The sequence below is a fragment of the Rattus rattus genome, chromosome 4 (assembly GCF_011064425.1).
Source record: "Rattus rattus isolate New Zealand chromosome 4, Rrattus_CSIRO_v1, whole genome shotgun sequence".
In the NCBI taxonomy this organism is placed as follows: domain Eukaryota; kingdom Metazoa; phylum Chordata; class Mammalia; order Rodentia; family Muridae; genus Rattus; species Rattus rattus.
Genome location: NC_046157.1, coordinates 29221648 through 29510005, shown reverse-complemented (window position 1 = coordinate 29510005; position 288358 = coordinate 29221648). Strand labels below are relative to the sequence as shown.

Here is a 288358-nt window from a genome sequence, read left to right as displayed (position 1 = left end):
TGTGTTCTGTATAAGTATTCTAGACCTTCAAATTTTCTAATTGCAGAATTTTGACAACTTTTGCTCAGATTGATAGAGTCTGGGAACCTTTCCCCACTTGCTGCTCCTCTGTAGGGGGTAGTTCTGATGCTTTGATAGGAAATCCGTGTGTGAATGAGGAAGGTCCTGTTCCCCAGTTGGTTCTTGATTAATCAATAAAGATGGTAGTGGCTAATGACTGGGTAGAAACTGCATTTCCAGGTCCCCTCAGGCAGGCTAATAAATTCAGGAGGAGGAAAGAGATTCACCATGCTTCAGAGGGAGAGAGAGCCACCAGCCATGTGAGATCTCGGCTGAAGTGGCCATTGGCCGAGGGAACTAACTAAGCTGAGGGACGATTCAGAGGCGTTGAGCTAGGACTTAGGTGACTGAGCAACTAAGCTGAGGGCAGAATTAGAGGCACTGAGGTGGGAATGAAGGTAAGGGCATGTGAGCGATGGGACATTTAGAAGTGCCCGACCATTGAGCTAAAAAGCATATTAAAAATAAGCTAGTGTGTGTGTGTGTGTGTGTGTGTGTGTGTGTGTGTGTGTGTGGCTGGCTTTCATCTGCACATCCAAGGATCCAGGATGGAAGCTGGTAGCACAGTCTGCCTGGTGCTTAAAGCAGGGTATACACGCTACACACATCAGTGGATATTCCCTGGGAATTAGGAGAAAAACAGCTAATAACTGTCGGAGCTGGGGACCAAACCCAGGGCCTTGTGCTTCCTAGGCAAGCGCTCTACCACTGAGCTAAATCCCCAACCCCTATACCCTCTTTCAATAAAAGTGGTATCACCTTATTGGGTGTTTTCCTTTAGCTTGGTAGGAGACAGGGTTACATATTTTTATTAGAAGGACCATGCTCTAAAGTAAATGATAATTTATTTAAGCAGAAATCATCTCAACAATGAGGTGTTCCTGGAAACCAAAGGGGACAAATGGGAAGACAGAGTCACATCCTTAACTCAGCTCAGCTAATATCGTTTCTCACTGAGCCGAAAGGTGGACAAGCCAGCTGGGGTGCTCTCCCTCCCTCCCTCCCTCCCTCCCTCCCTCCCTCCCTCCCTCCTTTCCTTGCACTATGGCTCAGATTAACCATGTACGGGGCTTGACTCCATGCTTCATGGGGGTGAGCCCTCCAACTCACCCAAGTTCCTAAGCCAAGAACTAGAAATGCCAGCTGGGACCCAACACCCAAGAGCTCCAACCCCTGGACAGATTTCTGCCTCCAGAAATCGCCTAGCTTTTTGCCTTTTGGCTTTCTAAATGTCTTCCCCTGCTTCCAGCCCTGATCAGCATACTTTTCCACTTTTGAACTCATCCTGACTTTAGTGTTCTTTGTACAATTCTTGGGTGAAGTTTTTGGTCAGAGACCTTTAAACAGAAAAAAAAAAAAAGCCCAGATTTATGGGAAAGGGTCCTGGAAAATCTTGTGCACACGCATCTTCACTGCAGCCCAGTGGACCTGTGGGAGAAAAAGCACCCTGCCCCAAGGATCAACCCTGAATTTGTTCCAGCTACAGGCTCTCAGCCGCTCCCTTCTCTCCACTTGGCCAAGATTTTCATCTTTCCATCTCCCGCCCTCCCTCCCTCCCTCCCTCATCATCCCCTGTTTATTCACCTTTTCCATTCCCTTGTCTCATTTTCTCGTTCTCTGCGATTGCCCCACTCCCTCACACTCATATCCCCTCACGGATAGGCTTTCTGTTGGAGCCTGTTCTGATGGCCTCTTTCCAAGAGCAGCAGGTTTGAATCAGCTCCAGTTTGAAATGAAGGCAGGAGGTGGGGGTGGAGCAGCACAGGCGGGGAGAGCAGAAATCTCATGCCCAACGTACAAGGAGTGCAGCCCTCCCCCAGGCTCCAGCAGGGCTCCGGGACACACATATTTTTCTCTCCCTATCTTTTCCTCCCAAACATATGCATGAAAACTCCTTAAAAAAAAAAAACAATCTCCTGCAAACAAACAAACAAACAAAAATTTCCCACCCCACCTCCAACCAGGCAGCTGGTTCCCATTAGATGTTACAAGCCCTATAAATATTCTTTTTTTTTTCTCACTTATCTCTTATTATTTTTCCTTTCCCTTTCTCATGTTCCTGCCTCAGGATCCCCTCCTGGGAGGAAGCCTAAATTAAGAAGGAAGGGATTGCCAAGGTTTGAATGTAGCATCCTATCATGGCCCCAGGCTTCTGGCAGAGCAGGACCTAGGAATGATGGTGTTGGGCTTGTCCAGTTGTAGCACTGAAGGCTGAACCCTAATACCCCCCATCCCCCTTCCCTCTAGGACAACTGCGGAGCTGAGCTTAGCCTGAGTTCTTTCCCTTCAAGCCCGCCTGGTCTGAGTTGTGCTGAGCATTACATGTTGTGTGGTGTGCTCAGGCTGAGAGTCACCCTCCAAGGACCCAGGTCCCAGCCCCTTTGTACAATGTCAACCTGACATCAAACAAGTTACACAGCCTCCCTCATTAGTACAACTGTGCTGATAACACCCGCCTCAAAAGACTGTTAGGCCTGTGAAAATGAGGCGAGTGACAGAAACAAACAAACAAACAACAACAACAACAACAACAAAACCCTCTTGGCTTAAGGTCTGAAAGTCTCCTCTCACCACTCTTTGTGGGGTTTACCATAGAAGAACTCAGCCCTCTTGCTGCAGGCCCTTAGATACCATCTAAGCTGTTAACTGAACAATCCGGGGTAAGGCCTGAGTCCCCAAAGTCTGAGTCAAGAAGTGATTTTTTCTTATTCTTTCCTCCAGCCCACTTTAGAACAGAGATGAGGAAAGAATGAATATAAAACCCCTGAATTAGAACACTGTTTACAATGGTTAGACGTTCTTATAAACCCAGCAGCAAGAAGCTATGTCATTTGAGGCAGTGACCCCAGAGCTATAGAGTTCTAAGCGTGTCAGGCTAAGTCCCGGTGGCTAAGAATGCAGCCGCTGTGCTCAGACTGTCTGGGGCTCCCCAGCCTCGATCCTCCTTGTCCTAGCCTCGGGGAAGAACTGATTTCATGAGCTTCTTCGCCCCTTTCCTCTGAGGACAGCAATGGTGCTGACTGCACGGGGTTGTTGTAAGGATTGAACTGAGGTAGTCTGCTTGAATAATCCCTGGCAGAGGGAGTGTGCAGTATAGTACAGGTATGTGTCAGCTACCCTCATTTCTCCACACGGGCCCTGTCCAAACCGGGTACTGACAACAATCCAGGCGCGACTGGCTCCTCGCCAGAAGTCTGGCCACTTTGGTGACTCATTAAAGAATCGCCTGGAATTACCTTGACTGCTTTCCCCATAGGGGTGACCATTTAGGAGACGGTGTACTAAGAGTCACTGAGTTGTTCTCCAGAGGCTCAGCCACGCACAGACTCCAACACCTTCCTTTGCTGTGACTAGAGTCTTCCTTTTAAAGTACAGCCCATGGCAAGCAACATCAGTGACTACCACAAATACAGTCTCCTGGGTCCCTAGAGAGGACTGTCCCTACTCAACCCATCTTTGGGGCAGAGAGTTTCAGTGGTCTTTGCCCCCCAGCACAAAGGAACATACAATGCCCAATCCCAAAACTCAAGGCTCCACATGTCTGAACTCCCTGAATTGTATGCATAGACCGTCTTAACCAGGAGCGCCATGTAGAGTGACTCCCCAACCCCACTACTTGCCTCTCATTTCTTTGTCCCGTGAGTGAGTCAGCTTTACATTACTGTAGAGTCAGCCAGAACTGGTTCAGTCACATCCCAGAGGTGTGACGTCAGGCAAGTTTCTTAACCTCTCTGAATTGCCATTCACTGCTCTATAAAATGGGGCTAACAGCTTTACAGCCTTGTATACGCGTCACGTCTCTCTCAAGAGTTTAGCCCTGGCAACCCACTTTTATGACTAGTCTCTCATTTTGCCACAATCTCATTTTGCTCCCTTTTGTTCTGTCCTTAGGGCCATCAGAAAGCAGCTGGTCACCATCATCGCTATGTGTAACTGCCTTCCCACGACCTGAAAACAGTTAATAACTCAGTCTTCAGCCTAAACTGAAGTAACAGCGTCTTTCATCTTCCTCCCAAGGTCCTCTCTGAGAATGGCGATGCTTTCTGCTCTCTCTGAAGCCTGGCAGGTTTCAGTGCCTAAGCATAACTGTAAAGTTTTATGCATACAGGGCAGCAAATTTTATCATTTAATTCATCTAATACATGCTTGACTCATGTGCCTACTAGCGTCTGCCTTGGTTTGTTTGGGTTTTTGTTTTGTTTTGTTTTAATTAATTTTATCGGTTTTTGCATATCATGTTAGATGATTAAAATATAAAATAGCGAAGAAAGGCCAGTGTTGGTTGCTGTACAAAACCACCCTTGATACTTAGTTGGCAAGCTTCGGCCCATTCCCACCGGCAGGAGAATGAAGACCAATCTAACAGAAGGGAAAATTCTGGAGAAAAATTCTAAAGAGAAAACCTTTGAAGGGACGTTTTCTGCCCTCTGCACCTTCCTTGCTGCGTTCCAGTCTCTGGTGGTGACAGTGCCCTTAAAGTTGGTCCCTGCTTTGCGAGGCTCCTGCTGAGTGGAGCTGGGGGAAGGACCGGAAATCGCCACTCAGAAAATAAATGGCCTGTCTCAGAGTCTTTTGTTAATGAGTCCTGGGCTTAATAAATCAAGGTGACCCAGTCTCAAGAAACACACGCCTGCTTAAAAAAAAAAGTCTGAAACCCTAAAGGGAAGAAGGGGGAGAGGACTTACCGGAGATCTTATAAATCACACCCATGCAAAGCCAGGGCAGATGTGTTCCAGTTTCAAGAGGCAGAGCATACACATCTGGAGTTGTGGATGGAAAAGGGTGTCTAAGCCAGAGGAAAGATAGGAGATCTGGGCTGGGGGCTCACGGGACACAGCCTGTCCTCTCACCCAGTGTCCTGGGCTTCCGTGCCTACGGGCTTCATATCCCACCAGTATCACAGTGTCTCTCCTGGTCTCCCTCTGTTACCTTAGCCAAAGTCACAAATACCCCATCTCTTGGGACTGCCCAGACAGAAGGTGAAACATTTTTTTACCATAGAGAAGGAAAAGCTGAAAACCCTTTTCCAGGCCCCACAACCAACCTTCTCTGTGTCTGAGAAGATACCTTCTTCTTCCTTTAGGGCGCCACACTGCCACTGTGTGAACACCAAGCATCTCCATGACTGTCAAGGCTGCTGGAGCAGATCAGGTCAACAGCAGGGCTGCCGAGGCAGAGTGCAGCCTTTTCCATGTCCCTTCCCGGCCTTTTGCCGTTTTGCATTTTGGTCCACCTCTATTCATCCAAATCTTCCATACTCAGATACTAACTTAGCTGGGTGCCAGAAGAGAGCCCTCCCAAGGATGTAGGCTTTCCAATGAATTCCAACATATTAATCTTCTATTATAAAAGTCACCCATCCTTTTAATAAACACCCATGGATTTTTTTTTCCCCTAAGCGTAGTGTCTATGTTAAGAATGAAGAAGACTGAGACTAGGCTCTCTTTGCATGAACAGACCTGAAGACCTTAGGCAAGACCCTTCCCCTTAGACAATCCCTGACTGTAAAGTGAAATCGTAGCTTGGTTATCTTCTAGAACTTTCCTACCCCACTACTGTGCAGGACACCAGCATCGGGGTTGATGATCTGGTTGGTTGATCTCGGAGGCAGCATCTGAAGAAAGATAGTGTCCTCCTCATTTACTAGTACAGCAAACTGGAAAAAGAGGTAAAAGTAGAAACTTCCTTTTCAATGGCATCGGTCAGAGTCTGTGCTATAAGAGCAAGCGTTGGTACAGAATCTTTAACCTCCACCACATAGGTCAGGCTGGGGAGAAGGGAGATAGCTCAGTAGGTAAAGTAGGTAAAGATCTGAGTTCAGATCCCCAACACCCATGTTAAAAACAAAAACTGGGCATAGTGATACACACTTAAAATCACAGTACTTGGAGGTAGACAAGAAGATCTCAGAGCCAAACTAGGCAGCCAATCTAGCCAATTCATGAGACAGTGAAAAACCCTGTCTCATTTATACATAATATATACATAACACATAATATACACACACATACATACATACATACATACATCCTTGTTTAAAAAAAAAAAAAAACAATGGAGAAGCTGGATGGTGGTGGCACAACCCTTTACTCCCAGCACTCAGGAGGCAGAGGCAGGTAGATATCTGAGTTCGAGGCCATCCTGGTCTACAGAAAGACTTCCAGAATGCCAGGGCTACATAGAAAACCCCTGTCTTAAAAAAAAAATAAAAAGGAAAGGAAAGGAAAGAGGAGAGGAAAGGAAAGGAAAGGAAAGGAAAGGAAAGGAAAGGAAAGGAAAGGAAAGGAAAGGAAAGGAAATTACAGGAAGACACCTGGCATTTACCTCTAACCTACATTCTCACACATATGCATACACATATGCATACACCGCACATTCAAAAAACTGGAAAGCCATATATGTCCTAAGACAATTCTCAAATGTATGCATTGCTTCATGTCCTTTTTTATCATATGTCTTATATGCTACAATCAAGTCTTCATACATTCTGTGTAACTCATGTGCAACCTCTCTCTCTCTCTCTCTCTCTCTCTCTCTCTCTCTCTCTCTCTCTCTCTCTGATAAAAGCATTCCACATTCTCATCCCACAACTTATTTACCTACTCCCCAAATAATGGGACATAGACTTCAGTGGTTTATATGTAAATAATGTACTGGAGTAACCTTTCCCGTAAATCCTTCCCTTTGATCTCTCATGTGATCAAATGTGAGTGGGCAATGCAGATGACTCCCACCGTGTAATAAGGTTGCATTTCCACAAGAACCAACGATTTCAGAACTATGTATATCAGCACTTCATGTATGTATATCTGCCTTCCTTCCATTCCTTTCTTTCTGCAACACAATAATTTTTATTCTGCTTTGGCAAGTTAAAAACAGTATAGTTTTTCTACTACTGTGAAGTTTTTATATGTTTATTTCATCAGTGTTGGGCTGTTTTCCACATGTTGAGTAACCTGTATTTTCCCTTGTAAATAACTTACTCATGCCTCTTGATCTAATATTTAATGATTTCCCCCAAATATGTGAAAGGTTTTGTATTCTAAATTCTTAGGCACTGCTGACGGATAGACTCAGTAGTTTCTTAATCTACCTGACTCATCTTTGGATGCATTTTTAAAATTCTGAAGAAACTGGTCCCTACCCACTGTTGTTTCCTTCTATCAAGTTTGGGCAGCTCACAAATATTAGAAATAGTTTATAATCTTTAGCTTTTCAGTAATCATGTATTAAGCATATACCATTGGTTTCTAGAACATTTAACAAAGGAGTCCTCACCTTCCTGATGGTAAATGCTTCACTTTCAGACCCTTACTGTTCTGGTATTGATTTTTACTACATGTTTTCATACCTTTCTAGTACCGTGTGAATTTAATTCTAATATTAACACATTTCTCTCATTATTATTTTACATTTTGTGTTTTCCTGCATGTGTATGTCTCTCTATCATCCTCATGCCTGGTGCCCTCACAGTCTAGAAGAAGTCAAATCACCTAGAACTGGAGTTATAGATAGTTGTGAACCATCCTGCGGGTGCTGAGAATAGAACCCTGGTCCTTGGGGGAAAGAAGTCAATGCTCTTAACTGCTGAGCCATTTCTCCAGCCCCAGCACAATGTGAGTATCACTCAAGCAATGCTCAGCTCTTACTGGTCTCTGTGGGCACAGTAGCAGCTGCTATGTTCACTGACAGGGACGGGGCACAGTCGGTGTGTTTCCCTACAATGGAACACTGTTCGTAAGACAACAGAATGACCTAAGGATGTGCACAATACTGTGGGTGCATCTCAGGAAATCTCACGGCAAGTGAAAAAAATACAATGGAAGGAAACATAGACAGTGAGCTTCCGCGTGTGTGAAATGTGGAGGCAAGTCTGAAGAGACCTGTCTAGATTTGTGGGAAATGCAAGACAGTCCCGCAGGGAGAGATCAGTGGCTGCCTGGGGTCATGGTGGGGAAGCAGGGAGACAGTGTGCAGGCGTAGGGAATCTCGTTGGGTAGAATCAAACTACACTGGTGAGAGGTGTGCAATTCTGCAAATTTAACGGAAAAACATTGACGCGCCCTCTTAAAATAAGTCGATTTTCTGTAGTGTAAATCAGACTTTTGTAAAGTTAGTTTAAGAGAATAATTCTTAAGAAAGTGGCTACTGAGTCCCATGTTCTTTTAAACAGAGTAGGCATTTAGACCATCGGGTGAGTCCAGGATCCTATGAGAACACCCCACACCTAACCCAAACCTGAGGCTGGGGGGACATTTCCCAGGCAAGGTGAATTTCAGACCGAGAAAGCGGAAGGCGAAAGCATGTGAGAGGCGGGGCTCAGGTTGACCGCCATCTTGGCGGGTTTCAGAGGAAGTTAAGCACTGGGAAACACTTTACGGTTACTCACTGTGGTCTACTGAGAGCGCTTGCTTTGTGGTTAGGACAACACCGGTCTTGGGGAAGAGAATGATGGACAAAACAACGAAGGCCAGGAAAACTTCTAGTACTTGCTTGGGTCATGCTACTAGCAGAGCTGAGTTCATACAAGCTCTAAATCCGAGACCCGTGTTATTTCCAACACAGTCTCTGCTTTTACCACTCAGCGGGCGTGTACCTATTATGGAATGGATTTAATTAATGAATTAATATTGGGAAGGATGTAAGTTTTGTTCCTCTTCTCTAAAAAAAAAGTCACAAAAATGTAATTACAAAGGGTTTTCCAAATGCTCCTTGACAAGGCCTCAGAGCCACAGCCCTTGTAATCTGTCACTGTCTTGGCACCCTACTCCACATAAGCAAGCAGGCGTTTGAGCTGTGCTGTTCTGTTTAGCTTTGGCTGTGCGAGTAAAGACTTCTCCGTGCTCAGGAGAAATGAAAGGATGGTGATTTTTCTGAAGCGTTAGAAACATTTGAAAGGCCGCAGAAATCCTTTCTATAACGAAAAACTCTAATCCACAAATCCTACCAGAATCATGATGTCCTTAATAATTGTACTTTCTCTTGGCTTTCTTGAGACTTGTTCCTTCCTCCTCTTTGGGCCAAGTCTGTCTGCCCTTTATGGGAAATTGTGAGTTGGCTTGGGTGAGGCAAAAGCACACATACTTCCCTTGGAAGAATAGACTTGCATTCCTGGGAGTAAAATAAATTAAGCCTAGTTTCTCTGTCCATTAATTATGTGCAATAAACAACCTTCTTCTTGTCTCTGAGAAGCACAGGAGACCAGCAAAAATTTCCTTCCAGACCCCCAGGGTGGGGGTTGGGAGGGGATCACTTGCCCATCCAAGAGAACGCCTGTGGTCTGGGTGGACTCGGAGGACTGTGGAGAGCCAAGCTCCACTGCCAGATGTTTGTAAGAAATCTACTAATGGAGAAAATCTTAAGATAGATCCGCAAAGGTCTGCTGCACTGGGAACAGAACAGGAGGCTGGCCTTGCAGAAGAGCAACCTTGCAAAGAAAGCCCCCACATTAGCATGAGTCTTACGTTATGCCAGCATCGTTTGTGGACACGGAGGGGCAGTAGGAGAAAAGCAATACTGGGTTTCTGATGGTCTCAGTTGAACCAAACTTTCTGAGCTCTGTCACCTCTCTGAAACCCAATGGACAGAAGTATAAAGTCAAAAACTTTCAGCATGGGAAATGCCTTATATGCTTGATTCTCATTGGGTGTTCGTTATTTCATTACGCTTTTCTACTTCACTACGACAACGTGTATATTCTTATGATCTACAGCAGAGGACCCACTTAAACAGCTTCCCGAAAGCCATTGCACCTTAGGGGAAACCTACATGATCCAGTTACAGCCAGTAAGAATCAATGGGGACTCTTGGGGGTTGTTAAATCACTCTGCCCCCGACTTTTCCCACAACTTCTCTTAGCCCCCCATGTTTAGACTTTGAGAACAAAAGGCTACATTATTCTAGAAAGTAGAGATACACATCAGCCCAGATCCTAGATGAATCCCAGGAAATGTTGCCCTGCACTAACTCTGGCTGTGCTGCTGCTGCTGCTGCTGCTGCTGCTGTAATTCATTTGTTTCTTTGTTTGTTTTTCTCTCTAGTGTTGGGGGATTAAAGCGAGGGCCTAGTGCTAGGCAAACACTATCACTGAGCTGTATCGCCCCTACATCTTGTTTAAGCCATGCCTTGTTGGATCTTTGCTTACCCGTTACTGACAACAGCCTGAGTTCAGTTCAGTGTGGCAGTGATCCCTTAGGATATGTCAGGAGTATGCTGGGTTTGGGACCCAAAGATCAGAGTTATAACCCTTTATCATCATTATTTGGGGGTGTGTGCATGTATGGTACTGCATGTAGATAACTTTAGAGGGTCCTGTTCTAGAAATCAAACTCAGGTCATCAAGCTTGGCAACAGTTGCCTTTATCCAGTTCATGTTTTCACGTGGAGATTTTAAAGTATCTTGGGAACACCAGATATAGTGGTTTCCACCAGGAATTCCAGCCCCCAGAAGGATTGGTAGTTTCAAGTGCAGGCTATAGTAAAACCCTATCTCCAAAAAGCAAAACTAGGGCTTAGGATGTAGCTAAGACTCGGTTGCTAGACTACTTCCTGCATAGCGTGCAGTCCCCAGCACGGCCTACACCAAGTGTGTGGGGGTGCATGCCTGTACCCCAGGGCTCAAATGGCGGAGGCAGGAGAATGAGTGATTTTGGTTATTCTCAACCTCATACAGAGTTCAACGTCAGCCTAAGACACATGAGACTGTTTAATAAGAAGGGTGCATTGGGGGCAAATATTCACAAGGAAGCAAAATAATCTTCGATGGCATTTATCTCTACTAGGGTCTCACACCCCCCAACACATATATGCCAATATATGTACCTATGTGGATGGCTTCTACTAACTCAATATTCTGTGTGCACATTATTGATAAAATATGCCAGGCCATGAAAATCGCAGTTACTTTACCCTCCCCTAAGTGCCACTTTACACTCGTTTATTTTCTCTGGCGGGGTCAAAAGACCTCCGTGTTTCCTAAGTAAATTTCTCAGACTTTTGTCAATGTCTAATACACAGGAGAAACCCCAAGCAGTCCATGGAAAAATAAACTCCATCTTGGAGAACCGTAGTAGCCAAGGACAGTTCGGTCTAAAGCACAGGCAGTTAGATGCTCAAGTGCGAAATGGCTTTTTATCCTACTGCAATGCTGCCTCTGCCTGGCTTCCTCTTCTCTGGGTCTCTTCTCTCTTTCTCTCTCTCTCTCTCTCTCTCTCTCTCTCTCTCTCTCTCTCTCTCTGTGTGTGTGTGTGTGTGTGTGTGCGTGTGTGTCCCTCTCCCTCTCCATCCCTGCCTCTTCATCACTAGTCTCCTAGATACTTGCTGATGCTCAACTTTTCTCATCCTCTATCTCCTTTTCCCATAATCAAAATGAATGAAGAATATGGAATTTGGGCTGGGAGGATGGCTTACTGGGTAGATTAACTATGATGCTACCAAGAGGGTCTGAGTGTAGATCCCCAAGCACCTCCCCCAACAAGCCATGTCTAGAAGCCCTCATTGCAAACCCTGTTTTAAAGCTCTCATGCACTTGCAGCCATTAGTGTATTCCTTTCTGTTCAATGTCCCCTATTCTCCCTGTGATAATTGATATTCCATGTTCCTTATTTATTAAGGAAACGAATGGTTTGCCTATGGTTTAAGATGTATAAGGGCCGAAGAGATGAAGCTGTGGGTGAGAGCACTTGCTGCTCTTCCACAGTACCTAACCATCCATCTCAGTGGCTCAGCTCACAACCTCCTGAACTCCAGCTCTAGGGGAACTCCATGGGTTTCCACGGGTGCCTGCACAAACACAGAGACCCACATGCAGACACAACCATATACACACACATACATACCTCAAAACAAAAATAACTAAGTTCTTTATAAAAGAAATATTTTATCACATGCCATATAACATTCACTCTGTATAGTGGACGCTATAGTTTCTGAATAATCAAATCTATTCCTCTTTCCACTACTGGTTCCTGGGTTCAGCTTCCTACTTGGAAAGGACATCTGATAGAATAGAAAAATGTATATACCTTCTTAACCATAGGTTGTATTGAATTTTATTCAATACATTTTTTTTTCTTATATGAGTGGTGAACTTCAGGACTAAGAGGATTAAAAATCAGTGCAAAACTGGGCATGATGGCCCATCCCAACAATCCCAGCACTTGGGAGGTAGAGGCAATAGAATCAGAAGGGAGTCTTGGCTAAATTGCCAGTTCTAGGTCACCCTGAGCTCAAAAGAGGGGGGGGGATCTATGATAATGATGATTAGGAGTGGGGAGAAATAAGATTCTAAATCCAAGCACTTTCCACTTCAGGTTACTTTGCTGGACAGGAGCCCTTGGATTTTTTTTTCTACCATTTGTCTATAGGAATCCAATGGCTGATGAGCATGCCCAAGGTACTACAAGTAGGAGAGTATGAAATGCAAAGGCTCCAATGCTCTAATAGGGTGTCCATGAATGCTTACACTTCTCTACCTGGGCATACCATGATCCCACCCATCTCATAATGTCACTGCTATGGTTTGTCCTCAGAAGTGAAGATTCTGCCATAAGCTTGAAAAGGAAAGCAAGGGAAAATTCTAGATGGCCTGTCTGGAACTGTAGAAGGAGAGTTACCACTCACTATGCAAATTCCTAAGCCAGGCATGGTGGAGCTCAACTTTGATCCCAGTACTTGGGAGGCAGAGGCAGGTGGATCTCTGAGTTAAAGACTAGCCTGGTCTACAGAGAGAGGGACATCCAGGGCTACACAGAGAAACCCTGCCTCAAAAAAACAAGCAAGCAAGCAAGCAAGCAAACAAACAAACAAAAACATATGATTTCTTGACTGAGCCTGAGAGTGAGAGAATGAACTAGTTTAGGCATATAGAAGGAGGCAGTTGAATTAGCGAATTAGAATCACCACTTGCCTCTCCTGTCCTCCCTCGTATTCAGCTGTAGTCTTTGGGTGTCTTGAAGCCCAGCCTCCTCCTTCAAATGAGACAAGGTTTCAGGGAGGCATCTCCAGTAGGATGAGCTGCCATCCTATGTGATCTTAAAACTTCTACCAGGCAGTAAAGTACCCCATGCGGAGTCCTCACATCTGCAAAAAAGCAAGAAAGCTGGCTAGCCCAAACTCCTCCAGGGTAGCTTGGCTTTCTTCCAAGAAACCCCATTCAGGCTAAGTGAATGCTTTGTTCTTTGATTTGTCTCCTTCTTAAGACACGCTGAGGAAGTTTTGGAGTAGGAGTTAAAATCAAGGGGTAGAGGTGGGGGAGGAGACTGAAATCGAGGCATTGTTGGTCACAGGTAAGATGTTAGAGGTCTCTGTCTGTGTTCCTTCACTGGTTCCCTTCACAGTCATTTAACATTTCAGGCACTGGTTGCTCATACAGGTGAGAGGCCACTAGCCCTGCCTGTTTTAAGAGAGATCCATCTACTTCTAATTTGGGTAGAGAAAAGAAGGGGCTCCTATGAATAAAAGACTCAGAAGAGTTTATCAGTAGCCTGAACAAAGATGAAGTTATACCTAGGAAACGTCTACAGTTACATGACTCTGACACCCCAAGTCAGGATTCAAGTATTTGAGGCCGTTTTCTACCTGTAACTATAGCTATAACGGCAAATGATTAAAGCCTGTGACTTTAGGATTTTCTTTTGGTCAAAAGAGAGATGAGAGTCATGAGAGAAATGACTGCCAGTCACAGACTGAAAGACAAAGGCAATTCCCAACAAGAAAAACATGGCTGCTCATTTTCTTGACTAGTGTGTCCACCCATCCCCTGTTCCTCAGAGATGGCTGAAAGGTGCCAGAAATAGAGCGGGGAACAAAAGAAAACCTCTGCTCTCAGGATAGCTCCATCCAAGGGTCAGAGAGAGAGAGATGATAAATCAATATGATTAATTATAAAATGTCTTACTTGCCCTTATAACAAAATGATAAACTAGTTAAGTATAGTGAGTGTAATGGAAGTAAGAAAGGAGATGGAGGGGAGAAAAAGAGGAAGAAAGAGAATGAGAGAAGAAGTACAGAAGCCCCCTAGAGAGCATCTCAGCATTAGTGATAAGACATTGGAGCAGAGCTAAGACACAACCAAAGGATATTGTGCAACTATCAAGAAGAAAAGCATCTAAGGTAAAGAGAACAGTAAGGCCAGAGGAAAGTGTGGGCTGTGTGTGTAAGGCGCCTCAAGGCAGCCTCTGAGGCTGGAAACTAGTCAGTGAGGGGGTGTGGTAGGAGAGGTCAGAGGTAGGGGACATGTGGCCTTTCAGAAGACAGAAAATTGTAAGGTCTCAAACCCAGGACAGGTCTCACTCAGTACCTGTAACTTCTCCTAGCTTCGCACCCTTCCTCTTCCCTTAAACCTCTCCTTCCAAGGGCTGATCCCTATTAACTCAGCCATTTTGGTTACCCAGGTCTCTTGGCCTGGCTTTCTTTCATGGTCAGCGGCGGCTCCTCTCTTGCTCTCCCTCTCCTTCACTCCATTCCCGGTCCAGTTTAGTCTACCAGCCATGTTCAGTCTGGACTCTTCCTTCTGTCTGCTTTCTCCATTATACCTACAATAAAAGTCTTCATACTTTAGAAGTAGTCATGTTCTACTTTTCTTTCTTTTGGGGGGCATTTATTCTGAGCAGAGGGAGAGGTCACCAGAGGATCACGTATTCATCAGGTTACTGATGGCCTGGAAGATGCCCTCTAACTGTATCAGTGTGTCTCTCCAGGATGGCAGTTACTTTCTGGCCTGCGAAAAGACCACATGTCCCCAACCTCCAATCCAGGTAAACCAATTGTCCTGTTTCAGCCACAAGCTGTACAGCTCTAGGAGAGGAGTTGAGCAAAGTTGTAAACCTCAAACATGTTGAGAAAAACTTTCCTCACCTAGATGGTGGGAACCACAACTGTAGGTTGTAGGTGGGAGCTATTTTGGGCCCTTTCTTGAAGTGTATCATATGTACCAGCACATGACTGTTGCCTGAACATTCAGAAACAGCTGCTGTGTGCTTTCCCCCTAAATCCTTCATTCCAACAGCTCAACGAGAAGCCTACAGGAAGACACCTGCTATGCCCATTCTCTTCCATCTGTGACAAAGTTTAGACAGGCCTTCACAAGTTTCTTCCTTATGTAGGAAGTGAGACAGACAGACAGACAGACAGACAGACAGACACACACACACACACACACACACACACACACACACACACCCTGGTCCCCACACAACTAAAGAAGAGTTAAAGGTTCAGTCTTCAGAAACCTTCTCACAAGACTCAAATGCATTAGCAGATATGCACACAGAAGGAAGCCAAACATCAGGGGCTGATCTCTTTCACAGGTGTTCCTTCTTGAGGCCTTAGGAAGCACAGATGGTTTTGTTGCTGTTTGCATTTTATCATAATGTTCCTAAACCTGCACATAGCAAAACTGTAATGCTCTCGGAGACTAGTTCCTTAGGAAATCCTGAAATAACATGCTCCTGTGTGTGTGTGTGTGTGTGTGTGTGTGTGTGTGTGTGTGTGTGTTCAAAGTATATGTAAATATTTGAAGATACATCCATCAAAGCAGTAGGATTATGGGTGATTTTTATTCTTAGTTTTTTATGTGCGTATCTTAAATTTTAAGTGTATTTTTAAAAATCGTTACATACCAACTAGTTGGACAAGTCAGAAAGTTTTAGTCAGTATTTAACTGCTCTACAAGATGGGGCCTCATGTGCCCTTCCAACAAATGTCTTTTTGAAATAGAGTATGTAGATGGTGTGGTGGCGGTGCACGCCTTTAATCCCAGTACTCAGAGGCAGGTGGCTCTCTGGGTTCAAAACCCACTTGGTCTACAGAACAAGTTCCAGAGCACCCAGGGCTACACAGAGAAACCCTGTCTTAAAAACCATCCATCTGGGTTGGGGATTTAGCTCAGTGGTAGAGCACTTGCCTAGCAAGCACAAGGCCCTGGGTTCGGTCCCCAGCTCTGAAAAAAAAAAAAAGAAAAGAAAAAAAGAAAAAAAAAACCATCCATCTACTAACCCCCTGACCTACTAACCAATTTTCTTCTTTTAAGTACCTGCACATGGCTTAGAATGGTTTATATACAAGAACCCAGCATTGGAAGAGATTTTAAAATGGTCCTGCCCAGATGCTGGCTCAGTGCCCTGACTCTCCTCATCATTCTTCTGGGTGGAGTCCATCTAGCATCTATCTGCTTAAGTCTTAAAACCATCCATCTGGGTTTCGATTTAGCTCAGTGGTAGAGCACTTGCCTAGCAAGCACAAGGCCCTGGGTTCGGTCCCCAGCTCTGAAAAAAAAAAAAAAAGAAAAAAAAAAAAAAAAAAAAAACCATCCATCTACTAACCCCCTGACCTACTAACCAATTTTCTTCTTTTAAGTACCTGCACATGGCTTAGAATGGTTTATATACAAGAACCCAGCATTGGAAGAGATTTTAAAATGGTCCTGCCCAGATGCTGGCTCAGTGCCCTGACTCTCCTCATCATTCTTCTGGGTGGAGTCCATCTAGCATCTATCTGCTTAAGTCCCCAAGATGGGAAACCTAGAGAATAAGACCAGACGTTTGCAAACTATGGCTTTCAAAAGAAGGATTGCCTCATAGAATAGGTGTCTGTCTCCAGGCTAACTCCAACAGCGAATCTTAGCCCTCAGACATGTGGTGCATCATTAACCTTAAAACTTATCTCAGAGGTGGGGGTAGGGTGGCTCAGTAGGTTAAAGGGTCTCCTGCCAAGTCAAAGGACATAAATACAATCCTTGGAGCACACACGACAGAAGGAAAACAACCACCTGACCTTTGCAGCTTGTCCTCTGACCTTAACAAACATGCTGCGCTCCACCCCACTTAAAGTGATAAACATAAGCAAAAACAAAACAAAACAGAGACCTACTCATCTCAGTAGGCATCGGACACAGGCCTGTAAGCCCAAGTATTCGGGGCTAGAGTCGGGAAGATCAGGTATTCTCAGCTATCCGTCGCTACGTAGCAAGTTTGAGGCCATCCTGGACTACATGAGATTCTGCCTCAAAAACAAAAACAAATAAACAAACGAAGAATCCCTCATCTAACAGGAAATAAAAGGGGAGGTGAGCTGAGGCAGGAAGTTTACAGCGTACTTTTTTCTTGTTTTAAGTATCTTTAGAGTTTCTCCTCCATCTTATTTCATCTTCTTACTCTGTTTGAGGCTCTGTCTCTCCTAGGCAGAAAGCATCATGAATTTATTCTCCTCACTTCTTCTCGGCCACATTTAAGAGGCTGTCCCTAGTTTTTAATGTTCTACTGCGCAGACGGCTTTCCCACATCTCTTTCCGTCACTCTTTACTCGTCAGAATTTCTTACATACCTTCTTTCCCTTTTAGGGTCACTTGAACATCCTCAACCCTCAGAATACAAGTCAAAACTATTTTCGAATCGCCTGCTGTATGAACACATCAAAGTAGTTCCTAACTATGGACCGGGTTTCTTCAGATAGTCAGGGTGTTTATTCCAATGATTTTCCTTACTGCAGAAAAATACGTGGATCATGAAATTTAGCATTTGAAAGTGTATGATCCCGTGGCATTACATACGCTCATAACATGATGTCACCAATGCCTATCCCTAGTTCTGAGAACTTTCCCATCATCCCGTGAGGAAGCTGCACCTCATTAAGCAATTTCTTCCCTATCTCTCTCCCCAGGCTCCTGGCAAGAACCAAACGGTTCTGTCACTATAGCTTAGTTATTTCTGGGTATTTCCGATAAACCATACAGAATGGGACATCTGAAGCCTGTCTTATTTCACACAGCACACTAGTTTCAAGGCTGGTCTCTGCTGTGTGTGTCATTATTTCCCTCCTTCCTGTGGGCGAATAACATTTCACCGTATGGATTTAGCACGATTTGTTTACTCATCGCTTGATGGACATTTGGGTTCCTTCCCTCTTTTTGGCTATTATGAGTCGTGTTGCTACGAATAGTGGTGTACAAATTTCTGTTTGAACATGAATGCTGCTTTTGAAGTATTAATTTTTCTTCCAAAACACAGGCTTGTTTACTTGTGTCTGGCTGGGGGGCAGGAGTGGGTCTGCCACTACTTTGCTGACGTCCTAAGCATGGCTTAGCCTACCCATGGCAAACTTCCATCCTTTGGTTCCTTCTACCCTCACTTTCTCTGCATAAGGACCCACGGGCGTGGGTTTTCTGTTCTTGAACAATTTGGGATTGGTGTCAGCAAGTGGATTTCTTCTCTCTTAGTAGAGGTGACTTTCCCCCTTCTTTCTTTAATATAATAAGTACAGTGAATGTGTCCAATTCAAAAAACCCTTGGGCTTCAGTTCTCAGCTTCCCCTAACAAGGCCTCTTTCCAGCCGGGTTCCAGGAAAGCCGGCTGCAAGAGCTCAAGCCAGGAGAGGCCGCCTCAGGCCTCAGCTCATAAAGCCAAGGTGTGTCTGAGCCCCTCAACCCTGTCAGACTTGGAGCCTGAGCCCTCACCCCCTGGCTGCTGTCAGAGTTCTCTGCTTCCTGCCAAAAAGCCTAGGCTGGGGAGGGAGAGGTGTCAGATTTCTGTCTGCAGAAGGGCTTCTAGGCTCCTATGTCTATGCTCCCACGCCTTCCCTACGGAAAGCATCGGCATTGTTGGCAATCACCGTTACATCAGGATTCTCTCTCGGTCCCTTTTTCCTTACATCGTGGCATAGCTGCAAACACCAACAATCCTTTCCTGCAGTCTCTTCCCCTTTACCCGGTTGCCACTGACCCCCTTCTATACCTCTGCCTTCCAGGTTGGTCTTCTCTGTTCCCCGCCCCCTTCCTAAACCCCCAACTTCTCCCCACCCACCCCATCCCACCCAGGGCTCTCTGGGTCTCTCATGTGATTCCCTGCCCCCTCCTTTCATCCTCCAAAATTTTTTCCATGGACTCCCTGTCTCTCTCTGCCTCTCCTCCGAGTTCCTTTCGGGTCGGTTTCCTTTGACACTGCTCCCAGGCCTGATGCCAAGTTTCAGACCCATTAGCGAGGTGCCTTGCTGACTGAAACACAAATCAAGACTGATCCGGGTACAATTAGCAGCTGCTCACACCTCATCTGGAAAGCATTAGGCAGCACTGGGAGTGGAGGGGGAGACGGGAAATATTGATGCCAAACAGAATAGATCTCTTATTTGGAACATGAAAGAAACCTGACCCTGTAGATATATAGCTGACAAGAAGATATGAATAGACGAGACGGAGTGGAAAGGTCCAGTATCTCACCTTGGGTCTCCTTCACCATCTATGCACACAACAGAGGTTTCTTTGTGCTTCCTGCGAGGTTATAACTGTCATGCAAGAAGAGAGGGGGATTTTGCACTTAAAGTAGGATTCGGGAATCCTTTGCTTTTCTTGCGGAGCACTTTTGTCTTGGCTCTGCTTCTAGAAATGAAAAAAAAAAAAAAAAAAAAAGCTTAAGAATCACCCAGCACTGAGATTTACGTGTGAATTTTAATTCCCCAGGAGTGGGGAGAATCTCAGATTCTGCATTTAATCAAGCTGGTGGGTACAACACACTGTAACAAAGAACCTAATGCAGTCTAATTTGCTCAAGTTCTCCACCAAAGCCTTCTTCCAGCAATCTGTTCTTTCCCCCTTTTAGCTCTGACAGTTGCAAGAAAGGATAAGGAATGTAATCTCTATTGTTCCTGCTCAAAAACCTGCCGGGGGCAGAGCAGGCTGGGGGGAGATAAAGAGTAGATGCATCTCATTCTTTTCTGAATTATCAGTACTAGTGTTGCTTGTAGTAGGTGTTCAATAAACACTTCACAAATGTTCCCCGCCCCCTAGCAATACTGGGGATTGAACCCCAGGCCTCAAGCTTACTAGGGAAGTGCTCAACCATCTACAGCTCCAGCCCTCCAAATGCGTTTGTCACATCGTAATGGATTAGCTCAATTCTCAAGGCCCATCAGAAGTTGCTCTTGGGGCCAGCTCTTTGACAAGCCTGATGACTTGAGTTCAAACCCCAGAGCCCACCTGGTGAAAGGAAAAAACAGATGCCCACAGGTTTTCCTATGGCTTCCACAAGAACTGTAGTATGCGTGTCGCCCCTACCCGTACCCACACATACAAAATAAAGATTACAAATATATTTCTTTTAAAAAATCACTTGTTTTCCAATGAGCCTCACTAAGCCAGTGAGTGCCATTGGGTAATTTCCCGTGTGACTAAGCCTCTCCACGTTATTAGTTGCCTGAAGCTTGGGTAATTGGGTCTCCCCATTTTCTGAGTTTCTGAACATTTTTAATGCCCACCTTCCTTTTCCAGCCTCATCTTCATGTATTCTCTACTTGTTCTGACAGGTATTTAATGTTAGTTGATGATTGATTGATTCATTGATTGATTAAGAGACCTTAGGACGGTCAAGCACTATTAGACCTCAACTATAATGCTCCAGGGATGGCTGGATTGGAGTTTGGATAAAAACCAAGGTTTCATATGTCCCAGTGGTAAACCTTTCGTAGCACCTAACACTTGGGAGAGGGGAGACTGAGATACCATATGGTTATAAACTCAAGGGATATGCTATTGTGAGGCTTCCAAAGCAGGTGTGAGTCACATGGCTCAAGAGTGCTCACTCCTGTTTATCAACTGAGTAGCATGGTCCACAGGGCCAGGCTTTCTCCACCATGGGGAAGTGACTGTTACTTCCCAGAACAAGATCAATCCTCTTGAAAATACAGAAAATTAGGTCACAATATTCTGCCAAAAACAGAAGAACTTGGTCTGGTATAAAATCCACCCAATGCCTCAATTGTTTCTCCAACACTTGGGGCTGCCTGAAACCCAACACAGCCTCTTCAAGCACTTTCTCTCCATCATCTTAAAACACATGGATATTTTAAGGGATGTTTAATCCACATGCTTTTCGTTTACTTGCCCTTAAATCATCAAAAAATTGTTACAAAAGTCTCATTTGATGTCTAGAAAACTTTATGAGTATTATTTGGAAATTTAAAAACCCGGCTTCCAGCGGGGAGGGGGAAAACCAGGAAGTTGGGTTTTTCCAAGCATTTGTTGCCTTTAACACAAAAAGGCAACAGTTTTTTTCCCCAAATCTTCTTGTCACGGGGCTTGAGGAGTCCAGAGTCAGTGACCTAAGACTTCTTGTCTCTTCTGTAAGTTGTAAATAGAGGTCTCAGGCACGTGAGGCTGGGATTGATTTAATTAGAATCTGTGGTGCTTAATATAGAACAATGAGAGCGCTTCCCATCTGCAGGATCCCGAGTATATTTTAGAACTATAACCCAGAATTGAATTTCATGTGTGTCCCATGTGCAAATGTCTAGCTGGAGCCTCGCTTTCTTCTCAAGCACATAAAATATCAATCCAACAGGGTAGGAGAACATATGAGAAGTTTGAGAGAACCTAGCAAAGAAAACCCACATGACTAGAATGTGAAGACAGAGTTCCCTGGAACAGACTTGTAATGATTTGGGCGATCTCAGGGAGGGTCAAAAACAAAGGCTGTCCTATACCGTCTATTAAAGCCCTGCCCCCAAGTGAGAGTTCTGGTTGACAGACAAGTAAAATCAGGAAATAGGCGACGTTTCAATCCGATGCTGATATATGCATGCACATATGCACATATGTGTGCACTCACATATGCACGATGTTTATATACAAATGTCCATATTCTAACAATGAGTCCGAAGTAGGCGAGCAATGAGAATGAAAAAAAGCCTATAGTTCTAGCAGGTCGTGCGCAGTCGTGAGAGGAAGTATAACTTCAGGTTGCATGTGACAGGAATTTGCATCCATGCTTCCTAATCCCAGATAATAGGTTTCCCAGTTGCAAACACGGAGATGTAGAGTGGGTCAGAGGAGAGAAGAGGATGGTGGGTGTGAGCATGCGCAGTGGCCTGAGTAGGTGCCGGAAGGCAGACACATTTGCAGGTCAGCATTCCCTGGATAGCTGGCCTGCCTTCCGTTATCTCCTCGGGCGTGCCACCTTGGAGCTCAGCCTAAAAGGAACAGAACCCAGCGCTGGAATAAGGCTCCGAATGACAGCCCGAATATATGCACTGAGGTCCTGCCATCTGTCAGGCATGGCTCAGTCACCATCCTAGAGCTCGGTGATGAATTTTCTTTTGGTCGCCATCATTAGAGAGCACATTCTGGCATGTTTGTTTCTGCAGTGGTAGGAATGTGACAGGAACGGAAGAAACTATGGAGAAGAGAAGGAACAGAAAGCCTTCGTCCTAGCTACCCATAAGGACCATGAAAAAAGGCAATATCCAGGGCACATGGAGGGGACTCTTGAAAATAAGAAGTTAGAAAGGACGAGAGAAATCTAGGCAGGATACTATGGTCAGTTTGGGACTACCCTGCAAAGTTTGGTTCGGATATCCATATAAGAGGACAAGAGTAGCCTTTCTAGCAAGAAAGAAAAAAAAAAAAAGGCTGCCTAGAAAGTTCATACATTAGTGTTTTGTTTCCGACCCCTGGGACAAGGGACTGAGGTGCAAATTTTACAATTCAAAGCCAAGCTGGCCTCAAGATTCTCCCAGCATCCCTCAATCCCTACCTGGCGTACCCTGCCCCCAACCCTGAACTTTGCAGCCCAGGGTCTGGGCTGCTGTTTCCCCAGAGGCTCCTTCCTATATAATCCAGACATTTCGGGCTCCCTCTCTCCTCTCCCTCTTCCTCTGCCTTTTCCCTCCCCCACCCTCTTCCTTTCCCTCTCCCTTCTCTCTTTTTCTTCTTCTCCTCTCTCTGCACACATTTGCCCTTCCTTTCTTTCCCCGCCCCCATTTCCCCATGATGACTCTCAGGGCTCAAGCCTTGGGGCCTGTGAACTTTCCTGAGAGCATCATTTCAATAAACCTGCCTTTAATAGATTCTAATCTGACTTGAATTGGCTCATTTCACCGGCAGCAAAGAAATACCTATCAATTAGCAGCAAAGAGGTGTAGAGAATGGAGTACGTGCCCTGATAGCTCCTCCCAAAGGGCTTATTTTGAGCCTGCCGGACAAAAAATGGGCTCTTCTGGCTTGAAGAGGCTTCAGTCAAAAGCAGACCATTGCTTTCTGACTTCCAGCCACGGCAAGGGCTTAAATAGGAAAGAAAACAGTAGCCTCGTAGACTAGTACATTGGATCAGATGTGCATGCTTCAGCGAATACTGGTGAATCCACACATGAAAAACTGTGTCCAGAAATGCCTAACTCTAGCACTTGTAACTAGCACATGGAGGGAATCAAGAAGACAGGCAAAGCTACAAAGAGTCCACCCACATGGGCAAGAATGGCGTCCTGACGCACTTAGGAGCTGAAGAGAGCTATGGTGGGGAAGGAACCCTCCCGGGTTCAACAATACATGCTGGACTAGGTGCTTTGTGAGAGTTCGCTAATCCTGTGTTCTGAAGGGAAATTGTGTACTACTGTGTCTGGCCATCTGTAATGTTTCAGAATATTGAAGGAGCTTGGAGAGCTAAGCATTTTAGCCAGTCTGAGAAGGCTAGGCTGATTCTGTGACAGACTTCAAATTGGCAGTTAAGGAGACTAGGCCTAAGAACTGGGCAAGTCGCCCACACCCGCGGATCCCGGCCCGCAGCAGCTCTCTGCTCCCAGAACCCGTGGGAGAGATACCTTACCGCCTGGTCAGGTGGGCACTCCTGAGGCTGCAGAGCAGAAGAGACCACCAACACTGCCCACCCCTGCCCACATCCCTGGCCCAAGAGGAAACTGTATAAGGCCTCTGGGCTCCCGTGGGAGAGGGCCCAGGTGAGGCAGGAGCCCTGCCTGAGACACCGCCAGAACCTGAAGGAAACAGACCGGATAAACAGTTCTCTGCACCCAAATCCCGTGGGAAGGAGAGCTAAACCTTCAGAGAGGCAGACACGCCTGCGAAACCAGAAGAGACTGCTCTCTACACACATTGCTGATTCCAGAGGAAAACACCGGAGGCCATCTGGAACCCTGGTGCACGGAGGCTCCCGGAAGAGGCAGCGCAGATCTTCCCGGTTGCTGCCACCTCAGAGAGCCTGTGGGCAGCACCCCTTGAACAGAACTTGAGCCTCGGGACCACAGGTAAGACCAACTTTTCTGCTGCAAGTGACCTGCCTGGTGAACTCAAGACACAGGCCCACAGGAACAGCTGAAGACCTGTAGAGGGACAAAACTACACACACAAAAGCAGAACACTCTGTCCCCATAACTGGCTGAAAGAAAACAGTAAAACAGGTCTACAGCACTCCTGACACACAGGCTTATAGGACAGTCTAGCCACTGTCAGAATTAGCAGAACAAAGTAACACTAGAGATAATCTGATGGCGAGAGGCAAGCGCAGGAATACAAGCAACAGAAACCAAGACTACATGGCATCATCGGAGCCCAATTCTCCCACCAAAACAAACATGGAATATCCAAACACACCAGAAAAGCAAGATCTAGTTTCAAAATCAGATTTGATCATGATGCTGGAGGACTTCAAGAAAGACGTGAAGAACTCCCTTAGAGAACAAGTAGAAGCCTACAGAGAGGAATCGCAAAAATCCCTGAAAGAATTCCAGGAAAACACAAACAAACAGTTGAAGGAATTAAAAATGGAAATAGAAGCAATCAAGAAAGAACACATGGAAATAACCCTGGATATAGAAAACAAAAAGAAGAGACAAGGAGCTGTAGATACAAGCTTCACCAACAGAATACAAGAGATGGAAGAGAGAATCTCAGGAGCAGAAGATTCCATAGAAATCATTGACTCAACTGTCAAAGATAATGTAAAAGCGGAAAAAGCTACTGGTCCAAAACATACAGGAAATCCAGGACTCAATGAGAAGATCAAACCTAAGGATAATAGGTATAGAAGAGAGTGAAGACTCCCAGCTCAAAGGACCAGTAAATATCTTCAACAAAATCATAGAAGAAAACTTCCTAACCTAAAAAAGAGATACCCATAGGCATACAAGAAGCCTACAGAACTCCAAATAGATTGACCAGAAAAGAAACACCTCCCACACATAATAGTCAAAACACTAAACGCTCAAAATAAAGAAAGAATATTAAAAGCAGTAAGGGAAAAAGGTCAAGTAACATATAAAGGCAGACCTATCAGAATCACACCAGACTTCTCGCCAGAAACTATGAAGGCCAGAAGATCCTGGACTGATGTCATACAGACCCTAAGAGAACACAAATGCCAGCCCAGGCTACTGTATCCTGCAAAACTCTCAATTAACATAGATGGAGAAACCAAGATATTCCATGACAAAACCAAATTTACACAATATCTTTCTACAAATCCAGCACTACAAAGGATAATAAATGGTAAAGCCCAACATAAGGAGGCAAGCTATACCCAAGAAGAGGCAAGAAACTAATCGCCTTGGCAACAAAACAAAGAGAAGAAAAGCACACAAACACAACCTCACATCCAAATATGAATATAACAGGAAGCAATAATCACTATTCCTTAATATCTCTCAACATCAATGGCCTCAACTCCCCAATAAAAAGACATAGATTAACAAACTGGATACGCAACGAGGACCCTGCATTCTGCTGCCTACAGGAAACACACCTCAGAGACAAAGACAGACACTACCTCAGAGTGAAAGGCTGGGAAACAACTTTCCAAGCAAATGGTCAGAAGAAGCAAGCTGGAGTAGCCATTCTAATATCAAATAAAATCAATTTCCAACTAAAAGTCATCAAAAAAAAGATAAGGAAGGACACTTTATATTCATCAAAGGAAAAATCCACCAAGATGAACTCTCAATCCTAAATATCTATGCCCCAAATACAAGGGCACCTACATACGTAAAAAGAAACCTTACTAAAGCTCAAAACACACATTGCACCTCACACAATAATAGTAGGAGATTTCAACACCCCACTCTCATCAATGGACAGATCATGGAAACAGAAATTAAACAGAGACGAGAAAGACTAAGAGAAGTCATGAGCCAAATGGACTTAACGGATATTTATAGAACGTTCTACCCTAAAGCAAAAGGATATACCTTCTTCTCAGCTCCTCATGGTACTTTCTCCAAAATTGACCATATAATTGGTCAAAAACAGGCCTCAACAGATACAGAAAGATAGAAATAATCCCATGCGTGCTATCGGACCACCACGGCCTAAAGCTGGTCTTCAATAACAATAAGGGAAGAATGCCCACATATACGTGGAAACTGAACAATGCTCTACTCAATGATAACCTGGTCAAGGAAGAAATAAAGAAAGAAATTAAAAAACTTTTTAGAATTTAATGAAAATGAAGGTACAACATACCCAAACTTATGGGACACAATGAAAGCTGTGCTAAGAGGAAAACTCATAGCGCTTGAGTGCCTGCAGAAAGAAACAGGAAAGAGCATATGTCAGCAGCTTGACAGCACACCTAAAAGCTCTAGAACAAAAAAGAAGCAAATACACCCAGGAGGAGTAGAAGGCAGGAAATAATCAAACTCAGAGCTGAAATCAACCAAGTAGAAACAAAAAGGACCATAGAAAGAATCAACAGAACCAAAAGTTGGTTCTTTGAGAAAATCAACAAGATAGATAAACCCTAGCCAGATTAACGAGAGGACACAGAGAGTGTGTCCAAATTAACAAAATGAGAAATGAAAAGGGAGACATAACTACAGATACAGAGGAAATTCAAAAAATCATTAGATCTTACTATAAAAGCCTATATTCAACAAAACTTGAAAATCTGCAGGAAATGGACAATTTCCCAGACAGATACCAGGTACCGAAGTTAAATCAGAACAGATAAAACCAGTTAAACAACCCCATAACTCCTAAGGAAATAGAAGCAGTCATTAAAGGTCTCCCAACCAAAAAGAGCCCAGGTCCAGACGGGTTTAGTGCAGAATTCTATCAGACCTTCATAGAAGACCTCATACCAATATTATCCAAACTATTCCACAAAATTGAAACAGATGGAGCACTACCGATTCCTTCTATGAAGCCACAATTACTTATACCTAAACCACACAAAGACCCAACAAAGAAAGAGAACTTCAGACCAATTTCCTTATGAACATTGACGAAAAAATACTCAACAAAATTCTGGCAAACCGAATCCAAGAGCACATCAAAACAATCATCCACCATGATCAAAGTAGGCTTCATCCCAGGCATGCAGGGATGGTTTAATATCACGAAAAAACCATCAACGTGATCCATTATATAAACAAACTGAAAGAACAAAACCACATGATCATTTCATTAGATGCTGAGAAAGCATTTGACAAAATTCAACACCCCTTCATGATAAAAGTCCTGGAAAGAATAGGAATACAAGGCCCATACCTAAACATAGTAAAAGCCATATACAGCAAACCAGTTGCTAACATTAAACTAAATGGAGAGAAACTTGAAGCAATCCCACTAAAATCAGGGACTAGACAAGGCTGCCCACTCTCTCCCTACTTATTCAATATAGTTCTTGAAGTTCTAGCCAGAGCAATCAGACAACAAAAGGAGATCAAGGGGATACAGATCGGAAAAGAAGAAGTCAAAATATCACTATTTGCAGATGATATGATAGTATATTTAAGTGATGCCAAAAGTTCCACCAGAGAACTACTAAAGCTGATAAACAACTTCAGCAAAGTGGTTGGGTATAAAATTAACTCAAATAAATCAGTAGCCTTCCTCTACACAAAAGAGAAACAAGCCGAGAAAGAAATTAGGGAAACGACACCCTTCATAATAGACCCAAATAATATAAAATACCTCGGTGTGACTTTAACCAAGCAAGTAAAAGATCTGTACAATAAGAACTTCAAGACACTGAAGAAAGAAATTGAAGAAGACCTCAGAAGGTGGAAAGATCTCCCATGCTCATGGATTGGCAGGATTAATATAGTAAAAATGGCCATTTTACCAAAAAGCGATCTACAGATTCAATGCAATCCCCATCAAAATACCAATCCAATTCTTCAAAGAGTTAGACAGAACAATTTGCAAATTCATCTGAATAACAAAAAACCCAGGATAGCTAAAACTATCCTCAACAATAAAAGGACTTCAGGGGAATCACTATCCCCTGAACTCAAGCAGTATTACAGAGCAATAGTGATAAAAACTGCATGGTATTGGTACAGAGACAGACAGATAGACCAATGGAACAGAATTGAAGACCCAGAAATGAATCCACACACCTATGGTCACTTGATTTTTGACAAAGGAGCCAAATCCATCCAATGGAAAAAGATAGCATTTTCAGCAAATGGTGCTGGTTCAACTGAGGTCAACATGTAGAAGAATGCAGATCGATCCATGCTTATCACCCTGTACAAAGCTTAAGTCCAAGTGGATCAAGGACCTCCACATCAAACCAGACACACTCAAACTAATAGAAGAAAAACTAGGGAAGCATCTGGAACACATGGGCACTGGAAAAAAAAATTTCCTGAACAAAACACCAATGGCTTATGCTCTAAGATCAAGAATTGACAAATGGGATCTCATAAAACTGCAAAGCTTCTGTAAGGCAAAGGACACTGTGGTTAGGACAAAACGGCAACCAACAGATTGGGAAAAGATCTTTACCAATCCTACAACAGATAGAGGGCTTATATCCAAAATATACAAAGAACTGAAGAAGTTAGACAGCAAGGAGACAAATAACCCTATTAAAAAATGGGGTTCAGAGCTAAACAGAGAATTCACAGCTGAGGAATGCCGAATGGCTGAGAAACACCTAAAGAAATGTTCAACATCGTTAGTCATAAGGGAAATGCAAATCAAAACAACCCTGAGATTTCACCTCACACCAGTGAGAATGGCTAAGATCAAAAACTCAGGTGACAGCAAATGCTGGCGAGGATGTGGAGAAAGGGGAACACCTCCATTGTTGGTGGGGTTGCAGACTGCTACAACCATTCTGGAAATCAGTCTGGAGGTTCCTCAGAAAATTGGACATTGAACTGCCTGAGGATCCAGCTATACCTCTCCTGGGCATATACCCAAAAGATGCCCCAACATATAAAAAAGACACGTGTTCCACTATGTTCATCGCAGCCTTATTTATAATAGCCAGAAGCTGGAAAGAACCCAGATGCCCTTCAACAGAGGAATGGATACAGAAAATGTGGTACATCTACACAATGGAATATTACTCAGCTATCAAAAAACAATGACTTTATGAAATTCGAGGGCAAATGGTTGAACTGGAAAAATATCATCCTGAGTGAGCTAACCTAATCACAGAAAGACATACATGGTATGTACTCATTGATAAGTGGCTATTAGCCCAAATGCTTGAGTTACCCTAGATGCCTAGAACAAATGAAACTCAAGACGGATGATCAAAATGTGAGTGCAGATCACTCATGAGAGACACAGCCAGAATACAGCAAATACAGAGGCGATGCCAGCAGGAAACCACTGAACTGAGAACGGACCCCTGTTGAAGGAATCAGAGAAAGAACTGGAAGAGCTTGAAGGAGCTCGAGACCCCATATGTACAGCAATGCCAACCAACCAGAGCTTCCAGGGACTAAGCCACCACCCAAAGACTATACATGGACTGACCCTGGACTCTGACCTCAGAGGGTTGCAATGAATATCCTAGTAAGAGCACCAGTGGAAGGGGGGAAGCCCTGGGTCCTGCTAAGACTGAACCCCTAGTGAATTAGACTGTTGGGGAGAGGCAGCAATGGGGGAGGGGTTGGGAGGAACACCCATAAGGAAGGGAGGGGAGGGGGATGTTTGCCTGAAACTGGGAAAGGGAATAACATTCAAATGTATAAGAAATACTCAAGTTAATAAAAAAAAAAAAAAAAAAAAAAAAAAAAAAAAGAACTGGGCAAGTCCGGGCAAACCCAAGCAAGTCAATTACTAATAGAACAAAAGCAAAGCAAAACAAACACAAAAACAGACAAGCAAGCAAACAAACAAAAACAGGCTCCAACCTTCACGCTACGATCATGGTTCCGGAATGCCTACTAATAGAGTAAGATAAAGCTCATCTAACCCTGGAATTCCAATGCGCTTTAAAAGGAGCCTGTGAGCTCACTTGGTTGTCTCTCTGCCTTGGTAATGGGAGACCCCAGCATGCTGGGCTTCTGCAGAATAAAACACTCTTTGAGTTTACATAGTATTTGAGTTCAGGGCATTATTCTTCTGCAAATCATGGACCCTTATAGATCAAGTACTCCTTCTTTCAGTGACAAAACATTACTTCGTTCAGTGATTTTTTTTTTTGTAATAAAGTCTCTCTCAAAGGGATAAACTCTTTTTTTTTTTTTTTTTGTTTCTTAAATCGTGCATTTAATTTCACTTATGAACTGTGGACTACAAATTATGTTAAAAAGAGAGATTCTAGATTAAAAGTTCGATGAGCAACAGATGTGTGCAAAACTGGCAGAAAGAAAGAAAGAAAGGAAGAAAAAAAGAAAGAAAGAAAGAAAGGAAGAAAAAGAAGCCCACATGAGATTGATGTTAATGGTGTGATGATGCTTATTTGCCTTGATCATGGGTCATGGGTCATTATTTTATGTGAGATGACAGAATGAGGGAAAGCCAGAGAAGTATATCTGAGAATTCTGTCAGCAGGTGTGTGTGTGTGTGTGTGTGTGTGTGTGTGTGTGTGTGTGTGTGTGTGTGTGTGTGTGTGTGTGCAAAAGGGCCAAAGAATGACTTCAAGCGTCCCTCTTTCCACCTTAATTCTTTGAGACAGAGTCTCTCACAGATCCTGGAATAAGATTGACCACCAACAAGTTGCAATGATCTTCCTGCTTCCAACCCCCAAAAGCACTAGAATTACAAACCTCTGCAGGCACATGGCCTTCTATGTGGTTCTGGGGATCCAAATGCGGGTCCTCATACTTAGGCAATGTAAGAGTTAAACTTTAAGGACAAAGGCCACCTTAGGGAAACACCAGGTGGCTGGGACTTTAACACCCTGTCCAAAGAATTTAGGATAACACCCTGTTCCAGAAAATGAGCTAACCATGAAGAGGGAAGGGTCCTTAGCTGTCCCCCATCCGCATGCCAAGGATATCTCACCATTGATGAATGTAAGGGTCAATGTGCATCATCAAAGACCAACTCATGCTGTTGCCAAAGGCTGTCCTTCCTCCACAAGTGTATAAAAGGTGTGTTCTTTTGTTACTGGGTGTCGCCTCTGTCTCAGTTACAGGGCCACCCCAGTGCACTGGATCATTAAACCTCTTGCTTTATTGCATCACTCTCCATCTCCATGTTTTCAAGAGTGGGACCTCTCGGATGTCGGTCCTACAGCAGCAAGTGCTGACAACGACCAAGCCAACTCCCCAGCCACACAGTTTCTTATAAGCCTAAAATTATTCTAGGTAAGCAGTAAGGAGGCGCTAGGGAGACAGCACAGCCAGTAACATGTGTAGCTTACAGGCATGAGGATATGACTTGGATCTTCAAAACCCACATTTACAGAGGCAGATGTGATGGTATACCCCATGATCCCAGTCCTGGAGGCAGATACCGGGACACAATAGTCGACCAACCTAGCTCGCTTGCTGAGTCCCAGACAGTGAGAGAACCTGTCTCAAATAACAAGCTGAAGAACCCACCATGGTGGCTCACACCTTTAATCCCAGCACTTGGGAGGCAGAGGTAGGCAGAGTTCAGTGAGTTCAAGGCTGACCTGGTCTATGTAGCAAGTTCTAGGCCAGGCAAGCTACGTAGTGAGATCCTATCTCAGAAAATAAGATAAAATGACTGAAACAAGACTGGAGGTTGTCCTCTGACACGCGCGCGCACACACACACACACACACACACACAGAGAGAGAGAGAGAGAGAGACAGAGAGAGAGACAGAGAGAAAGAAAGACAGAGACAGAGACACACAGAGACAGATTGTTTTAGTTCTTATGTAGAAGAAGAATGGAGGTAAAGAAAAAGTAAAGGCAGGAGGAGAAGAGTGGAGAGAGAAAATGTGTAGGTCCTGAAGGTTTTGAATCCAACAGACTCTTGAGTCAGATCCTCCTCCTAGTTTTATGACTTGCTAAACTGTGAGTTTCTGTTAACATTTGTAGTTATCGGAGGTTGAAAATATACTGCAGAGGATTACTGTGTGGATTAAATTGATCATTGTGTCCAATATACCTAATAGAGTATGTATCGCCCAGGACACATTTAGAAACTGCCCTATTCCAAATGCCTTTGGTTAATACAGGTTGAAATTCACTCATCTTCCTTTTAAAGTTCGGTTGCCAACCATTATGAGTGGTCATTCCCTGGAATGCTATTGTTGTGATCCCTGTCGAATGAGCTACCTTTCCTCTGCCACAGACTTGATACAGTTCCATTTGCAACATTAATTAAACTCAAAAAGAGGATCCCATCTGTGAATGAAGTATTTTTGCTTTAGCCCACACACACACACTAATTTTAGCCCCTTAAAATACTCTTTTCCTTTTGGCTTACTCTCTAGCTTTTGGCTAAGTCCCAGATCTATAAAGAACTTGCATAAGTTCTGATTAGATGAGGCAATGATATTAACAAAATTAGTAGTTGTCTACTGATCATTAAAAGAGTAACTGCTGAGTCTGGCATGGCCTCTGGGACAGGGCCAGTAAGTGTGGGCCTCCATGAGTGTCAATGGCTGCTGTGGGTGTAAGGTTTGTTTGTTTAATAATGTACATGTTTTACATTCCTCCTTTAAGAATGTCTTCCCAGTTAAAGTTATGACTTCATGATAATGAGAGACAGCACAAATCTAGGAGGTGACTGTGTGGGTAATGTCTTAGCAAAATGGGACCTTCAGGGCAGCTCTTAAGGCTGTGGGAAAGAGCTCTAAAAACAGGAGTTCAAAAATACATAATTTCTCAGCTATGCAAAAATATAAGAATGCAATATGAATTATATAAGGAGCTTCACAGATCTAAAGAAACAGAGGCAGCTACACTGTGAGTCAGCTTGCCAGAAAGATACAAAGACAGGCAGATACAAATGTAGGCAGAGTCCTGAGTTCAAGGTCAGCCTGAGACAAAGATAATTTAGGTACAGGTATGGTAGAAACAGTAATTTCAGGACAGGGGTCCCACCCAGCTAGTTTATTGTCTGTTCTTAACAAAGACAGGCAAATATCTGAATTCTTTTGCAATATTAAAAGGAAATGTTTGCTTGCTGTCTCTTAAGAATTAAAGGTTGGGGTCAAGGGATGCTGATTCATAGCACAATCAAAGGGAAACCTGGAGTAAATGACTGAATTGATATGTCAAAAACAAAAAACAAAAAACTGGGCTTATGATCTACAAGAAATGAACTATCCAGAGAACTTTTTAGAATAGCAAGAGAGAAGTGCTTGGAGAACTGTCTCAAAGTAGAACATAAAGAGAGCTGTTTGGAGATCTCCAGAGAAAGCAGATCAAAAAGAAAGAAAGCAGAACAGAGAGAGAGAGAGAGAGAGAGAGAGAGAGAGAGAGAGAGAGAGAGAGAGAGAGAGAGAGACTGAAATCTGCATAGGGCAAAGCATAGACTGCCAACTTCAACCCATTTTTTGACTTGGAGTTTGTCTCTCTACTCCCAGACACCCCCTCCTCAGAACCCCTCTCCAAGCCAAGGCTGGTCCCTGGCAGGTAACCATGCTCAACATTCTACACATATTGTCTCACTCCATTCTCTCTGTGTTGGATGACTATTTAAACCTCCATCTTCCTGCCTGAGGTTCCCAAACTAATTATCTATAAAGGCAGCAACACCAGGCTGGGAGACTCCAGAGCCCACGATCCTCGCTTGTAGAATACTGTGATAGCTTTCTGTTTCTTCCATGTAATCAAAGGGCTTTGAAATAGCTTCAGGGTTTGGGAAAGGAGTTTGGTTCTTTTGATAAAGTAGGTTAAGAGAGGCGAGAAGAAAAGGAAAGGAGAAAAATAAAGCTATAATTGAGGGAGATCAAAATATCCCACCCTGGGGGCAGAGGAGGGGGTGGAGGGTAGGGATGTTTGGAAAAGCCATGTGGAAAGCTGCTGTTTCATAAGCTTTCTAAGTATATATTTTATGCTTTTATAAGCTACCTACTTGCATATTCATATGAAGGCCTTTCAGTGGAGCTATAGTGGAATGATGCTCCTCCCACAATCTATAGGATGCCAAATAAAAAGCCTAATGCCAGGTGTGGGATATCTCCTTTAGAGTTCTTAGTTGAGTGTCTCAGAAACTTTAAAAATAATACAGGATGCCACTTCTTCTGGTTACCCACAAGTATTTGATGGTAGACCCTGTTAGGGAAGACTTCACACATCTTAATACCATCCCTCAGATGGTCAAGGATGTGGGTCTCTATGGGTTCAAAGCCAACCTGGTCTACCTGGAAAGTGCCAGACCAGGCAGGGTTAATAGTGAGAACTTGACCTACTCCCTCACCTTCAGCTCTCACCAAAATAGAAAGGGAGAGAGGGAGAGAGAGGGTAGAGGGGAAACAGAGACAGAAACAAGGGACTTCTTTCTACATAGGAAAGACATTTTCACAGGATGAAGAAGATGGAGGTCTGCCATCTGCTCAGACATAGATGAGCACAAGTGGCTGTCCCCCGGGGGACTTCATCTACATGAGACGATGATCCCTGCTGGTGTGCACACCCTCCCCTAACCTTCTCCAGCCTGGGCCACCTTCTTTCTGCCAACCACCAAGCCCCTCCCCTGCTAAGCTCCGTCTAATGCTCACAGCGTTCTTTGGCTATTCAAGTTGCACACTTCACACACGGCCTGTCTGCCAGTGCTCATATCTTTCTTAAATCCCCATTAATCTCTATATTGTAACTTCATTTCCTGGACTAAAATTAATGATCTTTCCACAAGGAAAAGAGTGAATTCAGGTTTTCCTCACACGGTCAAGAATCCAGATCTTTAAAAACCCCAAGAAGACAGCAGTCATGGGACAGCTCTGATTTATACTGTTCGGTCCTTAATAAATGTCTTCTGAAGGCTCATCCATGGCAGAACCAGCCGGACAACGCCTCTGAACACAGCACCCTCATTCAAATTGCATCCTTTCTCACTTAGACAGTCTCCCAGAATTATCAACTTTGCTCTCTGGGGAACTCCTACCTTTGGTAAATTGACAGCCGGGTAAATGCTGCAGTGTTCACTGCTCATATATAAGCCTACAATAGCAACCATGTGCCCAGACACCGAAAAAAGAAAGGGTGCCCTACTTTCCAAGTAGCAGAGAATCTAGTCTGAGAGAAGGGGAGATTTGCTGATTCTAAAAGGCAGCAGAAGCAAGGGACTAGCAAGGTTGTAGACCTAACCCAGCTGTGAAGCCACAGGAGACTTTGAACAGAAAAGGCTGTTGGGCCTTGGCATGTGTGTTGCAACGGGTTGTGGTGTGAGGGATGTTTGTGGCAGCTGTAAACAGGAACTGTTATGTCCTTATTAGGAATAACCATTTCACTGGGCAAAGCAGGGACCCTTGAGGCATTTAAACACACACTGTTTGTGAATTCCTTTCTCTGCCCTGGACCTAGCCTGGCTTTTCCAGTCCTCCAAGAAGAACTCATTGAAGGTCAGTTCTATGAAGAAAAGAAAAAGTCAGGGGACTCCATGGATCTGAACCCACCTTGATTCCAGCTGCTCACCGAGCTGTTTATTCCTCAACACAGGGCCTTGTGTAGCCCTCTCTTCTCCCTCTAGGGTGGCCTTAAGAACTGTCCAACAGGCCTGGCAATTATTTTTTTTTGTGACGGCAGAACACTGGGCAGAAATTCAGGGTGGGGGGAGGGTGGAAATGGATGCTCAGCAGCCTACATTTGGAGAACCAAGCATTCAGCAGAAAGTGGGGGTCAAGGAATGAGCAGAGAGGGTATTTCAGGTCTCTTGAAGGATAGAGCAGAGTAACTCTCAAACTTAAGTGCCAGGGGCCACTTTGATCTGCCTCATTTATAAAGGGCTGATTCACCATAAGTTATGATTCACATAGTATGGTTTGAAGTTTTTGCTTTGCCTCTCCCTATGTTTGTCTTGAGTAGCAGAGTTAAGAGCAGCCAAGTACAGTCATACAGACCAAATGATACCCATCTTGAGAGAAGCATCGATAAACGATGTCCTCACCGTGTCAACATCACAGAGGTGCTCACAGAAATCTAGATGGCATAACCTACTACACACCTAGGTTGTGTGGTGAGAGGTAAGGAGCTGAGAACTCGAGTCACAGTGGACTTTAGGAATGGGGGAGGCTCAGGTAGATGTTTACGGCTCTGAGAGGTCGGTAGTGGGGTCGGGTGAGTATAGAAGAAGGTCAAGGCAAGGGCTACCAGGATGGAGAAAACAGGAGGCTTGGCGGTGGGTACCACTCCGTACTTTGTTGTTTTTTGATCTTCCTAACCACATGGTTGAGCTGATATCCCCAGAGATGTCCCAAAGCACCATACTGAGGCTCACATCAGTGGGGACTGAAGCGCTGAGCCTTCACTTTCCCTACCTGACCAGAAGCCCACATGCACCATTCCAGGGTACACTCACATTTCACCCCGATGAATTCTCACCTCACTCTTGGTTGGGTCAGATGACCTTCTGCCATGAATCCATATTTCTTCATGAAATTTCATTTGCCGATTGCTTATCTGTATGTTTAGGAGCTAAAACAAAAGTGACCGTGTCTGGCTTATTTCCAGTGCCAGGCAACATTACTGAGCCGGAATGGGCTCGGTATAAGTTTATGGAATGTATTCATACATTTTGAAACAATATATTGGTCTCAGAGATATATTAATCCAGGTCTCTGTGCTCTGTGATGTTTGGATTTAAAATTCTCTCTCTCTCTCTCTCTCTCTCTCTCTCTCTCTCTCTCTCTCTCTCTGTCTCTCTCTCTCTCTCTCTCTTTCTCTCTGTCTCTCTCTCTCTCTCTCAGTATGGCAGAGATTAGTGGAAGGGCTGCAAAGAGATGCACAGAGAATGTTAGGGGAGTGGGTGGGCCCAAACGGCTAAGATCTACTTGAGAAAAGAGTGTAAGAGATATAATGTATACCCAACATGCCTTGATTGAATTTGGTCCTTAATTGTAAGCCTGGATCACTAAATAAAACCCTAGTTGTCCTCTGAAGAAATCCTATCTTTATTACTGCAACATCCCAACCCCAAACTTGAATAGAGTCTTGAGTCTTCCATGCTCAAAAGCTAGGTGTGTGTGCCCAGTTCAGCCTTGTTCACTCCCCACTCCTCATCAGCGTTTCCTCCCAGCCTCAACTACTCCAAACTCCTCACACATGTCTATCCCTCATCCCCAAACTCTACCCAATGCCCTGATGAAGCAGCTTTTTGGTTTCCCAGCTGAGGAGAGGCCTGTTTTCAGTTAAAGCTTTGGTCACACACAGATGCCTTTTCTGTATTCTTGTTTTCTTTCTTGAAGTGTAACATTTCCAATTCACTCTCCACAGGGGAGCCAGCCCTGCTGTAGGGTGGAGGAGAGCCGGACGACAGAGAAAGGGGGCAGGGTCCTTGGAGGCCTGCCCTGGACAGCCTGCAACTGACCCCTGCGAAAGCTGTCACAGGAGCTTCCTCCCTTTGGGTTCAAGAAGGTGACCCTGTGGCTAGTTTCAGCACATGTCACAGGTCAGCTCTGCCATCTCTGTGGCTGAAGTCTATGAAGCTGAATGTCCCCTGATCCCCCTTATAAATCCTTTAACTTCAACTGCCTGGAAATGCTAAACAAATGGAGTCCATCTGTGGGCAGTGGCAGGTGGGTATGGATGACCTGGGGTGGGTAATTTTCCTTATCAGTGGCCTTTGAAGTTCCCTGGCTCTGCGGCTATCAGGAGAGCCAAGGAGGGTTCTGGGGAGAAGTCCTCTACTTTCTCCGTGTGTCTCCTGTATTGTCTCTCTTTTTCAATTCTGCTTCAAGCTCTAGGAACCTGGAATTTATCTTGCTCGTAGAATGAGCGAACAGTTTAAATACGAAGACCGTTGGCATCTAATCTATCCCTCATAGATCTCCAGGCACCTCTGCAGTCTACCTGCCAACAAATTCCAGGCAGGCTGGAAATGAAAACACACACAGCATTTTCTCTTTTGCCTCAACCCAAGGAGCTGCCTCTGGGAGAGAGCTGCTTAGCAACTAAGGTGCTGAGGGACTGAGTTAACTCAGTCAAGAGCACACACACACACACACACACACACACACACACACACACACACACACACACACACACACACGCCCTTCAGACAGGAAATTCAAACTTGCTCCCTAAGAAAAAATATTTTCACGGATTCTGAAGGCTGGCCCAAACTTGTCAAACCAGCAAGTGTCTAAGTTGTGAATGTCAAGTGTTGCTGTGTAAGAGCCCTTGGTGTGATCGTTTCTTTAAAAAGCATGAACTACTATAAAGCAGGCATTGTGCTAAGGAGCCTTCCTAACACTTGTTGGTTTTCAGGGATTGACTGCCACAAAGCGACCCCGGCCAGCCATGTAAGTGGGCTGGGCTCTATCGCGGCCCATTTGGAACGACACTTCAGGTCTCCTCGACCCTAGGTTTCAAGGCTGGAGAATCAGCTGATTGGTTCAGGGAAGGCGAAAGGAATTGAAAGGTCTCCCCACAGCACTTCTAGCCGGGGGAACAAAAGCTATGGGAAAGGGACTGTGGGGAACAGTAGGGGGTCAAGAGCTCTTTGCTTTGAAGGGAAAAACTGGAGATTCCTGTCAGATTGGAGGTCCAGAGCACTCTAAGAAGTAAAGAACACAGGCTATTCATAATCATATGCAAAACAGGCTTGATTACACCTTGAAGCTCCTGGCCCCAGCCCCCAGGCACCTGGGTGCAATTATCAGGGTCGCTTCTACCTAGAAGATCGCCAGGCTCTAGTTCTCAGCCCTGATTCTGCTCCGCGCGTCCTGATCCCCTTTATTTCTTTTATTTCTTTCTTTTTTTTTTAAGATTTATTTTATATTTGAGTACACTGCCAATTTTTTTCAGACACACCAGAAGATGGTGTCAGATCCCATTACAGATGGTTGTGAGCCACCATGTGGTTGCTGGGAATTGAACTCAGGACCTCTGAGCCATCTCTCCAGCCCCCTTGACCCCCTTTCTGAAGTGAACTTAAAGGAGCCAGGTAGAAGAGGGAAGCTGGCTGAGAACACTAGACACGCATCACTGATTCTTTATCGTACATCTTTCTTAACTTCACCATCGACGACTTACTGATTCCTCCGCATCCTTCATAGTGCTAACTTTGATTTAAATCCTTAGAAACATAGAAAGGTCTGTGCAATGATATTAATGTAATCAGTAATATTCACTGCACAGTCCTTGCGTGTAGAGTGTGAGAATGAGAACTTTGGAAAGGGGGGGAAAAAAAAACATGGCCCTCGTCTTCTAGGATCAAACCTGTTCCACTACGATTTTACCCCCGCTCTCTACATTCATGTTGAAACTTCATCCTCAGTGGAACAGAACTGAGAGGAAAAGGCATTATCTAAGATGTTAGTCATTAGGGCTCTGCCCTGGTGAACGAATCCAGACTATGTTTAAACAAGCTTGCAGGAGTGGGTTTTTTTCTCTCCTGTTCTTCAAGGCTGTGTTTGTAGCAATAGAGACAAGTCCTCCCCATCCAATGACAAACCTAGAAGCTCATCAGATCAGTAGCTCCCCAGTCTTAGAGGAGTGCAAACAAACACATTATCCAGCCTTGAAATCTATGGCAGCATAAAATGTGCCAGGGGGCCTTCCAAGTGGAGTGGTATAACCCACCAAAGGATTGACTGTCAGGCAGAAGATCTCCATCGGCACTGAATAAGAAAAGCTTCTCTAGAATGATCCGTTTAAGAGAAGAGAGAGCCAAACTCACAAGGAATGGGCGGCAGTTCTATGCAGAGGGAGAAATGCAAGTCCTATTGGCTTTGTTGATATATTTTATGTACTAGAGAACACATTTCCTATGCTGTTTTTTCTGAAATCCTTTTAGCTGTAGAATATCCCATTGTTCTAATTTGTTTTCTATTGTTGTATAAAACACGGACCAAAACAACCTGACAAGGAAAGGCTTGGTTCATCTTATACTTTACATTCCACAAGGGAAATCAGAGCAAGAGCTCAAGGCAGGAACCTGGAAGCAGGAACTGAATCCAAGATCTGGAACTGGCTCCACATGGCTTGCTCAGTGAATTATCATAACTCAGCCCCGGTCCACCTGCCCAGAGATGGACATGTCCACAGTGAGACCAGGCCACCTACATCAATTAACAACCCAGAAACCCACACAGAGACATGGTGACAGGCTAATTTGATAGAGGCAATTTCTAAACTGAACTTTCCTCTTCTCATACATGTTTAAGTCTGTGTCAAGTTGACAAAAACAAGTCAGCATCTCTATTCTCTAAGGGAAGTCCCTTTGTGAGCAATATCTTTCCAAAACAGTTTCTAACTTTTTGCTTTTAAAAATGATGGTTGCATGGTTTCATACACAAATACATGGTGTGTGTGTGTGTGTGTCTATGTGTGTGTCTGTGTGTGTGTCTGTGTGTGTCTGTGTCTATGTATCTGTGTCTATGTGTGTGTCTCTGTGTGTGTGTGTGTGTGTATGCGTCTGTATGTGTCTGTGTGTCTGTGTGTGTCTGTGTGTCTGTGTGTCTGTGATATGAAATAAACATAGATGATTTTTCTGAAATTCTTTCAGGAAAAACTTGGAGCTACTATTTTGGTTTGCAAACCAAATTACTCTCCACAAAGCTGAGCTGTACTTGTTTATCAACCAAATAAGAAATCCATTCAAGAAGCAGTGGTCTTTCTAGCAGCATTGTAAAAATGTAAAGTATTAAATAAATTCATGATGTGGAAAATTAGAATTAGAAAATTAGAAGAAATAACATATGTTAGGAATGGAAAGAAATTGCTCCAAGACATTTCAACTCAAATATAAGTAAGAAAGTGTACAAAAGTGCTTCTCAAGTCAGTTTATAACTTGGAGAAAATCGTTTGGGAAAATTTGAAATTATCCTCTTAGCTTGTATCACATACTAAAGTATGTTCTTGATGGATTAAAAAACTAAACTAAAGGAGACACTAGCAAAACAGAATAAACCTGTACTTTTAAAAAGTGTGTTTACTTAAATCATTGAGGAAAACCACATAAAAGACAAGAAAGAAGATATAAAGGAAAAGATCTATATGTTTACTGTGCATCAATTCAGCTGTTTATATTTCAGAGGACCTTGAATGTAAGCTCATTCCCCAAAAACAAATAGGTGCATGGATAGTTTCATGATATCAACACCTAACATGTTAAATACTTACCAGGTATTCTGAAAATGCATAATTTATTTGCTTTTCTTTTTGTACTTTATGCACTCATAATAAGAATTCTATAATTTTATTACTGCTCTTTACTCAAGTCTTTTCAGTTACTACACATTGATCATTCTGTTTTAATTAGTGGGAATTATTATTAAAAGAGAAATAACAACAAGCATGGTTTAGTATATCTTAATTGGCTTTCATCTGAGAGTCTAGAGCCAAGTAGCAATCTAGACCAAGCACAGTCAGAATGTGCCTCTCTACCATACGCACAAGTTATATGCACAAGCAGAGGAAAGAAAGTGGCACACAGAAAGCAGAAGTGGGGTTCAGAGATGGATGGATTGGTTAAAGTTTTGTGTTCACCTTATTTAAGCTGAGTGAGTGGCTAGTGTGTACACTGGAGCTCTGCTGCTGTGACTCTGCTACCTGTTAGAAGAGTAGGTCACAGTCTGTCTCCACATCAGGTTGAATTATATACAGTTGGAGAAATATTGCTTAATATTTATTTTTCTATTCTCTCCCCCTTTGTGTGTGTGTGTGTGTGTGTGTGTGTGTGTGTGTGTGTGTGTGTGTTATAAGCAAAGGGTTTGTCTTCTGAACCTGTCTTACTCAGTTTACCCATGAGCTGCCTGTATCAGCTATTTACCTTTTGGGAACAGCAATCTCTGTATTCCTTCTATTTGCATGGAGAACCTGGTATGGATTTAATCACGACTGGACTCTGAAAGCTTACATTCTTCCCTTTTTTTGTAGGAAGGACCCAGGTGCAGAGCTTTTGGTAGAAACTTTTCTCTTCTCTTTTATACAGAGAGCAGCCAGCCCGGTTTACCTGTGATTCGAACTATCTCTGCCGTCTGACTGAACCTTGATATATACCTTTCAAAAACCCACTCTAGAAACACCCTCGGACTTTCTCCTCTACTGTCTCCATCAACCCAAGAGAAGGCACCAAGCAACCAGGAACAGAAATATTATTAGAGTTTAAGTCATTCATTCCAGGAACTGTCTCCATGGAGTTCAGACAGAAGATTGATATGTTTATCAAGGAAGATAACACTTGTCAGCACAGAGCCCTTTTCAAGCCCTTGGATAAACAGAGGGTATCTCTGGATGGCCCTCTGGCTTGGTGCCTGGACAGGGCCTCTGTCCTCTGTCAGAGAGAATAGCCCACTGACTGCATCCAGCTTCTACTCCTTCTACAAGCAGGTCCCAGATCTCGGCCATAGGCTGCGTCTTCCTCCCTGTTTCTTTATGATAAGGAAATACTCAAGAATGATTAGGAATGTGCAAGGAAATAATTCCTCAGGAAAGATTTAAAAGGCTGAGCATGTATGATATGATTAAACAATGACTAACACTGGCCCATTTAGTCTCTTGTCCATTCCTTTGGGCCATGGTATTGTTTAGACTGGCTTTTGAGGGATGAGGGCAAGGGATGTCTCATCCCCAAGTGGCCCTCATGGTCGGGTGTCTCTTTACCATTTACTTGTGGAAGGAACATAGACCAAGGTTCAGACTCAGAAATCTATAGTGTGTTTTAGTGACATGGTCTTTGGCAGAATCCTTAACCTAACATAACCTCTTAGTTTCATTACTGGTTAAGCAAATATATTTTCCGGTCCTTAAAAGAGTAGTTCTTAACCTGTGGGTCACCACCCTTCTGGGGAGTCTCAAGTTAGATATCCTGCATATCAGATATTTCCATTAGGATTTATAACCGTAGCAAAATTACATTATGCTATTATGAAATAGTAATCCAAATAATGTTACGGTTGGGACTTGCCACAGCATGAGGAACTGTATTAAAGGGTCCCAGCATTAGGAGGCTAAGGACCACTGACACAGCAGAGGTTTGGTGATTGATGAGAGAATATTCAATAAATGCTATTACCATTTTTTATAATTAAACTTATTATTTCCTCACCATTATTTTTTCCTGATTCCATTTTTTTTGTCCTTTTCTTTTCTAAATAATAATAAAAAAAGGTTCCCGATAATGAATGTGTGGGTTTTTTTTTTTTTTTTTAAACAGAGCACCAAGGGAGAGATAACAAAACCACAGTGCCGTGGTTTACCCTTCCCAAAACCCAGCCTCACTGGACCAAATAAACTATTTTTTTTAACATTTTCTTCCGGTGGTTGTCCCATTTTTCTAATCACATGCTTATATCATATTTTTCTTCTTTTAGATAAAGCAGACATGACAAAAATAAAACTTCAAAAGTGTCAAGAAAACCATCTGTCACTGTTGTGAACACTGTTATCCAGGTCTTCTGATGCTATAATCTGTCTCCACAGGACGCTGTGATTAGGGAGCGTATGGGATACTGAGGAAGGCTTATTCCCAGAGCAGGAAGTCCCTGGGAGGGCACCCTCGCCCATCTGCTCGGGGGCCCATCCTTTAGATGACCTCCTCTGACATCATCTTGCCATCCTTCTTTCTTGGTTTTGGTAACATGGCCACATACGGTGAATTTGGAAGTATCCTTCATGCTTCGAGTCTATGAGATACTTTGAGAAGAATTAGTGTCAATTCTTGTTTAAGAATTCAGTCAAATCCTGCAGTGAAGCCCAGTCTGGGTTTCTCTTTGTTGGGAAGCTTTTTATTATTCATTCCGTTTCATTGCTTGTTCTTGGTTTACATTCGTTTCTATGTCTTCGTGGTTCATTTTCGGTAAATAATATTTACCCATATATAAACATTTTTCCATTTCTCAGATTTAGGAACGGTGGTTTATGCCTCCAACCCCAGCTCTCAGAAAGTGGAGGCAGGAGATTCAAGACTTTGAGTTTAGTCTGAGCAACACTGGGAAACTTTTATTCAAAAACAAAACCCTCGAGGGCTAAGGATATAATTTAGTACCACAGCACTTGCTCGGTGTGTAAGCAAGAGTTTGAGGCTAACCTTTGCAATAAGTTCATTTCTAATTTCCTAGCACACAGTGTTTGATCATTGTACCTAGCAAATCTGTGTATTCTATAGGTATCCATTGTGATAGCTCCAATTTCTTTTTCTTTTTTTCTTCCTTGTCTTTCTCCCTTTCCTTTTTGTGGTTTTTCAAGATAGGGTTTCTCTTTGTAGCGCTGGCTGTCCTGGAGCTGGCTTTGTAGACCAGGCTGGCCTCAAACTCAGAGATCCTCCTGTTTCTGCGACTAAAGGCATAGGCCACCACACCCAGCTGCAATGTCTCCACTTTCCACTTCTGATTTTATTCATTTAGGTCTTGCCTGTGTTTTCTTGGTGATTCCTAACTATAATATCTTTACCTCAAAAGCCAATGTTTTGTTCTGTTAATAGTTCATACATTTTTTTTCTATTTTGTTTACTTCTGTTTTGACATTTGTATTTCTTTCCTTCCTCTAACTTAGATTTGTTTTTGTTTCTTCTAGGGCTTTGAGATGCGTCATCGGGTTATTTATTTAAAACCTACTCTTGGAAGTCACGGGAGTTCAGTTGGTAGAGTGCTTGCTCAGCATGCATGAAGTCCTGGTTTCCATACCTACCACCATGTAGCTAAGCACTGTGGCACAGGCCTCTACTCTCTGCACTTGGTGGTAGAAGCAGGAAGGCCAGCAATTCAAGTTCATCCTTAGCTGCAGGGTAAGTTTGGGTTTGAGGACATCCCGAGGTACATGAGGCCCTGTTTTAAAACAATACTAGCCTACTTTTTTTTTTATGTAGTTGCTTACTGCTATAAACTTCCCTCTTGGTTAACTGTGGCCGTACTTGCCTCTTGGCTAGGTGTGGCAGTATACATTTGTAATATTCTGAAGGCCTGAGGACCATAAACTTGAGGCCAGCCTTGGATACATTGTGATGTTCTCTCTCGTAGTAATAAATGTTAATAAATCCTGACATAGGGTTACTACCCACCTCCATGATTTATGTTCCCGAATAAAACACACACACACACACACACACACACACACACACACACACACACACACACAGCCTTTATACTTTAATATGTCTTAAACAGCACAATAGCTAGGAAACTGCCTACCCTCCATGCTGCTAGAATCTACGTCCCACAGATAATTCCGAGTTATTACTTACTAATGTCTATGTTCCCTCTTGGCTGCTCTTGACCCATTGAGCAGTCCTCTGGGCCTCGTTCTCTTGGCCCCTTTCCGTGGCATCTCTGTGTCTCTGTCCTACACACTCCCAAGGCATGACGTCTCTCGTCCTCCTCTTTCCTCACAGTCTCAAGCCCAGGAATCCTAAATCCCACATCCCCCCCACTCCCTGCCCCCTCTCCTCCCCAGCTATTGACTGCTGTCGTCTTTATTTACCAATGAGAATCACCTGGGAGCAGGTTTATAGATGCTACGTGCAGGTGCAGACCGTCTCGAGTAAACTAATTTTGGGGACCCAGTTAGCATTAGAATGCAAGCCACTACACTCTCAAAAAAAAAAAATCAGACAAACAAAAACCAGGATTTATTTCTTATTTTTTGATGATAAACTAGGAAGGCAAACTGTGTAACTGTCAGAAAAGAACAGAAAAGAAGCTACTATAATAATCTCATTTTGTCATTGTTTTGTTTTGCTTTGCTTTGTTTTTGAGACAGGGGCTTTTATAGAGTCCCACCTGTCCTGGAGTTCACTGTGTAGACCAGCCTGGCCTCAAACTCATAGATACTTCTGCCTCTGCCTTTTGCCAGAAATAAATTAAGCAAGCTGGGACCGAGTTAGAGACACTCTCCTTCTGTCTGGCTTTCAACATGCCAGATGTTCTATGTGGACTTCAGGTGGGAAAAGGTCCCCAATGGTCTTCCCAGCTGTGAACCTATAAACCACAAAATCAACCTGCTAGGCAAGATGTGTCTACCTGTGAAACAGTGGCAAGACTGTTGTATGGGTAACCAACTGCCCTCTGGATTAGGCTTGCTCCTCTGAAGTAGAAACTTCTGGTTTCTTTGAAGAGTCAGTTATGTTAAATGATGTTCTGCTGGGGCACATAGGAGAAAGGACGTTTTGCTAAAGCAAACACATGATGTGAAGGAATATGAAAATAACCCAACAGATGGTACACAACTCTGGATAGTATTGGTACTCTTTGCCATTCCTAATTAGTCACTGTTTGTCTCGACTTCATAGAAGAAAACACACCAAAAAACTTGTGGTGTTCTGGTGGTTTCTTGCCACTTCTGGGGATTCAGGCAGACTGACAGAGTGAAGTGGCAGTTTCTGGATATGTCAGCTGATACAGACTCACGTAGAGTTTTGCTGAGGCAAGACCTGTAGGAGGACATGTGATGTTTGGAGGAACTATAAATAGGACTCAACAGACAGTGACAGGGCTTGCATGGTAGTTAGCTTTGCAATGCTTCCTTGGTCTCTCATCTTTGCTGATCTTCACTTTGTTGAGAGAAACAAGGCATAGAACTTCTCCTGGTGTCCCTGCCTGTCCTGGTTTCTGCTGCTGACGCATGCCAATTCGGTGGAGGCCTTGCTGTTTCTTGCTGGGTCCTACCACCATTGCTGATTCAAGTTTGCTATCCTGACACTACTGAACTGGACTGCTGATATCCTGACAACATAGATTGGATTTGCCCCAAAGAACTATTTCTAAATAGGTCCACTTCTCCCATATCCTAATAGCCTTTCTTTTCCACTACCTCTGGTGGTTGGTGGGCTAGAAGAGAACTTAAAGCATTTAAGAACCCTTATTAAAAGTAGGTTTTGAAAAAAATTCAAAGCCTACACTTCTGAGGAGAGAACTCATACTCGATACCATGTAGGTTGATGTCATTATGCAGGTGAAGGCAGGTACAGGATAAAACAAGGCCTGTCCTTAGACGAGAAGGAAGGATTTGCAGGAGAAAAGTTTTAGAGAGGAGGAGACCAGAGCAAGAGGAGGGAGGGAAGCAGAGGAGAGAACATGGCAGCGGATGTTGAGATTTCTCTCTGCATATTTACAGGTTGTTATGAATAGTCTTAAGGGATGGATGTGTACAGGGCTTTGTATGATTAGATGGGCAATTATATCTTATCAATTGGATCAGAGGTTATTGTGTGATGTGCTCTTTCATGTGGCGATTTAATTGAGTGCAAGAGAGTGTGTGGTGGCGGGACACACAGGGCCGCCACAGAACTGGGATGTGTATGTCTGGCATGGTGGCAACCTGCCTTGGGAACTGGGTGGGTAGAGAGATTGCTGCTGGGCTCAGAGAGTAGCCATCGGCAGTGTGAGATGGGATGGAGCTTAGCAGGTGAGACGCTTTGTTGACTGAGACGAAAATATCCCACAGATGCCACGTGGCCCTACGGTGCCAGCACTAGTGAGGGATAAAAGAAACCTTTAAAAAAATTACCGCAACAATACCATAGTTCTGGTTAACAGTCCATCCTTGGGGAAACTGTAGACCCAATGGGGCAACTCATTACTGTAGTTTAATGAACTTGACATAGTACCAAAGTGCCTTCTAAATAGCTACATTCATGCCCATAGACAAAATACTTCTCCCTGTGTTAACCTAAGAAGCCTCTCTTTGCAGTAAATGACAGTGAACACAGAGACCCAATGTGCTGAGAGTAAGTGACAGCTCAGAGATGAGCACCCAATGAAACATTTGTACCACACTCTGAGGTTCAGGAAACAGTGCAAAAGAGAGAGCTGGAAGTACGTGAGAGTCAGAAGGTAGGGTAAAGAGCTTCAGAATGCCAGCCTATAGACTATATACACACTACTGTAATCATGAACTCACAGTAATTGAGGCCACTAGACCTGGACAAGGCTGGCCCTGTGAATCATCAATGGTGAGGAGATGATGAGCCACTACTCCTGTTGACCTTTTGGTAGATGCTGTGAGACTGAGAGAGTCACTGTCTTCAACCGTGTGTCTCATGCTGAGCCCCACCAGCCTCCAGAGAGAACCCCAAACCCATGATAGGACAGACCTGGTTAGATGCAGTGGATCAACAAATAAAACTAATAGACATGAGTGTGAGAAAGAGATTTGCAAGAAAGAGGCAGGCAAACAAGGGTAGTAGGGAGATAGAAGAAAGTGGGGGTGGAGTGGTCAGTATAGACTATGTACACATGAGAAATTGTCAATGGATACATATAATTAATGCTTTACATGGGGGAGTTTTATCTCAAGTCATAGAAGAGTCGCTGAATGTTTGAACATGTTGAGTTTATTATTATCCAGACTTTGGGTGTTGGACTAGGTGCATTTTGCATTATAAGATGGCTATGACCTTCTCCGGGGCAGAGGCAGGGGCAGGGGCAGCAGCAGGTAGAGATTTGAATGTGAAGTATTCTCCATAGACTTAAGTGTTTGAGCACTTGGCTCCAAACTGGTGGTAGGGCCTCGCTGGAGGAAACAAGTCACCAGGGGTAGGTGTTAAGAGGTATAGCCTGCTCTGCTTCTAGCCTGCGACCTCAGCTTCCTGGTCCATACCATATAACAAGTTGCATCACAAGTTACTGCTAACCAAGGACCTGGCAGCCTTCTTCCTCATGATCAGCTGTAGCTCCAATAAATCCTTTGTCTCATCAGTTGCTTCTGCCAGGTGTTCTGTTACAACAGTGAGAAAAGTAACTCCCAGGGCACCATTGAGATTCGAGCATCTTCAGGATCAGTAATCGCTACCATTTTTATTCACCTTTTTAGTAAACAATTTTCTTCTAAAGACATGTTCTGGGTGTGGATATGCATGCAATGTTAGCTTTATTTACCACAGTCTAGCCTCCCTGTAGCTTCTTGGACTATACCTATTGACTAGGAACACAATACATGTAAAGTGACAAAGTCAGAAAGACTCTGTCTGTCTTAGCCATGAAGGAGTAGGGATACTCTCAGAGTTTGGGGAAGTGTGGTGCAGACAACAGTGGGCCTAGGTTAACACTGTGTGGCTATTCTTGCAATGGGAGAGGAGGTCTCTACTGGGTGGTGGCGCTTCCTCAGCACACTGATGCTAATTTTGCTACTAGCAAAGATATTGATCACTAGTAGCCACAGTAGTTGTGATGGGCCTGAAGCGTTTATTCTTTGGCCTGTCAGTAGACCCAATCCACAAACTGAATAGTAAAGGAGAGTCCAGGTATCACACCATTTGTTGAGCTTGGAATAGAATGAAACTCACTCTTCTCATAGTCTGAAGACAGCACTCCACTGCTCCACATGCGCAGTGGTTCATTCCTGCTGTGATACATATCTAACGCTTGTCTAATTCTCAGATTTCTTTTTAAGAACAATTTTATTTTTTATTTAATATGCAAGAGTGTTTGCCTTTGTACATATGTGCACCACACGTGACTCGTGACCACAGAAGCCAGAAAAGAACATCGGGTCTCCTGGAACTAAGTTACGGGTGGTTATGAGCCACAGTGTTGGTGCTGGGAACCAAACCCAGGTTGTCTGCAAGAACAGAAGATGCTCTGAACTACCAAGTCTTTTCTTTAGCCTTTGATTCTTACGTTTTAATTTTTTACATTGTTGTTGTTGTTGTTGTTGTTGTTGTTGTTGTTATTGTGTTTTTTTGAGACATGGTTTCTCTGTGTAGCCCTGACTGTCCTAAAATTCTGTCTATCAGACTGGCCTCAAACGCAGAGATCTGCCTGCCTTTGCCTCTCAATTGCTAGAATTAAAGGTGTGCACCACCTTTAATTTTTTTGTCTTAAAAAGTGTTTTTATTTTTAATCATTCCCTTTTTGCTTCTTGAGAGTTTTCGTGGTTCTCTACTTCACTTTCTGATGTCCATGGATGAGTGCCTTTATTCCTTCACCACAGCAAGCCCTCAGAACTCCAAACTCTGGGCACCGAAACATGAAGGAGCATCTCTCAAAACATCCCTGACCGGCCATTTGTGCCCCTCTCACCCGGTGTCTCCATAACCAAATGCTGAAGCTGCCTTACATGTGGTTTTTCTGGCTTTGAAGAGGGTAGCCTTCCATGACCACTGACCACCCTGTTTCGTGCTTGGCACCCGGTAAGAAATTATTTGATGAATGTTGTTATCAGGCTTGTTTATGGGGAAAACTTTGAAGTCCTTGGTATCAAGCCAGTTAAATCTGATAAACTAACTTATGCTTGCATGCTAATGGGAAAGGGCTGAGATCCAGGCTCTCAGGACCGGGGGAGCTTTTGAACTAGCTCCGTTTGGAAATCCAACCTCCCTTATCTCTAATGACCCAGCAGCCAGCCAGTATCCTGACTGGGGCTCCTAGCTACCTGGAAAGAGAAGGAGATAATAGAGAAAAGAGGGGTAGAGACAACTCTGGTGGGATAACCATGGCCGCTCAAAAGCCAAGCAATATCCCGTGGAGGCTGGAGGCTGGAGGCTGGAGGATGGCTCCAAGGTGAAGGCCCTCAGAACCGCAGCAGCAAGTGTGAGTAAATAACGTCGAGGACGGCCTCCATCTCTTTCTCTCCTCTACGTCAGCTACAGCAATCTTTTCTTATTTGACTAATTAGGTCAGACTGTATAACTCTGTGGTAGTCCATAGGCCTAATTAGCTATGAAAAAGTCCAGTAGCATTTCTTGTCCTACATCCATACAGACCTCTTGAGTTCAGCCTACCTTTGTCAGTTGGGAGTACTTGGAGGGGAAATAGAAGCGACACGCGTGTGCGGTGTTTGTGTTCATGTTTAGCCACACGTGTGTGCGTCCACATACACTCTGGATGTTGTCTTGCAGGCGGCTAAAGGGATCTCTTTGCTTTTAGCTAGTCTTTCTCTCAGTAAGCCAGGAGGTTGCGAAATCCTCCCAAGACGCCTCACAGCATTCTTCTACCAACCTCAAGCTTACACACACCTAAGGTAAAGAAAGAGCGAGGGAACTGGGGATGTCTCTTATGTGCAGTGCCAGTAGAAGGAAGCTTCTAGTTTCATCTCTTTCTCTCTCTTGGTTTTCTCAGTAGGATTCCATTGTGAGGCTGGGAGCCATGAGGGGTTAGTAAAGGCTTCCCTTCAGTGTCTCTGAGGATTCCCGACAGAGCCTGAGAGCTGTGTGCTTCCACCACAGTGTGCATGCCTTAGTTGTCCCTGCTGGATTAATCCTGCCTGCAGTCACACTCGGTATGTGGGGCCACCGGGAGGGAGGTGGCAGGGAGAAGGCTGAGTAGAGGAAAAAAATAATGTGAAAAGAGAAGGAAGAAGAGTAAGAGGAGGAGGAGGAAGAGGAGGAGGAGGAGGAAGAGGAGGAGGAGGAGGAAGAGGAGGAGGGGGAGGAAGAGGGGGGGAAGAGGAAGAGGAGGAGGAGGAGGAGGAGGAGGAGGAACACTGAAAGTACTAAATGATATGCTCCCAAGGAAAAACACTGTAAACTAATTTGCAAAACTAAGGGAAATACAATGTAAACACATTGGAACAAAAACACCAAAATAAATAAATAAATAAATAAATAAATAAATAAATAAATAAATAAATAAAATCGAAATGGACAGTGAAGAACGCCCAAGAGAAGGACCTAGAATGTGAATGCTTTCCGTATCAAAGGAGAGACTAAGATGCTTATGCCGGCAGAGGAGGTTAATTTTTTAAATTTTTATGTTTATAAGTTTTCACTGGATACACGTGTGTGGAGCGTCTAGCATGCACCCATCCCTTGCTAGAACCCACTGGAACGTGTCATGGCTCCAGTGCTGTCCTCAGGTTCCTCTAAGATGATCTAGGTCACTGCAGAGATATTCAGACACAACAGTTCCTAGGTATTTTTGTTGTTGTTGTTTTGTTTTGTTTGTTTGTTTATCGTTACAAACCACATGTCCAAGTGGAACCCAGTGGAAAGCACTGCCCGTCCCAGTTTGGTTTCTGACCAGGATGTGGGGGCTGAGGTGCGTATTTTATGTATCAAAGCCGACCAGGCCTCCAGATTTCTCCCAGCATCCCTCAGACCCGACCTGGCATACCCTGCCCCCAACCCAGAACTTTCTAGCCAAGGGGCTAGGCTGCCCTTCCCCTATATAATCCAGACATTTTGTCTTAGTCTCTTCTTCTCTGTCTCTGTGTGCTTCTCTCTTTCTCTTCCCCCTTCCACCTTCTCTCCTCATGGCAACTCTCCTGGCCTCGATCCTTGGGTCCAATGAGAGCAGTTTCCCAATAAACCTGCCTGTAATGTAATGTAACCTGGCTTGAATTGGCTCGTTTCACCTTCAGCGGAGAAATAACCTATTAGTCCCTCCGTGGAAGAGACAGGATTGCTCTCCTGGTCATAACAGATTTCAGTTCTAAAGGTGCCACAGACAGTTCAGGCCATGACAGTCTCCACGTGAACTGGTAACATCTCCATAGGTCTCTCCTATGCTGCAGCTTTCAAAGTCTGCCTTTCCAGAGGTAGAGACAGAGTCACTTAAGTGAGCATCTTGGGCGCGGGGGGCGCGCGCGCGCGGGGGGGGGGGGCATCCAGTCCTTCAGCAAGCTGCTTCAGATACTTCCAAGGTGTTCAGTCAATTTCGTTGACCAAGAAAGATCAGAGGAAGCACAAGAAAACCACACAAATAAGAGCTGTACTCAATAAAGGAGTGGCCGAGAAACAAAACACTTTCAGCGTGGTGAGGTCAGTGTTTCCTCTCCACACAGGGTCCTGAGTTCTCTACATGCGGACATTCTGACACTGGGCTCCAGGCTGGGCTGGAGCATGGGCATCTGTATTTTGTACAGCCCTGCCCATCTGTTTTGCCCGCAGGTAGCCTGCAGACCACCACAGGTTCGGAGACAACCGCAGGCTAGAGATCTGGCGGGATGGAGTGTGCAGCAGACAGAGTCTGTGGAAAAAGAAACCCGAGTTGGCTCAAAAGGGTTTGGAGTCTTTCCAGGAACGGGGCCCTGCAAGGCTTCTAAGCAGGGGAGTGTGACAAGGCTCGCGATGTGATGGAAAGAGCTGTTCTCACCGAAGCTCGGGTCATTTTCTCTTTGCTTCTGCCCCATTAGATACCATTGCTTCAAGGGCCCTGAACAAACAGCTTTCCACGAAAGCCTGCGGGTCCTGTAGGAGCCAGCCTTCGCGTTCCCAGCAGAATGTGTGACTCATCGGCTGCGTTCAGCCCCGCAAGGAGAGGATTAATTAGGTTAAAAAAAAAAGCAGTTGCACACATAAGTGGGTGCCCATACCCGGGTCTGGCCTGGTGTTTTGCTGCACTCATTCAGACTTACAATACTCTCTTCAGTTCTAAGCGCCACCTCTTGAAACAAGTTAAAAAGCAAGCTCCAAGCGAGATGGTGCCGGAGTGTTGTGTTTTACACAGGCTAATAATGATCAACGGCTTCTGTTTTTATGGTAGCCAGACGGGGTTCACATTGCTAAGGACACTATAGAAAAGAAACATGCGTCTAACATCTGACGGCATAGTTAAATGCTGGAAAAATAAGGGTTTTTTTTTTTTTTTTGTTTTGTTTTTTTTTAAGAGTGAGGGGTTGCTTTACTGAAATTGTTTCTGGAAATTCGTGCTTTGTGGGGTTTTTTTCCCCTTAACATTAAAAATGCCATATGTTTACTTGTACTAGGGCAGGGAAATTAAAATTAGCACCCATAGCGTGTTTCATTCTTTAAACAACACTTCACATCAGAAAACCAGAAGGCAAACTGTATTTTGTTTGCTTGCCTGCTTTGTTTTTTGTTTTTTGTTTTTTGTTTTTTTTTTTCGTGACAGGGTTTTTTTGTGTAACCTTGGCTGTCCTGAAATTCTGAAAATCGCTCTGTAGACCAGGCTGGCCTCAAACTGACAGAGATGTGCCTGCCTCTGCCTCCCGAGTGCTGGTATTAAAAGTGTGTACACCACTATCAGGCTCAAACTGTAATCTTACTGATTCGTTTAAAGCCACACAATTAGAATCCTCATACCAGACAGCTTCTGCCTCCTGCCAAGACGGGAACTGAAGGGTCTCGGGTCAATGGGATTATGGCCATCAGTGATCACCCACATTCTCATTAGGATGCTCCAGAACCACCCGGCTTGACAAATATTTCCTTCGTGCCAAACGTCAAGAGGTAGGCGAGTCCACGGCGAGACCAGCGCGCCACATCAGAATCCGGCTAGATTGCAGAGTTCTCGATGGCGTGTCTATCTTGTTAGAGATGTCAGTTCAACACTGGAGCTTAAAGTGGCTCTCAAAAACTTACGAACAATATGATATTATTCTTGGGAATTCAACTCTATTAATGCTAGTGGACATTGCCACGGCGTGTTTTATTTTCCCTCGGACAATTTCAAACGTGCCTTTCTTCTTTTTTCTTGCCTGTCTCTCTGTCTCCTCCTTTATCTACATGGCCTAATTTGTTTTGTCCACTTTGATTTCTCAGTTTTAAGCTTACAGAAATTTTGCAAACACAGTACATGGACTTCACCCAGGTCCCCTTATTTTTATCATCCTTAGCAACTGAGTCCAATAATCGAAATTATATATATATATATATATATATATATAGTGTTATAGTGTGTGTGTGTGTGTGTGTGTGTGTGTGTGTGTGGAGTTGAGTTCAGGTACCTGACACACTCACATGTAAGACATGTGTGACCTAGCATGATGGAGTTGCAGGGCCAGAGAGAGGTGGACCCTCGAGTTCAGTTATCGAGCTCTGTGACCACTGAGAGATGTACTCTCCAAAGATAAAGGAAAGAGCAACGGAGGAAAACACCATTTGTCAACCTCTGGCCTCCACACATATGCATACATGTATGGATTCTCATAGGACACACACACACACACACACACACACACACACACACACACACACACACACACACACACACACACACGAACTATAAACACCCACAAGTCACCAGCATTACATTGTTATTAAGTAAAGTGGGAACTTTCTTTGGGTCTCACCAACTTTTTAGCTAGCTGCTTCCTCCTTTAAGAGTCTACCCATGGTGCTACATTGTATTCAGTCCCCAGTGCTCTTTTAGCCTACTCCATGCTTTCTGTAGAGACATGACAATGATGTCATGTCCCACTGAGGGAACCTCACACCTCTATGGGTTTTTTGTTTGTTTTTTGTTTTGTTTGTTTTTTTACTAGAGATGTTTTAACATTGATCACTTGGTGAAGTGATTTCCTTGAATTTGAGCACGTGAAAGGTAATTAGAAAAAAATGCTGTGTGGCTAGCCGTGCAACTTAGTGGTCTAGCACTTGTCTGCTGCTCATTAAGGCCCTAGGTTTGACCATAGATAAAAATAATAAAGTCTTAGGCCAGTATACTATCTTGTGGAGGGCGTTGGGGAGACGATTTGATTGTTATGAGCACACACTTCTTCCATGGAGGACTGGCTTTCTGCTCCCAGCCTGGGTGCTGGGTTTATAGCCTCCATAACTCCAGTTGTAGGGAATTTGTTGCCTTTAACCTCTTCTGGCACCCGCACTCATAGACACAAACCCCCACACACAATTAAAAATAAAAATGTAAATATACATCTTTAAAAAATATCTTGGGAAGATGATATTTTGAGACTATTTAAATATTTTGTATCTTCACTCTCCACAAACATCTGCATGAATTTTAGCCTTTGTCATAGAATCTTGACCTGACATTTCTGGATTCTTCTCCCATTTCTTCATGTGTGTCTGTTTGTTTGTGTCTGCATGTGGGTGCATGTGTGTGAGTAGGTGTGTGCATGTCTGTCTGTGTGTCTGTGTGTGCATGTGTGTATGTGTGCATGTATGTGTATATTTGTGTGTGTATGTTTATGTTCTATGTGTGTGTATACGTACACATGTATGTGTGTGTATGTGTCTGTGCATGTGTGTGTATGTCTGTGTATGTGTGTATGTTTGTCTCTGTGTGTGTCTGGGTATGTATGGGTGTATTTGTATGTGTATGTTTGTGTGTGTATATATTTGTAGTGTATGTTTGTTTGTGTGTGTGGGCGTGTGTGAGCTTACTGGAGACAAAACCACAGGCTTGTGCATGGTAACCAAGCACTCTAGCTCTGACTTTGATGTAAAATGTCTTTGCTATGGTATTCTAATAACTGTTCTCTATTTCTCTAATTCCTTCCACATTTGTTATTTGACTTTATCTCATTTGTTAATTTGATCCTTCATTTATATCAGTGAATATCTATTGTGTTTTAAAAGTTATAAACCCACGCTGGGCATGGTGGTGCAGCACTTTGGAGACAGAGGCAGTGCAGCCTGGTCTACAGACTTAGTTTCAGGACAGCCAGGGCTACACAGAGAAATTGTGTGTGTGTGTGTGTGTGTGTGTGTGTGTGTGTGTGTGTGTGTGTGTGTGTGTGTGTGTGTATCCTGGTATATCTGACTTGTTTTTGTTTCATCGTCAGTTGTGGGTTGGTTTCTTTGCCTTCTCAATGCTTTCTCCACTCTTTTCCGAGTACCTCCTAGATCACTGTGCAGCAAACACTTACGAATCTATAATTCTTTCTCTCACAATAAAGATGTGTGGATCCAAGATTTGCATTCAGGTTGTTCTCACTGGTACTAGAAAGTCAACTCATTCATTTCCTCTCAAGAGGTTTGTATAAACATTAGGTGTACCCTAGGTTCACATGAAAACACACACTATAGGAATACACACACACACACACACACACACACACACACATGCACAGACACTCACACACACACACACAATACATTCTTTAGAAATATGTAGCATGAAAATCTTTTAGCATTTACTCAATACCCATTATTTAGTAAATACTCTGCTAGATACTTTGCATGCATATTTTTACTTCATGAATTCCCACTGATATCCAGGACTCTATTGCAATATCTGAGTTTAATTTCTTTGTCTAGTCCCAGCATGCACATAAACACCCATGTGAGAAGTGATCTACAAATTACGGCATACTGCTTGTGTGCACTTTCTATGTTGTGTCCCAGAATCCTTCAGACAGCTTTCTAACTTGGTTCCTATTAGTTCTTTCATTCTCTACTCCTCCACTAGGATTCTGCCACTCACTCACCTAAAATACAGATATATCTAATTTTACAGTTTCAATTCCATCTTGAGTTTCCCCTTATCCTGGTTGATTTTGATCAAGTTTACATACAACAGGACTCCCTCTTTGTGGAGTCCAGTTCTACGGATTTCACTGTGTAGCCCAGGCTGGTCTTGAACTCACAATCATCTGTCCTGCGTTTGCTTCCATGCCCAGCTCCTTTCTATAGGTTTTTGACAAATGCACATTATGCAACTTGAAATTGTTTTTCCATGTCCATGAAACTTGAATTTTTTTCTTGTTGTACCTCTTTACCCACCTCTGTTTATTTTCACAGTGCCTTACAATAATGTTATGAACTGGCTACTCCCGAAGGAGTGAAGTGTCACGGTCTTCTCATTTCATGTAATTGGTCCCAAGCTGAGGGGCCAGCTGCGTCTATAGAAAGCCACAACATGCATTTGATCAAACCATTTTTTCCATCATCCAAACAACCCGTGCCTCCATGGTCAGTTAGACTGGCTCTTCTGACAACCCACACGGACACTTAAGACGTCGAGCAACTGATGGGGGAGGATGTGTTAGTCCACAGCTGGAGGGGAAAGAATTAATACAAGCTGGCAGCTGGTCAGTTCCTTTCTTTCAGCAAACATCCAGACAGTACCTACCTTGTTCCAAAAATCCAACCAAGGTTTTAGGACTACAGGGTGTTAACTAAGCCTCACTATCTTGGGTTTTGAACCAAGCACAGATAATGCAGATAGACCATGAACAAACGGGGTAATTTTCAATTGTGAAGTGTAGTGGGCTGAAATAATCAGGGGACAGTGCAATAAAGGTCTTGATAATAGTAAATGCCAGGTGACAGATGGCCTCAAGTAATAGCACCTGTCACGTCCTGGATGAGTGTGGTGGGCAAGGAGGGCCAATGGGACTAAGAATTAATCTAAATTTTATGTGCCACCCATTAGTATGCTGAACTCTTTAGAGGAGTATCAAAAAGAGCACCCTGTACCCGAAGCACTAGATACAGGAAAGATCCTGGGACATTTTGCAGAAATTGACAGGCAGCAGAGGGGCATGGAAAATGACTGCAGGCCACATTTGGTGGAGTATTTGGGACCAGTGTGAAGGACTTAGCTTGCTTTCACTACAGACTTGGTTTGAAAGCAGATGCTGAGGTCAGTGAGTGAAGGTGGATGGTACAGTTGACCCTGTCATTTCTTTTTAGTTGTTTAATCTCCTTCCTTCTTCCCCTTTCATCTCCTTCTCCCCTTCCTCCTTCCAGTCTCTGCATTGCTGGGGATTGAAACTGACCTCTTCCAAGGTGTCTCCAACAGGAATGTGGAAAGCAGAGAAGTGCTTGAGGCAGACTGGAGGTAAAAAGATGAATTGGAAGCTTTTGTGATGTCCCAAGCAAGAGTGAAGAAAGCAAGGAGGTCTGCACTGGGACAGTTGTAGAAGGGAGTAGGTGCCAGGATTTGGATGTGGTAGCATAGGGGTTAGTGACCAGGTGGTGTCAGTTGTAAAGAAAAGGTAGGCACTGCAGGGGTAAGACTACTTTTAAAAGGTTAGTGTGTGTGTGTGTGTGTGTGTGTGTGTGTGTGTGTGTGTGTGTGTGTGTGTTAAAGGTGGGGGGAAGGGAGAGGGAGAGAGAATATATGTGTATGTGTGTGAGGATGCCAGAAGAGGGTTGTTCCTCCTCCGTATGCCACCCCCCCATACATGTGGGTTCGTGTATACACACACACACACACACACACACACACACACACACCTCATACACACATATCTATTTCTTTGAGACAGAGGCTCCTCCTGAACCTGGAGCTCACTGTTTTTCTGACTAAACTGACAGCTCTAGGAATCCTCCTGCCTCTGCACCACCAATTCCTGGGGCTGGGGATGCAGATGCACCTGGCCACAAGCAGAATCATTAAAGTTCAATGTAGCCCTGCTTGCCTGTCGTCTTTTTGGCAATCTATGTCATAACCAGGAAATTGCCAAACTCGCTATCCTGAAGGCTAGCCTCTATGGTTTCTTCTCTAACGATTTCAAGCTAGCCTTTCTAATATGGTAGATAACTAGTTTTCTCATTGCTCATTGTTGAATGGCAATTGCCGACTGAAATCATCTTTCTCCTCTCTTTCATGTTGACACTTTAGAGGAGTGAGCCATGTGTGCAAAGGTTTGCTTTGAGGCTTTCTCCATGCTGGGTTGTCTATTTATTCATCACTATCCTGTAAGGTCTGAGGGTATGAAAGCGTCCCCAAAAGTAAGGTGTTAAGAAGATGTTTAAAGGCTTAGGAAGATGTTTTGAGCAAGCTCTGAAGGATGTAACTTCTTCTTCTTCTTTTTTTTAAACTTAAAAAGATTCTTATAAGTTCAGGGAGTCTACTTGAATCCTCCTTTCACAGGTCAAATGGACTCAAGATAAGAACTGTCAATTAACAAACAGCCTGTTCTCCCTGCCCCCCTTGTCTGCCTATTCCTCTGGGTGATATCTATTTCCCTTCCCCTGGTCTTGGGTTTTAAATGTACACCCAAGAAAAAAATTCTCCCTAAATTCCTTAACTTCATCTTCTGCCCCTAACATCTAAATGTTCCCTCAAAATCTGCATCAAGGACAGTTCCAGAGAAGCTGCCCACAGGTGTTCCTGTCTACCCTGACTGAGGCTCTACTGGGTCTGCACTTTCCTAGCCACAGATGTTCCCATAGATTCTTGAGGGCAGTGAAACAGCCAGCTCATCCCGGACTTGGCCAACATTTCAGCTCTTTGGACCCACTCCCAAAATGGCACCCCAAAGTCAGCAGGAAGTAGTCATAGACAATTACTGCTTCCCTTATTTATTTATAAACAACATATGGCTGGAATGTTTGGATTGAGATCTAAAACAAGGGACTGAGGTGCACAATTTACAGATCAAAACAGATCTGGCCTCCAGGTTCTCCCAGAATCCCTCAGTTTCTACCTGGCATGCCCTGCCCCCAACCTTGAACTTTCCAGCCCAGGAGCTGGGCTTCCCTTCACCATGAGGCTCCTCCCTACATAATCCAGATAGTTTGCTCTCTCCCTCTCTCTCTTCCTCCCTCCCTCCCTCCCCCACTCCCTCCCTCCCCTTCTCCTCCTCCTCCCGCATAGCAACTCTCCTGGTCTCAATCCTTGGGGCCAGTGAACCCCTGAGAGAAGCTTCCCAATAAACTTGCCTTTAATCTAATCTAATCTGGTTTGAAGCTCATTTCACCAGCAGAGAAATAACCTATCAATGCACTCTAAAAATGCCGAAATTACTATTGCTTTGTAGACAGACTGCTTTGAAATCAGAGAGTGTGGCTTGAGGCTTTGTTCTTTCTCAAGATAATTCGGGCTAGTCAGGGTCTCTGAGATTATATGGCTTTTAGATCAGTTCTCTCTGTTTCTGTTGGGATTTTGATATGGAATTCATCAAAGCTATAGACCCAAATATTTTTAAAGCATACAACTACTCGCTAAGTAAAGTATGCAAGCCTGGCAAAATCTGAAGCTACTTGGTGATGATAGCATATTTATTTATTGAGATACTGTACCATAGTTAGAGTAGCAGTTTTGCTGTTGTTGGGGGTGGGGGAAGATCATTTGGGATACTTGAGTGCCTTTATTTCTACAATTGATGTTATTTATAATTATTTCGAAAATGTTTTTTTAAGGGCATACAGCTAAAAGTCATTTCAAATATACCATTCATATCTGAAACAAAATATGATGGTCACACAACTTTACGTCTAAGACAAACGAGTCTTAACTTGCTTTTGGTAAGAGATTATATTCTGCTTTTCAAGTTATGATTCCACCCAGAGCCCAAGTTATTGGAATTCTTTCAACATTCCAGCCCACACAGGTGCACTGGGCTTCAACAGCTATGACAGGAAACGTGGGTTTTACTTAGTCTTCATTCTTTAATCCATTTGATTTACTATATATTGTTCAGATGTCGAGTTGAGCATTAGAGGCACAAATATGAAAAAAAAAATAGGGATCGATTTTGAGTTTAAAGATATTCTAGCCTAGAAATTAGAGAGACAGAACCCCTCCCTATCCTTCTGTATTACAATTACAACCCTCGTAACAGATTCAAGATAAAGGGAAACAGAGTTTCCTGCTTCGTAGGAAATCCAGAATGCGGACAGTTGCAAGTGGACATTTCCTAGAGGACGCAAGACTACAAAAACAGTCTTGAAAGTAAGTTAGAGGGTAGAGAAGAGGAGAAAAGGTTTGAGTCTAGGTAGGAAATGGGCCATCTAGGAAGAAAAGATGGTGTGGTTGGTGCCTAGAAGAAGCTCAAGGAGACCGGAGAGGACAGAATACAATGTGTCACAAGATCACTTGGGGAACCAGCTTAGAGCGTTGATTGAGCTGAATCTGACGGGTGCTTGCTTGACCACTGTCTCAAAAAACCTGGGAGAAAACATTGCAATCTCTTTCAGATGTATCATAGAAACAAGGTCTGATGAGTTTAATGAGTTTAAGAAGGAGAATTTGATAATTTTTAATACTTAGAAAAAGAGAGAGAACAATTGGCATTTGCTGGATTTTGTGGTTCGTTCTCTTAGTCCTTTATCCTGAGAAGAAAGAAACATGCTTCTTAAATCAGGGCCACCAAGCCTGAAGCAGCCCCACTTCCTCGCTGGAAAAAAGAAGAAGGAATGTTTTTTTCATTTCGAGGGGAAATGTGCTTCCCTTGCTTCCTCGTGGCTCTGACAGAAATTACAAGAGACCTTTTAACCACTCTCCAAAGAGCCTGTCCAGTTTCCCTTATGCCCAGGAGAGCCAGTGGTGGGGCTCAATATTTATTAAATTTGCCCGTGGGTGCAGGGTCGGAAAAGTAGGAGAGGGTAGAGGCCTGTGGTGCAAGGTTGGTTTTCTGTTGCTATGGCCCGATGTTCCAATAGCTCCCCAGTGACTTATGAAGGAGAAAGAAACTATATCCTTGAAACAAAACAAGCAAACAGGCTACCTGTCTCCAAGTTTGCAACAGTGGCTTTGGCGTTAGATTATGCGTTGCTCAGTCTGGGGAATATTGATTCTCTCCGTGGAAACGTCCCCTTGCTACAAACCCTTATGGGGTGTGTGAGAAACTTCTTCCCTGGTGAATGGCTGACTGAACAAATTTAACGGAGGTTGTTACCCACTGAGCTTGGTATCAATGCTCCGAGGTCCGGTTCTCTTTGAGTTTTGCTTTCATCTGGAATCTCTCGCCTCTGCCCTCTTTACTGTTGCTGCCACACAATATCAAACAGCTGGAGTCTGGGCAGCTCCAGAGTCCAAGTTTCTCAGCCTCGCACGTGAGGGTGGGGGCAGGGGGAGAACAGATGGAGGCCATTGGGGAAGGTGGGGGTTTCATGTGAACTCAGTGGGGGCTGTGCTTGCTTCAGAGGATCCGATATCTTGGAAAAGTGGGACTGGGGTTAACAGACAGATTTTGTTCATGTGAGGCCTAAGATGTGCGCAAAATTAAGCATGCAGGGTTGGGTCGCAGAGAAGGCTTTCATGAACCACCTTTTTTTTTTCCATTTGTCTAGCCGGGCTCAAATTTCCAATAATATAACAGCTCTTTGTAAAGTGGCTACCAAAGGTTTTGATTAAATAAAGTGTTACAGTGAGCATAACATAAGAACTCAACAGTAAGAAGAAGCAGGGTTGACCCATTAAGAGTTATATCGGGGTTGGGGATTTAGCTCAGTGGTAGAGCACTTGCCTAGCAAGAGCAAGGCCCTGGCAAGGCCCTGGGTTCGGTCCCCAGCTCGGGGAAAAAAAAAAAAAAGAGTTATATCCTGCTACATACTCATCTGTATTACATATGTGAATACGTATGTATACATATGGAGAGATACTTCATATGTATTATTTCTTTTTTTTTAAAGGTTTATTTATTGTATGTATAGGAGTACACTGTAGCTACTGTCTTCAGACACATCAGATGAGGGCATTCCAGATGGTCGTGAGCCACCATGTGGTTGCTGGGAATTGAACTCAGGGCCTCTGGAAGAGCAGTCAGTGCTCTTAACCGCTGAGCCATCTCTCCAGCCGGTACGTATTATTTCTAACCTTCACAGAAGAAGATACGGGGATTCAAAGAGGTGAGTTGTCTTTGCTCACAAGGACTGTGATGGGAGATGAAATTCAAATCTAAATTTGTCTTGAGTCTACTCCATTCCCATTTTACTGTTCGCCACCCTTCCCTAGGGTAGACTTGTTCATAGGCAGCCTTAGGGGAGTGTGATGGTTAGTCCCTTAAAGTTAACAGAACTCATGGCCACAGGTGCCCTGAGCTGACAGCCTAGGGCTAGAGAAGTCAGCCTTAGTCAGTTTAACTTGTATGAGCATTCAGTGGCACCGTGCCAGGCTCACCTGTAATTTCTCCTGAACCATGCAATTTATGCTCTAATTACATGCTGTCGTGCACTGCTTGCTAATTGTTGCATAGGTCAACCTTACACGTTCATTCATCATTCTTTAGTTTGTCAGACAACCAGCACACGGCTTGTCCAGCAGGACCATTCTTCCCAGTGTGGAGAGGAAGCCGATTCCTATAGCTGATGAGGAACAGAAAGATGAATTTTAAATTCCAAAATGATGGACTAGGTTATGTGCTTTTTAAATTTTTATGTACGTTGGTGTTTGGCCTGAATGTCCGTGTGAGAGAGTCGGATCCACTGGAACTTGAGTTACAGACAGCTGTGAGCTGCCTTGTGGGTAACTGAATGTTGGTCGTCTGGAGGAGCAGTCAATACTCTTAACTGCTGAGCCACCTCTCCAGCCCCCAAATTATGCATTAAAAAATGTATTTAGGTGATGCCTTAAAAAAAAAGAAAGAAAAAGCAAATGAATAAAATACTATTCAGCAGCCAGAATTTTCAACTAGAGATGGTTTCAGGAGGAGTTCATCTCTAACACCCCACACCAAGGCAAAGCGCTTTTCAAATGTTAGCTCTGAGAACACAAATGTACACACAACCAGCTACTACTTCCGTTAGAACCAAACTTTGGCACCTAGCTTCCGGTCTTAGCTCGAGTCTCTTGTGATATGTGACGCCTAGACTCATTTCTGTTGTTGTCTGTGTCTCTTTTTAGTGATTTTTCTATTTTATGTGCTTTGGTGTTTTGACTGCATGTACGTGTGAGAGAGTCGGATCCCCTGAAACTGGAGTTCCAGACAGTTGTGAGCTGCCATGTGGGTGCTGGGAATTGAACCCTGGTCCTCAGGAAGAACAGCCAGTCAGACCCTTAAGTTATTTCCGCTTAGTAAATCACTTTTGTTTTCTGAATGTACTGTGTGATGCGCCTCCTTGGAAAGCCCACTAAAGATTCCTTAATGGCTTGCCAAATTTCAGGCAGTGTTAAATGTGCTTTTCCTTTTGTGCGTGGTCTCACCGGGTAGGCTAGTTTGAGTCTAGAACGTTTAATCCCCCTGCTTCAGCCTCCAGTGTGCTGGAATTATAGGCACCTAACTTAAGTGTACCATTGTTTTAAAATATATTTATTGGATTTATCTTTATTTTATGTAAGTGTTTTGTCTGCACGTATGCCTATGCACCACCCGTGAGCACAGTGTCCATGGAGGCCAGGTTGGGGAATATCGAATCCCTTGGAGCTAGAGTTACAGATGCTTGTGAGCTGCTATGTGCTACGTTGGTTCTGAGTTAGCTGTCTTGTGGGTCCTGGAAACCAAACCTAGATCCAGTAGAAGAGAAGCCAGTGGTCTTACCCATCTCTCCAGCCCCAAACGTACCATTCTTCTTCCAAGAAGCATCAGCCAGCCTAAAGAGCAGAGAAAAAATGCAGTGAAATGCAGTCTGGGGTGAGAGCACCACTTTGTTGTTGGAGATCATAGGCAAATTACATGATTTTCCTCCTCTGTAAAATGGAGACCAATTCTACACAGAATTGTTGTTACCGGGATTCAGAACAAACAGAAAATCCATCACAGAGACTGGGAGAGGAGAGTGTTAAGGGGTCATTAGCATATTTCTTAGAAGGAGGCTGAAAGGTTAAACATGATAGGAAATATAACCAGGTTTCACGTAGTTAGCAATCATTGTTCACCTCTCACACTCGCGCGTTGTCTTGGCTGTGTACGCTTGACAGCCATTTTCTTTATCTGGTGAGTGCAATCCTCCAAACGGGGTAATTTGCTCAAGTCTTCACTTGAGGCTTTGTGTTTAGTGATGTCATTGGTTAATTAATTAATTAATTAAATTTCAAATAAGCAGTTGGAAACGGATACTGACCCTGTGGCATTCAATGTTTTATTTTATGCAAATGTTTTGTCTGCATGTATGCCTATGCACCGCCCGTGAGCACTTAGAAGGTGTATCCTATCAAATGACCCAAAATTCCTTCTCCTAGAAATTCATGTTTAGAGAATAATCAGAATCATACAGATTTGTGGGTAAGATGGTTAGTCAACTGCAGTACAGGATGACAATGTAAATGAAGCCACTGAGATGTATAGAAATAGAATGACTGAAAAGAAAATAACTTTTTTTTGATGCAGCAGTACTTTTGAAATCAAACTTTGAAGACGATTCAAAATCATGAGGAAATTCATCATGTTACATTGTTAAACCTAAGAAGCCACAGTCTCAGTGTGGGAAGATATTCAGCCATAGATAAATCAGTGAAGGAGCTGGCTTCTGCCTGAATGGTCAAGTGTATAAGGAAAAAAAAATACAAATTTTGAATGAACGTCTCTGGCTTTAATTTCCCTTTCAATAAATTCTGATTTTTGACTCAGCGAAAATCATATACTCAATATGAAATGCATATCGATGAGAAACAAAACAGGAAAGAAAGAAAATGACTAAAACCAAAACCATTCTGCTGTGTTTACAGGGCTGTCCTTGTATGGAAGCTTTGCAGTGGTTTCCCCCTGGCTGGAGTTTTCTGCAGTCTGAATGTTCTTCACAGCACATAGTTTAAAATCAAGAAAACAGATTTCTATGAAAACAAAGGGAATAAGTGGTTAATTCCCTGTTGCTTTTTGTCCATTTCGTGGTAGTTCTCTCTGCACAATCTCCCACAGGAACTCTTGGGAAGTAAGTAGTCCTCGGATTGGATTGGATGACACTTAGGAGTGTCTGTAGCTCACCAAGAGGGGAGCAGTGTCACTCACTGCACCTGATGACAATGACCAATGTAGACCTGCGGTCCTTGTCTGCCCTTCCACTTCCTAGTAGAAAGAATAAATAATTTATTTTAAAATAATCCTAACAGATTATTTAAAATAATCCTAACAGAGACAGAGAGAGAGAGAGAGACAGCGAGAGAGAGAGAGAGACACACAGAGAGAGAGACAGAGAGAGAGAGACAGAGAGAGAGACAGAGAGAGAGACAGAGAGACAGAGAGAGAGACAGAGAGAGACAGAGAGACAGAGACAGAGAGACAGAGAGAGACAGACAGAAACAGAGAGACAGAGAGAGAGACAGAGAGAGACTAGCAGAGGCAGAACTTCAGGCAGAAGGGAGCGAAGAATACAGTAGCTATAAAAAACAAACACCGTGGGTTGGGGATTTAGCTCAGTGGTAGAGCGCTTGCCTAGCAAGCACAAGGCCCTGGGTTCGGTCCCCAGCTCCAAAAAAAAAAAAAAAAAAACAAACAATCGTCACACTAATACTAAGATCCACAAAAACAATAAACACATGTGAGGTGCCAACAGCGAGCCTGGTGCTGCAGATCTATGTTCTGCCTAAACCGTAGCACCGACAAGTAAGTGGGCAGGGCGATCAGCCTGCCTGAGAGAGGTGCAAGGCCATGGGTCACCCTCCTGGCTAAATACATGTGAGCAAGAATGAATGCTTTGACTCGGAATGCAAAGACTGTGTAGACCTAAAGTCCAAAGTGGGAGGAATGGACAGTCCTAAGAGATGAATAAACTGGGCAGGTAGGCGACATCGCTGAAATGCTAAGCTGTGCATCAAGTGTAGGGATGTGGAGATCTAAGAGCTTCAAGCGCCTTGTTATTACTGGAGCTCATCATTGCCAGCGGGAGTGGTATTTGGAAAGGATTTTTGAAAAGCAGAAGGCTGGAGCAGGAGAGATGGCTCAGTGGTTAAACGTACTGGCTGCTCTTCCTGAGGGGTCAGGTTCAAGTCCCAGCCCCCACATGGCAACTTAGAACTCTCTGTAACCCCAGTTCCCGGAGATCCAGTGCCCTCTTCTGGCCTCCACAGGCACCAGGCACGCGTGGACTGTTCAGATTTACGTTCAGGCAAACACGCATAAGAAAGTAAGATTAATTATAAACCTCAAATATTTTAAAAATAAAGCTTTGAAAAAAAGGAAAAGAAAATTAGACCTAGCTGGGGCTCTAGGAAACGGTAGCGCTCACACAATACCGAATCGGTCGATACTTTCATTTCCTCTGGGAATTACTGAGTTCTGTTCCCACGGTGGTTCTCAGGACCCCCGCTGTCCTCAGTTATGCCACAGTGAGATGGCAGAGGCTGACATCGTCACCGAACAGGGGAGAGAAACAGGTCTTGGAGGCTGTTCTCCAAACTGATGGAAATTAAGTGACAGTGACGGAAGTCTGTTGGGATACAGGTGGGAGGTTCAAAGAAGAATTTCGGAGACTTTTTGTTGTCTTATTAAAATATGCTGTCCCTTGATCCATTTTACCACGGGGATATGGCCAGTATCTAGGCATGTAGATAGAGCCAGAAATGCCAGATGAATCAATGCAGAAACTGGCTCTAATTAACAAACATGGGAGGAAAGAATGCTGTAAAAAAAAAAAAAAAAAAAAGAAAAAGAAAAAAAAAAAAAAAAAAAAGGAATCTTTCCTTCTTCCTCCTGCTTCAATTAGAATCACACGCTGAGCATGAACTTGCCCCCCTCCCCCCCAAGGACAACCAAAACCAACGCGATTTCTTTTCTGTCTTGACAGTGGCTTTCTGAGTTCCAGAGCCACTGTTCTGACTTTCAGGGAAGATGACACCTCTCCTCACCCTGCTCTTCCCTGGTGACATACTCCAAGGGCCACCTCCTTTCCACCTTGGAATAAGCCTTTGACAAATGGCTTTACCCCTGAAACATAAGGGATAAGGAACTCTCACAGAGTCTGCTGCATTCTTAGAAAATCCAGTGTTGCCAACTTAACTTAGCATTGGACTTGTATCTAAAAGTGCGGGGTTTTTTTGTTTGTTTGTTTGTTTGTTTTTTAATGTGGACCTGGACTGAACAGTTTCAGATCGCCTGAAAAATTAAAGAAATTCTTTCTTAGTATAGACTACTGAATCAGAAGTTGGAGGTAGAGCCCATCCACCTACGTTGTAACAATTTGTCCAATGAAGTTCCGCTACAATGGGTTTGAAAATTACTGTTGTGGAGGTTTTCTGTCCAACCAATACCATCGTAACGAACTAACTTTCCGTGACATCACCCCCTACCCTTTCCTAGGATGATGAATGGAGGTCAAGCCAAGGACCTGGCAAACCCTTTCCAGCAAACCGAGTGTCTGGGCAGGCTGTTTTATGGCTTTGCCGTGATGACTTTTCTAATCATTTTCCTAATTGCCCCTGCCTCACTTTTCTTTTTTTTTTTTTTTTTTTTTTTGTGATGATGGTGGCTGTGCTGTTGCTGCTGCTGATGGTGGTTGGGGGATTTTTATTAATTCTGCTTTTGTTAATTGTAACTTTGTTTTTACTGTTTTATTTTTTATTTTTATATGTTTGTTTGTTTGTTTGTTTGTTTAAGGATAATGGAGAAATTGAGAAGTGGGTGCCAGAAAAAGGCTCAGGGAGAACTGACTGGCCACGGGAAGGAGGAGTAGGGTTGGCCAAAGGAAGGGTCCAAGGTGAAGCTAAGCAGGGTGGACCGGCGCCCCGCGAGTGGGAGCAAGGCACTTTTGGTGTGGTCAAAGAAAATAATTTGGAAGGACTGAGTGAACCTAACGCAGAGCCAAGAAAGTAGGCGTTAAGGAGAAAATTGTTCTAAAATTTGGGGGACTGTGTGGTTTTTTTTTCTCCCCCAGATTCCTTTTCAAGACTTTTTCTTTGCTCCCTTTCGCTCCTCCCCCTCTTCCCCGCCTCCTCGGCTCCCCTCCCCTCCTCAAGCGGTAATGGGAGGCTCCTAGGCAGGAGAAGCAAAAGAAGGAATTGTTTGCAAGTTCAGTCATCCAAAAAGCGTCTTCCATATGGAGGGATTGGGTGCGCTGGGCGCGGCGTCCCCTGCCTTGTCCGCCTGCTGCCGCCGCTGCCACCACGGCTCCGGCTTCTTGCAGTGGGGACCCTGAGCTGGGTCTCGCTGGTGTCAGCTCCGGCCACACTCTCACACTCTCGCACCTCGTACCCTCCGCGGCCACACAAGCCCTTCCTCCTCGGGCCGCAACTTCTGGGTCCTGGGCTCCTTTGTTGGTCCGGCTGCGGCCACTCTCCCGTGGTGTGTGTCCCCGTGTGTCATCGCGCCGTGCGTGTGTGTCGGTGTGCGCGGGGCCGTGTGGCCCTCTCCGCTTCACCACGCGGGACCCGGAGTCCCGGCCCCCTCTTCCCCGGCTGCAGGAGAGGTGAGTCATGTCGCTGAAGTTTGTTTTCTTTTCATAAAAAGTTGTGTTTATTTGTTGGTTTGGGGATAGGAGGCGTGTGGGAGGCGGCCGCCGGTCCTGCGAAGCCGAGCGAGCCGTGCTGCGGGGCGCGGGCTCCAAGCGCTGGGCTGGGACTCGGACTGGGGCTCCGGGAGCTGGTCTAGGACCCGGGCTGGGGCTCCTACTGCTTGACTGGGGTTCGAGCTGGAGGCTCACTCCGGGGCTCGGGGTGTTCTGCTGGGGTTCAGACGGGGTTTGGATCCCTGAGCTGGAGCTCAAGCACTGGGCTGGGGCTTACACTGGGGCTTGGAGCGCTGAGCTGGGCTCGGGCTTGAGCTCCGATCTCTGAGCTGGGCTCTTGCTGGGGATCCCCGATTAGAGTCAGGGCCTGACGCCTCACCGAAGTTCCCGGGGCCGCCACTGCTTGTGCTCCACCGCCCGGCCCAGGGCCGCCGTGCCTCCCTTCCTAGCCGGGTCTGGCTGGTTTAGCTCCTGCGGTTCCCGGAAGCTGCTCCAGTGGTAGGAAGATACCGACATCTTCCCAAAATCACCCTGACGGGCTGACAGGGTGCCTGGGCTGCACAGCCAGGCAGTAGGGACAAACCCACACTCAACACCGATTTGCCTCTTTAGGGGGAGAAGTTATCACCGGCGTTTTAAAAGGAAAATCCCAAGTAAGGGACCAAGGGAGACCAAAAGCTAGACAGCCTTAAAGAATCCCCTTGGCTGGACCCGTGGAATAGGAGGCATTGAATTGTCATCCAGAGGTGTCTGTGAGAGTAAAGTATCAGCAAGAGGGGTGTGTGTGTGTGTGTGTGTGTGTGTGTGTGTGTGTGTGTGTGTGTGTGTGTGTGTGGGTGTGTCCCATTGGGGGTTTTGTTTCTGTTAAGTATGAGAAGGTTGAGAAGTGACTTTGTGGGTCAAGTGGGAGAGAAAGCTGTGGAAGGAAGAGGAAGGCAAAAAGAACCTTCTGCTGGGATTATGAAGGGTCTGTCAGGTGGAAAAGAACTGGGGGGTGGGAGGCAGGCCGACCTAGAGGACCTCAAGAAGCCCTGGAGGTGACTCTGTTGACTTGTGGCCTTAGGGTGATCCTTGCCCAGTCCCTTGAAACAAGAGTTGTCCTCTAGAGATGTGGCAGTTCCGTCTAAGAATACCCAAACCACATGCCAGCAATCCCAAACAGGCACTTTCTGGGTGTGGTGAGGTGTTGTGAGCTCCCCTATCCCTTTCCCAGCAAGCTCCATTACAGTACATTTTTGAACTGGAGTTACCTCGTACAGGATTAAGTGGAAAGTGTTCTGTTTCCGGCTCTGTGCCTGAAATGTCCTGAACCAGGACATTTGTCACCTAGCTCTTTGTTGTCCAGAATTTTGAAAGCACAGACCATTGAATGAATAGCACCAGGAATTCTTGAATATGTAAACACTTATTTATTCTACCACTGGCTTCTAATTCTAAGCAAGTAGCCTAGCACCATGATGTTTTCCTTCCTTCTTTCCTTCCCTCCTCCCTCTCCCCCTTCCCCCCTCCTTCTCTTCTTCCTTCCTTTTCCTCTTCGCATCTATTTGGCTTGGCCAATAAGTCTGTCTTCCTTTTCTCAAGAATAGCATAGAAAACATTAAAAAAGGTCATGAAGGGCTTGGATGTCCTGTTTTCTGAGCTTTACTTAGAGTGACTCTGAGGCAAGAGGTTGGCCACTTTGAGGTGTGGAACAGGTTTCCCAGGAGCACTCTGAGGTCTTATAATTGGCCCCTTCTTAATGGTCTAATAATTGAGACCCAGGAGATTCCCATGGTAATCTTGAAGGACTTTGGGGTCAGCAGGACAGAGTTGGGGTGGAAACAGCAGTAGAGTTATGATTTCCCAGCTAGATGACTTTTCAGAGTGAATTCATGCAAAGAGGCAAAAAATTAAAATAAGTTATAGTTCTCTCCCTGTGCCTATTGACTGACAAGGCCAGCTCCTGTGGAGACTCAGGATTTGTCCCTTCAGACTCAGGCTGCCTGGACCTATGCACTCCGAGGACTGGCATCTCAGAGACTGGTCCTTTAACTTGCTTGTATGACATCTCAGCAACACAGCAGTGCAAGAGACTTTCACTCAGGTGAAGAGGCCAAATCATGGGCTGTTGGGAGTGAAAGTTGACAGAGTCCAGGATGGGCAAGTTCTTTGACCACAGCTGGTGAGGAAGAATCTAAGGGACAACCTTGAGAGGACCCTGCTTAGCGGCCAACTGGTTGTCCAATTCATGATAAAGACTGTAATTTATGTCCCTTTCTATCCTCCACATGGGCCCAAAGGTTTCATTGTCTTTGAAGTGTTTTTTTTCCCCCCAGTGGCATGAGATCCCTGCTCTCTTCTAGGCCTCTCTGTGGTTTCCGTGGCTTGACATGAATAGGAGATTTTATTCATGAAGTAATTCTGTTCACTTCCCCCAAAGACTCCTGGGGTTTAAGAAAAGAGGGCAAGAAGTAAGCCTGAGGGCCAAGGGCCCTGGGGGGTCTGGGTTCAAATTTCAGTAGTCACTGATGTGCTTAATGACTTAGGGGGTTATCTTTGTGTCTTTCCAACAATAGCTGAATCCAATTGCACTTGGTAATTACCCACTCATACTTTCTGGTCTCTGAATAAGAAAGAGCTAACCAGGTTTCAGAAGATGTTATTACACATTGGGAGTTGGCTTCCTTTCCTCTACTCTCTAAGCTCCTTATTTTGGGGGAAGGGGATGGATATGGGAGAGGAAAGAGTGATATCTTTTTATTTTGGAAAAAAATGACCACATTTAACATATGTAATTTCTTGTCACTTCTACATGCAACAAATATTTACAGTACATTAGACACCAGGATGGAAGCTCCCTTCTCCCAGGAGAGTAAATGTTCTTCTTCATCAAAGTGTAGTTCCTCTCCATTTTTGTTGATTATGTAAACATGCACTGCTATTCAAAAAATGTCTTTATAATATCCATAATCCCATCCTATAATCAACTACTTGCTTTTCACTTGTGCGTATTCACTTTTTGCAGCTTCCATAAAAGCGTAGACTGTTGTCATCAGACATCTCTGAAGTATCTTTATAATTATGGCCAAAGACTCACAGAGAGCATATATATCCTATTGCATTGCTGTTGGTAGGAATAAATCAAATCCTAAGTATGCTCTCCTCTGGGACCCTAACGTGATTATTTTTTATACTTTATGAGCCCAAATCAACTATTTGAAGTAAGGGCGTTGGTAGAACATGTCTGTTTTGAATCTAGAAACCTTTATGCTTACAAAAGTGTTCCAAGGGAAGGACGTTGCCTCTCTGATCCCTCAGGGTTGGTCAGAGTCGGGAGGTGGGAGTCCGGAAAGAAGCTCTAAGGATGTTCACGAGGTCGTGTGAGCATCAGCCCTGAAACTCCATACACGCTGCTTCCTGCTGCTGCCCTCAGCTGCCCCTGCCTCCTCCTCAGTTAGCCTCCTTCTTCACACTTGTCCTGTCTCCCTTGACCTTTCTTCAGTTATCCACCCCCGTTTTCATTTTCACGACGACCATACCAAGAGTCCCCAGTGCCCACCTGCAGCCACCTCCCACTTACCCAGCATCTTTCCATCACGTAGAACAGCCCCATGACCAGTTTGCCACTCAGCTTTAAAATCCCGTTTCTCATCTTTTCTACGTGCCAATACCCGCTGCTCTGGGTTGACCGAAGAGTAGCTGACCATTGATTTCTGACAAGTTTATTCCTTGTCTCCTACACTGTCATCCAGGGCCCCGTCCTCATTAAGTATCTTTTAGAAGTATTTTGTGAATGTTAACGGAAGTGTACCGCTGGAGGCTTTGTAAAATATAACCATGGTTCTCTATCGCTTGTCAGTTCTAGCAAGGAGGTGGATAAGTGGAAAAGTGCAGAGGCCTGTGACCTAGGGAAAAATGTTCTTCTTCTCCTTTCTTATTCATAAAATAGATTAATAAGGGATTACTATGGTTTATAGCACCACACCTTATAAATAGCAAGGACTTTAGAACCCTTATTTTCATGATACACAAGAGGAAACAGATCTATTTCTTCAGCCTCGAAATGGGCTTTATAGACTCCATGACCCGTGAAGCCTTGGGAATGTTCAGCAGTGAGGATGCTGTAGACGTTGTGCTTCTCTGTCCTTCGTCTTCTCCCTCGGGCCTGCTGAGTCAGCTGTCTGTTCCTGGTCTGTGTTACTTCTATGACAGTGTTTCTCATCCGTCAGTGCTGGAAGAGTCCGAGGTTGAATGGAATGTAGATTTAAGGTTGGTTCTAGTCGCTCATACACTCTTGTAGGCTGAACTTGTGATGACCATGTAAACCCCTTCTCCCAAGGAAAACCCCATCATATGCTGGAGACAGATCATTAAGAGATTTGGAGTCTAAGCTTGCAATGGAAAGAGCCTGCCTAGGTTTGGGTGAGGAACGGCAAGTGTTTATGTCTCTGTCAGTGGTCTGGTGTACCAGGTGTTGTTTATCTCACAAAAAGCAGAGGGATTCTGCTTCTTACTGTCCTCTAAAGGATAGCTAAGGACTGATTTCTCTCTTCCTAATGACGAATTTGGCCTTATCTTCAAAGAAGGCCTTTGATGTTTGGGACAAGATTATCGAGCAGAGAGAAGAAATCATAGCAGTCATGTGCAATGAATTCGCTCCAGTTGCCAGAGGACATGTTGAGAAAGTAACCGGAGAGTGAGGGGTAAGCTGACTGGAGAAAAATAACCCCAAAGAAGCCAGGCGACCGGAACATGCCAGAAGAGCTTTAATCTTCTCAGAAATGAGTTCGGATGATGTTAGGTAAGATGGCAGTCAGGAAGTATGGCGGACTGGAGCCTTCGTCCTTTCATTGGCTGTTCCCCCTAACGTGCTGTGTCCCTGGCACCGTGGCAGGAACCTTGCCAGCTTTCTTCAACAGTCCGTCTCTATCCTTTGCTGGGGGAGCCCATGGCATCCAGCAGTCCATTGCTGGCAGGAAGGGAAATGCAGAGCCAAGCCTCAAGTTGATGGGCGAGCTAGGAAGTACTTCCGGAACCTGGGGAAAGATCGGGCCATCCGGTTAGCGGGCCATCGGGCTAGCGGGCCATCGGGCTAGCGGGCCACAATGATCTTTTTTTTTTTTTTTTTTTTGGTTCTTTTTTTTTGAGCTGGGGACCAACCCAGGGCCTTGCGCTTCCCTAGGTAAGCGCTACCACACAATGATCTTTTACATCTTCTTATATGAGTCATTTCTTAGTTTCTCCCTGAAAATGCATCTTTCCTCTGTGGGAGACTAAGCATGCTGGAGATGCCAAAGTCAGAGTATTTCTGTTTGCTTTGTTGTTGTTGTTGTTGTTGTTGTTTCTTTTGTTGTTTCTGAGTTGAATGCAGAATCTATTGAGTCTGGGCCACCGGCATTTCTGTGAGTTTGAGGCCAGCCAGGGCTACATGGAGAACCTGTCTCAGGAGAGAGAGGGAAGAGACAGACAGAGACACAGACAGAGACAGGGACAGAGACAGACAATCAGAGAAACATGTGCTTGAATTTAACATCTGTTTGTCTGTTGCTTTTGCTCCTAGACGTATAAATTTCTACAATAGGTTTAGATGACTCTGAAGTCTGCTTCAGAGTGGCAGGTGAAGGGAGATGTATTTTAGGGGCAATCAAGTCACTAAGCTTCCCAGTCACTCCTGGGCTTCTAAGAGATGGCCAGCACACAGGATGGAAGGTAAAGATGGCTGTAGATGGCTGGTCTCTAAAGGATCCCACCCAGAAAAGGCTAAAAATGGACCCTGAAAGAAAGCCCCATCACCACTTTCCCTGGTTCTGCCATTATTTTTCCAGATTAGAGTAAGCCAAGTGCCTTTACTAGTCTGCTCTTACCTAACATTACCATCCCAGCAGGTTTATGAGGTACAGGTCATAGTTAATTGAAGAGGAAAATTGGGGGGTTCTGGGTTTATTGGTTTTCCATGAAAGGAGAGGCTGCCTTAATCATTTCACAAATCACCTCTCCCACGTGATTCTCTTCCCTAAGCGACTGTCATCTTTCAGTAGTTATTGTAGCTTACTTTTCTCCTCAGCTGTACTCAAAGGAGGGCAAGTTGTTAACCTGTCAGTTAGCACACGGTACCTCCTTTTGCAGATGCCATGCATAAAGTCGGGCTGTTCCCAGACGTTTACCTCTGCGGTTCTGAAAGGATATTTTGTAGCGGACAAGTTGTATACTCCCTGTTGCCTTTGCAGATCGAAGTTAGTTTCCGCTGTGTCACCCCATAGGCAGGCCCCCGCACCTCTTCCTGCAGACCCTGAGACCTCTCTGGTGGTCTGCCATCTGTGAAGGCGGAGTCCTCCCCAGGTGACGGCCCTGTCAGGTGATTTTTCCTTCTATAGGCGTCCTTCTGTTCAGCTGTAGAGGCTGGGATAGCAGCCGGGCTCTTCTCCTGCTGGACTGTGGCAAGTTGCCAGCTATTTCCAGTGGGTGGTCTTTGACAATAAAAGATGGGGGCTGGGGGAGCTTAGTTCTCCCCAATGGGAAACAACAAGGTGGCTTTCTATAGGTGGGCTTTGCATAGGCGGCCATTCCCCTTGTCACAGGCACACCACTCAGGTCTTGAATGTGCGGGGTGGGGGTGGGGAATTAAGAAGCTTGTCTGAAGGTGGTTATTGTATGGCGTTAATTTTTGTTCTCCTGATTTTTTTTTTTAACGAAGCCTTGTGTTTAGGTACAAATGGGGGAGCACACAGAAGCAGCAGGTGCCCTTCCTTCTACAAGGGAAAGATCGCACGGTCACTTCTCAGAGAAGCAAACCCCACACAACTCCATCAGTCAGGGAGGCAGCCAGCAGCGACTGCCTTCTCCCAGAAGTGGAGAGAGGTACGATTGTTTACAGGGCACCTACTGTGTGCCAGGCTTCGAGCCAAGCACTGCTTTATCCCTGCAACCCTCCAGCAATCTTGTAAGGATGGAGCTCGTCATTGCCCTGTGCAGATAAGGGAGCCGAAGCCTAAATAAGTGCAGGGACTTGTTTTGGTCTCATAGGTGGTAAGTGACAGAGCCAAGATTTCATTACTGCCCGCTAACTCCAGAACTCTCATATTTAAAACAAACAAGAAAAAAAAAAAAAGCAATCTCCTTCCAAAGCAAAAACCCCTTGACTTGGGAAAACTGTTTCTTTTGTAACGAACTGCACATAAGGGGACAGGTGGGGCTGTTTATTAGCCCTGCCTTAAATCCCATTAGTATAAAGCTAGAGCACTGAAGGGCCAGACAGCACCAGACACCAGGTCCTGTGGCACAGCCGGTATTGCGTTTGTAGGTGAGGGTCACGTCCACGTTTGGTTTCTCAGAACATGTTTCTTGAGACTTCCCCTTCCCCTGGGACACTGAAGATAAGGCGTCTCTGCTCTACTGTGGCTGCCAGATGAATCCATTTGCACCTAGGGTCTTTGCAAGTCTAATCAAGCAGGCCCTCCATTCCGTCAGTGCAGGTGAGTGGGGAGAGCTGTTTGGCCTCCTGTAGACATTTGACTGGTCAGGAGAAGTGGCAGCTTGTACAGAAAAATACCCTGGGGAAGGAAGTAGCAGCTTTGACAGACAGGTAACTGGCTGGGAGATGCTTCCTTGCAGGCAAATATTCAGAGAGCAGCCAGCAGAAAGGATTGGACAGGCAGTTACCTGCATGATTGCTTAGCGCCCTATTCCCTACACGCTCAGGATTGTGCTGGAGGTTTTGGTGCCGAGAATGTGTGGGGGTGTGAGCTGTGTGTGCATGTGTGTATGGGTATCTGTGAGGATGTGAACAATTGCGTGTCATGGTGTGCGTGGGAAGGTCAGAGGACGGCGGCCTGGGGTGTTGGTTTTTGCCTTCCATCTTGTTTAAAACAGGGTCTTTGTTGTCCTCTGCTATGTAGACCAGGGTTTACCTAGGTTTCTGTAATCCTCTTCAGGTCTTCACACTGTGTGGCAAGCAGTTTAATGAGCTATATTTCCCGAATGCCATTGGCTGTTTATGTTCCTTAGTTTTCTTAAACAAATGCAGGAAGCCTGGAGCCATGATATTCTGGATGTAGAGAGATATCTGGTACCTGGGATTACAATGGGGCGATGCGATGGAGTGATGGAGTGTTTATCATCACAAGCCGCCTCTTCTCCATGCTTATGCATGCAGTGAACTGGCTCAGGCAGCTGACAAGCCCGAGCTGTCACATCTGTGCTCACTCACCTTGAGTTCAAAGATAAGAAATTCCAGGGAATTAGCCAGAGGTCGGCTGGGCTCGAGGGATATGCCTCCTCGGTGGGTGTGCTTGTTTTCCTTTGCAAGATTCTGAATAGAAGAAGGCCATTCGATCAACCTCAGAAACTCTCCTGGGTTCTTCCAGACCTACATTCTTTCCCTCCCCCTGGGAAAAGGCAGCTGAGAGTCTCAGGGTCCCATTACAGTTGGTTAGGAAAAAGAACCAGTGTAACAGAATTCTAGGTAGCATCCTTCTCTGCAAAAGGAAGGGATAGGCAACTAGGATATTTATTGGATGCCTTCTGAGCAGGCAGGGAATCGAATTAGAAGGTGGCATGCTGGGGGTGGGGCAGGGCGTATTTTGCAGGAGGGTCAGTGCTCCTGGAATTATTCTAGGTATAATATGTGTGTCGTCCCAACTAAGGGGGACCAGTTTGGATTCACCTTGACTTTGCCAATCCCTGAGTTGTGACCCTGTCCAAGTTACCAAAATATTGGGATCCCAGTTTCTTCAGGCTGTTAAAGGGGAAGGAAAGGGGCCTCATATAAAGTGCATGAATGCCCTGTGAGCTATTAGTAGGCAGCGACTTGTGAGCCAAGAGGATGAGTGAAATGAACCTTCCTGGAGATGAAAAGGATGCCCAAGAAAGAGGCTTTGATGGTGGGATCACCTTTAGCTCCAGGACTCCTAAGAAGAGGAAGAGGGAAATGAACCTTCCTGGAGGTGAGAAGGATGCCCAAGAGAGAGGCTTTGATGGTGGGGTCACCTTTGGCTCCAGGACTCCTAAGAAGAGGAAGAGGGAAATGAACCTTCCTGGAGGTGAGAAGGATGCCCAAGAGAGAGGCTTTGATGGTGGGATCACCTTTGGCTCCAGGCTTCCTGAGGATGGAGGATGGAGAGGAAAAGGAGCGCAGTATAATGGGGCCAGGCCTAGCTGCCTGCTGGATACTCATTTGCCAGCCTTAGCCCTGCTGCCTCTCCAGTGCAGCACAGCTCAGGCTACCCATTATGCCAGAAATCCTGGCACATCCTCCACTCTGCTCTTTACCTCCTCTTCCACCTTGTTATTTATTTCTTATCTCTGTGCAGTGCTGGGGGTGGAACCTAGAGCCTCCCACGTCTTGGCAAGCACACCGCCATTGAGCCACACCCTCAGTCCTGATAGCCTACTCTAAGTTGACAGTTTTAAGGCTGTTCTTGCAAATGTTTGTAGAATTCTTGACTCTTTACCATCCTAGTCTTCTATGTACATTACTGAATGGCACTGTGGAGATCAGTTTGTTGTTTGTTTGTTTGTTTGTTTGTTTTTCTCTGAAACCCATCTGTTGTTCCTGGTTTATCCAAATACCATTGGCTCCACCCCTTCCTGGGCTCCCTTACCTGGCCTGCTTGCCCACCTCCATACCTCAACCCCAGCAACACATACCTCCTTGTCTCCTCAAACTGGCCAGGCATCCTCCTGCTCAGGGTTTTTGCCCTGCCTTGGTCTTCAGTCTGGAAGGCTCTTCCCCATGTCCTTCCCTCATGTCACAAGGCTCCCCTGTTGTCTCAGCCTGGTACCCTCTGTCAAGCAACTCCCACCATCCATCTCTCTCTTCAGACTAATCCTTATTTTCTCATGCTGTCACCTCCTGACATAAACTTATTCATTCATTTGCACATCACCTCCTTCTCTGTAACATGAGGCCAAGACTTTGTTCTGTTCATCGAAGCCCTTCTGTGTCTAGAATAGACATCTGCAGGACTCCTATCAACCTTAAAACCTCATGTAATAGGAGTTTCCAACAATGAGTTGGGCGGTGGTGACACACATTTAATCCCAGGACTTGGGAGGCAGAGGCAGGCTGATCTCTGAGTTGGAGTCCAACTGGGTATATATCCAGGACAGCTAGGACTACACAAAGAAACTCTGTCTTGGACAGGGAGAGAGGGAGAGGGAGAGGGAGAGGGAGAGGGAGAGAGAGAGAGAGAGAGAGAGAGAGAGAGAGAGAGATTTTGACAATGAAATAGTTATCCCTGGTAGCCATTGGGCCTATTAATTGCCTCGGTACTAAACATCTCCACCTTTTCTTGTTATTCTCCTCAAAACAACCCAGTATGTTTGCTGTTTACAGAACATTTATAATGTGTCTTAGGGTTTCCACTGCTGGGAAGAGACACCATGACCAAGGCAACTCTTATGAGGACAGCATTTACTTGGAGATAGCTTATTGGTTCAGAGGTTTAGTCCAATATCACCAAGGTGGGAACCATGGCAGTATCCAGGCAGGCATGGCACTGGAGGAGGAGCTGAGAGTTCTACATCTTGTTCTGAAGGGAACCAGGAGAAGACTATCTTCTAGGCATTTAGAATGAGGATCTCCAAGCCCACCCCCAAAGTGACTCACTTCCTTCAACAAGGCCACACCTACTCTAACAAGACTGTACCTCCTAATAATGCCACTCTCTGGGCCAAGTGTATTCAAACCACCACACAGTGTATTATTGTAAGTGATCTAGAGATGACCTATAGGTATATGGAAGAGTTTAGTTAAATGCAAATACTGTGCACACTATCTTATGTGAAGGACTTGAACATCCATAGATTTGGACCATTCTTAGGTAGATGCTGGAGCCAGTACCCACAGGTATCAAAAGACAATTACAGTTCTCCATAGACTCATACAGGCAATGCATTCTGGGATGTGTGTGTGTGCGAGCACTGGGGAGGGGGGTGTGCCACAGTGTGCCCGATTTAGAAAAAGCCTGAAAATGGTGCACAAGACCACACACAGCACATGGCCACTTCTCTAGGTGGCAGGTTTTAGGAACGTTCATAGGTGAGTCATCTGTCTTTCCTGAAGTCCTCTCTGTCCTTCACACATTTCAACAGAGTTTATTGAGCATCTACTTTTTGGACTGTCTGAGAGGTACAGAAAAACTATGTGGTGTATTTGAAAAATACAGGGTGCCCTGTGTCTTCATTACAGAATCACACGGACTCTTAGCTTCACTGCCAAAAAGACTTCCTTGGCACCTGCTCTTCATTCTCTCCTACCTTCCTTCAGGTGCCCGGAGATACTGGTCCTGTCACTGTAGTGTTACCCAGCAGGTAGCTGGACTCACCCTCTTTCACACGCCAGGGCTCTGTTTCGAATACAGCTCTCTCAACTTGTACTTCATGTGCGCACCCAGATAGGGAGGTAGAAACTAGCAACGCAGGGCTTCAAGCCCTTTGCTGACTCCCACTTGACCAGAGCCCTGTGGTTCCACAGTGTGGCCCTTATCATCTTCCACTGGCCTTGCCTGGCTCTGATGCTACTGTCAGGAGCTAACTGCCTAGGTTGGGTTCTGCATCTACAAGAATCAGCTGGGCGGATCTTCCTGTCCCAGTTTGTAAATGAACAGGCAGGAAAAGCACATGGCGTTGTTTGTTTTGCTTAATAGTGTGGAAGTATAAGTCCCCCAGGCAGGTAGTGCCCCTGTACACCAGCATCCGGTGGCAGACCACAGGACCCTCAGCCTTAGAAGTCATGGCTCCCAGCCCCGCCTGGGTTCCAGTGGTGTCTGTGCCCAGCCCTTAGAGTAATGGAGCCTTGGGACTTGTTTTGTGGTCATTTAAAGAGGAAGCCCAACCAAGGCGCAAAAAGATCCAAAGAAACTTAGAAATGTTTTTCCTGCCAAAAGGTACTTACTTGGTTCTTCTGGTCAGCAATGAAGACTGGGATTCCCGAGGAATTCGGGAGTGGAATCCCCAGTGTTAAAGATACTAAGCGCTCACTGCAAAGGTCTGGGCTCTCTGGGGAACAGGCAATGGGCATGGAGTTGACACTGGGAGCAGAAGGAAGGTACTCCTCCAACTCCACTGTAGCCCTGTACAGCATTCAAGGGAAAGACAGGTATGTGAACGAGAGATCACACCATCACGTCAAGCAAGCTGACCCGTTTAAAGGCTGAGGGAGTAGACTCAGTAGAGTGAGTTCCAGGGCTGGGAACAAGAATCGAAGTTTAGACCCCAGCTTCCATTCATGTTCCGACTGAACAGAGAGCTGAAAGGAGGTGGTGGTACCTCCCCATACTAAAAGATGCCAGCCAGACATGTCAGGGTCAGCCCAGAGGAGGAATAAAACCGATCAGATGCCCCCGGAAGTCAGTTTTTAGGCAGAAATTTCCATGTTCACGATCCAAATCCATCCACTGTCTTTCTTCTTCCAGCTCAATCTCCAATCTGTAACCTGACCAGTGAATACTTCAGCTGCCAGTGAATGGCTCTGGGCTGCCTTGATGTTGTTCTCTCATGAAATGCACACTGATGCTATACCTGTCCCTGAGGCTGTAGGAACACATCCAATGCAATGTGTGGACAACACTCTACTGTCAAGCTGCCCTTGTTGTAACTGTGCCCACCAAGTGGAGCCTCCTGGTTTGTCATTGGTGTCCGTAGCTTGTAAGGCTGTCTGTCACACTGACGACTGACCATCCAGAAGTTCCTGCCCTTGCTGAGTTAGCCTGGGGAAGCAGAGGATAGAGGTCTGCTGCTATGCATGAGTGTGGGACCCGTGTTCTTTACAGAACAGTTCTCAGTCACCCTGTCCACACTCTGTATCTCTTCTCCCAAGGGGCCAGACAGTGAAAAGCCTGAACAAGAGCTTAGGGTAGCTTTGATAGTTATGCCAAGTGGTATGCTTCTAAGGGACTGCCTTTTCTGAGAAAAAAAAAAAAAAAGGAAGATATGATCTGACAGTGCATTTGGTTATTTGGTTTTTATTCTGATATTGGCAGGTTGGGAGTTTCTCAGAAAATCTGATTATAAATATTCTATGCTGGTCCTTTTTGAAATTGCCGTTAGCATAAAGCACAATGACGCAGTACCAGACCTCTCTATGGTCCCGCTGTGGTCAGAGGTGCAGGGAAGCACAGGGCGGGTCTTGCTTCATGTGGGGGTGTTGGTGAATAGACAGCGCTGGTGTGGTCTAGGTCTTCTCCAATATGTTGGCTTCAGAGCAGTTGTAGAATTGGGGCTAAGCTCCCAGTTTTACTCCCCTACCCCCATTCCTCTCCAGAAAAAGCGAGCCTCCGGGGCAAGTGGAACAGGGAGGCTCCTTAATAATTAAGTCCTGCATGCTTTGAAAGTCAGGAAGTGAAAAGGACATGCGTGGCCAATTGAAACGGAATCCTAGGCAGGCAGAACTAATCTTTCCCACACTTGAAATTAACCAAATGCCTGTGCTAATGTCCCTGGAATGGGCGGGGAAAGGCAGAGAGACCTTGATCTCTATATTTCAGCCAAGGAGAAGCATGTGTCCCTGTGGGACTCGAGGTGGGGGTCTTGGACCTGGCTTCCTCTTGTGAAGAATGCCACCCACTGAAACTCATAACACCCGTTGTGGCCTCACTCCATAGTAACTTGGGGTTTCACACTGAGCCATGGCCACTTACCCTTGTGTCCCAGAAGACTTCCTACAATACAGTGCATGCCTCCTTAAGCAGTTACTGCAGTGGTCAGTAGAGCAGCCTTACACTTGGCCACATATTTATTGAGAACCGTGTCTGTCTCCTGCCTTCAATATCCGTACATCTCAGCCTCCAAATAAAAACAAGAGTTCGGTTCATACTGAACCATGGCATCCTCATATCTCTTCAGAAGACTGCTTGACTCAGACTCCTAGCTATGTTAGTTTCTCGTGACTGTGACAAAATAACTGAGGTAATTACTTTAAAGGGAAGAAAGACGGGAGAGGGTATTTGGTAGTTGTTTGTTTGCTTATAGTTTCCTAGGTTTTAGATCATGATCAAATGTCTCCATCACTTTGGGCCTGTAAAGAGACAGAGCATCATGTTGGGGACCGCATCATGGTGGAACTCTACTCACTCAAGGTAGCCAAGGGAAAAAAGAGAAGGGAAGAGGTGTGGGTCTCACTATCCACTTTAAGGGACTATGTCTAATGATGTAATGTTCTTCTATGAGGCTCCGTCTTCGAAGGTTCTACCACCTTCCAGCAGAGGTTAGGAAACAAAGCTAAACAATTACTTAACTTAGATGGCCACTGTCGCCATCATCATTACGTTAGTTATCAATACTTGGAACCTGGCATAATTTGCTGATTTTAAATGTGCCAAGAGCTCACATTTGGAAACATCTGACTGTTCAGAGAATTTTGTTAATTGGCAGTTGGAATTGCATCAAGCTAAAATAGCAAAGGAAACAACCAACGAAATGAAGAGACAGCCTACAGAATGGGAGGAAATTCTGCCACTGGTCACAATAGTCAAGAAAGAGGATCGGCCTAGGTGCCAATATTGACAGATGAATGGATAAAGAAATATGAAGCATATGGAGGAGAGAGTACTACTGTAAAGAATAAAACCCTACCAGTTGCAGCAATGGCAAATGAAGGGCTGGCCTGTCTCTTGGCCTGAGAGATCCAGAAGGTTCCAAGGTTATACACCTCCTCTATCCAGACCTGAGAACCTCCTGGAACCAGCTTGGCAGAGCTGTTTGTCTTAATGAGCAGGACTTTGGGTGGATAGGAGTTCCCTGAAGTTGGTAAAGGTTTGAGAGTATCTTGCCATGGGTATCCTGTAGTTAATAAATGTTTTATATCATTGTTTTCCAATCTGAAACATCAAACAAACATAAGGCAGAAAAATAGTATCACAAACCCTATGGACTTATAGCAGCAGTTCTCAATCTGTGGGTCGGCTATCAGATGTCTTACATATCAGATATTTATATAACAATTCATAACTAGCAAAATTACAGTTATAAAGTAGTAACAAAAATAACCGTGGTTGAGAGTCTTCATAGCATAAAGATCTGTCTTAAAGTGTCTCAGCATTACGAAGGTTGGGGACCTCTGACTTATGGGGGTATTTTAAGCTTGTTTTCCCCTTACGGTTTAATAAGTGTCATCCGTGAAACTAATAAGCAATGATCAGAAACAAGAATCAGAACAGGCAGACTTCATTATGTGCCCCAAAGTACCGAAGGCTCACTGAGGGGAAGATGGTTACTGAACCTATGCAGCGCTTAATATAGGCAGAGGTTTGGCTGGTGGAGGAGGGAGATGGTGCTGTGGGAGCTTTGGGGAAGGCTATGCATTTGGACAAGGGTCATCTCATGCAGATGAAGTGTGCGAGCTCCCAGTCGCCTGTGCTCATCTGTGCCTGAGCTGGATGCTACCTCCACTCCTCCAGCCGGCCCCCAGCTCCTTCTTGTGGAAAGCTCCTGGTCCTGGTGAGGTAAATCAGACAAATAAAGCAGCCTCGCCCACATCTGGTTACCATGCAAACGGATGAGCACTTCCTTTATACCGAAGGGCATCTCTTGACGTGGTTGTACGTACCTGTCACCCAGTTCTCCCCAGAGGCAGAGGCAGGATGGTCAGCAATTCCAAACCATCCTAGGCTACCGAGGAAAACAAAAGCAAGAGCAAAAGAGAAATCAGGAGAGGTTTTTTTTGAGGCATTCATGTGTCTTCAGTTCTGCAGTTCTCTGAGTAGCTAATCTGTTTCAGTTGGTATTTTACTCTCTGAAGATTCTTCACGTGGAGTCAGCAGTTATCAAGGTGGAGGTTTTGTTTGTTTGTTTGTTTGTTTGTTTGTTTGTTCACATCTTAGCCTGCTGACATTTACTATGCTCTGGGAGAGTGGGTCAGAAGGGGATGGCACAGGCTTCTTACTGCGGAGAAGGCCGTGACTGTCTTCCCAGCTCAGGGCAGCGGTGGGGCCTCAGGTTGGATCTGCCGTTGGTCTGTGATGCTGTGTATTGTTACAGTCCCTTTTCCAGAAGCGGACTCTTGCTTCCGAGCTTGAATGTCACCTCTGAAGGGCCGAGGATTTAACTGGTGTTCTCTGCTGAGAGACTTGTGAGGCAGGTCCAGGAGATGGGTGAGTCCTCAGCTCTCGAGTTCTGGGGAAGGGGTAGAGAATGCTAACAGAGATGAGGCTGGGCCATTATTCCACTGGGTAGGAAGGATGGAGTCTCAAAGACCCTCGTGGTTTCTGGAGCAGAGCTGTTTTTCTAGTCCCCAGATTTAAGCATCAGGTCCTGGAAGATGTAAAGCAGAATCCTAAGAAGGAGGGTCCATCTCCCACCTCCTTTGTGGTGTAGCCACAGGTAGCTTGCAGACTGTCTGCACCCACTTTGAGCCATGCACCATTCCAATACTGTTTAATTCATTTTGGAATGGCCGAGAGAGAGGGCAAGTAACGAGTGGTGTTCTTCCAAGTGTTAGGGACAAGGATCTGCTTCCGGCAGGCACAGGACCATTCTGAGCTGCTGCGAGTGAGTGCCTGAGTAGATAGGCAGTAAAAGTCAATGCAGTTGAGTGAGGAGAGACAGGAGAGGTCACACAGAAGGGTATGCTGGCCCGAGCATTCTCAGGCCCTGACTTTCAGCAGCTGGCCTGCACCTCCTCTCTCTGCTTACTCTTTTTCCATTTAAAGTCCCAGCCTGATTCCTCCCTCCCATGCATGCATGCATGATGTGTGTGTGTTTAAATTTTTATTCTTGGCAGAAGTTAAGACACAAAATGGATTTGGAAGCAGATGAAACCGATCTGGGTATAAGTCGGGCAGCAGGCAGCTTCATTCTTGGAGTGGGAGGGCCCAAGGCAGCAGGCCATGGACTCTAATGTGGGGGTGGAAGTTGTCTCCTCCCCCCTGTGGGGACCAGGAAGGCCTGGGGCTCTTAACCCTTTGGGTTGTCAAACAGTGTTCCAGTGGGGCCCAAATACTCTAGTCTTATCTGGTGTTTAGGGGAAGTGGGGCCCTGGGATACACCTTCTTAGGATCTATGAACCCTGGGTTTCCCCTTTGTTAAGGGAATGTCTCTACCTTCTTAGGCTTTGTAGCATACGCATTCAAATTCCTCTTCTACCATACCAGAGTTCCATCCCCAACCAACGTGTCGCGGGCCCACAACCAACCTCATGCAATCCTAGCTCCAGGGGATCCAGCACCTTCCAGCCTCTACTGGCCCTCACTCACAGACACACATACTCATAACAGTAAAATACTTAGACAAATCAACATAGGAGATGGGGAACTTAACTTTTAAAATTGTAACACTTTCCTTCAAACATTATAGAAAGATCTTTGCACGAAACCCCTTATTCCGGACATTCCATCTCATGCCAGTGCTTTGCTTAACGACATTCTTTCTGATGTCTGTGTCAGAGCCATCTGCACAGGATTCTCAAAGCTGGCTGAACAGTGCGATGGGCAGGGTAGGAAAGCCTGACAGTTATTCTCTCCCCATTCCTGACCTTTGCCTACAGTGCTGCCTGGCATTACTGTGCTCCTCGGGAGGTTTGACTGGGAGTCCTCCCCCTGAGCAAGCTTAGCATCTCCTAGTCTCACTCCTCAGCCTGTAACGTGGGGCTGAGAAGACTGTCCATACGATGGCTGGAGTTGTCTAGAGGTCAAGCAAGGTCACATACGTATTTGAGATGGTTGCCTTATTCATCAGTTCAACCAATGGTTAAATAATTGTCTTGGTTGTGTGTCAAGATTGGTATTTCTTTTCGACCTAAATGTGTGCCTTAATCATACACTGCTTACCATGAAAACCTGGTTTATAATTATATACCCACTAAATCTCGGTGACAGTTACAAATCAGTAGGAAATTGGTGATTTGCAGCAAAAAGGCAGCGGCTTGCTTTATTTTTGGAAACAGGGTCTCTCGTAGTCCAGAGAGGCCTAGAATTCACCGTGTAGGTAAAAATGACCTTGATCGTATGACCTTCCTGCCTCCTGTTAGTTTATCAAATTACTGTATGTACTGTATATATCTAACACACTTTCCCAAATACTATAATCTAATAACAAGGAAAACTAAGTTTTAATTTCTTTTATATAAAAATTGTGAATGCATACAATGACATAAGCATCTCAGATACATTACGTAATATAGTCAGTGGTTGTTGGTGGGAAACCATGTGGCAGTTTTAAGCAGGGCCACACGCTCCTTTGTATAATTATGCAAATAAGTAAGCTGACTTGGTGATGTGAGTTTTGTTTTAGGTTGTAGGTACCATTCTGAAGCATCAGTAGCATCAAAAATATCAGGCATTAAAATGCAGGATTTTATTATGGGCGGGGTCATGTTGCTTAACCTCTACTCTGCTGCGTGCTTACACGTAGTATGGTGGATCATCTTAGGGCTTCATGCATGCCAGTCACACATTCTGCCAGATGATCCATGCTCTCAGCCCCCAGACACATTCTCTAAACGCTAGTTTGCCCAACACAGCAGTGGCAGCAAAGTATACATGCTATATTTCATACAACTTCCTAATGAAAGTCAAGTGTCGCTAATGAAACTAGTCAGCCCATTTCCCTGTTTTGAGAACTCCATGTCAGTGTGGTAAGAAGGCAGAATCCTGAGGCATAGGAAGAAGATGCTTATAAACAGGTTACGAGGACCTGATCTTGGAACGCAGCATAGCAAACTATGATTTGACAATGAGACAAATAACATTTGCGGGTCCAAGGGATTATTGGAAATGAGGCCAGCAGGTGTACAGGAAAGCGATAGCTCGATGATGTCATGGTAGTAGTTTGGGATAGGCTTTCTCTTTATGGGGGGGGGGGATTTGTCTTGTTAATGATGAATTGTATTTAACAATTTCTGGTATTTTAAGTGAAAAGCACAAATCTCTTAATCTTCAGACATAATCGATATTAAAATATTCCCTTGACATTTTTCTATGACACCCCCAACAACTACTTGCAAATATATTCAAATGTTATTTTGGGGGGGTTGCTTTTAATTTCAAAACTGAATCTCCAAGGACCTCTTAAGTTAGGTTAGCATGTCTAAAAGGGTGTTTGGCAAAAATCTTTATCACTAGTGGTACTGAAAAAAAAAGGCACTCTCAAATAATCCCCAGGCCAGGGGTCATGTGAGTCCAAGCTTGTGGTCACACACTCAGTGCCTACTCTATCTTGATGATTCATGCTGTGTAACAGAAAATTAAAGGTTCTGAAAGGTCTGAAGCAAAGAAATCTGACTGGATTTTTATGCGTAGCATTTCTCTAAATTATTTTTGGTGTGAGTCTGGAACATCTTTTATCGTTTGGTAGGGTTTTGGAATGTCTTAGGCAGTACTCACCAACCTCGTCCCCACCACCATCCTCCACTACCCACACTGTAACCTTGTAACACAGGGACGAACACAGTTCATCTGTCTGTGTAATTGACAGATAGCCACCATGTCCCTGCCAGTAGCCATGTACTGTGGTGGCTGCTGGTGTCTAACAACAGGCAAGATGGCAGGGTGCCTGCCCCCGGGACTTACACGGTTGCAGCAACTCTCCTTGCATCACCATGCTGGTCCTGCCCTGTACCTGGGAGTGGCAGACCCTCTCCAGGGCATCCTCCATGGCTGTGGTGGGAGCCTGGGAGCTGGTGGACTAGAATTAGCCTGCCGGCTCTGCTTTTCCCATCACCACCTGGCAGCAGTTCCCCACACTTGCTCCTGCATAAACAGCGGCCCCTGGTCCAGCTGCAAGGCTCTATGTGTTTGTTTACCCTGTAGGTGCCAGCCTTGCACTAAGGCCTGGATGCTTCATGAGTTGGGGAGAGCTGTCAGGGGTGAGGTGGGGGCTTCCAGCAGAAGGCAGGGACTGACTTACTGACAGATGGACCGCAGCCTGCTTCACATTCCCACAGTGGTATTTATTTAAATTGTAGGCGTTTTAAAAGAGCTTGGTAATTGAGAGAAGAAAGGTTGGAGGTGGGACAAGGGACTCCGTGTGTATGCTTTGGGGGTCAGGGAGGTGGTGAAGAAAGAGAGTTTAAATAAGGTCACATGGGAAAGTAAACTGTCCTGATCCTAAAGCACAGCTACCAGTTGGAGCTGCAGCGCTGCTCAGGGTGCGTGTGTGCGTGTGTGCGTGTGTGCATGTGTACATGTATGTGTGCGCGTACGTGTGTGTACATGTGTGTACATATGTGTCTGTGTACATGTGTGTGTGCATATGTGTCTGTACATGTGTGTACGTATGTGTCTGTGTGCATGTGTGTGTGATTATGTGTCTGTGTATCTCTCCGTGTGTGCATGTGTGTGTACATGTTTTTGTGTATCTCAGTGTGTGCATGTGTGTGTACATATGTGTCTGTGTACATGTGTGTGTACATGTGTGTGTACATATGTGTCTGTGTGTATCTGTGTGTGTTTGTGTGTGCCTGTGTACATGTGTGTGTACATATGTGTCTGTGTGTATCTGTGTGTGTCTGTATGTGCCTGTGTACATGTGTGTGTACATATGTGCCTGTCTTTGAGGCAGAAGGTGCACATAATTAGAATATTGGGGGTGGGTAGGGAGATGCCAATGAAAAGAATCAAATTGTAACTTTAATCACTGTCCAATACTGACCTTGTACTTCCTTTATTCAAGAGGCCTTACTAGTACAATCTGTATTTGCTCCCCCATCTCAGTATGAGATAGATTTGTAGTTCTGTAGCTAACCGGTTCCCGAGGGAGAGGTACACCATCTCGGCTCAGTGCTGTTAAGTTCAAGCTTTGGTGCCTTCCATAGCTTGGCCAGTTCACCCTTAGACTTAGTTCTTCATTTGAATCCCTCAGATGTCCTCCAGGCATGCAGAGACCTGTGAGAATTGGGCTGAGAGGGTTGGGGCTGCTTTTGCCTGGCATTTGCCTGACTCAGTCCCAGATCCACACAGGTCTGATCTTCCTTCAGTCAGGGTCACAGAACCTGAGAGCTTTTTGGGCCACGTGAAAGGTGAGCCCATTGCTTTGGTTATTAATCACTGTGAGGAAAGGACATAGGAAAGGAATTAGGTCATTGTTGGCTGATTCAAAGGTGTTTTCTAAATACCTAGATGTTTTCTAAATATGGCTATGGATGCCCTTGTGGATGAGAGCATCACCATTGTGGAACCTTTGCTTCAGCAGGCAAGAGAATATAAAGAATTGATTGCCTAGCCACTGGCTGGGGGACACCTGACATGATTATCATGAAAACAAGCTTCTTCTATTACCCACAGCCTTTCAGTCCTTCCCCACTTCTTCTCTCACAAGCACACCTCACCCAGCCCAACTTACTGGGAACAGTGGAAAGGTTTGGGTACTGTCTGGAAAAGGGCCACAGGGAGCCATTGCCCGGGGCATCAAATGCCTCCTCCATCATTCCCATTATCCCATGCTAGCACCGAAGCCCTCTGTCAGGAGTTTCCCAGACCTGAAATGCATAGACTACGCTTGGGCCTGGGAGAGGCTGGGATATGTATGAGGTTTGCACAGCTTAGCAGACATTGGCTTAGAGCATGCTTCCTATGTGTCAAGGAAGCAAACCAGCTGTGTATGTGATAAAAGTGAGACCCAGGAGACCTGCCACACTTAACTTCTGTTAGGTCTCAGCCTCTGTCCTGGCACCATCAGACTTTGACTGTCCTGGGACTGGGTAAGAGATGAATATGGATGATAGAGGAAAAGTTTCTTTTGGGCTTTATAAAATGGGCTATATTTGAGAGCTGACTTTCTAAGCTCTGGCACATGAGTGTGTGCCCAAACACACATATGCACACATGCCCGGAAAGTAGTAGCATGTGTTCACATCTCTTTCACCATTCCTCTGATGCCTGCACTTAGTGATTAGTGAAATCAGTCTATCGTGTGACTCACCTTTCTTGGGGCCATTCATGCTGGGTTTTAACTTGGGTCCAACCAAAAGATGTCAGAGAGGCTGGCTTTGGTTTTCTCCGTATCCCTCTTAGCCCTCTGGACAGTGCATACAGCGTCCTGCAGGCTGACCGAACTGCACTCAGTCTATCCCCAGGGCCCTAATGTTCTCTAGAGGAGTGACTTACGGTTATCAGCAGTGGGTCTCTCTCTTCTTCCTAGGGTGATCACTGAATAGGATGGATACCCTTGCTTTTCTTACTCCACTTCCAACCCGAGTTCTGTTGTCCTTCTGTGTGGTTGGAGGAAGAACCTTCCTGAGGCCTTGCATATGGCTGAGTATTACCCTGCTCCTAGGAGAATTTCCTTTGATAAGAGCACCCTGTTCTCAGGGCCCCTTGTTTTCATCGGGAGCTTACAGGTAGACACTGTGTTGGACTTGCTGTGAGCCTATGTGTGACAGTGGAGTTTATGCTAACACACTGATTCCTTTGCCCTGAGAGATAGGACTTCAAGCTTTTAAGGTCTGCTTTAAGCATATGTCCTGGGAAGGGTTTGATTTCACCTTTAAAAAAAAACCCAACTATCTATCTAGGCTATAAAATATCAGCTTTCCTTTGTTGATTTGTCCTCTTTAAGCATCAGGAGATTTAGAAGAACATATACCTGTTTCCTCTCCAGGGACTACAGTGCTTGAATTGACTGTGATGTGTTGTTGAGAGCAGTTCTAGCCACCCTCAGTATTTAGAAACACGTAGACAGAAAGACTAGGTATTTTCCTTTTGTGACGATGCCTTTCCCTGGGGTTGTCTCTAGGCGAGCCCAGAAGCAAGAGCCTTTCTGGAGCTGGGAGTAGATACTGGAGGGCGGCTCTGGTTATGTTTTCCCCTCTGTAAACACTACCTCAGAATTTCTGGTGCCACATGACCTGCTGTTGGGTGGGAATATCTCTCCCATTCTCTCTGAACAAGTAGAGGCACTCTATGGAGAAATTATGATCATTAATGTCATTATCATCATCAAGAGTGCAGAAAGGGCATATGCAGAAGGGGGAGGTTATTAGCTTACGTTATAGTAGATAGATGGTGGTGAGACCTGGGTGGAGACTGAACATTAGAAACTAATGGGAATTTGTCCAGGGATTTCTCCCTCTATCTCCACACGCACATATACCACACACACATATACCACACACACACACACACACACACACACAGAGAGAGAGAGAGAGAGAGAGAGAGAGAGAGAGAGAGAGAGAGAACATAGCTTTTGTGAGGTTCTGTAAATCATATAGGATGTACTGCTGTTTGCATACCGTTCCTTGACCTTCCAATGCACGCATGAACGTCAGCCATGGCATCCCTTACATAACTGTATACAGCCCACAAAGAAAGAGCGAAGGCCACACATCCTATGTGTCTAGAGCTGTGGAAAACACAACATGCCTTTGGTCTGAAATGACATTAGTTGAAAGGCCCACCAGGTGACAGTGCCGGTGCCTGAAATCAAATCTCCAGCAACTGACTTCAGCTGAAAGGTCATGACCCCTGCTCTCCGAATGTACTGAGAGAATGCTGTACCGGGCAGCGTTTGCACATTATCTCATTAATTGTTTTTAGGAGCCCATCAAAGTACTCAGTCTCGTTTTCACAGAGGGTAATCCAAGGCTCGAAGAGATTAAATAACCTCGGGTTATCCTATAGGGCACTCCAAGGGTAAGAGCAGTAATACCCATACCTGATCCTCCAGTGGAACATTCTTTAGTGCTTGACCCTAAGTTCCCAAATTGTCACGAGTAGAGGGACTTGTGTCTGCAATACAAATTTAAGATGAGCCCTAAAGTCTAAGGCCATAAGCTACCATGAAGGGTTTGGGTAAGGCCTCTACTTGGCCTCTATGTGGGGACAGCCTGAGTGCCTTCCCTGAGTGTGGAAGATCAAAGTGACCATGGTTATGAAGCACCGGGCACTGGGCTGAGCACATCCTGGGAGCTCAGTTCATTTAGTTGACTCTCCCAGGTCTCTGTTCTCGTCTTTCTTCCCCACCCCATGCTCTTTCCTTGAACTCCTCAGGCCTGGACCTGTCTTCCTCTTTCTGACTCAACAGCTCCCTCCTACCCCCTCCCTGCCAGCCTCTTTCAGCCTGAAGTGAGGGCTCACTTACAGAAGCATAGGCAGGTACCACCCTGGATCAGAGTCTGCCCCGTACTGCAGCAAGCCGGAAGAGATGTAAAGAGCTGACGCTCACCGAAGGGTCCAAGTCCCGGGAGGATCTGCTTGGGTGCTGCCTAGTCCTTAGGAACATATGCCTTCCACAGCACTTGGCTGTAGCCATACTGGTTGGGACCTTTTGATGTTTCTTTTTAAGATTCCTCAGTCCCCAAATAACCCCTTTCAATGTTCCTCTTCCACCTCAAACTTCTACCTGGACCAAACCATTCCATTTGGCAAACGTTGAGTATGGCCACGGGAAGGACCAAGGGATGCTAGGATGCATTTGCACACCCTGGCCTCCGGGATTCTGTCGTCTCCATCAGGAGCTGTATTGTAGCCACACTCATCCAGACTCACAGATCTCCCCGGAGTGTATCAGGCATGCAAAGTGTGCCAGGAGGTAGAATGAAGGACAGTTGTAGAAGGGTTTATGAAGGAAGAGGCACTCAAAGGTGAGGTGTTCCTCTGGGTTGAAGTGAAAGGAAGACGCGTGTTCGAGGAGAAGGATCAGAGGGCGAAATACAATTTGCTGAGATTAGAGCGAGTGGGAGGAAGTCACGGGAAAGGTTGACTGCAGGCCAAGGGCAAAGACCCCGGGAGGCTGTGTGCAGCCTTTGAACCTCAGCTAATCGCTCTCAATTGGGGAGCTATCAAAGTGGCTACGCTCGCCCATTTCCTTTTTCCTTTCTTTCTTTTTGAAACTGAACTCAAAGGGTTAAAAAACATCCCTAATTCTTCCTATTCAAGTCCCCTGATCTCCTACACGCCATCCCCCCCCCCCCCGTCTCATCCAGTTGCTCACTTTCCTTTCATAAAGTGGGATCTGCATTATTTTCTCCTCTTAGAGACAATTATCTTCATGTGGCTACTTGATCTTCACAATTATTAGATTAATTGCTGAATCCACACCAAAATCGTCTGAGTTATTACGCCTCAACTCCTTACAAAGAAGCTTCAGAAGAACAAAACGTACCGAGGGTTCAAGCCCTGACGCTGAGGTTTACCTTGTGTGTGTGATCATGGAGAAGGTATTTAATCAGCACCAATAAATCCCCAACAGGCTGGTCACACACCCACCTCACATCCAAGGCATTTAATTATGGCACTGGAAGACACCCGTGTATCGGACAGTAGCTACTCTGTTACTGTAACCTTTGGTTTTGTTTTTGGAGGTAGGGTCTCACTATCCAGATCTGGCATCCTGGAACTCACTGTGTAGACCAGGGTGGCCTCAAACTCACAGAGATCTGCCTGCCTCTGCCTCCCAAGAGAAAACATCAAAGGAATGCACCACCATCCAAGGCTGGTACTAAAATCTTTACCTGTCTGGTTGAGCTTGATAGTCTAGAAGGCAAGGGGAAGACAGTGCAAAGAGTTGTGGTAGCATGTGCTTGTAATCTCAGCACCCAAGAGGCTGAGGCAGGAGGACCACTTAGTTGGAACTGGCCTTGGCTGCAGAATGAAATGCTGACTAAAAAAAGAATAGATGCTGAGAAGAGAGAACCTGGGTCCATTCCAGTGTAGTGGCCACTTGTCAATACAGACAAGCACCAGGCAGTGGGATGATAATATTTTGGATATTTTGTTAAGCAACATTGTAAAAATTATTTCCACCTGCATTTTTAATACCAGAAAAAAAAATAAAAATAAAAGCACCGCCTGTGGTAGTTAATCATAATTCCCAACTTGACTGTGTTGAGAACGAAGATTAGTAGAGCACATTTTCCTCTCTTTCCTTTTGTCCCCCCCACCCCCAACCCCCTTATCTTTAGGAGCTCTGGGCTATCGTAGTGGATTCACCTGTGCCAAGGCCTGCCCACTCGCTCAGGGAGAAGACCTGTTGGGCCTTGACTGTTCAGGGCTATTACCACCTCCTGGCCAGAGGAGGCAGTGAGCCAACCAGGACCAGCTGGTGGGACTTCTCTCTCAGCCAGGAATTCATACTTAAGGGGCCTCTGACCCTTCCACACCTCCTGAGCCTTTCAAGGGAACTAGGAAGGACCTGGAACTGGTCAAGGACCTGGCACCCTCCCTGGAGAAGTGGTGTCATTGGTTTTAATGAGTGTAGTTGACCCTGCAATGGCCAAGAGTTAGGGGAAGGGAGGATGGGATTACATAGGCAGGGTGTCAGAATAAATCCTAAATCCTACCCACTCACCCACCCAACCCATCCTTCCTGTGTGCAGTCTCAGGCTTAGGTAATATGTGCTCCCCTGACGTGTCCATCCCGAGCCTCTTCTCTGGCCTCCCCTGCACCATCCTCTTCCTCACTCCTAACCTTAGGTCCATCTTTTCCAGCAGCCCAGGACTCCCCAGATTAGAGCTCTCTGGGGACCAGGCCTTCCTTTTTTTTTTTTTTTTTTTTTTTTTTTTTAAAGAAAGAAAGGAAGAAAAAGGGAAGAAAACCAGAAAGAAAGAGAGAAACAGAAGAATGAAACCAGCGAAGGGGCTTCGGCGCCTTGGGCTACCTCACTGCATCACAATGAATATGGACTCTATTAAGCTCCGTTCTGCCTGTTAGTGTCTCCCGGGGCAACACAGCCCCCATATGGCAAGCATGCAGCAGATTAGGGTAGGCCCCCAGGCCGCATGGAAGGCCAGGGGCTTGACTGGCAGTTGAACCCCCTCCTTTCCCCCCTGCTTCTCCTCACACTTGACACTGCCTGTGTTTATCTAAAGCAAGGAGTGTTGGGGGGGAGTTGGAAGGTTTTTGTCCCGGTTCTGAGGGGAGGGGAGGAGGCTGGAGCCGTGTGGGGAGAGAGGTAGGAGGGTGGAGGTGGGGCTGTAAGGAGTGGGGCGAGAGGGAAGGCTTCATAAATATTCAGAAGGAGCGCTGAATGGAGAGAGAGAAATAAAGCAGATGGAATTCCTGTTAAAGAACGGCACAATCACCCTGTTTTGAGCCCTCCAAAACAAAAGGAGAAAAAGAAAAAGTAAAAGAAAAGAGAAGCGAACAGCCTCCTAGGAGGATAGGAGTTCTTATCCAATTAGCAGGGTTGTCAGATGGAATTTCTGTGGAATAAGGGAGAGGGAACTGAGAGGGGAGTGTGGAGAGAAAAGGTGATTTTCCTTTACTCGTTCTCGGGTCTAGAGAGAAAGCAGCAACTGTCTGTCTGTCTGTCTGTCTACACACATAGAGAGACGTGGAGACAGACAGAGACAGAGACAAAGAGTATGTCCTTAGCACACACAAGCAGCACGGTCATTTTCAGGAAGGGGCGTAAGTCACAGAGAAATGAGGCTCCCTGGCAACTTCTTCCTCCCTTGCCTGAGGTAGGAATTATGTTAGATGCGTTTACTAAGAGCTCAGTGGCAGAGGGTCTTTCTGTCTCTGTCTCTGTCTCTGTCTCTGTCTCTGTCTCTGTCTCTGTCTCTGTCTCTCTCTCTCTCTCTCTCTCTCTCTCTCTCTCTCTCTCTCTCTCTCTCTCTCTACCTCCCAGGTGCCTTTGCCTTGAAGGTAAGGCTTTCCCACTTGCCTGAGAGGGAAAGCCCCCCTGTTACAAGTTTCTTGTAACAGATTCAGGACATGGAGGGCAGGCATACTGCTCTGCCCCAAACGTGACAGGTTATGAAATTCCCTGTCTTTGTGGTAATTTCACACTCTACCCCTGGTCTTCACAGCACGACTCTGTCTTAGCATCCCATCTGTCACGTTTTATTCTTGGTCTCCAAAGTGGGATGCGAGCTCCCGAAAGTGATTCCGAACAATTCTACTGTGGCCCCGGAGAAAGTGGCAATTCCCTCAGCTTGTATTCCTGTCTAAAACCGAAGAAGGAGGGCGAGAGGGGTCCGCTAATCTTTGATCGTGATGCCCCCAGTGTCACAAGTCCTCGAACTATCCAAGATATCCCTTGGGTAAAGAGGGTGTGTGTGTGTGTGTGTGTGTGTGTGTGTGTGTGTGTGTGTGTGTGTGTGTGTATCTGTGTCAGGGAGACCTAAACCACTCATTCATTCTCTCCTCAGCCTTCTTGTTCTCCCTTAAGTGGATTTTCAGATTATATTATTTAGTTTTAATTAAATTAACTCTCACAAAAGAGCAAGTGGCTTAAAGAGACGACTGCAAAGGAGCTGTGTTGAAGAGAGCTGATAATCTACGTGCATGCCAACAGGGCAAGCGGTGGAGCTGACCCTTCTATGACCACGGGAGGAGGGGAAAGCTTTGGTAATGGAATCGCATCTGATGAGAAGTCAACAAAATAATTAGTGTCCATGCAGACTGTTTGAAAGAGATTACAGCGGTGTTCCTGCCCCCAAACCCGCCTGTGTCTTAAGGTATTAGCTAATGATTATAAAACGGCCAGGATTTAGGAGTCATTCAAATAAGATTACACTTTTACCGACTTAACTTGGTCTTAGTTCCTCCCTATGTGTGTTTAACTGGTGAGAGAGGCTTGTCTTAGGGATCGTTGCTCATGGTATTGTAAGGGAATACACTGGGAAATGGTGGGAGATCACACTGTTCCAGAAAAGTCTTTCCAGTGCCTGAGTGCTTGGTATGGCAGCCTGCACATTGAGCCCCTTTCCCACCTCTCAGCTTCACCTTTTGATATAGATGTCCTCCTCTCCCTTCCATGGACACCCGTCAGAGGCTCAGTCCAGTACCACCACATCCAGAAAGCTTTTCCTGAAAATGCCCTCATCTGAGACTCTCATCACGACTGACTCCATTACAAGCCAAACTTTTAGAATAAGGGTTAAGGCTGGCCCATAAGACTATTTCCAGAACTTGAGTGGTTTGGAGAAAGGACGGTTTATTTCTTCTAATATCACAAGTGAAGATGCTTTCTCCCACCTTGTAGCTGTGCTCTCGGAAACGTGTGACTTATGGTCACCACACCCGGAGAGACAGGCCTGGCTCTCTAGCTCATGACTAGCTTAGCCCAGAAGTAGAATATGGCATCTTCACATTTTATTGGCCATTGCTAGTCACATGACCTTCAACCAGCTTTAGAGGAGTTTGGGAAATGGAGAAGAACTCAAGTATATTTGCTGGGTTAATTTTCTATCACACATTTGGCTATAGGGTTCTAAGAAATAAAACCATGCATTACTGTTAACAGTGTCTCTATACTGTCTCTATGTGGTAGATTACAGCAGTATTTTCCCCCCAGTATAAATCATAGTACATGTAGAGCTTTTAATAAATCCACATATAAAACCTGGATAAAGACTAAAGGAAGAAATCTATTTTGAAGCAGCATGGTGCATTGTGTGAGAGCATCAGATGTTATAATTGTCCCCTATTTGACAACAGAATGGAGCTGGACAGGGCAGTGCATGCCTGTAACCCTAGCACTAGGGGAGCTGAGGTTGAAGATCCCAAGTTTGAGGCTAGCCAGGTCTACACAGCAAGACTTTCTCCCCCCAACATGCCACACACATGTGCACACATACAAAGAGGAGGAAGAGGAGGAACCAGATTGAGAGCTTAGTTAGTAAACTGCTTACGAGAGATAGGAGGACCTGGGTTTGAACACCAGAACCCATATTTTTAAAAAGTTGAGAATAATACTGCACATGTGTAATGTCAACACTGAGAGTGGGGGACAGTCGCATCTGGGAGCTGCTAGTTAGCCAGGCTAGCTTATAAGAGGGTTTCAGGCTGGAAAGAGACTCTGCCTCAAAAAAAAGGGGGGGGGTGGTGGCATTTGAAGAACAACATCCAAGGCTGTTCTCTGGCCTCTACATACATATGAACACACGTGCACACGCAACCACATGTACAGATGTACTCTATTAACACACAAAAGTGAATTGGAAATGAAAGGAGGATGGGAGAGAAAGAGAGAGAGAGTGGGGGGGAGGAGAGAGAGAGAGAGAGAGAGAGAGAGAGAGAGAGAGAGAGAGAGAGAGAGAGAGAATGGAAAGGAGGACCAGAGAGGTCTAGGTAGATGTTGCAGATATTAATCTAGAGCTCTGCTGGCCAGTGGAGTAGTCCCCAGCCCCAGATGGTCACTTGAAGCAAACCTGAAGTCTAGCTTTGTTGTTAGTTAGCATATGGCCCAGTTGTCACCTATTGTTTAGGACAGTGCACTCTAGAGCATTCCTGTCACCCCACAGTCTGTATCATGGAGGGTTTAAGAGGTGAGCTTTAGAAGATTAGAATCCATTCGCATGTTTATGATAAGAATGATGAGAATTACCATGGAGAAAGTTACAGTGGGGCTAGAGAGATGGCTCCATCCACAACATTCTTGTCATAGAAGCACAAAGACTTGCGTCCCGATTTCGAGAATTCATGTACAAAAGCTGGGCTTGGGGAGGGCGTACGCTCTTGTAGCCCTAGCACTGGGGGAATAGGTGGAACCATGAAACTCACTGACCCGTCAGCCTAGTGGATTCGAAGAGCTTCTTGCTCACAGACACACCCTGGTTCAAGAACATAAAAGATGGAGAGTGATCAAGTAAAGTCACCCGATGCCATCCTCTGGCCTCTACCTGCGTACAAGGGCACACACTTCTAAGATGTGCATACATCAAATATACAGACCATACACACAGACACACACGAACACACACAGAGAGACAAACACACACACAGAGACACACACACAGACACACACGAACACACACAGAGAGACGCACACACAGAGAGACACACAGATATACACGCAGAGACACACACAGAGACACACATACAGACACACACACACAGAGACACACAGATATACACACAGAGACACATACAGACACACACACAGACACACAGACAAACCCACAGAGACATGCACATATACACACATACATATACACACACACGCACACACACACAAACACACACACGTCGCAGCGACAGATGCCGATACAGGCAATATTATTTTTATGCTTAAGGAACTAAGTTCAGAAACCATTCTGAAAGCTTGTAGGGTGGGACCCAATAATGACACTAGCCCCGAATTTCGATTCAGAGACCCACCTTGTCACCCTAGTCTCCTGGCTTAATTAATTGGGAGAGCCGGTTGCCTGGAAACACACTAGATGTTGTTCTAAACCAGATTGCGTTTTTCTTGAGGTCCTTCCAATTTTAAAATGTTTCCTTTTAATTAGGTCTGTGGGTAAAGCACAACGTTTTAAGTAAAAATAAACATTCTTGTTTTTTAACCATATATTTTCGAGGGAGTACACTCAGTGTTTTGGTAGTCTTTTAGAAATTCCTTCTCCTAAATCCCTCTAAACTCTTATATTCATCCCTCTGAGAAATAAATGCTTGTGATTTCCTAATGCCTCCTTCAGTGTGATCTTTTGTATAAAAGTCCTGCTCTTTTAAGACCCGGGCCACTGACACTTGCAGCCACCTACTTCTTGCCTCCAGCCAGGGACAAGAGACTTAACTCTGCCTTCACAGAGCTCTGGGAAAGGGGATCTTACTCCACGAAGCTGGAAGCCTGTCAAAACATGCACCCGGGCAGATATACTTAATTGTCTAGCCTTTCTGAGCCAGCGGAACAAAAGGCTCTGTCTGTCAGATCTCATTCTAGCCAGTCAACTGTTCCTGAGGAGCCCGCTTGCTTATCCTTTCCTGAGGCTGACGCAGGCCTGGTGATTCTGAGCTGGTAAGGCAGGATGAGAGGCGATCCTTGCTGGGGCTTACTCTCTTCCTTGTGCTCAGCCAGCCTTGTTGGGAGGAGTGAACAGGCTGCCTCTTATTCTCGGTTGTTTGTGATTTTCTTGAACCATTAAAAATAAATAAATATCCAAAGGCCACAATTCCTCTCAACTCTAGAAAGGTACATATATTTTGCTGCTGATTTTAGACTGTCTCAGAAACGGCTGCTGGGAGGCCGAGTATTTCAGAAGGGAATGTCTGCCTCAGGAGTGAAGCGTCTCAGACAAACTTTCTGTGCAAATTACCCTTAAAAATGAAGAGCCACTGGGGCTGGAGAGATGGCTCAGCGGTTAAGAGCACTGACTGCTCTTCCAGAGGACCTCAGTTCAAATCCCAGCATCCACATGGTGGCTCACAACCATCTGTAATGGGTTCGGATGCCCTCTTCTGGTGTGTCTGAAGAGAATGACAGTGTACTTGTATAAATAAAATAAATCTTTTTTAAAAAAAGAAATGGAGAGCCACTAGTCCTCGCAGACTAGAACTCGTGGCAAGCAGTCATTTTCTCGTCTACTTTAGGTATTTTGATAATTTCTTCTCTTTTCCTGAGAAAATGCAGAAGAAAATAAGATGGATCCAGACATCTTTTTAATGTCACCAAGAAAAATAGCGTGTTTTACTGGTTGGTGTCTTCCTCCAACTGGGAAAACACCTGGCTTATTTCAGGGGAGGCAACGCCACATTGCAATGGGTGTCTCCGTCTGAGGCTTCCCATATACATAGCTGTGCATAGATTATACATACGTACATACATCTTATGAAATTGTAAGACTGCAGGTCTTTTAACACCTAAGAACCATAAATAACTCCATTCTAGCTAGATACTAGGTGTGGTGTGTGTGTGTGTGTGTGTGTGTGTGTGTGTGTGTGTGTGTGTGTGTGTGTGTGTGTGTAATCAGAAGTTCATATGGGGGAATGGCATCCTAATTCACATACTTAATGCCCCATCTCTTCCCTCAGATTTAAATACATTCAGATTTTATGGGGCCCGAGCCTTTTAAAAAGGTTCTTAGGAGACATCTATTCCATATATATATATATGAATGTATATATATGAATATATGAATATATATTCATGTGTATGATAGGCAGATAGATAGATGATAGATCTGTGATAGATGATAGATAGATGATAATCTGTGATAGACAGGTGACAGATGATAGATTTGTAACAGATAACAGATAAATAAATGGATGTATAAAGACATGTATGTGTTCGTATGTGTTTTAAGTAAGATTCTGAGATTCACACCTTGAGAACTGTTATGTGATCAAGTGCAGCAGGTACCTTGGTCTAGGAAGTGTCTGAAGTGCCCATGATATAAAGCACACGAGGTCCTGGGCTCAGTCACCAGCACGTCTCAAAGCAAATAGTCAAAAATAAAGTAAGTAATTGGGGACTATAGTTCTGTGGTAGAGAACGTGCCTGTCACGTGCCAGACCCTGGGGGTCAATCCCTAACGCTACAAAGTAAAAATAAAATAAGAAACCAAAGTAAAATGAACGTAGGCCAGTGATGACTCACACCTAGAAAACTCTGTAGCGTGTTGAGCAGCTGCTGTGAGTTCTAGACCAGCCTGAGCTACACAGGGAGCTCCGGGCCAACCTGAGCTACTGTGTAAGACGCTGTCTTTTTTTTTTTTTTTTTTTTTTTTTTTTTTATTAACTTGAATATTTCTTATATACATTTTGAGTGTTATTCCCTTTCCCGGTTTCCGGCAAACATCCCTTCCCTCCCCCTTCCTTATGGGTGTTCCTCCCCACCCTCCCCCATTGCCGCCCCCCCCCGACAGTCTAGTTCACTGGGGTTCAGTCTTAGCAGGACCCAGGGCTTCCCCTTCCACTGGTGCTCTTACTAGGATATTCATTGCTACCTATGAGGTTAGAGTCCAGGGTCAGTCCATGTATAGTCTTTGGGTAGTGGCTTAGTCCCTGGAAGCTCTGGTTGCTTGGCATTGTTGTACATATGGGGTCTCAAGCCCTTCAAGCTCTTCCAGGTCTTTCTCTGATTCCTTCAACGGGGGTCCTATTCTCAGTTCAGTGGTTTGCTGCTGGCATTCACCTCTGTATTTGCTGTATTCTGGCTGTGTCTCTCAGGATCGATCTACATCCGGCTCCTGTCGGTCTGCACTTCTTTGCTTCATCCATCTTGTCTAATTGGGTGGCTGTATATGTATGGGCCACATGTGGGGCAGGCTCTGAATGGGTGTTCCTTCAGTCTCTGTTTTAATCTTTGCCTCTCTTCCCTGCCAAGGGTATTCTTGTTCCCCTTTTAAAGAAGGAGTGAAGCATTCACATTTTGATCATCCGTCTTGAGTTTCATTTGTTCTAGGCATCTAGGGTAATTCAAGCATTTGGGCTAATAGCCACTTATCAGTGAGTACATACCATGTATGTCTTTCTGTGATTGGGTTAGCTCACTCAGGATGATATTTTCCAGTTCCAACCATTTGCCTACGAATTTCATAAAGTCATTGCTTTTGATAGCTGAGTAATATTCCATTGTGTAGATGTACCACATTTTCTGTACCCATTCCTCTGTTGAAGGGCATCTGGGTTCTTTCCAGCTTCTGGCTATTATAAATAAGGCTGCGATGAACATAGTGGAGCACGTGTCTTTTTTATATGTTGGGGCATCTTTTGGGTATATGCCCAAGAGAGGTATAGCTGGATCCTCAGGCAGTTCAATGTCCAATTTTCTGAGGAACCTCCAGACTGATTTCCAGAATGGTTGTACCAGTCTGCAACCCCACCAACAATGGAGGAGTGTTCCTCTTTCTCTGCATCCTCGCCAGCATTTGCTGTCACCTGAGTTTTTGATCTTAGCCATTCTCACTGGTGTGAGGTGAAATCTCAGGGTTGTTTTGATTTGCATTTCCCTTATGACTAAAGATGTTGAACATTTCTTTAGGTGTTGTAAGACGCTGTCTTAATGATTAACTCAGAACTCAGTTTCCCTAGCCAATCAGGAAAAAAGTTCAGGGCCACACAGGTGTTGTTGTTGTTGTTGTTGTTTTGTTGTTGGCGGCTTTTTTCCTAGTCACAATTCTATGTTTACAGAATGAGCCCCAGGATCTCTCCTTGGGGTCAGCTCCTTCCTGCTTCCTCTCCCCTCTTTCACTCCCTTACCACCTCAGGTCTTTTTGCCTGGTTGCCTAAGAAGTAATAGCAGGATGGTGGCTGGCAGCGGCAGTGAGAACTGTTTCCATTCGAGCTGTGTAAATTACCAAGGCTGCAGGAGTAATGGGAATTGTTTGACCTGCCCCCTTAAAGCAGTAGGGGGCTTGGGCTGGGTTTCCTCAGTAAAACCTTTGTCCATTTTACAACCCAAACACCTCTGTGGGCTCTAGAAGCAGCCCCTGGCCTGCCTTGTCTGCCTGCTCCACTCTGCTATTTACTGCTCCCTTCTTATTCCCTCTCTCCTTCTACCCCTCTCCCCATCTCTCTTTCCTGGGCTGGGAAGAAAGTTGGCGCCAGCCTCCTTAAGGGGATGGAGAAACTGGGGCATGTCGTGAACGAGTTAGTTCCCTTAAAAAAGAAACCCTATACTGGGAACTCTTGCGGGGCACTATTTTAATTCATCGTCTCATTGGGGAAAAGTCGATTAAGAATTTAAAAAATGGGGCTCAACGTGGTTAAGAGCACTGACTGCTCTCCCAGAGGTCCTGAGTTCAATTCCCAGCAACCACATGGTGGCTCCCAACCATCTGTAATGAGATCTGATGCCCTCTTCTGGTGTGTCTGAAGACAGAGACAGTGTACTCACATATATAAATAAATAAAATCTTTAAAAAAAAAAAAACAAACCCAATGATCTGGAAAGTTGAAAGGTATACTTTTTGGTAAGGTGTTTTCTCTAAGAATCACTGCCTGATCATGGTCTTATTTCAAATCTGTTAAAAAAAAATAAATAAATAAAATAAATCAATGGGTACAGGGTCCTGATAGGAAAGGTAGGGAAGACTGCCTCAGTAGCAGAAAGTTCAGGGCTCTGGATGCAGCCCACACGGCTTCCATACCAGGCATACAGGTTGACAGCCATGGGCTGTTAAGTTTCTGGATCACGGTCTCCTCAGCTGTAGAGATCATGGCTCCCTACCTCACAGGGCTGGTGTGCTGATGGGAGCATTCATCTTATGTGAGCTGCAGCTGTCTCTGGAGCAGGAGCAGGAGCAGGGCCGGGGTGGGAGGTGGGGGCAGGGTGGGGCGGGACCGGGGCAGGGGCAGGGGCTCTCTCACCCCCCTGCTGTCTCCAACCGTACTTATCCTAGCTTCACCTCATGAGTAACAGCCCTTGGGCTTATTAAGTTATTATAACAGGAGCAGAAGTTCCCATAGTGTGTCAAAATTCTCAACTCAGCCTTTTAAACAAAGATATCTTGTGTAAGAACGTTAAACACAAACCATGCTTAAGGCCTAAGCTTATACGACTTTCGAGTTTAACCTTATCCCTCACAGCTGGAAACCTTAACATTTTGAGAATCTCAAGAATAAGATTATGAATCCCGTTTTCAGTCAAACCATTTCCTTCTGGGAAGATGGCTCTGTGGATAAAGTGGAGTTCAGACACCGTTGACCACATAATAAAGGCACACGGGTGTCATAGCCTGCCTAGAACCCCAATTCTCAGGACAGAGAGATGGGATCCCCAGGGCAACTGGCTAACTAGGTTCAGTAGATTTAGCAAATTGGTGAGCTCTGGATTCAGCGAGAGATCTTGCCTTGGTAAACACACACACACACACACACACACACACACACACACACACATACACAGAGAGACAGAGGCAGAAACAGAGAGACAGAGATGCACTCACATATGTACATGTGCACCCCGTAATACACTCAAGAAAAAATTATAGATATCTTAACTCTTTTGTGACCAATCTACTATTGTTAGGGTTCCTTCTATCTTTGTGACCCATAGTTTTATCAGCCTCAGGAACTACCCTATGATATCATTGATAAAAGACTAAAAAGTTTCTAAGAAACTCTTTGGCTGGGTGTGGTGACACATGCTGTTAATCTCAGCACTTGAGGGGCAAGGAGCATATGGATCTCAGTGAGTTTTAGGCTAGCCCAGTCTCAAGTCCCAGGACATCTGGTTACTTAATCAGAAATCTTGTCTTAAAACAAAACAAAATAAAACACAGGGGGGAGAGGGGAAGGAAGGAAGGGAAGGAAGGAAGGAAGTCTTTGAAACAGTGTAGCGTCAGAAGCCACAAAAATTGTATAAATGGCTGTTGGCATTATGTTTGAACACCCTTCTGTCTTGAGCGGTTCATACTCATGTGTTAAGTGAGTAATGTTTCTCTAATTACTTCTATCATTATTATTATGCTAATATTATTACTATTATTCTGGCATTGCTGTTCTAGCAAGCAGTAATATTCTCATGCTTACGCTTAAATCTGTGCTAACCCTTTCTTATAAGCCACAAGGAATGGCACTGAGAGGGGCGCGTCTACTCAGGGAAATACTTGCTGCTACACAAGCATGAAGACCCGAGTTTGGGTTCCCAGAAGCCACACAGATGTGTGCCCAGCACAGCAGTGTATGCCTTTTGCCACCCAGTGCTGGGGAGGCAGACACAGGAGGATCCTCAGGGCCTTACCCTATTGGTGAGCTTCAGAGATTTTTTTTTTTTTTTTTTTTTTGGATCGTGTTTTTCTGTGTAGCCTGGCTGTCCTTGGTCCTTGAACTCTCTCTGTAGATTCACCTGCTTCTGCCCTCCTAGTGCTGGGATTAAAGGTATGTGCTACCACTGCCTGACTGAGATCTAGGTTACATGAGAGACCTGTGTGAAAGAAAATAAGGTAGAAGGAAATCGAGGACATTTGATGTTGACCTCTAGCCTCTACGTGCATGTGTGCAAGTACCCCAAAGTGGCTATACTACTACTACTACTACTACTACTACTACTACTACTACTACTAATACTAATACTAATAATAATAATAAGTAAACAAAAGTTCCAACTCTACTTCACATAAAAGTATTGCCGCGTGCCCATGATGGCATGGTGTTCAACCACTGTGTGGTCATTGGAACATTGCCTGGAATTCATTTTGATGTCTTTGTTTGATAAAGGAGTTGGTCCATCTTCCTTATTTGGTAATGCTACAGACACATCAGTTGAAGGCAGAGAGTGATGCCTTGGTTTGGGCAGTAGCAGAAGAGTGTATTGGGATGTGTGATTGGCTTTGTGATTTTGAAGAATCGTTTAAAGAACCGTAGCTATAGGGATAACTGTGGAATAGGGGAACGGCAGATTTTGGTCACGTCTTAAAGGGTGGCTGATAGTGTGTTAGGCAGCTGGAAAGGCACTGCGGTGAGAATTGTGCGGGGACTGTGGACCTGGACAAAGATGCAGCCCTGTGAATCATGGAGGTGGAAACCCCAGAATTCCATCACCAGCAGCAGAGAGAAGTGGAAGACAACGCTGAAATCGAGCTCTACACAGTCCTGGCTGACATGGCTTCTTTCTCTGTTTCTGCTTGGGATAATGTCCTACTGCTGACAAACTTAGGAAGGCAAGTTTACTTTGAGAATAAAAATTTCTGAGGACATAGGTGAGGTTTGGGGAGTATGGGAGAACTAAGGTTTTCAGGAAACATTTCGGTGCTAGGATTGATTCATTAATAAGGAACGTTCCCCCAAAGAGGAACTCGGTTTATATCCAACAGCGTTGTCCAACAATGTTCTACAGGACCACATGGGATGCTACATAGCCATGGATACGTAACTTCTGACAGCGAATGGAAGGATGGTTTTGTCTGTCCCCCTGCGTTCACACTCACCGACGTAGATACTCACTGCCCCTGTGTGGCCTTTCCATAGTTCTCAGCCCCTCCATACCTTGGGCTCCCCTGTCCTCACTGTCAGTCCCTAGACAGGGCTCTACCATTGTTTCGATGATGAGGTTACCTCCTCGTGCAGGAGGAATCCTGATAAGACGCATCCTTCAGATGAGGATACATCCTGAAGAGCCCCGGGTCTTCCAGCAGCACAGCCGTATTGAGTGCTTCCTCCGAGTGTGATGGGGGGTCAAGCGCCAGTTATTCTCACCGTGGCCATTCTCCCAATTTCTCTCACGACAGGATTGCAGGGGAAGGCAGTATCTCCACGAGGGTCACGAGTGGCTTATGGGACTTCGGCTTGGATCCCTCTGTGACACACCATACTTCGTGGGAAGATGAGAACGTGCCGAGGAGAGCAGCCTATGCTCACACTGCTTTGGCTCCTCTTAGCCATAGCAGGCTGCCTGGCTGATTTGAGTGAGTGTTTCCCTTCCGTCCTCAGCCTGCCCCACCGCCCCGCAGAAGAGCAACTTTATCCTAATGTCAGCTGAAAGCCTGAAGCAGCTTAGAGTACTTGGGAGTACAACATCACTACCTACCTTCGGGCTGTACCACAGTCAGATACCCCAGATAAAAAGTGATCAGAACAATACCATATTGGCTATGGTTTTGTATTTTAGTAATGTCAAATGTACGCTGGTAGGTAAAAGAGGAGGAGCATTAAAAACACCTGATTGTAGTTTGCATTGATTGTGTGAGCAAAGGGTAGCCATCGGTGTACTGTGTGAGCATTACAAGAATGCTGAGTCAGGCCTTACCAGCCTCAGTTTACAGAAAGGACAGAATTACACAGTTAAGAGGCAGCAGCGCTGGATTCAGTCCAGGTCTGTCCAACTCCGGAGCCCGAACTCTTGCTTTTATACTGCATTACCACATACGTAGCACGGGAACTTTCTGGAAACAGGTGGAGTGGCGAATGGGCATGGGTAGTTAGGTTGCTAGGGGAGGATTGGCTTGCCTGGGTGCTGAATTCTCGATGGCTACCTGGGTGCCATCTAGAGTTTCTCAAAAGGTGGTGGCAGTGGTGGGGGCAGTTTCTTGGGGGGGGGCTCAGTTCATTGCTGCATTGATGTTCTTTTTCCAGATGAGGTTCCTCAGGTCACGGTCCAGCCCATGTCCACTGTCCAGAAGCTCGGAGGAACTGTGATCCTGGGCTGTGTGGTGGAGCCACCATGGGTGAACGTGACTTGGCGCTTCAACGGGAAGGAGCTAAATGGCTCGGATGATGCTCTCGGTGTCCTCATCACCCGTGGGACCCTTGTCATTGCTGCCCTCAACAACCACACTGTGGGACGATACCAGTGTGTAGCCCGGATGCCTGCGGGAGCTGTGGCCAGTGTGCCAGCCACGGTGACACTAGCCAGTGAGTGTACTTCTTTGCCACTCTGTGGGGTATGGTCTCACCCTCTCCCACTCTCTCTCTTTCCCCCGTCCCTACCCCATGCTGTTAGTCATAACATTAAAGGGGCCCCAACTGCTGACATTTGTCAGGGTAACATGGTGGCCGCTCAACACTCTTGGGGGGCTGTGGTGTCTTGGAGAAGCTCTCTTCTGAGTAGGGTGATATGTGGAACAGGGAGTGAACTGTTCTGGGGGCCCAAAATTGACACCACCTTTCCACTTGGTCACTTGTTTTAGTAAGATATGACACCTGCTTCCTGGCCACTCCTTACCCCTTTCCTCATTGTCAGAGTGTTTTCAGTCAGGGTTTTAAAAGCAGGGCTAAGGAGAGAGTCTGTGCACTCCAAACTCGGCCTCAGTATATTCCTAATGCCTGGAATTTAAGTTATTTAAGTTTTCATTATAATTTGTATGTGCACGCAGGTGTGAGAGAGGAAGTAACTGCAGGTAGGTGGACCTTGTGGAAGTGAGTTCTCTTCCACCTTGTGGGTCCGAGGGGGGAATTGAACACAAGCTATCAGGCTCAGGGCTAGATGAACTTACCCACTGAGCCACCTCACCAGACCCTAAATATAAATTTCTGAACAAATGCCAAGTTCTAACAAATGGATAAGGAGCAGAGAAGGAAGAGAGGACGCTCACTCAAAACCCACACTCTGCCTTCTTCCTCTTTCTCTAGTTTCTTCTTTTTAAGGGCTCTCTTTTCTTCTATTGCTGCTCTCAGTGTAAGAGAGTTGATTGACGTCATTGTAGGCGTTCGGCTTGTGATGTTGAATTGATGTTTTCTCATCTCTATTTTCTGTGATTATTACATTAAAAGAACATACGTCCCCAGGCCAATATATGGAAGCCAAGAGCTAAATGGCCCCCAGCCTCCCTCCCACCCACTCTCCATACACAAGGAGATAATTCTGGTTGACTCAGGTTCCTTGTACTTCTTGCCACAAGGTCTTAAGTGGGACATAATTTGTATAAGCAATTTAAGTATGTATTATGAGGATCCAATTAAAAAAAGTGAGGGTCAAGTGTCTTGATAGTTGTAGCTGGATGAGAAGCCTCACCTGGGACAGGTAATGCGAGTTGTCACTCTGCATTCCTTACTCAAGTTGTTATGTTAGGCCATATGGTACAGGACAGTGATCAACACTTGATGTACAATGGCCCATGCATCAGGTGCTTATTACCTGATTTCCAGTCCATCGTTCACAAGTCCTTCATGACAATTACTGTTCACATGGTTTTCTGAACTCAGCAGAGTAGCCTTGGTACTCATTCTTGTCTGCTTAGCTTATAGCCAGGAAACAAAGAATTCCTTCCATCTGGGCCTTTTCCACATGAAACGTAGGATGCAGGGAAACTTGTCAAGACTTTATATGTTTGGATATGAGCTTTGAGATTCCTAGGGCTTATTTTCTCATAACTTAATAGTATCCACTTATCGTTGATAAGCTTGCTTTGGGCTTCCATGTCTTGATCACCATTGGGCTTATGGGTGATGTGGTTCTAGGAAATGAACCCTCCCACACCATAGAGCCAAGGGAGAAAACATGTGCAATCTGGGTCTATCGAAGTCAGCTGAGATCACTGAGGTGCGTGAGTTGTAAGCCCCAGAAGGAGAGTGTCAAGGAATCAGGGAGCAGGAGAGCAAGGGCGAAAGGCTTCACCCTGTCTCTGGTTCCAGATCCCTAAATGAACATCAGTGTGGGAGAGTGAATCAGGGCCGCTGCTGGTGTTCCTAGTTTCTTAGGAAATATCAAGTTCTACTGCCTCCTGAGGGGCCAGCTTGACCTTGAGATATATTTCTCCCCATCCCACACAGAGCTACTCTCTTTCTTGGCAGAAAGAATGCCATTGACTCTGAGCATCAGGTCTCTATTTGCAGGCTAAGTGCTGGACAGAGTCTAGCGAGGTGCTCTCCTCTGGCTGTGCTGGGATGGGGAGTAGGAGATGTTGGAGGCTTAGAGGAAGACAACAGAGATAGGTAGGAGTCATCGCATCGTATCGAGAGTGGCCAAGATCAGAACCACACTTCTTGGCAGGAGACGTTCCCTACTTCCTGTTACCAATTTTAAAATTATAATTGTACATAGGAAGTTTGGAATATGTAAAAAGCAATGCGACCCCTAAGTCTGCCATTTCACACAACCTTGGTTGTCACGTTGGCATAAATTCTTCCAGTTCTTATCCATACATGTGTATTTATGTTATTGAGTGTAAATCACCACCTGTCAATAAAAAAGCCTATGGCCAATGAGCTGAGGCAGAAATAGGAGGTGGGACACTGTCAGAAGAAGAGAGGATTCTGGAAAATAGTGAGAGAATTAGAGGAGCCACAGGGAGAGATTGGAGATGATGGACTGAGGAGACAGATGGAACCCAGCAGGTAGATGGGAGACTCAAAGGAGATGTGAAGGGAGAAGCCAGCCAGGACTGAAGGAGAGAGAGGTAACTACCCAAACTGTAGACATGGAATAATTTCAGTAGGTTAAATAACTTGTAAGTCAGTGAGGGAAGGAGCCAAAGCTTATGGCCGAAGCGGTTAATAATAATTAGCCTCAGAGTCATTGCTGTTGGGAACTAAGGGACCAGGAGGAGAAATGGGATTTAAAAAAAATTGTTTTAACATTTGGTCTAATATGAGTAAATAATACAGTTCCTATTCTTATCTTTCCCGTTTGGCCCTGTAGGACACACATTTTCCTTGGGCCATGTGATAGATAGTTCACCTCTCTGCTTCAGTGAATATAAAATACCTAAGAGTAAAGCACGAAGGGTCTGGATCCTAAGTGGGTGACCAGTGAGCTTCTGCATATGTGTTTAACATATAATATCATGTAACCATCACTCTCACGCGCCCCATTGTGTCCTTAGCTACTCACTTATCCTCTCCCCTACAGTAGCATTCTTCCATAGTGGACTGAAGTATTTCCTGTCACTGGTCAATTCATTCTTTCCCAGTTGTTTATTATTCCAAGTAAGATGTGCCTTTCAACGTGTATGCCTTCAAGGAGCCTCTAGAAGAGGGATTCTGTCTGCAAATGATCAGCGTGTGTCTGCAGACTCTGAGGATGCTCTCTAATTGTCTATCCAGCCTGAACCTTTCAGTGTTTGGAGAAAGGGGAGTTGGAGAAGAGGTGGTTTAGTTTGGACCTGTCTGATTCAAAATATATCTGTGTGTGAGGAGATTCAATTTACCGTATTTATTTAAAAAAAAAAATTCCTGGCTCCTGCTTTCTCTGGTGCTTGAAAGGCTGTGTGGTTGGCAGAGAGGGCCTGTGCTGAAGTGGAGCTGGTCTCAGTTGAAAGCCAAGAGCTTGTCATTCAGACGTGAATCCGAAGTGAAATGTTTGAGTCTGACTAGAAAGAAGGGAGAACCTGGGGGAAATGGGGGGTGAGCAGGTGGGGTGGGTGTCCTTCTGAGGAGGGAGTGGGAGTGGGGTGGAGCTGCAGCATCCCAGGATTGAGGGAGGGAGCATTGGGCTGCTAGGAAGACTGGTGGGGGCCAGAAAACGGGGTGCTATCTTTGGTTTAATGCCACTGGAAAGTCTGGCCCAGACTCAGCAGTTAGATTAAGTTTCTTAGAGCACATTCCTGAGCAGAATGGATCTGTGTTTTGTTGATTGGCTGGTGTACAAGGAGACCAGTCTCTATAGATGAGATTGCCATTGACACCCTCTGCGTTTAGAGGCAGGCAAGGCAGGAGCGTGCGTTTAAGACCTCCTTGGGGGCCTTCCTTCATACATTCATCTTCACACAAAGCAATGCTGTGTAGCCTGTCTGGCAGCGTGTCTCATCTTGGCTTCTGTCTAGGGACCACGGAGAGCCTTATAGGGGAGAGTCAAGGATCTGAATCAAGGATTCAAGGATAAGGAGGCCCCTCGAGAACTCTCCTGGGCCAGGCCTCTGCTTATCCTGTGTTGATGCTAGGAGGTAGACTTCATCCTGACCAGATAGCATCAGCTTCTAGATTTTGGTAAAAATAGAGTTAGAAGTCAAGAATTCTTCAAAGAGATTCACCCATGTTCTCCCCACCTGCCCATGCTTTGTGACCAGGAACCATTTTACTGTGCCCTGTGGAGAATTTTCTTTCTTGTTTGACTCAACAGTTCTCAGCCTGTGGGTCACAACCCCTTGTGGGTCAAGGAACCCTTTCACAGAGGTCATCTTAAAGCCATCAGGAAACACAGATATTTTCATTATGATTCATAACAGTAGAAAATTACAGTTATGAAGTAGCAACAAAAAAAAATCATTTTTATAGTCGGGGGTTACCACAACAGGAAGAACTACATTAAAGGGTCAGGGCATTAGGAGAGAACCAGTGGTTTAATCTAACCTTGCTTTTTGGTAATGTTCTACCACCACTAAAGCCTTACTTCAGATCTCCTGGTTAGTCTGACACTTGATATTTAAAATGCCTTTGACCCCAAGCTTCTTTCTCCCTTCCTTCTTTCCTTCTTTCCTTTCTTCCTTTCTTCTTTCCTTCCTTCCTTTCTAAAAACATTTTATTACATGACTACAGTTCCATATGGCTCAACCAATAACTCTCACTCTGCTCCAAAATCAACAGCAGATAGCTGGGGGACTCCAGACCTCTTACTGGCCCCCAGTTTCACCTGTGAGATTCTCAGCACTGCGCTTTGGGTACTCACAATGGCTCTGAAAGGAAGGTCCAAGAATCTAGTAGTAGTTTAGTCCGTGAGGCTTAGCTGGTCTTTAGGTATGAGCCAAAATCCTTAAGAAGTAAGATCTAATGCCTGTGAGGAAGAATGAAAGCTAGGAGGCAAAGAAAGGCACAGCAAACATCCTCCTTGTATGTCCTGTATGTCCTGTATGTAGATTGCCAGCAGGAGGTGTGGTCCAGATTAAAGGTGGATCTTCCCACTTCAAAGATCCGGATTAGAAGTAGGCCTTCCCACTTCAAATGATTTGATTAAGACAAAGAAAGAAAGAAAGAATCCCTCACAGGTGTACCTAGCCATTTGGGTTTCAGTTAATTCCAGAAGTAGTCAAGTTGACAACCAAGACTATTCATCACACCTTCCCAGAGGGTAAAGGTACCAGCCTCATGTGGCCTCCTTAGCTTGGTCCCTGTAGGTTGTCAGAGGATGCTTGGGACAGTTCAACAATTTCATTAAGGCCTTTGTGTTACGAAGTTTAACTTGTTGATATTTTATTTGCCTATTGCATCTTGATTTTTACTTTAAATTCACTTTAATACTTATACTATATTTACTAGTCTCTTTAATCCCCCCCCCACCCTTCTTTTAGAACAGAGAGGTAGAGAGGCTAAAAGAAAAATAGTATGCAGGCTAACAAACGATGCCAAGAACTTTATCTCCAGCCGTCACTGTGATGCTCTTCCTAAAATATGTTCTACTGCCTCGATTCGTTATCTAGCCCCCTTTAATTTAGCTTCTTCCTCAGACACTCACTGCCTAACAAATTCTATCCCTAGAGACAGCATTCAGTAAGGCAACAATGAGAATCAGTGAGGCTATCTTGGGAAGCTTCGGACCATGACTTCCCCAGTGCTGGCTTCTCCATGTGGACATTTTGAAGGCTGGTGTCTTAACTTGGATGTGTTTATCATTTCCAATACTTCACAGGAAGAATCTGGTCTCAGTTATTGAGGACCTCTCTGTCTAATGGAGAAGATGACCTTCCATTTGGCCCTCTAAGTTGTCCGACAGAGAGATGTGCCCAGGTTTTAATGGGGGCTGAACGATTAGCAATTCTTCATTTCGATTTGGGAGGTGGGATTACTGACAAAAAGACTCAGGAATTGAATCTTAAAGAATGTGTGTGGCTCTGCCTTTGTCTTTCGTGTTCTAAACCTTTACATGCCACGCTCAAGCCTTTAACAATTGAGTCCGGCTGCCCACATGGTGGACAGACCTAGCGACCATGTCTGGAAGGACCAAAGATTCAAATCTTCCATAGTGAATACTACCACTTTTTTTGTTTGTGTGTGTGTATGTGTTTGGCCTGCATGTACATCTGCATACCATGTGTATGCCTGGTGCCCACGGAGACCAGAAGAATTACAGATGATTGTATGGATGCTGGGAACCAACCCTGGGCCCTCTGGAAGAGCAGGTACTGCTCTTAACCACTAAGCCAGCTCTCTGCCTTCCCTCCTCTGTCCCGCTGCTGCCACACCACCACTACTCCGTTAGTCGTTCAGCTTCTGTTATTTTAGACCATTCTCCACGCTGTCTTTGACTTTTTACCTTTGAGGAATGTACGTGCTGTGGTTCGGAAGAGAGTTCTAAGGTTAGGGTTTTCCCCCCCTTATAGTAGCATCCCCAAACACACACCGGTGTGGCACAGTCTGGGTGTGACTCCCCGAGAAAACAAGGAGCCGGTTGCTCCAAACTGAAAACAAAATGTGTTGTCGCTGGGCTGACTCTCGGACTCCTGTATAAGCCCTTGTTTTGGGATGAAGGGAGTCAGAGGAAAGAAGAGTTGGGGGAGAAAAGAAAACACAGGTGGGTTTCTCAGCTGCCCCAAGAAGGGAAGGCAGTCGGGCAGCTGAAACCAGGGCCGGGACAGCTCCACAGGAGCCAAGACTTGGAAAGGGAGGACAGGCTTAGTTTGAAATTTACCGCTTTTAGTGGTAAATGATGTGTTTGACTTGGCCAGGTGAGCAAAAACTTCATCCAAAGATCCTCAGACCCAGGAGGCCCTAAGCAGCTGACTCTGTTAATAAAGAAATAATAAAAATGCCTGCAGCTCTAGGCAGGAGTCACAACTAATTTCGTCTCTTTTTAGGTAAATAAGGCATGAAATGATAAGAATTCTCCCTGATATTCCGGTAGACTCTTCAAACGGCATCGGCTCAGCACTGCTCTTGTGTAGCCTGGTTGAAGCACCCCCACAGAGCTGTGCTACTAATTCTGCACAGAGCATCTTCCTTAGGGGTGGATATCTGCCCGGGGCAGCCAAGGTCCAATTTCATAGTAGGCATTGTCTACCAAACTGACCTCAAGTCTGTGATACTCTTACCAAGAATACATTTAAAGATTCATGGCTCCCTTCCCCCAATTCTTTGTCTACTCGGCAACCTATTTACATGCTCACATAAAACCCCAGGTCTAAGCTAAGAGAAAAGGAGAGGGCCGTAAGACGCCCATGGTGCTGGGGATGGGCAGGTAGAGCATGGAGTCATCTGTCTCCAACCCACCAGACCACAGGGTGGACGGCTGCAGCATGGCGCCTACAGGATGAAAAGGGACAGTTGAGTGAGTTGATAAGTTCCTTTACGCTCCGTCTTGGTCTATGTGAGAAAGTTTAGTGATTTCTACTTGGGCCTTACTTTTAGACTTCCATCCATTTTGGAATGTGGTGAGCAGTTTGGGAGCTAGAGAGCATATCTGAAAGTGTCATGACAAAAATGTAAGCAAAACAAAAACAAACAAACCAACAAAAAGCCCAGTATTTTTTTTTTCTATAAAGAAAATAGTGCCAAGTCTGGTGTTGTTGTTGTTGTTGTTGTTGTTGGTGGTGGTGGTGGTGGTGGTGGTGTTGTGGTGTGTGGTGTTGGTGGTGGTGGTGTTGGTGGTGGTGGTGGTGGTGGTGGTGGTGGTGGTGGTGGTGGTGGTGGTGGTGGTGGTGGTGGTGGTGGTGGTGGTGGTGGTGGTGGTGGTGGTGGTGGTGGTGGTGGTGATGGTGGTGGTGGTGGTGGTGGTGGTGGTGGTGGTGGTGATGGTGGTGGTGGTGGTGTTGGTGGTGGTGGTGGTGGTGGTGGTCACGGAGTGGACTTCAGGGTCACAGGGTACAGCTGGAGCACCAGTGTGCTGCTTGCAATGGCCGCACCCAGCGTAGCCCTGCCTCTGCCTTGTTTGCATTCTCATCCCACCCCTTCAGCTTGCTGGTTCTGTGTTCAAGACTCCCTAGTTCAAGACTCCTTAAGTCTGGAGTGGGGTCTCCCCTCCCCACTTTCCTTAGCATCCCGAGTTCACTGCGGAGCCCTCTGATGGCACAGTCTTTGCCTAGAGGGAAGCAACCGTCAGGATCCATATCTGTGTCACAGCAGGCTATCAGTGAAGGTTTAAAGAGAGAAATTCTTTGATCTGGAGAAGACTGAAAAGAACTGCAGTCAGTGAACAAAGATGGCGAGATTTCTGTGCCAAGTGTTAGGTATATTAACAGCAGAGCGGAATGACTCAGATGTATGAAAACATCCACAGTGAGACCCATTACTCTATATGCTAACTTCCCAAAAATAAGAACTAAAGGTCAGCCTGGTCTACATAATGAGTCCCAGGACAGTTGGGACTCTGCAGAAAAACTCTGCCCCACCTCCCACCCAGAAAGAAGGAGAGAGGGAGAGAGGAGAGGGAGGGAGAGAGAGAGAGAGAGAGAGAGAGAGAGAGAGAGAGAGAGAGAGGGAAGAGGAAGAAAGGGAGGAAGAAAAGAAAAGGAGAAGCTAAATTTCACTTTTTAAAAACATGAATTATAAGAAATAAAATATTGAAGGGGTAGAGCAGAGGCTAACTCTCCTGCACATTTGTGCTAATTTTGGCTAATCCTAATTTCACAATGGGGGTGGGTGGGTGGAGGGTGGTGTGACATAAATAGAAAGAATGAAGAAGAAATTTGTAAAAAAAAAAAAAAAAAAGAAAAAAGAAAAGAAAGAAAGAAGGTTGATAATGCAGAAGGGTTTTAAGAAGAACAAACTGAGGGAAGTCAAAAGTGTAAAGGCTATTAAACCAAACGGAGGGCTGGCAAGATGGCTCAGTGGGCAGCCTCGCTTGCAGGCAGGTCTGCCACTTGAATTCAACCACAGCTCTTACAAGCTGGTGGACGATGACTTCTGAGAGCTGTCACTGTGGCACATAGATGTGTGTGTGTGTGTGTGTGTGTGTGTGTGTGTGTGTGTGTGTGTGTACATATGCATGCACGCGCATGCGCACCAACTCAGTAAATAAATACACTAGAAGAGATGGAGACTTTCACTGGAGTCAAGAGAAAGCCAGTGTTGGTGAGAGCAGCAGCCCCCACAGTTGTGTGGGAAGAAAGGAGGGCCACGTGAACCCCTCTGTCCCCAGGACAGTGGTCCTGTCTCTCCAACCTGGAATTCTGTCTACAAGTGCCTGCTCAAGATCTCTGTTCCCTTCAGAGCTGCTTGGCTCCTGTTTTCACTCTCTTCTCTCTCCCTGTGCTGGCCACCAGCCCTGTCAAAGACCGTGCTGGGATCCAGCTTTGCGTCTGATGAGTCCAGACCACCAGGATTTACATGAATTTTCTCATTGCTGAGTTTGTATTTATGTTTATATTTGGATGATCAGAGAAGTATGTGTGATGTGGGTTGTTGGCAAGTAAATCTTTCTCTCCTCTCTCTTTCTTCAATGTATTTTTTTCCAAACTCTCATCGGGTCCAAAAGAAACTGCAGCTCTGTGGGCCAGCGCTACCTCACAGAGGCACTGCAGCCAGATAAATGACTATGGCTGTAGACGTCTCTGTGCATCTGGCTGCCAGACTCGGTGGAGACGTGGCTCCATCTTGGACTCGTCTTTGAGGACTAATCGCATTTCATGTTCTCTTATGTCTTTTAAAAATATTTTTTAATTGGTTCAAGCCAAAAAAAATTCCTCAAGCCTTAAGCCAGTTTGTTGCAAATCGTTTAATAACATTGCAAAATAGATTCTTTTTTTTCTTTCCTTCCCCTCACACGCCTGCCTCTTTGTGCCTTCTCTCTCTTGTCTTAACTATGATTTTTCTTTTTCTGCCCTTACTTCCTGCCCTCCAGCATCTTTCGTCTCTCCTCCATTCTTACTTAGCCTTTCTACCTTTCAAACGTGGGAAGTCACACCTCAGCTGGAGGGGGTGAAGGGACAACAACAACAAGGACAACTAATCTGTTTGGCAGATGCAAAAACTTCCCCCCACCCATAGAAACTGGCTTTTATTTGAATAAAAGACAGCATAGCATTCTGTGCCTTCATCAGAAAGTGTGTTTGAGAAATTTCGTGTCGTGTTTCCATGGCTGTCAGGAAAGAGTTTTGTTTGGAGCCAAAGTTATTTGTCCAATTGGATTGGCAGGGGGAAAAAAAATCCCAAAGAGAGCAGACATATTTATCCACTGGTCTGATCTGCCAAGCAAGGCACAAAGCTGGCATCTACGGTTTCCTCTTCGAATTGTGTGCAGCGTGCGGCAGCCTGCCTTAGACTGTTGGTGGTGGAGCTGAGGAACGTGCCAGCGACACCACTCTGGTGCATGGCTGTGTCCTACCTTATGTTGACTTTACCTATCTCATCTCAGAAGGCCCCACTGTCCAGGACCTATCTGATTTCCTTTGCCTTTTCTGTAGGGCCTGGTGTGGTTCTGAGTACCCGAATGGCTGGGTGGGGGCATCCTTGAGGCTTGAAGGGGTGGAGCTGTACTGAGTGTCTGCTGTAGAAAACACTGGTTTGGACGAGCCTTGTGAGTTACGGTGGTGTTTGGCTTTAGTGGTCTGTGTGCCCTGGCTACCCACTGGTAAGTGCTTACTCATTTCCTCAGACGCTCAGCGTCTGAGAGGCCTGCCCAAGCCTTGGTAACCCCAGTCACTCTCCAGGTGCCAGGTTCCCTGAGCTCACAGCACCACCATCTGCAGTTTTAATTGGTCCCCTGTCCTTAGCAGGTGGCTTTTGTGGTTTTTCCATTTGCAAGGTACTTTTTCATTCACAGATAATTCGTGGGTGTAGCCAAGCTATTGTATGTGTCTCAGATGACTGAAGGATTGAGTGAAGTGTGTGACCCTCTGTCCATTAGTAGAACAGTTTAGGGCGCAGGAAAGCCCAGTACTGACTGAGGCCACTTACAGAGGGCTGTGCCATGTCTTCACTGCCACACCTAAGTCCTATGAAGCTGTGAATCGGGGATTCAGCCAGAGAAAGCACTCAGTAGCTCTACTTGTCGATGGGCCATCCTCCAAAGTGACTGAGGTGCAGAAAAAGACCCCAGGGTCATTACGTCACTGAATAGTGGCGCCATCAACACAGGCTCTTCCCAAGCTCGGTAACTCAGCGTAGACACAACACGCCGCCGCCACGGGGCAAGCTGGGGCTCGGCGGCCATGAGAATTGAGGAATAGAGTTGACAGCAGTAAGCCCAGGAATTTGCCTGTGGCCCTGGGGCTGCTCAGCACCCCAGCAGCCTTGCCAAGTGAGCCCCATGCAGTGCCCACAATCTGGTGGATCTCAGCCAAAGCTCAGCAGATAAGTGCAGGCTTGCCCCCTGATCTCTGAGAACACAGGAGGAGAACAGGACGAGACCGTGTGATAAATGCCTGCATGGAGATGGGGTGCCAGTGACTCCTACAGCATCCAGGAAAGGTGCCGTCTTTGATTTACCATCTGGTAGAAGGCTGAGTGAAAAACCCTTTGAAAAGTGGGGGTTTGGGTTATGCTAGAAACATGGAGCTGAGAGCCTAGACACTCCATAACTGGACATTGTTACAGAGTAAGTTTTTGGAAAGAGGTAAGTCTTTTAGGATTTGACAGTTTGTATTGAGGGCACATAGGCGTATTCCTCTAAGTATTGTAATTTAATTCACAATTCTAATAGTTATTGTTGTTGTTGTTATTTTGGTTTTGTGAGACAGGCTTTCTCTGTGTAGCTTTGGCTGTCCTGGAGCTTGTGCTCTGTAGACAAGGCTAGGCCTCAAACTCACAGAGATCTACCTGCTTCTGCCTTTGCCTCTGCCTCTGCCTCTGCCTCCTGAGTGCTGGGATTAAAGGCATGTGCCACCTCATTCACTCTACTTCTTATGAAGAGCTTCTTATTTAGGGCAGAATGAGGAAGACTAGACAGTGGTTATGAAGTTCAAACAGACTCAAGATCAAATGTGCCCGTATGTGCTTATGTGCTTTCTCATATGCGCCTCGCCAGGTAGGAAGTGCTTGTAAATATCTCTCGTATGCTTTCTGGTTTTCCCGTGGCCAAGAGAATTTGGGCCTGGCATTCCCTTCAAGTGGAAAAAGGAAGTGTAGACTGCATCACACGGTGAGCATTTGGAGAAATGTCTATGGACAGTGTGCATCGAGGCATCTTACAGGACTAAAACGTTGCAATACGCAGCTTCCCTTTGGAAGCCGGGCTTTTCAGAAGAAGCAACCAGGTAGGACTCTGTATAGAGCTCAAAAGGCGATGGGCTTCCTCAGAAAGTGCTGTGACAGTAAGGCATGTCAGTAACCTCAGATGCGAGCTCAAAGACCCGAGCTTTTGACCTAGCGAGACCAGAGGAATGAATGGATCTGCTGGGCACTGTAATGAAGTAGGTGGAAGACTGAACAGAGAGAGGATACAGGAGAAGGAGGGCAGGGAAGGTAAGAGAGTAAAGCTGAAAAAACATTCCCACAACACATTTCTCAAGCACACAGACAACAGGCAAGGACAGGTGTGTGTCCTATCGAGCCATTTCCCATGAGACTTGAGCCACCAACAGAGGCCTGCTAACCCCATCTGTAACTGAAGGCCTGCCCCTTATTCCCAGTGAGGTATTGCTGAAGCCCCGGAAACTTCTCTGCAGTCTTGGCCTGGGAACAGGGTGCTTGCTCTGCCTGCTGATAACAGACTGTTGTGTTATTATTGATCACGGAGTCTTCTCCGTCTCTGGCCTCCTTCCTAGCCAGAAACACAAGGGACAGGGCCCCGATTTTTACATCATTCCTCACTTCATTACTCCACCTCTGATCCCTTAGTGAATTCTTACTGCAGCCGCCAAACTGGGAGGGGTGGAAATGGCAGCTAAGACTTCAGCTTAGGAGGCACAAGGAGGGGACAGCAGCAAGGACCAAACCGCTGCTTATTTGTTTTGAAGCCAAGAAGCCTTGCCTGCCAGTCAGCCCTTGTGAGGAGTGGGGCACCCAGATGGGGTGTCCAGGGCCCTGCCCACACGGGCTGTTGTGCACATGTTGGCATCAGAACAAAGGGAGAGTTGAGTTGCATGGCTGACCAGTGCCCAGCGTCATGCCTCCCTGAATGCACAACCTTCTGTTTCTGCTCTAGCAGTCGTCAGAGGGTGTAGCGAGAGCCAAGAGGGGCGTAAGGGGGACCCAGTGTTCAAGCACTTGGTGGTGAGGTGGGTGCCTGGTGGGGCATGCACTTCGTGCCTGGATGAGCCTTCAGTTGAAGGGGGCAGGAGCCGGGGGACATTATAATGGAGATGGCTTTCAGGTGCCAAGCTCCTTTTGGTGGTTCACATCTTTCTTCAAAACAATCTGCTAGGTTTAAGTATATTGTTGCTCGGGGCCATTTTCCTTGGAATGATGTAAAGAAAGAAGACGTGGGTGTGGGTGGGTGGGGGTTGGGGGGAACAACTCTTGGTGGGGTAGCTTTAGATTTATTAGACCGTGGAGAAAAATGGTCCTCAGTGCCTGAGGAATTTTCCAGATGCTTCTCAATTCCCCAGTTGCTCATACCTCACTTTGTGGGGAGCTTCCTGACTTGGCAGGTACAAGGCGCCCTACCCTGGAGGAGGATTAGGGCCTCTGCCTGTTTTCAGTGAAGTGTTTTTTAAAGGAGTGGCATTCCCTGTGTTCAGCTGGGACATAGGTCCAGGCACCCCCTTTCCTATAGTTCATCTTCTTTCTCTCAGAGTGAAACTCATCCCTTGTCCTAACCTAGAGGCTCGGCCAAATCAGGGCTACACAATTTACAGGCCCCAGCGCAAAATGACAATGTAGGATCCTTTGTTTGCACCTTGCTAAAGATTTAAGATGGCTCAGCAGTTAAAAGTGATAGCTGCTCTTCCAGGGGACCCCGGTTCAATTCCCAGCACCTACATAACCTGCAAATCAACTCACTACTGTCTGTAACTCCAGTGCAAGGGGATCAGATGCCAGCTTCTGACCTCCCAGTTACCAGACGTTCTTCTTCCAAAAATAACTGCTCTTGGTTACACATTTCATTTACATGAAATGTTCATGGAACATATGTGTTAGGGCCTTGTCCTTGAACTCGCAACACAAACCAAACTTTTTGAGAGAATTTGGGTTCATAGGCCATGTAAATGGGCCTCCAACTTGTGAAGATATTAAGTCATTGAACATCTACTGTCATTGTGGGCCAAGACCCAAGTTAGACTTAGAGGACATACATGACCAAGTCATGGCCCTGTCCTTAGTAAGCGAACAGTTTAACACTGATGTGAAAGGGACAATGATCTTTTCATAAAAAGCAGTGGGCTTTCTTCTCTACCATGGCCTGACTTACAACTTCTAGAAAGTTCCATTAAGTAGGAAGCTTCCTGGACCTTGCCTGGTGACTTGATCACCAGGTTCCCCTGTGATGACTGGTTTTATTTTGGGCAGTTATTTCTCATGTTTTGTGAGGAGTCTTACTTCTGCCTACTTTTTTATCTTTTCTGAGTGACCCATGGAAACAACACTGAAGGCCGGTAGAGTCTTGTAGTGAAATTGTAGGAAGCCCAAGGCTTGGATACTAAGTCAAGTTTGGAAGGGTCTGCACTTGGAGAGTGGACCTCCTTGGCTTCCTCAGTACCATATTCAAAAGAGTGTCTGGGTAAAATTTTTTGTCCCTTTCTTTGTATTCTATTAGCTTCATTCCTTCTCTTAAAATAGATCCAGCTACAACCCTGAAAACCACGTTTCCTGTTCAGAATGTGGTTTTGTTGTGGAGATGGCTCAGCTTTTCAACAGCATCGGTGATTTGGCCCATGCAAAGAGATTTGTTTTTTAGACACATGGATTGTTTAGGAAACATCCTGCCCCTGCTCCAGATGGGTCTTCATCCTCTTCCGTTTTAGATCTAGTCATCTCACAAAGCTGACACAGAAGAAATAGCCGCAGGATACCAGAGAATGCTGAAGCTTGTGTTGGGACCCTCAGCTCCTCTTGGATTCCACAGCAGGGTACCAGCTGGGGTGTCCTTGGAGATCCTTTGTCATCTAGAAGAATCATTAGGGTATCCACATACCAAGGACAAGCTTTGGCTTGGACAGGGATTCTGAGAAAAGGGGTATTTGTGAGTGGCAAAATGCATGACTAGAAGTCAAATCATGTGTCCAAGCTGACACCCTATGTTCTGCTTTCAGATTGCCTTCTTCTGCTCTTTCTAGAGATCTTCAGAGAGCTCTTTGCTCAAGACAGCTTTCTCCTGGTATTCTAAAAACTCTCTGGATAGCTCATCTCTTGCAGTCAAAAGCCCAGTCTTTTATTTTATATATCACTTCAGCCTTTACCCCAGGTTCTACTTTGATTATCCCATACATTAGCATCCCATTGTCGCAGCCCCTTGAATCTTAGAGACAGCAAGCACAAGCGCAGACAAAAAGATAGCTGGAGCCTACCCTGAAATTACCATTCTGACGACTCCTGGACCTAAATTAGCTCTATCCCAGGCTAACCTTGAACTCGGGAATCCTCCTGCCTTTGTAAGCATAAACAAACAAAAAACCAAACAAACAAAATTTAGCTGTGTGGGATCTTGCCTTGCAATATCACCATTCCCTAAATCTCTTTATCTGCTTCCTTAGTATCTTTCTACCACTGGCCCATAGTTTAGCTGCCTCTGTTCCTTTAGATCTGTGAAGCTCTTTATACAGTTAATATTGCATCCTTATGTTTTGCATAAGAAATTATTCATTCTCGAACTCACATTTTCAGTGTTCTTTCCCACAGCCTTAAGGGCCGTCCTGAAGGTCACAGCATTCTACCATTTTTCTGAGACATAAACAGGCGTTCACACCCCAGACTTGTGCTGTCTCTGATTATCACAGAGTCATTAACCTTGGCAGAGGGGACATTCCTCAGAGAAGGAACAAGAAAATATGTAGACCAATATACAAACAAGCCTTATGCCAAAAGCAACCATCAACATTCATGGAGGCTCATGCCCTGCTGGCTGTGTTCCGGGACAGAAAACCATGTCATACTGTCCCTTACATGGACATGCCAGACTTGGCATTCACAGAGTCCCACCCATTACCCCAAGAGAGTAATCATTAGAGACAGTAGACCCTGAGCAGTAGAGTCTTGACTATGATCAAGATTGATAACTGAGTCATTTTTCACCTTTTGTGAATGTATGAGAAGAACCTGGGAGGCTGTTCTTGATGGAACTGGAGAAAAACATGAGCCTTTCTTTTCATCTTTCTCTTCAGTCTCCATTTATAGAACCTTTTTACAGCTGTGCTTGGACCTCTATGCCCTCACTATGACACATATCTAGGACAGCCATGTAGGACCAGCTCCCTCGTAGGGCTCAGTGTCACTGAAGAAACTGTCTCTTTACCTTCTAGCTGGGTTCTCTGTGTCTTCCCAAAGTTATGTTCATATACATCTCAAGTTAAACTACATCTGGTGATGAGGTTGTGCAGACAATCCTTATAAACCTGCATACATCTTCAGAGGCCGAGAACTGTCTCAGCATCCTCTCATGTCCCTGAGTGAATGCTGAAGTCATTTATTGTGACTCCCAGCAGGAACCAACACTGTTGTTCTCCAGCCAGGTCTAATAGGAACCTTCCTTTCTCTTCACAGATCTCCAGGACTTTAAGTTAGATGTGCAGCATGTGATTGAAGTAGATGAGGGGAACACAGCTGTCATTGCCTGCCACCTGCCTGAGAGTCACCCAAAAGCCCAGGTCCGGTACAGCGTCAAACAGGAGTGGCTGGAGGCCTCTAGAGGTAAGGAATGGGCAGGAAGCCCAGGAGAGCTGGCTTCTGACAGCTTTCATTTTGTGTCAGCTGTTGCAACCTCCCTGAGTCCCCATGATAATGTTGACAGCCCCAGCCTCAGGCTAGCCAGCTGTCCTGTCCTCTGACACTTGGCTCTCAAAGATCCTAAGGGGGCAATTCCATGATGAAGCTCCTCCGTCCTGTCATGGAGACTTAACTCATCTTGTGGGGCCCTGGAAGGTGTTGCCAAGCACTCAGCACATGACTGGCTCCTGATTCTCCCTGTTCAAGCCCCTGTCACAAGGCATGTAGAGAAAGGCTGCCTGACAAGCCCAGAGTCCCCAGAGCTTCAGCGTTCCCTGGTGGGAAAGGATCTTCTTCCACATGGCAAAGCAGTCAGCAGTCTTTTGGTGAGACTGCACAGCTATCCAATTTCCTAGGTACTGTGGCAATCTCAGCTCTCACAGCTCCCTGCTCCGACCACAGTGAGCATAATGGCTGTCCTAGGAGAGGCCACAGTGGTCCACAGTGCCAAGGAGGCATATGTCCTTCAAAATGGAGTCAGCTTACCTCCCAACAAACTTACACAGAAGGCCAAGTTAACCTAACTTGCCCTGGCCTTGTAACTCAAAATGCATACTTCCCATATTATAGACTTTTTGTTTTGGTTATGAAAAGAGTATATTTTGTGATTGAAATCTTCAGGGAGGGGGAAGAAGCTTGGAAAAGACAGAAAGCTGCTTTTGACATGTGAGCATTCTGGTCTAACACCTCGGGAATAGCAGAGGAGAGATAAGAGAGGACAGGAACTCTAATCCTGGCCCAGCAGAGGCTTGGCAGCAGCCTGGGGCAAGACTCACTCTATTGGGCAGTTGCCTAAGCAGCTCACACCTGGGTGGCCCAGCAGCAGGCAGGCACCAAGCTTGGTGACACCCCAAGTCCCAGGAGGGGCCACCAAGACAGAGCTCAGAGCTGACTGAAGGCCAGCGCTCTGCCTGCCAGGAAACTGAGGGCCACCCCTGTTGCTGGGTTGTCCAGAAGTCTGCCTCCTGCCGAACAAACCCAAAGCTGTGCTTCAGCCCCACCCACTCACAACAATCTTGGACTTGTAGCAGACAAAACCTACCAGGCCATCGATGAACAGTGTGGGGTTTCAGTGGCTGTCACAGACAGGGCAATGGCTAGGGGTCAGGCTATTCCTCTTCAGTAGAAGGATTTCACTAGGAAGGTGGCTTAGAGTGGGGACTGTTGCACAGATGGGTAGGAAATGTTAAAGTCAGGTGAACTCACCTCTTCCACACTTGTGTGGCACAAAGCTTAATCTTACAGTGTTTTAGCAGCGGACATTCTACCCTTTTATAAATGGATCTAAGAGGCTGACTAACTTCTCAGGATCACGCCTTAGCCTGTAGACCTAGAGCTCAAGCCCAGATTGACCCCAAGGCGTGCCTCCTTTCTACCCTCCCCTAGCTCCCTTGAGAGTAAGGTGGGCATCACAGACAAGCACTAACTCAGGGGCAGTCAGCCAAGCAGCCAGGACACTGTAGTTAGGCACTTCTTTACTCTGGTGCTCCCCACATGGTACTAACTCTTCTCTCTCTGGAGAACAGCATTTCAGGCTTTCTTTGATTCTGTCTTGGACTGTAAGATTCTGGGTCCAAACTCACCTCATCTTGCTTCTCCCCTATCGTCTCCACAGACAACTACCTGATCATGCCGTCGGGGAATCTCCAAATTGTCAATGCCAGCCAGGAGGACGAGGGCACGTACAAGTGTGCCGCCTACAACCCAGTGACCCAGGAAGTGAAAACCTCTGGCTCCAGCGACAGGCTGCGCGTGCGCCGTAAGGACCAGGCTCACTTGTCAATTACCGGGTATTTGTGGATAAGGCCCAGCAAAGCTGGAAAGTGAGAGGAGGATCTGGGGATATGGCAGACCAAGTTCAGGGTCCGTGAGCCCAGAGGAAGAGCAAGGACAGCAGCCCAGCCTTGCTCGTCACCACAGCTCACCACTGTAGAGGGCAACTCATCTCGCCTGTGGCTCCCTCCATGTTACTTTGCAAGAGGGGATAGGCTTGCTGGGTAGGAATGTGGAGCAGGGGCTCCCTAGTATATGGCCTCTGGGCCTACCTTATACCTCTTACTCCTAAACTGTACCCTATGTCTTGGTAGATTTTCTCCCAGAGCTAATGGAGCAAAACTTTTTTTCCTCTTCTTCCTGAGGAGAAGTAGAGAGTCTCCAAAACTTTATGGGCTCATGGGGCAGGCTCCGTGAGGATAGCAGTACACTGGATAGATTGTACCTTCTACCTGTAAGGAAGATGGCCGCTTTCTACACTGAGCACTGGAAAGAACCACTGATCTGTGTTTGGGGACTTTGCAAGAAATGTACACCTTTCAACAGTGGCTCCTGCTCAGCTTGGTGGGTTTCTCAACCTGTAAGGGACACGCTCCCCTGGATGGTGAAGTCAAGTAAGGGCCTAGCAGATCCTGGCACCTCACTTTGTCTGCAGGCTTAGGGTACACTGCCTGCAGTCAAGCAGGAAATGCTGCCCACGCCATTCAGACAGTTCTCTCTGCACCCTCACCTCTCTGTAAGCATCTGTAGCGAAAAGACCTAAGTTACGGTCTGTGCAGGAGGAAGCCCTTGCTCCTGACACACGGCTTTGCATTGGCTGTGCTATGAGCTCCATCTCAAATCCATGGTCTTTGGAGCCCTTCTGGAGCTGGGCCGTCAGAGACAGGCTGGAAGAAGTCCACATCTTACTCTGTGTTGCTCTTCTCCACTCCAGGGTCCACCGCTGAGGCTGCCCGCATCATCTACCCACTAGAAGCTCAGACTGTCATTGTCACCAAAGGCCAGAGTCTCATACTGGAGTGTGTGGCCAGTGGAATCCCGCCACCTCGAGTCACGTGGGCCAAGGATGGGTCCAGCATTGCTGCCTACAACAAGACTCGCTTCCTGCTGAGTAACTTGCTCATTGACACCACCAGTGAGGAGGACTCAGGCACCTACCGCTGCATGGCCAGCAATGGGGTTGGAGATCCCGGTGCAGCTGTCATTCTCTACAACGTCCAGGTGTTTGGTGAGCATCTCCGTGGGCTTCCTCTTCCTTAATCTCCCCACTGATCTTCCTGGCCCTTCTACAAGCATTGTCTTATTTAGGGTTTTACTGCTGTGAAGAGACATCATGACCAAGACAACTCTTACAAGGGACAACATTTAATTGGGGCTGGTTTACAGGTTCAGAGGTTCAGTGCATTATTATCAAAGCAAGAACATGGCAGCATCCAGGCAGGCATGGTGCAGGCGGAGCTGAGAGTTCTACATTTCCTCTGAAGGCTGCTAGCAGAATATTGGCTTCCAGGCAGCTAGGATGAGGATCTTAAAAGCCTACATCCACAGTGACACACCTACTCCAACAAGGCCGCATCTACTCCAACAGGGCCACACCTTCTAATAGTGCCACTCACTAAGCCCAACATATACAAATCCCAGAAGCATATAACCTCCTAACTCAGAGAGGTTTATATTGTGAAAAGCCACAGAGCTGATAAATAAGGAAGCACGCTGGGGAGAGAGAGATTCTTAGATCCCAGGACTTAGGCCATGGATCTTGGTGTAGTCTTGGTCACCTAGACATTTTCTTCCCCTACTTCTCCCATAGGAAGAACCCAACAGCCAGTGAGGAGGAAGTCAATCTGAGGCAACGTCTCATCTAGCCTGTGTGATCCTAGAGATGGGAAATGCAGCCTTCCTCACTCTGATCTGTTTTCTCCACAGAACCCCCTGAGGTCACCGTGGAGCTATCCCAGCTCGTCATCCCATGGGGCCAGAGTGCAAAGCTCACCTGTGAGGTTCGAGGAAACCCCCCACCCTCTGTACTGTGGTTGAGGAATGCCGTGCCTCTCAGCTCCAGCCAGCGCCTCCGGCTGTCTCGCAAAGCCCTTCGTGTGGTCAGTGTCAGGCCTGAGGATGAAGGCGTGTACCAGTGCATGGCTGAGAATGCTGTTGGGAGTGCCCATGCTGTGGTCCAACTGAGGACTGCCCGGCCAGGTGAGTGCAAGTAGCTCAGAGATCAGAAATTCCAGCAGAGCAGGAACAGTCCTTTTCTTAAATAAAATCAAACCTGGTGTCTTTTAGTTGTAAGTTCAAAGTTACACTGACTTATTAATAAATCAACTGTGCGCATTTTCGTCAATGAATATGACCTATTTGATGGGATTTTTTTTAAACAAATAATTTTTCCAAGTCTGTGGGCTTCCATGATTATGAAGAATCACATTTAACAACCGGGACTTTAAAAGAAGCATGAGTAAGGCCTTTCTGTTTGGCTTGAGTCATTTCAATTGACACTTGTACCGAGTGGGACCTACTGTGTGCTCCGCATGCACCAGGTGAGGTAGAGAATGCAAGGCATGAGAAAGACCCCCTCTATTGGGAAAGCTTCCTATAAAGGAGATGGAGCATGGATAGAATTTGAGAGAAGAACTACAATGGATGATAGAGTGTAGTGCCATCATTGTCAGATGCCAATGTCCTGTGGTGGGGGGAGGTCGGTACGGCTCTGAGGCTGGAAAAGTCTGTGGATTGGAGTGTTGCCACACCACTCTTGGCTTCTAGATTCTCAGAGAGCAGTCCCAATTGGATTTATGTCTCTAGTCACCTCAGTGGAGAAGGGAAAGACTCAGTGTGCACTGTTAAAGCTTCAGTAAAGGATATGTCTCCATCCCCAGCATAGAAAGCAGAACTAAGGTCCATGTGCCTCCGGAGCAAGTTGAGATAAAGCAGGCATGCTCACCATCCAGTAACAGATATCCCAGGGAAACTACTTAAAAGGAGGAAAGGGGTTTTGGGGAAGAGGGGCAGATCGTGGTTTTAGTCTATCACGGCAAGGAGAATCTGATGGGGCAGAGCCAGTCACACTCAGGAGACAGAGAGAATGCCTGGTACACTAACTGACTCTATCTTTTCCTCCATTTTATTCCACGGGGTCCTTGCCTGTACAGTGGAAGCACCCATGTTAGGTGGGTCTTTCCCTCTTGCTGATTCTCTCAGGAGACACCTTAGTCGCTAACCTTAACTCTGAAGATGTACTTTCCTAGCCTTCCAGTTGCTTCTCAAGTAAACCGAGTTGACGGTCAAGGTTAACCATCACAAATCCACCCTTGGTCGACTGGAGGACCCGAGTTCAGTTACTAGAACCAACGTCATGTGGCTCAAAAGTGTCTGTAACTCTAGTTCGGGGCCTCTGACTCCCTCTTCTGGCCTCCAAAGGCTATTGTACTCACAAAGCACACATAAATCCATACATACACATGCACACAGGTTTAAAAAAAAAATCTTAAGGAACTTAAAGAAGTCCACCTTCAAAGTCTCCTCTGCAAAATAAAAGGATCAGTTCTTGTGTGTTTTCAGTGTACAATAGCACAGAGTAAACACAGCCATTCCAATGAGATAGAGTGGCATAGACATGAGAGACAGGAAGAAGGCAAAACCAGAACCCAGCAGGACAAGCCTTAAGTCACGTAGCTTCATATTAGTATCTAGGGCAACATGAACGTGGGCCTCAGCAATGCTGGGCAGGGCAGCCTGACCATGCACTCTTGCCGTTTGCAGCCCACATGGCCTCTCTCTTGGGTAAGCTCCATACATTGCCAGTTGCTTTGTCCTGCAAGCATTCTGTGTTTGAGGGTATCTCTATTGCACCCCACAGCTGCATGATTGGCCGTCTTAAGGGCTCTCCTTAGGGATTGTGGTTCTGCTATGCATTGCCTGGCCTCTCAAGCTTTCCTTTAAAATCTGGGAGGAAGCACCCCAGACCTCACAGTTCTTGTGTTCCGCATGTCTGCACAACGGGTGCCTTGTGGGTGGCACTGAAGTCCTTTCTCTGCCCGAGCCTATTCCATTTGGATCACACCCACAACCCAGTGGCCCATGAATGCCCAGATGGCTGCATGAAGAAGAAACACTTCCCTAAGAGACCCTATGTGAACAGCTTGTCCCAGAGTTCTCGTCTCAAAGCAAAGTCTTTCAAATGATATAAAACCTTTACACCCGCTGCCCTGAGTGGGGTCCACCCATTTCCTGTCATGTCCTCAAGACATTTCGTACCATGTTGGTGCAAAGTATGTGGTTTCCTCTCCATGGTTCTGACGACTTTAACAACCTCCTTGGCCCAATGCATAGTTTTCAAATTGTTTTTGCATTCGTCCTTGTTCCTAATTCTCTCTACAGGCCTTGTAAAATCAGCTGTCATTAATCATGCGGTGGCCTAGGTGCTGGACTACCTTGAAATCTCCTCTAGTTAGTCCATCACTTTCAAACATAGCTTTTCAGTCCTTGTCCCAGTGTCACTTGCGTGACTTCTAGTCCAATTCCTAGCAGAGTTTCTGTTCTATCGTAAGTTCCAAGTAAAACCTCCCTATCATCCCCATCAGCATCTGGTTCTTCTGAGCTCCCCCGAATCCCGTCATGTTCTGCCCACAGAACTCTGCAGTTCCCTTAGCACTCAAATCCGTCCTAAACCACCCCCTATAAATCAGCCCGGAAGGCACCAGAGCCGCATGGCAGACTTACTTGCACAGTCCGTCACACGTCCCTGGTGCCAGTTTTCTGGGTTCGTCACTTTTTCCAGCACAAACAAAATAACTTCAAAGGAGAAAAACAGCTCGAGGAGGAGGAATCTTGCTTCGGTTCATGAATTCAGAGGTTGCAGTGCAGAGACGTAGCTCCCTTGAGTCTGGGCCCCATAGCGAGGCAAAACTTCATGGCAGTTTCCGTGACAGAAACTATATGGCAGATAGTAAGTGGGGAGGGGGGACCAAGGGAAAGGATAACCCTCAAAACTATGCCCCTGAGGTCTATTTACTTCACTGAGGCCCAATCTCCCCTAAAACTAGCAGCTGGGGACCAATCAGGGACAATGCCCGGAAGGGACATTTGATATTTATACTAGCACACCAAAGCCAGTGAGATGCTTCAGCAGGTAAAGGTGCTTCCTGCAAGACCCAGGACCTACACTCACACTGTGGCAGACACACACACACACACACACACACACACACACACACACACACACACACGAATGCACACACATATGCATACACACACACTGAATAAAATGTAATAAAAATTTAAATATAAAGCTCAGCATCATGCAGAGATCTCCTATCACTTCTGCCAGGGCAAGGACACCAGCCTTCTTCTCTGTAGAGCCTGGTTTTATATCACAGATTGGGCTCCTGGTGGTCTCAGGTCTTCTCTGATTTTATTCTGTTTTCTCCCTGGCAGGTGATCAGGGCCACTAACACCTTCCCCCTTCCCTTCTCTTTCCTGCTTGGTCCTCAGACACAACCCTGAGACCCGGGAGGGATACTAAGCCGATTGCTGCCACACCTCCCATGCCGCCCTCCCGACCCAACAGACCTGACCAGATGCTTCGGGAACAACCGGGGCTTGTTAAGCCCCCAACATCAGTACAGCCTACTTCCCTGAAGTGTCTGGGAGAGGAGCAGGTAGCCCCTGCGGAGGCACCCGTCATCCTCAGCTCACCCCGGACCTCCAAGACGGATTCATACGAGCTGGTGTGGCGGCCTCGCCATGAGGGCAGCAGCTGGGCACCCATCCTGTACTACGTAGTGAAGCATCGTAAGGTATGACCCTGGCATTGTGCCTCTCCCTCCCTGCTAGCTCCTTAGTGAAGCTGAATTGAGTGCTCTATCTCTTTTCCAAAAGCCAGGACCCAGTGTGCTCCATAGCTGACCCCTCCTTTCTGTCTCCTCAAATGCCCATCCCCCTCCTGGCAAGCTAGCGGTAACAGGGTAACAGGGACAGGGGATCTCTCACAGGCCCCGGTAGAGCCTCTACATGGGCCCTCAGGTGTAACCTCTGTATACTCTTACCTGGAAGTCTGTGGAAACTCAAAGTCCAGAGATAACTCACGCCCTCCATTACAATGGCCACCCCCCCTCACTTCCGCCACCTTGCCATATTTTGGTGATGCTATTTGAATTTGTTTTCCAACCAAAGCAAGCTCTTTCTCAAGCATATCTGAGAATTTTAGCGGGGCAAACAGGTCTTTGCATCCAGGAAAACAAATATTAGGGAACAAGTGTTCTCCCCGTGGGTTGTAAAATGCCGTCCGACTCTCAGATGTCGTGGTAGCTCCTGTTTAGCCAGGCGTTAGAGCTCCTGACACATCACATTGTTGAGACCCTAGTTATTTTCCCGCAACAGAGGGAACCTGTCCAGGGCTTGTAGGAGCTGTCAGGGAGAGCCCTTTACACGGTGACAGGATGAAGAGACAGAGCTGGGTCCATCCTGTGGTGCTGGCCTCCTGCCTCAAAGCTGCGCGAGGGAGATGAGATTCCTCATAGAGCATTTCTGCTCCCCACAAGTTTGCGCTATTTCTTTCCAATACCACCAGATAGTAGAAAAGTGTTCGTCATAATTGGATTTTTAAAAAAAATTTTAATACCAGCAACCTATTCTAAATGCGGTGCTTGTGTCGTTCGGATTACTTTTGCTTATAAAAACGCTTTGTGCACTTGGTAGAAAATATGGAAATGTGAAATGGAACTAAAAATATTTACCGGCCTTTTCCTACTCCAAAAGCAAACAAGAAAACAGGGCTCCCCTCACACGGTGGAATGTTCTGGCTCTGCACAAGCCAGCTCCCTGCTGCAAACACCACTGGCCTCTCATAGTCTGGCTTTTTCTGTGTCTTGCCCTTCCAGAAGACCTGGTAACCAAAGAAGTTCCCAGAGACCTCAGGTGGTCAGAAAAGTACCAGAGGAGGCAAAGACACCTTGTACCCTCATGTAGTTTCCCAAGCAGGCCTGGGGAAGACCACAGTTCCCTCCCTCACAACACCCCAGGCCAGCTAAAGGTGTGAATGGCTTTCTGAAAAGAGACAGCTTTGTTTAGCCTGTGTTCCAGGGCAGAGGTCCTTATTTTCCTGTGTAACTAGACACCTCCCAGTGAGTTGCAGACAAAGATCAGGGAAGGCCAAATATGGCACCCAAGAGACAAAAAGCAGTGTGATAGTAAGAATAATATTTTTCAGGCCAATAGGTGGCCCTGAAGCTACCTCCCACTACTGGCAAGCAGGCGAAGACCGCACCGGGGTAATCCGGAAATGCCAAACTGATGCTGCATTCACCCTCCCAGTGTGTGTGACAGTGACGAATTACCCTTGCATTTCTTATTTTCATTTCTGGGTCCCAGTGGAAGTCTGAGGCCCGGTGCTGGGAGGGCAGAGGGAGGAGGAGGTACAGAAAAATGACAGTCAGGACGGGGCCCCTGCTGAGTCTGGCTTCCATTAGGCATTGCCCCGTGGAACGGTTGGAGCTTTTAAGAGAATGTTGCCAAGTCAGAAAGTATGTCTCAAAAGTTGTTCTTGCTCACGGAACTAACATTAATGGTCGTCACCCAAGAAAGAAGGTTGGAATCAGAAGTCAGGATTGGGTTGTGGGTTTTTTGTTCTTTTTCTTTTTTATTTCACGCTCTGTCTTTTGCAGGGCATTGGGAATTAGTCAGGCTGATTTTCACGTGCACAAAGCGAGTTTCATCTAGTCCACTGTAGACCCAGGCTACTGTGTTTGGGTTTCCAGCATCACTGGGGATTCTCAGCTTGTGAAAACCTTTCCCCTTGGAACAAATCCTGGAAGCCCGACATTAATGAGCTCAGACCATCCCCTGGCCTTGAATGGGAGGTTTTGTTCTACTTGGGAATACTTTGCTTAGGGGTAAGAGCTTTCCCCCAGCAGCTGGTTGCTTTCATAATCAAACCTCAGCTTTCCGTGCTGGTAGGCTTTCTGAGATGCATGGAGCTGGCCACAAAGTCCTTCTCAAAAGATGGTGGGTGGGAGGAAATAATCTCTCACCGTTGCTGTTGGATGCCCAGAACCCTCTCATAATTTTTTTTAGAGAGCTAACCATTAAAAGTTCATTTATAATCCTTCACGTACACCCTGGTTTTGAGCTTAAAAAACAAGGACAGAAAGCAGAAACAGGGAGAGAATTTTAAAGTGAGAAATCTCACAGGATGAAGGGTGCCAAGAGCATCAGGAGACAGGCCAAGCATTCACTTGTCGGGAACCTCACCTGTGCCAACTCATCTAATTTGACTTCAGAATAGCCCAAGACAGTGTATTTGCCCCATCTTAGAAATGAATAGCTCAGGGCTCACCAATGTGGGAGTTTACTTGGGGTTTTACAGTCAGAACTTGAACTTGGGGTCTTCTACTCCCAGAATCCTCTGTCTGCAGCAGGTAACATTCTGAGCATACTCTCTGGACTCGGGTGAAGGTTTCTGTGCTCACTAGTTCTGCCACCATGAATGAGTTCCTCAGCTCTCCCAGCTTAGGCTCTTTGCTTGTGAGCACTGACTGCTGAGACTTGGGAACAGGTGGTACACTGAGAGTGAGCACTGTATGACCGTCTTTCCATTGCTTCAGCTTTTGGTTTCATTCTTGTCACTGACTCGGGTTTGCTCCATATGCAAACAGAGAGAACATTAGATGAGGAGATTGCAGGAGATGGGAGAGTGGCCTTTGGGGGACTTACCTGCAAGTACCAGTCTGACTTTCTAGCTGTTCTTGCAGACTTCCCTTGATGGGATCATTACCTTAGAGACCAGGAGAACCAGTCTTGAGCTCTGCAGTCCCAACAGCCCTCAACTTAGCCCATGGTCCTCTTTCTCTCTTCCTGCCGTCTTGGGCTCAGGCAGAAACCCTCCTGGACACTACAGCAGAGGCAGGTCCTTACCCCGGTCACCTTCTTCAGCAGGTCACGAACTCCTCTGATGACTGGATCATTTCTGGCATTCCAGCCAACCAGCACCACCTCACCCTGACCAGGCTTGACCCTGGAAGCTTGTACGAAGTGGAGATGGCAGCCTACAACTGTGCTGGCGAGGGTCAGACGGCCATGGTCACCTTCCGAACAGGTAAAGTCAAATATTTTGCCTCACTCAGAGTTCCAAAGGCCTGAGCAAGTTATAGTGAGGTCAGGTGCAAAGTCCTGTTCGCTCTGTTCTCTGTCCTTCTCTAGTGGCTGCCTCTGTGGACTTATGTGCCTGGGCTAAAGTGCTACCCTTCTTCATAAGACTGATGAGCCTCTCTGGCATTCTCCCACCCACTCCCCCAAGCAAAGGGCCAATAGCAATACAATAGTAGAGTTGGCCAAAGCTGGGGATAACACCACACTTTCAGTACCCCGAAGTCTTATTTGTATTGCCTTGCTGGTGCCCTAGTCAGATTCTTAGACAAAACAGGATTTTGGTAAGGGAGGTCTCATATGTTCTCTCTCTCTCTCTTATTCTCAATCCTTCTTAACCAGGACGGCGGCCCAAACCTGAGATCGTGGCCAGCAAGGAGCAGCAGATCCAGAGAGATGACCCTGGTGCCAGTCTCCAGAGTAGCAGCCAGCCTGACCACGGCCGCCTCTCTCGTAAGGCCAGCAGCAGTGAGGGGCAGGCAGAGAACAATCAGGACAAACTGTCACAGAGGGCTTGTTGCTGTAGGTTGCATCAGGTTAGGGTTTTGAGGTCCAAGAATCCCAGTGACATATTCTGCATCTCACCACAATGAAAATATACACATTGTAGTTTTTGGAGAAAATACTGGAATTACTGAGTCTGTGGGTCCAGACAGAGAGCAGGAATTCTTTACCCTCTGTTTTCGCAGAAGAGTTAAGAAGTTTTAGCACCAGGGATTCTTCCAAACAAGGGGATATGATAAATACAACAGCAGGCAGAGGGCTGTGGGAAGGAACAGGCCCTGTCAGGGTCAGGTTGGGTCTAGTTGGTCCAGAGCATTATCTCATGGTGTCCCTGTTTGTCTACATCTTTCCTCTGTGCATGGTCATTTCAGCTCCAGAAGCTCCAGACAGACCCACCATCTCCACGGCTTCTGAGACCTCAGTGTATGTAACCTGGATTCCCCGAGGGAATGGCGGCTTCCCGATTCAGTCTTTCCGTGTGGAGTACAAGAAGCTAAAAAAAGTGGGAGATTGGATACTGGCCACCAGTGCCATACCTCCCTCGAGGCTCTCTGTGGAGATCACAGGCCTGGAGAAAGGTAGGACTCTGGTCCTCTTTCTGGTCCTTTCTGCCCTGGGACCACATGGAGGAGGAGGAACAATGGAAGGTCTTCTTTAACTCAGTCCGCCCTTCGTTCCCCACAAGTACTCATGGATATGGAATTTGTGGCTCTGCCTCAGCCCCACAGCCCCTCCTTCTTCCTCTCTCCAAAGAGGAGTACAGAGCCACTTCCTGTATGATTTGAGGAGAATGAGGGTTCTTATGAGTCCTGTGTGGACATCTTTGGGGAAGAGCTGACCAGATATCCCTGGGCTGGGCCTTGAGAGCAGTGGGGGAAATCAGCTGTATTTTCCAAGCTCAGGAAGGATCTCTCTCTCACAGGTATTTCTTACAAGTTCCGAGTCCGTGCTTTGAACATGCTAGGGGAAAGTGAGCCCAGTGCTCCCTCCCGGCCTTATGTGGTGTCAGGCTACAGCGGCCGTGTGTATGAGAGACCCGTGGCAGGACCTTACATCACTTTCACCGATGCAGTCAATGAGACCACCATTATGCTCAAGTGGATGGTAAGTTGCCTGATCACCTCACACTTTGTCTCTCTGAGTTTGGCTTCCCACTCAGTAAACCTGAAAGCCCCTTTGGGGGTCCCGGGAGGATGATGGCAGCTGGAGCTGTTGTTGGCTGTCTCTTTTAAACTGGTCCCCACTTTCTGATTGCACCCCACCCTTCTTCCTCCTTTTCACCTGATACCTTAAGGAACCTTAACACGTGTCCAGCATACCTTCATACTTTCAGGGAGGCTCAGAAGGGACCAATGTCTTTGAAGAAGTACAATTTGTTTCTTGCTTCTAAAAGCTCCAGGGCCCATCAGCAAAATAAAATAATGCCCAATCTTTGTAGCCTTCTTCAGAGAGCCTGAGGGACTTATTCAGGAATGTCTGCTGGGGCCCCCATAAAATTCCAGCTCTGGACTGGGGAGAAGATTCCACAGCATGGTGGTTTTGCTTTGACGATTTCTCTGATGTACTGTGAACATGTCTATTCTCTATTCCATGTAGTATATCCCTGCCAGCAACAACAACACCCCAATCCATGGCTTCTATATCTACTACCGACCCACTGATAGTGACAATGACAGTGATTACAAGAAAGACATGGTGGAAGGTGAGAACATGCATTGGTGGTGTTTCCTTCCCTGGCAGGGGGGTCTGGGGGTTGGCAAAACCTCATGAATCATAAAATGCAGTCAGTGTCAGTGAGTCCCTTATGACACATATGGAGCTATCCCAGTTAAAAGGCTCAATGTGATTTTTTTTCCTAATGACCCTAGCATAACAGAAACATGGGTGGTCATGCAGATGATGCTCTCGTGTGTCTCCTGTGTTGGTCAGCTGCACTAGCATAGACAAACAAGTTTGTCTGGCTGTGTGATCAAGGCCAAGCGAACAACATATACATCACTATGGTGACTCTCACTCTCCTTCCCAGGGGACAGGTACTGGCACTCCATCAGCCACCTGCAGCCAGAGACCTCCTATGACATTAAGATGCAGTGCTTCAACGAAGGAGGGGAGAGCGAGTTCAGCAACGTCATGATCTGTGAGACCAAAGGTGATTCTTCCAGGGTCCTCTCCTGTCCCAGGAATTCCCACAGACTGGAGCAGAGTCTCGCTTCCCCCCCACATTGGTATCCCTTTCAAGAAGAACCTGATTTTTCAAGGAACCCTGACCTTGTCAGTTGCCTCCCTAATTATTCTCTTGATCTGTGTCTTCATATGAGTAGGTTGCCACCATGATGGCTTCAAGGATATGAGAACTAATTGACCCATGAACTCATTAGGAACAAATCCATCTTTTTTTTAAAATTTATTTATTTAATGTATGTGAGTACACTGTAACTGTCTTCAGACACACCAGAAGAGGGCATCAGATCCTATTACAGATGGTTGTGAGCCACCATGTGGTTGCTGGGATTTGAACTCAGGACCTCTGGAAGAGCAGTCAGTGCTCTTAACCGCTGAGCCATCTCTCCAGCCCTTAAATATCTCTTTCTCTCTTTCTTTCTTTCTTTCTTTCTTTCTTTATTTATTTATTTATATGTAAGTACACTGTAGCTGTCTTCAGACACACCAGAAGAGGGCATCGGATCTCATTACAGATGGTTGTGAGCCACCATGTGGTTGCTGGGATTTGAACTCAGGACCTCTGGAAGAGCAGTCAGTGCTCTTAACCACAGAGCCATCTCTCCAGCCCGGAACAAATCCATGTTAAGATGAAAATGTTCTATACACTTTATATTTTTTGGTATTTGGTATCTATACTGGTTGGTTTTATTTAATTTAACTATAGCCTGATGATATGGGAAGGAAACATATCTACACCTTGATCAAAGTTTTATAGCCAAGATGTGATAGAAGCTGCTTCAGACAGTTTTAGTTCATTTTCTGTACTAAAGCATATTAAATGCATACACATGCACTTGTTCAAGTGAGTAGGCATCGTTATATCCAGTTTTTAAATACACAAAATGAGATGAAGCAGTGTATTACTAAAGTCCTAATCATAGGATTACCAAGGAGTCAGACAACACAACACTCCCCTGTGGCGGAGGCATCTGTGTTCTCTCCCCCACTACGCATTCCCTTCAGTCACTTCACAAATACTAAGCACCTTCTGTACACACTTGTCCTCTGTGCCACGTCAATCAAAGGGAGGGACAGATGTGCACACAGCCCAAATTCATCTATCTTCTCAGGTCTTTGGACTAACTCTTTTTTTTTTTTTTTTCCGGAGCTGGGAACCGAACCCAGGGCCTTGCGCTTGCTAGGCAAGCGCTCTACCACTGAGCTAAATCCCCAACCCCTGGACTAACTCTTTAAGCTAGAATGAGGAGGGACTGCCCTGAGGACATGCTAAGCCTAAAAGTAATAGCTCCAGACGGGAGGAGGAGAAGAAGGGGGCAGCTCAGGGGAGAGACCAGAAACACTGGCATCACCGGGTGACTGAAGGATGCCGGAGGAGGAGTTAGTGCAGTTTGCAGGGTCTGTGAGGTGGAAGAGGGTCCTTGTTGGGCTTCGTTATCATAATGGTCACAGGCAGGTTGAGGGGAGAGAACTGGGGCTCTGAGATAAAGGTGAAGAAATGGTTTTTGTCATGGCTTTTGAGGAGGTTGGAGCAGAACCTGGGCCGACTGCATGCTGGGGTGGGAGATAAAGCAAGCTTGAGGTTTTCACCTGAAGCACTGCCCAGGCGGCTGCCCTCTAGTGGGATGGAGAGGGTGAGAAGAGAAATGAACCATGGGAGGGAGTGAAAGGAGAGGACTGGGAGAGTTTCCCAGTGGCTGAATCTCTGGGGATGCTGAAAGTGTCTGATAAAAGCAGAATGTCTCCTGCCTCCACAGTTCTTAGGACATAGAAGGAATCATGCAAACGGGAGAGATTACACAGACTGAGAGGAACGGGGACTGGGTCCCAGGATCTGAGGAGGCAGAAGGATGACGAGTGGTGGTGGGTCGGGAGGCTGTGACATCAGAAAGCTGAAAGAAAGAAGTGGCAGAATTCATGCAGGTTCGCCTGCAGTAGCAGACCCTGATGACGAGCATAGGGTTTAACCTTCTACCTCTGATTGGAATTTACTAATTATCTTCTGTCCCACGGAGGGCCCAGGTGCCCTGCTTTACAACCCAAGGTAATACCTAGCACCTCGAGTCCCTTCATCTACCTGAGAATGGCAGAGCTTTGGGGAAGTTCGTCCACCTGAGTCTGTTCCCTGCTCTCACACATTTTAATTGTTCTTTCAGAAACCACAATTACCTGTGTCCACTCTGACTCCGTGTTTGACTCACAAACACTTCAACAACACATTGCATGTTAGGTACCAGTGTCCCTGATAAGCTATGGGCAGGAGTCAAACAAGGGCTATTGAGTCCCCTGTCTTGGGATCTTGGCCCCATTTCCTATATTCACAGAATTGAGACTCTTTGTTTTTCTATTTGTTAGAAGAAAAAAAAAAAGACAGAAAAATAGATACTGATGTGAGTTTTGTCTTCAATTGCAGCTCGGAAATTTTCTGGTCAGCCTGGAAGACCCCCACCCTTAACTCTGCCTCCACCACAGCCTCCGCCCCTAGAAGCCATGGAGCGGCCGGTGGGCACTGGAGCCATGGTGGCCCGGGCCAGCGACCTGCCCTATCTGATTGTCGGGGTCGTTCTGGGCTCCATTGTCCTCATCATCGTCACCTTCATCCCCTTCTGCCTATGGAGGGCCTGGTCTAAGCAGAGTGAGTAACACCGCAGCACAGAGGGGGAGGAGGGAGAGACGTCTCTCAGCCCACCACGCAGGCCAGTGCACAGGCAGGGCCAGACAGTTCAGCTCCACCTCCCGGGAAGCTCCCAGGTTCAGGTGGCCCCAAAGGTCCCACAGAAACAGTGGATATCTGAGGCTGGGCTCCTCCCTCCTGCCTCACAGACCTCTCTAAGAGCAAGTGTCCTCTCATACCCCTGGTGCTCGGTAATTACCTGCTCCATCCTTTTCTATTGTCTGAAGCTTTTCCTCAAACACGCTCATATACAAATTGCTCATCCCGTTTTCTGCCTTTCTGTCTAGGGCAGGCTGCTTTGGGCCCTCCCTTCCTCCTGGGCTAACCTGACTTGCCTGTTAGCATCTGCTTCAAATAGCAGTACCTGTAGCTGACTCCCCTATTAACAATGGCCCTTTTCAAACTCATCACACTCCTGAAGCCATTGTCTTTCTATGCTTCTCACTATAAAGAAGGAATGGGTGACAGGAAGACTTAGAGAAAGTACTCTCCGGCTATTGGACAGTCGCCTCCCGTCTAACTCTCTGACACCGTGAGTGTGGGGCTCTAGCCAGCTGGAGGAGGCTAAGTAGACCTCTGTCTTCTGTCCTTCCAGAACATACAACAGATCTGGGTTTTCCTCGGAGTGCCCTCCTGTCTTCTTCCTGCCAGTACACAATGGTGCCACTGGGAGGACTTCCATGTCACCAAGCCAATGGGCAGCCCTACCTCAGTGGTATTGGTGGACGGGCCTGTGTCAGCAGACTACACGGAAGCAGGGGCTGCCCTGCTGCTACAGTGGGCTGCCCAGGCAGGAAGCTTCAACAGCACTGCCCAGGGGAGCTTGCACAGGTAAAGAGTTCCTGAGTGTGGGACCCAGGTGCACATATGGAGAGACAATGAGCTGCCGCTCGGGCATTTCCCCCGTTCAACCAGGGCTGCTGGTATAGTCAGCCGTAGCTCATCCTGCTCCATGGTTAGCACTAGAAAGTTCCTTGGGCTCCCATATCATGACCTTTCATTCTTTCCTCCAAGCAGCGGGAAGACACCAACAGCCTACTGAGGCAGCCCATTGTTAGCAATGGATATGACCTCCAGAACCAGCAGGTTGCCAGGTAACCAGGCCCCGCCCATTCCTGCTTTATTTCCCAAGTCTCCAAACCTCCCATTCCCTTTAGCTCATGTCCAAATGTCACTCAGAGCCAAGCAGCGCTTCATACGGGGATTCCCAAGTTTGCCATTTGTGCTCGCCCGGGCAGTCGCCCCAGGGGCAATGTGCTGTGTGCACAGTTGTGATGCACTTCTGCCTAGGGGCTTCCGTTGTTTCTCAGCATCTGTCACTCACTGACTCACCCAAACCCTTGAGGTAGAACCAGCTTTGCCTGCAGGCCCCTGAACGCCCAGTTTGCCACCTCCCACAGCAAAGCTAAACTATCACCAGCTGAATTTGGTGTGGGACCTCCTGACGTTCACAGGAGACCAATGTGTGCTCTGGGCCTGCTCTGAAACCTCTTGGTGATGGGTGTCAGGTTGCGAAAGTGCAGGCCCGTTCTGCTGGACCTGACCCACCCCGTCTGGTCTTGTACAATGCAGAGGTACCAAGTCTGGCTCAGAAGAAGGCTCTTTCTTATACACGCTGCCAGATGACTCAACTCACCAGCTGCTCCAACCTCAAGATTGCTGTCACCTCCAGAAGCAACCTGTCACCACGTGCCAGACAGCAGCGAGAAGAGCACCGGAAGGTCCTGGGCTAGAAGCTTCATGGGACCCTCAATATCATTCAGGTCAGCCAGGGGCAGCAGGGAGAATGTGCCTGATGGGGTTACCCATCACCCAGCAATGACTTCAAGGAGAAAGGCCGAGGGACTTTGAAGGAGTGTTTGGGGGGTTGGGGTGGATGGCCACTTATTTGCTACTACAGGCCTAGAAGGCCAAGAGGGCTTCCCAGGTCAGTCTGACTTCAGCACTATAACTGGTCCTCAAAGGCTGAGAAGGCATTCTCTATTCCAAAGGCCTGTTTGGTCTCTGCATTTGAGATTCAGGGCCATTCCAAGTCTTTCTCTCACCACATGGAGACCTCTCTGATCCTGTTCTGTCATATCTCAACTAGGGAGTGGTTCTTATCAATCATTAGGGAGTCATGCTTGTACACACATCACCACTGTAACTGTGTATGTGCACAGAACTTGTTTGAGGGGCCACCCCTGCCCATAGCTCCCTTTCTACCCACTTCGAGCAAATCTGCAAGGACTCAGTTGGGCACTTGGTACTTCAGAGGCTTAGCTGGTATTTCTTAGCTTCCGGGGTGTGTATGCTCCTGCTGTGATGACCCTAGACCCTGTCCCTAGGACATGGAATTCTAAGGACCATGAGCTCCAAAGCCAGACCAATCATCAGGAAAACAAGATTTGGTTGGACGAGGGGAATGGACTGTGAGGTAGAACCAGCCTGGCTAGAGAGAGCTAGGCCTCCCTCTGTGTTTTATGTGTGTATGGCTGATGGCTACAAGCCCAGTGCTTTACAGTCTGTCTTTGGTCCCAACATAGGTGATTAGTAAGGGTTCTCCCCTTCCAGGGCCAGTGCGACCAGCTGTAGGTAGAGATTAGCTCAGGACTGTTTGATGAGTCTAGATTTCAATGTCTTCTTCTTTTTCCTCTTCACAGGACCCCGGTGTTGTTTAGGTCTTGTACCAGTTGAAGAAGTAGACAGTTCTGACTCCTGCCAAGTGGGTGGAGGAGACTGGTGTCCCCAGCACCCTTCAGGGACCTACACAGGACAAGAACTTGGGATGCGGCTCTCTCCCAGCCCATCAGTTCATGTGTCCTTTGAAACACCACCTCCCAAAATTTAGGCCGAGGCCAATAAGCCAGAAAGAATATATATTATATGTTTGTTTGTTTGTTGACAGAGAAAAATTGGTATTTATTTTTCTATTATAGCCATATTTATATATTTATGTACTTGTAAATAAATGTATATGTGTTTCTATAATTCTGGAGAGATATGGAATCCTCCCCGTTCTGGCACAAGACAGAAAACAAACGGCTGAGTAACTGGAGACCAGTGGAAATGAGTATCATAGATGGTCAGGCTGCAGACGGACCACAGAACCAGCAGCTCCAGGGGCTCCAGGAGGCCTCAGAAGCTGCAGTCGAGTTGGCGGAAGGACCCTAAGCACACTGTTCAGGAAGAACGCAAGGGAAAAAGCAAAAGCCATGGTGCTGCAGACTGACGCCACCCGGAAGCCACTCAGGTTTGGTGGCACAGGACAGGTTTCCGAGATGTCACGAGAAAAACCCCAGATGTGTACAGCACTCTAAGCATTAACAGTCTCCCAGAACCAATAATCGGTGGCAACATATCTCTGTAAAAACAAACACTGTAACTTCTAAATAAATGTTTAGTCTTCCCTGTAACCGTCATCATAGTCACGCATGAGTCAGCGTTTTCTTTAGCCGTCGGGAGTCCCGTCTTCCAGTAGCTAAAGAACTGCTCCAGACGATTTCCAATCCATCAAGTGATAAAATCGGGAAACAGTAGCAGATGTTTTTCATATTTCTTTGTCTTTTTAAACAATGAACACTGGGTTTGGATTCATGTAACATGACATCACAAACTGTTTACTCCAAGAAGGAGTACACAGATGGGAGGCAAATTCACTGTTCTGTTGCTGGACAGGAGGTAAGCAGCTGCCACGTTGAAGGAATGAAGCTAATTCTTCTTGTGTAGGTGTGTGTGTTAAAAGACCAAATATTGCCTCTAAAACACATAGTGCTATGCTACCCCATTAACAGTGGTCCTTAATAGGTTCCCTTCATTCTAAAGTTACCATTGCTGGAGGAGTTGTCCCATTTCAAACCAACATCATCAATAGGGTGTGTGTGTGTGTGTGTGTGTGTGTGTGTGTGTGTGTGTGTGCGCGTGCGTGCGCTCGAGTGCGTGTGCGTACGTGCATGCATGCATGTGAGAGAGAGAGAGAGAGAGAGAGAGAGAGAGAGAGAGAGAGAGAGAGAGAGAGAGGACTTAAAACCTTTGTGTGGCACTAGACTTAATTAGAAACTGAAAATTTTAATGCAAGTCCTCACACATTTCGAGTATTCATTGTGCGAGGAGGGATTGTATATTTCAGGAAAACGAAGAGTTGAGATTCAGCCTGGCACATTTAATCTTATTAAGAGTTGTATCAGCCAGCTTTTACTCTGAGAATTTGAGAAACAGGATCTAAGGTAAACTGGGATGAGTGCACTGGGATGAGTGCACCATCTACTGGCCCGAACGAGAACTGCACCCAGCCTCTGTAGACGCGTCCGGTTTCTACAGAAGGAAGCTGATGTGAACAAGAACTGTGCTCAAAATGCAGCACGATTTTCAGGAAGGCAGTGCTTTTAAAAAATTTATAGAAATAAGTGTAAGGAATGTGGAAATTAGGAGCATGAGATCTAATCCTGGCTGAGAAGAAGTAAGATGTGTGATTTCAAACACGGGGATCGAAGCCTTTAAACGGTCACTTCCAGGAGAGGAATGGGCAGAGCAATTGTTTCCAGTCTTTGCTTATGCAGCTCAAATCTGAGCTGTAGTTCACTTGACAGACTGTTGGAAACTTTTTTTTAAGCTTATTTTTGCCTCTTCTCCATGATCTAAAGGAATTTCAAAGTGGGTTTTGGGGAACGCCACTAAAAGCAACATAGAGGCAACCTGCTTCCTGAACTCTTCCGGAATGGTCAGACACCAAAGGAGTTGCCCAGGCTTCCTAAGATCCTGGTTACCAAGTTTGCTAATCAGATCCCTGAGCCCCACGAACCTCTATCCTCTAGTGCGATAACTCGTTTTCAAAGCTAAGTTTCAAGGCAACTTTTTGTGCATTAGTGAGCAATGAAGGCTATGATTAGCACCTGTTCGCTTTCATTAGTGAAAGCATGCATAGCTGAGTGTAGAGACCAGGTTACCTCAATCCACTCCATAATGTATGAAGCAATGGCTAATTGCTTTTTGGGTGGCCTTGCCCTTAGTCTGCGCCCTGCCCCCTTCCCCCACCAACAAGAACCGTACAAATCCAGATGCAGATTCTTCACGCTGTGTTTGTATGATGCAGACACTGCTACCGTGTCCGACATGGACCATGGGTCAGGGTTTGGTCATTTTTTCAAGTAAGACGGTACTACCTACCAACTAGCCAAGTAGACAGGGAACATGCAGACACATGGGTGTGTTAGAATTATATCAGAAAAAGAAACAGGCCCAATAACATACGCAATACACCTTAACTGTCACCTGGACACCATAACACTAACATCTAACACTGTGGGGGAACAGCCTTTAGCCAGTCGTCTGACCTCCAGAAAGTGTGCTAGAGATTACCGACATACAAGCATTCTGGAGGCTTCTACTATGATGCTGCCGTCGGTCCGTCTGGACCCAGCCTTGAGCCCAGCATTTCTGCAGCTGGGGTCAAACCCCAGCATTGCTCCCAGAGAGCTAACTGGGCTGGATCGTGTGGCCTGGTTCATCTGGGCTTGGCTTCCAACTGGCGTCTATAGCATTTAACCGTTTTAAATGAGTGCATCGGTATCAGCTCCCTTGCTTCCCCTGGTAAGGCCTCTCTGAGCTCTGTGGCCTCAAACTTCCTTGTAGCCATTTATAGACACACGTACTCACACAGATGACATTTTACTGTGCGAAATGTAACCTGTGATCTGTGATCAAGAGTGCAGTCAAACGTTACAAATAACAATAGCCAACGGTGGGGGAACTTGGGCTACTCCGTAAATTGCTGCCGAGAGAGCTGATGTGCCTTGGGACTGTATTTTTGTTCAATGCATTCTGACACTGTGTGGAAAGTTACAGATGTGTCGATCTGCATCGCTGCCAATTGTGTTCACAGATGTGCAGTCCAGAAACTCGTAAGGGCTCTCCAGCACAGCCTCGGCCACAGCAGAGCTTTCTTTCTGGTACAGATGCGGACAGTCCACCTGGGAAGCCAAAGTGTCACTGCTGGAAGGACACCAAGTGTCAGGGAGATCAATCTGTGAGGGGTGCAGCCATGAATTTCAATAAATCCTTCCCTGAGTCAGAAAGTACATTCTTGAGTTCAAAATGTCACACATAGTCAAAAGTGGCTGTTAGAGTTAGACCTCCAACAGATAAAAGTACTGGATCAGAACCAGTAATGACTCAGGTGAAGCCTGGCAGAAGGCAGAGTTCTGATGGATCACAAAGGGCCTAACTAGAGCAAAACTTCCCTGACTGACTTGTTTTGGAAAATGTGAACCTCAGAACTGAGGCGTTTTTCCGAAACTGGGTAAATCAGGGAGCGGCCTCTGCCAACCCAAAGCAAGCTGTTTTGCTGTGTCTGTCTGTGTTTTTCCTCAGTCCCGAGCCCTCTTTATGTTGACTGCTTTATGAAGTCAACAATAGCAACGTTCAGATTTGTGTTTCTTACTCTAAGTTATTATTGGCAGGATGGTTTGCTTTTTCTCTCTCTCGTGTCCTTTTGCAGACTATTTAACACAGTTTATTTTCTAAAGATCCAAGGACTAAGGGAAGGAAGTTTCTTCCTGGGTTGCTGAATAATAGTTTTCCTTGCCAAAGGCTACAGATTCGGAATACCGGAGAAAACAGATATTTTTCTGGAAACACGTCTAACCGCGGCCTTCTTGCAGCTATGAGATTCGGCCTTCTTCATACTCAGCTTAGGGTGAAAACACGTAACTCAGCACAGTCCTAAGTACACGTCAGTGTCTCGGTGATCTCTAACCTAGGGAAATAGCGTTAAGTCACGGCGCGGGAGTCTTTTTTGAAGATCTCACTATGGTTCGCTTTAAAGCAAGAGGATTGTTGTGGGCAATGGGAATGGAGACTGGTGAATTCCTCTGAAACTCTTGGGTGGAAATGAGAAGACAGCACTCTTAAGCGTCCATGTGCCTCATTTCATTCTCTTGCATGGGCGCGATGGGAGGTAGGATGAGCCCCCCCTTCTTCCGCAAAAGCGCGATCTCTTCCTTTAACGCAGAGATCTTTTCTGACTGGGTTTGGACCAGTTCGGTGACTCTCTGCTTTGCCACTATATCTGCTTTCCGGGGGCCCTGGAAGGCGTTTCCCTATTTGGGGAAAATTGAAAATTAAAAAACAAACGAACCAACAAACCACCTCCCTTACATTCCATTTAAACAGCAACTGCCCCTTCCGGACACTTTTTACTCCTCCGCTAAAGTCTCGCCCTTAAAACGTGTGCCTTTTAACATCTCTGAAATCCAGCCTCGCTTCGGAAGTCATTTACACTGTCTATCCATCCTTCTCCACTTGGAGGCTCGTCGCTGGGACCCAGGTAAGACACAAAGGCGAGTTAGGGGGACCTACGATGCCAGAGGAGCCCTTCACACTGGCGTCTAGCGAGAGTCAGGAATTCTAGCACAGTTAAACTCTGCTCTGAAGGTTGCCTGCGTGGAGGCAACCTTCCTTTCCTAGACATTTCAGGAACAAATGCTAAGATAGCCACGAACTGTGCATAACGTCAACCAGCCTTAGGGTAGTGTCTGTCTCCATTCCTAGCTGGAAACCTGGGACAAATAAAGACTACAAACTTCGCTTACAGTGAAAACATGTGAGCTCCGGTGTGCCTTTCTCTGCCTGGAATCTCATTTTACATTGTAAACGAGTTCCCTCCCATCGGGAGGAAGATGCTTCCTCAGGGGACCTTAATTTGAAAACATTTCATTTAAATTATTCCCAGGATTCTTACAGGAAATATAAAGGGTGTGTGTGTGTGTGTGTGTGTGTGTGTGTGTGTGTGTGTGTGTGAAGACAACTGATATTTTGGCAGACACTATAGAAGCTGCCAGGTTACCAAAGGTCAAAGCTCACTTTGGTGAACGTTTATTAAATAGTGTCCCACCTATCACATACTCTGTAGTAAGTACAGTCTCGGGCTCAACATGGATTCCATAATGACAAGTTGAAACCCTCAACCCCCCCCCAAAAAAAAACAAAAACAAAAACAAAACAACAACAACAACAAAAACAAAAACAAAAAAACTAGCAAGCTTCCTGCCGAGTAAAATAAACGTTGAAAATGGACCCTGACACCAACCAAAACCAGGGAGTCTACCGGTGTCAATATTTGCGCCTGTTACCTCACTCTCCAAGACTGAGGTAAAGTGTATGGTGGCTACTCATGCGCGCTCACGGCTCACACAGAGCTGGTACCCTCTGGGAGCCGCTCTAAGGAGGCCAGTAGTCAATGTCCAGGGGCAGATGGCAGGGCGGTGGTCCAAGGCCTGTCGAATACCAGTGCTTTGCTGGGCGTGGACTCTGCAGGGCCGGACGGAAGGGAACTCACCTGCTGGTTCTGGAGTGTGTTCAACCTGGAATCAAGTTTCTTCTTCTCGAGGCACAGGTCGTTCATCTGGTGAAGCTTTTTGGTGTGCTCCTTCGTCTTCATCATCAGGTCCCAGCGCACCTGAGCAATCTTTTCCTGCCGAGATGGGAAGGGGGGAGAACGGAAGGAGTGAGTTTGGGAGGAATTAAAGAAAAACGAGCATCCAGTTGGGTCAAAACTATGGGGACATCGCTCAAAGTAGAGTGTTTTTCTAACTCAGATTAGGTTTTGGGTTCAATGCTTAAAACTAGAGAAGGAAAAATCAAGTTTAAAGCCAATCAGGCAAAGGGAACTCTTGCATGTACATGAAAACACAACCCAAAGCCAGTATGAAAATGTAAACGGAAGTGATTGTGTGGGGTCTGGTTTGATTAAAGAGAAAGTGCTTGCTGCCCTGCCTGCTGACTTCATTTCCATCATCAGATCCACTCGGTGGAAGGCGAGAGCCGACTCCTGTAAGTTGTCCTTTGACCTCCACAGCTGCACTGCCACGGGGTGTGCACATACGCAGAACTATACAGAACTAGTTTATTACTGGGACTGGGGATTGAACCCACGACCTTGCACGGGCTGAGTACTGTCATCACCGAGACTCAACCCCCAAGCCATAAATGTGCTTTCTAATTTCCAAGTTGGACTAGGAGGCCAAAGCTATCGAGTAGAGCAAGGGGGGATTCTCAGAGAACAGTGAATTCATGTCATGGGCGTAATGTACACTTTAATGCATCACGTGGCTCTTCAAGATGGACAAGTCTCTCTAGTAAAGAAGTAAGGCAGGCCCCTGCAGGCTGTGCAGAAGCCCCTCGGGGATTTTATAACTCCCCTTCCCCCATGGCCTCTTCCCTGCGCCTACCTCCCACATCCTTATCTCCTTTGCATTGGATAGCTCCTTCCGAAGCTTTTTGATCTTCAGTTCTTCAAGGGTTGTGTTAACAGAAAGGGTCTGGAGGGCTTCCAGATCGATCACGCGGCCAAACTTGCTGATCATTAGCTCTCGGACAGTTTCATCCATTTCTGAAAAGACAGTCAGCCTCAGTCTCCGCAAAGGCCCAAGCCAATAATAAATGAACAAAGCCTTAACTAAAAGATGCCAAGGGACCGCTTTTGCAAGGTCGTTAAGATTCTTTTGTTGTTGTTAGCAAGAGATTTCCCCTATGGATGTTTGCCTGTTGCTTTTCTTACTAAAAATGCTGGTTCACAGACAGCCTTTTTCATTTTAAAAACTCATGTAAAATGGACAGGTTTTACCCTAAGTGGCTTGGAAGCTCTGATCTCCTTCCCTCCTCAACTACCGTCTGTCTCCAACTAAAGTATTAAGTTATCTGATTTTTCTAATTGATAGCTACAGAATCCTATATTAAGAATGGAGCAGACGCTTTCTAGAACTTTCCATCTGTGATGGTTGGTATATGCTTAGCCCAGGGAGTGGCGCTATTAGCAGGTATGGCCTTGTTGGAGTAGGTGTGTCACTGTGAGCGTGGGCTTTAATACCCTCTTCAGAGGAACAGGTAGAACTCTCAGCTCCTCCTGCACCATTCCTGCCTGGACACTGCTATACTCCCAGCTTGATGATAGTGGACTGAACCTCTGAACTTGTAAGCCAGCTCCAAATAAATTTGTCCTTAGAAGAGTTGCCTTGGTCATGGTATCTCTTCACAGTAGTAAAACCCTAACTAAAACAACATCTTACTCTGAGTAAACATTACAGTAAGGCCTTGTGGGTCTTCTCTGCCCCATTCCTTTGCCACTCTCCTCGGTCTCCCACACCTCTTCTTGATCACTCCATTCCACAGTTAATCTTGGTCTTTTCCATGAGCTAGGTAAGGTACAAGAGCTTTCCGGGGGTTCCAAAGGAACATACTAGCTAGGACTGCATATAAATGTGTATATCTTTTTAAGGAAATGGAACACTAAACACACAACTGGCAATAGTGGTTCTCTCTGGGTAAGGAAAGCCAAGAGAATGTATCTTGCACAGGTGGGTGTTACAATTTGTCAACATTAAGTTGGGAGGTACCTTATTGGACTCATTTTGTTTTGATACTTGATAGCTTACTTGTGAGTTCCACATACCAAATGTTATAAAAAGTATCTTAAAAGATAATTATCTTCTTATTAGGGTTGTTACATTTCACATTAATTCCAGGTAGATTACAAATACATTGTAACATTAATCATAAAAGAAACTGAAAGAATATAGAGTTTTAAAAAGTTTTAAAGAATCTTGGTCATTGTTGTTAACTAGTCTAGTAAACCTCTTCACTTAGTTTTCTGAAAGTTGAGATGACAGGTGTATGCCGCCACTCCTGATGATTCAACATTTTTTTATGAACCACACATTAGTAAAATCATATGGTACTTTACTTTTCAGTGCCTGGCTTAGTTTGCTTAACATAGTGGCCTCTGGGTTCATCTATTCTGTAAAATGACAGTTGCTTGGTCTTTTCTAAAGGTTATAAATACTAGTATTAGTAGTAATACTAATACATGAGTGATTTTGTTATGATTAGTACCACATCTTTTTGTCCACTCATCTGCTGGTGGAACTCCTGGTCTGATTCATTCTGTATCTTGGCTGTTGTAAAAACCCTGCACTGAGCATGTCTGTGCAAATAGGCCATACTGATCTTTCTGATCTTACTACACACACACACACACACACACACACACACACACACACACACACGAACCTATATGTATGTGTGCATGAGGAATCACGTATAAAAGTCTCACTGTGACAACAAAAAGTTGAAAATACCTAAATGCTCAAGGTGATAGCTAGGTAAATATGTTAATATTCATAAAATGGGGCACTGCAGTAGCAGTGAAAAAGAATAAATTACCCAAAGCAATAGGAATAAGACATGGTCTGGAGAAGTCCACCCTAAACTCTTGAGTATCATCAGAGAAGTATGCTGGATAGGTTTCCACGCTATGTGAAAATACATTACCATGTGTACATCTATACCATGTGACCAGCCCTGGAGGAGGGGCATACAGTACTAGGAGGAGGAGGGCGCTTTGCTGGGTTTCAAGCATGGTGACTGGAACAGCAGAGATGATTATACTACTCTGTATTTTCTCATACACGAAGAGAGGCAGCCTGTATGTCACATCTTTCCTCTAAAATAGGCAGCGAGAGATATTTTGCTTCCTCTCCATAATGGTGGGTTGTAGAGATGTGGTTCCGATGCTTTGATCAGGAATCTACTTGTGTGTATGCTAAGGTCCTTGTCCCCAGTTGCTTCTTGATGAATCAATAAAGATGCCAGTGGCTAGTGACTGGGCAGAAAGAAAGAAGTGGCACTTCCAGGTTCCCACAGGCTACGAGAAAGGAGAAGGCAGGAAGAGGAGAATCGAGATACTTGAGGGAGAGATGGAACAGACTCAGAGCGCAGGGAAGATCTACCAAGATGTAGGCAGAAAGGGGAAGTGGCCCACGGAAGGGCAGCTGGAAAGCATCTTGGGTAGTGAGACCAACGGGCTTCACAGAAGGTAATCGGGCAACTAAGCTGAGGGCAGAGTTAGAGGTGTTGAGTAGAAGTAAAGAGAAGGGCACACTAGCCTCTGGAGGCTTCGAAGCGCCCAGCCGCTGAGCCAGTAAAGGAGGTAAGGAATGAGCTAAGATGTGTGTCTTCCATCCTCGAATCCAAGATAGCCCCTGGGCGGGTGCATGCTGTGACAAAGTGGTGTACACAAAACCACACACAACACTGAGTCTGCAGCTTTTGTTTCTGAGGGAACCAGCCAGCTGTTAGGCTCCTGTTGAACCAGTGCGAGTTACTAATGGTCCTCTGGCTGAGACACTTACTGCTGATGGTTTTCGCCATCTCTCTCTTTTCCCGGATGAGCAGCTTCCGCCTCTCCCTGCATTCTCTGTTAAGTTTTTGCTGCTTGGCGTTTTCCTCCTGGAGCTGTACGATTCTTTCTTGCAGCCGATCGAGGGAGTGGTTGGAGAAGATCAAGGTCCCAGAGAGGTCTTCAGGCACCTCCCCAAATACCACATACTCTATCTACAGAAACAAAACAAAGCGAATAGAAATCAGAACCAAAATAGACAAAGACCAGACTGAGGGCAGAGGAGAGAGAGAGCCTTGTTTCTCTGTCCTGTTGCTTAAACCCCCTCACTCTTGGGCTCTACTCTTTCTCAGCCCAGTTGACAGTGACTAGGCAAACAGAAAGTTGTCCTCAGAGAGGACCACATTGGGTCTTTCTGGAAACAGCAAACATCTAGAATAGGTCTTGCCTGATAACTACTTCATAACAATGGAACAGGCATTTCAAGGATGACGTAGAATACCCTTAACAAGATATCAATAAACTGATTTTATGAGTGTTCCTTGCCCCTTAAGAATGGCCTCTTCTGCAAAGTTTAGAACAGAGACAGAAGGAACACCCATTCAGAGCCTGCCCCACATGTGGCCCATACATATACAGCCACCCAATTAGACAAGATGGATGAAGCAAAGAAGTGCAGGCCGACAGGAGCCGGATGTAGATCTCTCCTGAGAGACACACCCAGAATACAGCAAATACAGAGGCGAATGCCAGCAGCAAACCACTGAACTGTTGAAGGAATCAGAGAAAGGACTGGAAGAACTTGAAGGGGCTCGAGACCCCTTATGAACAACAATGCCAAGCAACCAGAGCTTCCAGGGATTAAGCCACTACCCAAAGACTATACACAGACTGACCCTGGACTCTGACCTCATAGGTAGCAATGAATATCCTAGTAAGAGCACCAGTGGAAGGGGAAGCCCTGAGTCCTGCTAAGACTGAACCCCCAGTGAACGTGATTGTTGGGGGGAGGGCGGTAATGGGGGGAGGATGGGGAGGGGAACGCCCATAAAGAAGGGGAGGGGGAGGGGTTAGGGGGATGTTGCCCCGGAAACCGGGAAGAGGAATAACAATCGAAATGTAAATAAGAAATACTCAAGTTAATAAAGATTAAAAAAAAAAAAAAAAAAAAGAATGGCCTCTTTTCTTAACATGACAAGAGCCTACAGCAAACCTTTCTCTTCTTATGCATATGAATTTCCACAGCTTAATGTAAATTTTAATTCAAGTAGACAGTGGAAATGAATGGAAATGGGAAAAAATGTAAAAGAGAATATTTCTGTCCTGTCTGAACCTCCCTTATTAATGACATTGAGATGCAGCTTCCGCTCACTGGTGCACAGCTGATTAAAGATGGATGGGAAGTGACCTGTGTGCAAGGCCCAACATCTCAACTTCCAGCCATTTCATTCTTACAGCTGGACTGAGGTGACTGTGGGCCATAGGAAGGCATGCGTGTTTTGGTGTTTCTCCTTAGTCAAAAGTCCGAATGGGTAAGAAGAGTTGGGGACATGGTTCTGTATACAGGACGGCCCAGCAAGGGCAGTGGTACACCGCTGGTGAGCCACAAATCTTTCTCTGGGAAGTTTTTGGTGTGACACTGTTTCTGACCCGATCCTGGGGTCACTGATCTTGGGGTCACCGATCTTGGGGTCACCTGGTGGAGCTTGAGAGGGATGACAACCAGCAGCTCATTCAACCTCTGCTGCTTCTCTCGCTGATAAGCCTCCAGGGCTTCCTCGGCTGCATTCAGATTTGTCGCCACAACTTTTACCTGAACAAAAGACATGGGAGAGATATTGGCACAGGTCAGCGAAAGTATAAATGCCCATGGTGACAAGCGAAAGCAAGGTGAGAGGAAGCACAACGGGTACAGCATGTACTCTGGGAGACCATGACCCAGGGTCTACATCTACAAGACAGCCCAGAAACACAGTGTTTTCTTCCCATCCCGTTAGGATGCAGACTACCTATTCAGTCATTCCCATCTCCTAGAATTGTTAGTGCTTTCTAACCAAAAGGACAAGTAAAAAAGTCCCCCTCTCTCTTTTACTTTCTATATGTAAAGCAGCCCTCGGCATGATACTTTTATCAGAATGGTACAAGATTTTGTTGTTGTCGTCGTCGTTGTTGTTATTGATGATCCAAAGAAATTTAATTTTTTTCTTTAAAAAAAATTTTAAAGCACAAAGCTACAGCATCCACAAAGTACGTTCTTCATCGCCTAAAAAAATCCAACAGTGTTCCTGAACACTTTCATTAAAACGACAAATAAAAAATGCACTAAAAGCTAGGCAGTCGGTGGTGGCACAAGCCATACGTCCAAGCACTCAGGAGACAGGCAGGTGGATCTCTGAGTTCAAAGCTAGCCTGGCCTACAGAGTGAATTCTAGGACAGAGAGGGCTACACAAAGAAACTTTGTCTTGAACAAATCAAACCAAACAAACAAAAACCCCCAAAACCAATCAAATCCACTTAAAAAAATTCTAAATGTGAATCAAATTGAATGACATTGTTCTGAACAAGATCTAAACAAGAGTTCTCTTTCAGAAAGTCAAAAGGGAAAGGAGAGGGACAACCGGGTCACCTGAGCTCCGCTTCATAACTGCCAGCACAGGGTGCATCAGCCCCAGAAGACATAGTTGGTCCAGGGAGAAAACACCAGAGTTTCTGTGACTGCTTATATTCATCTTATTTCCCAGAAGGCTTCATAACTAACACCAAACCAGTATTCCCAAGTGTTATTTATACATCCGCACACATTTATTATATAATCTGTGCGTGACATCTGTTGCTCATAGAATTATGTCATCAAATGAGTTGGGAGACAGGCGAGTGGCATGAATGTGAATCCAGAGAGCAAAGACCTCCCACACTACAGAGCTTGTGATCACAGGGAAAGTTGAAGGGACTCTGGCCAGCCCCAGTGTAGCAAGTATGGCTTTGGCTGGCCTTGCTCTACTCCCCGTTCCCTCTCCTTTGCTAAAAAACAAAACAAAACAAAACAAACAACAACAACAAAAAAAACCCAAAGTCAACAAAGCCATTAGATTAGATTCCTAAAGCCAGCACCCAAGTCCATCCCCACATTTGGCTACTTCCTTCTCCTGAAGCCCAGCTATCAAAGTATTGAAGTCCAGCCATGAAAAGACCCCTTTGGCTCACCTAATTAACATGTCCAATTAAAATTAAACACCTCATCCAAACACAGGAGTTCCCATTTTAATTTTATAAACCTTGGGTTTCTATGTGTCTCTGTCTCTTTTCCAGGGGAGTCCTCTGTTCCAGGGGACAAATACCCCTCCTCCCTCTCTCTCGTTCCCTTCTCTTCCTCCCTCCCCCTCTATCTCCTGTCTTTGTCTCTGATTCCTGTGCCTCTGTCCCTCTGGGGCAAATCAATCTCACTTGTACTGAGAACTTGGTCTTGGGGTATCCTGAGCTGATACTTTTCCTTTCAAAGGCTGCCGATAACCTTTGTTGGTAACTTCTCTGAGAAGTTCTGGCAATGTCTTGCGTAGGAGGTAGGAGTGTGGATAGATGGTATACTAGAAGATAAGCAGACCACCATACCTTTTTGGAGATTGTGTCATATTCTTTTTTCAGGTTATCAACAACTTTCTTTTCTTCAACCAGGGCTTCTTCAATGTCCAGTCTTTTCTCTCGAAGTTGGAGGGCCAGTTCAAAAAGACTTAAATCACAATCTAAAGGGAGAGTTAAAGTAAGAAGGCAGTCTCATTTGACAGGGAATATGATGGTACAAGAAACATAGAGGGGGTTGGGGATTTAGCTCAGTGGTAGCGCCCTGCGTTCGGTCCTCAGCTCTGGGGGGGAGAAACATAAAGCTGGAAGATTCAGAATCAGTATCAGCTATTCCCAGACCCACACTAGACTCTGCAAGGGAAAAATTACTTTCCTTCTTTTAAAAACAAAGAGTGTGCGTGTGTGTGCGTGTATGCATGTGCATGTGTGTGCGTGTGTGCGTGCATGAGTGTGTGCATGCTTGTGTGCATGCGTGTGTGTGTGTGTGTTTGTGTGTGTGTGTGTGTGTGTGTGTGCGTGTGTGTGTGTATTTTCGTGAGGAGGTCAGAGAACAACCTCAGAGTCATTGTTGTGTAACAGCTTCCTCCAAACCTGAAACATCGTACCTACAGGGTAGCTCCTTAAGCAGTAAGGTAAACAACACCAAAGAGCTCCGAGAAATCCCTGAAACTGACTAAATCCTCCTTGCCAGAGTACAGAAGCTGAGTAGGCTCTCGGACAAGCCAAGCTGCAAAGAAGACTAAAGAAGCCAGAGCCATCTGTCTGGGAGAAGCAGAAGCCAGCTGAGCTGCCTGGAGGAGGTTCTTGAAAGTCACTTGCAAGAATGACTTAGAAGAGACACTCTTCAATCTGTTGAGGTGCCTGCTGGCTGTGCACTGTGCTCCAAGCTCCCTGGTTTTGTGACTTGTCACTCACTCTGGGGTGGGCCTTGGTGCTGTTGCTGTCTTTGAATCATTTCTGTTCCTAAGTAACCCCTCACCCATACTCCCATAAGTAATTCCAATAAAACTCATTGGTCCACCAAATTGGACTGTGGTGGTATCCACCCTTAGGTCTGGTGTAGGCTCCCTATCTGGGGTGAGTAGACATCTCCACAGGAAAAGTTTAGTCACACAACAATACCTTCCTCCTCGTTGCTAGTAAATTCACTAGGCTAACTGGCCTTTGAGTCTCTGGGGTTCTCATGGTTTTGCTATCCTGTCCAGCTTTATGTGGGTTCTGGGGACCCAAACTCAGGTCCTCACACTTCTTTGGCAAGCATTTTACTCATTGAGCCATCTCTGAGGCCCTGTTCGTCCTTATTTTATGGGACAGTCAATAATGAAGGAGAAAAACCTCCATTAAGGAAGGTGATAGGGTATAATCTGCATGTGATTCAATGGGCTTCAAGTACATGCTTTTATTTGGGCTGCATTACACGAATGCCACATTTGAATACTGAAGAATAGATAAAAATGTGAAGTTAGAATATTGAATGACCTGTGTGTAGGTGGCACATGTCTGTAACCCTAGCAATAGGGAGACGGAGAAGGAAGGGCTGGAAGTATGAGGCCAGCCTAAGACTCGGTCTCAAAAGCCTAATGGCCGAGGACGTAGTGCACTGGCAGAGTGTTAGCCTAGCATGGATAAGAACTTAAGCTTTACTCTGCTCCCCCAACCACAAATTAGGATAGCCAAGTGGGATTTAGGAGCCCCAATTTCAGCTCAGCTTAGCCATTGGACTGGCTGTGTGATGTTCAAGTCCTTTAACCCCACTGTATTATAACAAGGTGAATTACAGGGTTTTGGTTTGCTCATAAATACTGTAAATTTTTAAATAAAATTCTTGTCTTTGGGCTGGAGAGATGTCTCAGTGGTTAAGAGCTCATAAATGCTCTTGCAGAGGACCTGAATTCTGTCACTAGTACTTCTGTCAGGAAGTTCACACCACATGTGTTTCTAGTTCCTGGGGGATCCTTTGCCTTTGGCCTCCATGGGCACCTTTATACACACGCACGCACGCATGCACAAACACACACACACACACACACACACACACACACTCATACAATACACATGATTTTTTTAAAAAAAAATTATAAGGCTCTTGTCCTCAAAATTAAGGCTACTGATAAACCAAATGGAATGGATTTTCTCCATTGAACTATTGACGTGCTAAGATTATAAGCATGTTGGTCTAATGGCTCTGGGATAGTTTTGCTAGTTAAAAAAAAACTACCAGCAACTTCCAGGAAGCCAGAATGGATTGTCCTTACCGATTTGAAATAAAAATTTTGAGTGAGTTTGTCAAAAAGAAAACATCATAGTGTGTGTGTGTGTGTGTGTGTGTGTGTGTGTGTGTGTGTGTGTGCGCGTGTCTCTCTCTCTCTGTGTATAAAGTTTGCCATTTACCTATAAAATTAAAATTTGCTACATAGTTCTTAATATCCCTGAAACAGCGGTTGGTTTCCATAGATTGATTTTATTACTAAAACCTGTAACCTGTCCGAAGGACTGGATAATCATACTGATAATTTTCCCAGAAATCCCTCCCAAAGTGCTTGCAAACTTTACTTCACACATTGAAAAGTATTCTTTTCTTAAATTGTTATTACCAGGGGGCTGATAAATAGAGGAGGAGCATCTCCGTGTGGACAGCCCACAGTCCCACAGAGAACACGCGGCTTTGCCCAACTTACTGGAAGGGCAGATGGAATCATCGAAAACCTCATCTTCAGAGCCGGACTCGCCCTCATCGCTCTCCAGGCTGGACTCCTCTTCACTGGACTCCTCGCTCTCTTCATCTTCGTCTAAGGCGAGAAGATGATCTTATTAGGAGAACAGATCTACTGCACCAAGTACAGGGTTTCCCATCACTCAACTCCTCGGGAAAAGACAGTGAGAAGAGCTTAAAACTGTTCAAACGCACAGATCCTGTGTCCTGTCCTCAGCTTGTTGAATCCAGTCACAGCAAGAGTGCTACCATGGTAGCTTAGTGAACCCGCACCCTCCCCAGCTGACAAAATCCTCCAATCTCCCCTTCCCCTAATAGCTTATCACTCTGTTCTGCCTTCGGGGAACATTGTTAGATTTTAGCAAGGCATTACCCTATTCCTTAGTAACTTCCTGTCTACTGGCCCTTGCCCTTCTGTTATAGGTTACCATTTATTCTTGCATCCAGATTTGAAGTCTGGATTTCCCCACCCCAAAACATCATTTTAGCAGCCACGTGGACAGTCTGTGTGATTGCTCTTTGGCAAGGGTCACGAGTAAATTTCATTATTATGTTGCATATGGCGTTTTTATAAAACATAAAAATATCTGGATATCATCTCCAAGGTAAGTGACTACAGACTCCTTTAGCATGTCATGTTTTGCTCCTTGGGAATATCTATGTACCACACAACATAAATTTGTGGTTCTTGTGTTAATGAATGTCAAATTAAACACAAGAGACAAACCTTATACTTTTAAGATTTATTTTTTCATTCACTCATTTATTTTTAACTATGGCCTTCCACATTCTAGGCAAGCACTCTACCACAAGTTTTTACCCTATTCCTCTTTTAATTTAAATTTTATTATAGTGAATTTTTTCTTGAGAGAGGGCATTGATAAATTGTCCAACAGATCAAACTTGTACCCATTTTAACCACCTGAGTAACCAGGGTTACAAGCCTATATTTCTGTTCCAGGCTTTCTATACATTTCTAAAATCTAAACTCTCTCTCTCTCTCTCTGAAAATTACTTTAAGTAACTTGCACCACCATATAAGATAGATCAGACATATTTTAACTTGACATATCTTTACGTAGCATAACTGCTTTCTGAAAAGGAACTAGACCCACTTTCCCCCAATTCTCCCAGGAAACATGGCTAAGTTTTATGCATTAAACAAATGTAAGATTCTGAAAAACAGAATCAAGCAAACCAACGCCGTGCTGGACTTGGAGGTGGACGAGTTAGCACACTAGATACACCAACCAATGCAACTGATGTAGAGGAGTCCAACAAACGCTTACTCTCACTGGCCAAAAGATCAGAAACAGGGCGACCTATCACACCAGAACTAGATAATGCTACTGCAATCAAATACAAAAGGAAAACCGTGGTCACCTTCAACCATATCATCAAAGCCAGAGGAGGAGCCTGAATATGTGCTCTCACGAGACTGCGATGAAGCCTTTTAATATTCCAACTAGGATGGGATCGAGGGAAGGCAGAGTAGGGGATTTGGGACATTCACCCCAGCTAGTTTATAAACAACTCTTTAACTGCCACCAGCACCAATGCAGCTGTAAAGATCACATGGTTTGGACAGGTGTGGTGGCATGTACCTTTAATACCAGTTTATGGGAGGCAGAGGTAGGCAGAGTTCAAGTTTGAGGCCAGCCTGGTCTACATAGTTGTTAGTCCCAGGGCATCCAGGGCTAAATAGAGAAGCTATCTCAACAAACAAAAAGATTGCATGGGTAGCCTGCACCTCTCCCATCTTGCAACACCAAGATGATGCCTAGAGGAGAGTCAGGGCCTTCACTACTGGCCATGGGTACCAAGTCCATCTCCACCACACCATCCACTACGTGTAGCACTGGAACTCATCCCACACACAGCAGTAACAAGGAGGACTCACTTGTCTTTGGTGACAACGAAGACTGAATGGTACATATTTCTACTTCAATAACAGGGACAGCAGATGATCCCAGGGAACAACCTAGTCTACAGCAGGCTCAGTAGGGAAGTCTGAAGACTCACCTCCCAGAAGAGATCACCACAATAGCAATGGGAAGAAAACACAATGGATGCTAACACCAGACCTAGTCAGGTCTACTACATCAATGGTAACTGCACTGTGTCAGAGGAGCAAGACAGTCTCCTAGAACATGTGTTAATTTCTTTTCTGTCGCTGCAACAAAATTTCCTGGCAAAAGTAATTTAAGGGAGAAAGGGCTCACAGTTCCAGGCCGCAGTCCATCATGGCAGAGAACTGAAGGAGTAATGGCTTGAGAGAGTTAGTCGTGTTACTGAACCCACAGTAAGGACAGAAAGCAGTGAATTCATGCATGCATACTGTGCTCAGCTCACTTTCTTCACTCTTAAACCATTCAGAATCCCCTTCCTCGGAAACAGACAGACAGATCTTCCCTTCTCAATTAACATAATCAGGATAAATCCCAGAGACACGCCGTTAGACCATCCTAATCTAGACAATCCTTCATTGAGAACCTCTTCTTAGGTGACTCTAGATTGAATCAAGTTGGCAATTAAAACTAGCCATGGCCAAGGGGAAGCTGTGGTTCTAGTCTCTGCCTCTTCCTATGTATCCAGAGACCCACTGGTGGATGCCCATCAGAAGACAAGAATGGTTGTCTTTTCACCATGACCAGAGCAACCAGCATTAGCATCTCGGTCAGTTACAGAGTTGTGATGGTGAATTATTGTCATTGTCAAATTGAGTGGCTTTGACCTCACCTGAGACATACATCTTCTGAGTAGATCTCCAGAGAGCTTTAACCTAGGAAGACTCACCGGAATGTAGGAAGCACCATACCATGGGCTGGGGTCCCAGGCTGAGCAAGAAAGAAAACAAAAGAAAGGAACCAAGTCTCTCCTCTCTCTTTTCCTTGACTATGGACCCATTGTGACTTCCTATCTCCTGTGGTGTCCTCCCTGCCATTATGTTCTATGTCCTGAAATAAACTCTCTATATTTTTTTTTCGGAGCTGGGGACCGAACCCAGGGCCTTGCGCTTGCTAGGCAAGTGCTCTACCACTGAGCTAAATCCCCAACCCCTAAACTCTATATTCTTTAAGTTGACAGACATTATGTCACAATATTGAGAAAAGAACTAGTAGCAGAGCCAGTGCCAATAGTATTTGTGGAAATCCTCATTACCTGATGGGGTACTGTACAGGAATAATAACATAGAGTGTACCCCACATATTCTGATGTTTACATGTACAAAGAGATTCTATCTTTCTTCAATAGAGTGGCATATATACACATAAATGTATATATTTATATATGGCATATATATATAAATACACACATATATGAATATATTTACACATATATATATTGGTCATTCTAATGGAGTAAGATATATACATATATGTGTACATTATATACGCATTTTAATATATATAAATAGTGAAGACTTGGTGATAAAGGAATGCACTGAATACACTATACACACTATGCACAATATACATTGTTCACAGGGATGTACAGCATGGCAACTTTGGGGGGAAACTGTATGAACTTTCCTCAAAACCTGCCATGCGACCCAGTATTCCACTCCTGGGAATACACACAAAGGAAATGAGACCCGCATGCAGCGATACTGTGCATTTGTGATTATTGTGCCACCATTTACTACTGCCAAGATAGGGAATCGGCCTTTCAGATGAACAGATAAAGAAAGGAGGATATTTATACACGATGGAGTCAGACACAGAGCAAGTGTCACATGTTTTCTGTTACGAATGAGGAATTGGAAGAGAAAAGGAAGACAGTCCCGTGAGTAGGATTGTTGAGAACTGGGGAAGGCCTTAGGGAGAAGGAAGAGGGCAGCGGAGGGGGAGGAGGACCGCCGTACAGTCTCACATGTGCATCCATGTGCATACTATGTGAGTAGTTCAATGAAGCATATCACTTTGCATAATTACCACGTTAATAATTATACTGACATGTGCTAGGTATATTAACACTCCCACAGTTATGAAATGACAACAAGGAAATATAGCTTTATGTTCATGAACTTTGCTGGAAAAAGAGGTCGATTTCTTAAGGAAACTGAACCCAAACTCGCTACCCAAACTCATCTAATAGAAAATAGATGACTGAATATCACTGGAACAATTAACAAATTTTACTTTGTGGTTTAACCCCTCACCACCAAGTCTTCAGTTTCAAATAGCTTCACAGGGAAATTCTACTAAATGTTGAGAGAAGATTTAGTATCATCTAGAAAATCAAAGATGGGAAAAGACTTCCTAATTCACAGCCTTGGTGAGAACCAGAGATTGAAGTGGCCTGGGCAGTTCAGGGTTAGAGATCTCCATTCCTGCCCTTAGCCAGAAGCTGGAAATGTCTGTGACTCTGTCCCAGCCATAGGCCAGTGATATCAGAAAACATTCTGGATCCTGGTCTGGTTTCTAGTTATCTCTCTGCCCTTGGATGAGACCCCTGTCCAGAAGCCATATCTGAGGGTATGGCTGACATTCCAGTCCAGGCACTAATCTATTTTGGTGAACACTTGTGGAATTGAACATCAGCGTTCTCTTGATGGAAATGGTTATATTAAAGATAACCCCAGAGACAGCAACATGTGCTGATGTCTCATTCAGGAGCGAAAGCAAAGCACTTCGGCTTAGAGCGTCTGATCAATAGTGAGCCCGAATTTGAGTTCTCCACTTCTCTCCCCGTGTCTTCCTTCTTTCTGCTGTCTATGTTTTCTGGCTTGTCTATAGTCTGTTGCCTGGTACATCTGTCTGTCTGTGCATGCGTGCGTGCGTGCGTGCGTGCGTGCGTGCGTGCGTGCGTGCGTGCGTGCGTGCGTGCGTGCATGTCTGTGTGTGAGAGGGAAAGAGAAAATTCATGAGTTAGTGCTTATATCTTTAATGAAGGGCTTCACTCTGAATTTAATAAATAGCACAGAAAACATGGTGTGGGAAAAAGAGACTAAACTCTTCACAGAAATATCTAAGTGTTTTCATAAGGGAAGAAACCCCAACTGACTCAGAAAAGCCCACTACGCTGCAAACAGACATAATCAATCTGTCTTCATGCTCCTTCCCACATTTATGGCAGACAGTTATTGCTTCCAACTTGAAGGCTGCTTTCAGCAAATGCTTCCTCCTACAGGCACACCCAGAGACGCGTTACTCAGGCAGGTACATGGAAGAGTGCATAAAAACAGATTGAAGTATGCATAAGATTAGGTTGTAAAAACTGGTTGCATGAGAGACCCAAGGATCCAAGTGAGATTAGTTATAATGTTCTCTTAAAGGCAAGTTAGACAGGCTGAGTCTTAACAGGACTCAGGCTTAGTACGTAGCCTTAAGTGATTCCCATGGCATTAAGTTTGCTGTAAGCTTTGGCAGTTCAGTCTTTTGGAGGTAAAGAGGTATTTTTATAAGAATGTATCACCACACTCCTCAATTTCAGTCCATCTCCTATGTGATTTTAGGATCTCCACTCTTGAGGGAAAAGTCGCAATAATCTTGGGGACCACTGGGGATACACATAAGGACTCTGTTGGGGTTCATTAGCAGAAAATTATTTCAGTCAAAACAATGAAGTACATCTTGCCCTGGGGGGGTTGGGGGAGAGAGAGAGAGATTGATTTCTGATTTGCTCCAAAGATTAGAACATTATACACTATGGAATTCTGCCAATCACCTGGCCAAGAATCCATCCATCTACTTTGGAAAACTGATTTACCTATGTCCATGCTAAGGAGACGGAAGAAATAATTATCCCCTTAATGAGGTAAAGTACCTTCCACTCCAGAAACTTGTTTGTAGGGTTCCCATTATGGAGCAACGTGACCTGCCTGCTTTAACTTTTTCTGTTTTCTTTTCTTTTTCTTTTAGGTACTAGCCAAAGCTTGGCCATGATTTCCTAGACACTCCAGGCACTCTCTCTGTCTTTGTCTCTCTGTGTCTCTGTGTCTCTCTGTCTCTGTCTCTCTCTCTGTCTCTGTCTCTCTCTCTGTCTCTGTGTCTCTGTCTTTGTCTCTCTGTGTCTCTCTGTCTCTGTCTCTCTCTGTCTCTGTGTCTCTGTCTCTGTCTGTCTCTGTGTCTCTGTGTCTGTGTCTGTCTCTCTCTCTCTCTCTCTTTCTCTCTCTCTCTCTCCTGTCCTCCTCCCGCATGCAGTTGTCTGCCGTGTGGCTGCATGCAGACCTCCAGTACTGAACATGCCTGCTTTCTTTAAAGCTATAAGGCTTTTTTCCATTCTGGTCTCCTCCTTCTGGAAACTGCTGAGAGTTAGAGCTTTCTTGCCCTGTTGTTTCAAAAAAAAAAAAAAAACTGTCCACAAATTCCCTTCTAAATCTTTAACTAAATTCCTTTATTAATCTTTATTAATGAGACTAAGAACCCTGAGAAATAACTCTGATTTCCCCAATCACAGTATGAGACTGGCATTAGCCTCATATTTAAATTTGACAAAGAGAAAATGGAGAGAAAAGGTTAAAGAGAGAGGAGATGAAGAAAAGGAAGAAAAAAGGAGGGATGGAGAGAGGGTGTGACAGGAAGATTGGGAAAAAGGGAGGGAGGGAGAGTAAACTACTGATCAGTGGCCCACATGAATATTATATTAGCACATATTCCATTGTTATAACAAAACACCTAAGGCTGAACACTGTATAAAGAAAAGTGTGCTGTAGAGTTTATTCATTTGGAAGTTAGATATCCAAGACCAGCAATGCCATGCGTTGGCTCCTGATGAAGGGCTTCCAGTGGATGGTGTCACAATGGAAGCACACGGGAAAGGGATTACATGACTGAAGCAAGAGAGTCCCGAGGAGCAGGTAATCTTGCTATGTTATAACAGTCTATTTCATCTTTGTATGAACCAACTGGGGTGAGAACTGTTGACCCCACTCATCTAAGTATCTTGATGCTAGGAAGCTTCAAACATGAGAGCCCTTGAGGGGCACCAACCATGAGCATACTATACAAATGCAGGCCAAAGGCCTCCTTAAAAAGCTTTGCAAATAAAACTCAGCAGTACATAAAATAATATTATACTCTACCAGTGATGGTTCATTTCAAGGGAGAAGTCGTGTTTAATTATCAGTGGATGAACTCTGCCATGTTAATTGGCAAAAGGTTGGGGGAGGGGAAGCCACATACCATCAACCACTGCAGGAAAACATCTGACAGAATCCAACATGCATTCATGATGAGAGTTCACAAAATGGAGGAAGCTCATTTACCTACTCCTGAGGGTAACAAGACACTGACAAGACTGGAAGCTTTCCCTCTAAAGCTGCAAACAATCAAGGATCCTCAGTCTTCCCCTCCTTCTCACTGTAACCCTGGATGTTTGAGGCACAGAGGGAAAAAATAGGCAATATGGATACTATTGGATACTATTGCTAGCAATAAGCTGGACAACACCAAGAGCAAAAGTATGATCCCACATACAGTCGCTCAAATCAGGAAACTATACAGGCATAAATCTAACAAAACAGGGGCATGAGTTGCGTGTTGAAATATAGCGTGCTGATTAATTGACAAGCATGTAAGGTCTGCCCCAAGACATGCAGAGCCAAACTGACAAACAGGTTTAACACAAATGTGGTAAAGTGGCCAACAAGATTTCTCTGTAGATATAAACAACATTATTCTAAAATATGGAAATATTAAGGAGCTAGAACAGCTAAAGCCATTTTGAGAAAGAAGACTCGAGTGGGAGGAACTGATCTACTTGGTTTCAGTACTTACTATGCAGCCACAATAATAAAGAAAATAGAACAAAATAGAAAACCCAGAGCGAGATCCATGCACATAGACCCAGACAACTGTGATTCAAAAGGTCAAACAAAAGCTTTCAAAGGACCGAGACAACCTCCTCAACAAATGCTGCGGGTACAAATTCACAGATGGGAAAAAATAGTTGTGAACCACGCAGCATACAAAGGACTAGTCCCAGAATACAGGGAACTCTCAGAACTCAATACCAAGACAGCAGGCTAAGCTTACCAATCGTACTTAAACATGTACAAAAGTTGAAGACAGGCACTTCATTTAGACTCTCCCATATTAATTCATACCACACATATACACACACACCCATAGGCACATATACACACATACACACATAAAACACAGAAGCATACATACACATACAGACATACACACACATATATACATATATACATATATATATGAACGTGTATCCATCACAAACCACACATCAACTACCCATATATGCATGCTCACACATGTACACACTCATGCACACATACATGCACCACACATGCACACTTTAGTACACACATCTATGCTCACACACGCGTGCACTCACCATACAAGTGAACTCACACTCGGCTTTTCAAGCACACCCTATCAGATTACAGCCCCTGCTCTTTAATCCCTACTTCTACATTGCCTGTGCATGAGAACTGCACCAGACAGACAGACAGACAGCTCAGTTTTTTCTCTCTTTAGTGCTGATGAGAAGAAATGGCGTAGCAAGTGAGGGAGGAACACAAACCGGCTTCTTCAACTTCCTTCTTTTTCGACCGCTTAATCTTCTTCTTCAGGACCTTCATGAGGAAGTTTGCAAATTTATTGTTTTCTCCGAGGGCTGACTGGAAGCCAGAGTAGAGCGACTTTTCCTGCTCCTGGAGTTTGTTGATTTCATTCTTTTTGTCTTCCATCTCTTTAAGAGTTTCGTTTATTTTCCACTAAGGGAGGGCGGGAAGAACATAACATATGTAACGTGTCTAACATTCTGGCTGCAGAGTGCAATGCCTGTTTCAATGCAAAGCTAGAGTCTAACAGATATTTCTGAGCTTCTTAATAGAAATCTATTTCTGATGTTTCTAGAACTGTTTATTTGATTAAATTTACATTCCTTAAAAATATCACTCAAGTTCAATATCTTTGAAATGTTCACGTTTGTCAAAAAAAAAAAAAACAAATTAAACAAATTGGAATTTTGGTTTGATTGTTTGTTTGATCGTTTGTTGTTTGAGTCAGGGTTTCTCTGTGTAGCCCAGGGTGTCCTGAAACTTGCTCGGTAGACCAGGCTGGTCTTGAACTCACACAGAGTTCTGTCTCTGCCTCCTTAGTGCAGGGACTAACGGTGTGTGCCACCACCAGCCAGTCGGATTAGAATTTTTACTGACAGATAAGATGGCACCTACAGAGAAACACAGTCACGGGTTTGAAGCAGTGCACCTAACATGGCGCAGGGCCAGCATTCATAGCTGGATTTCTGAACGTCCATCCCAGGAGTCTGACCAACATCTCCAACTCAAGCCATGAAGGACTGCCCACTGACCGGGGCAGTATCTGTGACCAGACATGAACCTCAAAAAGGACTGCGCAGAGTGACGCATTTCAAACCTGACCCCTCCCTGAAGAATCACCTGAGAATAAAGCAAGCAGCACACCCAGGGCTCTGACAGGCATCTGGAGGCCCCGGAAGGGAGTGGAGGCCAAGGGAGAGGAGGCTGTAGCCAGTAATTCAACTCTGTGCCCACTCCTCTCTCTCCTTTACTCTTTCTTCCCCCGCCCCCCACCCCCATTTATGCTCAGTGCCACTTTAACCCTCTCACACCTTCTTTCTTCCTCTTTTGATCTTTTATTATCCGCCCCCTGCCCCACCCACACCCAAAGAACACAGACCAGCCTGGTAGGCGGGGTTTCACTTCCTGAGACTTGCGATTCTTAGATGATATGAGGGCCTATTTTCCTACAACGCCCTCACCCTGTTCTGTTTGTGTGCTGCTCAGTTAGGTATGAGGATTGCTGTGTATTCTTTACCGTATTCCCACCCATCGTGATTATAATCTTCTAGGGATTTAACAAACTCTGATGTTCGTAGACCCTAACTCTTCCCGGCTGTATCACCCAGACAGATCTTTCTTTCTCTTCAAAGGCAGACAACAGTCCTTGTTCTTACTCCCCAAAAGCAATCTACAGATCAATGCAATCCTAAACAAAACTCCAATGACATCCTTCACAGAAATAGAAATCTTTAAAAAAAAACACAGGAAGTAGGAAATATCCTGACAGCCAGAGCAATTGTACACGAAAATAATTCTGCTGGAGGGATCACCATGCCATGTGTCAAGTTAGAGTCACAGAAAACAACAACAACAACAACAACAAAAAACCTGAAACAACAACACAGCTCAGTACTGCCAAACAATTGGGCACACAGATCAATAGAACAGAATAGAAGACCAGATACAAGGCCACATAATTATAGCCACCTTATTTTGACAAAAATGCCAGAATCAGCAGCAGCAAATGGTGCTGGACACACACACACACACACACACACACACACACACACACACACACACATGTATATATATCAACATGCATAAAAATGAAATTAAGTTCTTATCTTTCACCTTGCCCAAAAGTTGACACCAAATAGATCAGACCATCAACCTAAGGCCTGAACACCCATGCCAGATATGGGACATCCCTGTGAGTTATTGGGCAGGAAGGCCCCAGAGAGTCCCAAAACAAAACAGGCCACTGCTGTTACTTTTAGCTGGCCCTTTAAGCATATGGTAGGACCCTATTGCCAAAGACACCACAAACTTTGGTTGTATAAAACCAAGCCGCGACTGACCTCCAAACTTCTTCTCTGTTCCTCACTTTTTCAAGTGCTGGAGGGGTTTTGCCAGCCACTGGGAGAAACAGATCATCGACAGCCTTACTCAACATGCTATAATAGCATGTTATAATATCATCCTTCGAGGCCGTATGTGCCAGCTGTGCAATACTGAAATGACACTACATGTGTGTCTTCCTGCTTTCTGATCAGAGTTGAGGTCTGTTCCACAGGAAAGAATTCATCCTGGGCATTATGAACCTGGGCAAAAACTGGGGTGAGTATGGACCCTAAGAGGACCCTATTACTGTTGTTTCACTAAATGGGCAAATTGTCAAATTGACTTCTAAAGATCTACAATTGTATTCATAGAATATAATCTGTTCTCTACCTTGGTCAGAGGGAAGCTCACTTTTGAGGTGGGCAGCTGTTAATGCAGAGACTTATAACTGATCAAAAGTCTAAGAATGGGTGATAGTTGAGGACCTAAATGGGACATCTATACCACTCCTGCCCCAAGGTTTAGGAGATAACACAGAAGAGAGGATAAGGACTATAAGACTCAGAACATCAGAGGAGTGCTGTGAAATGCTGTCTGTTAGACATGGCATGGTCATTACAGTCATGGCTTCACAGCAGCTATGGTTACTTGCATAAGACCTGGGCTAAATCAAAGCAGTCAACATTCTATCTTGAATGAGGATGTGCCTATGATGTCCCAATTCTAGGGACATTCTAGGAAAGAAATTATGTGAAATGGAAGGATGCTGAGGGAGACAGAGTAATTTTTCTTTGGGTGTGGTTATTGGTAGGCTGTCCATTCTCTGACGGGATGAGGGGGAGGAGGGGGAGATGGGGGAAGAGGGAGAGGAAGAAGTTGGGAGGGGCTGGGGACTGGAAGGAAGGAGCTGATGGGTGGAAATGGTAAAGATACATTGTTATATGAGTATGTGAAATTGTCAACAAATAGAAATGTTCTTACAAAACTGTATCATTTGCGGAAGAATGGTTGCAACAGGAGATAATTACATTAACCAAATTAAGCTAGTAATAGAAAGACAGATACGGTTTTTTCTCATAGGTAGTTCCTAGATTTTGTGTGAGTTTATGTTCATATGTCTGCAGGGGTACATGTGTTCACAAATATGCAGAAGTCAGAGATCAATATTGTGTCTTCCTTTTTTTTTTTTTTTTTTTTTTTTTTTGGAGCTGGGGACGGAACCCAGGGCCTTGCGCTTGCTAGGCAAGTGCTCTATCACTGAGTTAAATCCCCAACCCCTATTGTGTCTTCCTTAATCATTTTCTACTTTATTAATTTTAAATGTCCCTCACGTGTGTGTGTGTGTGTGTGTGTGTGTGTGTGTGTGTGTGTGTGTGTGTGTGTGTGTGTGTGTATGGCATGCATGGTCAAGAAGACAAGTTTTGAGAGTTGTCTTGCTCCATCTACTACAGTGGTTCTCAACCTGTGGGTCACCTCTATCTCCAAAAATATTTCCAATACAATTCCTAACAGTGGCAAAATTATAGTTATGAAGTAGCAGCAAAAATAATTTTATAGTTGGGAGGTCACCACAACATGAGGAACTGTTATCAAAGGATTGCAGCATTGGGAAGGTTGAGAACCACTGGTCTAGTGAATGGACTGAAGAGCTGAACTCAGGTCATCAGTCTTGTTGGCAAGAACCTTTATTCACTGAGCTACCTTGCTGGCCTTCTCTGTCTTGTTTCCCTGAGACACCATGTCTCAACTGAACCTGAAGCTTCCAGCTTGGCTACACTGGCTGACCAGTAAGTGCCGCAGACCCTCCATTTTCTGCCTCCTGGATGTGGATTGCAGACATGGGCTGTCGTGCCGAGCTCTTTCCATTGGTTCTGGGGAATCAAATTGATCTTCCCTGACCTAAGGAGAGCAGCCAGCCGGGACCCAGCTGTCCTTACTTGCATGTCTTGCTCCTCTCGGTCTAAGGAGTTAACTCGCTCTTGAAGAATATTTTCCTGTTTCTCAAAATTCTTGAGGAGAAGCATTTCTTGAAATAGCGTGACGTGGTGTAGGTCAGATAATTTCATCTGAGTGTCCAGCTTCAGTTTCTGATGTCTTAGAAGATGAAGTTCTGCATCGAAAGTGACAGTCAGCTCTTTGATCTGAGGTAGAAGAGAGATTCGAGGATATGGAAGTTAAAAAGAAAATGTTCTTTTTCAAACTCTCCAACAGTATTACTATATCTAAAATATTTCTCATCATATATTTTGAGTAGAGATATAATTATGTGTTCAAATAAACTCACTTATTAGTGGCGCTAAATTTGCATAGTTTAGTGATGGAAATTCTATAATACAGTCCTTAAAGTTACTTTATCACTATTGACTAAGACATTGTTCAGTGACATCTCATATATACATATATATATATATATGTATATATATAATCTAACCGACTTTTAAAGCTTTTTCACAGTAAGTCTAAATAAACATTACTCTTAACTCCTTTATTTAAAAGAATTGAAAATGTAGACAGGTGCCTAGCCCAGTTGTCATCAGAGGGGTATCATCCAGCAATAGATGAACAATGGGAACAGATGGAGAGACCCACAGCCGCTAGGCAGAGCCAGGGTGTGGTGGTTTGAATAGGTTTGGTCCCCATAGACTCATGTGTTTGAATGCCTGGCCCATGGGGAGTGGCACTACTAGGAGTGTGGCCTTGTTGGAGGATGTGGGAATGGGAGTTTAGGTCTCTATGCTCAAGCTCCATCCAGTGTGGAATTAGAGTTGCCTACAGATCAAGATGTAGCCTCTCAGATCCTTCTGCAGCACTATGTCGGCCTGTAGGCTGCCATACTCCTATCATAAGGATAATGGACTAAACGTATGAAACCGTAAGCCAGCCCCAATTAAATGTTTTCCTTTATAAGAGTTGCCTTGGTCATGGTGTCTCTTCACAGCAATGGAAACCCTAACCAAAACACAAGGGAACCCTGAAGAAGGCAGGATCAGGGGTGGTAAGTGGGGGATGGGGTGAGACTTTAGGAGCCAAAGGGGTCAAGTATACCATGAGAACACAGCCCACAGAATCAACAAAGCAGGGCTCATGGGAGCTCACAGAAACAGTAGTGACAAACATTGACCCAGTATGGGTCTGAGCAAGAGCCTTTGCATATACCTCATGGTTGTAGAGTTGGTGTTCTTGTGGGACTCCCAACAGTGGGAGTAGACGGTGGCTCTGACTCTTTTGCCTGTACTTAGGACCCTTTTCTTCCTACTGGGTTGCCTCATCCAGCAATGATAGGAGAGTTTGTGCCCAGTCCCATTGTATCTTGTTAGGCAATGTTTGGTGGGTATCCCTGGGAGGATAATATTTGTTCTTTTGAAGGGAAACAGAAGAGGAGTTGATCTGGGGAAGAAGGGATGGAGGAATGCTGAGAGGAGTGAAGAGAGGGGAAACTGGTGAGAATGTAATGTATGAGAAGGGAATAAAAATTTAAAAAGAATGAAAAATGTTTTACATAGGCAAATAAAATAATAGAGTCACAAAAAACTATTTAATTATCACATTTTTGAAATGAAGAAATGAGGTTAAAGGTGATTGCCCTGTAATCAAGGCTACCTTAATAGAAAGGGGAAACAGAAATCCCACCTCCACAATCCAAGTCCTGACTCCTGGTCTGGACCTTATTCCACTATGGCCAAGGAGCTGTATATCCTCATGTGTACTCTGATTGGGCACAGCTCTACCTACTCATGGCAGCGTTGATGAAAAGCCTAAGAGGGAACCATGACTATTGATGACCTCAAGGAAACTTGTGCAGTGGGGAGCAGAAAACCATTGAATGTAATTTGTTGGATTCTACGTCACAGCAATTCTTGACTGTCAAAAGCTTGGTGCGTGTGACACCCCCTGATAGAGAATAATGGACAGAAAGATGTCTGTGGGTTTGTGGTGGTCAAATTGCTAGAGAATTTTAGAGTGCTAAAAATTCAGAAATCAACCCAAGGAAAAGACCCAAGCTTTTAAGTAAGTATGGCTAGAGAGTGCATATTTGGGCTTCCTTTATGTGTATTCAATGAGGCCGAATTATTCCTAATTTCTCTGTAGGCAGGAGGGCATTTTCTTTTTCAAAAAGCCATTGTGAAACCAGCCCACAGGAGTCTGCAGGTCTGTATGGGCTATCCCTGTTCTGTTGACTCCTGTAGCTGACAGCTTGCTAGCTTTGTGAGGGTAGTGAGTGTTTTTCTTGAGCACTGCTGTATTCCGTGCTATTAAATCCCTGCATGTGGCATAGCCAACAGATGTTTGTTAAATTGATAAAATCAATAAATTAATGTGATTATAGCAAAGCTTGTGAATGAACATCTACTATGTGTCTCATGTCTAGACAATATGAGGGAAACAGAAGAGACCTGTGAAGCGACATGGCCCTTATCTGAAGGACGGTAAACTCTACCTGGTAAGACAAGGCTAACACACATGAGACATCAACAAGACAAGTGTAAGACACAAGGTGCTGCCCGCAGGGGCAAGGGAGTCCAGAAACAAGGAGAGGGTGGGTGTGGGTGATGCCAGAGAGGACTTGGACTGGTCTCTGCTTTGAATGGTCCCAGCTCTGAAAGGTAGTCATTGCAATGACAAGGAATCGGTAAAAAGCTCCCGTTATGAAATGGTGGTAAAAAAGAGAGCTAAGGAGGCAGGACTAGTAGGAGAACAGGTCTGGGTGGAGTAGGGCGATGATGGAGACGGCTGGGGAGTTACTTTTGCAGGGTGGAGCTGAGGAAGGAGCTCCTTGTTTCCCTGGAAATAACAGCACCTGTCACTCCAGTTATAGAGTAGAACTGAATCCAGTCACCACCACAAATACTTCCTCCTACTGGAGCCACCTATACACTAAAGAACGGAGAGTGGATGGGCCAGCGTGTTCACACCTGCAATCCTGAACTTTGAGGAGGCCAGTTCAGGCTACATAGTGAATTTTAGGCCAACCTGAGCTACAAAATGAGACTAAAGAGACAGAAAGACAGAGATACAGAGACAGAGAGACAGTGTGAAAAGCAGAGGCTTCCATTTTAAGTACATCCTATTTATTGTCTCAAGGCTGTCCCTCTGGTTCCCTTTACCATGACTTCGTTGAGTTGCAAGTGTCTTCTGATGTGTTTCCCTGTAGAAAAAAAATGGATACAGAGCTCCAACATCCTACAGAAAGCCCAAAGATTAGTTAGGGAACTACTGAGGGGGAGAATCAGTGAATACTGAGCAGGTCAGCATTTGGGGGAAAGGTTAATGCAGAGAAATTTGAAATCGACCACTATTCATTCTTTCAGCTTTCCATAAAGGGGCGGCTTTGCCTCTTACCCTGTTGCACAAAAATTGTTGCATGTACAAATGTTTAACCTCATCTCTCTTCATAATCTCCAACTCCACGTCGCTTGGCTCCGCCTTCTCAAACTCGGTTGCCTTTGGAAGCTCCAGGAAAGCAAATGCCTTGGACGACCGAGACAGGGAGTCTCTCGTTGTCAGGTCTCCTTCCTTGCCAGAGGACAGTTTGAGGAACCCTAGCCCTCCCCCAGTTGAGGCCCCAGATCCTGACTGCTTGCTGCTGTTGCTGCTCTTGTCATCCTGCCGCTGCTTCTGCTGCTTCCTCTTAAATCTCAAGAGTGTTTCCTCGTCGTACTGAAATCTCCTTTCTGGAACTTCTTCTGGATATATCTGCGGGACTTGGGGGATGGTCATGTGCTTGGCCGGGGGGATGGAAGACTGAATGGTCTTCAGTTCTTGTACCAGGCACTGGATCTCCTCGATGACGGCCAACTTGAGATCTCGAAGGGAAAGTATGCACTTGTTCATGTCCCGCTTCTTTCCGTGGGCCTGGAACAAGGGAGAGAGAGGGTGGGAAGCGACATCACAACCTTCTCACAGACGGCACCCTGGAACGGACATTCACCCTTTATCTCTGGACTAGCAAGGCTAGGGGAAAGCGAGCATCTCCATTCGAAGCACTCTGTTATGCTTCCCTCTGGCTTTCAGGTGCCGCCCATTAGGACTGGAGGCAAGCCTGGACCTGACCCCTTTCTCTTTCTCCCATTGGACCTTTCTGCTTGTTCTCAAGGTTGGGTTTCCTGTCCTTCATCCTCTTCATGGAAGTCTGTCAGGTGCTTAGCTGGTCACTCTGGGCATTAACTAGCTCTTTTCCTAGATGGAAATTTGGGGTTTGTTTGTTTGTTTGTTTTAAGATTCACCTTTGCCTGCCCACATCGGACCTAACTATAAGTCATCCCATTCTCCTTCTGTACTTTTGCCACTGTTTACTGTTTACACCTTTGTGGTCATCCCGAACATCAGTATCACAGAGCACACCATGACATCTTTCTGCGGGTTTTCTCTTCTCTACTTATTTGAGCCAAAGCACATCTGCTCCGAGGCACTGCATACGCCCATGACTTGCTCATTATATACTTTGTCCTAGAAGCATCTCCCAGTGCCTAAGAGCACAACACCTCTCTGTACAATGAGGCTGCGAACAGACCGAGCATCACTCCACATGAAATAGTGTTGGTTTTTGGTTTTTTAAAAAAGACCAAATGTACTTTGTCAAGTAGTCTTCTAAAACTGACCTATATATTTACTGAAACATGATCAATGTGTTTACCTACTTGAGGATGAGTCTTTAAAGAATTAAAATGAAAAGTCAGCACTGGGTATGTGTGGAACCACCTAGTGGCTCTTACAGAGGATCCAAGTTTGATTCCCAGCACCCACATGGCAGCTCACAGCCATTTATAACTCCAGTTTCAGAGGATCCGATGCCCTCTTCTGGCTTCTGTGGGCAACACCATGCATGCACATAGGGGCACATCCATACATGCAGGTAAAACATTCTCACACGTTAAACAAACAAGCAAAATATTCACAAGAATATGTGTCTGTGAATAAGAAATAAGTAATACTAAAGAAATATAATGGGTAAATTAAACTTACCTTGGGGGAAAATAACTAGAAAAGTAATCTATAATCTAAATGGTCACTAGTAAGACATCTGAAATATTGATTGTGACCAGAAGAATAAAGTCATGGTCATTGATCCTTCATTTATGAATATTAGCTAGCATGCCAAGACATTTATAACACCAGCATAAATAATACCTTTTGCAAAAAAGAAAAGGACATATCTTCTTCAGGATACTTTTTCCACTTCTCAGAACATACTACCTACAGGATATAGAACTGACACTGACCCTTGTCAATGCAATACAACTGTGTAGTCTATACAACCACACTACGTATCCAAGTAGTTAATGCTCCTTTTGAACAAAGTAGCCTTATGCTTTCTGAGCCTCTAAGTGTAAATAAAGCAATCCCCTAACAATTTAAAGGGCGCCCAAGGAATTAGCATTGGTCAGAAATGCAGGAATAGACAAGGAAGGAAAAAAAGCCATTTAATAAGACAAATGAGGCTTAGAGTTGAGAATGATCGGTAACAGTTTAGAAAACTCAGAGACGAATGTGTTGGTTGGTTGGTTGGTTGGTTGGTTGGTTGGTTGGTTGGTTGGTTGGTATTTCATTTCTGACAAAAGATGAAAGTTCTATAAAGAAAAGATTAAACGATGACATTCATCCCAACCATTTAGTGGTGTGTGGCAGGGAGAAAAAAAAATCTACCAAGGGTTCCATTGCAATTCAGAAGTTCCATGTTCATGAAACAGTACAGGACTTTTCCCATAAGATGGCACGGAGCCATATAATTAACCCGAGGGGCGGTTCTGCGCTAGGAGCTGATAACACGCATAGACAAATCTCTTGCCCTCTCTGGGTCCCAGTCTCATCACTTATAAAAGGGGAAGGACATATTCTAGACTCCTACAAAAGTCGCCTTCAGCTCCAAATTTCTGTGTCTATGCATGTGTGGGTCAGAGAGACAAACGGGAGGTCGGGAGGTCATGAAGACTCGACTTAACAACAGGATGCTTTTCATGGTCACGGAGTCTGGGTGTTAAGTACCATCGTGTCAAGGAGCCCCAGTTCCTCCTCCTTCTTGGCCGCGTTGATTCTCATGTGCTCGGGAATTTTGTAGTCCGCGGCTGTCTTCAGATTGAAATCTCCCATGAATGTCTGGGCTTCTTTGATGGCCTGGACATCTCTGGGATCCTCATAGTCATCATCAGGTTTGCTCTTGTAACTATCAGAGAAGCAGATAGCATAGACATGAACGTGACAACAGACTCAAGAGGCACACTTGTCACCTCCAACCAGAACTCCATGGGAACAACTTTTGAGAGGTACACAAAGCAATGCTGAATCACCAGAGAAGCTGAGGATAGGATGAAAAACTATTAGGAAGCCAGTTATACAGTTCGGGGAAAAAAGATGAAATTATATTCACCAATAAAGAAGACTAGAAAAAGCTGTGACCTGGAATGCCCCAGGAGGCAGCTAGGAAATATCTTCTCATTAGAGCCTCAAGAGCGCAGGCGTAGAGTGAAATGGAACCCTGGATGTATTTGGTAACCTTCAGTGACAGGCTGTCAATGGATGCATCTGCTTTCCCATCTCCACACAGACAAGTCAGTGGTAGCTTCATACCAAGACAAATCTCAGGAATTGATGTCTAAAGAAACAGGACGCCTGGCTTAGGGTGCTCTAAGGTATCTTTGGGTATCCCTTATGAGGTCTTTAATTGGGAATTTCCAACCGACCACAATGAACATGAAGTCTGCCAGCTGGAGTGAGCGTGTGCTTCTGGTCTGCAGTCAGAGCTTTCTTTCCTTTCAGAGAAAAGCCCTCCGGGGACACAGACTGTGACCTAGCAGAGGAAGCCCGTGGAATCGTGTATTCCTCGATGATTATTCACACATGTAGATCTGCACCAAAAGGAAGGACTATGTTTTTGAAGGGGAGAATGTTCACAGGGGGTAAAAAGGAAGAGGAGGAGTGGATAACAGAGAAACGGGGCCTACACCATAAACTGTCCTCATGATGTAGGCAACTAGAAACCTGAACCGAAAATATAAGAAACAGTTACACTCAGACATGTTAGCATCGTCACGAGACATTGAATATGGGTAATAGGAAACCAACTCCTCAGGGAATTAAAAGGAAGTCATTCTGGTTCCTGGTTTCCTGTTTGGCGGAGATTACTAGGGTACAGAGTAAGTAGGCTCAGAGTCTTACTGACCGGAAAATAACCCAATGATCTCACCCGTTGAGGAGGCAGAGAAACAGTAGCTAGGCCTTTCACAGAAAGAATATGGAGCTAGAAGAGATAACACGGTTAGAAATCTATGGGGTTGTCTTCAATGACGTGGATGAGTACTAATCAAAACACATGTAACGAGAAATAGGATGGGTCATTAGAAACATACAAACCAGGGGGCTGCTGAATACTGCGGACAGTTAGGCACATCTGGGAGTAACTGTTCACCAGCTCAATGACTATTGACTACCGGCTAAGAGCAACCCTTCCCTAGGAGACCTGAACCACAGTATCAACCACCTTGCCCCAGTCTACCCTCACAGAGGACTGTACCCGGTAATGCACAGTCAAGTACACGATGAACTTCCAGACAGAATGGAGCACCATAGCCTAGATTTCGGCAGACCTAACGTAATTGCTCTCTATGATAATAAGAAATGAAATAAGGAATCTGACCAAAAAGCTAATTTTTAAATCTTAAACATTTAAAAATCAAGCAGCAAACATATAAATGAAACATATGTGAGACAAGAAATCTTAAGACTCACTGGAATTTTGTTTTGTACTGAGTGACAATTGGCATATATGAAATTTATGAAACATGGTTAAGTTCATGCTTAGAAGAAAATTTATAGTTTATGGGTTTATACTAGAAAAGAAAGGTGTGGAATCAAAGCTAATGCACTGTACATTGTAAGGAGACAGAAACACCTAATTAATCAAGACAAGAAAGGAACTCATTTTTAAAATCAGAAGTGCAGGAGTAGGCAATTATTTTAATACTTTTGAGCAAAAGTTAGGTTTCTGAAAACGTTAATAAGATTGGTAAATGATAAGCTAGAATGGCCAAGAAAAATAAGGTAATAATTAGTAACTCCCCACAACTAAAGGCAAGTGACGGAAACAAAACCAAAAAAGCCACCCCACAGCGACAATCTAGGTTAAAAAATATCCATGAATTCCTTAAAGACAAAAAATTCAAAAATTGACCCAAGAGAAAAAGTGAAATCTGAAAAGTGCTATCATAATAAACGGTTTGAATTTGTATTTGAAGTCATCTTTCAGGAACACTACAAAATCGGGTGGTTTTACTCATGACTTCCACCGAGCGTACAAAGACACAACGGCAAGCCTATGCGAGCACCTTCAGGTCGTGGGACAGGAGTAAACAGCTCTCAACCGCTTTCGTGAAATCCACATTGCTTTGATAACAACCCGTTATTGCTGATAAATGAGTGAATAAAAAAGTTAGGAATAAAAGAGAATTTATTCAACTTCATAAAAAAAAGTGTAAAATCCTAAAAGGATGCAGTGAGTGATTCTCCCTAACGCCAGAGATAAACAAGAATATCTCGTCTCATTATTTTCAGCCACCATAATAGAGTATGTTCCAGACAATAAAATGAAAAATAAGTAATAAAAGGCAAAAGGATTAGTAATGCAGAATCAATCTTTAATGCAAAGTGAGGTCAGCAAGATGAAAAGAGTAGAATAGAAAAAGAATAGGAAAAAAAGACAGAAGGGTTTCACACAGAAACTGAACTATTGCTGCAGCCAGGTCTCATACAGTGTTCCTGAGCCAAGCGCTTCTCTGTTCTTTTTTTCTGTTCTTTTTTAACGTCTTCATTTAAGTACCAACCATGTCAAACAAACACAGCATTTGTGAAGTTAAATGTGGGGGTCACAAATTGAGAGTGTAAGAATATAAGCCGCACGTGACTCACAGCTCCTCCCATTCCCTTTTGCGCTGCAGGATCTTGAGCTGAGCCCGTTCGGCTTGTTGTACGAGTTTCCTTGTTTTCTCGATTTGGTTTTCTACCATAATTTCACTTAAAGTTCTAGGCCGAGCTTTCTTCCCTTTTTCCAATACTACTTCTTCTTGTAGGCTCAGACTTCCACCTGTACAAAGAATTACTTTTTAATACTTCCAAGACAGAAAAGTAACTCTCAAGTTCTGATTTCAACCTATACACACACACACACACACACACACACACACACACACACACACACAGATAAAATATGGAACTACCATGAATTCAACCCCCGAACCACAGATGTTCTTTGACCTTTGATCCCGGGTCACATCCTGATAAACCCACTCTAAACTGAAAGTGACTGATTTTAAATTTTATTTATGATATCCAGCCCGTAGAATAAAATCATAGCTGAGCATACCGTGCTCAGAATATCTACATTAGCCTACCCAACACTCAAAGCCTACTTTACAATAAGATACTGAGTATCTCAGGCAAGTTTTAAAACATTGTACTGACCATGGAAAATAGAATGGCTGGGCGGGTACGCTTACACGCCATTTCAGAGTTACAGAAAAGTAAGTTGAACACTCATTAAGTTGTCTACTATTTCTAGAGTGCAAAGTCAGAATAGAAATCGCAGGCACGGGGTTGGGGATTTAGCTCAGTGGTAGAGCGCTTGCCTAGGAAGCGCAAGGCCCTGGGTTCGGTCCCCAGCTCCGAAAAAAAGAACCAAAAAAAAAAATCGGCACAACCAGGCACAATTATTGCTGCTAATCATTTTCTATTTAAAAAGTTGGCAAAATAATGGTCCAGCCCCCGTCCCTGAGGCTCAGGGAGCACTGCCAAAGAACAACAGAGACGCAGAGGATCAGGGAGTCCACTGTGAGACCGTTTCTCCTACGAGTGTCAGCAGCTACAGCCGTGAAGTTTCACCAACATGACTGGGCTGAACAAGGACAATGGACATTCCAAGGTGGATGGGGGAAAGGCCACACGTCCCCAGTTTCATCAAGAATGAGAGGCAACTAAGAATGGATAGTTGGGGGCTGGAGAGATGGCTCAGCGGTTAAGAGCACTGACTGCTCTTCCAGAGGTCCTGAGTTCAATTCCCAGCAACCACATGGTGGCTCACAACCATCTGTAATGGGATCTGATGTCCTCTGCTGGTGTGTCTGAAGTGTACATACATACATAAAATAAATAAATCTTAAAAAAAAAAAAACAGGGAGGAGCACAGCAACTGGCTATCGATACCAAATGGTCATTCCCAGAGGCATACATGTAAGGAATATTAGACAACCGAGAAGCTTGTACTTATGTACGTGTGTACATATGTGTATGAACAATGGAAAGATGAGGTCATGAGTTTGAACGCAGACAGGAGGTGTGTGTGTGTGCGGGGTTTAAGAGAGGAAAGAGAAAGGGCAATGTTGCAATTATACAGTGTCGGAAAGTAAGAGATTTAAAAATGCGAACTGCGATAAGAAATCCTTTGATTTTGGGGGTTGGGGATTTAGCTCAGTGGTAGAGCTCTTACCTAGCAAGCGCAAGGCCCTGGGTTCGGTCCCCAGCTCCAAAAAAAAGAAAAAAGAAAAAAAAAAAGAAATCCTTTGATTTTAATTTTTATAAAGGGTAAATGTTATGGCAGGGCATAGACTGAGTAAACTTCATAGTCAAATATGAAGGAAGTTGGCAAAATAAAACTAATGTTAGCTCCTTACGAAGTGGCTTAAATAATGTGGGAGCAGGGGAAGACTGCGGCGGCCGGAGAGTGTGTTTGCAAAGCTGCGTTAGGATGAGGTTGAGTGAGTGGGCATTTGACATAGAGTTTGAACTGACACTTCTCGGGCCAAGAGAAACAGGCTGTGGCCACTTAAAAAATCAACAACAACAACAACAAGACCCTTTCTGAAAAGGCCACTGTAGGATTCCTGTGCACTAGTGAATGGCCCCACATCCAAATATATATGGGCAACACTAATTGCACTTAGTAGGTCTTTTAAAAAAAAAACCACATGATTGGGTGAGGGATCATATTTTATTATATTCTTTTATGAAATTCTCAAGAACAAAAGGAAAAGTGTAAAAATTAATCAGAAGCACCTCACATAGGAACTACAGTTTTAAAGCAATTGGTTTTACCAGTGATCAGGTGTCTGTTGAGGAGTGACTCCTCATGGTCCGTGTATACAAAGATATACATTTAGACATACATTAAAATGAATGATAGGCCAGGTGTGATGGGCACGTCTATAATCACAGCCCTTGGGAGGGAGAGGCAGAAGGATCAGATGTTGAAGGCCAGCCTCAGCTCCTAGTGAGTTTGAGGCTAGCCAGAGCTCACAAAAGTAGAGATCAAAACAAAACGTGCTATAAATACACAACTGAATTTTATCCAGCTATAAAGAAGAATGAAATTATTCTGTTTGCAAAAAAAAAAAAAAAAAAAAAAGATGCAACTGGAGGTGATCATGTTCTGTGAATTGAGTCAGTCTGCGACAGATGATCGTCACATTTTCCTCCCCAGAACTTGTCTTCCTTTGGCTAGCCTTCTGGAGGAAACAGGCTGCCGGGCTGGGGCTGGGGGCGGGCTGGGGACTGAGGGAAGAGGTTAGGCACCATCTTCACACCTGCATTCTGTTTATATGTTTTTGGAAAACAGTTGGAAATGCAGTGTTTTAGCTTTATGTGCTTCAGGGAGAGAACCAGGAATATGGAAAGGAACAGAACCTGGGGGATACTCTACATCAGAGGCTATTTGGATATGGGAGGTAGGAAAGCTACACCATCCTATGTTCTCATCCTCGGTCTGAGTAACACGGCCACTGTGGGTTTGATTTAGCAGCAATCCGATAAGAAAACAGGTGCAGTGCATTTGGGGGAGTGCACCTGCATCTAGTCTTAGCATCACCACACAGCTCTGACTTGCAAGATAACCTATTCCAAGGAGGAAGATCATGGAAGGGGAAAGACAAATTGAGCTCCAGACACCAGAGCAGGGTCTAAGTCCTGTTCTATGAAAAGTCAAGTCTGTTGGGAAACCGTACTGATATGGACTTAAAGCCTCCTGTCGTCCGGACGCCCACCTGTATCTCTTTGGCTCTCCCTCTTGCCAGGCCCTTCCTTTTCGAACCTCTCCATTTTACTAGGTCTTCTGTCAGTCTGACTTGGACGTTTTAACTTGGAATACTTAGAGGGCTTCACCAGCCTATAGGAGGCTATCTGGTGGTCACTCTGGATGGCGTAAACCACAACGGTGTCACTTTCCAATGGTTCACGAAATCTGAAAAAAAAAATAGAATAGGTATTTGCAATAGTTGATATTTTGATCATTTTGCAGTGATCACATTATGCCAATATGTTTATGCACTGCTCAAAATTTAACCATCCTTTGCCATCGGAGTGCTATGAAAGTTGGGTTGCACTTGATTGAAAAGTAATAAAAAATTAATTCTAGTGAAACCAGTAAACATTCCATTATTAGTCAATATACCACCAAATTTTGCTAATATGTGCTAAGGGACAACTTATAGTTGGGCTCCAGTTTAATGGAAAACAAATCATAACAAACTCTGAATATGTGTTATCTACTGCTCTATGCACTGTTGACCATGAGTCATATGCATTGTGTAAGGATGAATGAAAATACATAAATTATATAAAATGTAAATATCTGTGTATAAGTACAGGATTCCTAAGCTAAAAGGAAGGAAAAAAAAATGAACACTTACTCACCAAAGACTTAAGGAACTTTACTTCACTGGGATATTTAAACACAGTTTCTTAAACTCTGTGGTCTGTGTGACTGTCATGTGTGTGCATGTGTTCATAAACATGTGTTAATGACTCAGAGGCTAAGAATACTTGCAAGAACTGGACCTGAACACTTAGCAACTCTCATAACTAACAACTTCCTGGGATCCAGTGCCCTCTTCTTCTGGTCTCCATGGACACACACACACACACACACACACACACACACACACACACACTTAAAAATAAAATAAATCTATAAGAAGAAGAAAGACAGCTGCATGATCATTATACACAATCTTAGACATATGTGAATGAGAGAAGCTAGATGCAAAAAAAAAAAAAAAAAAAAAAAAAAAAAAGTACAAAAAAAAAAAAAACCAAACCCATTATTTAGCACTACAGTTATATGGAGGTCACCGACAGAAATGATCTATAGCAATGAAGACTGCACACCAGAGAAAGGTATTAGCTGAAAGGAGCCATGGGGGACCTGGTGTGATATAAATGTTCTCCATCTTAATAGAAACCATGCATGCATGAACTGACGAGCGTTAATGAAAGTATTGATTGGGCTGTCTATGAAGGTGTGTACTCCCCTGTCTATAAATCAAACCTCCATAAAGAACAAAAAGGCGTTTCTCCTAGGAAGACAAACTGGTAGGTGAAGGTGCCTAGGCAGAAGCAGGCTATCTCTTACTATCCGTCTTCTAACCATGTTTGACTTGGGGTGTCTAAAACATGGACGCCTTCATAGATGTGATTTACTCTGGCATAAAACAAATAGTTTGTCAAAAGAGAAACCAAATAGGCATTGTAAATTTAGAAAATGTAATGGTCACCCAAATTCCCAACATATAACTAGAAGGGATGAGCCAATAGCACAGGAAGACACCATGGGCAGGAGGAGTTGCTTGAGGTGTACCTCACTCCCACCTCACTCCCTGGGTACTTCACAAGATGGCTCCTCTGGCCATGGGCACCACAGCGCACAAGCCTATCACAAGTGTGCTTTCGGACATCTGAACGTGCGGGGCAGACACACCTGTCCTGGACCTTCTTCAGGCCGAGCTCGTACTTCTGCTTTTCCCAAGCCAGTTCCTTTTCCACTTGCTCGATTTTGACACTTGTTTTCTTGTGGATCTCAGCGTGAATTTTAGCATCGATGTTGAATTCCTGCAGGTAAGGAGGATTCTTATCATCAAAGGTTCTTATTTTGTTTTTAAATTATATTGCGTGCACGTTCACGTGCGTGGGTGAGTGTGACAGTCTCTCACTGGGACCTGGAGCTTGCCAGTTGGGCCAGGGTGGCCTGTCTCTGTCTCCCCAGTGTTGGCATTAGAAGCACAGTCCGCCATGCCTGCTTCTATGAGACTATTAGAGATTAAATTAAAATTCTTATACGGACTAAGCCATTTCCTTGGGCGCTCTGCTAGACTTTTAACAATAACTCTGTTTAGGAAATAGTTGAAAATGAAATGAAGGGGCTGGGGAGATGGCTTCATGGTTAAGAGTATGTTTACTGCTTTTTCAGAGAACCTGGATTTGGTTCCTAGCATTCACATCTTGACTTACAATTATCTGTAACCCCAGCTGCAGGGAACTGAAACCCTCTTCTGGCCTCTATGAACATTAGACATGCACACGATGCACATGTACACATGCAGGCAAAAACACTCATGAACATAAAATGTCCCAGAAAGAAAAAACAACATAGCCCAATTATTAGCGGGCATATTTAGTTTTACGGTAAAATCACAAAAGAAATGAATATAAAATTGACTTAAATACTTTTGTGACTGTCCCCATAACTACAGCTATGCTGTAGCTTTGTGATTCAGCCCTGGTGTGAGTTTTCTATTTGAAATGAAACAACAGAGAGTCAAACGATTCATGTTCCCTCCCAGCAGATAAACCAGATTTCAACTCTCGTTTTTATTTTGTTACTGAATACAGAAAGAGCACATCATAGAGGTAGCCAAGTCCAGCGGTCAACTTTGTGTTGCATAGGCTCAGTGGCTTCCATCCCAACTGGGTTAAGTTTTATAGCCCTTGAGGTGATGCAAATACATTGCAGGTAAAAGAAGATTTAATGATGATGTCCTGGTTTGCTTTTTCCAATGCTTTGACAAACACTACAACCAAAAGCAACTTGGGGGATGGGACTGGATTATTTACTTCACTTTCAGGTTATTGATCATTAAGGATAAAGACAGGGAAGGCACTCAAGTAGGAAGGAAAGCAGGAGGCACAGGGGAAGGTTGCTTGTTGCTGGCCCTCTCCTTCACAGTCACCCAGTTTCCTTCTATCTCCTAAGACCACCTGCTTAGGGATGGTGGTGTCTGCCCACAGTAGGCTGCGGTGTCTTTCTTCAATCAACATCAAAACAATGTCCCTGACAGATGTGGCACAGACCCGCCTGGGTCTGGGAAACCCCTCAGCTGAAACTCCACCAGATGACTCTAGGCTGTGTAAAGCTGACAATGGAAACTAACCAGGACACACGATTTCCCCCACAGCGTGGTTGGCAAACAGTCATCCCAATCCAGAAATAGTAGGTTAAAGTAAAAATCCTTCATTTAGACTCACAGTCCGATGGAACTGCATATGCTTTGGTAACTCTTTATTCAGTGCTAACAGCTTCCAAAACTCATTCCTCAGAATTTTGATTTGTTGTCTCTTCTGAGCTTTTAGTTCTTCTACCTTCTTCATCAACTTATCATGCTCTCGTTTCCTCCTGGCATTCTCAATACTGAAAGCAGACACGTGAAACAAGAGCCATCATTCCAGGTACAGAAATGGCATGAGAGAAAATTGGTGTTCGGTAACTTGGAAATTCATTCGGCTTGCTCAGCGTCTGCAAAGGCTCAGGTCGGTTTGACAAAAACTCAGGCCTGATCAACAGCTATGGTAATTTTTCATACCTGTAGGCTTTGGGATCATCAATGTCTTCTGGAGCGACCTCTGTTTCAATCCCATACTGTTGAAAGAGGAAAAAAAAATATGTTTTCAGCAACTAAGGTCAGGTTACCTACACAAAACCTGCACAAGACCAAGCTAGTCAAAATTCCATCATGGATGGAGGAGGGGCCCCCAAGGCCTCGCCCTCAGTAGAGGAGTTACTGGCAATTCCTGGCTGCTGGGGGAGGGAGAGTGACTCTCCTCTGTGGACTTGGTGGGTGGCATGCTGCCATGTCCCAGTGGATGTCCCCACATCCATGTGGGTATGGGCAGCACTAACTGGACTTAAGGCTCTATTGATAACAATATTTAAAAAAGGATATGATGTTGAAAGGGAAATTGGGTAGAGGACAATGGGGGGCATTTCAGGGAGGTAGTGGTGAGTGGATATGATCAAATACATTAAATAAATACATAAAGTTAGCAGAGAACATAGTTTAATTTTTGCAGAGAGAAACCATGATAGCTGTGTGTGTGAACTGGAAGTAAAACGGCCTTCTCAGGAAGTAAAGCCTGATTGCACATCACGTCTCATCTCTGACTGGATTAAAGTGGTTTATGCTTGCTACCTGCTTTCTAGGAGCAAAGAGAAATCTTTAGGAGGTAATAGTCACACACCAAGAATCAGGGTAACTCTCAAGTTTTTCACATAAGATGTCTAGGGTTCAGCAAAAAATAACTAGGTGTGCTAGGAGAACAAGATTTGATAGAAACAGTTAGAAGAAAGGACAGAGCAAACAGTGCGACAGAACGACAAGCCTTATCAATAGGAACGTTCTTAAGATGTATGTCAGAACGACTCTGATCAACATGCTAAAGGAAGTTGGAGGCCCTGTAGAAAACTTTAGAAGTCTATTAGAGTATATTAACAAGTAAATAATGACAAAACATAGATCTGAAAAATATTGTCTGTTTTGAAGAAGAAAAGGAAACTTTGGCTAAGCGAGGGATTGATAAAGAAATCCTGGTGCAGTCTTTTTAAATGTGAAGAGCTGTAATATTTTAATAAAAATAAGAGTTCAGTGCCATTAATATTTGATACAGAAGCTCCAGAATGTCGAGTTTATGGTGTCGCAGGAAGATGAGATTGTAAGTTATAGGTTACGGATATTATAGATTACAGTAAGATTACATTATGAGGTTAATATAACTTATTCTCTATATTGAAAGACTTTAACAGTACATCATCACTTTATTGTAAAGTAAAGTCTACTGTTACTATTAGTTGATCAATCAGTTAACTGCTTACCCTGGGAGATGGCACATGGGCTTTGGCCTCTTTCTGAATAACAAATTCAGAAAAAATGTCAAAAACAAAGATATTACCATCTTCTCCGGCAGTCACCAAGTACTGGTCATCAAAACTAGGAAAGATACTTTTAACAGATCCATAATTATTGTCATGCACGTTGAAATGCCAGTAGTCCTGCAAACTGACCAGGTAGGGGTCGTTCTCACTTAGGAAATATGTTCGAATTGCTCCATTTTTCATTCCGCAGAACATCATAGTATAGTTACTACTATGAGACAAAAAGAGTAAAATATTATTCTCCTAACCTGTAAAATAATGTTTAATTTTTTTCCCTTTTCATGTAGCGGGTGAAGGAAACCCAGAATGAGTGAAATTCTGTGTGAGTCTGTATTTTGACATGAGTATGGCCTTTTGAAGACTACAAGGCCAATTGACCCATGGGAAGTTGGCAAAATTCTTATCCACACTGGCCAGGCTCGAGATGAGTATTACAAGGGACTCATCAGTGCATATGAAAGCTAGACCTGTGCCTTCCTCACCGAGGTATTCATAGCCTGACACTGATGGTCAATAGAGACCTCCTACCAAGGTGAGCTGAGCCCTATCCACCTAGTAAACATGCTTATGTTCCAAGGTAGCATTAGAGAACCCCACTTGATCCCCTCTTCGCTGTATGAGTATCTGTGTATCTGTCCTTTCTGTACTCCCTCACCATTCCCCCTGTCAGTGTTCTCAGACCCAAGCTGGGACGGGCATGGCACATTCATTATTTAGCTGTTTTTGAGGGTCAGAGAACAACTAGAAGGAGTTGATTTTCCTTTTTCTGAGTCTGAGGCACTGAACTCTGGTCGTCAAGCTTGGCCACAGGTATCTTTACCCACTGAGCCATCTCTCAGCCAAATAATGTTTAACCGTAAATAACGATGATGTTAAGAACGAAGTTGCATATTACCAAAACACAGATGCCCAAGTCTTACAGGCCATACTCCGGAGTGTAACTTATACTGCAAGTTAAGGACTTGTAAAGAGGTCAGTAAGCTAAAAAACGACAGTGTAAGGAGAAGTCCTAATCCAGTCTGGCTGGTACCCTTGTAAAAGAAGACGATTAAGCCATAGAGAGACACTAGGGAGAGTTTGCACATAGGAACAGCCAAGCGAAGGCTCAACAACAATAAGGGATTCTGGAGATTTTCACGGAAAGACTGCATGAGAAACTGCATTTGTCATCGCCACAAACTTGGAACTGTGCTCTGCAGAGCATAAGAATGTAAGTTCCTGCTGTTTAAGCCACACTTCAGGAGGTGTTTTTGTCACAGCAGTAGCTCTAGTAAACTAATACAACAGAGAGAGAGGCAGGGAGAGCTGCTCTGACAGTCTGAGGTAGCCTCCAGGCCTCAGAGAAAGGACTGGCATCTGTGTTCGGTTCTCACTTAGTAAATGGATGTCAGTTCAGTTTATCATTTCTTTAGAGTCACTGTAAGCCTGGTCCTTGGTTAGCTTACCATGAAATCACATCTTTGTATGCAAATGAAGACAGATTTATGTGGTAAACAGAAACTGCCACACCACACCACCTGCCTGACACAAAACCTGCAGGGTTTAAATCAAATTTCAAGACGAGTCCTAGCTTCAATTTTATTTGCTCATTTGATTAGTTGAAGGCATTTCCTTTCACTTGACTAGATCTTTAAAAAGTAACAATTCCAGTTATGACTGTTACTGTTGTCAGCTTGCTAGGGTCTAGTATCTCTGTGGAGACAGCGTTAGGGGAATGCCTGTACTGGATTATCTCAATTACTTTAATGGATAAGGAAGCACCCAGTGTAATTGTGGGCAGGACCATTCTCAGAGCAGGGGATTCTGGTGTGTATAAAAGACAAAAGCAGACTGACCCTCGTTTGTACTCAAAGCTCTCCCCCTTCTCATTTCAGATGTGGTGTCATCCTGTTGCCTTGACTGACTGCACCTTCGATGTGAGCTAAAATAAACCCTTCTGTTCTTCAGGTGTTTTTGTCAGGAAGATTTGTTTTGCAAGGGGGAAAAGAGGCAAGGCGTCTGGGATGCGCAGAAACACAGACAACGCTAAGATCCTTGGTAAAGTGTTCTTCACCTGAAAGTGATTGTTCTGATGGGGTTGTCATCTGTATTCTCAAGAATTCGGAAATCATATGGTTCATTTTCCAGTTTTTCAAAATCATCTTTAACGAGATGTGACGGAAACTGACAGTGATATAGAAAACCAGAATCATAGTTGCCCTGGAAGACAAAAAGCACAAAAGGTAATTTGTGAACTCAGTACCCAGTACAAGTCTCATTCTTTGAGGGTCTTTTTGGGGGGCAGTGGGTTTGGATGGTTAACAGTAAATATTATTTATATAAAGCATCTCCATTACCCATTAATATGCAATTATGTAATTAGAACGATGATTAGCTTCTACTTCAGAAGTCAGCACAAGAGAAATTTTGCCTCTGAGAATCAAATTAATGGTAATTTATGATTTGAAGTGATATTCTGCATAAACAGTATCTTAAAACAATAGGCTTTGTTGGTCATTGTTTTCACAATTACTTTTCAGTTTGGGGTAACTTTAAACACTATTAATTTTCCAGGAAAGGGCTGGAGAGATGGCTCAGCGGTTAAGAGCCCCGACTGCTCTTCCAGAGGTCCTGAGTTCAATTCCCAGCAACCACATGGTGCCTCACAACCATCTGTAATGACATCCAATGCCTTCTTCTGGTGTGTCTGAAGACAGCTACAGTGTACTTATACATAATAAATGAATAAATCTTTAAAAAGTTTTTTTCTAGGAAAGACAATTTGGGGGGGAAGTGTGTCACTACACAGTGAGGAGTAAATAAATTATTAATAATAATTAATAGTGGTATAAATTATTAGTAATTTATACCAGCTACATTGTTCTAACTTGTTTTCTTTCTCTGTATGGATGGGACCATAAATAAAGGAAGTGGACTAAATGTCTGGGCACCTACACGTAAATAACATAGAGAAAGTAAGAAAATGGTCGGCCTGGAATTAGAAAAATTAGGGTTTTGCTCTGAGCAATGGCAGGCTGGATTGTTTGGGTTAAAGTTGCCCACTGGGGATAATCAGGAAAAACAATAACACAACTCGTGTTGGAAAGCTTTGGGAGTCACCCAAGCAGGGAGAGCTGGGAACAGCGAGTGAAAATTAGGAGTAAGCCTGGCACGGGGCAGGCGAGCAGACAAAGTAGGGATGGGTATAGAGACAAGAAGCTGAGCAAGTCCCCTGGCAGCATCTGGGACTCACTGCATCCCGAAGAGGAGGGAGAGGACATTGTACACAGACTTTCCCTGGACTCAACTGAAACCCCAGAGTCCCACCGCGAAGGAGGTGAGAGGGACCCAGTGGGGAGGAAACTGCTTACTTCACTTCACGTTGTCGGACTGCTTTCTAGGTATTGTGAATGTCCAGAGGCTTGTGTTACTTTGTACTTGGTCAGAGAAGCTCTTTTTACAGTGGGCAGTGAGTAGTTAATGTGCTCAAATAGTTCTGTGTGTTCAGCTGTGGAAGAGGGGGCAGAGCGAGTGTGACAGGTGGCAGACAGGAAGGAGAGCGGGGAAATTGCTGACTCGTGGAGGAGGCATGGCTGTGGGCATTTCAGGGAGGTAGCACTGTGTGGATATCATCAAAATGCATTCTGTAGATACATAAAGTTAGCAGAGAACATAGTTTAATTTTTCAAAGAGAAATCATGTTATATTCTAGCTCTGTGTGTAAACCGGAAGTAAAACGGCCTTCTCAGGAAGTAAAGCCTGATTGCACATCATGTCTCATCTCTGACTGGATTAAAGTGGTTTATGCTTGCTACCTGCTTTCTAGAAGCAAAGAGAAATCTTTAGGAGGTAATAGTCACACACCAAGAATCAGGGTAACTCTCACACAAAATGTCTAGGGCTCAACAAAAAATAACTAGGTGTGCTAGGAGAACAAGATTTGATAGAAACAGTTAGAAGAAAGGACAGAACAAACAGTGCGACAGAACGACAAGCCTTATCAATAGGAACGTTCTTAAGATGTATGTCAGAACGACTCTGATCAACATGCTAAAGGAAGTTGGAGGCTCTGTAGAAAACTTTATAAGTATATTAACAAGTAAATAATAGAAAAGTGGAAATACCAGACTTGAAGATGGAGTGATAGATATTAAACTCATAGGGTCTGCAGAGGTGGCTTAGCCATTAAGTTGTAAGCTTGTTACTTTTCCAAAGGACTCAAGTTTGGTTCATAGCACACATGTTGGTTGGTTGGTTCAAAACAATGCAATAATTCCAGATCTGATCTCTGCTTCTGGCCTCCTCAGGATCTTAGACATGGGTATATACTCTTGCAGACACCCACACATATATGTATCAATTACATACATAAGAACAAAGTACTTAGAAAAGAAATGAAAAAATGTAATAGAACAATTTAACAGAAACTAAACACAAATGAGAACTAAAACCAAATAACAACCACTCCTTAAATAGCCCTAGCCCTAGCCCCAGCCCCAGCCCTAGCCCCAGCCCCAGCCCCAGCCCTAACCTTAACCCTAAACCTAACCCTAACCCTAACCCTAACCCTAACCCTAACCCTAACCCTAACCCTAACCCTAACCCTAACCCTAACCCTAACCCTAACCAACATAGGGAAAGACTTGAGTAGATTGTTTTTCAGTGAAGCAATACAAATGTCGAAGGACCACAGGAAAAGACATTCTGCACCACCAGTGACTGAGGAAATGCAGTTCCAGAGCTATAGTGGGACGCCATGTTCACAAATCTTGGGATGACTACAGTCAAAAATAAAAATTAGCCAGTCTATGTAAGAATGTGGAGAAATTATAACCCTTTTGTGCTCTTGTTGTTCGTGTGAAATGGTGTGCCTGCTGTGGAAAACTGGATAGTTCTGGAAGAAATAAATAGAGTAGCATTATCACATGGTCCAGTAATTCTCCTGAAGCAGAATCTCAAGGAGATATTTGAAACCCCATGTGTGAGAAGCAGTATTCCCATCAGTCAAAGGGTAGGCATGATCTACGTGTTTGCCGGTAGTTGAATGGATAAGCAAAAATGTAGTTAAGTACTTACAATCCAGTAATATCAAGCTTTGAAAAGGAAAGATATTCTGACATACCCTGCGGAATGGATGAACCTGGAGAATATTATGATGTTCTGGCTGCAAAGGCCATGACATGAGAAAGAAGTAAAAGTCATAGAGACAGGGAGTAGACTGACGGCTGTCAGAGGTTGGAGGAAAAGAAGAATGGGGAACTGCTGGGTGATGGGAATTAAGTATCTGTGTTACACAAGCTCTCACTACTAATCAAGAGGCTATCTCCAAATGACACCTACTCACAAAGGAAAAACTAGGTTCCCCAATGGAGTCCCACTTGGTACACAAACCACACTTAGGGGCAGCCCCCATGCCCAGCAGTAGATGGACAACACAAGCGAACCCAAGGATGTTATAAAGACTTCATTTCCTGTTGTATTGTCTAGGCATGTTTTAGCTTTCCTGGTATTTTCCTTGTACGTTGTGTTTCTAATTTGGTATTTTTATAGGTTGTGTGTGTGTGTGTGTGTGTGTGTGTGTGTGTGTGTGTGTGTTTGTGCGCGCGCGTGCACTTACTTCTTGTGCTTTTTCTTTGTTTTTTGTTGTTTTAAGTTATCGTTTGTTTAATTTGACTGTTTCTTTTCTTAAGAGAGGAAGAGAAAGAAGGTACAGAGTTGAAAGAGTCAGGAGGTAGAGAGGGTCTGGGAGGAGATGAGGGAGAGGAAACCTGTGATAAGAATATATTGAATTAAAATTTTTATTTTCAACAAAAGATTTTCTATGTTACAGGTAAAAAGAGGTTATAGAGGTGGGCAGTGGTAATTATTGTGTGACATTGCAAATAGATTTATGACCACTTAACTCTACATTTGAAATGGTTAAGACAGTATATATTTTGTCACATTTTTAAAATTAGAGTTCCAGTGGTTTTACATAGACACAGACAGACAGACAGACAGACAAACTGACTGATATGGAACTGACTGAGTGAAAGATGATTTTGAAAAACGTAACATTAAAGCCTTGTTTGGGGGGGGGGCAACAAGAGTGTGACGGTTTGCATATGCTTGGCCCAAGGAGTGGCACTGTTAAAAGGTGTGGCCTTGTTGGAGGAAGTGCGTCCCTGTGGGGTGGACTTGGAGACCCTCCTCCTGGCTGCCTGGGGATGCTCAGTCTGTTCCTGGCTTCCTTTGGGTGAGGATGTAAACTCAGCTCCTCCTGCACCATGTCTGCCTGGATGCTGCGATGCTCCCACCTTGATGATAATGGACTGAACCTCTGAGCCTGTAAGCCAGCCCCAATTCAATGTCCTTTACAGAATTTACATTGGTCATGGTGTCTGTTCAGAGCAGTAAGACACTAACTAAGACAGAGAATTTAAGCCAGAGGAAGAGAGGGGAGGAGGGAGGGAGGGGGAGAGAGAGAGAGAGAGAGAGAGAGAGAGAGAGAGAGAGAGAGAGAGAGAGAGAATTTATCATCAGCAAACCTATTCTTAAAAAATGTTAAAAACTACTTTTTCAAAAAAAGATGTAGACATGAATAATAACAAGAGGAAAGAAACAAAAAGTATTGGCAATTGAAAACAATAATGAATTATTTTCTGGGAACAGAAACATATAAATATAAGACACAAGCTGGCAAGATGGCTCAATGGATGGAAGCACTTGCTATGCAAGACTGATGATCCTTGACTGAAGACCAATCCCTAGAACGCACAAAAAGACAGTTGTGATAGCTCATGTCTGCAATCCCGGCACTTGTACAGGGAGGAAGACACAAGAAAGTCAACTGAGGCCACCTAACCTGGAGTACAAGGGAATGGTAAAAACAAGAGATGCTGCCTGAACAAAGTAGAAGGGCAGAACTGACTCCCAAACGTTGTCCTCTCATCCCCTTCAGCACTGTGGTACATATAGAGCCACACCCATTCACATATCAAAAGTACAGTGAAAGATAGGTGATAGACAGACAGACAGTGTGATTGGTTTGTACATGCTTGGCCCAGGGAGTGGCACTATTAGGAGGTGTGGCCTTGTTGGAGTGGGTGTGTCACTATGGGCGTGGTCTTAAGACCCTCTCCCTAGTAGACTAGCTGCTTGGAAGTCAGTCTTCAGATGAAGGTGTTGAACTCTCAACTCCTCCTGCACCACACCTGCCTGGATGCAGCCATGTTCCCACCTGATGATAATGAACTGAACCTCTGAACGTGTAAGCCAGCCCCAATTAAATGTTATCCTTAGAAGAGTTGCCTTGGTCATGGTGACTGTTCACAGCAGTAAAACCCTAAGACAAGAGAGATGGATGGATGAATGGATGGATGGATGGATGGATGGATGGATGGATGGATGGATAGATAGATAGATGCATATATACACACATGTACATACATACATGCATATACTAATAAATAAAAATACATGACAGAGTAAAGTTATCTCTATTATATCTTAAGTTAAAGCTTTCTAAGATTTTTCCCTCTGTAATTAGTATAATAATAGATTTATATAAAACTATAAGTCAAATGTATATTGTGATCCTTAGGGATAGCAAAAGAAGGTATAAATAATAACCATATAGAGGAGGGAAATCTGCCCAAGCTTCCACTGGATAAGGAAAGAAAAAAAGGAATATAGAATTGACATAACAAATAGAAATAATTAATAAGGTGGGAGGTGTAAGCGAAAATAGGGCAGTAATTATATTAAATGTAAGTGGACATCATATTGTTTTTATGAAAGAGAAAGATTATCCTACAGGATCTAAATAAATCCTACCCATGTGCTGGTTGTTTATGAAGACACTTTTGCTAAAGGTATCAAAAGATCAAGAAAGTGGAAGAATCCTTGGTAACTCTTGGGAGTTTGGCCTTGTAAGTGAATGGACAATTCACCTCATTATTGTGATGGAAATGGATCATGTTTACTGGCTTTAAATGGACTTTAAAAGTCCTATTTTGGGATCTGTGGGTGCAGCTCAGCGAGAGAGCATCTGCTTAAAACGTATGAAGTTCTGGGTCCAATTCTCAGCACTAGAAATAAGTTTTGGTGGGCATGTTCATTTTGAAGTGCTAAATACAGTTGGCAAAGAGAATACCCAGGGTTGATGTTGAAGAGAGAAGTCAGGAAGAGATAAATACTTGACATGTGTGGGTAGACACATAATATTTAAAGTTGTTAGATAAAATTAGCTTAGTTAAGAAAGTGGGGAGGGGTTGAAGGAATCAGAGAAAGAACTGGAAGAGCTTGAAGGGGCTCAAGACCCCATATGTACAACAATGCCAAGCAACCAGAGCTTCCAGGGACTAAGCCACTACCTAAAGACTATACATGGACTGACCCTGGACTCTGACCTCATAGGTAGCAATGAATATCCTAGTAAGAGCACCAGTGGAAGGGGGAGCCCTTGGTCCTGCTAAGACTGAACCCCCAGTGAACTATGCTGTTGCGGGGGGGCGGCAATGGGGGGAGGGTCGGGAGGAACACCCATAAGGAAGGGGGGGAGGGGATGTTTGCCCGGAAACCGGAAAGGGAATAACACTCGAAATGTATATAAGAAATATTCAAGTTAATAAAAAAAAAAAAAAAAAAAAAAAAAAAAGTGGGGGGGGGCTGGAGAGATGGCTCAGTGGTTAAGAACACTGATTGTTCTTCCCAAGGTCCTGAGTTCAATTTCCAGCAACCACATGGTGGCTAACAACCATCTGTAATGGGATCCAATGCCCTCTTCTGGTGTGTGATAGTTATAGTGTAATCATATACATGAAATAAATAAATCTTAAAAAAAAAAAAAAAAGAAAGAAAGGAAGGAAGTGGGGAGGGGCTAGGTCATACTCTGGAGTTCTCTGAATTACAATGTCTATTTTACAATATTAATTTTTTAAATAAAAGATATCAAAGGGAGCTGGAAAAGAGAGAGGGAGAGAGAGGGAGGGAGAGAGAGAGAGAGAGAGAGAGAGAGAGAGAGAGAGAGAGAGAGAGAGAGAGAGAGAGAGAGAGTATGTGTATTGGTGATAAGAGTGTATGCCTAGCATGCACGAGACCCTAGGAGCCAGGAGGAGGGGACAAAGGTCAACAGGCCAAAGGCACAGCGAAGCAACCACTAAGGCTGGCAATGTAATAATCACAGTTGAAAATAAAACCTCAACTGGAGATGGTGTGTGTGTGTGTGTGTGTGTGTGTGTGTGTGTGTGTGCATTCAGAAGTGAAAACTGTAACATCTATGATGAAGAAAATGTTGCTTTGCATTATATTGAGAAAATTTTGGAGAAGACTCTATGGTACCTAAGTGGCAGACATGTGACACTTCCTCTTTCTCTGTAAGGTCTATTTGCTCTTCTTCCTTATTTTGCTAAGTCTGGATTCTGATTGGGGTAGAATGAGGCAAACACATAGATTCCTAGTCTCCCATATGCCACACGGCCTGGATGTTGGCAGATTCTAACTGCACAGTCCTGCCACGAAACCTGTTGCTTTCAAACTTAAAACAACAGACAAACAAATGAACAAACAACAAAACTGACTCAGGTGAACAGGACTCGTTTGACCTTTGACCCTCTCTACTCTTGATCTGTCCCCGCTTTGGTCTTCCTGAACAGGTGAGTGTGGCCTTGAAGGACAACAGATACAAAAGTCAGACGTATTTAAAATAGATGTTAAGATGGTGTATAAAAAAAAATGAATGTATTAAAACTTACGGCTAGGTCACTGGTGTAAAACTAAGTTCTCAGTGTATGCATGTGAATGAACGCGGTGGAAAAAAAAATAGCGACCATAACCTGACCTGGGTACGGGATCCTTACTCACCAAGGACACCCAGAACTGCCCTGGCACCGAGTAAAAGCCGCAGAGGATAGGAGAGGGTGTGGGTGGGGTGAAGAGCTCAGGCAGCGGCTCCTCCTCCTCTTCCTCCTCCTCCTCCTCACTGGCCTCCTCCTCCTCCTCCTCCTCCTCCTGTATTTCCTGTTCTCCGAGGGCTTCCTTCTCTTCCGTCAGCCTCCTCTTCCTTTCTTCCCTTTCCTTCTCCCTCAACTCCTTTTGTTTTTCTCTCCTTTGTACTTCCATATATCTCTTTTTTTTTTTAAAGAAAAAGATAATAAGTAAGCATTTTTAAAGCGGGTTATTTTGTGTGAGAGCATGACAAAGATTGCGGAAGGAAGACGGGTTCTAGAAACTCCACAGTTCCCTATAGTCACATAATTTACCCTTTGGGAATACATTTTTATCATTAAAATTCAAATCTTGGTGACGAGCATCATTTCCGTTTAAGCTCCTTGATACCCACCCATTTCATTGAAATTATTTGACCACCCTTTCCTGCAAGAGAAGGGAAGTGTTGATTTTCCCCTCGGAGCCTACCACCGGCAACCTTGGAGCCACACGGTCTAAAATAGCCAATGGTGTAGCTTGTTTCTGGCTCCCATGACCCTGTGACGTAGGCACTCGATATCACTAGCTGTCCAATGTAGAGTCCCCCAACTCTGGTAGCCCCTTCCGTTCACCCCTGAGAACTACCTTCCCGGCTTCTATGATCTCTTCACGCCCTCCTCTTTTCACAGAAGATCAGTGGCTCAAACTGATGTGTCTTGGCCCGCTTCTAAAGAGACCTTCACTGTGCTCCTGTCGCTTCTACAAACTGTATGCAGCCGTTTCAACCAGCCATTCTTTTGTCGTGAAACGTGAGAACTGTGTAAATGGTGGTGGCCCTAGGGCTGGTCTCCAGCATCATTACCACTCTCTTCCTCTCATTCTCTCAGACATCTTCCCATCTTTTGAGTATAAGGTGTCACCTCCAGGACCCCATTTTTTAATCCCCCTCATCCCTCCATCAGCAGGATCACTCCCCTTCACTCCCTGAGGTTTCTTTCTTTGTACTTGGATTTTAGTTATCTATCCACTACTGCCTCCGGCTGCGGTTAGCCACCTCCTTACCAGAGTATAAGCTCCTGCAGGCCAGGGTCTATTCTATATGTATTCTCCAAGAATCTCTTATAGGATATTGCATCTCCAAATGGAAGAAAGGAAAGGAGATAAGATCTCATACCAAAATCTTAGATTTGACACTCGTGAAATGGAAGCATCTGACTAACATGTCCGGGATAGCAAACGTGACAAGGTTCTGATCATCTACATCCTTAATGGTTGGGCATACACATTCGAGAATATAGCCGTTCCCACAGATGATCAATAAAGTGCTGTCAGGCTAAAAAAGAAAAAAGAAAAGAAAGATGATGCATGTCACTTACGTGTAGGCAAATTTTTACAAGTTCAAGGCCAGAGAGAATATTGCAATCATTTTAAAAGGCAGATACCCGGGGTTGGGGATTTAGCTCAGTGGTAGAGCGCTTGCCTAGCAAGCGCAAGGCCCTGGGTTCGGTCCCCAGCTCTGAAAAAAAGAAAAGGAAAAAAAAAAGGCAGATACCCCACAGGCCTAGTCACATATGATTATCGTGTCATTAGTATTAGTTATTCTCATGTAATTACTCATCGATAACCTGATGACTAGATTTTCATTTGTTTCCGTTAAAGATGCCATGACTTATTTCCATAGCCAAATGCATGGTTGTGAAACCCGTTAGCCCAAAGGGTAAAATGGTCTAGCTAAAAACGCTGAGGGAGGTATCTGTGGCATCCGCTCGGCTCGGTCACTGGTGACAATTCATCCTGTCTTCCTAAGTTTACGTTTAAATGTGATGCTCCAAGGACTCTCTCTTCTTTCCTCTTCTCTTCTCTCCATAAGAGTGCTTCAGGAAGCTTCGACTTCCACTCACATACAGCAGACCCCAGACTGCTTTGTCCAGCACAGAATTCTCTTTTGCACCAAAAAGCACATCTGGGAAATCACCGTCTTGGTGTGATTTGATATTTATCTACCATGTACTCAGCATTTTGTGACATGCTGGAGATGGAGTTGTAAGAAGAGCTATCCTCACTCCCATTATAGACTTTTCCTCCAAAGGGAGAGCTCGTCAGTTACCAAGTCACACAGGTAAATACAAATTTGCAAGTGCAAAAATCTTGCCAGGAGACTACAAGAACCGCCAGGTTGTGCATAATTTCCCGAGAAAGTGGTATCTAGCTTGAAGGGGGAAGGGCAAATACAATGTAAAGTGAGCTGGGGAGTAGGCGCTGTGCTGTAAAGAGGAGACACCAGCACAAGTGTCCTGTGGCACATTTAAGCTTATAGGAAAACTGTGGGCTTCGAGCCATCGAGCAGGAGGAGAGAGAGACGGGGCAGGGCACTGAGGGATTTAGCACCCAATGACCAGGGAGAGCACTGGCCAGGTGCCAAGAACCGGGAGCAGAAAAGCACTCATATGAAAGAGAGAAGATATTTCAAAAAGGAAGGAAAGTTCGGGGGAAGGGGGGTGTCAAACGATGCTACGATATCAAGGAAGGTAAGAGTCACATATCAGGTGGCTATCAGTGATGCCTTTAGAAGAGCTGCTCGGTGGAATCGGGGAGCCAGAAGGCAGGCAGAAGCTGAGGAAGGATGGCGCCGTGTATAAGGCAATGGCATCACGGGCGCACTCAGTCCTGAGAGCCACTGAGTCGGGGGGTGGGGCAGTAACTGCACAACGCAAAGTGTTCACTTCCTGTAAGGGGGAGAGACTACCGTGGGAAATTACCCAGGGAGCAGCAGGTAAGGCTAACTTATGTGCCACAGAGGAGAGAGTCACGATATCAAATATCGAAGGTGAGAACGAGGGAGTCTAATCCAAAGGACCGGAGGCAGAATGGGCACTAAGTAGGAACAAGGACAGCTCCTCTATTGTAAAAGGAAGAGGAGGGAGACAGTGGTGGTGGGAAAATGCGAAGGGCCCTCGCCTCTCCGGGAACCGATGCTGAAGGCAAGATAGGGAGGCATGAAGCTTTGAGGTTTCAAGGTGGCCATCTTGTGTGAGGGAAGGCATTGAAAAGAGGCATGGGGGCGGGAGGGGGGCATCTGTGGAACTCATTTAAATCACCCTATGTGGGGGAGCTAGTAATCTTCCTTGACGTGATCGTCTCCTGCAGTCTTCGGCTGACACTAGTGACAAATTAGGCAAATTAGTCAGGGCAACTCTGGACTTTTGCCAAAAAGCAATGAAGAAAATGTAGCCCAAAGAGGGGGAAACCCCTGTAACTACAAGACACTGTGATTTAATCTTGAGGACAAATACTAATAGCTTACGTGACTGTGTGGAGACCACATCAACTGGCAAATGGGCCCAGGAGCGTTATAATAACCAATCGGCTTGTATTCCTTCTCCACATCAAAAAAGAAGACAGTCTTGTCATCACTCTAGAAGAAAAAGAGACACACCAATATGTATTACTATGACAACAAGGTCACATAGCACTCTGTTTTATACCATAGAGTCCATCTATTTTACATTTATAGATACTACAGTCATGTGTTATAGGTTAATCTTAATATATATATATATATATATATATATGGTTTCAAATGTTTGATTCATTTTCCCAAGTGTTTCAGTTCATAGTTCTAGAAATGTGACTGCCATACATGTGTTTATACATACATGTTTATGTATATATAACTAATTTCTTCAAGAATTCTGCCAATACCTCTGTTCACCTCTTCCTTCCTGTAGAATATAGAGTTATGTCCTTTATCTGAGGCAGGTTTTTGTTCGGTTTGCATTTAGAGGACACCAATGATCAAAGCAGAGCCGGCTCCATGATAAGCAAGAGCTCTCCCACGGAACTTCACAAGCCTTGCCTATGGCAGCCTCCTTAAGAGCACGTGTATGTTATAAACTAATGGTTATAAGGAATTCATCCAGCATGATTTTCAACTGAGATTTTCTATTCATTTAAAATGAGCATTAAAACTTAACTTATAAGACAGTTCTTAAATATCATATAGAGACTGCACTGAAAAAATAAGAAAACAAAATGTAGGTTAATTTTGGTAAATAGGGCACAATGGTGTAGGTGCACTTAAGCGGGAAGCTAGGTACAGAGTTGCAATGGGAAATGAGAGGGAATCTCACACTTACCCCAGTGGCTAAGACCTCCCCATCACGTTCATAAGCTAAAGCCGTAACTACTTCAGTGTGAGGTTTGAAGACATATTTCAAGTGTAACTCGGCATCTGAGAGTTTCTTCCGTCCAGCAAAAACCGTAAGTCCTTTTGGATCAAAGAGTTCAAGAATTCGGACGACGCCATCTTGGAATCCTACTACGATCTGTGATCCAGAAATGCTTACCTGGGGAAACAGTCACCCACACAGGACCCTCATTTAGTTAAATAATTGAAGCACACACAAAAATCACTCTATGTCTTGGTTCGACTCAGGTAACTTAGTGCTGGCTGCTGTTTGCAACTCTTGGTTCCATGTTATGTCAGTCCATCAATTCCAGGGCATTCACCTATTATGACTACAAGCAGGGTAATCTACGCTAATTCAAGCTTCCAACAAGCAAACAGGGACAGCACGCCTGCCTCCCCTGTAGGAGGCACTTGCCACCAGCTGTTCTGGGTGACCGCAAACAGACTGAGTGTCACCCGTTAACCTGGAGAAAAGTATAAAATGTGAATAACATGGGCCCACAGGAATGAAACATGGCCACTTAGAACAGCAAAGAAAGCTGGCTTAGCCTGAGGACTCCCCTAAGGCAGAGATGGTTGGAGCTGAGACCAGAAGGGTGCTTGGTCAAGAACTAGGAACAAGAAAGTGAACAAGAACTGGATAGGGTGGAGAAGAAATGCTATCATAAGAACTGGAGGTAGAGACTGGCAGACACCAGGATGCTGGATATCTTACACTACGTTGAGAGTAGTCTTTATCCAAACAAGAGAAAACTGGGCCAGTGGCAACCTGAACCAAGTTCTTTGTGATTCCATTCCCTTATTCTTATGGTTAATAGGAATTAATAAGTCCCCAGATAGTCCCCTGGTGTTGAAGAACCACGGTTGCATGGACAGAAGTTGCCTCAAGTTCGGTTGCATGGTTACTTCCATGGACAGAGCTATGCCATGGGTAGCATACAAACAGAGTTTCACTAAGCAAGGCGGACCCATAGTACTGAGATCACGGAGTGATTTTTGCAATACTTTAGGTAAAATAAACTTAACTTGAAAGGTATAAGCTTTTAAAATTCTGAGCCAGAAACTTACTGCACTCTCTCTACATGGTATCACGGGTTCAGTGTATTTCCTGATGAAAACGAGAAAACTTACTGTCAGAGGTGCCCAAATGAGGGTGGTGCCCCCTTGTTTGAATTTCATCTGAACCAGAAGGTTTTTACTAGCAAAATCATAGACACGAACGGAGCCTACAGAAAAGAAGAAAACATTATAAATGTATTAATTACTTCTTTTTAAAAAAAAGAAAGAAAGAAAGAAAGAAAGAAAGAAAGAAAGAAAGAAAGAAAGGAAGAAAGGAAGGAAGAAAGAAAGAAAATCTCAGCTCACTTTTTACAGGAGAAAATTCAGTAACCAATAGATAGCCTAACCACCTTTTAGATATGTATTTATCTTTTTCTTCTTAGTTATTTTTAGATCAGTACACACGGCATCAGATTTCCTTGTGGCGTGTTCAGACACGCTAGGTTTTCATTGCGTCTGCCCACATGTAAACATTGCCTGCCTGCTTACGTCTCCTAGCTCTGTCCTCACTGTACCTAACTATTCCCAGCATTCGTCTTTCTACTTCCACACTCCATGTGCTCCGTTCTATCTCCACTTCCTCCCTCAGAGCCCCTTCCCCCTCTCTCAAGGGCCCTTTGCCAGTTTGATGAGAGGCACTGGGTTGTGACTGACTGACAAAACACGTTCCTTTGCAGGTTTCTACAAGGTGATAAATACCTATACACTGAGAGGAGAGAACAGTGATGAGGGTAGAAAGGCACTCATGCTGCTAGCAAATGAACAGCGCTTTCATAAATAATTTACAATTAGGTCTTCATTCTAATCTCCAACCATGTCTGCTGCAGGCTGTGCACTTCCTACTTCAAAACCCGTCTTGTTTACTATAGTCCACAGGTTTCTTTTTTGGAAGAACAGTCAAATACTTTTAATAGCACTCATTTTCAATTTGCACACAAACATAGCTGGATATAGTTTTACCGAGAGTTCCCACTTAGGAGGCTAGCGAGATGGTTTAGACACTGAAGTATCTGCCATACACACACGGGGATTTGAGTGTGAATCCTCGGCATCCCTGAAAAAGCCAGGTATGGTGAAGTATGTCTGTAACCCCAGAGCTGGGGAGGCAGAGACGGGAAGTTCCCTGGAGCTGCTTGGCTGTCTAGCCTAACCATTTGGTGAACTCAGGTCTCAGTGAGAGACCCTGTCTCAAAAAATAGGTTGGAAAGCAATCAGATTTCTGATATTACACATACACATACACTGTAAACATATACACTGTATATATGAACATGTGTGCAAGTATAACACAACACACATACACACACATCAGAACACAAGTAAATAGACATAAATATGCATGCATTCACAACATAACACACACGCACATACATACACCATAACCCATGTACATATACATGAACATGCATGCATGCACAACCCAACACACATACACACACCAGAACACTGTACATATAAACATGCATGCATGCACAGCACAGCACACATACACAATTCCAGAACACATATACATATACATAAACATGCATGCATTCACAACATAACACACACACATACACACACCAGAATACATATACATTTACATGAACATGCACACATGCAAAACCCAACACACATGCCAGAGCACATGTGTATATACATAAGCATGAGTGTGTGTACAACTCAGCACACACAGAAGTATAACGCACACACGCATGCATGCGCACACACACATACATGCACACAGTTGGGGAGTAGCTTATACTTACAATCTAAGGCAGTTGTGGCCATGAGGTAAGTAAGAGGGGAAACATCCAAGGCTGCAATGGCTCCAGAATGGAAAGAGAAGAGGCATTCTGGATCCTGGGTCTGAGAACAGACAGGAGCACATCAGATCTCAAAGACAGCGTAATGTAGATTAGAGTCAGACACATAGATACAATCCTGTAACACACGTGCCATTTTACTCAAAGAGGAAAGTATGATAGATTAAAAAGAGCTCTAGACTGGGGAGTTAGGAAAACCAGATGGAGTCCTGGCTCTGAAGTTAATGGCTGATTTTACACAGCTCTCATCAGATGCCGCTTCCCGGGGCTGCCCAGCAACCAAAAGGATCACGTTAGGTGATATAAATGAAGACGCCTGTGTTTAGGAAGTGATTAACGTATAATGACAGAGCTCCGGTTTTAACTTGTTGGAAACAAAAGAAAGGCAAACCAGCTTTTAAAAAATATGAAAGACTTTTTACTAGAGCAGTGAGGAGAAATAAGGAAAACGGGTACTTACGATATTTGAAAAGCTAAGGTCAAGCTTCCATATGGCTCCATTGGCATCCTAAAAAAATTAAGCAGCTGACAATGTTTCATCATTTTAATGTTCATAAAATTAAGATTATTCTTTCTGTGGTTTGGTTAAAGTGAGGGCCAGCCATAGCCCTAGTGCTTACATATATTGTAAGGTGTAATTGATGTCTACCAAGAATATCTTCTATATATTTAAGACTGTAATCGGCCAAGCAATCCCATGAGGCTGTAACATGGGGCATTCTGGCCCAAACGATCAATCGTATTCCCACTTCCGTTTTATGTGCTGGTACAGTTAGAAAGCCCAGACAGAAGAGTGCAGCATACCTGAGCCAGCCAGAAGTTATTTCCAACTTCATTCATCTTGATCATTGAGAAGAGGTTGACGCTCTTGTCTACGTGAAGTTCATTAATGGGCTCTATCTCTAACAACCCGCTGTCATCTATGACGTCAGCAGTGTCGATAGTCTCAAAGTCCCATATCTTACAAAATCAACAACAGAGTTACTTTGTAACACAGCGACCGTGCCTCTGCTGGACACCAGAAGCTGACATTAATGGTGTTGGGTATGAGTTGCTTCTTTTGGGGTTTTTGGCCAGTGAGGTCCCATAGGCCCTCCAACATTATAGGTTATTGCCATTGCTCTTGAGGGAACTCCAGAATTTGACAGTGAGACCCTGTCAGGTAGATCCAAGGCAGGCCGAGGCAGGTAGACCTCTGGGAGTTCAAGGCCAGCCTGGTTTATGTAGTGAGTTCCAGGTTAGTAAGGGGCCACATAGTGAGACTGTCTTTTTAAAAAAATGTTCAGAATTTTCAGTCTTTAGAAAATGCCCAGCCATGGGCACGGTGAAGGATGTGTGCCCACTGTCTATCTGGTGCTAACAAGGGCTTTCATTTCCTGAAGCTCCTATGCCAATACCTGAAGCACAAGAGCTCCCTTCAGAACATTTCAATTAATTTTGACAAGAATGTAAATATTTACCACATAAGAGGCGTTATTTAAAACGAATTGATCTTGAAAATAAGTAACCACAGATCCCCTTCAGAAACTACCTAGGTGGTCTGCACGTCTTAAATGGAGTGCTGTGGCCTTACCCTAACACTGCCATCTGACCCGGCAGTGATGACTTCCCCCTCATCCAGCATTATCTGGTTAATGGAACCATTGTGACAAGACTTCATGCCAGTCCGGCAGAGTTCCACCTTGATGAGGCTGCCTTCCCAAAGCAGCAGGTTGCCCCATTCTGACCCTGAGAGTACCTGGCGGGGGGAGAAAGAAATGTGAATAAAATTAAATACCTCAAACATGTGAGAGTTAACTTTTAGATACTTTTTGACTGTGAAAACCATAGCTTGTGTATACAGGAAAGAAAACGAAGAAATAAAATACCCACCACCCCAGATACAACCTCCAGGTACACTTTTAGCACTATGCCCCCTAACACCCCACAACTAGGCTGTGCGTTAGTGGTAATTTCCTTATGAGTGCTCGTAGCAGATTTCTTTATACATCTCTTAAGGGCAGGATTTGGGAGTTGAATGACTGGACCAAAACTGGACATTTAAAGCCTTCCAGAGATGAGCTACCATTTCTAGGTGTAGAGCTGTCTGCTAAATTGTAAGACCACGACTGAGTTGAGCATGTTGCAGCTCAAGTTTCAAACAAGGAAAGTATTTGGGACTGCCCCCAAATTAATGTCTAATTCAAGAGTCCCCAAAGTGCATGCCATCAAACACCGGCCCTTAGAGTGCTTCATGAGTGCTATAATAAGTAATATTGACGGTGTATGCCTCAATACTTATTTACATTGGTGTTTAATGGGTACAGGCATGCAGTGTGCCTGCGGGTGCTCTGCTCTCCCTAGCTCCAGCTTTGTTCTCACTCAGAGAAAACTGAAGCCCCAACAGTTCCATAACTTCCCCCCGAATTCCCCAGAGGAGCCAAGATTCTGGTTTAAGTGCTGTTACTCCAAAGTCCCTGCTCTGACCACCCGGTCTCAGAAGCAAGAGGCCGAAGGAACTGGCGAACACACTTCTTTTCTCTGAGATCCCTGTGCATCTTTGATTAAGAAAGTCTTATTTCCACAGACCCTCAGTGTGGGCTGATCCACAGTGGGAAACTCATCAGCAGGAACTGATGATTTTAGCTCAGTCGTAACCTCACTTGCCTCTGTGACCTGGTATTGGGCCTCAACTCACTTTAGTAGAGTCTTCAACTTGATTTTTTTTATGCAAACATTTTTGCTGATGAATACCAATTATGCACATTTATGGGGTGCAGTGTGATATTTCGTATGATGGATAAATCATGGTTATTAGCTTTTCCTTCTCCTTAGACATCCATTATATGTTTGTGCCGGGAAGCTTTGAATACCTGTCTCCAGTTCCTCGTTAAATATTCAAGACATGGCTGTGAACCAGACATCCAGTGTGCTAGAAAACATTTGAACTTAGTCCTTCTGTGTAATTGTTCTTTGACATCCACTGTCCAATCTCCCTCCGTCCCCCTTCCCTTTGCCAGCCTCCAGACACCACAGAGGCTTGTCCGTCTATTCGTATGAACTGTTCAATGATTAAAGTCACCCAACGTTATAAGAACTTAAGACTTTCTCTTCTGAAATGTAGCTTATCCCCAGCTCTTTGTCATTGGTCCTCAGAGCAGGTCGCCCTCCCCACATCAGCTCTTTTATTCAGATGATTGTAATAACTTCTTCCTTCCTAGTTCATCATCTTGATTCTGGATTTCCCTCCTGCCAATCTTCCTGGAATTTTATGACCAAATAGATCTACTGTCTTCTCATTGATGACCTTATTCTTCCAACGCACAATAGTTCTGTCTGGCTGTTAGACTCCTCATGCACATGGAGCCAAACTCAACTCAAAGTGTCCACTCTGTCTCCCTTAATCCGATCCCCCCTCTGAATACCCGATATTGATTCCTAACCTGAAACATTTCCTTTCTCTGTGTTTTATCATCTAAAATAGCCACTTCCCCCCTACATATGCACAAACTCTCCTGAGCTTTCTGAGACATAGTTCATACCATGCTTTAAAAGAAGGTTATGGTGATGTTTACCTTAACACAGTCTTCAGAATTTGAAGAACTTGAAGACTCATTTAAGGATGTTGTATAGATTTTAAAATACAGCCAGCACCTAAGCCTTTTTGTTGGGGGGAGGGGGAGTGGTGTATGTATATGCAGGTTCCTGTGTGCACGGAAGTCCATGTGGAAGCCAGAGGTTAACATCAGCATCTTCCTCCACAGCCTTATTTTTACCATTATGATTTTTGTCAAGAGTCCCTCCCTGGACCCAAAGCTCGCTAATTCTGCTGGAGTGGCTAGCACAGACTCTTTTTTCCCTCCTATACATATACTTTTAATTGAAACTATATCATCACTTTAATGACCAGATAATTTGATTTGTTAAAGTGAAATTTGTGTGCTGGAATGTTCTTATAAGAGACATGATCACAAGTAGCACAGTACAACTTATTCTAATAGGAGACCCAGTAAGATAGAGAAGGGGAATGGATCTTGGTTAGCTGTCATTTTAGAAAAAAAAAACATGAAATTTGTAAGAGCAAGAGAAAAGTGAGCTAATAATGTCGGAAAATCAACTGACAAAATATTCTGTGTTGCAGAGATAGCTATGAAATAACCTCATCTTCCCACGACAACCTGACGCCAGGTCAAGACACAAGCTTGATTAAAACCCTGACTCATGGAGCATCATGACACAAAGGGGAAAGATAATATAAATCATTATAATTCCATGACGTCATTAAAGGTAGCAGGCATGTCACTGCGTTAATAGAGGAGAATGTTTTCATACCTCATGTACATATACAGCAGAACCAGGAAATGGTTTATACATATGGATTATGAAAATTTTAGGAAAATGTTTTCATTTCCATTGATAGTCTGTAAAAGGAAAATGAGGTCTTCGGGACACTCAAAGTTACGGTAGCTGTTATCATTGACAGTCCTTGAACATGTGATTGGTTTCCACGCACAGCCGAATGACTGAGGAACCGAGGGGCTCGCTCACCTTCCCGTCTGGAAGCTCTGCATAGCCCTCTATGTCAGTAGTGGATGTCTTTCCAAATCGCCCAAGTGATCCTTGCAGCTTGAGACCAGTGAATGTAAAAGCCATCTCCCAGAACCTGCAAACAAGAGAGAAAGGGGTCAGAAACATCCATCGGTGTGGTTTCTTTCTCTGTCCATCTGTCCATTGGCCCCATGCATATTTCATAAGCACACGAAGCAACTTCATTGATTCATCTGACAGTGTCTACCACTCCCTGCCAGGCAACATAGACTCAACACTAGAAGGAAAAGTCCCGTCTTTGCGAGACCTGAATTTTGAGTTATGCTGTCTGCTGCAGGGGTTACAGCCATAAGTGAACATTTTGATGAGATTGAAAGTAACTGACGCTAAATAAAAGTAACAAGTAAGAACGATAACAGAGGGTCTACATCATTCCATTTGGGAAGCAGAACAAGGTGGCCGTGGCATCTGGAGCCACAGACCTCAGATCAGGAGTAGACACTGCTCATCAGGAATGGCTGTGAGAATTCTTGTGCCACCATTAAGACTGGGGTGCCATCACAAGTAAGAAACTTAAGAAACTTTGTGGTGGTCGGAAAGCTCAGCGTGGCTTTGTAAACGCCTACGGTGAGTAACTGAGATGCTATGAAAACTGCTTTAAGTGGAGCCTATGGGAAGGCCGCCCTCATAAAAGTCCTTCTCTTATCTATTCTGTTTTGGAGAGGATTCCCTATTCAAAACTCAAAAGGTACACTAAGAGAAAGGGGAGAGAGGGCCAATGTGATGAGGGAAGAAAAGGTGAACTACTGGTCAACCTGAGAAGAACACATGGAGCTGGAAAGGTGACTCAGCAGTTAACAGCACTCTCTGCTCTTTCTAGAAGACCTGGGTCTGGCTCCCAGCATGCACACACACACACACACACACACACACACACACACACACACACACACACACACGGCACCTTACAACCATCTGTAACACTAGTTCCAGGGGATTCAAAGTCCTCTTCTGGCATCCACAGGCACAACATGCATGTATTTATTCCACACAAAACATCCATAAACATAAAATAAAAATTTTTTAAAACTATCTAAACTCTTCCTAATTTTGAAAAAAAAAATTCTAATTTTAACGACAGCAAAAATCATCTCCACATCTTTGGCCCTTTTAGAAATGTCCATTAAAATATTTACTAGTTTCCTTGTTGGGTACCAGGCTTACTTGATGTGGCCGGATCCCGATGTAGTTAACTGCTCATCATTATCAGGATTGAAAGTGACCTTGAAGACGTCCTGAGAGAACGCTTTTGTCCTCAGTATGGGCTGCTCGCCTTTCCAGTCCCAGATGGTTATTGTGTAATCAGGATGACAGCCGACAGAGGCCAGCAGGTTCCCCTCGTTGTTAAAGTCTACATAAGCATAGGCCTTCTCTGTCCCGTCTGTAAGGATGAACAGGAGTCTGATAAGCAAGATAGACACTCAGCCCATAGGGGATGCACCCGTCACCTCAGCACTGTGGCTGTGGCTGGAAAACCAGGTCAAGCCCAGCCTATGGGGCAAATCTTATATCCCAAAACAAAAAGAGTGAGGTAAGATGGTGGGGGGGGGAGGGAAGAGCAAGAAGAGGGGGAGAAAGAGTAAGAGGAGGGGGAGGGGGATCTGTGTTAATGTAAAAAAGCCAAGAATCTAAGAGGGCTGGGGGGATGGTCCAACAGGTAATACACCCAGTGTGCAAGTACCCAGGGTCAGGTGTTATTCTAATGCTATAGGGTGGGAGGAGGCGCAGAGACAGGTAGATCACAAGGGCTTCCTGGCCAGCCAGCCTAGCAGAAATGGCAAGCTCCAGCTGCAGTGAAAGGCTCCCCATCAAAAATAAGGTGGAGAAGCTCAAGAAGGAAGATCAAAATGTGGATGCTTCATTCATTCCTTCTCTTAGAAGGGGGAACAAAATATTCAAGGGACAAAGAGTGGAGCAGGGACTGAAGAAAAGGTCATCCAGAGACTGTCCCACTTGGGGATCCATCCCATGTGCAATCACCAAACCCAGACACTTGCTGATGCCAAGAAGTGCTTGCTGACAGGAGCCTGGTATGGATGTCTCCTGAGGGGTTCTGCCAGAGCCTTACTGATAAAGATGAGAATGCTTGCAGCTAACCATCAGACTGAGCATGGGGACCCCAATGGAGAAGTTAGAGAAAGGACTGAAGGAGCTGAAGGAGTTTGCAACTCCATAGGAAGAACAAGAATATCAACCAACCAGACGCCACCAGAGCTCCCAGGGACTAAACCACCAACCAAAGAGTACACATGGAGGGACACATATGTAGCAGAGAATGGCATTGTCCAACATCAATGGGAGGAAAAGCCCTCAGTCCCGTGAAGGCTCGTTTCCCCAGTGTAGGGCAATGCCAGGGTGTTGAGGTTGGAGTGGGTGGGTGGGAGTGGGAGCGTCCTGGTAGAAGCAGGGGGAGAGGGGAGGGGGTACGGGGAGGAGTAAAGGAGATGACATTTAAAATGCAAATACATAAAATATCCAAGAAAAAAAATAAAGTGGACAGCAATAGAGGAAATGCTGCACATCAAGCCCTGGGCTCCACAAATACATGCACATGCAAACGCCCCTCACACCTATTGCATGGGTGGGGATTACATACATAGCATATATACGGAAATCTCCCAACATAGCATACATTCAGAAATCTCCCAACATAGCATGCATACGGAAATCTCCCGATATAGCATGCATACGGAAATCTCCCAAAAGAGTAATCCTAAAAGCCTTTCGTCACTCTTAGCTTTAGAACGGCTTATTATTATTATTATTAGAAATTATAACCGTGCTTTCCCAAAGAAAAACTTGCTGCCTATATTCCATCTTGTAGAAGAAAGGGAGCCACGCACCGAGAGCAGACAAGGCCTGAAACTTTAAATTTGTCACTGAGAACCTCCCCGAGCTAAAAACCGACTTCTCAAATCAGTTACCCAGACAGCAGAACTGTAAGACAATGGAGACAGTTAATGTTACCTCTCACCTTCGCTAGCTTGTAACTCCCGGTTATCCAACTAAACAGGGAAGAAATAGCTATGAAGGTAGCAGCAGCAAGACTGATAGTTCTGGTCAGCTGTCTTTAAGGATGGTATCCTCGAGAGTCGAGGCAGGCTTTATCCAATCAGTTGCAAGGTCTTAGAGGTAGAACTGAAGATCTCCTGAAGAACGCTAACTGGAGAATGCCCATGAACCCCTTCTTTGGAATCTCCAGCCTGTGGGGCTGAGCCACAATGTTTAGACTTACTAGCTCAGGCCTCTGTAAGCCAATTTCATTACACAGATTTCCTTTCTGCCTCTTACTTTTGATTCTCTTCTGGGTCTTGGTTAATTCTGTAATCTCGCTCGCCTTCAGGGCATCAGCCTTGCACATGGACTATTCTAAAGATTCCACTGGACTCACCTTGCAAGATTCTGTAGGGCTTCAGAGAAGGGTACTCGTAGATGATAATCTTTGGAAAACTTCCCTTTTCGGCGACTGCGAAGTAAGTTTTATCTGGATGAACCTAGAAAAACAGAATCTCACTAAAATATTCAAAGGAAAATTTCAATTAGATATTCCCATCAGTGCAGTACTTAGTGACTGTGACTGTGTATGTAACTGGCTAATTAGACTGCGTGCACTTGGATCTAAAATTCAAAATATGTGTGTATGATCAACACGTGATGATGAATGGATATGATTTGAACTGAAAAACTAAAAGATGTTTTTAAAAAATTAAGGTTTAGCTTTATTAAGGGAATCATTTTAGTACTATGAGTATTTAAATTCATAGTGAGAATGAAGGCTTTAGTCTGTAGTATGTCAAGATTGCTTGAAAGGTTCATCCAGCCCCAAACCCAGCGTTTCTGAATTCACATTTGCATTTTTAACAAGCTCTATGCTTCCGCTGGCCTGAATGGTTGTGGAAGAACAGCTAAGTAAGGCCAGATGCCAAACCCCGGCGTAAGTCACGCTAAATGGTAGAAACATTCACAAAATGTGTTTCTGTTCATTTTCTCCCTGAAAGACTGGGTTGCTTATGACAGACAGAAGTTATTTGCCTAGCTGTTCTGAAGAGAGGGAAATCCAGAACTGTGGAATGATATCCATCAAGGGCTTTTGTGAGCGCCCTCCCATGATAGAAGCTGCCTTCCAGCTGAAGCTGCCTTTTACCCTGTGGCAACATATCCTTAGGAAAACACATTTCTTTCTTTCTAAGAGACTGAAACTTTTGCTGGACCTCCCAGCCTAGTTAATAATACAGCTTAAGATTGCTTAAGACTGATATTCTCCTGTGTAGTTGGTGCATCTGCTTAACCTGCCTTTAAGATAACAATTCAACAACTAACCTTACTGCCTTGGGGTTCCCAAGTCATCAGCTTTTATGACTACACTGACGCACAGCTGTAATCTTGATTTATGTATAGGGTAGTGAGATAGATAGATAGATAGATAGATAGATAGATAGATAGATAGATAGATAGTAGATAGATAGGTGGATGATAGATAGATAGTAGATAGATTGATAGATAGATGATAGATATATAGTAGATAGGTGGATGATAGATAGAAGATAGATAGATAGATAGATAGATAGGTGGATGGATGATAGAGAGATAAATAGATAGATGATAGATAGATAGAGATAGGTAGATAGATAGATAAATAGATAGGTGGATGGATGATAGATAGAGAGATAAATAGATAGATGATAGATAGATGACAGATAGATAGATAGATAGATAGATAGATAGATAGATAGATAGATAGATAGATAGATAGATAGATAGATAGATAGATAGGTAGTTGAGAGATTTTTCTCTCTGTTCAAGAAGCTAAGGCAGGAGGATCCCAGGTTTAAAGCCAGCCTGACCTCTATACTGACTTCAAGACCAGCTTGGGTTACACGAAAAAGACAAAAAGAACATTTTAAATAAAGAGAAGAAAAGAAAAGGGCTTACAATAAAGATGGGTGGGCACCCCGTGTGACCCTACAGCACCCTGCATGCCACTGGTCCCTAACTGCCCCCGTGGCATCCGAACAAAACAGAAACAGGGATTCCCTGCCCCCAGGTCACCAAATGTTGGCATACCCCAATGGCACCGATCCCTTGGCCACTGCTACTCTGCAGGTACATTTGCGTCTTGTTTCTAAAGTCCAGCAGGACCATTTGGTTCCCAGCGATGTACATCAACGTGTTGTTGTCCAGAAGCTGTAGGTTGGCTCGCCTTTTGCAGTCATAACCAAAAGAATGGCTGCGGCAAGGATGCTAAGGAAACCAGTGAGGCAACACAGCCTGGGCCGCTCACCAACCCAACCGCGTCTGCTTTCAGAGCCGAGACTCCGGAACCAGCGACCCGAAGCCAGCCGAGCTGGGCTTCGCCCTGAGCTCGGAACTTTCCCATGGGTCACAAACAGCTTTATTGTTAAAGTCAGTGGAAAATCCTCATACGGAGGCTTAAGTTTTCTACTTGAATTTTGGGGAAGAAATTCTGAGATTTGGGGGTAAGCAGATAGATTGTGTTAGCCTTTCTAAATCGGTATCATTTTCCCGTGTGTCCTGAAAACAGAACCATGGTGACATGGTAACATGGTAACATGGGACAAAGTCCAAGTCTTTACCTTCATATCCGCCCATCAAGTTTGTTGAAATTACAGGAAAAATAATTTTTATTATTATTTATATGGGGTGCATGCGTGCGTGTATGGGTGCGATTTCTCTTCTTCATCTTGGGCCCCAGAGATTCAATTCAAGCCATCAGGCCTGTGTGGCAAGTGTCTTTAACTCATTGATCCACCCTCTGAAAATGTCTTCCTATGATGATGATGAAAGAGGTGTAGAATTCTGGGGCGATGAGGTGGCTGGTTCACTGGGTAAAGGCACTTCCTGCCAAGACTGACCACGAACTAAGCATCCCTAGAACTAAGCTACTGGAGAAAAAGGGCAGACCCCTGAATGCTGTCCTCTGATACTCCCTGACATACACAGGAGCGCGAGCGCACATACACACATACACACGCACATACATTTGCATACATAATAAACGTAAAAGGCAAATTTAAAGAAAATCTGCAGCTCCGAAAAAAAAAAAAAAAAAAAAGAAAATCTGACCTTTGTGGAAATCTAATACAAAGTTTTATAACATGCCTACTGTATTAAGTTCTAATTAAGACATAATTAATATAAACAGATTATGTAAATCAACTCATATATGACACATAAAAATATACAAGTTTTTCCAAGGTTGTTTATTACATTTCTGTATAAGCAAATGTGTGTGTGTGTGTGTGTGTGTGTCAGAGTAAAATTGCATTAATTCAAAATAGAAGTTTAAAGATCTAAGTTACATAATATCTTTAATAAAATTTAAAAGCACAAGACATAAAATTGCAATCTAAATGAGAGCAGCCTATGAAAACTTAGCGTCTCAGTGCTGCGTCAGCAGACAGATTCTTCACAAGAACTTGTTGAACGTCAAAGTTTAAGGATGAATCTATTTCTTGAGACTTTGTTTGGGGGTTAGGGGGCGAGAACTATGATTTTGAAGGACTCTCTTATTTGTAAGAAAACTTCTTGTGTCCGAAAGACAGAAACGAAAAATTAAGAAGAGGAAATTCCAGAGTTTGAAGGGGCTTGAGACCCCATATGAAGAACAATGCCAAGCAACCAGAGCTTCCAGGGACTAAGCCACTACCCAAAGACTATATACATGGGCTGACCCTGGGCTCCAACCTCATAGGTAGCAATGAATAGCCTAGTAAGGGCACCAGGGGAAGGGGAAGCCCTTGGTCCTGCCAAGACTGAACCTCCAGTGAACGTGATTGTTGGGGGGAGGGCGGTAATGGGGGGAGGATGGGGAGGGGAACACCCATCGAGAAGGGGAGGGGGAGGGGTTAGGGGAATGTTGGCCCGGAAACCGGGAAAGAGAATAACAATTGAAATGTAAATAAGAAATACCCAAGTTAATAAAGATGAAAAAAATAAATAAAAAGAGAAAGTAATTTGGGGCAAACTAGCTTAGTCACACCTAGGATTGAAACAGAGTTCAGAGCTGTGCTCAGAAAGCATGCACCCTTATCTCCAAACTCTGCCTTTCCAAAGGGGCCAGTTACAGTGTGGGCTGACAACAGCCACTGTTCAAAGTCGGCTGAGGCTGTCATGGAGACCGTCCTCTAATTTCACTCTCACAGACTTAACATACTGACAGCAAACACAAGCGCTCTCCTTGTCAGCCCTATATTTGCCTGTCTTCACAAACCAATCAGAGTCACTTCAGATGACTCTTCCAGTGATGGGAAAAGCATCAGCCTTGACAATGGCACCATCAGTGCCTGGAGGGAGGAAGGCAATGATGTCACTAGACAGGCATTGATTGGCAAAGGGAGGCCAGCCTGGGACACGAAGAAAATGTCAGTAAGAAGCCTTGCGGACTCTTGAGGAAAACCACATCGCAATGAACCACAGCCTGGTTCATCTCTGCAAAGAGGATCCCCAGAGAATCATTTTTTCCCTATGGTGGATTCAAACAAAATCTTAGATTAAATTAGGATCGATCTCCCCACCACATTTCACTACAATTTCCTAAGACAAAGGTTGGTAAACTTTTTCTTTGTAAGGCAGGAAGTAAAATAACCTTAGGTCAGCAGTTTTCAACCACAAGTCAAGACCCTGTGTGTGCGTGTGGTGGGGAAAGGTGAGTCACATAACAGATATTTCCATAACAGATGTTTCCATGATTCGCAGCAGCAGCAAAATTACAGTTACGAAGTAACAATGAAATAACTTTGTTGTTGGGGGTCACCTCGACATGACGAAGTATATTAAAGGGCTGCAGCATTAGTAAGGTTGAGAACCACTGCCTTAGGCTTTCTACACAAAAATGGTCTCAATCACAACTGCTTAAGCAGCCGTAGACAGAATGTAATGGGATGTCTTTGCTGCAGTAAAACTTTACCTACACAGACAGGCTGGAGGCCACATTTGCTCCAGGGGCTGTAGTCTGCCAACCCCTGACCTAGGAAATGAAACCCTCCCACATTCTAAATGTATATAGCTGGAGTGGATACTTGAGGGCGAGGAAATAAAGCGGGATCCTATCTGGTGAAGACACATATGGTGTGGAGATGAGCTCGAGGTAGTCGTAGTAGAAGGTCTCTGAGAGCTTCTTCTTTACCTCTTCTGGTTCTTCCTTAGGTTCAGGCGGAGGCTCCTGGGGAACTAAAACATGAGAACACTTGATTGAAGGAGAGTATGTGGTGAACCCTAAATCATATTTTACAAAGAGAGGAAGACCGTACAGCACCAGCAGTTAAGAGCAACCACTGGCCTACACACGTGCTCCACGCTGCTAAACTCTGGAGGAAGAGCCCAGGACGTGCTGGCTGGGCTCACAACAGGGGACTTGGAGAACTCCTAACTAAGCTGAAGTGGGGCCAATCCCTGGATCACTTTCTCCCCAGATCAAATACAAGACTTCTCAACATGGTCCACAGGAACAGAATATAAGACCCCTGGGGGGTGAATCCTTTCTGTACGTAACCCGGGTCCTCGTCTTGTAGATTGTCCGTTTCCTCCATCTATAAATAGCAGTTTAACTTGTCTGAACAACTTGCTTTAAAACAGTGACAATTACTGAGAGAGAGCTGATCACACTTACCCACAGGAGTGTAAAAGTACTCTTGAGATGAATGTGAGCTTTCGTTCATATCCTCCAAATCCAAGTCATCGTCCAAAAATGACTCCGCCCCCTCAGTAAAGAGGTCATCTGTGATGTCTTCTGCAGCTTCATGTATACATAGTAAAGACCATTTGTTTTAGTTTAAAAGCTCACAAGATTTTAGTGAAATTTTTTTTAATTTCCAGAGCAACTAAAACTTCTTGTTTATGCTTTAAATGTAATGATGTTTTATATTCAAAACTTTCCTAGAATATACTTCATTCGATCAGTCTTTTACAAAAAACGAAAAGGCCTTTTCTGGGAGTCCCTCTGTTTTTTGGGTTTTTTTTTTTTTTTTGCTTTTGTTTTTTTTTTTCATTTCTAGTCTGTTTCTCTTTTGACATACTAACAAGAAAGGATAAACAAGATGGCAGCATGTAAGCGTAGTATACGGCAATCATAACGCCAACTGATGGTTGACAGCTATGCCGAAGGTCCACAGTGCTATTTAAGAGTAACTCTCTCTGGGCATGATAATTTCTCTCAAAGTACAATCAGTGGAATAGGTTAAAATATTGGCTTCAGAGAAAACCAACGAAGAATGAGAATGAGAAAAGAGAAGATCTCAGGAATAAGACAATGTTCGGTTCAAGTCCAACCATGGGCCTGCTTAAAATCCACAGTGTCAATCACATGAGAGACTGGAGTGAGGGACTTTCAGAGGAACAAGGAAGAAACAGCAAGGGCACCCAGGAGTACCCAATCAGTCTGAGATGAAGCTGAAAGACTAGAGACAAAGCCAGGAGTAAGAAATATAAATGAGAACAAAAGGCTGGGCCAAGTTAATTAGCTGGACCCAGACAGAATTCATAAGATACATGCAGGCTATAGACTCAGCTCTGCTCAGGGAGGCTCTGAGAACCACTCTCTAAGCAGACCTGAGCTCTTTCTCGGTGGCCAGGGCACCCAAAGGCTACTTCCTCTCCTCTCTCATTTGCAACCCATGCAATCCTCCATATCTCTCCCAATTTAATCCCCAGGTAACTCATTCAAATGGGCTAGAAGGAGCTGATGGCCTGGCTGCTCTTCTGGGGGACCGGGTTTTGATTCCCAGTCCCCACATAGTAACCAACAACTTTCTGTAACTCCAGTTCCACAGGCACTGTGCTTATGTGGTATAGACATACATGTAGGCGAATACACATATAAAATAAAAGTAAGTAAGTAAGTAAGTAAGTAAGTAAGTAAGCAAGCAAGTAAGTGGACTAGAAAACTGAGACTCTAAAAGCTGTCATTTTTTTCCTCTTCAAGTCGAGCACCTCCAAGTGGTGGTCTCAGGGCTTAAAGCCAGACTCTACCTTTTTCCTTTTCTACCTCTACCTCTACCTTTTCTGCTGTATCTAATAGTCCACCAAAGACAGAGGTCTTACAGGGGAAATGGAAAGCAAGACATCCATGCAGGTTGCCATTGACACAGATAACTGACGTGTCTTTGACTGTATTGACACAGGGTCTATGTAGCCCCGTGGGTCTCAAGATGGAAGCTGGCTACGGCTAGGGATGAACCTGAAATTCTGATCCTCCAGCTCCCACCTCTGGACTGGCTGGGTTTACACTTCCACTTTAGATGGTGCCAGGGATTGAACCCAAGACCTCTGGTACCCTAAGCCAGCCCTCTATCCATGAGCTAAACCCAGAGAGATGAACCAGGAGCTGGAGGAAAAAAAAATCAAAGCATAGATGCTACCTTTAAGGAACAGGAGAGTTTATAAGAGCGTATGTAAACAGGCAAACCGTTTCTGTCCATAAATCCAGATAGCACTCTTTTAAAACGATCTTACCCAAATTTGATAACAAAGAAGTGTGTGTGTGTGTGTGTGTGTGTGTGTGTGTGTGTGTGTGTGTGTGTGTGTGTGTGTGTGTGTGTGTGTGTGTGTGTGTGTGTGTGTGTGTGTGTGTGTGTGTGTGTGTATGTGTGTGTGTGTGTGTGTGTGTGTGTGTGTGTGTGTGTGTGTGTGTGTGTGTGTGTGTGTGTGTGTGTGTGTGTGTGTGTGTGTGTGTGTGTGTGTGTGTGTGTGTGTATGTGTGTGTGTGTGTGTGTTGTATGTGTGTGTGTGTGTGTGTGTGTGTGTGTGTGTGTGTGTGTGTGTGTGTGTGTATGTGTGTGTGTGTGTGTGTGTGTGTGTGTGTGTGTGTATGTGTGTGTGTGTGTGTGTGTGTGTGTGTGTATGTGTGTGTATGTGTGTGTGTGTGTGTGTGTGTGTGTGTGTGTGTGTGTGTGTGTGTGTGTGTGTGTGTGTGTGTGTGTGTGTGTGTGTGTGTATGTGTGTGTGTGTGTGTGTGTGTGTGTGTGTGTGTGTGTATGTGTGTGTGTGTGTGTGTGTGTGTGTGTGTGTGTGTGTGTGTGTGTGTGTGTGTGTGTGTATGTGTGTGTGTGTGTGTGTGTATGTGTGTGTGTGTGTGTGTGTGTGTGTGTGTGTGTGTGTGTGTGTGTGTGTGTGTGTGTGTATGTGTGTGTGTGTGTGTGTGTGTGTGTGTGTGTGTGTTATCACTCCTACTTACCTTTCGAAGTGGACCTAGAAGACTGCTTTCCCTCACTCCTTGACCCTGATCTTCCCCCATCGGTGTCCTGGTCACCTGGCTCCTTCATGTTCTCTGTAAGTACAAAGTGAGTGAGAAAGACATAAGGACCAGAACACAGAAACTAACAGATCTCCCATCATGAATTCCACAAGCACCAAAGGCCTGGTGCTCTTGTGCCTGCACTGTATCCAAAATGACCTACAGTGGGAGGCAGTGAGCGACCTCGTGCACCTCAGTGAAAGTGGGAACTGGGGCCACAGGTGTCCATTCTCCAGGCACACCTGCCATTCTGGTGAACTCTGGTTTTCCCAAGATCGACACTGACACATGGCACCTGAGCCCAGCTTTCCTCCAAGCGCATCCCCACTAAAACTAAACTTCTGCCACCCTTCTTTGGGTCAGTCCATTGTCTCCTGTTCCTCGCCCTATTATCAATCCCCGTGGGGTTACTGACAAGTGTCTTTGTTAGAGATTGATTCTAAAATTTTGATTTAATCGGGAATCTGCTTGTCCAAACACCAAAGGTCCTTGTTCCGATTGGTTTCTGATTGGTCAATAAAAATGCCAGTGGCCAATGGTTGGGCATGGGGCGGGACCCATAGAGTTGTGGAGGCTAGATTTCGGAGAGGAAGACATGGAGGTTCGCCGGGATGTAGGGAGACACGGTTGGACTGAAGAGCTGCGGGAGATAAAACCTACTAGCCATGTGAGACTTCCTCTTCCCTGATTGGGCATACGGATTAGAAGTGCCCAGTCGTTGAGTTAGTTAGCAAAGTTTATTTAAAAATAAACGTGTGTGTGTGTGTGTGTGTGTGTGTGTGTGTGTGTGTGTGTGTGTGTGTGTGTGTGTGTGTGTGTGTGTGTGTGTGTGTGTTTCATCCAAGAATCCAAAGAGCTGCTGGGCAGGTGGCTGGGAGCGCACAACCCACCGGGAGCAAAAGCAGGGTAGCCAAAACTCATTTCACATATACATATTTTGAGCACATCTTCTATGTCTCAAGTCTTTTACAGCCACTAAATTACCATGATGCAGGGGGGAAATATGGACGGCCTTGAACTTCTGGGAGGATATTGTTTAGAATTAGTGGGAGAGTGGGGTACCGTGGGCATGTGTAATAAGAAAGTTGAGGGGAGTTTGAGGCTTAGGGGAGCGGGGTTGAGGGAGAAATGAGGATTGGTACAGGCCAGGGGGGAACCATGATAGGCAGAGAATACCTCCGAATGGCTGAACTTCGCCTACTGATAAGCACCGGAGTCGTGCATTGGTTTGCACATGGCTGGGACGATATACCCAGCAAATGCAGGTTAAGGAGTGATGGATGGCTTTCTTCTGGTTCACAGCCGAGGGGATAGTCCACCATGGCAGTAGGAGCTGGGAACAAACAGCTGCTCACACTGCACCCACTGCCAGGGCTTGAAGTCTTTTTACTTGTTCATCCCATGGGACGGTGCCCTCCACGTTGAGGGTGGGTCTTCCCATCTCAGTTAGCCTATTACAGGAAATCCATCGCAGACGTGTCCAGATGTTTGTTTCCCGGAGATTCTTAATGCTGTCAAGTTTGACTATCAAGATTAAGTATAGGGAATGCATATGAAGAGGAGGCAGATTGCCAAGTCACATGGAATTTTCACGTGGGACGTCCATACCGTTCTCTCCAATGGCTGTAGGACTATACATTCTGATCTACCACACATAAGAAGTCCCCCTTTTCCCATACTCTTACTAGCTTTGTTTGTTTGTTTTGCTTTTTTCTAATAGCCTTTCTAACCAGGGAAAGATAGTGATTGATAATTTCTTATTTTTAAAAAATCAACATTCAAGGTGTCAGAAGGAAAGTGAACATACTTTATAGGTTATGCATTACAGGCTCTAAACTAGTGAAACCAGATGGCTGACTCCCGGGGCCCACTTGCATTCCTGGGCCCATGGATTCCTTGAAATCCAGGAATTGGGCAGCATGAGTCTCCCAGTGACTTGAAGCCCAGTTTGCTGTACTGCGTTCTACTGCCTGAAAGGCTCATGGGGTCTGCTTTCTGGTAGGTTGTTTCTCCACCATTGGTGAAATGAGCCAATTTAAACCAGATTAAATTATATCAGTCCCTAGCCGGCCTACCCCAGCCCCAACTTTGAACTTTCCATCCTAGGGTCTGGGCTGCCCTTCCCACAGAGGATTTTCCTCATATAATCTATACTTTTTTCTTGCTCTCTCCCCTCCTCCCTCTCCTCCCTCTCTCTCTCTCTCTCTCTCTCTCTCTCTCTCTCTCTCTCTCCCTCCCTCCCTCCCTTCCCAACGCTGGCTGCTTCAGAATTACTTAGAGAAACCACAGAATTAACAGAGTCTCATTTGCCTGCATCCAGGCATAAGAACGAATGCTAAGGACCAGGAAGAACCAAGGGTTTGTATGAAATACATAGGTTCTCCTATATAATAGACGATTTCACTCACAAAACTACAGCTCTTCTTTAACACATGAAACCCAATAATTGTGCTATGAATCTAGGCATGCTTCCATGCATCATAAGTCCCAGCAATCCAAGAGGCTGAGGGAGAAATATTTTCTGAGCCCAAGAATTCAAGACCAGCCTCTGTAACACAGCAAGAACCGTCTTTAAATAATAGGATCCAAGGCAGTTCTCACACCTTTTGGGTTACTGGGATGGAGCCCAGGCCATCTGGCTTGCATTGTCTACCCAGTAGCAAATGCCTTTGAGTGCCATCTCACTGGTCCAGAAATAAGTTTTACCTAGGACAACATCCTACCCAGTAAAGGGTACACATTTACAAAATCTGCTCCAACAATATTAGAAAAGTCCCTTAAGGTATTGGCCAGGCTGGAGCTGGGAAACGTTGGCTTCTGGGTCAGTCTAACGGGGTTTAAGTTGGGAGACGTTAAGTATTTAATAACTCTGCCCTCATATTCTCATCTTAGAAATGTGGTGCCTACTTCACGGGCCTGAGATCAGTAGAGAACAGCTAGAGAGTCAAAGCAGTAAAGCTGGGAATGGTGTACGGCTCCAGTGGAAGGCCACACAGCTAAGAGTATATAGGCGGTACCAACTGGACTCAGGGGCTCTAAAAAGCAAGAAGAGAACACAAGGATGGTGAAGGGGAGGTAGAGCTGGGCCTGGGAAGAGTTGGGGGAGGGGTGAAGATAATCTAAAATTCTGATGATTGAAATTTTGAGAGAATAAAGAGAGTGGTTACTGACACAGAGCCATGGGGTGTGTAAATATCTGAGGTTATTAATATCAGATCTGGTCTCAAATAAGTGAGGATGGGGCATTTTAAGACATGACCAATCATCTTCCATTCCAACGGTTCGGGTAAGCGAGTGGCATATTCCATCCTGTAGCTATTACCGCATTTTGAATTAAGCTTAAACCTCTCTTTCCAGCTCAGATCCATTTGCCTTTTCTTCTTTCTTTTGAGAATGCAAGGAACACAGACTGCAGCCATTCAAATAACTACAGCTTGCCCTGGCTTCCCCTCAGACATTCTTTCTTGGATGCAGCACCCCAGTTCTTTCAAGTAGGCCTCCATGACATAATCTGAATGTTTTCCAAACTTATAATAATTAAATGAATTAATTGCCAATGCTTTAGATAGCTTCTCAAAATTTTTGCCTTCCTAGATTTGTTTCAAACCTCCTTTTCTGGACAAGTGCCAAAAGAGAGGGACCGTCAGTTTACCTGATCTCCTCACTGGCTGGAGACATTCACTGCGTTCCTCTAAGGCAGGCTAAGGTCTCGTCTTTGGAGGGGACAGACAGAATTGTGGTATGTTGACTCATCTAAATCAGTATATAACAATGAGATTGAGTAATCCTTGTTTCTGTGTTCTCTCCCACATCCTCCTTAATAGACAACCAGTGCAGACTGACTAGGTTTAGAAATCTATTTGCAGAATGATTGTTAAGTCTCCCCTTATGAGATTCAAGCTTATTGATTCCGTCTATAGCCAATTCTTTTAACCACCTCACTAATTAGACTGTCCAGTTCTGAGTTAACCTTAAGAAAATGTACAGAGTAAAAGTTCTCAATGACACTGAGGGGACGGCTGGAAGCCAGACAGGACTCCACAAGGGAGTGTTGCTCAAACTTGTTCACCAGAGTCCAGGAGCCAACCCTCACTCCCCAAATCTCAAACAATCTCTTCAGGGTGCTGGAGCTCATCACAGTTAATGGCCAGTAACCGATGTAGGAAACTGACTCAATTTTGACTCTACTTTGTGAAATATAGTGGTAGAAAAATAATAATAGCTTGTGGTGGGGTCTTTTTGTTTGTTGGCTTGCTTGCTTGGTTCTTATCTGATGGCAAACACGGTTCTTAACATTTCTGCACACATTATCTTACTCATTCTTAAAGCACAAGGCAGATGCTAATATTCTAACTTTGCAAGTGAGAAAGAGCAGTCAGACATTGAATCCTTTCCTGTCCACCCCCTCATGCCATCGATTTCCAGCTATGAAGACTTCTGAATTCACCCTTGTCCTCGCCCCTTCAAGTACCAGGCTCACTGTCCCTGTCACCGTGGATTGCCTCTGACCCTACTCTGTTTCTCTAATCCATTTTATCTTTACATTTTCTTTCCATGGGAGCTGGAGAGGAGATATGCCCCAGTGGACAAGAGCACTGGCTGCTATTCCAGAATACCAGGGTTCAGTTCCCAGCACTCCTGTGGCGTTCACAACCACCTCTACTCCAGCCCCAGGAGCCAATGCCTTCTTAGAGCCTCCGTGAGCACAGCACGCATGTGGTACACAGACATACATTCAGACAAAGGCATACACATAGAACAAGAATAAACAACACCTTTAAAATCTTAGCTTTCTGTTACATTTATTTATATCTTATTTGTGGGTGGGTGGGTACACGTGTGGCGGCCACAAGACAACTTTGTAGATGTTCTTTCCTTCCACCATGAGGGCGACAGGGATAGGACACGGGTTGTCAGGCTTGGTGGCGGGTGCCTTAACCCACTGAGCCAACTTGCCATCTTCTAATCTGCTTTCTGCCTTGCCCTTTGGGTTCCTGAAAGAGCTGTCAGAATGCCACTCTTGTTCACAGTGTTGACTGACTGTTGCCATCTCAGGAGGATGCAATACAAACCTTCATCATGGCATAACAGCCCTTCGTGGTGGGGTTGTTGGTCACTGCAGCATTTCACTCCCCACTTTTTTCTCCTACTTCCCTTTAGCCCCTTTCCCCTACTGTCTTACTAAGCAGGCAAGTAAGACTGCTCATGACTAACGCATAAACTGTATACTGGCTTCTTACTGCCTTTTCCCATTATCAGCATTCGGCCACACTCCCCAGACACTTGGCCTGCATTAGGACCCTAACATGAACCCCAGGAAGCAAACACAGCCTTTTTTTTTTTTTTTTTTTTTTTTTTTTTTTTTTTTGAGATAAGGAAAATAGTGTAGAAGGTCGCACTTGACAAGACTCACAGCTAAGGGTGGGTAGTATGGCTTTTTTGACCCAGGTACAGTTCCAGCAGGTTTTTCTCTTCTCTCTGTGGTGACCTAACTTCTCTAGCTATCTGGTTGCTTCTCAATCTGCACCACCAGTTCCTCGAAGGCAGAGGTTGTGCATGCGTCTAACCCTCACGGGTTGCTTCAAATGCTTGCGTCGATCTACCAAAGGAGGACCAGGAAAGTGCTCCAGGGAAACTAGACCATTTGAGTTCCCCCTAAAAGGTGTTCACTGCTCTCTAGGTCGCTACCAGACTTAAGGGAGACTGGTGGGGACACCCAGGACCAGACAAGGGGCCCACTTACCAGAGGTGTTCACCACAGCAGCTGGTTTCTAGTCACACCTGCCCAAGGACTCCGTTTACTGCGGTTGCCACAGCAACGCCACTCGCACCGCCTCCTGGTAGTGATGTGGGGGAGGGGGAACAACAGGCTCTTAAGCGCATGCGCAGCGTGTTCCAAGGCTTTGCCTAAACTGAGATGCTGCTAGAGAGTTGTCTGCCCTGGGGACCCACCCACCTCCCTCTAGGAAACAGAAGCTGAGAGCATTCCAACAGTTTATGAACCAAATGACTGAGCATTTGGGTACTTGCCCAACTTCCCAAACCGGCCAACGCAATTATTTGCCAACTAAAAACAAAACTTTTAAAATGGTGTGGCCTTGGCTGCAGAAGACTGCTTCTCTGCTACATCAACATCAAAGAGCATTCTCAGTGGGTTTTAAAGAGTAAATAAGGGTCTCTGCTGTGAATTCTTGCTGTAGGAGTTGGGCACGTATAAAACAGAGGCTTGACTTTTGGGGTTTTATTTTTAATCTGTAACGTATGTATTGGACAAAGGACTCGTATATAAAATATATGAAGAGCTCATGCCTTTAGTAAAAAGGCAAATAACTCAACAAAAATTGAACAAAAAGTTTTGAAGCTTCTTTATGAAGGAAAGCATACAAATACCAATGAACAGACCAAAGTAAGTAAGGTGTCACCTTCAACTCACATGTACCACAACTCAGCCTCTGAAAAAGTAAAACGGCTGATCAAAACCAGATGGGATCGGAAGTAACAAGAGAAGGCACATGTTGCTAGTGAGGGTGTGAAGTGGGATGTCAGAAAACCACTTAATCTCTTAAAATTCAACCATGCATTCCCATGTAAGTAATTCATTTCTAGTTTTGTATCTAAGACAGATAAAATATTTAACCTCCTTCATAGCAGGTTTTTTTTTTTTTTTTTTGTAACAGACTAAAGCTGGAAACAAGCCCAGGCATTTGGTATCAGGACACTAAATATGAAATGATGACAGTCATTCGATCAAATACCAATACGGAATACAAAGTATCTATTGACACATATAATATGGCTCAATCTCAAAATCACGTTGAATGTGAGGAACCAGAATAAAAATGTTGAGATTTAAATACTGAGATTTAAAGGAGGAAAAACCAATTCCACCATTCTAGGTCAAATTTGAAGCAAGCTTTAAGTATCAAATACTGGCCTAGAGATGGACTGTGGTCAGGACCACTCCCTAGAACTTGCTGGCTGAGTGACTCTGAGACACGTATTGCGGGGGCGTTATAAAGACAAACCTATAGGCCACAGTATCACCATGAGGCTTTTGTTATATTCCAAGAACCACAACTCCAGCATTCCAGGAAGTTACCTGGACTTTGGGCAGCTGGGGCTGCAGGCTAATTTTGAGCGTTACTGTATGTTTTGAATGGTTTCACTTATATGAAATTCTAAAATGACCTTTGGTGGTAGGAAACACATTCATAGTGTTTTCTGCTGGTGTACAGGTGGTAGGACTAGGGTCATCGGGATTGGTACTTTATACGCATCCTAAAATTGATTGGTAAATTAAGGTCTAAGCATTCCACTGTACATGAATTGCATGTTAATGACAGCATTTAAAGGGTAGAGGTGACCCGCATAATTTTAAAAGCCAGATACAGTTTTCAAATAGACAATGCTAATTTCAATATTAAGGCAGAAGAGATGTATGAATAAATATTAATTCACGAGAAGAGTATCAGGGTTCTGAACAGGGCGATTTCTATTTTAACACACACTCTTTGGACATCTTCTGATAAGACATTAAGTGCATGGCCTCTAGTTAAGAGCAAACGTCATTCTCTATTATCTTCTCCTTTGACAAGAGACAGTGCTCTGGGAGTGGACATATCTTCCCTGCCCTTAGTTAGTGATAAATCTCCCCTATTACCCAGAACAAGATTCTCCAATTTATGTGCAGTTTATAGAATATGAAGCCATGGAGCCAGCTGTAATTCTTTTTTTCACTTTTATTTTTTTAATTGCATTTTTTATTTACATGTTAAATGTTATTCCATTTCTAGGTTTCCCCTTCAGAAACCCTCTAACCCACCCCATTCCCCTGCTTCTATGAGGGTGCTCCCTCACCCACCCACCCACTCCCTCCTACCTCCCCACCCGGATATTCCCCTAGACTGGGGCATCAAGCCTTGACAGGATCAAGGGCCTCTCTTCCCATTGATGCCCAACAAGACCATCCTCTGCTACCTACGCTCCAGAGCCATGGGTCCCTCCATGTGTACTCTTTGGTTGGTGATTTAGTCCCTGGGAGCTCTTGGGGGGTCTGATTGGTTGATGTTGTTCTTCCTATGGAGTTGCAAACCCCCTCAGCTTTTTCAGTCCTTCTCTAACTCCTCCATTGGGAACCCCATTCTCAGTTCAATGGTTGACTTCGAGCATTCACCTCTGTATTTGTCAGGCTCTGGCAGAGCCTCTCAGGAGACAGCTATATCAGGCTCCTGTCAGCATGTAATTCTATATGTAGCCGTTCACAAGGTCTGACCCCAGAGGGTGCACATCCCTCAGCAGTATGCCTTCTTCAAGGTCATATCCCATCATGCTCAGCTGCGCAGGAAGCCTCACTTGCTTCCATGCTGGAAGGTTTCCCATTTGTGACTCATCGTCTTTACTAGTCATCAGCTAGCTAATTGAGAGATCAGTTGATTCTCCTTTGTTCTCGTTTCTAGGATTCTAGTTTTATTAAACCACCCACACCCCACCCCCAAATTCCTTACAGTTTGGAGACTTATGAAAAGGAACTAGGCACTGCTGACACCACTCCAGCGTGGATGAGACCTTCAGAGCTGTATGTGCTGGATTGTAACCAGGAGACAATGAACCAATGAAGCTAAAACCGTGGAGGTAAGTCTAGCAGACTGATTCTTGACAACACGACGATCTAGCACACTGGGTTCTTGACAGCATGGCTAAGGCGCTGTATCACATTTGGACAGCTTATTTCCTGAACTTTTGTTCTAATAAATAGAAGTACTAGATCAGAGCATTTCAGGGTACATCATCAAGGGAGGACCTAGCTGCATGGGAAAGATTGTCCTCAAAGCACATAGGAAAAGTACAAAAAAAAAGTGGTAATTCCAGAGATTAACTCTGCTCTAAGCTGGGTCCTGTGCAAGTCCAGCTCAACAAATTAGATGAAAGTAGAGGTCTAAAATATTGACAGAATTAAATTTTTTTGTGTGATTTTTGTTAAATCATTCTCTCCTCCACTTGTGTGTGTGCATGTGTGTGTGTGTGTGTGTGTGTGTGTGTGTGTGTGTGTGCGTGCACGTGTGCAGACAAGAAACACAGAGCAGAGAAGAGTGGATTCCACCATGAGGGGGTCATAGGATGAACCACGCCATGAAGGAGCAGGAGGGTAAGATGGCTTAAATGTAGGTGTAAAGGGAAAGCAGCCTGTGGGAGGGCTGCCCAAAAGGAAACAGGGAAGCAAAGAAAAAATATAGATTTGGAAAGTGTTAACTCAGGAGGGGGGTGTGTGCTAGCTGTGGGGAGGTTTGGAAGTGCCCAACCACTGAGCTAGTTAAAGGATAGCAAAATATAAAGGTCTTTTCATTTTCAAATCCAGAGAACCCTCAGAGGTTCCATCACTCATCCGGGAGCTCAGATTAACTGTTCACCGCTACAGGCTGGTGGTGGTCGAGCCTCATGGTTTCTTCTGGATTGAGCTGTAGTTGCTGATTCCTGTGTGGTGTCTGTCAAGTTGACTGTTCTGCTGATTCATATTTGGTGTTTGCTGGTAGACTGGACTGAGAACAATAAAGACTGGAATCGCCCCAAAGAACATTTCTAAACAGGTCCACTTCCCCCATATCCTATTAACCTTTCTTTTCTATTGGTGGGTGGTGGGCTAGAGGGGAGGTTGAGGAAAATTTATGCTTACAGTGTATCAAAGCATGCATTCAAAAATGCAAATCTCAATGCTAGCACGGAATAATCTCTACAAGGCATTGGTCAGGGAGAAGACACAAGATCCTCCCTACCCCCTACCGTCAGAAAAGCCCACATACACAGCAAACTACCATGCCATTGTTGCCAAACATAACTAGAAGGTGTGGCCACGCTGCTGAAGACTAGGGTTGTCCTGTATGTGCTCAGCGGCAGATGAATCACCTGTATCATCATCACGCAAGGCTCAGGGAACATCACTGAAGAGGGGCGGAAAGAAATGTTGACTTCGAGACATCACATGGCTGTGGCACATGCCACCTCACAGCAGCTGTGGTTACCTGCACAACAACAAGCTTGACAAAATACCAGCAGGGACAAGGAGAGGCCCCTGAGGCCCTATCTTAGTGGAGGAGCTATAGACAGTTGCTGCTCCCCAGGAAAGGAGGCTAACTCTCCTTTGGGGAACTTGGCGATTGGTCAGTTGCCCATGCCCAGTGAGCTGCCCCACACCCACGTGCATACGGGCAGCATTATTTGGACTCAGTAAGGAAGACAAACCTGAAGCAGGGAGGGGCAGAAGAAAGATACTAAGTAGAGTTGGAGGCAGGCAGTGATGGATGGATAAGACCAAAATACATTGTATAAATGCATAAAAATATAAAAGAATTAATTTTTTAAAGCAGCCTTCATAGGTCTGGGGAGAGATTTGCCGTGTGAGCATGAGGACTGGAATTCAGGTCCCCAGCATTCACACAGTTGTCAGGATGCTGGCTCACCCATAACCTCAGTGTGCAGGAGATGGAGACGAGGGAACCCGGGCATGTGGGTTGGCTGGACTAGCTCAAGTTGTGAGCCCCACGCTCAGCATCAGTAGCTACGATGAAGAGCAACCAAGAAAGGCCTCCAACCTCAACCTCCGGGCCTTCACACACACATGCACTTGTGCACCTGCACCTGCACACACAGGCCAGTTCACACACACAGGAACACCCTCACACACGTGCCGTACATACACACATGGAAAAAAAGGACACACAGGGAAAGCAGGAAACTTAACATTTTGATGAGTGGTAATACCAGAATGATTTTACCTCAGACAAGGACAGTCTCTTAGTCAGGGTTTCATTGCTGTGAAGGGACACCATGACCAAGGCAATACTTAACAACGAAGGCAAACATTTGATTGGGGATGGCTTACAGTTTCAGAGGTTTACTCCATTATCATCATGACAAGAACTATGGCAGCATACAAGCAGACATGGTGCTGGAGAAGAAGCTAAGAGTTCTACATCTTGATTGAAGGCAGCCAGAAGGATACTCTTCCCCAGTGAGTGAAGCCTGAGAGACCTCAAACTCTACCTACATGGTGACACACTTCCTCCATAAAGGCCACATCTCCTCCAATAAAACTATACTTACTAATAGTGCTGTTTCCTTCCTATGACCACAGAAACACATGAATCTATGGGGGCCATATCTATTCAAACCACCAGACAGTCTTTATTAAACAACTTAGAAAATGTATAGAACTAGTGGAAGAAATTGGCAAGAAATAAAACAAATACAGATTCCGCAGCAATTCACTAGTACCAGAAGAAAATAATCTTACTTTTTGCTATAATTTAGAAGCCCAGGGCAGTTCCTAGAATGTGATTCTCAACTGCAGAGGGAGGGAAAGGGAGGTCTGAGTCAGGGGAGCTTCAGTGTGATCCTCCCCTCCCAACTTACTCGGGTTGAAAATTACAACCACAGCATGGCAGATATCAACTGAAAGAACTGGAAAGAGAAGTCAGCACTTGAGAAACAGTCAGCACATGAAAGAAAATCTATTTTAGGTGATTCGGGGTGAGGAAATTACTAACAGTTTTTATATTTCTTTCTCTAACACCATCATTAGATCAGTGTACTGCACTTAGACATTTGAACATAATGGGCATTACCACTGTTGAGGCCTGCCCCACCCCAGCATAGCTGTAGCATTTTGTTCCATGCCCGCCAACTATTTCATATTGTTGCTGTAATATGCTTGCCAGTCACTGACACAGAAAATAACTTGACTCAGAGCAGGCCCGTGCCGACCACATACCCTGTTACGTTTCCTATGTTCTGAGGTTTAACTTAAGAAATTCCACGAAGCTTTATGTAGGACCCATCAAATTAAAGATCAATATGAACTGTTATGTCTAAAATGGCTTGAGTCAGAGCCGAACACTGGGCAGCACTTCCTGCACCTGCATATGAGCTCACCGTGGTTTTTACAATTTTAGTCTTTATAAGCAGACGGAGAAAGATGTTCAGGGTTGTAGCCTCAGCCCTGAACCCAAGTTATGGCCTTGTTATCGACCAGTTTAAGGGTGTGTGTTCAATAAACCATCCCTGTCTGACTGAGATCAGTGTTTGAGTGGTTTGTGGGTAACAATCATTAATTAGATATACATTATCATTTTGAAATTTTCACACTTAAAAACTACATAAGATTTTTTTAGACATATCTATGTTTACTTGCTTACGCAAAATAACCCTTCCTGCACGCACTTCGATTCTTTTGTTGAGACAGGGTTGTCTACATCGCTCAGGCTGCGGTGGAACTCGTCCTATCCTAGACAGTCCCCGCTCAGGCTCCTGGATATTGGGACTACAGGTGAACACTACAGCCTCAGCCTTCAGGTTTTTAAAGCTGTACATTCAGCTGGAAATGTCGATTTCAATAAAAAACAAAGTGTTACATTTTTCTGAAAGCTAGAACAATTTTATTTTAAGTTATACATAAAGCAATTATGTTCTTCCGGGAAGTTGAGCCACACTTAAGATGCACTAAATAACAAAAAAATTTAACAGCAACGACAAGAGTAACAGTGTATTACTAAAAAGTTACACAAGGTTAAATAAATATAAAACTTTAATTCCCCTATAGAGTTTTATTTACTGGGAATCTATAGATTAGATGCTTTGTTGAAAAACCCATTTAAAAAGGTAAAAAAGTTGTCCTTTTCTCTGTTTCCATGAATAAGCATAGGTTGCAGGCTTTATCTGAAGGAAAATGTTGCAACGTGAACAGAGCATCCATGACGTGGGAAGGAAATGCCAGGATGAAGTCCCAGAGGACGCTCTCTGCTTGGGCTTCCCTTACGGTATGTGGGCAGAAAGAGCAAACCAGCCTTCCTCGCTTTGCTTCTCAGTCTGCTGGACAGAGATGCAGAGAGGAGTTAGACAGGAGCCCACTGGAGACTGACATTACACCAAGTACATTCAACAAGGCCGCACTGCGGGCCATGGCAGTGAGGGTCAGCTCTCCTGGGAGAGCTCTGCCCAGAGACACCAAGCAGCTGCCACCTGCTCAGCAGGTGCCCTAGAAACCCTACCTCTAACATGGAGAAACCCAACAGTTATTCAAACGGTAGAGACAATCTGAAACATGGTGAGAATAAAGTTATTGGATCTTAGCAAAGTAAGTTCCACAACCCATGGGTAACTGTGTCAGAGATAACTAAGCCTTTCGGAATGTAAAAGTCAGAAAGGACAACATTTTAAAGCCAGGCAACTGGCGTAGCTAACTCCAGCAGTTGGTGCATTTGGGCTGTGTGTCTCTAATCTATGATCTAATGCTTTCCCATAGCCGTGACCAGGTTACCTCTGGAAAAACAACCTTTACGATTCTAAAGATATTCTTACAATTTTCTATGATAAATACTGATTTTTTCAACATTATCAAAACAAATAAAAATGCCTCCTGTGAAAAATCTAAATAAATTGTAAATGCTTAGCTTTTATGAATATATGAAAACCAGAATATATGAAAACGTACAAAGTACTCATTTACCCTGTGTTATCACCCTCTAGCAAAGGTAGCCTCAACTGTGGTACACTGGCATAAAGTTCCCAGACCCCAGACTCTGGCTCTCCCAAACTCTACTTAGTCACACCAACAATGGCAGGAGCAACACCTCAAATCTATGACCCACTCAAGACCATGTGTTCTTGGGAATCAAGTCTGAAACTAATAATTCCTAGTCTCTGAAAACACTTGGAATCCTACCAAATTTTAGCTTATTTCTTAGTTACCATATAAGACAAAACAAAGGCATGACTTACTGTTTTTCAAATGAAGATAATTATAGTATTTCTTTTCCTTGCACAATTTTCCATCATGTTATTTGGAATAACTAAGAGTGGACGTTAGTCATCTTCCGCCTGCTCTCTCTCTTCCCTACATAGTACACTATTACATTTCATAACTTACCTTTGTTCTTGGATTAACTGGTGTGAACTTCCCACTTCCCGAGGTGGCGTTCAGTGGAGAACAGGAATTGCTAATCGCCCCTGAAGATCTATCCAGGAGAAATAGGCAGGCAGAGGGTGAGATTTACCACTAGCCATCAACGATTGTGTAACTGCTCTCTTTACGAGGAAGAGCTTGAAAAGGTTTGGCTGACAGGTCCAAATAACAGGTCGTAACACAATACCAACAAAAACCTTAAAACTAATAGTCTACTCTTAGAGCAGCTTAGCTTTACAGAGTGAGCGTCTGGCATTCTCGCGTGCCCATCACCTCCATCTCTATGCAGCTTCTCTTACCTAGAACTTCCTGAAGTAGTAACTACCACTGACCACCAACCCTGACTCACTATTAACAAGGTCGTTTCCATCAGGGTCTCTCTGTATGAGATACACTCTGCAGATTTTGACAGATAACTACACATGCCTTCCATATATAATACCATACAGGCAAGATTTTAAAGGTTGTGCAGTAGTGGGAAGGCGGTCGGGGTAGCCTAGGAGGGATGAGAACTGGAGCAGAACAGTACAATACAAGGATGAGGGTGGAGACAGAGAAGCCAGGGAACGCCTTCCTGACCTGCCTACCAATCACATGGCTCATCTGGGCCAATCAGCGTTGTGCTTGCTTATTGCAAGGGATGAAGTGCTACTGGCCAACGTATCTACCCTGGGATAGGCCACCTCCTGATTTTGTAACCATAAATGTATAAAGATTTGCCCATTTTTGTTTTAAGCAGGCAACCCTACTTGGTTAAGCTTACTTCTCACCTTACTCTCTCTGTATGAGTGAGTCTGTCTGAACTTAAGTTAAGACGGTACCGAGTGCAGACAGAGGCACACAGACCCTCTTGATGCTTTCATAGCAGTGGCCTGTGGCCCTACCTTCTTGAACTGATCCCGCTGACAGGAGAGACAGTATTGCACTTCGAACTCTCTGAAGCCTCCACTCCTGGGACAGATACCTCGATGGTTCGCTTTCCTTCCTCTAAAATATAAAAATAAAGTTTAATTTCCTTACTTCTCACTAATACAAATAATGTTATTGCTCAATTTCAATATTATCAGAAATTATACATTACAAATTTAGGTGTTTATATATTTTTATCATGATGGCTCACAGAAACACTTGAGAGACGCTTTTTTAAAATTAACTGTTAAGAAAGGAAACTTTGCTATTTGTCAATTTGGCAGCATGCCAGTTCACAGAATGCCGGATTCTTCTAACAAGTGGTATCACATCGGAGCAAGAAGTGAAAAACAGTGGGCCCTAAGATATATTGGGGGACAGGAGAGTGGGTGAAGGGAAGGAGTGTGTGTGTGTGTGGGGTGAGCTAGCCTTAAAGTTTAATTTTTCAGTTTGATAAATTTATCTCACATGCATTTGTGAAATTGTCAAAGAATAAAAAAATTAAAAGAGAGCTAGCCTTAAAGTTTAATTTTTCAATTTGACAAAATTAAATAGGGTTTCTTTTACCCTTACAGCTATGAAATCTGACCTTAGGAATGGTTTACAGAATCCTCTATGACTATGGTGGATATAAAGCATTTCACTAATAAATGTCTGTTGACTACTTATCTACTTAGGAAACCCTGAAACTTCACATAATTAGACTTTGCTTTGGCTGTATGAAAGTCCACGTCTCGTGCTATAAATCTGATCAAAACCACATGGCAGGGAAGGTCCTGAGTAGAAGAGACTTACCACTGTTGACCAGCCAAACTGTTGTGTCAAACTGCCTTCTAAGTATCTCTATTTACAGCCCCAGAATAAACGCTGCTCTCAGCCTCACTCAGAGCAGCATAGCTCAGCAGAACACAGTGGTGTGTGCAGACCCTTGGGTGCTCACAATGCTGAGAATAAGGCGGTAAAGTACCCGACTCTCAAAAGGACAATGTATAGCTCCTCCTACAAGGCTCACGGAATACCATGGAAGAGGGGAGAACAAACGGAAGATAGGAAGCAGGGTTGTGTTCTGGACGGAACGGCCACCGACATCAGGAAATCACAGGGCCTGTGTTGCCTGCACTGGGCATGAACAGTAGCGCAGTAGGGAGCTTGTGGAGCCTCCCCCTCTATTGAACTACGGGCTAAGGATGGATTCTGGGAGGTGGGCGTGTCGCTGTATTTAGTAATAATATAATGCTGGGAAGCCCACCATCCTTAAAACAAGTTATCAACATGAGAAAGGGACCTGCAGGCAGGGTCTGGCAGGGGTGTAAGAGAAAAGAGAGGAGCAGAGAGTGAGAAGAACCAGAACATATTATATTCAAGCATAAAACTGTCAAAGAGGGGTTGGGGATTTAGCTCAGTGGTAGAGCGCTTGCCTAGGAAGCACAAGGCCCTGGGTTCGGTCCCCAGCTCCGAAAAAAAAAAGAACCAAAAAAAAAAAAAAAAAAAAAAAACTGTCAAAGAACAAAGCTAACCAATTTTTTTTAAATCCCCCCAGTTATCCTATAAAACCACGGCACTGTTTACTCTAATTTTTATTATGCCTCGCAGAGGTTACTATAAAATCAAGAGTTCTATTTGGGTGCGTTGAATACTAGATGAGGTAACAGATATAAAGTTAATTTTCAAGCTTACAGAACGTGGCATCACATTCAGTCACAAAATCACGTTAGGCTGCTTCGCGTTATGCTCCCCACTATTTTCAGAACCAGCTGACGTTTTCTTCTGCACTGATTGTGTGCTGTGTGACCCCCAGTTTGGTGCTGGAATATTTAAGACCATACATGGCAGGCACCTTGCAGAGTTCGTATGTATTTGAACAATTTGCATATTTGAAGCAGAATTTGCCTCCAGCCTTCAGGACTGTGAAGACTCGCAGTGAACTGGGGGAAGTTAGAATAAATACAAAGGAAAGGCTTTGGGGGAGTGCATTACCTGCTACTTTCCAGTAACCCCCAAGAGTCTGTTTTCTTATTCAAAATTTCAAAACATAAATAATTTCCAACAGAAGTGAAAACTCTCACTGGTAGTATATGGTAACAATGGTAACAGACTTCAGCCAGCCATACAGGACGCTCAGGTCCCTGTAAGCACCCTGGCTTTAGCATCTCAGGGACGCCACAATCGGCCTTAGACTGGGCTCCAGTTAATACCTTTGATGTAGCACCCACCACCCTTGAGGGCATAAATGCATTTCTGGCTCAGAGCCAACCTACAGCCACTTCATTTAATCAGCACTGTTTGAACAGGACTACTATGAAAACAAATTTTTCAGTTATAACTCAATTATTTTGTAATATTCTTTATATATTCTTAAATAGAACAAAATCATGTAAATTAAAATGTAAATGTAAACTGAATTGAGTGGAAATGTTTTCCTGGTTTTAAGAGAGCAATTATATGTAATCTGGTGTGATAACGTTTATAGTCTAATTTTGATGCTCAGACTTTATGCAGCATATATCCTAAGTGAGTCACATACTGTAATGAATATTTCACTTGGAGATTCTCTCTCTAGATGCCAAAGACTGGCACTAGAACAAGAGACAGCTTACCATCGCAACTTCTGCCACTTACTCTCTGACCCAAGCCAGCTTCTTCTGTACAAAATTAGGGAACTAGAACACAGAATGGCCTCAGGCTCTTCTGACTTAATATGAACTTTCAAAATGGAGAGAGTAAAACCATACTTCCAAGTTTGTAAGTCATGAATCTGTGACCCACCGGTCCAAGCTCTGAGAGGTGACTCAACAGGTGACACTGGTGACGAGGAAAGGGTCAAACCAACAAGTTTCTGCTGCTCTATCAACTGGAGCAGTTTGTTGCGAGCCTCCATGCTCTGTCGGTTCAGCTCTGCAATCCTCTCCTCCATGCTACTTGGTATCAGAGACTGAACTGCTGGGAAATTCTTCAGGGGGAAAAGGTATACATTCATCATTAAAAACTTTTATACTAAGGTATACATTTAATGATACATTCATCATTAAAAACTTTTATACTAAGTACCAGCAAGCAGCAATTCGTGGTATTTATGAGCCCTGATAAATATGAATAAATGAATGAAGGGATAAAATAGTTTACAGATCATTTAATTGAAGAATGAGGGCTAGAGAAACGGCATACTCAAATTCTTCTACTGCTGCATGAACAGTCTAATAGGACAAAGCTGCCCTGTGCCTACATCTCTTACTACTCGCCTCAGCTGAAAGAGAGAAAAAGAGAGAGAGAGAGAGAGAGAGAGAGAGAGAGAGAGAGAGAGAGAGAGAGAGAATGAGAATGAGAATGAATATGAATATCACAAGAGCAAAGACACGTCTGCCAGTGAGGTGAATGCCACACTCCTATCAATGACAGTCGAAGCAGGGACAGACTACACAGGGATACCTCTGAATCTGAAAAGAATGTTTTTAAAACTTTAATCTTCAAACAAGGTTCATGAATTACCTGGCGAAGATTCTTAAAAATACTATTCCTTTGCTTTTAGCTTCAAAGATCTACTAAGAATATCCGTGATTAGAAAGGAGCATAAGACAGTAAAATAGTCTAAATAGAGAGGAAAAGCCCAAACACCAAAAAACAAACAAACAAAAAAAAAAACCAAAACTACTCCAGATACGATGTAAGCTTAATTTGAAAAGCCAAAGAAAAATGTACTTTCACAATTCAAAATAATTTTGTTTAGTGAAATATATCCCTTTGAGGGAAAAGCCAATCCCTGATAGAAATGACTAATTTGAAGTATTGTTTTTTGCTTCTGCTTATTTTTTAAAGATAAGCAAACCAATAAGAGTCAAAGGCTATTTTGTATTTCCAATTAAAATGGAGAGGGGATCTTAAGGCAGCAGGAGCCGACCTCCCTTTCCAGGACAGTCTATGTAGTATTTAGAAAGGGCACATGATGAATATGCAAACACATTTGTGCCTACAAGGCTGCTGCCCACCGCCAATGCTCCTTCCTGTCTTACGCTCTTGAGCTATGATAACAGAGGCGTCTCCCACTGTCACTTCCCACTTGCCTCACCAAAGCACTCAGTCATGATTTGAAAGCTCGTAGGAATGTGGCTATCTCAGAAATCCCTCTCCCCAGCTGTCCACATTTTCTAAGACTCTCCACAAACAAAGAAATAAAGGTCTAAGGGATCAGATCAGTCAATAGACTTTACTTATAAATTGTCTTCTTTGACATGGAGAGTTTACAAAAGCTGACCTCACAGAAGCTAGGAGAGGATAAGTGCTTACCAGAGCGGGAAAACAGAGTACCAGGGAGCAGGGAAGCTTTTCTATCGGGGACTAAGAACAATCAGGGGTTCTATTTGCTTGTTTGTTTTCTTGGTTTTTTATTTGTTCATTTTGAAAAGACAGATTCCCCCACTATAGCCCAGAATGGTCTGGCACTCATTAAAGCAGCCCTGGCTGTCCTCAAACCCATGTCAACCCTGCCTCAGTCTCTTGAGGATTATTAGCCAACATGCCTGGTACTAGTCACACAGGAAAAAAATCCTGCTCTTATGTAAGATCGATGCTCCTCAGAATGTGGCCGGACCAGCAGCTCTGGTATCACGGCGGGACATATTAGAAAGGCACAGGCCGAATCCCACACCTACACAGGCAGGCACTACATTTTAGTAAGATCCTCAGACCATTCATATGCACGTTAAAGTCTAACTGATTCTTTAAATGTAATTTCTAAAGGAAAACCCATTCTGTGCCCTAGAACTTTAAAAAGTTATCCAACAGTTAGGACCAACAACTCTTTAATAGGCCACGTTAAGAGTAATTACTTTTAATTGAAATCTAGTTGTGCAGCAAGCACTCTAGGCCCTCCTAATTCCAAGTCACTCATTCTTAGCCTATCCTTAGCCCTCCCGCACATTTTCTCTAATTCTATTTTTTCATGCATTCATGTATTTTTATTTTCATTTTGCAAAACAAACTAACAGGTAAGTTTTATCTATCTTATAAGGAAGACATGTCAAAGCTATACAGAGTCACTTCTGAAAAGAAATCTCTTTGGATGTGATGTGTGTTATAGCTTGAGTATGAAATGTACCAACTCATACACCGGGCTTGTTTGCCAGTGCGTGGGCTTTGGGGAGTGACTGACTTTAATGAAGGACTGATCCACTGAAGGATCCATAACGTGATAGTATTATGGGTAGGCAATGACAAGGAGGAGGCAGGGCTTAGCTGAAGAATTTCATTACTTGGGCACATCTTAAAGAGATGTACCTTACCCTCTGATCCTCTGGGCCACCATGAGATAGTGGCCTCTATCACGTGTTCCAGCCACCATGAGAGCCTGCTTGTCCAACCTAAGGGCCAGAACATAGATTCTGCCACATGGAGTAATTCCTCTGAAACCATGAGTGAAAACAAATCGTTAGTTCCTCTGCAGTGCCTTCAGACTGCAGCGACAGGTCTAACCGTCCATCCCTCAGTCCTGCTGTGTCCTCAGTCAGTCTCAGCTGGTACTTACTGCAGGCACTTCGCTGGCACTTCCCTGTCTGCTCAGCTCCCGGAGTCCATCGCCATGCTCTCCCCCTGAGCTGGTAATATTGTTCAGGTGAGCCTTCATGGCTGAATTCTGCAGGGTCAGCTCAGCGATCCGGGCCATTATGTCCTTCCTGTGCATCAGTGCGTCAGCTGTTCTGAGCTGCTGCCCATCTCCAAGCACTGTGGGCTCCTCTGAGAACACGGGGTTTCTCGATTGCTGAGTGCTGGGAAGGGAACTGCAAGGGGGCTGTGACAGGCTAACAAACTGTGGCTGGCTTTTGTTCTCTGAGTCTTCTCCCATGTGAGAGACTCTCCACCTCTGAGTGAAGAGACGGTTTTCCTCATTTGAGTTCTGAATGTCTGGATCAATAGGCAGGTTCTTCTTTTCCCAGGTCTGTTCCTTCTCTATAACTTCCACAGTGGGAGGAATTCGTGGAGCTGGACGAGTCTGAACAGTTCTCCTCAGTACTGTAAGTAAGATTTTAAAACAGTCATAGGCATCTTATTTTTCAATAAACAGTGCTTTAGTCACAGCACCATGCTGTCACAGTAGTTAGGGAAGTACGTGATAAAAGGGTTAGCTGAGAGCCTAAAGTATTCTCAGGAAGGAGTATGTGCAATCACACACAGAAACTTCATATTCCTGAGAACAGTTGTTTAATGTACTTTGACACATGTACCTCCTACCCACAAACACTGATATATGCCTAATCACAAGTGAGAAGGAATGATCGTGAGTTTAAGGCCAGCCTGGGCTACATAGTGAGACACTGGTGCGTTTTTTTGGGGGGTTTGGGGGGGGATTGAATAGTGTAAGGAATAAAAATCTAATATACACAAACATCACAATTAAGGCTTACTTCCTTATTCTAGACATAATTAATAACACCCCAGACTCCTAAGAAATATTAAACTATTGAGTTAGAAAGCTGGAAGAAACATTAAAGTAAAATATTCCACATACTAGAATAAGACAGCTGGGGTCCAGAAGGGGTGTCTTAGCCCCATCCCCCCCACAAGTGAATAAGGAGAGGGCCAACCACCAGCACTTGACTCTGAGCCCAGCACCACCTCCATTTCCACCTCACTGACCTGACAATGGCCGACAATGGCTGACAATGGCCTACTGGCTGTAGAAACAGCCAAGTACAATTCTAGTAACAAGGATTTGCCACTTTCTTTAACCTCTGGAACCTCGTCAGTTCTTATTGAAAACACATCAAAGTACCAAAATCTGAGGAACTTAAGAGTCCCAATAATAAAACTTAGGTTCTTGTATTCTTCAAGAAAATGCTAGTAATTTTTAAAGAAATAAAATCCAGGCAAAATAGGGAAGAAAAACATATCTTTGAAAAAAGGAGCTAGAAAGCCGTCTCAGCAGAAGTCACTAGCACACAGGCTGGGGGTCCATTCTGAGAGCCCACAGGAGACGAGTGACTCCCCAAAGCTGTCCTTTGACCTCCACATACAAGCCACGACATCCGCATGACTACTTCTCTCTCTCAAAATTAATTAATCAAATTTAAAAAGGCAGAGAGTGATAAAGGAATATAATTAATGTTGTCCACTGCTGGTCTCCACACACACTCACATGGGTGAGGGAATCCCCTCAACACGCTCACAAATAAAGAAACAAAAATAGTTAAAAATACTGTTTTCAAGGACCAGTGACACACAGTTCCACAGGTTAAAGTACTCGCCACCAAGCCTGATGACCTGCATTTGATACCTGGAACCATGTGGCAGAAGGCAAGAATCCACTACCACAAGCTTCCTCTGACCTCCATATGTGTGTCGACATTTGTATGCACACACACACACACACACACACACACACACACACACACACACACACACACACACACACACACGCACACACGCACGTTCTCAGCAGTGGCATGTCTTTGAAGAGTGTACTTTTCAGATCCTTCTCTCTGTCTCTCTGCTGCCATGAGGTAGTCAGCTTGCCTCTGCCTTGCCTTGTTCTATCACCATTCAGAAAGAACACTGAACCCAGGAAAACAAAGTAAGCCCTTCCTCCTTCAAGTTATCTGTGATTCTCAGAGTGATGGCTGGGTGCAGGGGAACTACCCTAAAAAAAAACATGTGCACGCATAAGCCTGTATTAATGCATGTATGTGTGTGCATATACACATATATGTACAACTCACCACACAAACACATTTATCATATGAGTGAAGGGGAAAACCATATATAAATATAGAATATAGAAACATGCTCACCGTCCTGCAGAGGAGAGAATTCCGAGTTGCTCTTCTGCCTGGGTGGTGTGAGCATCACGGCTGGCTCAAAAATATGTGTGGGGAAGTTACTGGCCAGATTCAGGTTTTCTGTGGGGGGTGGCCCCTGAGATAGTTTAACAGGCAGCTCTTCCTGTGGGAAGTCAACCATTTCCTCCCCTTTGAGCATCAACGGCATGGAGACATTACTGTTTACCACAGGACCCCCTGAGAGAGACAAGAGGACATTAACATGGAAGGAGCGAAGAGGAAGGGTGGGTGCACACTAACTCCCCAGACCCCAGGCTATTAGCCTGCTGAGTCAGAAAGCTAGAAGAGACATGAGAGGAGGAAACCCGGTATTTATTCTATTTCATTTCCTATGTGTCCATGTGCCTGTGTGCATGTGTGCGTGTGCGTGTGTATACTACATGCTTTTAGAAGCTCACAGAGGCCAGAAGGCAGCTTCAAATGTCTTGGAAATGGAGTTGCAGGCAGGAGTTATGAGCTACCACAGGGGTACTGAACCTGTGTCTTATGCAAGAATAGTAAGTGTTCCTAACCACAAAGCCATCTGTGCAGCCTCCAGGTATTTATTCTCAAATGCACCTAAGTAGTTGAAAATTGCCGGAGTCCTCACACTCTCAACTATATCCTCCTTTGCCAGAAACTCAGAGGCAAGCTCTTGCTTTAGCAGGAAAAGCTGTGAAAGATGAAGCTATCTTACGCAAGCCACTTACAGACCCACCACCCATAGCATGACCATTAGCTTCCTAATGGTCAGGACAAGTAAGGCAAGAACTAAACCTTAATGTCCTGACTTCCGAGTACAGGCATCGTTCCAAAACAAGGTAACTGGGAAAGTTATGCATCAACAGTGTGGTGTGCTCTGTGCTATGCAACAGGGTTGCAAGGCTGAGACTTAGGAAGATGTGAACCAGGTTTCACCTGTATAACACTTCTGACTTTTCCCCAGGCAATAATGAGAATTCCCAATAATAATTGTGAAGTACCATAACCCCTGGGTTTCTCACCCTTGAGTAACTAAAGGTTTCTTAGTAGCAAAGTTAACTCCCCAACATTATAGTAACGGGACACTAATAGCAAAGCCCAGGAGAAGAGAGTGACCTCATACAGGTTATATTTCAGACTGCCACTCTTCAAATCCACAAGCTCTACCTTTTTGCTTATTACTACCTTAAAGAGATTAGGTAATTTAGTAACAGTCTGGGAATAATAAGACTCCACCTACCTACATTATCCACAAGTCTTCTACCCATAGCTGCCCTTTCTGGTGCTTGACTTTCTTGTCTGGAGTTATTGATCACAGGACAGCTCTTAATGGCATGTGTGAGCGATATAAGCTGCTCATCTGTAGTAACCATGTACTGCTGAAGTCTCGCCTAAAGAAAACCACACATCACTGGCATAACAGACATCAGTCATTATCTCAAGAGTAAGCGCACAGAGATTTGAGTAAGAGTGTGTGTGTGTGTGTGTGTGTGTGTGTGTGTGTGTGTGTGAGAGAGAGAGTGACCATTTTAAATACCTAATCTAAAGCAATGTTATTCATAATTATAAATGCTCTAAAGGAAATGTGATGATGAAATGATTCAATAAACAACTAATTACTGTTACTAAATACTCTGATATCAAAATTAAGCGTAATTTTTTACAGAGCTTCCAATTTACAAAATGTTTTCACATAGACTATCTCTACTGACTAACTACAATAACAGAGTGATACATTGGGGGAAACGCAACAGAGCATTCACGGGCACTGAAGTGGATAAGCTCTAATGTCATAAAAACATATCATTATATACATGAAACAATGCTAAGAGCAAGAAAAAGCACAGCATTCTATGTGTAATATATTTACAGCTTTCTATGAAAGGGAATTTAATGCACACTCAGATTTGTCTATGTATTTGTATACACCTACTAATGTTATATAATTTTCAAATTTCAAATAAATAAAATATCACACCAACTGATTTATTATCTGTCATAACACTGAACATGTTTGGAATTCCATTCTTATATTAAAAGCCAACTTCATTGTCCAGAAGTTTAGATGGATTTGTTCTTTTTTTATCTTTTCCATACTGTAGATGTAAATGGGTAATATTCAATCAGCAAGTCTGACTATAACCACAAAATGCAGGTCTTTCATAAATACTGGATATGGCTGGTACAGGCATAAAGTGGGTAAAGGCAGGTAAAGGGGAGAAAGAGGAGGTATATGTCTACCAAGACCTTATAACAAGACAAGAGAAACCATGCTGTGTGGGCTATAGCAGAGAGGGTTGCCTTTGTTAGAACCAGAGTCAGGAGACACTACATGGTCCAACAAAGGCAACCCTCTCTGCTATAGCCCACACAGCATGGTGCAGTGAAGTATTAGCCGGTAGTAATTACCAGAGCAGAGCACAGTGCATGCTGGGTAGCCTAGAAGACCCTCCTAAGACTTAAGTCACATCATGACTCTTCAGTGGTTCTCCGTGTCATTTGCCTAATTCTTTAAACTTAGCATACAAAGAGCCCTATGTGAGGTACTTATCTGATCTTACCTCTGACTGCTCTCTCTTTCTACTTCACTTCCTCTATACTGGTATCCCAGAGGACTGTGAAGCACCCATTATAGTTCTCCCTCAAGACCTCTGCCCTTAACCTCTGCCTGTCCTGTTCTTCTAGCAGTCTGCAGGTATACACACTGACAAAGCGATGAATAAGACATTCTATGTTCTCAAGCCTGATGAGGACTCATCATGTGATGAGGACTGACGTACATATATGACTGGGTAGATTCAATGATACAACATTCAAACACATCAAAATTATGCAGGGGGAGATTGCTTAGGGGACTAAGGATATGGCTCAGTCAGTAAAGTGCTTGCCACACAAACATAAGGACCTGAGTTCAAATCCACAGCTCCAATGTAATATCCCAAGTACAGCACATGCTTATAAAGCCAGTGTGGGGACACAGAGACAGGTAGATCCTTGGAGCTCATTGGTCAGAGTCTAGTCAAACTGGCGAGCTCCACATTCACGGAGGGACCCTACCTCAAAATATAAGATGAAGAGTGACTGAGGCTGACACCAACATCAACCTGTCCTCCACACAGACTTGTACACACACTTGAATATGTAGAGTCACATAACACATACAAAGAGAGAAAATAAAGAAGCATGCAAACAGTCAGTGTTCTAGAAAAGATATTATATGCCTTTTTATAGTTACTGAAAACAACCACAGATAGCATGTGAGATCACTGCAGAAGGGTTCAAAGAATGTTATCCTTTCCTCTAAGACGACAGCTACCACAACACTCCTTCACACTCTGTAAAAGACCACGGTATTGGTGACTAATGAAATGTAGCTCCTGTTATCCCCACTCGACAGCATATTTCTTAGAAAGAGCAAACTTAGCCTCTATATTATATGCAGCTTGAGTTTTGACTATAGAACCCTGGCATAACAAATGTTCATACCGCCCTCTGCCGCCGCCGAGCATGACAGGTAGTCAATCAGAGCAGCTAAGCCGTCTGCAGCTCCAGGAGAGCCCTGCATGCCTGCAGACATGCTCACTACCAAACCTGGAGCCTTTGCGAGAGCATGTGAATACCTGCACGGCACCATTTTCCTCTCTGAGGAGAAGAATTTCAGCTGTCAGCGCATCAATGAGCTCGCGGTGATCACCTAACATCTGTTCCAGCTGCTGCCTGGTCTCTACTTCTTTCCGAAGTTGGATTTCACTCTACAAAAGACAGGAAGGAAAGTAAACTCCCACAGTAGGGTCACAGACTGAAAACCACCCTTCTACAAAGGTAAGACCGCAAAGTTACTTTCAGAGAAACAAGAACCAAGACAATGGTAAGATTTAAAACTTTCATTAGGGGTTGGGGATTTAGCTCAGTGGTAGAGCGCTTGCCTAGCAAGCGCAAGGCCCTGGGTTCGGTCCCCAGCTCCGAAAAAAAAAAAAAACTTTCATTAGAAGGCTACATTTAATAAAATGCACTTTTTTTGTCCTTGTCCCATCTTAAAGGACTACTTTATTTATTTTTTTTCATTTAAAAAGTGAAGGGCTGCGAATGAATACAGTTTGAATACAAAGCCCATCTCTAGAAAGACACATTGGCATCTGACCATGACAGTAAGCTACATGGAAACAAACAGGTCAGCTGCCAGTTAGGAATGAGAATTAGATCCTTCACTCTATACTCTTCTGTATGTTTCCATTTCATGCTGTGTGATATACAATCAAAAACTGATCGATAAAATATAACTTAAAACAAGTGCTATACTGACTATTCCTATTAAATATCGTAGCTTTGAAAGTAAGTGAATAGTTAACAAAGCACATCACTGGGCCTGTAACGCTTTCTAAGCACTAGCACACTTTTAAGGACTACAGACTAATGGGAAAAGAATCCTGGGAGGTGGGAGGATACCAGGAGTGGGAGGGAGATAGGAGAGGATGGGGTGACAGTAATCAGAATGTGTGTGTGTGTGTGTGTGTGTGTGTGTGTGTGTGCATGTATATGAAATTGTCAAAGAACAAGTTGAATAAAAGATAAAAGGGGAGAAGAAACCCACTAGCTATGATACTATTCATATCATAAAAGACACATGGACAGTAATGTGAAGGGGAAAAAATGAAATAATCACAGAATAGGGGTCTACTGAAAAGACTTTCCCATGTCTGACAGTACACAAACCTTTCATTAGAAGGCAGTTTTACAAAAACACCCCCAGATGGCATGTCAATCACAGTGATACAACTACTGCTTAAAGTAAAAGTTTCTTAACATTTTTGTCATATTTGTTCAACAGATTTAAGTACATAATAAACTGTATATAGATTTTTAATCTGTGCATGCACATGTGTGTGAGGGTATGCATGCATGTAAACTCCAAGTGCCATTTTCAGAAACAGAGTCAGGTCTCTCACTGACTTCGATTGGAGCTTACCAATTAGGCTAGACTGCCTGGCTCCTGAGCCCCAAGGATGCCACCATCTTCAGTCCCCCAGAATGTTTAGGGATTAAACACAAGTACACATGCTTCCAAACACTGTAGCAACGGGCTATCTCCCCAGATCCCTAAGTAGACTTTACAGAAAATTAAAATGTCCTACTACTAATTCTATACCACCTAAGGACCGATTAGTATTTATAAGCAAACAATTCTTTATTCTATAAATTATTTTCACAATAAGAAGACAACACCCATTCTACAGAGACCACAGTTTTCCTGCCTATGAAATTTACAGATTACAGGCAAAGCAACTCTCCCAATGGCGCTGACAGAGAGAGGAGCAGCAGCCAGCAGGGAGCGCAACTTAACAAGCTACAGTTAACAGTGCCGTGTAAACCAAGACATCCACCAGCAACACTTGCAACTGGCATAGGATATTACTTTATTTATGGCAGATTTTCTTTACTAATTACATTTTTCTAAAATTCACAGTAACAGCTATATTTACCTAAGCATATTTCTAATGATAGTGGGGAACTACAAGCGTAAATGTTACTAGATACACTAAAACTGAGTAAATAAAACTATTCAAATTTAACTGTCCTTACCTAGAGGTTGCAATAAATTAAGCAAGGAGAAGACAACCCACATATATCTACACCTGAAGAGAGGTTTCCTTACCTCTTTAAGGTACCGAACCAGCCGGCAGAGCGAGCTCACTAGGGACAGGGTGAAGCCTGTGAGTCCCTGACCACCCTGCAGCCCCTTGACCTCACGGCCTGTCCACCGCTCATATTCTTCCATTTCATGTTCCACTTCATGGATCATGTGTTTGAGGACATCCAGGCTGGAATTATTGCTACTTGCTAAGTCTGCAGAGGTTGTGCTGGAGGAGAGCATGTTTTTCTTCTGCTTGGAGAGAGCACGCATATCTTGTTTTCTTTTCACTGACAATGACAAAAGTCATTCTATTTCAAAACCGGGAAAATCACAACTACACATTTACCAAAAAGAGTTTTGATTGTTCACCATTTTTAAAAAGAATTTATCACAATCTTTATAACACAAACCTACAAACAGATGAAACAAAGTTTACATTATCTATAGCTAATATATGATTACCCTCTGTGACACATTGTATGGGACAGAAAGGGTTTCTTAGCTTCCCCTCAACAAACTCATGTTTAAATACATCCAGCTGGACAAGATCTAGAGGCCATGAACGACTCATCTGTGTACAGTGGGAAAGTGTGCACCTTTATTTAGCAGCGGCTTTGTCTTCCTTGTGTTCAGCACCTGCCCCACATAGCTGGAGTCTACAGGCTCAGCAGACTCCTCAGGCTGAAGCCCAGCCTGGATTCTCTTGACAGCATCTGTTGCATTCAGAGCAGCTGGAAAGAAGAACGCAGCAGAAAGCATTTTAAGAGACTAAGCTTTCTCTAAAAACTGTTCCACTAATAGAGTCATAGATTCATCAGGAATTCAGTCCACGGAGAAAGACTCCAAAAGTTAAGTAGCATTTGAAAATGACTGCGTTCAAAACGAACAAACAAGCAAGCAAACCTAAGAAAGTATGCTAGTAGAAATACGGCAAAGGAGCGACTAGCCTTTCTGATCCTCTGCTGAAAGCTCCGAGGACGGAGAGCCTGGAGGAGTTCTTTGTGACTGGGCAGCGATTTTCTGCTGAATATCAGTCCACAGTTGATTGATTAACTCAGAATTCTCTTCCTTTAGCTGGTTAAGAAACCTATAAGTTATGGGACAATTAGAATTAATAGGTGCTATCATTTAAGCCGTCCAACTGCTCATGTGTTTGATTTTTTAGCAATTCATAATTAAAAAGCAATGTTACTAACTATCTGACAAGACAATGTGGTGGCTTGATGAGAATGTCCCCCACAGGTGTGTACACTCACATTTTGGTCCCCAGCAAGTGTCTGAGTCCGTCACTGGGGGTGAGCCTTGAGAGTAAGGCTTTTAGTAGCCCTGTCCCACTTTCTCCTCCTCCTTTGTGCTTCCAGACTGTCAACGCAATGTGACAGGCTGGTCTCCTGCTCCTGCCGCCATGCCTTCACCATGCCTTCCCTGCCACAATGGAATGTACCCCTTCTGCAACTTTAAGTCAAAATAAACCCATTCTTCCTTAGGCTGCTTTTGTCTGAGTATTTATCATAGCAACAGAATGATGCTAATACAGAAGTCAAAAGGCCCATCTTAGGGAAGAAAGCAGTCCATCTGCCTTCCAGTTTCTTGTCCCACCGTCCCTTACACAAGAGTGTTTGCCTTTGTGCATATAGTCACCCTTCTTTCTCTCTCTAAAGTAATTATTTATCTATGGGTCTGCCCTTGTGGTTTCTCTTCCCTTCAGGAGAGCCAGTTTGCTCATATTAAAGAAAATGTTTTGCACCAGAAATAGGGCAGGAGTCAGAAGAGGAGCCTGGGGACTTAGTGTTGGAAGTCCTTTCATGACAGAGCTTAGCCTTATCCACAAATGTCACTGCCACTGGCAATGCTGACATTTCACTTCTCACTGAAATTGAGACTTGAGAAGTGGGAAATAGAAAATAGAAACAAGTCTCTACCATCTAATGAATGGATGTGTAGATGTAGTGTTGCTATTCAACAAAATACTATTCAGCCAGAGAAAGGAATGAAACACTGCTGTATATCACAACATGAAAGACCTCAGACACAAGAGACAGCATGTTGCATGATCTCTATATGACATGTCTAATAGGCAAATCTACAGGGCAGAAAATATATCAGCGGTTAGTCAGTACTAAGGGGGTTGGATGGAAATGGCCTTTCTTTCTGAGGTGATGAACATATCCTAAAATCAATTGAAAATCACCCAAGTGTGAATGCATTGAAAAAATACTAAACTATAAATAAAGAGGCTGTGTATCTATGAACTATAAACCAAACTGTTAGAAATTAAATAGGAAATAAATATTCTAATTAAGCCACTCCATAAACCTCACTGCCAAATAAACTATAAGCAGCATATTAGAACACCATTTGTAAAAAAGTGTATTTAGCAAAAGAGCCATGATATGAGCGTTGCAGAGGTGACAAATGACAAGAAAAGACCCCCTTGTAACCCAACACCAGCAGCTTTAAGTCTAACCTTTAGTAAAAATATCAGAAGAATGCTCTACAAGTTGGAAAAATACACACCACATCCTTACACTTACACTTACATTACCATCTCTAACATCGATGCTTCCAAGAGTCAGGCTACATACAGCCACAAATATAATGCAATACCACTGCAGTAGGCTAAAAGCTGCCGAAAGACATCCACAACCCGATCCCTAGAGTCTATGAATGCAGTCTTACCACACGAAATGGGGATTTTTGCAGAAGTGGACAAGGTAAAGGCCATGAGATAGGGACATGTTCACAAAGTACTGAGGAGTGCCCTAACTGCAAAATATGTGCATCCATAGAGAGTAAGGGACATTTGATCCACAGGGTGAAAATATGTGCATCCACAGAGAGTAAGGGACATTTGATCCACAGGGTGAAAATATGTGCATCCATAGAAAGTAAGGGACATTTGATCCACAGGGTGAAAATATGTGCATCCATAGAGAGTAAGGGACATTTGATCCACAGGGTGAAAACAGAGACAGAGACTGGACTGTCACAAGTCACAGACTACAACAGTCCCTACCAAATGCCACCAAAGAAGGAAAGGGAAAGCAATAGATTCTCTTCTGGGGTTCTCTCCGGGGGTGAATGGCTCTAAACACACCTGATTTCAGCCTGGTAAAACATAGTTCAGATCTCAAACCTATAGACACAATGAATTTATATTGTCTCAAACTGGCAAGATTTGTTAATTTGTTACAGCATCATCAGAAAACTAATACAGATTATGGCCTGAATAGAATGCTAGTGTAGACACAGTGTGGAAGTAAATGGCTTGAGAGTAAGCCTAGAAGGATTTTTAGGTGAAAGACAGAAGCAGCCTACATGGTCTTAAATGAACTATTGGTAGAAATTTCTCTGATGAGCACACACCAAGAGGTGAGGTGTTTGTAGAGACCCCAAACTGACTTAAGGAATTCCCATATTATATGTAGAGAGTTGACAGAAATATGACTGTCAACAGAGCTTCTAGTCTGAGAGTCACGACATTAAGAACATGCTGTTAGAATGGAGGCCAATCCTGCTTGGGTGGTAGAAATCTTGGTGTAGTTGTATACAAAGTAGAACTTTATAAGTAATGAACCAAGAAGTTTGCTGAGGAGATAGCAAACCAGAGTGCTAAGGATACAATGGAAGGAAAGAGAAAACCTGAGGGCTCCAAGTTCAAGGTCTGGCACTGGGAAGAAGAAAAGGGATTGGGACTTGAAATTTTGAGAAATTCTTGGGCCTGCAGACCTCAAAAGATAATTAAATTACCAGACCTGTTCCTAGGAAAGCAAGCTCTGGAGAGAAGCACACGTGTGTTGCCAAGTGTTTGCTAGTTCTGAAGGGCAAGACATAATTCCTGGGTCTCCTCAGTGATCTCAGGAAGCCAGAGCAAAAGAGGAGATTATTTAGGAAAGATTCACTAGGACCTCTTGTCTATCGTAAAACACAGACACTCATAAGAACTTTTGAGAGTGTTTTAGCAGCAGAAATATAGCTAGTTTGGACTGGTAGGATGGAGTAAAGGATTGGTGACAGATTCCTGTATTCTACAGAGAGGAGGAAGTTGATAAAGCCGCCCAACTATAAACACGAGCTGTCTATCCTCCTCCAGGCAACAGGATGAATGACCTCAAGACCAGACCTACAGATGTTTGTACAGATGTAAATCCACTGGCATAGGGGCCAAGGGGAAAGCCTCAGAAATAGTGGGCAGGACTATGGACCCTGAGGGCGAAGACTCAGGCTGGAGATGAGTGTTGCCAGGCCTTGAAACTTAGTGGAATTTGTCTAGATTTCAGTCTCTTATAACTCCTGACCACTTTCTTTAGATAATTTTCCTCTTTTAAAACAAGAATGTCTATAACTCTTATCCCAGATATATTCCATCACTGTATTCTGAAAGCAGATAACATGTTTTCTCATTTTATATAACTACGTATGAAAAAAAATTCTGTGGTAGAACAGATCATATCCAGCCTTCTCATACCTTATTTAATGATGAGATTAGGGACTCCTTCACTAGAACTGACAGACAGGCATGCTTTTAGAGCAAGAAGTGCTCAACACACAAAAATCCATACATATAATAGTAATATTACAAACAGAAAATTTAAACTCAAATCGTTGAGCTAATGAAGATCCCTCCCCAATAATGCCAAGGAGGGAGTCAGAATAAAGCTGCAACAACATATAAGATGAAATATGCGTACGAAAAAATTCAGAGATACTACACCTGTATGTACATATGGAGAAGTACATATCTACTGCCCAGTAGAAGCTAAAAAACAGAAAAAGGGCATGGGAGCAGTGCATGCTGGTAACCCCAGCACTTGGGACGCTGAGACAAAAGGATCACAAACTGGCGATCCAGGTGGGCTGGGGGGTGAAACTGTCTCAAAAACTAAAGGGCAGAGACAGAGCTCGATGGTGGAGCACTTGAGCTTACTCCAGGCCCTGGGATCAAACTCAGCACAATAAACAAAGTTTAAAACACTTCTGGGGGTTGGGGATTTAGCTCAGTGGTAGAGCGCTTGCCTAGCAAGCGCAAGGCTCTGGGTTCAGTCCCCAGCTCCGGAAAAAAAAGAAAAGGAAAAAAAAAAAAAAAACACTTCTGAAGAAAAGGTTATGAGTGTGTGCACACATGTGTGAACACATTCACTGATTAAGAAATTCTAAAAAAAATAAAATAAAATAAAAAGAAATTCTAAAAAGTAAATTTTTAAATGAATAAATACCAGGAAAATGATCTATTGAATGCAAGGAAAAAATTCTCTAAAGAAAATCTACCAGAGAAATAAAGACACTAGGTGTCAGTGAAAATTTAATCTCATAAGGTGCATTGAGGCACTTCAAGAAAGCAAAACAGGAATGGCAGTGATCAGGGAGATAAAAAATGCTAGGGCAACAAACGTGACCAGGAAACAGGGTGAGCCTCCTGTCTATAACTAGTCACTGCAGGACACCAGCAGAGCGGATAACACCAGGAATGAGGACAGGGAAGACAGTCCTACAACTTAAAGGACCAACTATGTCGGATAAGGGGAAACCAAGCTGGGCTTAACTATGGGCCCCTTAAGTCTAAAGGCGGAAAAATAAATGTTGGAGGTGAAAGTAATCAAGTTGTTAGACAAAAATACCGGCACTGTACAAGGCCAATCAAGAGTGAAGAGTGCTGCCAGGAAAGCCAGTCGGTACTTCAAATACAAAAGCCACAGGAAAATGGCGAACTATTATGCAGAGAATGAGAGACCGTATAGCACTCGGACCTAAACAGTGTCTCCAACAAATCCCTCCCCTCGGGGCTCAGGGAACTCTGCAGAAGAGGAGACAGAAAGAGTGTAAGAGTCAGGGGATAAACAACACCAAGAAAACACGGCTCCCAAGATCCACACGAACCAGGCTTCTGTGAACTCACAAGACCGAGGAGCATGCGCAGGGCCTGCATGGCTCTACACCAGGTCTTCTGTGTGTATGTTACGGCTTCCAGTTTAGTGTTTTGAGTGTGAGAACGAGTGGGTTTCTGATTCTTGTGCCTTCTCTTGGTCTCTTTTCCTTCTGTTTGTTTTGTCTAATTCTAGTATGTCAGGTTTTTCTTTAAAATCTTATTTTATGTGGCATATATTTTATTTTTTAAATTATAGATAATACAGAACATATATTTATAGTATATGTTATAATGATTTTATTATTATCTTTTAGAATCCTGTTTTCAAAGGAAAGACAGAAAGGCAGTAGATCTAGTTGGGAAAGGAGGTAGAGAGGAACTGGGAGGAGTAGAGGGAAGAGAATCCATAATCAGCACACATTACATGAGAAAAATCTTTTCAATAAAAAGGGGGGGAAATGTCTAAAGAATTCAAGGAACATTCCATTCATGAGCCCAACAGCATGGGCTTTAACTAACCAAGATCCAACCAATCATGGAAACATGAAAGGACTGGATGAGCATTTAATAATTATTTCTTGGCTGTAAGATAAAAACAAACAAAGTCATGATATGCAGTAAAGCATACATGCTTTATGTCTGTCAATTAAAAGCTAAGACGCAACTATACTATGGGGAGAAACACCAAACAGTTTGCTTGAACAGTCAGTGTGCAGAGGAAAAACAAGAAAACACACAGCTGGCAGCAAAGATTCAATAGGAACAGTGCTCATCAACCTACAAGATCGTACAAGAGAACTACAATCTTCCTAAATAACAAGACCTTTTAAAGAACAACAGATACACAGAAAAGAGAGTGTGAAAGCCTATAACCCTAGTATGCACAGGGCTAAGGCTGAAGCTGACAGTTGTGGCCAACCAGTTCAGTGAGATCAAATCAACCACAGAGAGGAAGAGTGACCACAGCACAAAGACCAGAACCGTGAGCGAACAGACAAAGCTGACATTGAACATGCCAACAGTGTGAACTGCTGTTACAGCAAACCTCACCAATCAGAATTTCCAAATTGACTAGGGAGGTCATATCCACTACACTGAACACAAGGAACACAAATAATGTCAAACAACTGCGAAAGACTAAATATAGAAGACTACTTACAAAAAGCAGAGGTAATGCAGACAACCAGAAACAAGAAGTAGAGGTTTTATTCCCCATCTCAGACAAAGAGATTGAACCAAAAGCCACTAAATATGACCATGGAGATTATGATGCTAAAAGTCATCGATCAAAATAAAGATATAGCATTTATAAATAAACATTCTATAAGCACAGCAGTCACTTTACAAGAAAATACACATTAAACTTCATTAAGTACATCAAAACAATAAATATGAAGAAAAACAAAAGCACACTAAAACTAGAAGTCTTTAATACATCCCTCTCAGTTTATAATATGGCCAAACTAAGGAAGGGGACAGAAGAAATGAGACACAGTCAGCAAGGCAGGCGGTATGACATGCACAGAGCATTATACCTTCGATAGGACCACAGCCTCTGCTCAAGCACACACAGGGACTCACGGAAATGCTTGCAGACAAGCTCACAAGGAAAGCAACACCAGGTTCCACAAGCAGGGAGATGGCAGAGCACAGCCTGAACCTAGTGTGGCTAAACTAGACAGGAAGCGGCTTCCAGAGCTTTGCTTTGTTTTATCTTTAACTCTCAGCAAAAAGGGGGAAAATCAGCTGAATGACTTCATTCTTAAATAATCCACTTAGTTTTATGGACTGTGATCCTAACTCAAGAAGCTATAAAAGCAAAACAAAAGAAAGCACAAAGAAGGGAACAGGTAAAGGGGAAATGTGAGGAAGGAGAAATCAAACTATAAGCTCAACTTAATAAGCCAGACGCCAATTCTTGGAAAGTTAAGAACTAGACTGTAGGCAATGCGGTCCTGAGAGGATGGCCAAAGAAATGATGGCGAGGGTTTGGTGCATAAGCCCCAATGCACCCCAACACCAAAACAAGCATATGTCTACACAATAAAGAACACACAGAGATGCCTGGTACTTTCCTATTATTTTATACAGCCCTGTAATTAATACACAAAAGAAAAGAAGATACCTGAAAAGACTTAAGATGCAGGAACCAAAAACGTCCTTTGTAGATGACATGATGCTAAACTCAGGACCTGGAGAACTGCGGTCAGAACAAACTGACCTAGGATTCAGTGGCATAGCTGGCCACTGAGATAAGACAGAAACATGGATACTAATAAGCTGGAAAGCACGGGGGAAAGGTCTCAGGGAAGACTGCTTACCCCTCTCCCACAACGTCCCCAAATCCCCAGCCACACAGGGATTTAAAAGATATAGTGGAAGAAAAGAAAATCCCATTTAAAGGAAAAATAAACAATATTTAAGAGTAAACTGAACAAGAAATAAATACAGACTACATAAGAAAAATATCAAAACATCCCTCAAAAACAAAAGGCACGCTTTTTAACAAAGGGGAAACATCAGGTCCTAACAGAAAATATCAACAAGCTCTGATTTATCAATTAAACAAGTTGATACTAATTTTCATACAAAAATAGGTTAAAATCATTAGGAACACCCTAAAACTTTAAGAAAAGCTGTAAGAAAGTCAGGCATGGTGTCACAGACCCTTAACTGCAGCACTTGGGAAGCAGAGGCAGGGGGATCTCTGTGAGTTCAAGGCCAACCTGATCTACATAGTAAGTTCCAGAACAGCCAGGGCTACATAGAGAGACCTTGTCTCAAAAAAACAAAATACAAACAGGAAGGAAGGAAGGAAGGAAGGAAGGAAGGAAGGAAGGAAGGAAGGAAGGAAGGAAGGAAGGAGGCAGGCAGGCAGGCAGGCAGGCAGGCAGGCAGGCAGGCAGGCAGGCAGGCAGGCAGGCAGGCAGGCAGGCAGGCAGGCTCTGGGTATCTATAAAGCTGACAAGTCCTCTCTAAAGACAACTCTGTGGCACTCGAGAATGACTGGAAAAAAGAGGTCAGCGCCACTAGGGGAGCAAATCCGGAACAGGCCCACACTGAGATAGAGGCTGTGACAACGGGACAAAAGGGAGGTCTTTTCTAATAGTTTAAGGACATGGCTGTGATTCTCATCCTGTGTACCAAAACAAACTAACTGAAGGAGACTAAATCCCGAACACAATGACACACCTCCTAGAAACAAGTATGAGAAGTGTTCTGAACCCTGGGCTTGGGAATGAATTTCAAGAGTACAGTTCTTCATAAAATAGAAATCTACAATTTTAAAGCAAAATTATTCAGCATTAATACTTTAAGCCTCAAGTTCCACTTCCAATTTTTCCTAAATATGGACTTCAAATAATATAAAAGTATGTAAGATATTTATTATAGTGTTTTTACTACAGAGTACCAGATATAATGTAAATGGTCACGTACCCAGGAGAGTGGCAGTCAGCTCTGACATTCACTCAATATACAGACCAGTGGCTACGTCACTGTGCTATAAAAACAAAGCAAGTGACCCCTAAAGCTTACAGAAAGCTGTGGGATGACTTTAGGTCATATCAGGTGATAAATTCAAATACAGCATTGACATTTTTAATGTATGAAACAAGAGGAAATGAGATATATTTATATAGCTGTTTTACTTATAGAAAGAAGTAAAGGAGAAATAAAAACCATTTTACCCTCCTACTACAGCTTTTAAGACACTGTAGAACAATTTTCAACATTTAGATAAAACTATACCTCAGCTGCTTGTTACTTTGCTGACTTGTTTTTAAGGAATAATACAATAAGCAAACACTCAATACTGAACACTGACCGAGAGCCTGTGCACCCCACCCCGAGACACACACACACACACACACACACACACACACACACACACACACACACACACACACACACACACATGCACGCATACCCTCTCTGTATTCCTGTTGGAGTGTGGGCTGAGGGAGTTAGGCAGTTCACTCTCACTGTCTTCTGACTGGCTATGAGCAGTGCTTTCCGCCCCTCCATCATCTACTTCATTAAGAGCCTACCTCAACAACAAAAGCAGCAACACAAGTGATTATATGCTCACTCATCCTTTCTGTCAGAACAAACATTTCTCGTCCTAAGGCTGACCCCCTCCTGTGTGCCAACCACCAAACCCTCGTCTTCCTCCACGAACTGTCCTAGTTACCCTCACCTGCTTGCCCGCTTCACCTACCTATATGTGAGTGTAAGAAAGCATGTTTCTTCTTACCACACCATGTGTCCACCTTGACAGACTATCTCCTGTTAGTCTTTTGGTTTTTGTTTAGTCCAGGCTAACCCAATGTATTAGGTAGCTAAGGCTGACCCCAAATTCACAACTGCTTTTGTCTCAGCCTTTCTAATGCTAGTAACGCAGACTTGTGCCATCACCACTGGCTCTGCCAATCTCTTTAAAGATTCACCTACAATTTTTCATCCACCATCTATGTATGCTCGGCAACCTTTGCTTGTGTCCTGCCACTCCACTCAAGAAATTTTCTACAAGGTCAATGGAGCATGTTTAATCCTCCACAGACAAGTTGGTCTTTCCCTCATTACACCTTACATATCCCTTGTTCCTTTCTTTACAGTTCAGATAAGGATGACATATGCACGAGGAATTCAGGCCAATACCCAAAACATAGGCACAATAAAGTGCCAGGCATGGCGGCGCATGCTTTTCACCTCAGCACTGTGGAGGCAGAAACAGGGCGACCCCTGGGGCTCCCTGCCAGTCAAGCTAGGCTTATTTAGTGAACTCCAGAGCAATGAGAGACCCTGTCTCAAAGGAAGTGGACAGCATTCCTGAGGTTTCCTATGACTTCCATGTGTGCACACGCGCGCACACCATATACTGAAGTATACACTCATCATATCTTCTTGGATGTTCTAGTCTTTTTTTTTTCTAGCTCATCTTTCCCAATCTTCTTTGCTGGTTTTCTTTTTCTACTGTCTCTTTATAGCTGGGAGGACAATGACTGACATTTAAGCTTTTAGAATGGTTTCCACGATGCCTGTATCGAGCTGAACTTCACCTCAGCATGGGCGTGTTTGTTGAGTGCAGTGGATTACCTGAGGCTCTATGACTGATTCGTTAAGGATAGACTGGCTGCCAGGGTCTTGATTTATTCCAGCGGGGCTCCGTGAGGAGCCTGGAGCCATTGTTACGTTTGGAAACCCTGCAGAGGAGCAAACACGAGTCACTATGATTTTATTTCATCTGCTTAAAGAGGCTTCACAAGTTCTATCCTGCCACAGGCTCCCTTCACCTCAGGGACGTTCACACAGCAGTTCCACTTCCATGGGTGGATATGCACCAGCCATATCTAAACTCATTCTTACCTTCATAAAACTCCACGAGACAGGTTTTATTAGTTTACAGGCCAATAAATTGAAACTTGGAAAAATTAAGTAACTAGCCCAGAGTTATGCTAATAAATGGCTGACCCAGGATTCAAACTTTCCACTAAAAATAAATCATGTTTCTAAAAGATTAAACAAATTATATACCATCATGATTAATAATGCTGAAGCTGAGAATGGTGATATGTACCTTTAATGCCAGCACTGAGGAGTTAAGAGGAAGGAAGATCAGGAGTTCAAGGACAGTCTTGGCTACATGGATTGTGAGGGTGGAGGGCAGGAATTATCATGTGTAACTAAAGAAAAGCAAAGTTTCTTTTGGTAAGAAACTGAAGTTGCTTTAGATTTTAAGCTAGGTTTATGCAAACTACAAGTAAAGGCACATATTTAATTATGCAGTAACTTAATAAGCTGAAAATGGAGCCATGCTATGCAGTTACAGAATGCTGTACTTTGCACTGCATTTTAGTAGACAGTTCCCTGTAATTCTCTAGTAACAGCAAGTGAAGTATGGTCTTTGGCTCTTTATATACAAGCCAGATAGAAGGTGCAGCGGGAACGTGACTTCTGATAACAGAGTGAATTCTTCTAATTCCTCATGAGCTGTGTTTCCGAGAGCAATGCAGGTTCAGTGTGGACTGAATGCTTACCTGTGCGCTTACGAGGAACATCAACAAACAGATCTTTGGCTGCAGTCAGCAGATGATCGGACTTTTCCAGCACATCCTGTGTCTGGTACTGATCGGAAAGAATCTGCACATGTGTTAAGAAAAATACTATTTAGAGAAAAATAGGCTCACTTGTCAAATTACTAAGGAGAACGACTAAGGGAAGGCACCAAACATGACATTTTAAAAATTTAATTTTCAATCTTTATTGGTTGTGGTTGCTGAATCTGTTCTTAACCATGGGCCATGACCCATCCTAAAACCGTCCGACGGCAGTATTCTTAGATAACAGTAGGTGAGACTATTACAGTAATTAGTAGGCTGCGAGAAATACATATTACATTGTGATCTGGTACACACACACACACACACACACACACACACACACACACACATGATCAGGTATACACATACATACAAATACACACTTAAAAGTAAGACTGCAATTTACATAGCCTTGCCACATGAGACTATATTTTTTATTCCATTCTAGTTTTCAGTGATGGTTGTAGCCCACTAATTTGATTCCATAACCCATTAATAAATAATAGTATATACTTGAAAATCATATACTAAAGATAAGAATCTTTGAGCCACAAACTCAAGGTGTTTCCACCACTGAAGTAGTCTGATAATCCACTAACAGGCCTATGACTTAGAAAAACAAAACATAGGTTTTAGGACTAAGCAATGCTGTGCTGGCTTCTTATTATGGAGAGACTGCTGCACAAAACACCATTACAGCGGTGCCTCTGATTATGTACATTCTATTGAAGGACGTTAATGTACAGAAAACAAAGCCATATGCTACAGATTCATCAATTCTATCTACCACCACCAGATGGCATTCTTAAGCTGAAAGGAATCTTCAAGACAGGTCCTTATCCAACTCAAATCAATAAAGCATCTAATAGCAAACACTGCGACTAGAAGTTCTCCGTAATACAGACAATCACATCACATGGCAGTTACTATTTTAAGATATAGAAAGAAAAGTGAGTAGCAGTCTTATGTTATCCTTTCTGCTACAGCCAAGTAGGTCAGCTAGGTCAGTTAATGAGAGTAAATTCTGCATCTGCTCCTTCCACAGAGTAAACTTTGGAACGGCGTAAGGCCAAGAGCACACACAGTACAGAATACTGGGCCCAGGGTCACACTGGAAATAGTGAATAAACGCTAACCACTTAGCTTCCTGCTAAGTGTCAATGGCACACAGCATGGGTTTTACTTGAGATCTGATTATAACTGACACGGGGAATCAATGTAGTTATTAACAAGATCATTTTCCAACTTTCTGCTCTGTCAACTCCATGACTTTATTTCGACAGAGGGCGTGGTGGTTTGACTATGCTTTGCCCAGGGAGTGGCAATAGTAGGAGGTGTGGTCTTGCTGGAGTAGGTATGGCCTTGTTGGAGGAAGTGCGTCACTGTTGGGGGTGAGCAATGAGCCCCATCTCCTACCATGTGGGAGATAGTCTTCACCTAGCAGCCCTCAGATGAAGACGTAGAATTCTCAGCTCCTCCAGCACCATGCCTGCCTAGATTCTGCCCTATCCCACCTTGATGATAATGGACTGAAAGTCTGAACCAAACCTGCAAGCCAGACCAATTAAATATTGCTCCTTGTAAGAACTGCCTTGGTCATGGTGTCTCTGCACAGCAATGAAACCCTAAGACAGGGTAATGCCTTAAAAACAAAAACCAGTAAACTCTTCAAATTACCAGTAGGAAATCAGCTGTGTGACTTTCTAGCATGGTATCTAGAACCATGCCTCTGTATCAGGTATATGACTATGGTCCTATAACACCCATTAACTACAGACACCATAAACACAGAAAACATAATGAACAAAATTGACCCTTAGTTTTCTTTTCTTTTTTACCCCAGTACTTGAGAGTAAATCCTGAAGCATCCTAGGTAATCCAACAAACAAGACTGTTCCTAAAAACACAATCAAGTCTATTCACTGGAGTATTTATCATGCCAAGGTAAGAAGCAATCTTACGATACAGGGTTGCTGTCCTGGAACTTGCTTTATGATCTTTGTAGCCTCAAGCTCACAAAGGTCCAGCTGCCTCTGCCTCCTAGTGATGAGTGCTGAGACTAAGGCTGAGACACAAGGCCTGGCCCAACTCCTACCCCTCTTTGAATATGGGAACAGCCAAGCAATAATGTCCTGGAGAATAACACAGAATGCCAAATGGCTGGCATAAAAGGGGTAGGAAACACTGTCTACTTCCACTTGCTGTTGCCCTGCATACAACCAAAGACACTGTGACAGCTATCCTGTGTTCATGATGCTGAAGTCACATGCCGAAGAACTGCAGGGCCCTCTACCTCTACCTCTACTTCTGAGCTCTTCCATGAGAGAACTAAATCTGTGTTTTGTTTAAATTACTGTATTGAGTTCTTTTATTCCCAGAAGCTTAAACTGGACTCTAATATACAACATACGTGTCCACAAATAAAACAATCAATAATAAATTATGCCAAATCTATATCCAACCTAGACATTAAGAAGGTAAATTTATTTCTAACTACTGACTTTGAAGATACACTGGCATAGAATCTAAGCACCTCCTCCACCCTACAAGGATGTACAGAAGGGTGTGGAGACACTGAGAACCTGTATAAGCTAGTGATGCTCTCTGAGTGTATTAAAACACAAATTATACTGTCTTATGACCCAAAGTTTTATCTTTGGTGAAATATCTTCCAAGTCCATACAATTAAGAGCTTAGAAAATATAATTTATAATAGATACAATATATAATAAATTAACATGGCTATGGCTATGGTAGAAAGTGACAAAGGCAGAAAGTAAAGGGACAATCTTACTAATTCTGTTGATACTGGGAATTAATTACAATCAAATCTCAAGTAAAGCCACCATTTTTCATTCTTCTACTAAGTCTGTCACATTTCTCGGAGCAGACTGTTCATGTGGCCAAAGACCACTGTACTGGACTTACAATTCCCTGTGACTTAGCTGCAGGGAATCTGACAACCACTCTGACCTCCACTGGAACTAGACACATACAGACATACATACATACAGACATACATGCAGATAAACCCCTATACAAAAAAACAAAAAACAAAAACCTAAATCTTCAAAAAACAAAAGGAAAAGAAAATTAAAACTAGAGAAAGAAAACCTCCCAAAGTGGTTCTCTAGGTCAGATCTGTGGTTTTCAGTTGTACAATGAGAATTAACACGTGTGCATGACTAGCCTAAGACTGTAACATGAAAAGCTCTATTCTCTGAATCCACTGTTCCTTTCTCAAATTTTGTAAACATTTATTTGGGAGATAGTTTTTCTTGATGCGTAAGATTCCTCTAAGGACTCTAAGGAATTTCTCAGAAGGCAGCTATGACTTGAGCACGCACGTTCTGCAGACAGCAAGTACTGTAAGCTTGCCCTGGGTAAAGAAGCACATGCAGAGCACGTTCCTTTACTAGGACTGCTGCTCAAACAAAAACGGTTGCCCTACTCTAGCTGCTTCTTGTCTGACACACTGTTCACCCTGCATATCTGACTGCTTCTTCAGCACAGGCAGGCAAAAGGTTAAGCCAGAGATAAATGGCTTAAGACCTACGTCGATGGGCACACAAAATTATTTGATTTTATTTCATTTTTGCCAGGTAATTCTACTATACTGTGGAACTAAGACATAAGTACAGATGTTTACAGATACAGAGCACTTATTATTTTGAGACTGTGATAATCTCTTTAAAAGCATATGCCAGGACTGAGGAAATGGCTCAGTGGCTAAGAGTACTAGCTCTTCTTCCAAAGGACCCAGGCTCAATTCCCAGCACCCACATGGTAGCTCTCACAAATGTCTGTAAACTACAATTCTAGGGGATCTGACACCTTCTTCTGGTATATGCAAGCATCAGGCATTCCTATAGTGCACAGACATACATGAGGGCAAAGCATCATACCCATGAAATTAAGAAACAATGTAAGTATTATGCTATTAAAATCTCATAACAACAGAGCCAAAAATTTAAAGATAAAAAGCCAAGGTAATGTAAGGAAAATGATGTTACAAAATGTGTAGAAAAATGGATATAACTGAAAAATACTATATTAAGTTAGGCAACCCAGACAGATGAGAATTGAAAGTGCTTGCTCATGTGTGAATCCTGGCGTCTAATTGTTAATTATGTATATTTAGGTGGGAGTAAGTGTGCATAGAGGTCAAAACAGTTTCTATGGGAGCATGAAACCGGAGAAAGGGGTGGGAAGATATGAAGTGAAATATGGATTGCTAGAGACAGCGAATTCAGTGAGACAGAGGAAGGGTAGGGAATGGGGGAGTGGGGGAGACCAAACATCCACAATGAAGTGTTACAACAATGGCAGAGGGAACATGCCACATTATATGCTACTTTTTGAAAGATTGAAAGAGAAAAAGAGAAAGAAAAAATTCCAGACCAAGGAGTTATATAATCTAAGGCTATAGAGCTAATGAGTTGTGAAAAGAACATTTAAAGTAGCAAAGTAGACTCCACCCAGCCTGCTGTTCTCTACAGGCCCCCCAATTAGCTCACTGTACAAGGTTGCATAAGTACTAGGGTCTCTCCACTGAAACCAACCCAAGAGAAAAATGATATTTTTCTAAAGAAAATGAAATTACACTACCTCCTTCATGATAGATAACTTTCTTTTTTCAATACTTGAGGTTTCTGGTTTCTGCTTCTTCCATTTTCTCTTCAAAGCTTTTTCTTGAAGTTCCCAGTGCACCAATGCTCTATTCTTTGACTTGTGCATCTCATGACGGCGCACCTATACAGAAGGAAAACTGTAAAAGAAGGCTTTCAGTAACAAAGATACTGCCTGCTCCTTTATAAGACTACTTACACTAGTTCACCACTCTTTAGTCCTTTCTGGTTCAGTATGTGTGTGCATGAGTGTGTGCATGCGTGTACATTCATAGCTAAAACTCTCCTAGTCTTCTACATTTTCAAAATGATATAAAAGAAAGTATTGAAAACGTGGAGGTCTATCTTAAGACACACAAAAGTATTAACTTCTACTTCATTTGTACAGACTACCAAAATACCTAGTGTTCTTCCATACAGGTTAAAACTCGAGTAATGAGTGCTAAAATGTCAATTAGAGGTCAACACTGACACTTCACTCATGACGTAAAGGGTACGTAATCCACCTAAGTCATCTCTGGCAAAGCACACCCCTTTCACAATAAGCATTACTTCCAAGTCAATGGTGTTTGTATAGTTCTGAAGTGGCTTCATGTGGAACTGAGGTCACAGATGATGTAGATATCCAGGGAAGGAGAGTTCCTGAGGCAGAAGAGACAGGAGCCAGAGCTCCTAAAAGAGTTGGAAGGGAAGATTCCAATGGGGTAACTGAGGACTAAAGGTAGACATTTGTCTTTACAAATACGCTAGTCCTCAGAATTGTAACTATGAACATAACTCTGGTCATCTAATGAAGTTATAGTCATACAAACATGCCAACTACCAAAAAGACTAGCAATCAAGAATTGTGAGCATGCATATCAGAATCACAATCAAACGGTACTTTATACCCAACAGGAGAACTAACATTTAAAAGGTGACAGTAATCATGTGTAAACGAAGCTCCAAACATGCTGGTGGAATTTAAGCAGATAAGCACTTTGGAAAACAGTTTGGCAATGATTCATAAAAGCCAATATGAAGATACATGACCTAGCCATTCTATTGCAGATAGACACATAACTGTCTATATATGTTCACAGAGACGTGTATATGAATGTCCACTACGGTATTACTTCATAATAGAAAAGAAGCAGAAATAAACCAGATGTATAAATGACAAACAGTTAAATCTGGAATCGCCATTCAATGGAATAGTAAGGAACAAAGCAGAGATACATTCTATAACACAGATGAATCGATAAAATATGCTAGAAAAAGAGGAAACAAAAAATAGACCACATCCTATAGTCCATCTGTAAGAGAAATCAAGACTAGGCAAATTCACAGAACCAGAAAGATTAGTCACTGCCATGGACAGGCTAGCCTGGGCTACACAGAACAAACCTGTTGTGAAAATAACAGCAATGACAACAACAATGGTAAAATGCTTCCAGACAGGAAATGAAGACCTCTTAATTCTAGATAAGTGACAGGACTATAGAACAAAAAACTCCTGAATAAAATTCTAAGTGGCTGATAAGCCTTAGTAAAATCAAAAATTCCTTAGGTATCCTTTTAGGTTTTATACAGATGTGAACAAGATTAAATGTAACCAAACAAGTTCCAAGGAGTGATGATGGTGTCTGTTCTCAAGATTAGAAACCAGATATCAAATAAAATACAGAATCCAGGACTTAACTTTCAGTGTTCAACTTACCAGATCTTCAGGAGTTGCCCGGTGAACTGTTAGATCATTCACAGTATTCTTTAAAAAGAAAAACAGAGTGAGCTTTTTAAAAGTTTCCTTATAAATTTATTTTTAAGATTTATTTATTTACTACATATAAGTATACTGTCTCTGTCTCAGATACACCAGAAAAGGGCATCAGATCCCATTACAGATGGTTGTAAGCCACCATGTGGTTGCTGGGATTTGAACTTAGGACCTCTAGGAGAGTAGTCAGTGCTCTTAACCACTGAGCCATTTCTCCAGCCCTCCTTATAAATTTTTAACAGTTACTCAGTTTCAGTGGCTGAAAATTTATTCAAATATCCTAAGACCAAAAGTCCACCCCCACCCCCCCAGGAACCAATATTGTCAATATAACGTTAAAACAGATTACTTTTGAGTATCTTGTAGAAAACAGGGTATTTTTAGGTGTTATATAGGAAATAAAGCTCTATTATTTTAAAACAAGGAATAAAAACAGGGTGCATATATTGTGAATAAACTTAACTGAAGCTACAGTTTCCAGATACTAGGGTTCCACAAGGCAATTGTAAAGTGTTTTAACAATGAAAGTGTAGTCCCTAGGGCAAGCTGGAGAGGAACTTTTTTAAGGACATAGTTCAATATCACTAATCTTCTAATTCTTGAGAGGAACTAGAAGTTATTGCCCTTAGTAATGTACTCTTAAGGAGGAATGGGGCAAATATCCTGCTCTTCCCTCCAAGACCAAACACACGCCCAGAAACCCACCCGACCCCACTACAGCCTGAGCCGTCCCAACAACACTTGACAGGAGTGCTAAGGCCCGTTCCCAGGACACTGCTTATGGTCCCCAGACTTACATCCCACTCTTGTCTCACTGCAGCTTTCTTCTTTACTTTCAGAGTCTTTCTTGCACCTCCCCGGGGACCAAAGCGGTTCACTCTGATCAATGACATCTAGAAATATTAATGTGTTTTAATAAAGGCAAAAAAAATTATGTATTATAAGCACATATAGGACAACTAAAACCACTCTCAAAATATCAGAAGAATTTAGTCATGATCAAAGGAATAGGCTCTCCACTTACTTGACTTTCTCATTTTACAATTAATACTAAAGTGAAACCAACAATGTATTAAAAAGGTTTTAAATAACAAAACCTTTTGCTTAATAAAGAACTTAATATAGAAATTATGACCTAAAATAGAAACTAAAGTACCCTTTGCTGAGAGCAACAAACACAGAGATTGCAACAACTTCTAAAATGAAACCCACTCATGAGGGCTGGTTGATAAGCAACGGTGCTGGTAGTAGTTTGTTATATGGGTCAGTTAGGATCATATAGAGAGCCAGACTTCTGGAAAGCATCCATTCTTTCCACCATGTGATGTCTTCTATGCTATTCAGGAAATACAGAGCAAAGCCCTTCGTTAGAGACAGACAAGCACACACACACACACACACACACACACACACACACACACAGAGATAATTGCACACACAGACAGACACTAGGACAGATTCACAAGGCAAGCACCGATTCAGACTCATAAACAGAGAGAGGATGAAGACACAGGGAGTTTGCAGTAGAGAATTCAAATTTGTACTTGTTCTTGGTTAAATTACTCCAAAAGGAAGTGCTTTTACTTCTTTCCTTTACGTGTTCATACACTATTGGTCACTCAAAGTCAATCACTAACACATATTACCCAAACAACCTACCAAAATAACTACAGAACTTCCAGGCTACCCCTCATACGCCTTACTAGCCCACAGTGCCATGATGTCGTCAGCATCCTTCGCCCACACCTGTCCCTCTCTCCAATGGAGAACACAGACCCTTGCACATGCTAGGTAACTGTGGTACTCTTAAGTTTCCCCTTCCATTAGTATTTTTAATAAAATAATTTACTGTGATAAAGATGCCTAAGCTCCAGGGTTTCCCTAAAACAGTCTTCCTAACTCTCTACTGTCTTTCTCGTTACATTTCACTCCTCAAACATGTTGTCTAATTTCAGAGCTTACAATCCAGCAAAGGAGATGAGTCACAATGACTATTTTCCCCCTGTGGTGCTGAGTTCAGATTGATGCCCAGATGTAAAATACATCAGGCAAATTCCCTCACACTAACCTCTGTGTCAGACCAACAGTTAAGATTTGGTTTCTCATGACTTGGTTTACCTACTTTTATTTTAAGTTTTATTAACATGAGTTCTGTAATATTTTCATACATGTACATATACATACATTATATCACACCAACTGCCCTCTCTCCTCGCCCTCCAACTGGTCCCCTTCCTCTTTACAATCAAGCAAGTATCTCCCTCCTATTCACATCTTTTTCTAAACTCTAGAGAAAACAAGTAATATTTATCTCTCTGAGTCTGGTTCAGTTCCACTTAACATAGCTTCTAATTCTATTTCCTGCACATAGGATTTCATTCTTTTTGTAACTGAATACTTCCTACATACATCACATTTTCCTTATCCACTTATCTTCTGATGGCCATCTAGGCTGAATTCATACCTTGACTATTGAGAACAGAGTCTTAATAACCATGGAAGCACCAGGCATGCCTGTGGTTGCCTAAGGCTCCTTTGGGTATAAACCCAGGAGTGTACAACTACAATCAAAAGGTGGTTCTTTCGGTGTTTTTAGTTTTGAGGAACCTCTATTCTGGTTGTACTAATTACATTCCAACAGCAACATACAGGGGCTCCTCTTCAGCTCCCAATATCCTCACTAATATTTGTTTTCTTGATGACAGTAGCCATTCTGGTGAGGTAAGCTCTCAGTGTGGCTTTGATTTGCATTTCATTGGTGGCTGAAGATAATAAACGTTAAAAAAAATTCTTTCTCTGTGTGTGCCCTCAGAGGCCAAAAGAGGATGTCAGAACTCCTAAAGTCAGAATTACGGGTGATCGTGAACACTCAGTCAGTCCTCCAGAAGAATAGCACTGAGTTATCTGTCCAGCTCCTGAACATTTTTCTCATGTATTTATTGATCATTTGTACTTGTTTTGAAAACCGTTTGGTTTATTTGCCCACTAATATCAAAGTCTTCTTTCCGGTGTTTAGTTTTTAAAAGTTCTATATTCTGGTTACCAGTGCCCTGACAAATCACTAAAATACAATAGGAAAATACTTTTACCCATATTGGAGGCTATTTCTTCACTCTTTGAATTCCAAGTGTGCAGTTTTTTAAAAGGGCATAATATCATTGCCAATTCTTTTATTATATTTATTTGCTTATCTCTGGGGGTGAAGGAGCACATGCACAGTATACATATGAAGGCCGGAGAACAATTTGCAGGAGTTGTTTTCTTCCTTCCACCATATACATGCCAGGAATAAACTTTGGCAGCAAAACTCACTGGGCCACCTCGTCAGCCCACTTTTGTCAAGTCTCATACAGAAAGTCTTTGCCTGTGCTGGTATCTTGACGTGTTCTCCTGGTTTCCTCTAGGAGGTTCACATCACCTTTCATTAAGGCTACTGATCAATTCTGAACAGACGTTTTACAAAGTGGGGAAAGTGATATGGTTTCAGCTCTACGCATAAACACAATCTTCTCGGCACCATCTGCCACCAACAATTAAGTTTTACAGTGGTGATGCCAGTAACCGCTGTAGTGGAAGTAATGAGGCGTCAGCTAAGACAGTCTAGGTACTTACTATATGCGGACTGTTCTAAGCTCTTTGCAACTATTAGTTTCTTTAATACAAGAGCTCCATGAAGTGGTTACTACTTTGACTCATTTTATAGATGAGGAAATTAAAGGGCAAAGAGTTAACCAACTGTGAAGTTCATTTGTAGTAGAAACATAACCAGCATTTAACTGGACACGGAACAAGCAAAAGTCGAAATGAGCCATTGCATTTACAGAGTTATATTCCAGCAAGGCGCCAAAATTCAACTCAAAGAGTACTGTTTTCAATATTCCTTTGAAAAAGTCAGACTCCTACCTCATACCAGGTACAAAATTAGCTTAACATTAAGTCATATATTGAGATGTTAGAACTAAAACTGTAGGACTATTAGAAGAAAACATGAGTACAACAGCTGTGAACCTTAGGTCAAGCTGGAGAACAGAGTCAAAAGCAGAAGAGACCAAGATGTGGGGTGGATAGTTTGGTTCATCAAAAATTCTAAATGTTATACTCAAAGGTACAATCAAAAAAGTGAAAAAGATGCCTAGTGCAGCGGCAAAAGTTATTTGCAAATCATTTACCTTGTATCTAGAATCTATTTTAAAAATTCTTGTAACTGGACTATGCAAACAACCAAATTTACGTGGGCGTAGGTCTTGAATGCGTAGGTCTTGAGTAGGTATCTCCAAATGAGATACTGCAGATGGTAAGGGAGCACATGAAAGGAAGAAGAGACTGTCAATAGAGGCTGGTGGGATGGCTCAGTGGTTAAGAACCCTTGTTGCTCTTCCTGAGAACCTGAGTTCAATTCCCACTACCTACATGATGGTTCACAACCCTCTGTAACTCCAGTTCCAGGGGATCTGACAACCTCTTCTATCCCACAAAGGCACCAGGTAGCATGTGGTGCACATACATACATGCGTGCAAAGCATTCATACAATATAATATAAACCTTCTTTAAAAATGACCAACACGCTCTCTTGCTCTTGCTCTTTTCTCTCCCCGTTTGTCCCCTCCATCACCCCCACCCATGCTCATAGCCGATCTTTACTTCTCCCCTCTTCTACTCTCCTTCTCTCATTAAACCTCTCTCCTTGTGGGAAAAAAAAGAAAGACCAACATAATTAAATACTAGTCAAAACCACTTGAGGGTGACTTTAACAAAAGAAAATACAAGTACTGGCAAGAGTATGGAGAAACTGAATCTTCATATACTTGATGTCTGGAATAGAAATTTACATAGGCACTTTGGAAGTCCACTGGGAAGTTACTCAAAAATGTAAACACCATTACTATATGACCCAGAAATTCCCCTACATAAACATTCAAAAGGATTAAAAACATTAGTCCCTAGAAAACCTTTAAGTGAATGTTCTCAACAATACTATAGTTAATAGACAGAAGTGGAAACATCTCAATACGCCCACTAACTGATGACTATATAAATATATGTGATATATCTATGCAATTGGGATGTTATTTTGCAATAAGGTATAAAGTACTGGCATAGGCCACAATGTGGATAAAGTTTGAGTATATTAACTACGAGAACCAGGAGGGCACGGCAGCCCTCTAATCTCAGCTCAGGAGGAGAGACAGGCAATCCCCAAAGTGGCTAACTACATGAGCCAAATCAGCAAGTTCTAGATTCAAGGGAGAGACCCTGCTGCAATATAGAAAATAAAGAACTAACCAAGATACCCAACAGCAGCCTCTGACCTACACACACACACACACACACACACACACACACACACACACACACACCATATACACTTGCAAGAAAAAATTAAATGTGAAAAGGCAAAATTCAAGTACACCATGTATAAACTACCTGATGTTAATGTATCTGCATCGTTAATGAAGAGCCTCGGCATTAATCCCACAACTCTGGGAGACATACACTGTCTTAAGAGACAGCACAGTATTATGGCTAAGAATTCGGCCTGGAATCAGGCTGTATAGATTCACTCTTGAGCTTTGTTGAAACTAACTAGATATGTACGCTGCCCATTGGAACCCCTGCCTGACACACACTGACTCCTATTTCAGTGTTGATGACATCCAGGGCAATTCTTCTTTTCTCAAATGAGGTAAATAAGGCTTAGCGAACACAATCACATTGCTCACAGTGGCACAAATGACAAGGAGAGGAAGGAACTGGCCCTCGGTGTCACTGACTGTAAAGTATGTGCTAGGAAACTACAAACAACGGATTGACTCTGTTGGTTAAAACATGCAAGTCTTTAAAAGAGAGGGAATTTTTATTTCAAATTCTATTTAAAATATTACATTTTTTCCATAAGTTAAAACTCTACCAGCCTCAACCCTAGAAACAGTCATGAATCTGAAGCAAACAAAAACACTTGAGGAGCTAAAAGCAGGGGTCAAAGGTCCATATTCCTGTTTCCCTCCCTCCAAAGGGCAGTTGTCAGGAACTTAGGAAAACGAGCGCTGTTTTTGCGTCATAACAGAGACTAGAGGTATTTTAATGACAGTAAATAGATCACCATACCCTGCAGAAGTGGGGCCTGTGTGGAGAAAATGAGGAATATTAATTGCTTCCTAATGCTAAATCCTTTCTTATATTTCTCAGGCTCTTTCCTGATCCACATACAAACACAGGCCTCTTCCTAGGCTTCCGCAACACCCTCACTGCCTTTTCTTCCCAGTTTTCCCACCCACACATCCTGAGATCGAGCTCCGACCTTCACAAGCAGCGCCAAGCACCGTCTGGAACAATTTCATACGCCTGACTCCCAAGCAGCCCTTCCTTAGAAACCCTGTCCTAACCGATCAACTTAAAGGACGCGCCCTGTCCCAACACCAAGTACACCGCATTCCCTAGCTGGACACCAAACATCTGGAGCACCCGACAGCCTCGGGATATTTCCCGCCAGCCGGGTGCGGGGACGCGGCGCGCGTGCGCGGGACTCGACGTCCCGCAGGAGCACCAGGCGCTACCCGGAACCGCACTCTCGGGCTCTGCGAGGCGAGCGGCCGGCCCTATGGTGAGGACGCCTTCCCCGGGCGCCGGGATCGAGGCGGAGACGCCGGCCGCTTCTCCTCGCCCTACGCGCGAACGTCAGGCCTTCCCCGCTTCACCCAACCTGCCTTGCTGCTGGCCGACTGCCGCCTCCACCCCGACTAAAAACTTGAGTCTCCAGAACCACAGAGCCCGCCACAGGGCAAACGCGGAAAGTGGCTTCCGGGCCGTTGCCCGGGTTACTGTAGCTCCGCCCCCACGCCTGTGCGTACATCCGGCGAGCTCCTCAGAGGCGTCCCAGAGGTGGTACTGGTGTGGCGCTAGGGCTGTGTTTGTTCTTGTTTTGTTTTTTTCTGGAGTTCTCACCTAAAGGGCTGAATAATACGCCCTTCATAAGCCTCGAGAAGTCTCCAAAAGAAACTTTGCTTTGCACACCAAGCTCCACATACCGCACTTACTTGCCTTAACTTTTGATCATTTACTAAAATATTTCTTGCAACCTATCAGTGAGCCAAACATGTTAGGTTCACTGGGAACTAAAACCAGACCCTGCCCTCAAGAAGTTTACAGCCCCATAAGCAGCAAGCTCTTGATGACAGAAATGTGTACGGTGAAAACAATTATCTCAGGAAAGCTGAAATGCAAGGAGGAGTAGATCATTTGAAAAGAGCATTTCTACAGTGGGAAATTACCTATGCAAGGATGTACGTCAAATTGCAATGGAGGAGTAGTTGAGAGAACTTGATGGTTGTTGGTAGACTAGAGCGAGGATGTGCATAACTTCATAGATCATGTTAAGGACTTTACAATGAACGTCTTACCCTTGATAACTTCCATTGTAACCCCTGACTTTCAGTTGTTAAGAAAAAAAGCTACACCTGAATCAGTGTCATCTAGGTGCAAGGAACTGCCTTTTGAGTTTCCACTCTGATCTAACGTGCGCATTCCTCTACGTAATCGTCATCATTCCTTCCTCTCCAACTTACTGTGGTCACTTAGCAAGTTACCAGCACTGGCTCTCCTAAGTGCTTGCACTGCCGCAACTGCACGTGTAAGACAAATGCCCGTGCTGATTCATGTCCTGATTGAGCATCTTGTTACAGATCCCTGCTCCGTTAATTATCTCACTCCCCTAGGTGACAGTAATATACTTTCTTATTTATCTCCTCTAACTTCATGCCAGTCTATGGACTTGCTTCTCATTTCGTTTTTAACACTGAATTTTAAGAAAACTTCAATCAGCTTCCATCACTTTCTGTCCTCCTATCAACATATTTACCCACAGAGTTTACCTTTTCCTTCAACTTCCGAAACCCAGTACACACACACACACACACGCGCACACACACACACACACACACACACACGCTCACACACACGCTCGGATACACATACGTGCGTGCACACACACACGCGCGCACACACACACACACATGCATAAGAAAACTACAAAGTACGTACATAATAATCAAATCATTCAGAGCCAGTGATAAAGAAAAAAATTTAAAAACAAATGTCCACAAGAACAAAAATAAAGATAACAATTTCTCTCTAGAAACAACTAGACAGTAGGACATTAACATATATGTTGTCCCACTTCCTTCCTTGTTTTATTGTTTTACCCACTGTATACCTATTTAAAATGCATTTTCTTTAGAAAAATAATTAACAAACGGATTCTGAAATTCTTGTGAAAATACAGAAATTCTTACAATAGCCAAAACAAAAAGAACAAAATTTGATTTCTAAAAATGCCTGATTTTAAAACTTGTTATAAAGAGTATAATAGTCATAATGTCATGATATGGGTAGACAGGCATTCAAATATATCAGTGAAGTAAAACAAAATAAGCTCATACAAATGTAGAAAATTAATGTTTCACAAAGGTGAAATGGCAGCATTTAAAAATGAATCTTGCTGGAACAGGTATATCTCCATGTGCAAAATAATCGATCTAAACATTATACTTATCACATTCAAGAAATTAATTGATAAGGATCACAGGACTGGAGATATAGCTCAGCTTGAAAAGTACCTGCTACCTAAAAAGGAAGACCTGAGTTCCATTCCCAAGCCAGGCATGGTGGTGTGCACTTGTAGCCAGGCATGGTGGTGTGCACTTGTAGTCTGTGCTGGTTAATTTTTAAATGCCAACTTGTCACAACCTGAGAAGAGAGCCTCAATTTAGGAATTACCCATATCAGATTGGCCTGTTGGCAGTCTGTGGGGAATTACCTTGATTATCGATTGAGGTAGAAGGGCCCAGCCCACTCTGGGCAGCACCATCCTTAGGCAGGCAGGCAGTTCCTCCCTGAATTGCATTAAAAAAAAAAAAGAAAAGAAGAAGAAGAATGGCTGAGGATAAGGCAGTTTGCAAACCAGCTAGCAAGCAGTAGTCTCAGTGTTCCTGCTGTGCCCTTTGGCTGGAAATGTGAGTTCCAAGATCTGAGATTTCGCTGGGTGGAATAGCAAATATGTCAGCCTTCAAGTTCTTGACCTGAGTTCCTGCTTGACTTCCCCAATGATGAACTGTAATCTGGGAATTTTAAGCCAAGTAAACTTTTTCCCCCTGCATTACTTTTGATCAGGGTGTTTTATCAAAGTAAAGGCAAAAGAAACTAGAACATAATCCTAGTGCTGGGAGGCAAAGACACGTGGATCCTTGGAGTTCATCAGCTAGCCAGTCTAGTTGACTTGAGCTCCAGGTCCAGTGAGAGATATCGTACCAAAAATAACGTTGAAAATTGTGGATTAATTTGTTTGACATTTGACCTCTACCCTCCACATGTGTAAATGGACAAAAGCAGAGAACATTGAAGAAATTATGTGGGTTGAGCAAACATAATCCATAAATATAACATAAATTGGATTTCATTGAAATTGAATTTTTCCACACACTTTCTGTTAACAAATCAAAAAGCCCACAAACTAAAACAAATCTTTCCAAAGTATGTATCAATTAAGGACATATAGGCGTGTGTGTAATATATATTATATATAATATGCATATATTATATATATAATCAAGGTGTCTGGAGCCCACAGAGTGATGCGGTCATTCCAATTCTGGATCTTTATCAAAGAGGAAGAACAACATATGACCCTCAAAGACTTACACATGCAAGACTGCAGCAACTTTATTTATAATAAGCCAAAAAGTTATTACTCCAGATAAACACTCATCAACAGATGAATAGGAAAACACATTGCTATATATCTACCCAAGGAAACACTGCTCAGTAAGAAATAGCAAACTATTGCTACAAAAGCCTTGATGTATCTCATAGTTACTGTGTTGAATGAAGGAAACCAAATAAATAAAATATACCCTATGGTTCTGTTTATATAAAACTTGGGGGAAATGAAAGCTCATGAAGAGTGGCAGTAGGTGAGTGGTCACTTGGGAATAGGACGGAGCCAGTTAGAGATAAAAAGATATTAATATGAAGGAAGATGGAAGCTGTGGAAAAGGGTGACTATGATCCTGTCTTGGTGGCTTCACAGGTGTGTGTGTGTGTGTGTGTGTGTGTGTGTGTGTGTGTGTGTGTGTGTAAAACAGGTGTTGTGTTTGAAAACATTAAATCGTTTGCTTTAAACTTGTGGAAAGTGATGTATGTCATTTGTAGTTCAGGAAAACTATTTATTTGTCTTTCTTTGGCTCATTCTAATATGCTCCCAAACCACAAGACACCCGCTGTCCAGTGGCAACTCCTAACCAGAGAATCCCCAAAGCCTTGTCTTTATTTCACCATAAGCCTATTTTTCTCTCTAGCTTTTCTTTCTTTACTTTTAAAATATTTTCTGTGATTTTCTTGTTGTCGTGGAAATCAAACTCAGTGTCTTACTTCTGCTAGACAAGCACTTTACCAAGTTACAGCCGTGAAGCCTAACCTGACTTTGAGTCTATACCAAAGTCAGACAGTGATGGTGTCTAGATCTCTTGCTGTGTCAATCTCTGAATTGATGACACTTTTTATTCTCCACTGAGGTCAATCGAGAAGTTTTCAATTATTTCCACCACTCCAGCTGTGTATGATTTTACTGTTGTTTTATTCTTAGACAAGGACGACCACCTTGATTATCACAGTAAGAACAGACATTTTAAATATTTCCTGATTTTTAAACTGTGAAGATTTAAACTAAAATATACGTTATAGGAATTCTGAGAGGAAAATCAATAGGGAAGCTATCAGTTGTGGACAAATTCCGACCATTGAGGAGAGGATGCTGCAGAAATTGTTGGCCCAACTCTGTTGTCATCTGTGAACTAGCTGTTGACCATTTGAACATTCAGTCTGTCTGCTGCTTCTTTTGCTTTATTCTCATGCAAGGAAGAGCTCAGCCAATTCAGGGAAGACTGGAAGAGGACATTTTAAGTATTAGAGGATTCTCTAGTCTTGTCCAAAGTCAACTGTATGACAAACCTTAAACTTCCCAGTGTGTTCTCATCATGATATGATGAGCAACATACAGTACATTATATAGCAGCTACACAGGCACATTTAAAGCTATAGATCATGTTATTATATGCTACAGATAGCAGACGTGATTTAATGTTTTTATCTGCTGGGGTTGAATCTCAATTGCTCCCATCTCTCCTTTCCATGCCTACCTTTGGAATAGTTATTAGTTATTCCGTGCCATCGTGTAATGGAAGTGTGTAATTTTCTCCCTGATATTGAAGGGGATTGTGTTCAGGATATTTTGCACTTGAGCTTTTGAACGGTGTTCAAATTGTTAAGGTCATGGGGACTCTTAGAGATAGTATACGTGCATTTTGTACTATGAGGTGGAGGACGAAGGTAAACAGTTATGGTTTGAATAAGAAGTGTTCCCCACAACGGTTTGTATATTGGAAGAGTGGTCCCATATCAGGCACTATTAGAGACATGACAGGATTCTGAGGACTCTGACATATTTAATGCACTAATTGTATTATAAAATGAGGCATTATTGGGAGATCAGATCTAATAGGAGAAAACAGATCACAGTCAGCATGCTCTGGAAAGATATGCTATCTTCCTTTGTCCCTTATCTCTCTGTGCTTCCTGCCTGCCTTGGTGAGGCCCCTGCCACTACATTCAGTCTCATCACAGGCTCAAAGTCTCAGAGCTAACCTGGCTTGCATGGCAACCTCTTAAAAGTAACCAAGTAAGTTTCTTCTTCATTTTTATTGTTTCTCTTACATATGTTAAAGCAACAAAAAGGTCTAACAAACACAAATCTCTATTAGTCTTCTGCAGGGGACAAATATTTGATCTATAAACCCTTACATGCTGTTGAATTCAAGTTTAGAGTTACCTGTTGAGATTTGGTCTTGCTGTCTATTGTAATGCTAAGGCCCCCAAAACCTGGAGTCTGCAAGAAGACCTGAGACCCTTCCCTCAAGTGATTTCTGATTGGTAAATAAAAATGCTAACAGCCAACAGCTGGTCAGAAGAGACACAGGTGGGGTCTAGGCTTCCCAGATTTGGAGTCAGGGGTGGGAGGAGAAGAAGATGGTGGAGGAGGAAGAAAAGGCACTATGGGTTAGGTGAGCTCAAGAGAACATGGCCCTAAGGGCTGGCCAATTGGCATTAAGAGCAGCCCAGAGGAAACATAGTAAGTAATAACTCAGGGTTATGAATAAAAATTAGATTTTAATAACTTAGAAGGTAGATATCTGCCCAGCTCTAGTTCTGATTAAGGCTTATTGTAAATATACAGGTTGTGTTGTCTTTTATCCAGGAACTCAATGATCAAGGTGGGGTAGAAACCCTGGGCTGGATTAAAAATTTCTACAACAGTTACTTGAGTTCTGATATCAGATTTTATTAATTGCTTTCCCCCCTTAGGAGAATGTTGTAACTAGCAAAGAGACAAACTCGTGTGTGTGTAATTGAACATGTAGGTGTCAGTATAACCAACCTTGGTTGTAAATCCCAAAGATCTCATCTTGATAGAACTGGAATAATCCCCTGGCTTTTATCCTGGAGGCCAGGTAATAGATGACATCCTACAGATAATAAGATTGGTAGCAGTGAGCTTACTGTTTGGGATTATCTGATAACTGAGCTAAACAGTAGCTTTAACTTGGCAATTATAGTAGAAGCTGGAAAAAGTGAACGGGGACCATTAATTACAATAACCAATGGCTTGTAATAAATGATAAAAATGACCCCCAATAAGCTGGCTACAAACAAAACAGGTAGCAGACCAGGTCTTGGTCCACCATCTTGAATACAAACTGTCCACCAAGATAGCTCCTTGTTTAAAGGATATCACCCTATTTTCAACAATAGACTGCTACTTGAGAATGTTCATGGTGAAGTCTTGGAGCAACTCCCTTTGCCTGTTATCTCAGAGATCTCATTAAGAAAAGGCTAAACTAATTGAAGTTGTGAAATGAGGTCAATGATGGTTTCTGGGGTTTCACTGCTGGACTTCCTCATGACAGTTTCTTGTAAAGGTCCTTCCCATGAATCACAGGAGTAGCCTTATGAAGTTACTTGATGATTGATGATCATGTAGAGAGAGCCCCTTTAAGGAAATGTGGGAAAGCGGCCTTAACTTGTTAAAGAAAGGGCTGGGTTCTGTCTATGAGTCCACTGCAATAATTTACTAAGTCAGCCTGAAGCAGAGACTACTATTAAGGGACAAATGTCTAAATGCGTAGGCACACTTGAAGTGGAATTTTCATATTTGTTTGGAGACTCGGGTGTGTCATGTGATATCATTTTTGGAACCTGCCTCATAAGAGGATGCTTTCCTGAAGCAGGCACATGAGAGGATGTTTTGCCGAGCAGACACTTGAAAGAATGCATGATGTTTAGAAAGAGTAGAAGTAGAATCCAACAGGCAGTGAATGACACTCTCGTATTGGTTCGCCTTGCAAAGCTTTACTGCTCTTCCCTGATCTTCGCTTGTCGTGACGTCTTAGAGAGAAATGCACCAAAGAACTTCCTGCAGTATTCTGGCTGCTCCTTGCTGCTCCCTGGACTCATGCTGATTCTGCAGAGCCTCATGGTTTCTTACAGATTGAGCTGCAGCTACTAATTCATGTTTGGTGTTTGCCAATTGGACTGGACTTTTGCCACTGATTCCTGTTTGATGTTTTGGACTAAACTGCTGGTATCCTGACAACAAAGATTAGAATCCCCCCCCACACACACAAAGACCTACTTCTAAACAGGTCCACATCCCCCTTGTCCTATTAACCACAAGGGAGGTTGAAGCATTAAAGAACCCTAATTAAAGTAGGTTTTGAAAAATCTCAGCCTACAGATACTGGTTCATATAAGGATAGCCAGAATGCCCGCAAGGGAATGGACCATTTGCCAATAGAACCAGCTGTTATGTAAAGTGGAAGTTTCTGGTTGTGTCATGTGATGCAGCCTCACGTGATGTTTTGCTGAGGCAAGACCTGTGGGACACAGGTGGTGTTTGGAGAGAGTATAAATGGGACCCAACGGACAGTGACGGTGCTTGCGATGGGCACAATGAAGAGCTGCACAGTCTCTCATCTTCCCTGATCGTCACTTCACTGAGAGAGATACAGCAGAAAACTCCTGATGTTCTGATTGGTCCTGGTCACAATTCAACTCAGGGGGCCTGGTGGTTTCTACTGGATCATGTGCCCATTGCCGATTTGTGTTTGGTGACTCTTTTAAACTGCACTGTAGGTATCCTGACACTATTGAACTGGACTGCTGGTATCAGTATGCTGCTGGAATCAGTATGGAGATTGGAATCACCTCAAAGAACTACTTCTAAACAGGGCCACATCCCCTTGTCCTACTTACCATCTTTTCTTCCCTACGTTTGGATGGTGGGCTAGAAGGTGTGTGGGGGTGGGGATTTGATGCATTTGAGAACCCTTATTAAAGTAGATTTTGAAAAATCAAAGCCTACAGTTATGGAAGTTTGTAGTCATGGCTACATACTTATCAAAAAGGAGTGAGAGCTTACAGAGTTCTTTCATGACAGTGCTGGTAAATTGTGCCCTGAATCACTCATACAGCAGGTGGTATGCCCCAGATTAGAGGTGCAGAGTCACGCAGCCAGAGAGTTTCAGCCTGGAGTCACTCAACATACCCCTCCTAAAAATGGATAAATCCAATCCAAAGGAGGTAAGGGATTCCCCAAAGATCTAGTTCTTGACTTCATCTTCACAAGTGTTCTGGGATTATTGTATTCACAAGTAACTCACTCCCTGGAAACCATCTTTTTAAATGTCTTCCCAGCACCATGTCCAGGAAGCCCACAGATCCCCGTTAACTCCAGCTCCAAAGCATCTGACAGAATATTCTGACCTCCATTGGCACCTACATGCATTGATCATACCCTTCCATACACATAAACATACATGTAATTAAAAGTAAAATAACACTTTTAATTAAAATTTTCAACGTGTTCATTTCTCATATTTGTGGCTGGCTGGTTTGTGACATAATCTTGTTATCTAGCCCAGGCTGCCCTTAAATTTTTGGTTCTCCTGCTTCAGCTCTTTGAATTACGGGTGTGAGCCACCGCACCCAGCTTCTTGCTTATTTCTGATGGGAGTCCTAGCAGAGGTGAGAAAACCACTTTTCCCCCTATTACTTCAGAAGTAAGCCTGCTATCTGCTACATGTCTACTCCCTGGTTCTGGGGGTGATGGGAGAAAAAAAACCCTAAAAGTTCTGCAACAGGGTTTGCTTCATTTATAAGAATATATTTTTTAACAAAAGCTTATGTAGTGACAGCATTTTGATAACTCATCAATCTCCAATTTCAACCTTGTGGTCTGATTCACCAGCAAATGACAAAAAGATTCCTAATGAAGCACCGAGAAATCTGAATAAGGTTTCTTTATAAAACAAAGACATTTGTGAGCTTGCCCTTCTATTGGAAGCTTTCAAAAGACACTCACAAGGTTCCATCATTCTTCAGGGCTGTATAGGAGGTGAACACTTGGCTAGAATGTGGTGTAGCAGCCTCTCCTTACCCAGGAGTCTTTTCAACAACACTATTTTTCATGTTTGGTCCACGTTAGAGGTTTCTTTAGTGCTGTGGCTTCCAGTCAGTTGCCTGAGAGACTTCCTGGTGGTAGAGTTGCCTGTGAGTCACCTGTGCTCTTCTGCACAATCCCATCAAACCCTTCGGTTCCTGCCTTGTTCTATTGGTGCCCTCTCTGTCTGTGGTAAGAAGCCATCTCATTACTTATCCTTAGCAGGGGAAAAGTCACATCATTGTATATAAAGCACTCATCTGTGAATCTGAGGCTTCACTTTGATTTTTAGCTTCAAAGGAGTTCAAGGAAGTTTGGATAACAGCCTATCTATCTGAACTTCTATAGATTCTGCTTCTGAAGCCAAACCCACAGGAATACGGGTCCCAAACATCGAGGTGTCAAGCGCAAGAACTGAGAATGAGAAATGAAAGAGGCAAAAGCAATCTCTGGAAGAGAGGGGCCTCGCATAAGCTGACAACGTAGGCAAATCAAGTTTATTAAGTGCAGCATCTTACATACTGTTTGCTGGGGGTGGGGGAGAGCCAATGCTAGCAGAGAGCTCAATCAGACAACGGTGGCAAAGAGAACACGCGATATGGGAGACACATAACCTGAGGACGTACAACCAGAGCCCAGGGGGGATAACTGAGTCCTCAGAACCTTCCACCGCGACTCCTAAGCACTGGCTCCAGCCCTACACTTTGCCAAGGTCACTCCTGGATAAGGACACAGAAATAAAGTTCCCTTTGTCCATTCATCAGGGCCTCGGAGAAAGTCTTAGACTGGTCGTCTTCCCATATGCTCCAATTGTTGGTGTAAGTTTTAGGCTTTAGAGAATCAGGCAGGGTGCCAAGAATTTTATCTGGCATATGCATCAAATGTGGGTGGAAAGGGGCTGGAAACATGGTCGAGAGTTAACAGTATTATCTGCTCTTCTTTCCAGAGGACCTGGGTTTGATTTCCAGCACCCACGTGGTGGCTCACAACTATCTGTAACACCGGTCCCTGGGAATCTGATACTTTTTCTGGCCTCCCTGGGCACCAGGCACACACGGTGTACACAGACATGCATGCAGGCAAAGCAACTATATACATAAAATAATAAAATTTAGTATATGTATACATGAACAGCAGAAAGGATGCTCTTAAACCTCACAAAATAACCCCTGGTGTGTGTACAATACTGTAATTCCAGTTACAAAGCATAGCTCCTCCTGTCCTCAGAAATCCAAAAGTCAACTGTCACTGAAGAGCATAGGGTCATTTAAAGGGACAGGCACACATAAAATACTTCATACTGCATTAAGGTGCTAAAGAAAGAAAAACTGGGTATAGACCGTCACACACATGTATATGTATCATATATTTTAAGGTGGACAGTCGTGTGTGTGTGTGTGTGTGTGTGTGTGTGTGTGTGTGTGTGTGTGTGTGAAGTCTACAAAGGAAGGAGAGAATTACATTAAAAAGAAAGTATTTTCTGTATTAAAAAAAATGGAGACTAAAATTGCAGAGGGCATGTGGACCCTGTATAATTTTGTTTCAACTATCATCATAGAAATAATTATATTTTTGGTAATGATTGCAACTATATATATCCTATTTTTTAAATTATTTTTTAATATTTATTTTACTATATATAAGTATACTGTAGCTATCTTCAGATACACCAGAAGAGGACATCAGACCTCATTACAGATGGTTGTGAGCCACAATGTGGTTGCTGGGATTTGAACTCAGGACCTTTGGAAGAGCAGTTAGTGCTCTTAACCACTAAGCCATCTCTCCAGCCCTATATCCTATTTTAAAAGATCAAAATGAAAAAGATACGCAGAGGACTGGCAAAGACAACACTAACTTACAAGCAACAGAACAGAGGCTTTGAATCAGAATAAAGAATTTTCAGAGAAATCCAATCTGGATCCTACAGTGCCACCATGGGACAAGATTTCAGAATCGCAACCCATAGATCGATATGCTCAATTAAAAACACAGGTTCTGTTTGATGATGCTACCTTAGAGTGATGTCTTACAATAACTTATGTGCTTCATTTTGTAGAGTTTAGAAAATTAAAACATGTAGATATGTTAGTACATCATGCATCTGATACCTTTCCAAGCTTTCCAAGGGCTTCTGCCTCGAGTTCTAAAAAGAACGATTCTGAGATTGCTCATTATCATTCTTATACGCACATGTATTGTTAGAGGGGATGGAATATTGGAGATGCCTTTGTATCTAGTGGGATACAACAATTTTTTTAGATTACAGCATAAAACATGTTATAGACATATCTTACAATCCTACAGTTCAAGCAATCGCAAAAAGAGCCAACCACACTTTAAAGAAGATGCTCATAGAACAGAAGGGAGATATAGGATCTCACAGAGAGAGATTAAATAATACTTGACTTGAGACAGGTAACACAGCTTCTAAAACCAACTGGATTTTTTTAAAGGACTGCTGAATTATATATATAATATATAATATATCATTATAATTATAATTATATACATTATATATTATATGTGTTTATTATGTATAATATAATAAATGTATGTGTAATATAATATATAGTATATACTTATTATATATGTTTATTATATTATATATAAATACGATAACCTCAGAATGGAAGTCAGGAAATGTGTGGCATTGCGAGAGAAGAGGGCTGTGGATTCCTTTAAAGTTAACGAAGGTTAGATTTGATCGAGGGAGACTGCCTGAAGATCTTAGCTGCAGACATAAAGAAACAAATCAAGAGCAACAGCAAAAGAGGCAACATGACAGTGGATGCCTCCGCATGGGAACAGCTCTAAGATTGGCTGGGACATGAAGGTCTGTGCATAGCCAATAAATCTT

At 44.2% G+C, this 288358-nt stretch overlaps 3 protein-coding genes across 4 annotated transcripts; 1 reads left to right on the top strand and 2 right to left on the bottom strand.

The window, feature by feature from the left end:
- Window positions 1-108489: 108489 nt before the first annotated feature.
- On the top strand, window positions 108490-145976 carry Boc (BOC cell adhesion associated, oncogene regulated). Of its 2 annotated transcripts, none has more exons than XM_032900234.1 (18): window positions 108490-108592; window positions 109260-109538; window positions 126069-126215; window positions 127906-128049; window positions 128998-129291; window positions 129990-130262; window positions 133557-133861; window positions 136998-137157; window positions 137550-137660; window positions 138083-138289; window positions 138634-138815; window positions 139308-139413; window positions 139738-139860; window positions 142306-142527; window positions 143162-143397; window positions 143584-143660; window positions 144139-144329; window positions 145209-145976. In XM_032900234.1, exons 1-18 carry the CDS (start codon window positions 108511-108513, stop codon window positions 145394-145396), a joined length of 3327 nt encoding a protein of 1108 aa, XP_032756125.1. In that variant the 5' UTR covers window positions 108490-108510; the 3' UTR covers window positions 145397-145976. The 2 variants fall into 2 exon arrangements, with proteins under 2 accessions (XP_032756125.1, XP_032756124.1); XM_032900233.1 differs by having other exon boundaries at window positions 136995-137157.
- Window positions 145977-148882: 2906 nt separating this feature from the next.
- Cfap44 (cilia and flagella associated protein 44) lies at window positions 148883-229138 on the bottom strand. The gene is made up of 35 exons (XM_032900232.1): window positions 229064-229138; window positions 223261-223353; window positions 220699-220824; window positions 220109-220259; window positions 217134-217296; window positions 215461-215563; window positions 213234-213450; window positions 212010-212124; window positions 209056-209220; window positions 208287-208442; window positions 207943-207990; window positions 207426-207525; window positions 205750-205844; window positions 204566-204775; window positions 203734-203844; window positions 201604-201762; window positions 200367-200630; window positions 192598-192743; window positions 190485-190755; window positions 189199-189254; window positions 188864-189026; window positions 187320-187450; window positions 185608-185804; window positions 182486-182660; window positions 179570-179747; window positions 176927-177439; window positions 173524-173727; window positions 169504-169696; window positions 160976-161086; window positions 158328-158458; window positions 156414-156530; window positions 154731-154932; window positions 151773-151933; window positions 150881-151015; window positions 148883-149642 (listed from the first exon to the last, which is right to left on the bottom strand). Exons 2-35 carry the CDS (start codon window positions 223346-223348, stop codon window positions 149451-149453), a joined length of 5547 nt encoding a protein of 1848 aa, XP_032756123.1. The 5' UTR covers window positions 223349-223353; window positions 229064-229138; the 3' UTR covers window positions 148883-149450.
- Window positions 229139-234474: 5336 nt separating this feature from the next.
- Spice1 (spindle and centriole associated protein 1) lies at window positions 234475-276750 on the bottom strand. Its single transcript, XM_032900231.1, has 18 exons — window positions 276659-276750; window positions 270751-270846; window positions 269897-269944; window positions 268178-268321; window positions 263507-263609; window positions 262566-262672; window positions 261397-261513; window positions 252550-252688; window positions 252199-252333; window positions 251624-251889; window positions 249591-249722; window positions 247211-247361; window positions 245962-246186; window positions 243702-244186; window positions 240950-241133; window positions 238159-238261; window positions 237239-237326; window positions 234475-236181 (listed from the first exon to the last, which is right to left on the bottom strand). The coding sequence occupies exons 2-18, from the start codon at window positions 270844-270846 to the stop codon at window positions 236125-236127; spliced, it is 2580 nt and encodes an 859-aa protein (XP_032756122.1). The 5' UTR covers window positions 276659-276750; the 3' UTR covers window positions 234475-236124.
- Between the last annotated feature and the right edge of the window lie 11608 nt (window positions 276751-288358).

Excerpts from the sequence above, each read along its gene's own strand:
- Boc (XM_032900233.1), top strand. The coding sequence starts at position 108,511 with ATGAGAACGTGCCGAGGAGAGCAGCCTATGCTCACACTGCTTTGGCTC. Across the intron at positions 109,539-126,068 it reads AGCCACGGTGACACTAGCCA|ATCTCCAGGACTTTAAGTTA; the intron begins GTGAGTGTACTT and ends TTCTCTTCACAG. Across the intron at positions 133,862-136,994 it reads ACGTAGTGAAGCATCGTAAG|CAGGTCACGAACTCCTCTGA; the intron begins GTATGACCCTGG and ends CACCTTCTTCAG.
- Cfap44 (XM_032900232.1), bottom strand. The coding sequence starts at position 223,348 with ATGAAGGAGCCAGGTGACCAGGACACCGATGGGGGAAGATCAGGGTCA. Across the intron at positions 158,459-160,975 it reads TGATTCCATCTGCCCTTCCA|ATTGTGATTTAAGTCTTTTT; the intron begins GTAAGTTGGGCA and ends CTCTCCCTTTAG. Across the intron at positions 149,643-150,880 it reads ACACACTCCAGAACCAGCAG|GGAAACGCCTTCCAGGGCCC; the intron begins GTGAGTTCCCTT and ends TTCCCCAAATAG.
- Spice1 (XM_032900231.1), bottom strand. The coding sequence starts at position 270,846 with ATGTCATTGATCAGAGTGAACCGCTTTGGTCCCCGGGGAGGTGCAAGA. Across the intron at positions 251,890-252,198 it reads AAAGCCGCTGCTAAATAAAG|TGAAAAGAAAACAAGATATG; the intron begins GTGCACACTTTC and ends TGTCATTGTCAG. Across the intron at positions 238,262-240,949 it reads ACCTCTCAGAGCTTGGACCG|AGGAAGGAAAGCGAACCATC; the intron begins GTGGGTCACAGA and ends TTTATATTTTAG.